The 288,358-nt window shown below is 30.0% G+C and overlaps 10 protein-coding genes across 17 annotated transcripts; 7 read left to right on the top strand and 3 right to left on the bottom strand.

The window, feature by feature from the left end:
• Positions 1–13,757: 13,757 nt before the first annotated feature.
• LOC139425776 (uncharacterized) lies at positions 13,758–15,700 on the top strand. Its single transcript, XM_087162335.1, has 3 exons — positions 13,758–14,776; positions 14,977–15,079; positions 15,546–15,700. The coding sequence occupies exons 1-3, from the start codon at positions 14,729–14,731 to the stop codon at positions 15,698–15,700; spliced, it is 306 nt and encodes a 101-aa protein (XP_087018461.1). The 5' UTR covers positions 13,758–14,728.
• Positions 15,701–20,902: 5,202 nt separating this feature from the next.
• Positions 20,903–41,434, bottom strand: LOC107455026 (splicing regulator SDE2). Of its 2 annotated transcripts, XM_016072421.4 has the most exons (8): positions 41,095–41,434; positions 38,801–38,912; positions 38,614–38,725; positions 33,746–33,915; positions 32,748–32,826; positions 29,013–29,120; positions 26,914–27,052; positions 20,903–21,102 (listed from the first exon to the last, which is right to left on the bottom strand). In XM_016072421.4, exons 1-8 carry the CDS (start codon positions 41,203–41,205, stop codon positions 21,070–21,072), a joined length of 864 nt encoding a protein of 287 aa, XP_015927907.3. In that variant the 5' UTR covers positions 41,206–41,434; the 3' UTR covers positions 20,903–21,069. The 2 variants fall into 2 exon arrangements, with proteins under 2 accessions (XP_015927907.3, XP_042908377.2); XM_043052443.3 differs by lacking the exon at positions 26,914–27,052 and having other exon boundaries at positions 41,095–41,320.
• On the top strand, positions 41,370–61,877 carry LOC107455025 (uncharacterized). 4 transcript variants are annotated; one of them, XM_016072419.5, is made up of 5 exons: positions 41,370–41,597; positions 42,674–42,847; positions 47,720–47,911; positions 54,180–54,433; positions 61,218–61,877. In XM_016072419.5, exons 2-5 carry the CDS (start codon positions 42,676–42,678, stop codon positions 61,767–61,769), a joined length of 1,170 nt encoding a protein of 389 aa, XP_015927905.2. In that variant the 5' UTR covers positions 41,370–41,597; positions 42,674–42,675; the 3' UTR covers positions 61,770–61,877. The 4 variants fall into 4 exon arrangements, with proteins under 4 accessions (XP_015927905.2, XP_015927906.2, XP_015927904.2 ...); XM_016072420.4 differs by having other exon boundaries at positions 41,382–41,725; XM_016072418.4 differs by having other exon boundaries at positions 41,426–41,504.
• Positions 61,878–87,432: 25,555 nt separating this feature from the next.
• On the bottom strand, positions 87,433–123,867 carry LOC107455027 (kelch domain-containing protein 3). The gene is made up of 10 exons (XM_087161875.1): positions 123,707–123,867; positions 117,024–117,181; positions 112,627–112,782; positions 108,988–109,175; positions 105,859–106,057; positions 103,681–103,767; positions 95,744–95,852; positions 93,474–93,571; positions 89,728–89,806; positions 87,433–87,644 (listed from the first exon to the last, which is right to left on the bottom strand). Exons 2-10 carry the CDS (start codon positions 117,172–117,174, stop codon positions 87,545–87,547), a joined length of 1,167 nt encoding a protein of 388 aa, XP_087018001.1. The 5' UTR covers positions 117,175–117,181; positions 123,707–123,867; the 3' UTR covers positions 87,433–87,544.
• Positions 123,868–123,917: 50 nt separating this feature from the next.
• LOC107455019 (protein LTO1 homolog) lies at positions 123,918–140,501 on the top strand. Of its 2 annotated transcripts, XR_015433244.1 has the most exons (6): positions 123,918–124,070; positions 126,645–126,750; positions 127,852–127,922; positions 129,906–130,020; positions 135,737–137,590; positions 138,222–140,501. XR_015433244.1 is itself a non-coding variant. In XM_016072417.4 (5 exons), the coding sequence occupies exons 1-5, from the start codon at positions 124,012–124,014 to the stop codon at positions 135,827–135,829; spliced, it is 444 nt and encodes a 147-aa protein (XP_015927903.1). In that variant the 5' UTR covers positions 123,918–124,011; the 3' UTR covers positions 135,830–139,209. The 2 variants fall into 2 exon arrangements, 1 of the variants encoding a protein (XP_015927903.1); XM_016072417.4 differs by having other exon boundaries at positions 135,737–139,209.
• Positions 140,502–149,852: 9,351 nt separating this feature from the next.
• Positions 149,853–157,338, bottom strand: lin-52 (DREAM core complex component lin-52). Of its 2 annotated transcripts, XM_087161874.1 has the most exons (8): positions 156,991–157,293; positions 156,661–156,778; positions 155,352–155,382; positions 154,586–154,663; positions 154,464–154,498; positions 152,531–152,609; positions 152,263–152,346; positions 149,853–149,998 (listed from the first exon to the last, which is right to left on the bottom strand). In XM_087161874.1, exons 4-8 carry the CDS (start codon positions 154,650–154,652, stop codon positions 149,934–149,936), a joined length of 330 nt encoding a protein of 109 aa, XP_087018000.1. In that variant the 5' UTR covers positions 154,653–154,663; positions 155,352–155,382; positions 156,661–156,778; positions 156,991–157,293; the 3' UTR covers positions 149,853–149,933. The 2 variants fall into 2 exon arrangements, with proteins under 2 accessions (XP_087018000.1, XP_042908378.1); XM_043052444.3 differs by lacking the exon at positions 155,352–155,382 and having other exon boundaries at positions 156,991–157,338.
• A 36-nt stretch (positions 157,339–157,374) lies between these two features.
• Positions 157,375–164,387, top strand: Cyfip (Cytoplasmic FMR1-interacting protein Sra-1). The gene has a single exon (XM_016072416.5). The coding sequence runs from the start codon at positions 157,582–157,584 to the stop codon at positions 161,401–161,403; it is 3,822 nt and encodes a 1,273-aa protein (XP_015927902.1). The 5' UTR covers positions 157,375–157,581; the 3' UTR covers positions 161,404–164,387.
• An 11,912-nt stretch (positions 164,388–176,299) lies between these two features.
• Positions 176,300–212,643, top strand: LOC107455017 (uncharacterized). 2 transcript variants are annotated; one of them, XM_016072414.5, is made up of 10 exons: positions 176,300–176,435; positions 187,539–187,724; positions 188,338–188,454; positions 189,447–189,545; positions 191,700–191,908; positions 191,988–192,038; positions 199,417–199,577; positions 204,960–205,112; positions 206,193–206,381; positions 210,642–212,643. In XM_016072414.5, the coding sequence occupies exons 2-9, from the start codon at positions 187,565–187,567 to the stop codon at positions 206,371–206,373; spliced, it is 1,131 nt and encodes a 376-aa protein (XP_015927900.3). In that variant the 5' UTR covers positions 176,300–176,435; positions 187,539–187,564; the 3' UTR covers positions 206,374–206,381; positions 210,642–212,643. The 2 variants fall into 2 exon arrangements, with proteins under 2 accessions (XP_015927900.3, XP_015927901.3); XM_016072415.5 differs by lacking the exon at positions 191,988–192,038.
• Positions 212,644–230,381: 17,738 nt separating this feature from the next.
• On the top strand, positions 230,382–239,871 carry LOC122271399 (uncharacterized). The gene is made up of 3 exons (XM_043052441.3): positions 230,382–230,497; positions 238,185–238,506; positions 239,758–239,871. Exons 1-3 carry the CDS (start codon positions 230,475–230,477, stop codon positions 239,869–239,871), a joined length of 459 nt encoding a protein of 152 aa, XP_042908375.2. The 5' UTR covers positions 230,382–230,474.
• A 26,130-nt stretch (positions 239,872–266,001) lies between these two features.
• LOC147812518 (uncharacterized) lies at positions 266,002–274,212 on the top strand. The gene is made up of 2 exons (XM_087160409.1): positions 266,002–266,117; positions 273,783–274,212. Exons 1-2 carry the CDS (start codon positions 266,095–266,097, stop codon positions 274,120–274,122), a joined length of 363 nt encoding a protein of 120 aa, XP_087016535.1. The 5' UTR covers positions 266,002–266,094; the 3' UTR covers positions 274,123–274,212.
• The last annotated feature ends 14,146 nt before the right edge of the window (positions 274,213–288,358 follow it).

The following is a 288,358-nucleotide window of genomic DNA, read 5'->3' as shown; positions in this document are numbered from 1 at the left end:
ATACATAATTACTATCAATTAGTTACAAAAGTGCAAATAGTTTATATGGAGCTAGCACTATTATTTCATGAACTCAAATTTTAATATTTATTGTGATTTCAATAGTTTTAAATCTGTCTAACTTCCCAATTTTAAGTTATTTTCTCAAAATTTCATACTTTTTAAAGTAGGTCATTTCAATATTAGTCAATATATTTTAAAATAGATAAAAATATAATAAATTAAAATCTAGATCATACAATTTATGGGTTTACAACAATCAATGTTCACCTCCAAAGCAGTGAAATAAAAACCCAACCCTGAATACTAGGGAACTTCTGGATCACGCATTGGAACAAATTAACCTTCTGGAAGGCACTAGTGATGGAACTAACCAGGATTTGCTTTACAACGGGAGGAAAACCACGAAAAGCGGCAAGGAGTTTTAAAATAAGATCCATTTATCACTGATGATATTTTGCGTCAACATCGTGATCGATGAGACACTGCTGTCTATTGTATTACATTGAAGCGGAAACCTCTTACTGTTAATCCGATAACAAACTGATTTTAACCTTAAACTGTATACCTTTGATACCTCAGCACCGTAGTTGTTGTGACTTTATTAGCTATTATAGTATGGACAGGGGTCTGTCCAGACATTTTGTGAAAGGTTCGTTTTTCGTTAAATTGTGAAAAAATTACTCACATTCTTTCAACCAGGGTCCGCTTTTATGAATTTGTACAAATAGGGTCCGTTATTGCAAAAAAAAACTTTTTCAATGAGTTTTTAAATTGTAAAGACATACAAGATTATGCTCAACACTGTACAATTATAATGAAAAAAATTAATTTTTAAAAATTAAACAACAATTGCTGCTTCTAAATTAGAGATGCGACATACAAATATTTGGTATTTAGCCTATACTGCTGAACGCAGAATATTAATTTCGGATGAATAATGGAAGAATCGTCTGCCGAAGACATAACTTAATTCGTTTATATCCATCTTTCTTGTTTTCTGCCCTGGAAAGGGTTTATTCGATTAACAAAATAATAATGAAGGTAAACAAATTTGTGAAGGGTCCGATATAAAGAAAAAATCATTTTGTGAAGGGTCCGTTTTTAAGTTAAAATATTTTGTGAAGGGTCCGTTTTTATGAAAAGATATTTTGTGAAGGGTCCGTTAACGGACCCAAATTTCTTCTAAACAGACCCCTGATGGAGCTCTATGTAATGCTCATATAATAATAAGGAGCCCTATAAAATAGCCCATATAATATGTGGCTGTATATTATAGTTTATCTAATATGTAGCCCTATATTATAGCCCATACAATATGTGGCCCTTTATAATTAACATTTTCCCCCACTCTGCAAGCACTATAAAATGTTAAATTGAAACTTACTTGTTAAATCCATTAATTTCAATCTTCTCAATTTTTTAAAAATATAATCTTAAAAAAACTTGAAGTAATAAACGCAGATTTAAATTTTTTTTACTAGCATTTCTAGAAGTGAATACGATTTACTCCACTGGGAGAGAGAATACTTCTTATCTATTTTTTAAAAAATATTTCAATTCAGTTTTGATTTTCCAGGGTTGCTATAATCTTAATAATGCAATTTCACATTTGCAATGTCCCAATCTAAAGTCGCCAAATTATAATCCCCGATTAATAAAACTTGAATTTAATGTTACTTACAATTTTTACATTTTGGTTTTCCTAAAGAGTATTAAAATGTGTTGAAAATGCTTTGTTATTTTTAAAACTGCTGACAAAGATCACACATAGAAACGAAACATTTTATTTCTAATTTCAATTTTATGGTCGAAAACATAATAATGTCTCTCATGGGCTGATAAAGCGGCACAACTCAAAAAATCATGTTTTGAGATAAGTGGGTTTAAAGTTTCGTTGCTAATGCATAAGAAATGCTTTAGTTTGCTTAAACAAAGATTATCTTCAAGTTGAATAATAAGTTGTGCTAGTATTGCTGCTGAAAAGAATGTGTATTTTCATATTTACACCTGTTCTTAGTCAAAAGTATTGTTTTTTTCAGTTGTGCCACTATTGCAGTCCATGAGCTATGTATTTTATTTAAACAAAAGGTATAGGTTTACGATTTTCGAAATCGTTATTTTTTATCTCCAATTTTTAAACTGTTGTTTCGAATAAAACAATACCTATCTAAATTTCTTCTCAAATCTATATAAATTTCTTTTTGATCTAAAATTCTAAATTTTGTTCAAATTTTTTTTTTACAGAATCATTTTTTTACTACCTTTTAGTTAACTAGTTTCCGTGCCTGTGAGGATGGAAAGTCGTCAACTTTCCGATTGACTAGAGCGCTTAAATTTAATTTAGAGCACCTTACTTCATCCTAGTTTGATTCGTTTCCGGTCTACATTTTATGACTAAAATGAGTTTATTGTCAATAAAATTTCTTTTAATTAATCAAGAACTTTTCTAAGAACTTTTTAAGCGAATCGAACCTTTTTTAAATACAATACTAAAATTCTTTTAACCGAATATAGTTAAAAACAACAAATAATTTTTCACACGTATTTCTTATTAATTACTATTTTATTTGAAAATAGTAAAAATAAACTTTGAATTGTAAAGTTTACAAATGGTAAAATACAAAAATTGAACAAAATCGGTCGAAAAGTTTTCAATCTGCGATACTCAAATAGAGTTCCGCAGACCCCTATGGGTGCCGTGGAAAGAACACAGGAGTTCCGTGAGTTTGGACATTTGTACATAAATTTTAGTTAATATGCAAGCAATAAAACTGACAGATAAACTATTAAGAAAACAGCACTTTTTTTTTTAAAAAAAAATTCTAGTTTTTATAGATTAATAATTCCTCTCTCAAAACATTTCTGTAGTAATTTTCTCAAAATAAAAATCTTAGTAAGGAAAAGGAGAGGAATAAAAATTTAATCTTACTTAAAAAGATGAAGTTATTTTCAAAGTCATTGTAGGTATTTACTTTTAAAAGATTTGTAACAAACATATTTAAAAATTTTTCAAAAGTAACAACAATATTCATGTTAAATAGTTTTGTCAAATCAAAGTAAATATAATCCTTTAATATAGTTAAATTACTATAGAAGAAAAATAAAATCCACCGATAAGGGGCAAGATAGTGAAATTTATCGGGTGACCACTGACCACTAGAGGTAGATTTATTGGTGGCCACTTTTTCCTTTCCAACTTTTTTTGCGTTATAAGCACATTGATAATGATTTTTCTTCTAAATTTTCATTAAAATATTATTCTTAGTTTAAAAAGGATGTTATTCTAAATTTTAAGATAATATTATTTTAAAAAATTTATTATATTTATCATTATAACATCATGTTTTAAGAAAAAACAATTTCAAAAAAAAAGAAAGAAAATATAATAGGTTTGATTTTGGAATGGTTTTTCTCATAATCAATTTTAAACTTCTTTAATAGAATTAATTATATATAAAAACATTTTGGAAAATTGAGTCTCCCAGTTGAACATACAATATTAAGGTTAGAATAAAATATTAAGGTTAGGATACCCAGAATAAAATTCGATCAGGAGTCTACAAAAATAGGCGAACAATATTTTATTTAAAACTTGCATTTGAACCGGTTACCACTCAATAAAAAGAACACCGTCGTATTAATTACTTAATCGCCAAATTCAACTTCACGTACTAAGGATTATAAATTTCGATTTTAAATCACCAAATTCATTTTACCGTGAAACCTTTGTATCATTAAATTAAAAGGTTTCTTGATTTATTTGTACTTTTTAAATTTTATAAGACAATGCATTGCCAAAATGTCATTTTCTATGCTTCAGATCGGAAACACCGATTAAGCAGATAGAAAAAAAAATTTACACTTTAAATTAGTTTCTTCAAATTTGAGTACTATAATAGAAGCTGTATTCTAAAATAAAAACAACAATTTTCATCAAATGTACTACTATACTTGGACACATAAAAAGAGATTTCATAATAAATAAAATTAAAATTTTAAAAATTACTTTTTTTAAGTCGAAGTTGAGCGAAAGAAGAAAACAATTCATCTTTGCCTTAATTAAAACCATAAATGTAGGGCTAAATGTTCTGAAAGACGGGAAGGGGTAATTTTGGGTGTTAGCATTTATAACAATGGAATTACTTTCTTCTTTAAAAATATTAAAAACTTTACATTTTATAACTTTTCTTTTTATTATTGTTTGAGTTTACGTCAGAAAGTGGTTAAAATTTCTATTTTGGATAACAATGGAGATAAGCTTTAGCTTACAAATTTTAAAAAAAAACAATAGTTACTTGCTGTAGTCAAGGTCAGAGCACCATTTAAAATTTAAGAACTCTAGCTAGGCGAAAAGTGGTCAATTTCTTTTGGTAAAAAAAATTCTATCTAGCAATAAAATTAAGGTGACATTTGCTTGAGGATTTGAGGGATTTTGTAACACATACATTGTCACTTTTGTGAGAAAGCTCCAGTTGAGATTCTAGCTAATCGGAAAGATGACGATATTTCGATTGACGATAAATGCTGCTTTTAGCGATCAGAAAAATGATCAAAACTGTCCATTTAGCAAGAAGTACCTGTTAAATTCTGAGTGCTCGTCAGAGAAATGTCGAAGTTTTCAAGACTCCAGCCTAATACAAACGATATAAATTTTAGAAGCTTATTAACTTTTTATAGTAGGCATGTTAAGATAAGGAAAATTAATATGGAACAAAATTGGAGACCTAATGAGTTACGCTCATTAATTTTGAAGTTCCCATAATAAGGAGGAAAAAAACTCAAAAATGCAGAATCAAATATTCTTAGATCAATAAGTTTCAAAAACATTAAAAATTACTACGAAGAAAAAATAATAAACCGCTAAACAAAGCTGAATTCGTTATTTTCGACACAAATTACATTAATTCTTTACAATTATCTGAAAACAATAAAAAAATCGTTTGGAATAAGCAGAAACTAAAAGATTCGAGATATCCATACTGTCACGCCTCTGAAAACTGTCGATATTGTATAAAAAAATGTGTTTTAAGTGTTAAACAAAATTCATAACAAGAGATGGGAAGAAAATGAAAGAAATATAACTAAACCTAGTAAGAAAAATTGAAAAATTACTTACACTCGAACTTAACTAAACAATAAAAATGTCTCAAATTCGAACTTATCTTTTGCCACAGTACGAGAAAAAAAAAGAAGAAAGGAAATGTTTTAAATGAACTTTAATAAATCTCGCCAAATCAAACGGCATCATATTTCACCTCTTTGGTTTTTGCAACGACGTGATATATATATTTTTTGTGTGTTTTTCACTTATTTATTTTCAAGAGTTTTTTAATACGTTTCTTGTATTTGTTTCCAACATTTTTATTATTTGCTTTGCATTTTTTTAAATTTTTATCTCGAAGTTGTAAAAAAAAAGATAAAACGGTATTTTATGAAGAATATTTTATTCAATTATACTTATATTATTGCATATTATTGCACGAAGTTACTTGATAAGCGATTAATTAAATCTTTGGATGTTTCAAATGATTTTAAATTGTTCCAAAATAATAACTGTTGTTCAGGAATCAAATTTCCAAGGTTTTTTATTGAGTGTCTTTTTTATCATCTGTGTAAGGAGTGTCAAGTGTAGAAAGTTTAATTTTTTCTCTGCAACAGACGATTTTAAGAACTCAACATCTGTCTAGTTGTCATCTTTGAAAGAATTCTTCAATTATCAATTCAAAAATTTTAATCCTTCTTTGGAATATCATCTTCACCATCTTATTCAAGTATGATAAAATGCGGTTAAAATGAATAATCTATCAGAATTTATCACATTTGCCAGCTGTTATTATTAACCCCTTCCTTCTCGCTCCCGTGAAAATGACGGGGTGAGATTTCGCCTGCTATTTCACGCTCCCGTGATATTGACGGGCTGGAGTGTTCAGTAGTAACGCGCCAATAAGAATAGAACTAATTCATTTCTTTTGCCTGGAAAACATTTCATTTCTCATTTTACACACCTGATGGTAGTACCAGGATATTTTTAAGGTAATTGTAGATAGTCTATTTTAAACTAGTTGCAGCACTAATCAAAAACGTAATACAAATGCAAAAACCAAAAAAATAGGCACTTTTATGACCGTTTTCTTGAAAATTAACCGATCGTTAAGGGGTTAATACAAATCTGAATACCGCGTTATCTTATGGTTCTCAGAGGATGACGTCACAAATCTACTGAGAGACCTTGACTCTCGGTGGCTATGAATTAACTTGCTCTTCTCTTTAGCCTTGGTTGCGCATTTAAAGTAAATTGCTTCTTTCCATTAAATATATATTCAAATGTTTCTTCATTACTCAACATAGTTAATGTTCATATTTTTCGTCAGGTTTCAGAACATAATGATATCAACACAAAAAGTCTTTGCAAATAGAATAGTATTTTCAAAGAAAAGTTTGCAATTTTAGATGTTTTAACATGATCTGGGATATTCCATCTACCAGCTATTCAGAAAAAAAATTAATTTTTAACTTAAAAAAACTCAAAAATAACAGTAAAATAATAGACAAAACCTTTTTGATTTGGTTCTAGAAATAATTTATTTTTACAACTCTAGGAGAGAAAGATTAAAAAAGAAGTGTAAGGCAGCATGAGAGTGGGTTTCAAAACTAAGCTCCTTTCAAATATTTACCAAACTTTTTCAATATCTCCGGGGGGGGGGGAAATATTTGTTCATTAAAAAATATAGATAATTAATGTATGGGCAGTCAACTGCACGCATAAATTAGCTCCAAAAAAGGGGTAAATTTTATGAAAAAATGCACAGAGGGCGAAATTAAAAGTGAACACCCTGAATACTTTTGATCTAATGACTGGATTTTCACGTACTAGGAGTCGCTTAATACGATTCGAAGGTGTAATCTTATATATGCTAATTAATTCGCGCAAGCAATATTTATAGTTATAAAATCAGCCACCATAACTTACTTTTTCTAAATATAAATGTATTTTTTTCTAAGTATTCGAACTCGCTATCCTCAAAATATGGGTTTTAGCAGTAATCTATAAAATATGTTCACAATAGCTTCTCTTAAATCTACAGGGAGACAAAATGTTTCGGCTGGAGAGGGGTCGAAAGTTTGGACCCCTTAATTTTATAACATCCTTTTCATGAGAGTTTTTCTTATTTGCATTTTCTAATATTTGAATAAATATTTTACTTTTTCTGAAAGCACATGAAAAAGACATTTTGATTTTTAAGGATTAAAACGTCCATATTGAGATTTTCGATTGTTTCACTATACCTTCCTTCTAATCAATGCACATCAGAATATGTTACGACCCACGAGAGAATTTTTTTTCTATTATTGCTGATATAAGTTCCAAGCTATTTCTTAAATACTTAAGATTATTCTTAAATGTTAAGCATTAACATATTTTCTTCAGCGTACCTCTTCTTAAAAAAATAACGATAGATAGCATAAAATGCATGGCATACCTTTAAATAAATAGTCAACGATTGCTAACAAGGAAATGCTCCTAAGTTAAACCCTTAGAATTAACAAAAAAAGAAGAACTGATACAAAATCCATAGCCAGAAAATTAACTGCAGAATTATCATCATCAGCAGCATTGGCACGACAGCCCTTTGTGAGCCTGGGCCTTCCTCACAAGCTTTTCCCATTCTGCCCTTCTCCCAGCAATTGTTTTCCAGTTGTTGTTGCAGAATTACAACGGCAAAATTATAAAAAAATTTATAACAAAATTGAAATTTTCAACTTAACTTTGCATGACGAGAATCCAACGAGAAACATCCGAGAACATAAAGTAATCCAAATTTTCATTTAGGATTTTAAATTTGGAGAGTGTGTTTGCATTCGAAACTATTTGAATACGGATTTAATCATACATTTTGCGTTTCTGCCACCCGCGGCGCATTTTCTATTCGCTAAGAAATTGCAAGATTTTAAAGGAGTTATAAAACTGATTTTGATTATACAGGGTGCGTAGCCAAATAATTCAACAAAAAATAAGCATCTTTTAAGCACTTTTCAAGCACTCAAAAAATATTTTTAAGCACTTTAAAAAAATATCATAATTAGGCAGGGTTGGAAAGATTTTGGCAATCGACAGTTTTATATTGTTTTAACCGTCATGTCAAAAAAACAAAAAAAAAAAAAACCTTTTGGCATTGTTTTTGACAATTGTCAAAAATCATGAAATTTTAAATTATGTAAAACGAATGACGTTTTCCTACGCTACGGACTGACTATACGCCGAAATAGCTAGGGGTTGAATTATGAAAACGTTGAATAGAAAGAACAATATTAACTGTGTCTTTTTGCGTAATTCGAAGTGAAAATCAACAAAGTATAGGAAAGATCTAATTTTGAAAAAGGGGAAATTAAGCTCTTTTTAAAAACACCCAATGAAAACAGCACCTTTAAGGGCTTTTAAAAAACGAAAATCGAAAATAAGCACCTTTAAGCACTTTTTAAAAACGCTACGTACCCTGTTATATTAAACACTACGCATAAATTTCAGTCCTTGTCAAATCCTTTATAAAACTAATTTTGCTTATATTAAACACTAAACATAAATGTCAGCTCTAATTAAATCCTTTGATACAGGAAACAACCGAGACTAAAATCGTTCTTCTTGAAGATTTGGTAAAAATGATAGGTCAACATTTTGAGTCTTTCATGTTCCATTAATTGTTTCGGTACTTCTTGCTCTATATTCATTAGAGCTAGACCAGATTTGAAGTGAAAAATAGATTTGAAAACACAGATGCCGCTCATTATATGAAATTATGGACTTTTACAGTTTCGGAAAAAAGGAAACTTTATTTTTGATGAATTATAACCATTTCTTAAATATGACAAATACAAGAAAACTTCATTTTAAAAGACGGCAATTTTTATATCATTTTTTACTCAAAAATAATATATTCTAAATTAAGAAGAAAGGCATTTTAAAACGAAAGTATGTATTTAAAAATAAATATAAAAAAGACGACAATTGGGTATAATATGAAAAAAACACAACTACTTCGATTTAGTAGGAGCAACATATGACGCAATGCTAAACGAATGGAATTTAGTTGTTGTTTATTTAGTTATTGTTATTAGTAGTTGTTGTTATTTGTTTTAGTTGTTGTTGTTTATTTAGTTGTATTTAGTTTCAATAACTTTTCTTTATAATGCAATAAAATCTGGCGAGCAGCTATTTAAACGATCGAACACTTCGTTTGTTTATTTGTGGCTTGAAGTTAGGCTCGCAGAAAATGCCGTTCATGGGTTAAATTTAGTAGAAACAACACAACCTGTGACGTAGGCTATATTATACCCAATTATTTATTTTGATTTTTAGAAAATTATGACAACTGACATTTAGGCGCATACGAATCAAATTAATCAATAATATGCCAATTACTTAAACAAAAATTATTAAATATGTTCGTTTGAATTACGTAATTATAAACTTTTTTTTATAAAAAAAATAAGTATAAATTACTGTGTAGTAATGAGTTTCTCTCATAGAGGCTTTAACCTTTAAAGAGTTTAATTGAAATAAATTATTTTTAATACGATATTTACTATATTGAAAAGATAGGATTTTATTTCATCCTTCTGCTATTATTATTGTTATTAATGAACTGTTTGGTTTTGAATTAACATCTGAACTCAAAACATCTAGTAACAAATATTTTATTCAGATAAAATTAGTAAGTATACCGGTGAAAATGACTGGTTAGTAAAAAGTAACAAGAATTTCGCAAAATAAAATTATGTTTTATTACGAAACATTAATAATACAATTTCAATAATTAATTTTTCTTTCACCTTAAAATAAAAATATTCCATTTATCTTTAAAACCTGCAATTTTAAAAAAATAGAGAGAAAAAAAAGATAAAATTTTTAAAAGAATTAGGGAAGGATTTTAAAAGATTAAAATTCAAATTTTTAATGAAACAAACGATCTTGTTTTGAAAGATCAAACTTATGGAAGAGTACATTCCAGAAAATGAATGCATCACCGAATTCTTAATTAGTAATCAACAACCACTTATACCCTTTCAAAAAAATAGACTGATATTTACTTCACCTGCTTTTTCAAACAGCTGCTTTTACTAGAACCCACAATATAGAACAAAAAATCGTAAATTGCTTCTTAAAGCAGACGATTATTTAGGAAGATTACGATTATTATTTATAATAGTAGAAAATAACATCCTTAAACAAATTTAAACATGTATGTTTAAACATCTAACCTTCCTAAAATAACTTTAAAACGGTCAATATTTGTAAACCATTTAATACATATTCTTGTAAAATACAATTCCAGCAATTTTAAAAAAAACGAAATTCATTGGTATTCAAAAGAACTGAAAGCAAAACTATTGATAAAAAAATAATCATGCTAAAATAAATGAAAAAAAAACGAATAGAAATGCATACATAAACATCTTTAATAAATGTATTAACAAAAATGAAAACTTACATTATAGATTACGCCAGTCCTATCGAAAATTCAAACTCTTGACAAACGAACAAGAAATTAGGATTTCTTTAAAATTTACTTTCACTCTACTAGGCGAGAGCGAAGACTGAAAAGGTTTTTTTAGGGTTGTTATAATCTAATATTGTTTCTGTCTGCTAATTGGAACTTGCCGAACTAAAGTCGCCAATTCAAACGTCGCCAATTCGAAATTCGCTAATTAAAAAAGTGTGAACTAAAATGCCACATAGTATTTTTTAACATCTTGATTTTCTTGAAGTGTATTAAAATAAGTTGCGAAATACTTTACCATTTAAAAAAAATACTAACATAAATCAGAAGTCGATACGAGAGCGAAATATTTTACTACACATTTAAATCGTGTAATAGAAAACGTAACGCATTTTATTAAAGAAGATGATTTTATGTATGTTACAATTTTCGAAATTAAGTGTTTTTTCCAATTTTTTGTTATTAAATACCCTTGTTATTGACTAAAATATAACATGTTCAAATTTCTCTCGAAGTATTTCCTTTAGTTCTAGCTTTTTATTTTGCTACCTACATCATCAAAATCACAAAAAACTCTTTCTCGTTAATGGAATTTTTTCTTAAACATTTTGATATTTCAATGTTAGAGGGTGTTATCTGAAGATTAGCTTAACTTGAATATGAACAAGAGAAAAACCATTTAAATCAGATTTCCAATTAAAGGATTTATTACATGCAATACACCAGTAAAGGCCGGGATAGCCTGGTTAGTAGGGCACTGGGCTCATGTCCAAGAGGTTGTGGGTTTGATCCTCGCCGACCGAACACTCCCCGTGTAGTAAATGGTGACTGATGCACGTTAAATCTGTCGAGTCTCAAAGTCCTCCATGTCCCTATAACAAATCAATACCTCTGGGAGTACTGATCCAGGAGTTTCCTTGTCTTCTTGATTGGTTCAAAATTACAAGGCTACGGAGTTGAACATTAGTAGCCGTAAACCCAAAATTGGGTCGGCTGTTCAACGACCGTTATAAAATAAAATAAAATACACCAGTAATTGGTGGCTCAGGGAATAGAGAGCGTGCCTCTTTATGAGTTGACCCGGGTTCGAATCTCAGCAATGGCTGGTGGATACGATTTCCGCAGTCGCCGCACAATGACCACAGTGCTGACGTTAAATATCCTCAGTAGTAGACGGATCATGGGTTAGAATCTTTTTGCCATCAGGCTAACCATGGGGGTTTTTCATGTTTTCCCTCTCCATGTAGCGCAAATTGGGGTTAGTTCCATCAAATAGTTCCTCACTAGGCAAATTTCTTTCCGTAATTGATATAGGAGTTCCTTTGTCTTCTGACGAGTTCAAAATTACAAGGCTATGAAATTGAGCATTAATAGTCTTAAACACAAAAAAATTTGCCGACTGTTCAACGACAGTTATGTAATAAAAAATGAAATGCATCAATAAAGTAAGGCGCAATTGAGCGCTTGAAATAAAAAAAAAATTTCTCATTATAAAATACATCAATAAGGAGCCGCAGTGGCTCAGCGGATAGAGAGTTCACTTCCCAATGCTGTAGCCCAGGTTCAAATCCCAGCGGCGGCTGGTTGATACGAATTCTTCTAGAAACTTTTACAGTTCTGACGTAATATATCCTCAGTGGTTGACGGAACATGGGTTATCATCCCCTCACCGAAGTGCTAACCATATCAAGTTTTCCTGTTCAGGTAATGTGGGTTAGTTCCATCAAAAAATCCTCCACGAAAACTAGTTTCTCCCGATTCATGATCCAGGAATTTCCTTGTCTTCTGGGTTGGGATCAAAATTACAAGGCTAAGGAATCAAGCATTGATTCCTGTTAACTCAAAATTGGGTCAGCTGTTCATAATATACAAATATACATTTTACTTTATTTTATAAGCTTCGTTGAACAGCCGATCCAATTTTTTGTGTTTACAACTACAATGTTCAACTCCGTAGTCTTGTAGTTTTGAAATCAATCCAGAAAACAATGGAACTCTTGGATCAAGTTTTGGATGAAATTTGCCTTTGTGGAAGACTTTTAGATGGAACTAATAGGTTCGATGTGTGTTGTTAAACTTGCACGTGTTCATGGGACTAAAAAACATGCCGTGTTTTGAATTTTTTTTTTTTTTTTTTGCAAAGCGGACCGCGTTTAATATGAACGCATCTCGTTTTTTTTTTCCTGGGAAGGTGTTGATTTGGCTTAGATACGTAATTACTTTTTAAGTTACGAAAAAAAAGTTAAACTGAATCGAATTTCACGAGTTGTAATATTGTGTGAAAATATCAGGTATATTCTAAATCACAAATAAAAATGCAGCAATAACGGGAAAGAAGAAAAAACACGTTCGAAAAACCTCTTAAAAAATGCGTGTTAAAATCGGTAGAACGTAAATGATAAAATCGGCACAAACAGAGCACGTAAAAAATAATTATTTTAATGCGCGATTCAAAACTCGCTTGCTGTCAAACCATAGTATTAAAAATATCATAATCTTTTTAGATCACGGGGAAAACGTAATAACTACTAACCAAAATACTTTTATATTTCAGATGAAATTGGAGTAAATAAAGTCCATCAAAATTTTATGTAATTTAAAGGCGGGATTTGAAATTAAAATGTCGCAATAGCGTATAAAAAATATCGGTACTTTCAAAACCTTGTAGAAATGTGTAGCAATAATTTCTAAATTAACGATTGAAAAATAATTTGATTTGCGATAAAATCGTTACAAATAAGCCATGTCAAAAAATGGTTATCTAAATGAGCGATTCCTTACTCGCGATTCGTAATAATATCGTGCTAAAATATCGAAGTTTTAAAAACCGGGCGGAAATGTGCAGCAATAACTGTTGAAGAAAGGATCTAAAGTCATTTAGATTTTCCATGAAGTTTGCACGAATAAAGCGTTTCATAACTTTCAAAAATCGCTATTTCAGAAACTACTTGAAAATTGGTAGCAATAACTACCGAAAAGTCATTGGAATCGGCACATACGAAAAGCGTCAAAATGGGTAATTAAAATTCGTAATGATGATGTATTTGAAATCCGAAGCGTTAACCATCGAAAAACTACATTGATTGAGATTAGGTGCGTCAAGTGTAAATTTAAATTACCGAATTTTCTTTATTATTTTTCAAAAACAAATATTTAATTTTTTTTTCATTTTGTTCAGATTGCGGCCGCGGGCCGCACATCGAGGGTTGGCGGGCCGCATTTGGCCCGCAGGCTGCAGGTTGAGCACCCCTATTATAAAAGAATAATTTTCCTAAGTGAAGTTTGGGAAACTAAATTAACCCTTTTTACTATTTTCACGAGTGACTCTTGAAGAAAGGTTTAGGCCAAATTTCAATATCACGAGGCTATTGTTAAATTAAAGGAGAAAAATGAATCTACCGAGATATTTAAACATGATTCAGATTTTGTTAAAAAAATTAATAATTACAGCCGTAGAAGAAAAGGTACAGGCAGCGAACAGGGAATTTAAACAAAACGAAATGCAAGTACAGTTAGAAAAACTAATTTTTCTTCTTTTAGTTTTTAGAACGGTGTTTAGTTACTCGAAAAATAAATGCTTTTACTAGAGTCGAAAAACAAAGCGACCGAAATTAACCCTCCCAAAACAATAAATACTGATACAAACATCGAAATTCTAATACATACTATTAAAACTCTTGAGAGAGAAAGATGAATAAAATAACTCCAAGATCTTATTTTAACAAAAACTGAGAACTAAATTTATTAAAATATGAGTAAATCAGAGATTACTATCCTGTAAATTTTAATTACTACCATTAACTTTAATATTTTTTTCCATCATATCTAATCGAGTTGATTTAATAAATAGATGAAAAAGTATTCGAATTTTTAATTTTTATTGCATAATAGATAGTTATCTGGTTGCAAAAAGCGAAACTCATGCCCGCCAATTATATAAAAGCAGCTGAAATAAATAATTTCCTCCCGTGATCTCCAGATCACGATTTTAATAGATGGAAAAATTAAATTCTAACTTTTTATCTGAATGAACAATCTTTATCATATATTCACATTATTTCTTGTATTATTCCTGGCTTTACTAAAGTATTATAGAAATTCTAATGAAGGAAATTGAGTCAATATGTGTAAATATCATATTAGTTATTAATTTTTATCGTAGGTATATATAAAAGAGTAGCTACTGCAGAATAAATATGACCTACCATTAAAGACGGCTACCATAAGATATGAAATTCTTAGGCCTCATGATCCTATTGAGCTTGGCATTCATCTGTGTAAGTATTAAAAATAATGTAGCTATTTCCATTAGAAAATTATGAGAAAAATGCAGCCTGATGCTGTTGTTGAAAATATGCTTCAGATATATTTTGTTAAGCTTTTTAGATAAAATTAGTATGAGCCAAAAAAAATTTTTTTTCTTGTTGAAAATGATTTTTGGAACATTTTTTTAAAATTTCTGATGTATTTTCCCAAGACTGCTGATTCAAGATGTAATATGTTAATGCCATCATGTCCGAAGGGTAAATGCTGTGTTGCACTCGGAGAAGATAGTAGGTGTAGAAAGATTGCATTAGAAGGTAATTATAATGAATCCTATACTGTTCAAATTAAGTTAGTTGGTTGATTCTAATGCCACTTGCCACACGGGCAAGCCTGTAATTCTTGTTTTTCAGTGGCGCCATCTATGGTCAAGAATTCGAATTCTTCAACATCATACGTCACACCTGTTTATAAGGCGGGACCATTCATTCATCCACAGATCGTAATTTTGACCTGAATTAGAGAACGATCGATTTCCAATCCAGTACGCCCAGAGTTATTGATTTGTTATGGGAACATGGAGGACTTTGCGACTCGACAGAATTTTAACGTGCATCAGTCACCAACTACACGGGGAGACTTCGGCTGGCGGGGTTCGAACCCACGAAATCTCGGACATGGGCCCAGCACCCTACCGACAAGGCTATCCCGGTCTCTGTCAAATTTAAACAGCACAATAACTCCAACTATTATAGTTTCATGCGACATATTTATTCTTTTCAGGTTATCTATGCGACGACAGGCAACGAAAATATTGTTATTGCGCAGAAGGTTTGATTTGCGATGACGTAAGTGCTATTATATTTTTCAAAAAGACACATTTTTCAATAATTTTTTTGATATTTCAGTTACTTTTTAAATACAACTTTTATCTTTAAAAGTGTGTCAATATTTTAATCAAAAAATCTTTTTTTTTTTTTTAAAAAATCCTAATTTATATTATATTTTTCGTTTAAATCATTACATTTGAGTTACTTATTTATTAATTCGTAAATATTGTTTTGAAATTGGAATAAAAATGAGGTTAGATCTATTTAATATTCTTCAATTTTTTAGAAATGAAATAATAAGAAATCGCATATTTCTTATACCCTAACGCTCAACTCAAATAAAGTTTACAATCTATTGATAAATAAATGGCAGAATCAGATAAAAAAAAATAATAAATTTAATTAAATCCAACCAATCGGAATCCTTAGTGAAAGTGTTAATCAAAGATTGTATCTAATTATATGATCCATGATTACAAGTCATTTAGGTTGGAAGCGAGCTTTACTTTACGTAATCATGCAATATTTTAAACTGACTGTTTTTCATCCAGATGCTTATTTATTTGAAATATGATTATTCTTTTTTTTTTAAGTAAAAGGTTGTTTTAAGTCGAAATATTCTTTTTTTGTAGAAATCTGGGAATTTAAATTATTAAACCACCATTGTGTCACAAACTCTTACACTAGCTCTATACCCATGTGCAGACCTTAAGCTTTTTAACAAAAAAACGATATATATATATATATATACAGTACAGAACCCGTTATCCGGAAATCAGAAAACCGGAAAACCAAAAAACCGGAACAAAATTCGATAAATTTTCGCGCCATTTAAAAAAAAAAAAAAATTTTTTTTTCCTCATAAGATTTTAGGATTTTTTTTTCTTTTTTGAAAGATGTTTACCTTACCATCATTTTGGAAATAATCATTAGTGCATTCCTTCATCGTTTTTTCTTCTTTTTAAGATTATTTCCAAAAAAACATTTTTTTGTTAAACAATAAACAAACGGCTTTTTGTAGCGATTCAGAAAACCGGAAAAATCAGTTATCCGGAATAGCGATGATCCCGATCGTTCCGGATAATCGGTTCCCTACTGATATATGGCCAATTTATTAGACGCACTGTAAGATTCTATGTAAAATCTTAATTATCAGTTATCTATTAAGTAAGCTTTATAGTTTTTACTCGGCTGAAACCGGTTTATACCTGTTTACGTTCATGTATCATTTGTTTAACATTGTAATGCAATACGTTAAAAATAAATATAAAAAATCTCTTGAATAAAAACCCATCACATGTATGTTTAAATAGAAAAGTATTGCATATAATCTCGTGCAACATGTCATTATTATAACATGTCATTATTAAAGAACTACAGTGTGCCGAATAATCTTGTCTAATTATTATAATATACTAATATCTGATATAACAAATATTCTAATTTATGTAATCTATCGTCTAATTTATCTTATAAATTATCGAATTTTATCAATTGATGCACAAACGTAAACCAGTGCAAACTAAGATATCGTCGAATTTATATTATAAAGTATCGAATTTTATCAATTGATGCACAAACGTAAACCAGTGCAAACTAAGATATCGTCGAATTTATATTATAAATTATCGAATTTTATCAATTGATGCACAAACGTAAACCAGTGCAAACTAAGATATCGTCGAATTTATATTATAAATTATCGAATTTTATCAATTGATGCACAAACGTAAAACAGTGCAAACTAAGATATCGTCGAATTTATATTATAAAGTATCGAATTTTATCAATTGATGCACAAACGTAAACCAGTGCAAACTAAGATATCGTCGAATTTATATTATAAAGTATCGAATTTTATCAATTGATGCACAAACGTAAACCAGTGCAAACTAAGATATCGTCGAATTTATATTATAAAGTATCGAATTTTATCAATTGATGCACAAACGTAAACCAGTGCAAACTAAGATATCGTCGAATTTATATTATAAAGTATCGAATTTTATCAATTGATGCACAAACGTAAACCAGTGCAAACTAAGATATCGTCGAATTTATATTATAAAGTATCGAATTTTATCAATTGATGCACAAACGTAAACCAGTGCAAACTAAGATATCGTCGAATTTATATTATAAATTATCGAATTTTATCAATTGATGCACAAACGTAAACCAGTGCAAACTAAGATATCGTCGAATTTATATTATAAATTATCGAATTTTATCAATTGATGCACAAACGTAAACCAGTGCAAACTAAGATATCGTCGAATTTATATTATAAAGTATCGAATTTTATCAATTGATGCACAAACGTAAAACAGTGCAAACTAAGATATCGTCGAATTTATATTATAAAGTATCGAATTTTATCAATTGATGCACAAACGTAAACCAGTGCAAACTAAGATATCGTCGAATTTATATTATAAAGTATCGAATTTTATCAATTGATGCACAAACGTAAACCAGTGCAAACTAAGATATCGTCGAATTTATATTATAAAGTATCGAATTTTATCAATTGATGCACAAACGTAAAACAGTGCAAACTAAGATATCGTCGAATTTATATTATAAAGTATCGAATTTTATCAATTGATGCACAAACGCAAACCAGTGCAAACTAAGATATCGTCGAATTTATATTATAAAGTATCGAATTTTATCAATTGATGCACAAACGTAAACCAGTGCAAACTAAGATATCAGTCTCGTAAAAACAATAAAGCTGTTATAGTATCACCTGATAATTTACATTTTACATAGAATCTTATAGTGCGTCTAATAACTTAAATAGGGACTGTATGTGTCCCTATTGAATTCTCTATGACATATTTTAATACTTTTTATGTGCATTTTCACAAAATTTAATTCATGATTTCCTGAGTTGCCTTCACAAATATATTTTCCAAAGAAATGTCAATTTTCTTTATTTATTTTTGTTATGTCTTTGCAGGGACATTCCAAGGTAAGGAACATTCTTTTTGCTTATCTAAATAGGTAAAATATCTGTAGTAAATATTTATGTAAACATTAAAATAATACTCAGAAAATAACACTTTGTGTTAAATAAATAGCGGCAAAACTTTTATAACGGGTTATGTTTTACAAAATTGTTAGATTAAAAATTGAAAAATACACATTTATGTTTTAAAAAAATCAGTGAAATAAAATGATAGATAATCCTATTCTCTCGCCAGTAGTGAATTTTACTGTTAATAGATAATTTACTGTTAATAGATATTATGTCACAATTCTCGATGTGCTCTAATTAACAGTATTAGACTGAAGTTGTAGCTGTAATGAATTAATTAATGAATACTAATGAAAATAAACGTTACTCATCAAACCTTAATTATTCTTCTTATTTAGATTCCAATTGGGGTTGTCATTTATTAAAACATATTTTCCATATCAGGTTATATTTAAAGCAGGTTTGTTGGAAATATAGCAGGATTTAGTTGAAAATATAGCAAACTAAAATGAATTGCATCAAGTGGCATGGGATACGAGTTTATAGCATTAAACGATACAATAAAAGAACTTTTGTGGTTTACAACCATATGTAAGGAGTTAAACATAAGGGTATTTTCTTTTATAACTTCTCCGTGAGAAAGATAAAGCACTTGACCTTCATCTTTTAAGCAACATCTTCAATTACTCCCTTTTCAAGTCATTCCTTAAAGACATTTTCATAAGCTTCATAATTAGACTCAGTTTTATGACGTTTGTTTCGCTGGCTTTTTCTGCATGTTTCAACACTTCATCTTTTATTAGAGATCTTGTCGTTTGCCGGCTATTAAAATTACTTTTAAGATCGTATGTACCACACTGTTACCTAACAAATATTATATTTCTGTTTTAAAAAAAAAACGATAAAAAAACATGTGGCACATAAGATTTGACATGAGAAATTAGACATACCATTTTCTTGATGCAAACTATTTTGGTGGTAAGTTTAAACTGTTCAGTCACCCATTGAAAATAAAACTATTTGCTGATTTTGATGAAAATGGGTTTTAATAGTATAAAACATTTCTTTTCGTTTGGGAATGCAAACTTAGGATACAGTTTATTACACAAAAGTGCATCAAAAATTGACTTTCAGAAAAACCTAAAGAGATAAATACAATAAGGAAATTCTTGTATTTAACAAATACATTTTTCAACATTTTAGATTTTCAAATTCATGACTAATTCCAAGAATTTTTCAGGACTTAACGAAGTAACTATTTTCTCCGACAAAAACACAATAATACATTTAAAAAAGCATTATAATAACATTCACTGAAGTGATAGGTATAACCAAAACTGTTATACTCTGCATTTTCTCATTTATAGATTTTAAATTTAAAAAACAAAGTAAAGAAAGAGATGAAGCAATAAAATAGCTTAAAAAAATACAAAAGCAAAAAAAAATTTTTTTTTCTCTTTTTTTTCTGCAGAATTACATTCTAATGATACTTTTCTTGTTCATCGGAAAGGAAAGAAATACTCCAGATTTTTCTGTTCTCATTTTGGAATAAAGAAAATTGCCAATGACTGGCTTGCTTCAGCTGAAACTTTAAATCGATAAAATTAAAAAAAAATAATAATAATAATAATAACAAAAATTCTGAAATCACAGAAGTTTAAAAGATAATTGGCTCTAGAAATGATGTTTTTTTTTTTTCATTTTTAGAAAGAATACCATAATTTTCAAAGATGATGATAAAAACTTCTTATATTTTAATAAAATACGACTCTGAGTTGGTATTTTGTTACAAATTCAGATATTCAGAACACCATGAAATTGGAAAGAAGAAAAAAATTCGGCGACTTAAATCCATGACTTTTCATGATTTTTTTTAAAAAAATGGTTAAAATCATGACATTTCATGACAAATTTTGTTCAATACCGATATTCATGACTTTCCAGGTGTGCAGATACCCTGTGAAGACATAAATACAATAAGGAAATTATTTGTATTTAACAAATAATACACAGCTCCTTTCAAAGAAGTGTAGTACTCTTTTAGTGTATGGTGTTCTCCAGAAAATATTTTGAAATGGCTAAATCACGGCCATTCAAAAGTTGGTTAAAATAAATTATGCAACGGTTTGCAAGAATTGGGACAAATGATACATTCTCGTTAGAGAAATTTTACATCACCTCATACAACTCATTTATCTCTAACTCAAAAGCTAGTGAGAAAAATAAAATTGATACATTTTCAGTAATTTAAAGCAAAGCAAAACAAATTCCACTAACTTTTTGATGTAACCTCAAACAAATTATTTCAGTTTCAATTCAAAATTAAATTGCATGCAAATAAACATTGTTTATTTTTTCCTTAAAAAAATATTTAAGTTACAGGATATATTCAACTCTTCATATGCTCTAACAAGCACATTCTTGGAATATTCAAATCTTGCAACTCTGTCGTAGAGATTTCCACCATCTTTCAACATCAGAACAGCCTTTCCTCCTACTCCTTTACATTCTGATCATCATTTAGATCCTAAAAAAAAAGTCATTCATCATTATAAGATACCAGCCGAATAAAGTTACAACTCTCAGTCACTAAAAAAAACCAACAATAAGCAAACAATATCCTTAGCAGCAAAATAACTTGGGCCCTCATTGGGCAAACATTCATGAATCTTGACTCAGTAAAGGTTCAAAGGGCCTTTATTTTAAATAGAATTTTCAGATTCACCCGATATTGTACGGCCCCCTTTTCAACCAATGTCGGTCCTATAGGATAAATAAACATTACGCATCCATCTGGAATCAGAGATGAAAAGATTGAAAGCTAAAAAATAAAACCATTACTTAAATGAAATGGACATTTAAAAGTACTCTCGATTTTGCAATAAATTACATGCATAAGAAAGGAAAAACAATGTTTTCACTGCAGTTTGATGTAATAGAAAAAAAAATTTACAACTCGAAAATTTTAACAAGTTTATCTTTAACGACATTTGAAATTAGTAATCAGCCTATTTAGAAAACAGAAAATTGAACCAAAAGATTGAAATAAGGTTATAAGTTGAATGGTGAGTAATTAGTGAATGGTTGCTAAAATGGACCTATTGTATGTTAGAAGAATGATTAAGTTTTATAATTATTAAATAAAATAAAAAGATATTATAAACATTCCAAAATGACTAAGTTTTATAGTGTATCTAAATTATACAATCAAAATTAGTAAATAAAATAAAATCCAAATTTAATGAGTATTTTCCCAACTAATTAAAATGAATGAATAATGATTGCTAAAAGGATTTGTGGGGAGAGTAGATATCGACAATGTCAACCTTCATCTATGAAAAGGTATCCTGACATAGAATAGAGTTAACATGTCTTATATACTTGTGAATTGGAATCGTATTTTTGTAGTGGTAGATACACTACAGTACTCCCCTACCAGAATTATATCTGTGATAGAATTCGATGAATGGATACCACTAGTTGAATCATTGCTGTTTTTGTGCAAAGCCAGGAGAGCTGTATTAAGACCACCGAACTTTTGCTGATCATGAGAGCTGTATTAAGTTCATGGTCGTGGTCACTACTTTGTTGCCCTTAGCAGTAGAGTGTATATGTTATACAATGTGTGTGATCGAGACTGAGAAGCAACAGTGTGAGGAGGTGGATAATGTCACAAGTAGCAAGTCAAATGTTCAATGCGGACCACCCATCAAAGTAGGCATGTTCAGATCGAAGTGGGCGTTACTGCCAAGGTAGGAGTGTTCACATCACGTCCGGGTCACCAATGTCGGGAGAGTAGATATCCACAATGTCAACCTTCATCTATGAAAAGGTACCCCACTATAAAATCAAGTTAAAATGCCTTATAAAATAGTGAATTGGAATTGTATTTTTGTAGTGGTAGATACGCTACAGAGTCTAGTAATCCAGTATTGTTATTCTAGTATTGTTAGAAGGCACTCTACTATTTCAGTAAGGTTAAGTGCCTATGGCAAGAAAGGATGCTGAAATTCACCAAAGGAAAGACCTCAATTCCTGATTGATACAGCCAGCACAGCTCACACTTTAAGAGTCTGGTTCACTACTTTCAAGACTAAGAATCCTAGTTAAGTTCTTGTTGGAGATAAAAACACAATATGTCTGATATTTTTGGTATTGGTGATACACAGGGGTTGGATAAAATCCCAGTGGCAGAATCGTGACGACATTGTTGCAGAACGTTATGAGTTCTGGCAGAAAGAATTTCCCTTTAGAAAATTAAAAAATTTTGGTTTTCTGTTCTGCAAAAAATATTCAAAACTTTTTTCCCTCTAAAATTATATTTAAAAGATGCCTTTTTCGTGCATCGGAGATGAAAGAAATGTTCAAAAACTTTTTATTCTTAGTTGAGAAGAATGAAAAATAAAGAATGCTGAAGCAAAAAATTTCTTTTCTGCAGAAATGTTTGCAAGATTTTTTTCTCCATAATTATATTCAATACATGCCTTTTTCTATGAGTGCCAGTCTAAAAATATTTCAAGACTAAACTTATTTTTTGGATCAATTAACACAATTTAGAGTTTACTAGAATTTTCAGAAATTTATTAACTCCAAAATGCACCTTTCTATACTAAGGATCAAATCAATTATTGAAGTTTTTCTTCTTCTTTATTTTATTAATTTATTTCTACAGCAAACAAGATAAAAATAACAGCTAACTTTGTGCATCTTTTTACAACAATCACTGAATAATAAACAACTAATTTTTTCATGAAGATATACATATTTTTCTCTTTATTACTTATTTTTTGTCCTATCTCTATAATTTAAAAAAAAAGAAAATAATCATAATTTAACTTTGGCCAGCATTTAAAAACGTTGGGGATAAATAAAAACAAAAAAATTTAGATACAACAGTACAAATTTTGTTTAAGCAAGCAGGTGTTGAAGTTCAATCTCATTCTTTCATTAATGAACTACACCATTATTTGATCATTCAGCAATAATTATGAAAATTAGCAATGTTTACATTAAAATGTCATTCTCATTTTTATTTAACAGAAAATTTTTTTACATTTTTAAGAAAAAAACAAATTTTAATATTAAAAACAAATGGAAAAGAGATATTAATAGGTGAAACTTTTCATTTAATTAATGATTAAAAACAAATGGAAAAGAGATATTAATAGGTAAACGTACCATTTTTCTCTCAAGACTGATCTCTGAAGAGTGGCACCCATGCTTTTTCACGCAACAGAGGGGAAGAAATGCTCGTGATTTTTTAAATTCTTATTTGGGGAAAAAAAATTTCTTTTCCTTTCATTCACAGATTTTATGATTTTTAATTATTTTTCTTATGTGATGATGATTTACGAAATGCAAAAAAGGAAATAATTAGTGCGTTTTCCTCTTACAAAATAGGAGAACATCGCCCATGACATTAAAATAAAAAAATATTACATAATCATTTAAAAAAAAAAAAACAATTTTATTATATCCATATAGACTTTTTTGTGAATACAATGTTTCTGTTACTTTAAATTTAAAAATGTAAGTAATAACATGTATATTAATTATTATTAATAGTATCTTGCAGAAAGATATTAGAGCTGGTTTGCCGCAGAAAGCCTAAAAAAATTCTGCCACAGGGGACAAAATATTGGAAACACTTCAATACTAACACATTTTGTAATATTTCTCAAAAAATGTTCAAAGGATCAGTTTATAAATTTAAAAGTGTTTAGATAGTGCAATCTCTCATACATATCAATAAATTTTAAAGCTTTGTGAGGTTTGAGGCACTAACAATAAATTCCCACCCCCCAAAAAAAATTTTTTTTGAACACCGTATGCCAAAAAAATGTAGTAATAAATTTATAACTTATAACTGCTATTTTAGTTGTAATATTTGCACAAACTTTATATGAAATAATTGCACTAACTTTCGTAAACCTAACTTAAATATTTATGGAGATATGGACAGTTTTATAAAGAAATTAAAAAAAAAAAATTTGTCTCAATTTTTTTTTCTTGTTATAACTATAGTTATTCATTAAAATTAAACAAAACATTCGGAACAATTTAAAATTGATTACAAAATTGTTGCTTTAAAAATTGAGAAAAATTTGTTAAAAACTGTTCAAGATATGAGCAATTAAAATAGTTCATTTATAGTGTGCATGAGCAGAAAAAATTTTTAAAAAAATTTGTCTTAATTTCGTAGTGAATCGTATTTGGCAACTAATAAATAAAAGTCTGATCTGAATATCTTAAAAATTTAATAAGTTAAAGCAATTTATTAAGAAGTTTCTTTACATATTAAAAGAAAGTTTACATATTAAAGGAGATAAAATGTCCTGTCTCATGCTTAATATACCTCTAGGAAAGGTTAATAGAGACTAAATGAATACTAGAGGGAAACATCTTTAAGTCCGTGCAGATACTTAGTAGTTCAGATGATACTGTAGTGGCAAAAGCTAAAGTAGTGGCTCATACTACTTTAGCTCTTAAATAGGCCTTTAAGGTATAATAACATAAAACAATTAATTAGTAATAAGTAGAAAAAAATACCAAATATATGCCATGTTTTTCAAATCAGTCATCTGGAGACTAAGTTTGATAAAGTGGTTAGTTTTACTTATTTAGGAGAAAAGTTAAAAGCAACAATGATCTAACCTCAGAAATGCATAAACAAATCACAAACGCAAACAGATGTTTTTACATTCTCAAAAAATATATGAAGTCCAATTTTTCTAAAATTAAAAACTGATCAGTAAAATTAGATTCGTTTAATTATATGCATCTGAGGCATGGGGATTTTTAGAATCCATTGGCAGTTTTTGAGTCCTAAGAAGTATTCGTGGTAGGTGGGTGGTGGTGGAACAAATACCAAATTATTTATCAGAATAATTAAAAATATGATTAACACATAACTAGATGATTTTATCAACAACAAAAAGATTTTTTTTTTGCAGAAATGTGAATAATGCTCCCCAATAATGGTCCTCATGTTTCTTTGCGAAGATTAACTTAGAATCAGTTTACATTATAACAGTAATCGAAACTTTTATTTACTTCAAAGTGAAAACTAGTGAGTTTAAGTCTAGGTCAAATATTGATTTATTACAAATTTATCGTATTGTATAAAAAATAGTGTTATTATTTTAATTGAGGCAAGTCTGGACACTTATGGACCCTGATTCTAAGGTTCACTGAGGCAGAATTTTTTCGGGCTGCAAGATACTTTGAATAAAAATTGTTCTAATTAAAAGTGACAAAAATGTTGTGTTGATAATTAAAAAAAGGATAAAATAAATTGTACATCTTTGAAAGGGGAAAACGCACTGATTATTCCCTTTTTTGCCTTTTGTAAATCATCATCACATTAAAAAAAAACTTATAAAAAGTTGTCAAATTCGTTGCAATAACTATCGGGAGAAAAAAAAGAAGAAAGATCGACGACGAAATCGAGCGAATCGAATCGGAACTTTGAAAAAGGGGTCACTCAAGCGCATGTTTCGTTTCGAGATTCGGTTGTTGTAATAAATATCGGATTTTAAAAACAAAGTGAAAACAATATCAATAACTGTCTAAAATACACTATGGATTTACAATATTATTGGCGTAAATTGTGATTTGTATCAGAAAGTGATTATTTAAATGCTCAATTACACGCAGAAATAATATAGACTGAGAAATAAGCGGAATTTTAAAAAACCCGTGGAAATTGGTAGACCTAGCATTAACTGCCTAAAAAATGTTGAAATCATCGCATTAAAAAAGTAAATTACCAAATAAGCGATGATCAGTTTTGCATGCATTAAAATTTTTTAAAAAAACATTGAGTTTTTCTTAAATGTGGAAATTTGTGGCAATAACTCTCGAAAGAACGACTGAACACCGTATGGATCAACGATGATATAGGTGCAAATAGGGCTTGTTTAAGAGTAATTACATTTATTATTTCTCAAATGAGAATGGAAAAATCACGAGCATTTCTTTCCCCTCTGAAAGGCATCCTTTGAATATAATTCTGCAGAAGAAGAAAAATATCTTTCTAATATTTTTGCAGAAAAGAAAACCAAATTTTTTTACTTCCCAAAGGAAAAATCTTTCTGCGAGAACTCAATAACATTCGCCACGATTCGGCCACAGGGTTAAGGTTGATACAAAAGTTTTTCCCTAGGAGGGTCATAAGTAAAACAACTGAAAAATGTAAATTTGCTTAGAATGTGTAGTCTCAGTGAAATACAAAGAATTTAGTTTAGATTTTCTCTTTTGCTATCCAGCTGAGCTTTAAAACTAGCATTTTTTTAACATGGGACTTTTTTTGAAAAGAAAGAACAAAAAAACATCCTACTTCATCAGATTTTAAAGTGTTGTCTTTCAACTCTAGCTGAGATCCATTTGAATCAAGTTGAACAGTGTTTATCTTCTGTTGGGACTCAATATCAGAAAAATTCTCACTTGCTTCATTTGACTCACTGTTGCAGATATTCCTGGGAATGGATAAAATTACACTCTTTTAATTACTACTGATAGATTAAATTTTAGTTATTTTCTTCTTAAATTATTACTATATATAAGGGTTGCGAACAGGATAAAAAGGCACAGGATTTTAAAAAGAGCAAATCAGTTTTATTCAACTACCTTAATCAGAGAATGAGTAACACAAAACCAAACTCAATAAAAGTTAGGGAAAATCTTGCAAAATAAATCCGTAAAATGTTTTGTTGAATGAATAAGGGAAGTAATAATAACTATAATTGGTCTATTAAATAGGTCGAGGGAAATTAATCTACTTTGTTTACTTTTGTTAACATTATACTACAATTACATGCAAAAAAAGTAATTCATTGAAATTAAATTTTTTTTTGATAATTTTAGAGTTTCAATCGGCAAACCATTAAAAAAAATTAAGCAAAAGTTAATATTTTGACAAAATTAGGCAATAATTTTTAAAATCTTCTTGAAACCTTTAATCATTGTTAGTAACAAGTTAAATACCAAGTACTATTTTTTTCCAAGCATGCATTTTCTTAAAAAAAACTGGTGTTACAGACATAACATTTTGTATTATGGATGTAACATATCAACATTATTACACCCATAACAAATCATGTACTTGAATTAAAAAAATATAAATATCGTAAATGGCACTCGTTAGATATCAATATATTTGAGAGAGACCAAACAGTTATATATAACTTTAGTAACTTTTTTTTTATTAATAATTCTAGAATTCAATTCTATATTATTAAGTAACAATTATATTTAGAAGGTAAAAATTTTAAGATGAAGTATTTTAATAAGAAGTTTATATTATTTTAAAAAGAAATTGCATTTTAAAATATTGGCAACATTATTTGATGTCAAGGCTCACAACTAAAGGCGGTCAGTCAGCCCAAGACTACTACAATGTAACTCGGACCACCATAAAATAATTACCAGTGGTCCTTAAGATTAGCAATCAATGTAAAGGAATGGTATGCTGCTTTGGATTTCTAATTTTCAATTTTAATGTTTTGGTCCGTGTTTCTGTTACAAAATAGCATAATTCATCATAATTGAGACATTTCACAAACTCTGTCATTTATAAACTCTATAATTTTTTACGTAAATTTCCTTAAAAATAATAAAAGACGTATCTGGATCAAAGATTAAATTTCCTTAATTTTTACTCTTGATGTTGATTAAATATTAAAAACTGGCAACCGAAAAAAGCTTCCAAATAACAGGAAATATGTTGTTTTATTTAAACTAAATTACTATAAAAATTATTAAATTACTATAAACTAAAGACAATAAAAGTTAACTAAGTTATTTGTTTTATAAATTTTAGTAAACTACCTAATTTTGACTTCAAATATTTTTTTATTAAATTGTATGTAAAAATAGTGATAGTTATGGGATGTATTTTGAAATGCATTGCATATTGGAACTGTTTTAAATTTAGTTTAACACTCACTAGAATATTAAAATGCTTAAAATATTATTTAAACCTATTTCTCAAACATCGTTACATAAAAGCATCCTTACTTTCGAGAATAGAAAAATCAGAAAAGAGATGTACTAAGTATCTTTGGATAAACGAGCTTTAAAGAATACATGAAGCAAAAATAAGATTAAGTATGGTTTCAAAGTAGTGACTAAACTATTGGGTAATAAAATAAGTAGAAAAAATCGGGTAATAGCGATCCAGATTCCTAATTAAAAGTATTAAATTAACATATATCAGTTAATTTGCAAAAAAAAATCTGATCTATTCTATATAGTGTTATTAATAATGCTTATTGTACATTATATTTACAACCATTTTGAGACACGGAGTATAACAAATTGAAAATGTAATCAAGTTCAAATTCAATAATAATTTAAAACTTTTATGATAGCAGATAGCGCACCTATCTTCGCTTTTCATAAAATATTTAAATTATTCAAATAAAAAAATAAATAAACCTTGATAATTCATCTTCATTATTTTTGTGTTCATCACACTCTTCATTGGATTTATATGAGCTTGAATCAGAGTCACTTCCACTTGATTCAGAAATATCTTCATCCAGCCTAGGAGAGGAAATACAATAAATAAATTTGAGAAATTCCAAAACTTGAATTCTAATCAAAAATGCAAAGTATTCTCCTAAAAGGCATTGCGTATTCAAAATAATACACTATCCCCAACAAATTAAAAATAATTCTTTTTTTAAATAGATGACGGTAAGGAAAGATATACACCACAGGCACATATTTACCCAGACACATACAGATATTCACCCACATGCATATATAACACCTGTGGCAAACATTTTTCCAGCTATCTGCGACAAAACTCACTAGCACTAATATTTTTCTGCTATAGATTCCTTTAAATAATAACAAACATATATGTTACCAATTTAAAATAACAAAAGCTATTATAATTGTTTTTAAATTTAACATGTAATATTTATTCTAATATTATGGTGATATTCTCACATTTTTTTGAGGAGGAGGGGGGAAACACACTAATTATTTCCTCTTCGCATTTTGTAAATAATCATCACAAAACAGAATACAGTCGAACTCGTTCATAACGAGCACAAAGGGACCGTAACATTGTACTCGTTAAGTCCGAGTGCTCGTAATAAAAAAGGCAGGCTTGCAACCAGAAAAGGGGGGGGGGGCTTGGAAGTCAAATGATTGAGTTTACTTAAAATTTAAATAACACTTACTTACTTTAATTTTATTAATTAATTTAATTAAATACTTTTCTTAATTTAATGACAATTAACCCCCCCCCCCAACCAACAAAAAATTTCTAGTTGCGCTACAGTCTTAAACGAAGGAAACAATAAACGGAAAGAAAAATAAAGAAAAGATTCTTACCAAAACATTAATTTTTTTCATTAATCTACATATTTAAAATAGTTTGTTAGCTTACGTTGAACTCGTTCCCTGTCTCTTTCAATTAAGTTTCAGTTCGCGTTTTTTTTTTTTTTTGATTTCGAGTGCATTTCTTATCATTTTAAATAAAAGATGAGACAGAAAGACTAGAAAGTTGAGAAAAAAGAATGCAAGACAGAAAAATATTGCTCGCTAAAACCAGGGCTTGCTCGTTAAAAGCGACTTCTGTTCCATAGACTTAACATTGATCCAACCAAATATTCTCGTTTCCCTCATTCTCGTTAAATCCGAGCTCGTTATAAAAGAGTTCGACTGTAATTAAAAATCATAAAATACGTTGCCGTAAAAAAATAGACGGCGAAATATTGCTTGAAATATATTGAGGTATTTAAAAACCACATGAAAATCAATATCAATAACTGCTGAAAATTCAGTTGCAACAATACATCAATTTACAATACTATCGGCGTAAATTGAGTGCGTCAAATTCGTGATTATCTGAATGTATGATTCAAATATTATGTATAAACTCTTCTGTCAATATATAAAAGAAAAATTATATTATTTATTCCGTAAAATTATAAAAGAAAACATACATTTTTTTTTACTTCTCGAAAGAAAAATCTTTCTGGAAGAACTTTGTAACGTTCTGCGACAATGTCAGTGTGATTCTGCTATGGGGTGTATATATATATATATGTATACACACATACAGTCATAATTCTTTAATACAATCACCCATTAGTGCATTCTTTCTATTGTAATGACCACTCCAAGAGAACATTCACACTGAATCATTCATTCCAACATAGAGACCAACATTTTATTTAATTCTTAGAAAATCATGCCAAAAACAGGTGAGGACATTTTTGCTCTTTTCAAACTAACATTTTCCCATTCATAACGAGTCAATCAATAAGAAAAGTTTCGAGAGAACTATTCAAATCACTTTTGAATGTAACTGCTCAATAAACATCTTGAATTCTTTAAGACCTCCTTCACTAAATCTAGGAGGCCTTGGGAATAATCTATGGTCAAAAGAATACTGAAAAATAGATCACTTAACATTATCGAGAATTTGAAGTATATATTGCAACCCGTGTAAAAGAATTTTTTCGGGCATTCTGCGATATACCTCTCTAATACTAATATCTTACAGTAAGATACTTAAAAATAACAAATATACATGTCACTAATTTAAATTAACAGAATAACTTAAAAATATAATAATAAATAAATTAAAAAAATCATATCAAATAAAATAATTTTTCTTAATTGAATATGTATTTATTCTAACATTATGGGCGATATTATTACATTTTGTAGAAATGTAACACACTAATTATTTCCTTTTTTGCATTTTGTTATTCATCATCACATTAAAAAAATTGCGAAATCTGTACCAGTAACAACCGAAAAAAAGATAGACTGCGAAATCACGCGAATTGGAAAAGGGGTTACTGAAATGGAATTTACCCCTCCTCCCGTGGGGAAGTAAATTCCATTTTAAAAATTGATTTTTCGGAGACCTATATCTATGACTTTCCTGATTTTTTTAAAGAAAATAGTTAAAATCATGACATTTCCAGACAAATTTTGTTCAATACCAAAATTCATGACTTTCCAGGTGTGCAGATACCCTGCTTTTCATAATCTTTCTTTCTTCTTACAATTGTTTAGAAGAAAACTTCTTTTTCAATATATCAAGGTAGAAATTTACGGAGGATCACGTGTGCTTCCTCCCTCTCCAATACTTAAAAAAAAAGCAAACTTTTGAAAACGATTCAGCAGAAAAAAAAACATAATTTGAAAATTCTATCAATTTTTTTTTTTTTTTTTTGGCTTCTGCAGAACTTGGGCTAAAAGAGAATAAAAAGTCTTTGTTTTGAAAACTCTTTGAGAATGAAAAGTCTTCCTGCAAGAATTCTGTAACAAAATCACAGTGAGTCTATCTGGGGGAGATATATTTCTGAAAGAGAAAAAAAAATCTGCATCTAACTGTGGTGCCTACAGTCCTTGGGCATATTATTAGACGCACTATAAAATTCGATGTAAAATTAAAATTATCAGGTGATACTATACAGCTTTATTGTTTTTACTCAAATGAACCCGGTTTACATTGCTTTACATTCGTGTATCAGTTGGTTAACATTGTAATGCAATATGCTAAAACTAAATACAAATAAAAAGTATATATAACATCTTCAGTATAAAAACTCATTACATGTATATTTCATTATTAAAGTATTGCATATAAGCTCGAGCAAAACACGTCATTATTAAAAACCTACAGTGTGCCTAATAATTTGGTCTAATTATTATAATATACTAATATAATGCTTGATATAATTAATATTCTATATTTATATAATATATCATCTAATTTATCCAATATGGTCAAATTTATATTATATATCGTCTAATTTAATAAATTGATACACGAACGTAAAGAAGTACAAACCGGTTTCAGCCGTGTAAAAACAATAAAGCCGTATAGTATCACCTGATATTTAAGATTTTACATGGAATCTTATAATGTGTCGAATAATTTAGCCAGGAACTGTATGTATAATCTTTCTTCAATTTTTTATTGAAACTTAGAAGCTCAAAAGATTGAATTTAAATAACCAGTGTTGCATTATGGCAACCTCGACATACTATTGTAGTTTAAGAGAGGGAACTATATGCATTATGTACTTCAGATATTTTTGTAATTTATTTTAACTGTTTTGATGATTTTATAGCTCAGAAAAAATATTAAAAACTATTGCATACTAAAAAAAAGTAAAAATAAAAAAAAATACATACCACAGTCGTTTCTTTTTACTATGGCCCGAAGTAGAAGGCTCAGTAATTTCAGATGGACGCTTCTTAATTTTTTCCATACCTAAAATAAATTTATTTAATTATTTACTGAAGAATTATTTTCACTTTTCAAAAGAAAAATCATTCTGCAAGAACTCTGTAACATTCTGTGACAATGTTGCCCTGTTGCTGCGATTCCGCCACAGAGATTGTTCCTAATACCATTTAACTGAGTGTCTGAGTGCCTGAGTGTTTTAAACATAAAAATTTAAAATGAGAGGGAAAAAAAATCATTGGAATTTTGTCAAGATATGATGAGGTATACTCTGGAAAATACTGCATTCTTTACAATTCTCAATTGCTTCTCCATAGTTCAACCATAGCACAAGGCCAATTTGGTGGTACCTATATTTGGTCATTTGCTGGTGCAATATCGCTTTTCTGTATGCAAATATTTTTCTAGGGTTGTGCTAATTAAAACAAAGCTAATGCAAATTATTACTTAATCCATGTTTAATTTTTAAGAAAATACAAAATAATTTTCAAAGACTTTGCAACTGGTTTCTGACAAAGAACTCTTTTCTTGATTATATTAGACTCCATAAAAAGATCCGACAGATTTTTCGTTTTGCTTTCAGAGGGTGGAAAATGAAGCCTGAAATTGAGAATGTCTTGCAAAACGCAGCAGAATTGCATGTGAGAGTGCAATAATCTCACCAAACTCAGCTCAGTAGACGCACATGCGGACTCACAAGTATTTCATCAAACATGTAAAATGATTGATGCTTTAATATGCTACAGACCAAGGGTAGGCCAAAATGGATTATAGTTGAATGAACTGTAAAGCCGTTGAATAGAACAATGTGAAAAGCACACTTTTGCGTAGTACATTGAGAAAATCGACATGGTAATGAAAAAAAATCTCATTTTGGAAAAGGGAAAATTAAACACTTTTTAAAAACACTACACACCATGCCTGCATATACAAAAATAGGTGTTACCTGCTGTTAGGGCATCATCAATGCGTTCTGGAAGTTCCGATATTTCTTTTTCATATCCAAAATCAACAAAGTTATGCTTTGGTCGAGATTTAAGACGTTCAAGTCTCTCTTTTCTTCTCCTAACCTTTTCAGCTTCCCTTTCAGATTTTTTTGAAATCCAATTTTTTAATCTAAAAAGAAAACATTAAAATTGGATTCATTTTATGAAGATATTCTTGAACTGAGAACAAGGTAGAAAGTGCTTAGTTTTAATATAAAGAAATCACTGGCTAAGAAGCAAGGTTTCAAAAAAGTCAACATTTTCAGCACAGTCAACATCAAAAGCACAGTTGGAAAAAAAGCATAACTTTTTTAAAAAAAATTAAATTTAAATAGGATTTTTTTTTATTCCAATAAGATTTTTTTTTACATTTACTAATTCAACATTTGATAAGATGTATTAATACTTAATGTTACTTAAAAACAATATTATAGCAAAATTTATTAAATTCTTGCTAAAAACAGTTAAAATTATCATTTAATTATTAAAAGCTAATCAGTGAATAAATAAAATCATAGTTATGTTTTTGAAGCTCAAATTGTGCTGTTGATTGTTAAAGATAGGAGAATATAAGTCAATCAAATATCTAATAAAAGAGTAAATTAGTTAGAAAACATAAACTGAAAAAAAGTATTCTACGTTACTCTGGTTAACATACACGATCTACATATTTATTAAGTTTTAAAAGCACTGAATTCAAATAAGTATGAAATTAAATAGGTATCACTAAAAAATGTTTCTTGCACACAAATTATTTTAATTTAAAAGTTTCATGACATTCTTATCTCCCTTTTTTTTAAAACTTTAAGTCTAATCTGAACTATAATACTTAACATGCATATCACTTTTATTATCTCTTAGTAAGAAATCTTCATTTCTTCATTATAAAATAAAGTTTGGTTATACAAGGATATAATATAATAATGTAATTTATAACTATTAACTAAATAAGCACAATATTTAATTAATGGTAATTGGCTCATATTGAAAATCTAATACATTTGTAGAAATACTTGTTGTTGAACCACCGATAGATGGCAGAGTTTATCATTAGATTGTAACCGTAACTGCAAGAAAAGATTTTGTAAAAAAGCAAAAACATCTACATTGTAATGTAGTAGTAGTAATGTCTACCATTGTACTGTATTGATCATGTTAACGATTTAAATATATTTTTGTTACTTACCCCTTGGTAATTATTGAGTAGTTTTCCTGTGCCATCAAGAAAACGAGAAAAAGGTTATATTCACTAATAATAGTAATAAATCTTCGGTGTATTTACCCTATTAGAATTGCTTTAAGTTGAAAAGCGAAAACATTTATCAGTTTTCAATAGTGAGATGATTTGCCTCAACTAGTAACGTGAAAAATTAGTTTTACAATTACAATTTAGAAGATAAATTATATCATATCACTTGTCCAATGACTTGTTACTTGCTGATATACGTCTATATAAATATATATTTTCTAATAAATTAATATTAACTAACTATTAATCTTAGCTATAATACAGAAATAATACTTATTGCTATCAGTTGTAAATAACAATATCTGTAAATAAATAAACATGGGTTAATAGTATTTTTCCCATGGTTTTTACTGGTAAAAACTAGTTTTTGTCAGGTAAAACTCTAAAAGAAAATATTAAATAAAAATGCGCAAATTTGCAATTTATCCAACCCGTAAATTTGTTTAATTATACTCGTTCTGCCAGCCCTTTAATCCCTATAAATGCACCCTCCTTGCCTAATTTGTAAAAATAAGTTGTGATCCCTTAAGATATTGCCTTTTTACTTTTTTATATTTTTTTCATGAATAGGTTGTCTTTTTAACCATCTGTTTTGATGAAAACTTCATTTTAGATTTATTTAGTTATTGATAATTATTTAACTTTAATTTTTCATTTCATTCCTTCATTTTAGTAAGATTTTTCTTATATTGTCTACTTATATAGATAAAATTTGCATCAGCCCATAGATATTCACAACTTTGGGGTAAACTCATGAGTTTTTTAGAGATTTTAAATTTTACCCTTATTTTTTTTAATAAATACCTTTCATTTAAAAAGGCACCCTTAAATGATTATTTTCTCATAATTTTCAATTTAAAACATAAAAAAAAATTTCAGGTTGTTTATCAATTAATCTCTTCTCTTTCAATTTACTTTAATTTGAAGAAAATTTATACACAGAGATTGTCTTTTAGCTTGCCTTTAAATATTTTTCAAAAGCATCAAATTTTTCTGTTATTTTGATAAAGAGTGAGAATTACTGTCGTAAATATACACATATCTATTATATATAATTCTCTTACGTGGCTCCCAAATTTTGGCTGTATTTCTTTTCCGCTGGTGGCAACGTTTGCTTTGTTTTGAAAACACCAAAGCATTCTGCCTTTTAAAGATGTGTTTCTGATCTAATATATATAATTCTCTTACGTGGTTCCCAAATTTTGGCTAAAGTATTTTGTACAACTAAATATGATTCTTTTCGCAACAGTTAAATATTTACTTTATTTCTTCATTCATAGAGAAAACAGTCGGCGAAGAATTCTGTTAGGTTAAAAAACATTTCGCTAAAAAAATGACGAATTCTAAAAGAAATAAAAATGAACAACTTAAAAAATAAAAATGCTGTTGCCAGCCATAGAATTTTTTGAAAGTTAACTTAGCAACATAAATCAAAATGACATAGAAGCGCAACTAGATCAAAATTATGATACCTGAGCGCTTGACGTAACAAATCCTTCAATTCTAAAAGTGTTGTATCGCCAAATGCCCAAATTAACAATTGTGTTCTTAAAGAAATTCTATAAAAAGTTTCAAATAAACAACCTACTTCTACAACTGCTTCTTGAAGAACTTGGCTCATTGATTAAAAATAGTGTTTTAATTTTACAGTACTAACTTTACTTCTACTTTCATTATTGATATGACCCTCTTTCATTACATTTTACAGCTTCATGCTAAATTTGAGGACTTTAAGTTGTTTTGTGGTTGAATACTGAAATTTAGAAATGTGTACATAAAAAAATAATATTTAGAGGTTAAGAGTTGCCTTAGAAAAATTTGAATTGTTAGCAATGACTTAAACAAAAAGTTTTATTTTAACTGACTTCCTTATTATTAAGGTGGCGCCCTTCAGAGAATTAAAAATACAAAATTATCTTCATCAAAGCCGATGCTTTACATCCAGTGTTCAGTGGCAGACTACTATTTTATATTGTTCTACAACACATGGCTTTAGCCTTCTGGTGGGAAAGACTTTAAAACAAAACTTACAACAGTTACTTTTCTCAACAACTCAAATTTAGAATAGTGTGACTAAGAAAAATATGTGAACTGTTTGCAATTTCAAATTAATATTGAAATGTACAGGTTTAGAATTTTCTACAGTGAAAAGTTTTCGGAAATTCAGTATTAAAAAAAGTATACAAAAACTAGACGTTAAGAACGTATCCAATGAGCGAGCAAAGCGAGCATTGGATTGCGAAGCAATCCGAAATGAACAGCGAAAGCAGTTCCGAGGGTTGGTGAGCGCCAGCGAGCAGGGGGCGAAGCCTCCTAGTAATAGTATAAGACGGTAATTTAAAAATAGATTAGAGTATATAATTCAGTTATTTTATAATATTTCGATATATATCAATGGTGGTAAGTGACCTTTTCTTATTCCTAGAAAGAACTCTGAAATATTTTCAAAGAAAATTTACAAAGGAATATTTAACAGGTTGTGCGATTGATGCTTAATTAATTTTGTTAATAGGCACTTTTGGTACTATGGGAATTGCTGCAATTTTTATCAACATCAAATATACTAATGTATGTAAAATTAGTATATTTGGAACCTACTAAAACTGCATCATTACAGTTCAATTTTAATATAGACTATATAGCAGAGGTGTTTTACGAGTTTTCAAAAAGAATAAGTACCAGAGAATTAATTAAGCTAAAAAAATGTCTGGACAATTTTTGGAAATGGCACTTACCAATCAGTGGCGTAGTTTTGGGGGACAGAACCCCCTCCAAAATTATACATAACTTGATTAATGAGCTATTCGGTTTGGTAAGGAAGATGCAGACATAAAAAATTTAAATTATTCATTGTTTTCGCAATTTAAACATTTAGAATATATATATATATGCATAGCTGCAAACTTGTACAACCATTATGGCAGTTTGACGTATTAATCTCATATTTAAAGTTTTTTTCAAAAAAGAAAATTCAAGAAAAATAAATAAAGTCATCACTTTTACACATAAATAAATTTTTCTGCTTCAAATATTTCAATAAATCTTGTTAAAGTGCAGATGTTAAAGATTAACATAAAAACCTACCAATCTATATATATCTGAATAAGTAAGAAAATCTAAGGCATTTTATACAAAAAAAAATAACAGTAAATTATTAATTAAGTTTGCTTGTAGCATGCAAAATTAAAATTATTTGCTGTTATTTTTTTCTTCTAACTCTTGCAATTCAATTTTTTTTTCTTTTTAAGTTTTTCTCAAACTATTAGATTTTGACAGTTAAGTCATATCATTTAGTTTGTCTGCTTGGACAGCAAATTCATCAGTGGACGTAGTTAGTTCATCTATGCAACACAATTATCTAATGAGTTAAGGACTAATTTGGAAATCTAAGTAGTTCCAAGCACTCCTTGGAGATTTTTTTTATTTCCAAGGAGTATAAGGAGTTTGTATGCACCCAGAGACAATAAATTAAGTAATATTCAATTAAATAACTGCAATAATCTTTGACTATCATATAACAGACTTTTCTTTAAAGTGAATTCTTTTTTAAATAGAATGAGTAATAAATCAATTACTTACCTCTGTTCCTCATTGATATCCCTCAGTCTCCTACCACTTAAATCTCTACAGGCCTCTCTGTTAGTTGTTTTCTCAATTTGGGCACCAATGGCACGCAGCATAGAGCCAAAACCTTTAATTTAAATAGATTGCCTTTAACATACAGATAATTTTACAACAAAGGGCAAAATAATAATTATAATCTCACCTCCTTTACCACCTGGAAGAGAAAGTGATACATGGACGGTAGAATGAGGCAATAAATATTGTCCGTCAGAAACTTTCTTCCCATTGCAATAGAGAGAAAAATCAGTAAACCCCTAAAAAAAATGCTTAAGAAGTTAATAATAATGTAACAAAGACAATGCATTTACATTTTAATTAAAAAAGACACTTCCGATAAGCAATTGCGACTCACTTATGGATGGTAAACCTCGTGAAGTTCAAGCCCCGTGGCAGAATCGCGGCAACATTGTCGCAGAACGTTACAGTTCTTGCAGAAAGAATTTTCGAATTTACAAAATGACATTAAATAGCAATGATAACTGAACAAAATGAATAAATTAAAAACACTATATTAAAATCTTATTCTATTAGACTATAATGAAAAAACTTTGGGATCCTTTAATCGGGTAGATTTAATGTTCCGTGTACAATAGAAAATATCAGTATAACAATCTAAAACCTCTAAAAGAATGGTTGTATTTAAACAAAACAAGTTATAAGCAGTTACCAAATATTCAACTTTCTTCTTTGAAGCAAATCCTGCATTCTTAGGAATAAAAATGTAAAGTACCGATAAACCCAGGTTTTTCATCAAAAATATCTTCTTTTTTTTTTGTTGATAAAAACCTTATGTGGGTAGGGATTTTTAAAAAATTCCTATTTTTTCCAAACCCAGTTTATTAAAGAACTATTTACTTTTAGTATGATTAGGAATTTAAAAAAAAAGAAAAACTTTTATTTCTCTTTATAAATTTACATTTACTTACATTACACACTGTAATATTATAGACATTTATTTAGTTAAATTTTTTAGAAATACTTTCTGTTGTGGATTAAATTGAAAAAAAATTTCTGTTACTTCTTTTTTTGGGGGACTATGCCTCATTTCTATATTCTTTCTGCCATGATTTGTTTTCCGGAACTCGCTGAATTTCATAGGTCTTTTACTTAGGTACCTTAGAACTGATCCCCACTTCAAAAAAAAGAATAATCTCTTCCGTGTGCAGAATTCCCTTCGCCCACAGAATATTCTTTTCTTTCAGAGTGCTCCACTTTCCTCATGTGGTCTGATTCAAGGCAAAAGGAAGAACATATTGATGAAAGAAGGGTTTCTTTCTCTTACACTTGCCGTCTCTCAAAATACTTTACCATTGATGCATGGTCTCATTTAAAGCAATTAAAGAACGACTTCTTGTTTTAAACATTTTCATAATACTGAAAAATTGCTTTTATAAACTACATTAATACTGAATTAAGGACTTTTAACAACCTTGGACCAAAATTAAGTACTTTTAAAATAAACACAGGGTATCTGCTACATTTTAGATATTCAAATTCTTGACTTTAAAAATTACTATTTTCTCCGACAAAAACACAACAATGCATTTAAAAAAGTATTATAATAACATTAAATTAAATGATTAGTATTATCAAAACTGTTACACTCTGCATCTTCATATTTATAGATTTTAAATTTAAAAACAGAGTAAAGAAAGAGTTGTAGCAATAAAATAGTTGAAAAAAATACAAAGCAAATAATTTTTTTTCTTTTTTGCAGCAGAATTATACTCTAAAGATACTTTTCTTGTTCATCAGAAACGGAAGAAATACTCCGGATTTTTCTGTTCTCATTTTGGAATTTAAAAAAAAATTGCCAAAGATTAGCTTGCTTCAGCTAGAATTTTAAATTGATAAAATAAAATAAATAAATAATAATAAAAATTCTGAAATCACAGAAGTTTAAAAGATAATTTGCTCTGGAAATGATGTTTTTTCTTTCATTTCTTTGAAAGAACACCATCACTTTAAAAATGATAAAAACATTCTTTATCCTAATAAAATATGACTGTGAGTGGGGATTTTGTTACAAATTCAGATATTTGGAACACCATGAAATTGGGGTGGGGGTAAATTCCATTTTAAAAATTAGATTCTTCGGCGACCTAAATCCATGACTTTTTTTTTAAAACAAAATAGTTAAAATCATGACAAATTCTGTTCAATACTGAAATTCATTGCTTTCCATGATTTTTCATGACTTTCCAGGTGTGCAGATACCTTGTAAAAATTAAGCAGCTTTTAAGGACCATGGGAACTCTGGATCCTACACTCTAAACACAAAGGACACCAAAAGAATACAGCAAAATTATATTAGTCAATGCAAATTAAATTATTAGTCAATGCAAATTAAATTATTAGCCAATGCAAAATAGTAATTAGTCAATCCAAATGCGTATAACAGCGATACAATTCTGCGTTTAAAAAGTAGAAACTTACGATTGCTTCTGAAATGGTGTTATGGAGTTGAGAGCAATAAATACCATTTTGTTCACAACAAACTGACTTATACGCACATGGAAAAGGATATCGTATAAAAATATTATACATTACTGATTTTTAAAGTAATTAAACAAGAAATAATTGTCGTAGAGCCTTGAGAAATTTGAATTGTCAACTTGCCAGCATAAAATTTACGGAAGTTGATGAAATGACTGACGGGCATTTTTGGAGCTCGTTGCAGTATTTCGCTTATAGCTCGCTTATAGTAAAGTGAGAAATAGGATGAAGATTACGGAAGATGAATTTCTGTGAACGATGTTAGAAATTTGACATTCATATTTTTTTGAAAAAGGCGAAAAGGTTGTTCATTCACAAACAATCAAACCAATCCGAGTCGGAGTTTTGAAGTATTGAAATTGTCAATTTTAGTTTTTGAAACTGCGTAAAATACTTCTTGTATAATTATTAATGCTTTCTGTCAGTATTAAGTTCCGATACAGGTTAGAAGTAAATATTTTTGTTTTCGAGGAATCACGTAGTTACTACTAAATTGAACTTATACTGTCATTGCCTTATACCTTTATTGAGTTAAAATAATCATAAGATTCCTATTATATTCTTTCTTCACGTATGCATACCCATATATGTTCAGTTTGTTGCTTCTAAATAATCTTAAACATTAAGATTATCGATAGTCCTCAAACAAAATTTATTTTTCTTGGAATACGTTAATTTATATATGTAAAAACTTAGTTAAATAAAAGCTTACTTTGAATGAAATATTTTGGATTATATTTCAATTCTTCTCCAAAATGAATATACCTCTATTGTACTTGTTAGGGCTTCTGCTATATTGAACTTAAGGGTTGCTTTTATGTATTTTTTCCAGATATTTCACTGCTTTAGTATTGAAAATGTTCTTGTTATTTGTTCTCTGTAAAACTAAGCGAACGTTTCTTCAGCTACAACTAAAGAAAATCAGAAATTGAAACATTAGTCTTGCAGAACCCACGCTGAGGACTTCAAATTACTAGCCAGTAAATTAGCCGAATGTCTAAGAAGTTAGCCAAATTTCAGAAGTCTTAGCCGAAAGCATTTATTAATGAATTTTTATGATTGATTTTTTCAAAATACTTTGTAAAAATACAAACTTGCTATATGTTTTTAAAAAATCAAATCAAGAGTCATTTTACAGTTAAAAAGAGAATGGAGAAGATAAAAAATGCAGACTTTTTATCGTCTTTGAGGGGGAAAGTAATGGGTTTGGGTTAATTTTTGATAACTTCTTAGACTATAGCAGTAATAGAAAGATTTGCCTGAAACTACATTTGATATTTTTTTCTCCCGTGGCAGAATCACGGCGACATAGTCACAGAACATTATACAGTTCCTGCAAAAAAAAAAATTTCTTTTTTGAAAACTTTGATTTTTATCTATTTTTCTATCATAACACAGGAATTAATATGGTTTCTATTAGACTTAATTCTTTTTTTTGTTTGTTTTTGTTTTAAACATAGAATAATTGGAATAGAGACTAAGAAAATGTTTTCTTGATAAAAATTTTTTCATTCTGTAGTGATGGATCGAAAACATATCATGATGTGTATTGAAATGACAAAGGCGATACAAGAAAAGAATTATCATGCTGTACTAAGACTTTTAGATGAAGAAAATTTAGATGTTGATTCTGAGCTGATGCTTCACAAATACCCAATAATGATCAGTATTGAATCTAATGCTATTACTATAGGTTTGTTTGTTCTGAAAAATTTATGATCGTTTAAAAATATTAATCTTATTTTAACTCTATATTTTATTCCTTCTGAAAATTATGCTAGTAATTTTTATTACACTACCATTTAAGTGTTATCTGTGCCAATTTTTTCTATTTCTCTAAAGTTCTTTCTCTGTAAGTAGATTATGGGTTTTGCTTTAACCGCTTCCCTATTTATCTGAGTTAACTCAGGTGTGTATATATTGCAAATATTTATCATCATGAGAAAACTCGGGCGTATGTATTGTTTTATCTCGTTTTTACTCAGCTGAAAGCGAAAAAAATATCTGCTGTGATTGGAAGCTTGCCAAGTCACGGGTCTGTCCAGACCGAATTTACTACCGTTTAGCAGTACCTTCACAAATTCAACTTTAGGAAAAACTGTAGCTTCACAAAATACTTTTTCTTAAAATTTTATTTTTGTAACCCACAAGAAACGATAAATCCATATTTTGGCCACATTTTTGTGTTGATTTTTTAATATAATTTTTAATTTTCCACAAATTATGTCAACATTTTCACAAAATCGGTACCTCTCCAGGGGTCTGTCTAGGCCGAATTTACTACCGTTTAGCGGTACCTTCACAAATTCAACTTTAGGAAAAACGGTAGTTTCACAAATTCAATTTTAGGAAAAACGGTAGTTTCACAAAATACCTTTTCTTAAAATTTCATTTTTGTATCCCTTAAGAAACGATAAATCCATATTTTTGTGTTGATTTTTTAATATAATTTTAAATTTTTCACAAATTTCCTCTAAATTTTCACAAAATAGGTACCTGTCAGAAAAACCTAGACAGACCCCTGCTCTCAGAAAAGCCTAGACAGACCCCTGCAAGTTTTATTTAGAGTTTTGCTGTTGGACTCTGGAACTGCACACGTGTTTTGTGCGATTGTATATGTTACCGTTAAAGTATGAAATCCGTTATTTTATGGAATACCTAGTTATTCCATGAAATAACTGATTGTGTCTGTTAAAGTGTAAAACTCTCTTGTATTTCATGGTTTAGCTAGTTATTTCATAGAATAACGATCTGCAGCCCGTTAAAGTGTAAAATAATGGAAAATAGTGCGAAAAAGATTAAATTATAAATGTCGGATAAATCTAATTCTGAAGCCTCTGTGGGGTTTACCGTCCGTATCCCAGTGCCTGAAGTTGACAGAGGAAAAGGTGATGCCAAATCTATTTTGCTATCATCCTACAAATAACCGAAGAAGGATTTTCCAATTAGGCACAAGAAACGGCAGCATGAAATAATTATATTCCCGATCCCAGTTCAGTGTCTGCGAACAAAAATTAATTAAAATCGAAGAAGTACCGGATGTAGAAATATCACTCCGGTCGGCTGCTACAGCTCAAAGTTTAGGTACTGACCAGGGATTTAAAAAATGTTCATGTAAAACCCAGTGTGTCAACAAAAAATGTTTTAGAAATAATGTTCTTTGTAATTCCAAGTGTCATTTCAGTAATCCTTGTTGTAACAAATGATTTTATGGTACGTTTCCATAAATACCATTTATACGCTGCATAAATTTGATAAATTGCTTCGTTTTCATTTTAATTGTCTATCATTAGTTAATTTATAGAATACCTAGTTATTTCATAGAATAACTAGTTAAAGTCTCAAATTAATAACATATTACACACTTAACGGTAACATAAATACGATGGTTGCTGAATTTACATAGAAAAAAAAGAGTAAAAAAAATGGTGTATTACTTCACTGGTGTTTGGAAGGTATCAGTGTTGTCTCTAGTCTTAAAAGCTGTCATACAAAGCCTAATATTTAACTTTTTCATTTGCCCGAGATAACTCTCGATAGTAACCTGATGGTAAATTAATCTTTTTTCTACACATAAAAAAAATTAAAATTTCATCTTAAAACTTTTGTATTATGTTTTGTTTCAGTTACTTGTATTTATTAATAAAATTAAAAAATCAACATATTTTTTTTATCATGTAGTATGTTAAAATGAATTTCAGCATATTCTTGTAAAATATGCTTCACTAATTTAATCTTTCTCCTAATTATTATAAACTAAATTTTAAAGGATGATAACATCAGAGATGATTGTTCTCCGGATTTTTCTTTTAACGCGATCCGGAGTTCCAAGGTCCAAAAATTTCAATTCAATTGCAAATGATGTTTTTTATTTAAACTTTATTCCGTTTAGTCATTTATTTATCTTTGATATTTTTTCCAAAAGACTTTCTAATTCTTAATTGGCAAGCTGCCAGCAGTATAAACAGATCAGTTTTTAATTTTTTTTTTCAATTGAATGTCGCCTAGCACTGACTTTCTCGTTTTCATTAGAATTTGTTTCCGCAGTCGATTATTTTATAATTTGTTTATTTATACTATTACTAGTGTGTGCAAGGGTATGACTGCACGTCATAAATATTGAATCAAACATACAATTTATTTGTAGATGAAGCATACTTTATTCAATTAATTAATCATTTTTATTATTTATTTCTTATTGTAGTTATGTGTTAATAATAATAATTGTAATTACTGATAAAAGTGAACTTAGACAAAATTATTCATTTAAATTATGCTGCATATAATTTATTTTGAATTTCATGTTTTGAAAGTAGCAATGATTTCAATTTTTCCAAGGTATTAATTTTTTGAAATGTGCTATTGAATAATGATTTTACTCAAGAAATTTTCAGGATTTTTGAGTTGGGCTCACAATCACCTACTTTACATCTACTTTGTGGAAATACTCAAATTGAATTTTGTTCTCTTAACGAATGTGCTAAGGAATGAAAAGAATTTTGGTGTATAGCAACTACATAACTATAAAATAGCCATGCGAATAAAATAAAAAATTGCAGACCTATTTTTTCTAAATTTTTTTTTTTTAAACTGTGAACTGCTAATTTTTTTTAAATTGAATTTTTTGAAGTAAATTGTTTTTAAACATATCTACAGGGTTGCCACAGGGGACTAAAATGCAACTATTTTCGGCATGAGGCGACTAAGGCAACTTTTTTTTGCCTGAAAAGGATTTTTAAGAAAAAAACAAACTATTTTTTAGGAAAAGGAGACTTTTCTGTACTCCTGGAAGTGTTCTCTCAACACACAGAATTTTTTTTTCTTAAAAAATAAATTTTGAGTTGCAAATTTTAGTCCTCACTTTTTAATACATTGAATTTGCACAGACTCCATTATAAGTCTATTTCGTTTTTCGATCGCCTTTTCAATAGTTATTGCTACGAAATTCCGTATGATTTTAAAAGAAAAGCAATTTATAATACAATATTATGATGCATGAATTTCGAATTCGAGTAATCACTTTCCACAATATATATATATATATTAGGGCTGGGCAATGTCAGAATTTCGATATTGTGGTATATTGTGAGCTTCATATCACGATATTATGATATACCGCGGTAATTAAATTGTTATGTATATTATAAATGCTAAGACTATTTTGCAATTAAAAATTTATGTGTTTAAAGAGCATCATTTAAAAAAAATGGAGTACTTATCCTATATTAGCTCGCAGCATAATTATCCCATGGAATCAACTAATTATAAAGCATCATTATTTTAAAACAGAAAAATTTTATTAATATAAACATCAATTACTAATATAAACATCAACACAATTATAAACATCAAAACAGTTATAAACATCAACCCAATTATAAACATCAACAATTATAAATATCAACACATTTATAAACATCACAAGGAGATCCGACAATCTCGGATATTTTTAAAATCAGAAGCACGCTATTCTCAAAATGAAACCAAAATCAGTAACTAAGTATACCATGGAGGGTTGATATAATGTGCGGGTGTTTGAAATCCGATATCGCCAATACCACGGATATGACGCATGCGCTTTAAAGTCAAATGATACCACAATATATTGTAGGAGAAATTTCTAGCTGCCGAGAGGAGGTACCGTAAATATTACGCGCAAGCCTTTGAGTTCTTCACCCCTAAATCAATCACGTGCCATACCAATACCTCCTAGATACCATACCATACCGCCACTTCCTCGCCACCGGTCGGCCGAAGATATTGGCTAGCGGTGAGTACCGAGAGGTGCAGGCATACCGAAGTTCAATAACTCGGTATTGCCGAAGAATATGCTTCCGAATATCATTACCGCGGTATCAAAGAAATGACGGTATTACGGTATATTGCCCAGGCCTAATATATATATATATATATATATGTTTGCTAAATTAATTATTGATAAAAGGGAAAAGTTTTTAGAAAAAGTAAGTTTTTTTTTAATGAAAAAGTATTTTTTTAATGATTTCTAGTAATTAAAAGTATTTAATTTTCTGCAAATATACAAATTTTTTTGATATAAGAATTTAGTGCTAGAACCCTAACGTTTATATAAAAATTATCATATTTGCCACAAACTAGACTAAATTGATCATGGTATATGTATGACAATTAAGTATAAAATTTTCTTCATATTTTTGATGAATTTTTGTTCTTATTTAGGCAACTATTTTCACGCTTTATGCTACTAAAAGCAACTATTCTGTTAATTTTTTCTGTGGCAACCCTGTATCTACAGTTAGCTAAAATTTGTATGGAAATTAAAGAATTCTTTTTTAAGTAGAGTTTTAAGTAGTTTTTAATTTTTTTTTTTTTTGCATACTTATTTTAAATAATGTAAAAACCTTCATTGTGTAAGCTGAAATACTTCAGAATTAAAGCATGGCAAAAAAAATTTGATCCCTTTTTAAAATCCAAATTTTGTTTGTTGACTAGCATTATTGAAAAAAATTATTTCAAAAATAAATTCCATTTTAGTTGTGCCTTTACTTACATAGTGTCTTTCTCTAAATATTTTGTCTTGCTGCAGGAAAATTTTTAATCAGCCGTGGCTGTAGCCTCAGTTTAAAAAATGTTCAAGGACTTACACCTCTTCTCTTAGCTGTGCAACTGTTAAATTTTGATTTTGTGAAATTGTTGCTTGATAACAGAGCAGATCTGACTAGCCAAGACAATGAAGGAAGGACAGCTTTGCACCTTGCTGCACAAATGAATTCCTTAAGTAACTATGGTTTTTTACTTTTAGTAAAATTATTAAACTTTGTGCAAGTTATTACTTAGTTCTAGTTTATTAGTTTCTAGTTAAATTAGTAGTTACTCTTAGGTTAAGTTTTCTCATCTTTGCCTCTTGTGCTTTAGACCAATCATGAAAAGGGTGCAAAATATAAATTTTTATTTTTTTAAATAATTAGATAAATTATTTGAGATCTAATCTTTTAGTACAATGTGCATAGCGTTTTTAAAAAGTGCTTAAAGGTGCTTAATTTCAATTTTCGTTTTTCAAAAGCCCTTAAAGGTGCTTTTTTATATTGTGTTTTTAAAAAGTACATTTTGTTAATGTATGTTGTGCTTAAAATTATTTTTTGAGTGCTTAAAAAATACGTAGAAGATGCTTATTTTTTGTTGAATTTGAAGTATTGTAGTATTTGAAAATTTACTTAAACACTACCTTCTTTGGGCTTAAAATATGCATGGAAATTTAAAAGCATTGATTAATTTTTATAATTTAATTTAAGTAAATAAATTTTTCCTAATTGTTTTCTTATTAAGTTTAATTATTAGGTCTCTTTCAGTCAAGATAGTGTATGTAGTTTAAAATTAAAGCTTTAATTATCATAGTACAAATTTAAATGCTTTCATAAAAGAATAGATAAATTTTTTTTTTTTTCCTTAAGGATTTTCATTAGTTGAATAATAAAAAAAAAAGGAAAAAAGACGTATTTTAAAGAGATAACAAACAAATTATCTGTATCGAGATTTTTTTCAGATAGGTATTGACTTTTTAGATTTAATTTTATAATTTGTTTTAACACTAATGGCTAATTGATAAGGAATTTAACATGTACATTCCTACCAAATCTTCTGTTTTTCAAAGAAGACTCCTGTATTTTACGACTATCTCCTGTTTACCCGTATATTCTCAAATTTCTCCGTACCGTCATGTGGAGCTACTTTGTGCAGGATTTTGCAGTTTTTGAACGTTGACATGTAAAAAAACTATGTTAATTCAAACTTTAGTAAAATTTATCAGTATTATATTATTCATAACTGGACTCAGGCGAGTGAATTTGATCAATATTGGCATTATTTATATGTAATATTTACAAATAATAAGTCAAAACTTACCTTGCACAAAGTAGCTCTCAAGTGGGGCTACTTTCTGCAGCGATAGGAATTCAGTTTAATAATCATTTTTTTAGTAAAATATTGATATAAAATTGTTAAAAAAGTTAATTGTTGACATTTTTAATAACAAAAACATCAAGATATGTAAAGATATTAGTTTGAAAGTGATTTTCAGCTTTAAAAAACCATTTTTTATGAAGAATTTTTTCTTAAAAAGAATGTTTATTTCAAAACATTTTAGTTTAAACTAAAGGAAACCATTTACATTTTGGAACATTGAAATGGATGAAGTTTCAAAAATAATAATTATTGCATGTTCATTAACATTTATAACATTGATAAATTTGAACATGACAGAACTTGCTCTTCAGTTGCTGTCAAAATCACCTGATGTCCTATAAAATATATTTTTATGTGTTAAATCGCTTGATTAATTCATTAGAAAAATCTTTGTAGAAGAGAAATAATAGTTTACCAGCACGTTTCTTGTGAATTTTATTAGATATAGTATTTCTGTGGATTTTGTACTTCCGAGAAGCTTCTGCAATCGACATACCACCAGCAACTGCTTACAAACATTGTTGCAGCTTTTCTAAAGTGTAATCACGGTATTTTCTCGTTCCAGGTATTTTTTTTTATTTTTATAACGTCTGACAATTTTTCTGTCGAAAAAAAAAGACGAATGAAACTTTGCACAAAGTAGCCCCACAGTGAATTTTTTTCATTTTCCGCTTATTTGTGATTAATTTTCAAATTTTTTTAACACTAACGTGATATAATTGTTTATTAATATATAAATAAAATATTTTGCACTTACGACAATTGTTTTATCAACGTCTTTGCATTTCACAGCTAAAGTTTCCACGCACACTTTTCGACGTTCTCGAACTTGTTGGCATCGGATGAGCAAAACACACTCTGAGATTGTTTTAAAATTCTAAAAAATGTTTGTAGTAATAGAGGAGACTTCTATCTTCAAATTCCACACATTTTTAATGTGAAAAAAACATAATACTGAATAGCAGCACTTAAAAAGTGCCAAATTCGAATTTGCACAAAGTAGCCCCACATGACGGTATTCGTTGAGGAAAAATTTTTTTTTAATTAAATTTTTTGGATATAAAATATCCGCTGATGTCAAAAATACTTTTCTTATTCCTCAACAGATGGTGCTATTGCCAGTACTGCAGTATGTTGAGTGTTAATAGTTTAAGTAATTATAAATAATTGTTTAAGAAATATCTTTAGATTAAGATTTATATACATATATTTAACTTCACTGTAATGTAAGTGCGTATATAATTTCCGATTTTGAATTTCTCTTTTGACTTACATGATTATGCTTGATGTATCAAAGCTTTACTCATAGCCTAAAAAATGTCGCTCGTAAAATTTCCGCTATTTTATTTTTCCAATGTTGGCAGCTATACATTTAGCAGTTAAACTTTTCATATTTAGCATCTACTTTGGATTTTCTTTTAACTTTTTACAAGATGCCTTGTAGTTTTAAATTATGTTCACCCTTAATGGTAACTATAATGTTAAGGGGAAAATTTATGGAAAAAAAAACTGTTCAAACAGTTTTATGACATTCCCCGTCTCACTTAAGGTAGTTACTGTTAAAATGTGCTAGTTGAATACTTTAAAACTTTTTGTTTTAAAACAAAAAGTGGTAGTTACTATTACTACGGTTGTGGAAAAAAGTTTGTTTGTTAAATACTGTTAAAGTAATTAACTAGAAAAGGATTGTTGAGAAGAGTCTTTTCATTTTACCTAATCTTAAATGCAATCCATATGTACCTACATATAACCAAAAATTCTCTAATTATTCGTTTTTTTTTTTTTTTTTTTTTTTTTGATAATTCAAGTAGTTTGATGCTGCAAAAGTGTTTGTAAAAATCCAGAGTAGAAATTAAATGTTTTTCCTATTTTTCTATTAAGTGTATTTAAAGGGAAAAATATTACTGACTGTTTGAAAGGGGAGTGAAATTAAAGAGAGAAAAAAAAATCATAAGGTTAGGCCTGTATACTGTATTGTTGAGAAAAAAAAGATAATGAAACAGGGTGGCCACCTACCTGGAATTATCTGGGAATTTTTTTATGCTGGAAAAATCAGGGATTTTTTAAAGAAATGCTGGAATTTTTTTCTTTGATTTTTCTTAATTTTACTAATTAAAATTATTTACTAAATTTCTTAATTAAAATTATTTTACCAACTGTTATACCCACTTTTGGATGGAAATTTATTACCAGACAGTTGAAATACCATCAACTTGGCAATACTTCCCTTCAGGGTTGGCAGGTTTTTGACATGTGACAGTTTTTGACAGTTTAAACCATGGTTTAAACCGTCACGTCAGAAACCTCACTGTCAAAAATGCCGAAAATGTCAAAAACCTATATTCATATGTGAAATTTAATTAATACATAAAATTTATATATTTTCTAAAGGATAGTGTTTCTAAATATGTTCTAGAAAAAATAAATTTAAAATTTTGAAGAAACACTTATATTTTAAATAGTAACCAAAATCTTGTACTTTTGAAAACTCACATCTTTTGTAATATTATGCATTCATTTTCATGTGTTATTGAAAATCTGCAGTGATATTATTAAGAAATTTATTTATAACCAAATTTAGTGTATAGTATAGATTATACTAAAAATTAGACATTTTTAAAGATAAACATTAGCAGTTTTGTACATTAGACATCTTCTTTTAAAGAAAAATCTTTTTAATATTCTTTTAAATCTTCTTAATAATCGTTTTAACATAAGACAATACAAATTTAAGTGCTTTCTGTTAAATACACAGAGTAGTTAGTGTCGATTTACAGCCTATTCATTTACTATGCTGAAAATTTAGTTTATCCAAATACTTGTGAATTTCATTTTGCTGAATACGATATAGTTTTGTTGAATACCTAAATATTCAGCTGTTGAATAATTACTTCTTGCTTTCAAGATATGCATTATTTGTATTCTCTATACAAGTAGAGGAAAAAAAATTAAGAGATAAAAATTGTTTTAAAATGATAAGTGTAGTAATTATAAATAAATATAATAAACAATATGAATTATATTTATCATTATTCATAAATATAACTACTTTTAAATTCAAATTAACATACTGGATAATAAAGATATTCGGTATAACATTAAAAAAAAATTTTTATACACTTGTATCTTATATCAAGTTTGTATTTATACAACATAACTTGTAAGTTCCTTATAAATATTAGTTATATGTTCCTTATATGTCAAAAATGCATAGTAATAAACTTTTAATTTTCTTAAGTATCAAAAAGAAGAAAAAAAAAATTTTTAAATATAAATATTTAAGCAATTTTTGTGCAAAATTTTTCTGCACATGCATTTGAATATAAATTTCTGAGATTTTAAATCTGTTATTTTACCTTAATTTTAATTAAAAATTATTTTAAAACCTGCTGATTACCTATAGGATAATTAAATTTCAATATAATGCATGGCAACTGTTGGTAGTTTTGAAGTTTATATATTTTCTTAGCAAACTTCAGTTTTTGACGGGTTTTTGACGGTTTAAACCAGTATTATACCCTTGTCATGTCAAAAACCACTTTTTGACGTCAAAAACCCAGCCCTGCTTCCCTTGCATCAAAATTTGGTTCATTATAACCCTGTTAAACTCTTATGGTTTCTTAAAGAATAGAGAACCTTTCCAGGTCACCTCATTCCCATGAGGTGACCTGGCTAGCACTCTATCCCCCCGAGTCAAAGATGATAAAATAACATTTAAAAAAATACTTTATAATGTTGACACTTTTCTTGTACCCATCCTAAACTTTACGAGGGAAAAAAGCACATTGACCTGGAAATTTTAGGATTTTTACCTGGAAAAATCAGAGAAATTTGAAACCTGACTTGAGTAGCCATCGAGTAAAAATTTTACTATCACACTTTTGACCATAAATTGTATTTTTCACACATTACCAATTTATAATTTCATGCTTATCTATCAAGTATACCACAAATTAAAATCAACATGAATAAATTAGGAAATTATTTTGTTTTTAAGCATTTCAAAATTCAAACAAGCCCTGCTGCAGAATCGCGACGACATTGGCGCAGAACGTTACCGAGCTCCTGCAGAAATAATTTCCCTTTAGAAAGTGGAAAAAAAAAAATTTTTTTTCGAAATTTTTTTCCCCCCTTCTCTAAAATTATATTTAAAACATCTCTTTTTCGCGCATTGGAGGGGGAAGAAATTTTCTTAATTTTTCGATTCTTATTTGAGAAGAATGAAAAATAAAAAATATTGAAGTAGATAATTTATTTTCTGTAGAAATGTTTGAAAGATTTTTTCCCTCCCCAATTATATTCAATAGATATCTTTTTCACGCATCAGAAAGGAAGAAATGCTTGTGATTTTTTTCATTCTTATTTCAGGAGGAAAATTGCTTTTTTTTTTTTCTTCATGGATTTTAAGATTTTTTAAAAAAATTTTTATGTGATGATGATTTACGAAATGCGAAAAATGAAATAGTGTGTTATCCTCTTACAAAATGTGAGAATATCGCCCATGATATTAGAATTAAGAAATATTACATATCCATTTTTAAAAAAAAATGCATACAATTTTATTATATCCAGATAGGCTTTTCTTTGTAAATACAACATTTCTGTTACTTTAAATTTAATTAATAACGTGTACAGGGGTCTATCCAGGCCAAATTTACTACTGTTTAGCGGTACCTTCACAAATTCAACTTTAGAAAAAACGGTAGTTTCACACAATGCTTTTTCTTAAAATTTTATTTCTGTAGCCCACAAGAAACGATAAATCCACATTTTTGTGTTGATTTTTTATTATAATTTTTAATTTTCACAAATTTTGTCTATTTTCACCTCTCAGAAGAACCAAGACAAACCCCTGATGTATATTAGTGATTATTAAAAGTATCTTGCAGAAAGATATTAGTGCTAGAGAGGTTTGTCGCAGAAAGCCAAAAAAAATTCTGCCACAGGGAAAACAAGTGTGTAATACATGTTTCAAAGTTAATTTTTTACTTGTTATGTTTAAAATTATGAAAAAGAAAAGCAATGTAACAAATGTTGGTCACCATTTCCTGAGCAGTCTAAATTAATGGCTTTTAATTTTTCAGGAATGGTTCAGTTGTTGATGAAGAATCCATCTGTCTCATGTGTTTTAAAAATGTTGGACAAAGAAGGAAAGACACCCTTTATGTATGCTTGTGCTCATGGCTCTCAATCCCTTATTTCCTATATCCTGGATAAAGGAGAATGCGATGTGAATGAAGCATATGGACAATTTCAAGACACCCCTCTTCTCACTCTCATCTCAAATTACAATTGTTCCTCTGAGATTATTAACAAAATTCTGGATGCTGGTGCAAACGTAAGTTTTGTTCATTTTTAATTTTATACTGATCCCTTTTAAATGGTATCTGCACACCTGGAAGGTCATGAGAAATCATGGAAAGTCATGAGTAAGGCCCGGATTTTGATGACATTTGCATTTTTTGCATTTTTGTCTTTTAGAGCATTTTTTTAGATTTATAGGGCATTTTTCTTTAAATTTTGGGGCGTATTTTGCATTTTAATGCATTTTTTTTTAAAGTTTTTGGTTAATTTTTTCCAATTTTTATTATTTTTTATCAATTTTCATTATTACACTGGCTTCCAAACAATGAAGAAAATCTATAGGATATGAACAGGTGAAGCAAAATCTTTTCAAATTGAAGAAGAATTGTCAGTAAGTGAGACCGTCTTTTTCAAGTACACACCTATAACATCAGTAGACGTTGAAAGAAGCTTCTGCAGGAATGAAAATTTACTTTCAGACAAGAGACGCTCGTTTAAATTTCAAATTATCAAAAAAAAAAATAATAATCCAATGTAATTCTGATATTTAGTAATATTATGAGATGGGAGTTGTTATATCCCTCAAAGTTTCTCTACAAAAGAAAAATATTTTGGTGTCAATATATTTTCCTTTTTTTGTTATTTTAGGATATAAAACATATTTTTCAAACTTTAATGCACGTAGAACAAGTATTGCATTGCTTTATATTTTTTAAATGACTCATAATAATTTTAAAGAGCAAAAAAAATTTTTAATTCAATATTTTTACTTTATTTAAGGCATTTTTTGCGCAATTTTGGCATTTTTAAGGGCATTTTTTGCACTTTTTAAGGGCATTAGTTAAGATTTTTTAGGTCATCAAAATCCGGGCTCTAGTCATGAGTTTCGGTGTTGAACAAAATTCAGGGGTGATTGTGCTCCGGGGAAAATCCGGATTTCTTGCTAACTGCGATCCGAAAATTTACAGAGCCCAGAAGCTTCAAGAAATCATCTATCACATTTATATATAAAAATTCTTGTATATTTTATTTAAAAATATTCGAACTAGAATTTATACTTGGTGTCTCTTTCATCTGTGAACATTTTTTCTGGTAGAATAATAAATGTGATAAGAGATAAAAGTAAACTTACACATAATTATTCATTTAAATTTTGCAGCATATAATTCATTTAGAATATCATGTTTTGAAACTTTCAATTAATTAAATTTATAAAGATATTAATTTACTCAAGAAATTTTCAGGATTTTTGAGTTGGGCCACCCCTGAAAATTTGTCATTAAATGTCTATTTTTTCCAAAGAAAAATTCACGGAAAGTCATAGAATTTTCCCCCCTCCCCTAATTTCATGGAGTTCCGTATGTCTGAATTTGTAACAAAATCCACACTCACAGTTTTATTTTATTAAAATATAAAATGTTTTTATCATGTTCTTTAAAAGTTATGGTGTTCTTTCGAAAGATTAAAGAATAAACATCATTTCTAGACAGGGTTTGTTGATTTAAATCAAATGGTTTTCTTAAAAAAATCATTGATTTAAATCAAATGATTTTTTATGTATATATATATTGATTTTATTAATTAAAAAACAGTGTTTTAAATTATTGATGCTTTTATTATTTTCTTTTCTTAGTTTTAAAATTTATTTTAAATAAATTGCTGCATTAAATAATTTTAGTTAATGAAATTACTTTCTTTCTTGGTGTGTGTTAAATTCCAACACATTTGAAATTACATTTTTAAAAATCTTTTGGTTCTTGAGATTGAAAGGACAGATTAAAGTAAACATTCAATGCTGTCTTAATATAGACTTACATAGCTGTAGAAAGTAATTAATAAACATGAATTTTTTTCAAAAAAAAAAAAAAAAAAAGAATGCAAGTAATGTTAATTGAAATTCTACCTTTTGATTGAAAAAGCATGGAATGAAAATCTACATTATATTTTATTGGTGAAAAATGTATATTTCTGAAGCTTGAGGTTATAATATAAAGAAATTACCCTAATATGCCAAAAATAGAAGAAAAAATGCTGAGGAATTCAGATATTTTTTTCCTGATATAGTGTCATTCTTCCCTTTCAAAATCTATTTGAAGCAGTAGGGTTATTAACTGGTAATTTTTTTCTCACAATATGTTTACAGTATCTTTGACATTATCAGATTTTCTATAAAGAAATTTTGTGAAAAAAAAAAATTCCAATAAGTACACTGATTTTTAAAAAAAAAATTTTTTTAGCTTAACTTATCTATTTTGATATAGGATTAAAAATGAATATTTTAATATAAAAATACATAGATTAAATATTTATTTACGAATGACTACATTTATAAACACAATCTGTTACATTTATTTTGTCATTTTAGAAACTGAGGGAAAAGAGAAAAATTGTAATTTTGAATTAAAATTATGGTTCACTAATTGAAACTTTGTTTTAATAGTTAAAGAACAGGGGTCTGTCCAAGCCAAATTTGCTACTGTTTAGCAGTACTTTCACAAATTCAACTTGAGGAAAAACTGTAGTTTCACAAAACTGTAGTTTTTTGTGTCTCGTAAGAAACGATAAATCCATATTTTTGTGTTGATTTTTTAATAGAATTTTTAATTTTCACAAATTATGTCTAAATTATCATAAAATAGGTACGTCTCAGAAAAACCTTGACAGACCCCTAACAGTATTCTTTAAATTCTCTGTTTCATCTAGTCTTTAAATTTCAACCATGCATTTATTTCAAAATGGTTGCTAGGCATTCAAAGCTATGTATTGTAATGAAAAATTATGTTAGTAAGTTAAAGTTTTAAAAATGTTGTTATAATATAGTTTTAATATTAATTTAATTTTTAATGAACATTTATAAAGTTTTTTTAATCATAAATTAAAATTCTTACAATGTATTTGAATTTTAAAAAAATCTGATTATTTTTTTATTTTTTAAAAAACAAATTAAAAAAAATTACTAACCTTATTTCTTGAGCCAATTATCTTTCAAGCCTCTGTGATTTTAGAATTTTTTATTTATCAATTGAAAATTAAAGCTGAAGCAAGCCAGCCATTGGCGAATTTTTTTAATTCCGAAATGAGAGCAGAAAAATCAGGAGTATTTCTTTCTTTTCCGATAAACAAGAAAAATATCTTTAGAATATAATTCTGCAGAAAAAATCATTTGCTTTTGTATTTTTTTCAGCTATTTTACTGCTTCAACTCTTTCTTTACTCTGTTTCTTAAAACTTAAATTCTATAAATATGAAGATGCAGAGTATAACAGTTTTGGTTATACCTCTCATTTCAATTAAACGTTATTATAATGCTTTTTTAAATTTATTGTTATGTTTTTGTCTGTGAAAATAGTCGGAATAATAGTGTCTAGGAATTAGTCATGAATTTGAAAATCTAAAATGTAGCAGCAGACACCTTGATTATGTTGCTTTTGAAGTAAAACCTCTTGATCAAGTTGTGTAATTTGTGAAAAACTAGCACTTAGGTGAACTCTACCACTAAGAAGGTCTGTGAATGCAGTAAACCCTCGCTACAACAATACTTTAGAGATCAAATAAATGTATTGTTGTACAGAGATGTATTGTTATATTGAGAGCCTAAATACTTTGGGAGCACAATAAGATTTTTTTTCAAATTTTAATGTTATACAGTGGTGGCCAAAAGTGTGGACACTTTTTGAAAATTTCATGTTTTTCAACTTTGTGTGCTTGTAGAATATATTAATTTTCACTTAAAAGTAAACGTTTACATACCAAATTGAAGGTAATTTAATGTAAAATTTAATAACAAATACAGTATTACAATATATGTATTACAGAAAAAGTTATGCAATTAATAGTAAGATGTATCTTAGATTTGTAATTTTTTAAAGTGATACTTACACAATCAATACTTAGTAGGATAACCCTTTTTTTTTAAGACAGCTTCACAGCGTCTTTTCATCGAGTAAACAAGTGTTTGGAGTTCATCTTTCGTAATCACATGGTGCAAGGAATCAATTATAGCTTCACTCAGTTGTCTTTTATTGGATGGACGTTTATTTCGTACAAGAATGTTCAAACGTCGCCACAAATTTTCAATTAGATTGAGATCAGGACTGTTTCCTGGCCATGGTAATATATCTATGCCTTTATTTTGAAAGCATGCTTTGCATACTTTTGCTGTGTGGCATGGAGCTGAATCCTGCTGAAAAATAAATGGTGCGTTGTTGGGGAAGAGATCCCTGATGGAAGGTATCAATTTTGATTTCAGGACAGTTTTGATGTATTTTTTGGAATTCAGGATGCCAAATCAGGCCGAAAAAATGCACAAGTGCTACCACCGATAGAAAAATTAAATGGCTATGTCTTCAAGATAGAAAAATGTCATTAGATGTGAAATGAATGCAGCTGGTATTGCAGTAACTTCAAAAACAATAAGAAGAAGGTTATCAGGATTTGGACTACAAGCTAGAATTCCAAGGAAAAAACCATATTTAAATCAAAAGCAACGTGAAAAACGAGTTAAGTCGGCAAAAGAACACATTAAATGGTCAGAAAATGAATGGAAGCAAGTAATCTGGAGTGATGAGAGTAAAATATCGCTCTTTGGAAGTGGTGGTAGAAAATACGTGAGACGTAGAGTAGGCGAAGCGCTTCATCCTGATTGCATTGAAGCAACTACAAAAAATCCAACAAATGTCAGGATTTTGGCATGTATGCCTGCAGATGGTGTGAGACGAATTCAAGTGATTGATGCATCCTGAATGCCAAAAAATGCATCGAAACAGCCCTGAAACCAAAATTGATACCTTCAATAAGGGATTTCTTCTCCAACAACGCACCATTTATTTTTCAGCAGGATTCAGCTCCATGCCACACAGCAAAAGTATGCAAAGCATGGTTTCAAAATAAAGGCATAGATATATTACCATGGCCTGGAAACAGCCCTGATCTCAATCCAATTGAAAATTTGTGGCGATGTTTGAAAATTCTTGTACGAAAAAAACATCCATCCAATAAAAGACACCTTATTGAAGCTATAATTGATTCGTGGCACCATGTGACTACGAAAGATGAACTCCAAACACTCCTTCACTCGATGAAAAGACGCTGTGAAGCTGTCTTAAAAATAAGGGTTATCCTACTAAGTATTGATTGTGTAAGTATCACTTTAAAAAAATGCAAATCTGAGATAGATCTGACTATTTGTTGCATAACCTTTTTTGTAATACAGATATTGTATGTATTTAAGTGAAAATTAATATATTCAACAAGCACACAAAGTTGAAAAACATGAAACTTTCAGAAAGTGTCCACACTTTTGGCCACCACTGTATATGTATTTATATATTATGCAAGACATAAATTTGCAGTGTGTTATTTATGGTTAAATATTAAAAACAATTGAAATAATTTCAGAAAATAAGATCTTAAATGTACCTGAAAACCGTTTTTATTGAAAATAATCTGATATTTTCGTTTGTTTATTCACTTTTTTGACTGTCAAGTCAACCAATAAAGTATGCATTGAGTCCAAGGAACGAAAACGATTTTCGTTTTTGAATGGTGCTCCACCCACCCTCTGCAGAAAAAATTCTCTTTCAGTTGTTAATGTGATCATTTGTGACTTAGGATCAGCTTTTAACTTGAAGGAAATGAAATCAGATAGGAATGTTACACCTGTAACTTCTTAAGAGAAAAGGGAGGCAATTCTAAGAATGGAAGTTCTTGGGTTGGTCAGCAGCGAGTCTTCTCTTGCCAGAAAAGATGGGGGGGAAACTGCAAAAGATGATAAAATAAGATTCTTTACATTATTTGGAGAGAAAAAATCGTTTTACAAGGGTTTTTTGCTTCAGAGAATATCATAATATTGAGAGGAGCATAACATTACAGGGTTGCCACTCCACCGGGAGAACCTTTAAAATACATGGAATTTAAAATCACCTAAAATGCAGGGAATTGTGATTTTTTCTGTACAAACTGGGAAAATACAGGGAATTTTGTTATTTTTGTCTTTTAAAAAATGGTGACCACTCAAAGCATAATCTAAGGGATATTTAACCTTGATATTTCAGCTATACTAAACTATTTCATTTATAATAGCATTCTCTAAGTATGTTCAGCAGTTTTTCCAGCTATTAAAACTAATAAATGTAGTTAACTCAATATAGCTCACACAAGAGTACAGTAATTGTTGTTTCCTCTTAATATATTGTGTATAATATGTACAGGAAAAACACTGGGAATTTTTTTCCAGATTTGAGTGGCAACCATGTTGTTGTATTGGATATTGTAGTAGCAAGAGTTCATTGTATTAACAGGGTGTGTAGCGTTTTTAAAAAGTGCTTATTTTTGATTTTTAAAAGTCCTTAAAATGTGCTTTTGTCATTGAGTGTTTTTAAAAAGTGCTTAATTTTCCCTTTTTGAAAATGAGATTTTTCCTTGACCATGTTGATTTTCTCTATGAATTATGCAAAAAGACATATTGTTCTATTCAACGTTTTCACAATTAATTCAACCCCAATCTATTTCAGCGTATTGTCAACCCGTAGCATATGAAAACGCCATTCGTTTTACATAATTCAAAATTTCATGATTTTTGACAATTGTCAAATACAATACCAAAAGTTTTTTTTTATTTTTTATATGGCGGTTTAAACAAGATAAAACTATCAATTGTCGAAAACTTTCCAAAAGTGCTTAAAATTTTTCTTGAGTGCTTAAAAGGTGCTTATTTTTTGTTGAATAATTTGGCTACACAACCTGATTAAGATTTTTATAAGATGAATAAATTCCCTCAAAAACTCTTGACATTTACATTTCTTTTTTTTTTCTTTTCAGATCAATCATCTGAACAAACTGAATGAGACACCACTCCTTAAAGCATTTCATGAATTAAAATCTAACAATAAATTGTTCCATCATATTTGTGCCCTGCTAATAATGAGGGGGAGTAGAGTCAATGTGAGGAACTCTTTAGGAGACACACCCCTCCACATTGCAGTGTCCATGAATAATGAAACCCTTGTCCGCAAACTACTTAATGCCGGCAGTCTGGTCAATGTCACAAACAATTTCGGTTTAACTCCTCTGTTTTATGCTTGCAAAAAAGGTTTGCAGAAAATTGCTTCTCTTCTTTTGGACTGTGGAGCCGATGGTAAAGTCATCGATTGCCTTGCAAGTGAATATGAGTGGCTGCTGCAAAATGAAAGCTTGTTATATCCCAACACTTGTTCGGTTTTGAGTTACGTCTTCAACAAATCTAGAGAGTGTCGCGATCTCCGCAGTTCCTGCCGGTTGGTCATTCGTAGAAATCTCGTCGAGAGCATCGACCGGAGCGCATTGGAGCTTCCTCTGCCTCCCTCTTTGGTTAAGTTTATACTGCTTTGTTGAGTGAATTTTACAAAATGTGATGTAAATATACTGTGTATTTTATAAACTTTTACAATTTTGTTCCCCTTTTTTAATAATGCTTGTTGGAAATAAATGTTTGTTGACTAAGATTGTATTACTTTTGACATGGTTACCAAGACTCTTTTTATGTTTCGATTTCTGAAGCCAAAAATCACATGTAAGATGATTTTTAAACAGGGTTGCAAAAAACCCACCTACCCAGTATAACCCACCTAGGTTTTGCTGGGTAAAACCCACTCTGAAAAGCCAAGTAAAACCCACCCTAAAGTGGGTTTTTTGAAAATTGATTTCTTTTTTATCCTCTGTTATATTCAAGAGCTATTGAATGTGTGTATTGAGTGAATGTATTGAAATGTGTATGTAGTCCAGCCTAAAAAATGAACCTATGGTGAAAAAACTGTGTTTGGAGACTGGAGAGTCACCTTGCTGACTAGATTTGACTGTATGGCCATTGATTAGTCAATGCCTTTTATTCGCTTTCTATGCAAAAAAAAAAATTCTCAAATATTTTTTAAGATTAAAATAAAAAGTAATCCTGTGTTAAAATAAGTTTCAAATGTATGATGTATGTGAGTACATGTAACATTTTGTATCATGATGTTCAGAAGAAACTTTTTTCAGACTATTTATTTGTACTATTAATTATTAATTACCTATGTGTTAAGTCAATTCATAAAATTAAACTTAATTATTAATAATAAAATAAGCTTTTTTAAATTAAGGTACTTATCCCTGCCCCCTCTTTTGAAGAAAAACCCAATAAAATATGAAAAACCCGGGTTTTTTGCAACCCTGTTTCTATATAAAGTTTTAAAAAATAAAATGAAAAATATGCTTGTCAGCAACAAACTTAATGAAAAAAAGAGAAGAATTTTACAATAACATGCATTATTTATATGCAAATTAAGTCTCCATCAGTTCTTCATTAAATTAAAGCAGTGTAATAACACTGTGAGTTATAGACTGCTTAATTTTGTTAAGTACAATTAAACATTAATATGAAACATCCTAGGCTGGGCATCTTTAATATTTGACTGAAAAGGAATGGCTTTTATAACAGCAATACTTAGAAGACTGTTGCAGTCATGAATCAGAGAATTTTAATTCATAAGAAAAATTAATAATAGAGTGTATACGTCTTCTTTACTTGTCTACTTCGTTTTTTCTTCCTTTTCTTTTTTTGTGACATTCATTTTATCATAATATTTGCTAACTGTAATGATACTGATAACAATAATTACAGTACTACGTTAAAACACAAACATCTTTATTGGCAGAATGATGATCTAGATGTCATGTGACATCTACCCTTGAAAAAAGTAAGTACTAAAATACAAACATAATTTAAAGTGATATTTTCACTTAATTAATAACAAAACGTTATTGTATAAATTTTGACGATAATTATTGTTTATTTAGTGTTTTATTAATTAACTAGAGCTGAATACTCACTCTTCATATGGGGGGGGGGGGTGAATCAGCAGCAATTAATCAGTATCACTGCAAAATTCTGCACAGAACTTTAAGACAAATATCAACACAAATTAATTAGACTAAATATACAACTTCTCAAGTAGGAAAGCATGAATATCTCAAGTGAAAACAAGCTCTTCTCTTAAAAACAAAATGTTCAAACAAAACAAGATAGACCATACATAAGTTTGAAACTAATCTTGAGTAGTTTTTGATGCTCAGTTCTTATAAACTCAAAAGTTATATAGATTCAAATCTTATTAAATTAAAAGTCTTATAGATTCAAAAGTCAAATCTTAAATGTGCTAATTAATGCAGATGATATTTAATGGTATAATTTATTGTGAAATAAGAAACAAAACGTACTTTCTATGAATAAACATATCTTATTTCCGCTAATTAGAAATTCTGACTCTCAAAATATGGATGTTAGCTGGCCTAAATCTGGAAAATTGGTCACAATAGTTTAGGCAACAGGGCAGTCCAAAGTTTGGATATTGATTTCACTTTTTGCACATTTCACTAATGCAGGAGAAATTTTTAAGTGAATCAAAACAATTTTGTACACAATTATAAAGTTCATTAATCTAAAGATAATTTCATTTTAAAAGAATTTATAATTATTTTATCTAAAAGTTTGTTTTTCTTCCTATGCCCACTTGTGTTAACATCCGTCAATTTACACATATGCGGGGCGATTTTGTTGGCCTCTCTTTCAAGGGCACCATATTAGGTGGGCCAACGTCAGTGAGGACAGATAGTACAGAGAAGGAAAGAACATCCATGCCTTGCCCGGGATTCGAACCCAGAACCTTTCTGATTCAAGAACAGTTCCCTGCCCCCTACACAGGCCGGTCGGCTTTTATCTAAAAGTAGTCGAATTATTTGTGAACTTTAATGTTTACAAATTTTTACTCCATTTTAAAACTATTCAAATACAAAATTTGAGCGAAGTAGATCGAATAGTTTCCGAGTTAATAAATTATAAACTTGATTTCTTGAGATGACACCAATTTCATTTAAATTATGTTTTTTGTCGTTGAGAAGTATATACTTAACAATAAAATACACGAATTCCCTTCACTAGATGAAATAAATAATAATTATTATTATTATTTTTACATGGAATTTTATTCGGGTAATTGAATTTTATATTTATGTGCTAAGACTTTTTGATTCGCTTAGCAATTTCCAGAGATAAAGCGAAATACGCAAAAAGTGAAATTATCAAAACCGGGTCAAAACTTTTTATCGCTCTCTTGTTTAATAAATTATTGGGACCATATTTGCTACCCCTTTCCTCACACTTCAAGGGTCAAAAAACTACATTTGTCGGAAAAAAAATTTAAAAATGTTTATTCTGGGAACGTATTTTTTTGTGTCTGATTACACACAACTTTAAACAGGATGCGTAGTGTTTTTAAAAAGTGCTTAAAGGTGCTTATTATGGTTTTTTAAAAGCTCTTAAAGGTGCTTTTTTCCATGGGTGTTATTAAAAAGTGCTTAATTTTCCCTTTTCCGAAATGTTGATTTTGGCTACAAATTATGTAAAAAGACATTGTCCCATTCAACGTTTTCACAATTAATTCAACCCCAATCTATTTCGGCGTACCGCCGGTCTGTAGTGTATAAAAACACTATTTGTTTTACATGTTTGACGAAATACTTGCTGGTCCGCATTTGCGTATAATGAGCTGGATTCAGTGGTAAGGATTTTTGACTCACGTGTGCAATCCTGTTGCATTTTGCAAGAGTTTCTCAATTTCAGACTTCCTTTTCCGCCCTCTGTAATAGAATCGAAAAATCTCTCTAATTTTTGCTGATTACGGGGACCAACTAAATATTGTCAATTTTTTTTTCTCTTTTAGGGATAGAAAATTTCATTTCTCTTGTTAATTTCATCGTTTGTTACGCGCCATCGTCTTCGTCACTGTAAATAGAACCGGATTAAACCATCGATTGTCAAAAACTTGCCAACCCTGTCTAATTATGATATTTTTCAAAGTGCTTAAAAATATTTTCTGAATGCTTAAAAGGTGCTTATTTTTTGTTGAAAAATTTGGCTACGCACCCTGTTAAATATCGTCAGCATTATTCATTAACATATAGAAGTCCTCAAACTTTTAAGATTGAGTTTGTGAAATTCCGTTCGTTAGATTATATCAAAAACAATTCTGAGCGTTCGCTTTTATTTTGAGCACAGTATATATCAAGCTAAGTCTCCTTGAACAAGAAATAAAAAATAAAAAAAAACACACTGAGTCAAGATCAAGTTGCAGTCTAAAATCTGTTAAGACATATCGTAAGGGTTACGCCACAATGTGGCACCCTTACGAGCCACGAGGAAGGTATCAAGTAACTACTAAGTAATTACGAGGGAATTACTTAGTAGTATTTAACCTACTTTATTATTGTGTTCAAGTTGCAAAAGCACGCTCCTAATCATGCAATTGGTTTTTGAAAAAAAATATATCAATCAATTGATCTCTCTTTTATTAGCCCTCCCACCCCTCTCTTCTGTAACATAACTTTCACAATGAAGGATAATTTAAAAGTTTCAAGCTTGTCTTCAGTACTTAGAGGAATCGTATTTTTCGCTGAAAAAAAGGCAAAAGTACCTGGTTTCAGAGAGGAAAAGGATGATTTAGCACGTTTGTGTGAAAAATCAATTTGTTACGCTTGTTTACGCGTGTGCCATGGTGTGATTGTTAGCGCCACGGTAAAGAAGTTTGTAGACCCGATGGTCAGGAGTTCGGTTCTGGTCACGGATTAAATTTTAATTTTTTTTTCTATTTACTTTATTTTATTTTTTAAATTTTTTTTCTTCCATATTTCAACGTGAATAAAGAGAAATATATATAAAAATAATAATTTTTCTTTGGGGAAGAGGGAATATTGGCTAAAAAATGTATAAATATCGTCTCCGGAGCTACGCACACGACTCACTCCGTAACTCCTTTTAATATTAACATATAATTTTCAAACTCTGTCAGAAATTAGAGTTTTATATACCAAATAATCGTACCGAAGGAAATTTTTATACACTAATTAGGGGGCGCATAATGGTCCAAAATAGATTTTGTTAATTAACCGGAAGGAAGTTCCTTAAGCTATATATTCGTGAAAGCAACGTGTGTGCCGTGGTGAGATTGTTAGCGCCACGATAAAGAAGTGTGTCGACCCGATGGTCAGGAGTTCGGTTCTGGTCACGGATTAAATTTAAATTTTTTTTTTCTATTTACTTTATTTTATTTTTTAAATTTTTTTTCTTCCATATTTCAACGTGAATAAAGAGAAATATATATAAAAATAATTATTTTTCTTTGGGGAAGAGGGAATATTGGCTAAAAAACGAATAAATATCGTCTCCGGAGCTACGCACACGACTCACTCCGTAACTCCTTTTAATATTAACTTATAATTTTCAAACTCTGTCAGAAATTAGAGTTTTATATACCAAATAATCGTACCGAAGGAAATTTTTATACACTAATTAGGGGGCACATAATGGGCCAAAATAGATTTTGTTAATTAACCGGGAAGGAAGTTCTTTAAGCTATATATTCCTCGAAGTAACATATGTGCCGTGGTGTGGTTGTTAGTGCCACGGTAAAGAAGTTTGTAGACCCGATGGTCAGGAGTTCGGTCCTGGTCACGGATTAAATTTAAATTTTTTTTTCTATTTACTTTATTTTATTTTTTAATTTTTTTTTTCCATATTTCAACGTGAATAAAGTGAAATATATATAAAAATAATAATTTTTCTTTGGGGAAGAGGGAATATTGGCTAAAAAACGAATAAATATCGTCTCCGGAGCTACGCACACGACTCACTCCGTAACTCCTTTTAATATTAACTTATAATTTTTAAACTCTGTCAGAATTTAGAGTTTTATATACCAAATAATCGTACCGAAGGAAATTTTTATACACTAATTAGGGGGCACATAATGGGCCAAAATAGATTTTGTTAATTAACCGGAAGGAAGTTCTTTAAGCTATATATTCCTCAAAGTAACATGTGTGTCCCGTGGTGTGGTTGTTATTGCCACGGTAAAGAAGTTTGTAGACCCGATGGTCAGGAGTTCGGTCCTGGTCACGGATTAAATTTAAATTTTTTTTTCTATTTACTTTATTTTATTTTTTAAAATTTTTTTTCTCCATATTTCAACGTGAATAAAGAGAAATATATATGGAAATAATAATTTTTCTTTGGGGAAGAGGGAATATTGGCTAAAAATCGTATAAATATCGTCTCCGGAGCTACGCACACGACTCACTCCGTAACTCCTTTTAATATTAACTTATTATTTTCAAACTCTGTCAGAAATTAGAGTTTTATATACCAAATAATCGTACCGATGGAAATTTTTATACACTAATTAGGGGGCACATAATGGGCCAAAATAGATTTTGTTAATTAACCGGAAGGAAGTTTTTTAAGCTATATATTCCTCGAAGGAACATGTGTGCCGTGGTGTGGTTGTTAGTGCCACGGTGAAGAAGTTTGTAGACCCGATGGTCAGGAGTTCGGTCCTGGTCACGGATTAAATTAAAAAAAAATTTTCTATTTACTTTATTTTATTTTTTAAAATTTTTTTTCCATATTTCAACGTGAATAAAGTGAAATATATATAAAAATAATTATTTTTCTTTGGGGAAGAGGGAATATTGGCTAAAAAACGAATAAATATCGTCTCCGGAACTACGCTCACGACTCACTCCGTAACTCCTTTTAATATTAACTTATAATTTTCAAACTCTGTCAGAAATTAGAGTTTTATGTACAAAACAATCGTACCGAAGGAAATTTTTATACACTAATTAGGGGGCACATAATGGGCCAAAATAGATTTTGTTAATTAACCGGAAGGAAGTTCTTTAAGCTATATATTCCTCGAAGTAACATGTGTGCCGTGGTGTGGTTGTTAGTGCCACGGTAAAGAAGATTGTAGACCCGATGGTCAGGAGTTCGGTCCTGGTCCCGGAATAAATTTAAATTTTTTTTCTATTTTTACTTTATTTTATATTTTAAAATTTTTGTTCCACATTTCAACGTGAATAAAGTGATATTTAGATAAAAATAATTATTTTTCCCTGGGGAAGAGGGAATATTGGTTAAAAAATGAATAAATATCGTCTCCGGAGCTACGCACACGACTCACTCCGTATCTCCTTTTAAATATTAACTTATAATTTTCAAACTCTGTCAGAAATTAGAGTTTTATGTACCAAACAATCGTACCGAAGGAAATTTTTATACACTAATTAGGGGGCACATAATGGGCCAAAATAGATTTTCTTAATTAACCGGAAGGAAGTTCCTTAAGCTATATATTCGTGAAAACACCGTGTGTGCCGTGGTGTGTTTGTTAGCGCCACGATAAAGAAGTGCGTCGACCCGATGGTCAAGTGCTCGGTCCTGGTCACGGATTAATTTGTAATTTTTTTTTCTATTTACTTTATTTTATTTTTGAAAATTTATTTTTCGATATTTCAACGTGAATAAAGTGAAATATATATAAAAATAATAATTTTTCTTTGGGGAAGAGGGAATATTGGCTAAAAAACGAATAAATATCGTCTCCGGAGCTACGCACACGACTCACTCCGTAACTCCTTTTAATATTAACTTATAATTTTTAAACTCTGTCAGAATTTAGAGTTTTATATACCAAATAATCGTACCGAAGGAAATTTTTATACACTAATTAGGGGGCACATAATGGGCCAAAATAGATTTTGTTAATTAACCGGAAGGAAGTTCTTTAAGCTATATATTCCTCGAAGTAACATGTGTGTCCCGTGGTGTGGTTGTTATTGCCACGGTAAAGAAGTTTGTAGACCCGATGGTCAGGAGTTCGGTCCTGGTCACGGATTAAATTTAAATTTTTTTTTCTATTTACTTTATTTTATTTTTTAAAATTTTTTTTCTCCATATTTCAACGTGAATAAAGAGAAATATATATGGAAATAATAATTTTTCTTTGGGGAAGAGGGAATATTGGCTAAAAATCGTATAAATATCGTCTCCGGAGCTACGCACACGACTCACTCCGTAACTCCTTTTAATATTAACTTATTATTTTCAAACTCTGTCAGAAATTAGAGTTTTATATACCAAATAATCGTACCGATGGAAATTTTTATACACTAATTAGGGGGCACATAATGGGCCAAAATAGATTTTGTTAATTAACCGGAAGGAAGTTCTTTAAGCTATATATTCCTCGAAAGAACATGTGTGCCGTGGTGTGGTTGTTAGTGCCACGGTGAAGAAGTTTGTAGACCCGATGGTCAGGAGTTCGGTCCTGGTCACGGATTAAATTAAAAAAAATTTTTCTATTTACTTTATTTTATTTTTTAAAATTTATTTTTCGATATTTCAACGTGAATAAAGTGAAATATATATAAAAATAATTATTTTTCTTTGGGAAAGAGGGAATATTGGCTAAAAAACGAATAAATATCGTCTCCGGAGCTACGCACACGACACACTCCGTAACTCCTTTTAATATTTACTTATAATTTTCAAACTCTGTCAGAAATTGGAGTTTTATATACCAAATAATCGTACCGATGGAAATTTTTATACACTAATTAGGGGGCACATAATGGGCCAAAATAGATTTTGTTAATTAACCGGAAGAAGTTCCTTAGAAGCTATATATTCGTGAAAGCAACGTGTGTGCCGTGGTGTGATTGTTAGCGCCACGATAAAGAAGTGTGTCAACCCGATGGTCAAGTGTTCGGTCCTGGTCACGGATTAATTTGTAATTTTTTTTTCTATTTATTTTATTTTATTTTTTAAAATTTTTTTTCCATATTTCAACGTGAATAAAGTGATATATATATAAAAATAATTATTTTTCTTTGGGGAAGAGGGAATATTGGTTAAAAAATGAATAAATATCGTCTCCGGAGCTACGCACACGACTCACTCCGTAACTCCTTTTAATATTAACTTATAATTTTCAAACTCTGTCAGAAATTAGAGTTTTATGTACAAAACAATCGTACCGAAGGAAATTTTTATACACTAATTAGGGGGCACATACTGGGCCAAAATAGATTTTGTTAATTAACCGGAAGTAAGTTCTTTAAGCTATATATTCCTCGAAGTAACATGTGTGCCGTGGTGTGGTTGTTAGTGCCACGGTAAAGAAGATTGTAGACCCGATGGTCAGGAGTTCGGTCCTGGTCCCGGAATAAATTTAAATTTTTTTTCTATTTTTACTTTATTTTATATTTTAAAATTTTTGTTCCACATTTCAACGTGAATAAAGTGATATATATATAAAAATAATTATTTTTCCTTGGGGAAGAGGGAATATTGGTTAAAAAATGAATAAATATCGTCTCCGGAGCTACGCACACGACTCACTCCGTATCTCCTTTTAAATATTAACTTATAATTTTCAAACTCTGTCAGAAATTAGAGTTTTATGTACCAAACAATCGTACCGAAGGAAATTTTTATACACTAATTAGGGGGCACATAATGGGCCAAAATAGATTTTCTTAATTAACCGGAAGGAAGTTCCTTAAGCTATATATTCGTGAAAACAACGTGTGTGCCGTGGTGTGATCGTTATCGCCACGATAAAGAAGTGTGTCGACCTGATGGGCAAGGGTTCGGTCCTGGTCACGGATTGAATTTAAATTTTTTTTTCTATTTACTTTATTTTATTTTTTAAAATTTATTTTTCGATATTTCAACGTGAATAAAGTGAAATATATATAAAAATAATTATTTTTCTTTGGGAAAGAGGGAATATTGGCTAAAAAACGAATAAATATCGTCTCCGGAGCTACGCACACGACACACTCCGTAACTCCTTTTAATATTAACTTATAATTTTCAAACTCTGTCAGAAATTGGAGTTTTATATACCAAATAATCGTACCGATGGAAATTTTTATACACTAATTAGGGGGCACATAATGGGCCAAAATAGATTTTGTTAATTAACCGGAAGGAAGTTCTTTAAGCTATATATTCCTCGAAGGAACATGTGTGCCGTGGTGTGGTTGTTAGTGCCACGGTGAAGAAGTTTGTAGACCCGATGGTCAGGAGTTCGGTCCTGGTCACGGATTAAATTTAAAAAAAAATTTCTATTTACTTTATTTTATTTTTTAAAATTTTTTTTCCATATTTCAACGTGAATAAAGTGAAATATATATAAAAATAATAATTTTTCTTTGGGGAAGAGGGAATATTGGCTAAAAAACGTATAAATATCGTCTCCGGAGCTACGCACACGACTCACTCCGTAACTCCTTTTAATATTAACTTATAATTTTCAAACTCTGTTAGAAATTAGAGTTTTATATACCAAATAATCGTACCGAAGGAAATTTTTATACACTAATTAGGGGGCACATAATGGGCCAAAATAGATTTTATTAATTAACCGGAAGGAAGTTCCTTAAGCTATATATTCGTGAAAGCAACGTGTGTGCCGTGGTGAGATTGTTAGCGCCACGATAAAGAAGTGTGTCGACCCGATGGTCAAGTGTTCGGTCCTAGTCACGGATTAATTTGTAATTTTTTTTTCTATTTACTTTATTTTATTTTTTAAAATTTATTTTTCGGTATTTCAACGTGAATAAAGTGAAATATATATAAAAATAATTATTTTTCTTTGGGAAAGAGGGAATATTGGCTAAAAAACGAATAAATATCGTCTCCGGAGCTACGCTCACGACTCACTCCGTAACTCCTTTTAATATTAACTTATAATTTTCAAACTCTGTCAGAAATTAGAGTTTTATGTATAAAACAATCGTACCGAAGGAAATTTTTATACACTAATTAGGGGGCACATAATGGGCCAAAATAGATTTTGTTAATTAACCGGAAGGAAGTTCTTTAAGCTATATATTCCTCGAAGTAACATGTGTGCCGTGGTGTGGTTGTTAGTGCCACGGTAAAGAAGATTGTAGACCCGATGGTCAGGAGTTCGGTCCTGGTAACGGAATAAATTTAAATTTTTTTTCTATTTTTACTTTATTTTATTTTTTAAAATTTTTGTTCCACATTTCAACGTGAATAAAGTGATATATATATAAAAATAATTATTTTTCCTTGGGGAAGAGGGAATATTGGTTAAAAAATGAATAAATATCGTCTCCGGAGCTACGCACACGACTCACTCCGTATCTCCTTTTAAATATTAACTTATAATTTTCAAACTCTGTCAGAAATTAGAGTTTTATGTACCAAACAATCGTACCGAAGGAAATTTTTATACACTAATTAGGGGGCACATAATGGGCCAAAATAGATTTTCTTAATTAACCGGAAGGAAGTTCCTTAAGCTATATATTCGTGAAAACAACGTGTGTGCCGTGGTGTGATTGTTAGCGCCACGATAAAGAAGTGCGTCGACCCGATGGTCAAGTGTTCGGTCCTGGTCACGGATTAATTTGTAATTTTTTTTTCTATTTACTTTATTTTATTTTTTAAAATTTATTTTTCGATATTTCAACGTGAATAAAGTGAAATATATATAAAAATAATTATTTTTCTTTGGGAAAGAGGGAATATTGGCTAAAAAACGAATAAATATCGTCTCCGGAGCTACGCACACGACACACTCCGTAACTCCTTTTAATATTTACTTATAATTTTCAAACTCTGTCAGAAATTGGAGTTTTATATACCAAATAATCGTACCGATGGAAATTTTTATACACTAATTAGGGGGCACATAATGGGCCAAAATAGATTTTGTTAATTAACCGGAAGAAGTTCCTTAGAAGCTATATATTCGTGAAAGCAACGTGTGTGCCGTGGTGTGATTGTTAGCGCCACGATAAAGAAGTGTGTCAACCCGATGGTCAAGTGTTCGGTCCTGGTCACGGATTAATTTGTAATTTTTTTTTCTATTTATTTTATTTTATTTTTTAAAATTTTTTTTCCATATTTCAACGTGAATAAAGTGATATATATATAAAAATAATTATTTTTCTTTGGGGAAGAGGGAATATTGGTTAAAAAATGAATAAATATCGTCTCCGGAGCTACGCACACGACTCACTCCGTAACTCCTTTTAATATTAACTTATAATTTTCAAACTCTGTCAGAAATTAGAGTTTTATGTACAAAACAATCGTACCAAAGGAAATTTTTATACACTAATTAGGGGGCGCATAATGGGACAAATTAGATTTTGTTAATTAACCGGAAGGAAGTTCTTTAAGCTATATATTCCTCGAAGTAACATGTGTGCCGTGGTGTGGTTGTTAGTGCCACGGTAAAGAAGATTGTAGACCCGATGGTCAGGAGTTCGGTCCTGGTCCCGGAATAAATTTAAATTTTTTTTCTATTTTTACTTTATTTTATATTTTAAAATTTTTGTTCCACATTTCAACGTGAATAAAGTGATATATATATAAAAATAATTATTTTTCCTTGGGGAAATGGGAATATTGGTTAAAAAATGAATAAATATCGTCTCCGGAGCTACGCACACGACTCACTCCGTATCTCCGTTTAAATATTAACTTATAATTTTCAAACTCTGTCAGAAATTAGAGTTTTATGTACCAAACAATCGTACCGAAGGAAATTTTTATACACTAATTAGGGGGCACATAATGGGCCAAAATAGATTTTCTTAATTAACCGGAAGGAAGTTCCTTAAGCTATATATTCGTGAAAACAACGTGTGTGCCGTGGTGTGATCGTTATCGCCACGATAAAGAAGTGTGTCGACCTGATGGGCAAGGGTTCGGTCCTGGTCACGGATTGAATTTAAATTTTTTTTTCTATTTACTTTATTTTATTTTTTAAAATTTATTTTTCGATATTTCAACGTGAATAAAGTGAAATATATATAAAAATAATTATTTTTCTTTGGGAAAGAGGGAATATTGGCTAAAAAACGAATAAATATCGTCTCCGGAGCTACGCACACGACTCACTCCGTAACTCCTTTTAATATTAACTTATAATTTTCAAACTCTGTCAGAAATTAGAGTTTTATGTACAAAACAATCGTACCAAAGGAAATTTTTATACACTAATTAGGGGGCGCATAATGGGACAAATTAGATTTTGTTAATTAACCGGAAGGAAGTTCTTTAAGCTATATATTCCTCGAAGTAACATGTGTGCCGTGGTGTGGTTGTTAGTGCCACGGTAAAGAAGATTGTAGACCCGATGGTCAGGAGTTCGGTCCTGGTCCCGGAATAAATTTAAATTTTTTTTCTATTTTTACTTTATTTTATATTTTAAAATTTTTGTTCCACATTTCAACGTGAATAAAGTGATATATATATAAAAATAATTATTTTTCCTTGGGGAAATGGGAATATTGGTTAAAAAATGAATAAATATCGTCTCCGGAGCTACGCACACGACTCACTCCGTATCTCCGTTTAAATATTAACTTATAATTTTCAAACTCTGTCAGAAATTAGAGTTTTATGTACCAAACAATCGTACCGAAGGAAATTTTTATACACTAATTAGGGGGCACATAATGGGCCAAAATAGATTTTCTTAATTAACCGGAAGGAAGTTCCTTAAGCTATATATTCGTGAAAACAACGTGTGTGCCGTGGTGTGATCGTTATCGCCACGATAAAGAAGTGTGTCGACCTGATGGGCAAGGGTTCGGTCCTGGTCACGGATAGAATTTAAATTTTTTTTTCTATTTACTTTATTTTATTTTTTAAAATTTATTTTTCGATATTTCAACGTGAATAAAGTGAAATATATATAAAAATAATTATTTTTCTTTGGGAAAGAGGGAATATTGGCTAAAAAACGAATAAATATCGTCTCCGGAGCTACGCACACGACACACTCCGTAACTCCTTTTAATATTAACTTATAATTTTCAAACTCTGTCAGAAATTGGAGTTTTATATACCAAATAATCGTACCGATGGAAATTTTTATACACTAATTAGGGGGCACATAATGGGCCAAAATAGATTTTGTTAATTAACCGGAAGGAAGTTCTTTAAGCTATATATTCCTCGAAGGAACATGTGTGCCGTGGTGTGGTTTTTAGTGCCACGGTGAAGAAGTTTGTAGACCCGATGGTCAGGAGTTAGGTCCTGGTCACGGATTAAATTAAAAAAAAAATTTCTATTTACTTTATTTTATTTTTTAAAATTTTTTTTCCATATTTCAACGTGAATAAAGTGAAATATATATAAAAATAATAATTTTTCTTTGGGGAAGAGGGAATATTGGCTAAAAAACGTATAAATATCGTCTCCGGAGCTACGCACACGACTCACTCCGTAACTCCTTTTAATATTAACTTATAATTTTCAAACTCTGTCAGAAATTAGAGTTTTATATACCAAATAATCGTACCGAAGGAAATTTTTATACACTAATTAGGGGGCACATAATGGGCTAAAATAGATTTTGTTAATTAACCGGAAGGAAGTTCCTTAAGCTATATATTCGTGAACGCAACGTGTGTGCCGTGGTGTGATTGTTAGTGCCACGATAAAGAAGTGTGTCGACCCGGTGGTCAAGTGTTCGGTCCTGGTCACGGATTAATTTGTAATTTTTTTTTCTATTTACTTTACTTTATTTTTTAAAATTTATTTTTCGATATTTCAACGTGAATAAAGTGAAATATATATAAAAATAATTATTTTTCTTTGGGGAAGAGGGAATATTGGCTAAAAAACGAATAAATATCGTCTCCGGAGCTACGCACACGACTCACTCCGTAACTCCTTTTAATATTAACTTATAATTTTCAAACTCTGTTAGAAATTAGAGTTTTATATACCAAATAATCGTACCGAAGGAAATTTTTATACACTAATTAGGGGGCACATAATGGGCCAAAATAGATTTTATTAATTAACCGGAAGGAAGTTCCTTAAGCTATATATTCGTGAAAGCAACGTGTGTGCCGTGGTGAGATTGTTAGCGCCACGATAAAGAAGTGTGTCGACCCGATGGTCAAGTGTTCGGTCCTAGTCACGGATTAATTTGTAATTTTTTTTTCTATTTACTTTATTTTATTTTTTAAAATTTATTTTTCGGTATTTCAACGTGAATAAAGTGAAATATATATAAAAATAATTATTTTTCTTTGGGAAAGAGGGAATATTGGCTAAAAAACGAATAAATATCGTCTCCGGAGCTACGCTCACGACTCACTCCGTAACTCCTTTTAATATTAACTTATAATTTTCAAACTCTGTCAGAAATTAGAGTTTTATGTACAAAACAATCGTACCGAAGGAAATTTTTATACACTAATTAGGGGGCACATAATGGGCCAAAATAGATTTTGTTAATTAACCGGAAGGAAGTTCTTTAAGCTATATATTCCTCGAAGTAACATGTGTGCCGTGGTGTGGTTGTTAGTGCCACGGTAAAGAAGATTGTAGACCCGATGGTCAGGAGTTCGGTCCTGGTAACGGAATAAATTTAAATTTTTTTTCTATTTTTACTTTATTTTATTTTTTAAAATTTTTGTTCCACATTTCAACGTGAATAAAGTGATATATATATAAAAATAATTATTTTTCCTTGGAGAAGAGGGAATATTGGTTAAAAAATGAATAAATATCGTCTCCGGAGCTACGCACACGACTCACTCCGTATCTCCTTTTAAATATTAACTTATAATTTTCAAACTCTGTCAGAAATTAGAGTTTTATGTACCAAACAATCGTACCGAAGGAAATTTTTATACACTAATTAGGGGGCACATAATGGGCCAAAATAGATTTTCTTAATTAACCGGAAGGAAGTTCCTTAAGCTATATATTCGTGAAAACAACGTGTGTGCCGTGGTGTGATTGTTAGCGCCACGATAAAGAAGTGCGTCGACCCGATGGTCAAGTGTTCGGTCCTGGTCACGGATTAATTTGTAATTTTTTTTTCTATTTACTTTATTTTATTTTTTAAAATTTATTTTTCGATATTTCAACGTGAATAAAGTGAAATATATATAAAAATAATTATTTTTCTTTGGGAAAGAGGGAATATTGGCTAAAAAACGAATAAATATCGTCTCCGGAGCTACGCACACGACACACTCCGTAACTCCTTTTAATATTTACTTATAATTTTCAAACTCTGTCAGAAATTGGAGTTTTATATACCAAATAATCGTACCGATGGAAATTTTTATACACTAATTAGGGGGCACATAATGGGCCAAAATAGATTTTGTTAATTAACCGGAAGAAGTTCCTTAGAAGCTATATATTCGTGAAAGCAACGTGTGTGCCGTGGTGTGATTGTTAGCGCCACGATAAAGAAGTGTGTCAACCCGATGGTCAAGTGTTCGGTCCTGGTCACGGATTAATTTGTAATTTTTTTTTCTATTTATTTTATTTTATTTTTTAAAATTTTTTTTCCATATTTCAACGTGAATAAAGTGATATATATATAAAAATAATTATTTTTCTTTGGGGAAGAGGGAATATTGGTTAAAAAATGAATAAATATCGTCTCCGGAGCTACGCACACGACTCACTCCGTAACTCCTTTTAATATTAACTTATAATTTTCAAACTCTGTCAGAAATTAGAGTTTTATGTACAAAACAATCGTACCAAAGGAAATTTTTATACACTAATTAGGGGGCGCATAATGGGACAAATTAGATTTTGTTAATTAACCGGAAGGAAGTTCTTTAAGCTATATATTCCTCGAAGTAACATGTGTGCCGTGGTGTGGTTGTTAGTGCCACGGTAAAGAAGATTGTAGACCCGATGGTCAGGAGTTCGGTCCTGGTCCCGGAATAAATTTAAATTTTTTTTCTATTTTTACTTTATTTTATATTTTAAAATTTTTGTTCCACATTTCAACGTGAATAAAGTGATATATATATAAAAATAATTATTTTTCCTTGGGGAAATGGGAATATTGGTTAAAAAATGAATAAATATCGTCTCCGGAGCTACGCACACGACTCACTCCGTATCTCCGTTTAAATATTAACTTATAATTTTCAAACTCTGTCAGAAATTAGAGTTTTATGTACCAAACAATCGTAAATAAGGAAATTTTTATACAATAATTAGGGGGCACATAATGGGCAAAGATAGATTTTGTTAATTAACCGGAAGGAAGTTCCTTAAACTATATATTCGTGAAAGCAATGTGTGATCCGTGGTGTGATTGTTAGCGCCACGATAAAGAAGTGCGTCGACCCGATGGTTAAGTGTTCGGTCCTGGTCACGGATTAATTTGTAATTTTTTTTTCTATTTACTTTATTTTATTTTTTAAAATTTATTTTTCGATATTTCAACGTGAATAAAGTGAAATATATATAAAAATAATTATTTTTCTTTGGGGAAGAGGGAATATTGGCTAAAAAACGAATAAATATCGTCTCTGGAGCTACGCACACGACTCACTCCGTAACTCCTTTTAATATTAACTTATAATTTTCAAACTCTGTCAGAAATTAGAGTTTTATATTCCAAATAATCGTACCGAAGGAAATTTTTATACACTAATTAGGGGGCACATAATGGGCCAAAATAGATTTTGTTAATTAACCGAAAGGAAGTTCCTTAAGCTATATATTCGTGAAAGCAACGTGTATGTCGTGGTGTGATTGTTAGCGCCACGATAAAGAAGTGTGTCGACCCGATGGTCAAGTGTTCGGTCCTGGTTACGGATTAATTTGTAATTTTTTTTCCATTTACTTTATTTTATTTTTTAAAATTTATTTGTCAATATTTCAACGTGAATAAAGTGAAATATATATAAAAATAATTATTTTTCTTTGGGGAAGAGGGAATATTGGTTAAAAAACGAATAAATATCGTCTCCGGAGCCACGCACACGACTCACTCCGTAACTCCTTTTAATATTAACTTATAATTTTCAAACTCTGTCAGAAATTAGAGTTTAATGTACCAAACAATCGTACCGAAGGAAATTTGTATACACTAATTAGGGGGCACATAATGGGCAAAAATAGATTTTGTTAATTAACCGGAAGGAAGTTCCTTAAGCTATATATTCGTGAAAGCAACGTGTGTGCCGTGGTGTGATTGTTAGCGCCACGATAAAGAAGTATGTCGACCCGATGGTCAAGTGTTCGGTCCTGGTCACGGATTAATTTGTAATTTTTTTTCTATTTACTTTATTTTATTTTTTAAAATTTATTTTTCGATATTTCAACGTGAATAAAGTGAAATATATATTAAAATAATTATTTTACTTTGGGGAAGAGGGAATATTGGCTAAAAAACGATTAAATATCGGCTCCGGAGCTACGCACACGACTCACTCCGTAACTCCTTTTAATATTAACTTATAATTTTCAAACTCTGTCAGAAATTAGAGTTTTATATACCAAATAATCGTACCGAAGAAAATTTTTATACACTAATTAGGGGGCACATAATGGGCCAAAATAGATTTTGTTAATTAACCGGAAGGAAGTTCCTTAAGCTATATATTCGTGTAAGCAACGTGTGTGCCGTGGTGTGATTGTTAGCGCCACGATAAAGAAGTGTGTCGACCCGATGGTCAAGTGTTCAGTCCTGGTCACGGATTAATTTGTAATTTTTTTTCTATTTACTTTATTTTATTTTTTAAAATTTTTTTTCCATATTTCAACGTGAATAAAGTGATATACATATAAAAATAATTATTTTTCTTTGGGGAAGAGGGAATATTGGCTAAAAAACGAATAAATATCGTCTCCGGAGCTACGCACACGACTCACTCCGTAACTCCTTTTAATATTAACTTATAATTTTCAAACTCTGTCAGAAATTAGAGTTTTATATACCAAACAATCGTACCGAAGGAAATTTTTATACACTATTTAGGGGGCACATAATGGGCCAAAATAGATTTTGTTAATTAACCGGAAGGAAGTTCTTTAAGCTATATATTCCTCGAAGTAACATGTGTGCCGTGGTGTGGTTGTTAGTGCCACGGTAAAGAAGTTTGTAGACCCGATGGTCAGGAGTTCGGTCCTGGTCACGGATTAAATGTTAATTTTTTTTTCTATTTACTTTATTTTATTTTTTAAATTTTTTTTTCCATATTTCAACGTGAATAAAGTGAAATATATATAAAAATAATTATTTTTCTCTGGGGAAGAGGGAATATTGGCTAAAAACCGAATAAATATCGTCTCCGGAGCTACGCACACGACTCACTCCGTAACTCCTTTTAATATTAACTTATAATTTTCAAACTCTGTCAGAAATTAGAGTTTTATGTACCAAACAATCGTACCGAAGGAAATTTTTATACTCTAATTAGGGGGCACATAATGGGCAAAAATAGATTTTGTTAATTAACCGGAAGGTATTTCCTAGCTATATATTCGTGAAAGCAACGTGTGTGCCGTGGTGTGATTGTTAGCGCCACGATAAAGAAGTGTGTCGACCCGATGGTCAAGTGTTCAGTCCTGGTCACGGATTAATTTGTAATTTTTTTTCTATTTACTTTATTTTATTTTTTAAAATTTTTTTTCCATATTTCAACGTGAATAAAGTGATATACATATAAAAATAATTATTTTTCTTTGGGGAAGAGGGAATATTGGCTGAAAAACGAATAAATATCGTCTCCGGAGCTACGCACACGACTCACTCCGTAACTCCTTTTAATATTAACTTATAATTTTCAAACTCTGTCAGAAATTAGAGTTTTATGTACCAAACAATCGTACCGAAGGAAATTTTTATACTCTAATTAGGGGGCACATAATGGGCAAAAATAGATTTTGTTAATTAACCGGAAGGAAGTTCCTTAAGCTATATATTCGTGAAAGCAACGTCTGTGCCGTGGTGTGATTGTTAGCTCCACGATAAAGAAGTGTTTGTCATCCCGATGGTCAAGTGTTCGGTCCTGGTCACGGATTAATTTGTAATTTTTTTTTCTATTTACTTTATTTTATTTTTTAAATTTTTTTTCCATATTTCAGCGTGAATAAAGTGATATATATATAAAAATAATTATTTTTCTTTGGGGAAGAGGGAATATTGGTTAAAAAACGAATAAATATCGTCTCCGGAGCTACGCACACGACTCACTCCGTAACTCCTTTTAATATTAACTTATAATTTTCAAACTCTGTCAGAAATTAGAGTTTTATATACCAAATAATCCTACCGAAGAAAATTTTTATACACTAATTAGGGGGCACATAATGGGCCAAAATAGATTTTGTTAATTAACCGGAAGGAAGTTCCTTAAGCTATATATTCGTGAAAGCAACGTGTGTGCCGTGGTGTGATTGTTAGCGCCACGATAAAGAAGTCTGTCGACCCGATGGTCAAGTGTTCGGTCCTGGTCATGGATTAATTTGTAATTTTTCTTTCTATTTATTTTATTTTATTTTTTAAAATTTTTTTTTCGATATTTCAACGTGAATAAAGTGAAATATATATAAAAATAATTATTTTTCTTTGGGGAAGAGGGAATATTGGCTAAGAAACGAATAAATATCGTCTCCGGAGCTACGCACACGACTCACTCCGTAACTCCTTTTAATATTAACTTATAATTTTCAAACTCTGTCAGAAATTAGAGTTTTATATTCCAAATAATCGTACCGAAGGAAATTTTTATACACTAATTAGGGGGCACATAATGGGCCAAAATAGATTTTGATAATTAACCGAAAGGAAGTTCCTTACGCTATATATTCGTGAAAGCAACGTGTATGTCGTGGTGTGATTGTTAGCGCCACGATAAAGAAGTGTGTCGACCCGATGGTCAAGTGTTCGGTCCTGGTCACGGATTAATTTGTAATTTTTTTTTCTACTTACTTTATTTTATTTTTTAAAATTTATTTTTCGATATTTCAACGTGAATAAAGTGATATATATATAAAAATAATTATTTTTCTTTGGGGAAGAGGGAATATTGGCTAAAAAACGAAAAAATATCGTCTCCGGAGCTACGCACACGACTCACTCCGTAACTCCTTTTAATATTAACTTATAATTCTCAAACTCTGTCAGAAATTAGAGTTTTATATACCAAATAATCGTACCGAAGGAAATTTTTATACACTAATTAGGGGGCACATAATGGGAAAAAATAGATTTTGTTAATTAACCAAAAGGAAGTTCCTTAAGCTATATATTCGTGCAAGCAACGTGTGTGCCGTGGTGTGATTGTTAGCGCCACGATAAAGAAGTGTGTCGACCCGATGGTCAAGTGTTCGGTCCTGGTTACGGATTAATTTGTAATTTTTTTTCCATTTACTTTATTTTATTTTTTAAAATTTATTTGTCAATATTTCAACGTGAATAAAGTGAAATATATATAAAAATAATTATTTTTCTTTGGGGAAGAGGGAATATTGGTTAAAAAACGAATAAATATCGTCTCCGGAGCCACGCACACGACTCACTCCGTAACTCCTTTTAATATTAACTTATAATTTTCAAACTCTGTCAGAAATTAGAGTTTAATGTACCAAACAATCGTACCGAAGGAAATTTGTATACACTAATTAGGGGGCACATAATGGGCAAAAATAGATTTTGTTAATTAACCGGAAGGAAGTTCCTTAAGCTATATATTCGTGAAAGCAACGTGTGTGCCGTGGTGTGATTGTTAGCGCCACGATAAAGAAGTATGTCGACCCGATGGTCAAGTGTTCGGTCCTGGTCACGGATTAATTTGTAATTTTTTTTTCTATTTACTTTATTTTATTTTTTAAAATTTATTTTTCGATATTTCAACGTGAATAAAGTGAAATATATATTAAAATAATTATTTTACTTTGGGGAAGAGGGAATATTGGCTAAAAAACGATTAAATATCGGCTCCGGAGCTACGCACACGACTCACTCCGTAACTCCTTTTAATATTAACTTATAATTTTCAAACTCTGTCAGAAATTAGAGTTTTATATACCAAATAATCGTACCGAAGAAAATTTTTATACACTAATTAGGGGGCACATAATGGGCCAAAATAGATTTTGTTAATTAACCGGAAGGAAGTTCCTTAAGCTATATATTCGTGTAAGCAACGTGTGTGCCGTGGTGTGATTGTTAGCGCCACGATAAAGAAGTGTGTCGACCCGATGGTCAAGTGTTCAGTCCTGGTCACGGATTAATTTGTAATTTTTTTTCTATTTACTTTATTTTATTTTTTAAAATTTTTTTTCCATATTTCAACGTGAATAAAGTGATATACATATAAAAATAATTATTTTTCTTTGGGGAAGAGGGAATATTGGCTAAAAAACGAATAAATATCGTCTCCGGAGCTACGCACACGTCTCACTCCGTAACTCCCTTTAATAATAACTTATAATTTTCAAACTCTGCCAGAAATTAGAGTTTTATAAACCAAACAATCGTACCAAAGGAAATTTTTATACACTAATTAGGGGGCACAAATTGGGCCAAAATAGATTTTGTTAATTAACCGGAAGGTAGTTTTTTAATTGTCATTTTGTGATGGGATGGGGGCAATACGTAACCTTTTTTTTTCGTTTCCTCTGGATATAAATAAATATAACACAATAGCAATTTAGTGTAAACCATGAACCCGTTGAAGAACTTATAATCGAATTAAAATGTGCAAAAAAAATATTTGTAGAATTTTTTCATATTTTTTTATTAATGCTTTGTGGTGCGCCTTTACCTCAGGTACCGTACGCACGTGCTTAGTTTGCTTGAGGGTTAATCCGGCCCTGCTTTTAGTAAATATTTATCATTTATTTTAATAATGGCCGAAAATATTTTGAATTGCAAAGTATACAATTTTTTGCATCAATTCGAAGAATATAATTTTACTTCCCAAAATACAAAGTTTAAGGGAAATTGGTTAAATATTTCCTGGGAAATTGAATTTTAAATATCTGACTTTTTTTTGAAATTCAATTTATCAAGAACTTTTTACCTGATTTTGCTCAAATTTTGTATTTTGCCATGTAAAATTACATTCTTTAAAGTGATGCAAAAAATTTTACACATTTCAATTCAAAGTTTTATCGGCAATTTTTAAATAAAATAATAAATATTTATTAAAAGTTTTTTTTAATTATTTTTTTTGTATGGTATTATCGTTGAATAAACGAATTTTATAATGGTGTGGTGCAAAAATGTTTCTATTTGCTTTAAAAGTTCTCGAGACATAGCGAAATACGCAAAAAGTAAAATTATCGTTAAGGGGTTCAAAGTTTGGACTGCTCTCCTGACCAAACTATTGGGACCGGACCAAATTTCCCAGATTGCGGCTACCTCCTTTATTTTTGGGATCGGAATCTGTCAAAAAATAGTTTTGTTTTTGTGTCTGATTTCGTAACTTAAAATCTTCTGCACTTATTAATTAGCAAATTTGAGGTCTACGCCTCGAGCCATTAAACTTGAGTCCTAAAACGTGTAGATCCGACCATTAGATCCAAAGTTATTCAGAGTAATCCGTTTTTTTTTTGTGCATTGTAGAGGAATATTTCCAATAAATCATGAATATAATATATTCCCTTATAAGTAAACTAATTATAATTTTATTTTTTACAGAAAGTATAAATGTTTGTTTAAATGAGGAAATTTTTTTTAAACGGAACAATTCAAGGGTTTAGTTAAGTTACTATCATTATTTAGTACAGTTATTAGAATACATTTCCTAAGTACATGTTATTTTATTATGTTAATATAGTTTAGTAGGTCAACATTTTAGTCTATACAGCTGAGCATCAATCAAAAGAGCAGTTTCAAATTTCGGTTTTATTCATACAAAACTGAAAAATGAACTTGGAGTACAGAGGGCATCAAATTTTTTTGTAATCGCTTGATTTGGGGAAAAGAGGAGTAAAAATGGAAGGAAATGAAAACTGATTTTAAATTTAAAGAATAAGATAATTGTTAAGTGTTTTTTTTTATACATAAGATAATTGCTTTTGTATTTGTATTTTCATTAATTAAACAAATAAAGGGATTGGAACAATTTGACACATTTTTATTTATTTAATATTTAAACACTAAATTAACAGAAATTTTCAAAACAAAAAGAGTTTTATGTTAAATTAATTCAAGAACATAATTGAAGGAACACACACTGGTAAGTTGTAAGATTCAAATTTATAACTACAAATTCCCATGAGGTTTTTCAAATCCCGATACATTTGTTATGATATTATGGTTCGTGAGTCATATTGCGCATAAAATTCCACACTTTTTAACTTGCTTTAAGGCTTCTACGTGATTTTAAAAATTTCGTATCTTTTTACGATTTCTTACGACAAGAGAGTTTCCAACCGCATGCTTAAACATAGTGCGTAGCGTTTTTAGAAGAGCTTAAAGGTGTTTATTTTTGATTTTCGTTTTTTAAAAGCCCTTAAAGGTGCTTTTATCATGGGGTATTTTTAAAAAGTGCTTAATTTTTCCTTTTCGAAAATGAAATTTTTTTCCTTTACCATGTCGATTTTCGCTGCATATCATGCAAAAGCGTGGCTTTCACTTATTTCCATTCAACGTTTTCACAAATCATTCAACCACAATCTATTTCGGTGTACCGTCGGCCCGCAATGTATGATAGCACCCCGATCATGCTACATGTTTGATGAAATACTTGGGAGTTCGTATGTGCGTCAACTGAGCAGGGCTCGGTGAGATTCTAGCACTCTCATGTGCAACTCAGCTGCATTTTGCAAGATATTTTCAATTTCAGGCTTCATTTTCCAACCTCTGAAATAGAACCGAAAAATCTCTCGATCTTTTTATGGTGGCTAATGTAATCAAGAAAAAGACTTCTCTATCAGAAACTAGTTATTTTATCATGATCATGTAAAGTCTTTGAAACTATCTTGCATTTTGTTAATATATATAGTGCTTACAAATATTTTTTGAGTGCTTAAAAAGTACTTTAAAGGTGCTTATTTTTTGTTGAGAGATTTGGTTATGCACCCTGTTAAATAATCACTTTTTGAAGCCCTTTATTTTAGCCGATTTCATTGTAAATCCAAGTTATTTTTCAAGCACATCATACAATTTAATGAGTACCGATTGATGTCCTTCATTCATAATAATTTCATTATAAATGTAAGCATTTTTTTTTGTTGCAATTATTGTATTGCATTTCCGTCCAATTTTAACGATTCTGTTACTTTAATTACGGTGTTTCAAGGAATGCTTACAAATTAGTGGCTATTATTTGTATTGCAAAATTCACTACACTACTTTAAAAAAAGCACCTTTTATTACCAACGACTAAAAAAGTAATAACGCTATATCACGAGATAAACTATTCATAGCCATTCTGATTCATTTCTAGTTAGTATTTCTATTAGAGTTTCACCTTCGTGCCGTAATTTTAATAATTAATTAGTAGTTTATGTATTAAAATAATTAGTTAAATATATATATTAGTTAAAACATTTAGTGACAGTAAGGATTATTACATTTCTTTTTTTTAAAAAATTAACTATAGTAGAAGCTATTTTATTTTATTTTATGGTGTGCAATAGAAAAATCAACGTTAACGACAAAAATACAAAATTAAGTTTTTCATATATTTATCACATTTTATATTTAATATATTTTACATTTCATACATATTTTGATACATACTTATTACATTTTTGTATAGCAAGCTACATATTGAAAAAAAATCCAAAAATAAATTTTATCAGTTTTTCAAATTCCTTTTTAGCATTAACAATAAAAAGATAACATTTGTCAATCCACTTTTCTTGAAGCGTGTTGTGAAGTATTTACATTGTGTTTTTAATTGCACAGCAGTATAGTAGTTTTGCTACTTGTAACAAAGTTAGTTCCAACCATCAGTAATCAGAAATGATTGTGCTCTGGAGAAAAAGTCTGGATTTCGCTAACCGAGATCCAAAGTTTTCGGAAAGCCAAGGTGCAGAAGTTTCAGGAAATCATCGATCACATTGATGAATAAAAATTCTTGTATATTTTATTTAGAAATATTAGAACCAGAATTTATACTTGGCAGCTCTTTCATTTGTAAATATTTTTCTAGTAGAATAATAAATGTGCTTACACATAAAAGTAAACTTTTACATAATTATCCATTTAAATTATGCTACATTTAAATATTTAGAATTTCATGTTTTGAAAATATCAAGTTTGAATTTATAAAGACATTCATTTTTGGAATATTCGCACTAATGATTTCACTCAAGAAAATTTCAGGATTTTTGAGTTGAGCTTGAGTTTTGAGTAATACAGTATAACATCTGTTTTAAATGAAAACAATCGAAGAAAAATATCCAAATTTTTATTTATAACTATACAAATTCATACATCAAAGTGTTAAACTAATAAATAATAAAATGAAGGAACATAATAATTCAGTAAAACTGGAATGCTGAGTCATGCTGAGGTTGCTATTCCAAGATAATCATTACGAGGGTATCGGGTGTAGAATGATTTCAGCATTTTGGAATTTGTTGTTAATACATATATTTCACGGCTGTAAAAGAATTTGAAATATTAATAATTATTTATGCTAGTTATGGAAATAATGTGGGAAGGAACAGATAAAACATTTTTGAGATGTAAAATTTAATGACAGTGACTCAGAAAACACTTTTTTTACATAAATACTTTTGTGGCTTTCTGGCCAGTAAATATACGACAGAGGCAGGGTTGCAAAAAACTCACCAACCCAGAAAAACCCCCCCTAAAGTTAGCTTTACTGGGTTAATCTAAAATTGATGTCTTTTTTATCCTCTGTTATATTAAAGAGCTATTTTATTGAAATATGTATGTAGTCTAGCATAAAAAAATGAACCTATGGTGATAAAACTAACAACAATCTGAAAAGAAAAATTATTTGTGGAATTCATGAAGAAAAATGCATAGGTTTCATATAAAAAACAGAATAATTTGTGTATAAATCATACCACAATAAAAGTTATTTCATAAGGATTTTAATTAAAAATAAACACAGACAGAGGAAATACATAATAAATTGATCAAGTTATCAGAGTTATAATACTATCTAGGTTTGACTGGATGGCCATTGATTCATATATATATATATATATATATATATATATATATATATATATATATATATATATATATATATATATATATATATATATATATATATATATATATTAAAGTTCAAAATTAAGATAAAACAAAGGAAAATTATAGACATATGAAAAAGGGGAGTAAAATAATAATTAAAAAATAACAAACAACTGATTAAAAAAAAAGAAAAAGAATAAATTAAAAAAAAAAAAAAAACGGAAAAATATATATATAATTTTTTTCATCAGCCCACACGATTATATCCGCAAAGATGAGTGCTTTCTGATATTGTATCAATATAGCCAAAGCAAAATATATTAATACAATAATGTAAGGAGCACTCAAAAATTTTTTTACAAAAATTACAACAAATAAAATAGAACACAATAAGTAAAAATAACACATAAAAACAGGAAATAAAAATAAAAAACAGTATATACGATCATATATATATAAGTGCTAAGCATTTTCCACATGCGATAAAATCGTAAATTTGACAAATGAATTTTTTTACTGTAAAGAAAAATTTTAACTTGATCCTAAAAATTACATCAAAATGAATTCTAACCAAATCATTATTTTGTATTCGATTACAGTAATTTAACTACAGATTTGCCACACAAACAATTAGATTTGGTTCCAAATAATAAAAGACCTAAACAAACTATCGAAAAACGCAGATTCAACCCTGTTAAATAATTTTATGGGAAACAAAATCATAAAACTTCTTTATTTTATAACAATCGTTGCACAGTGGACCTAATTTTGGGTTTACAACTACTAATGTTCAACTACATAGCCTTGTAATTTTGAACCAATCCAGAAGACATGGAAACTCCTGGATCAGTACCCCAAGAGGTATGATTTGTTATGGGAACATGGAGGACTTTGTAACTCGACAGATTTAACATGCATCAGTCACCATTTACTACACAGGGAAACTTGAGCCGGCGGGGTTCGAAAACACGACCTCTTGGACATGGGCCCAGTGCCCTACAAACCAGGCTATCTTGGTACCAATCATAAAAATTTACAATTGACGAAGATTTTTGAAAATCGGTGAATACTTTTGATACTTGGTTAGATCTGAGTGCAGCGTGACGTCATGAGGGAAGTCGTAGCTTCAGCTCTAAGAAAGGAATAAACCAGCCTCTCTTTTCTTTAGCCAAGGGGCATAATCACTGTTGCCATTTAGATGGAAGAAAAATTCATGTATTTGGTTTGATCCAGATTTTATTATAGGTTCTTAACTTCTTAGCAACAACAGAATTTTCCATACAAGTTGGAGGATGTAAATCAGAGGCAAAGAAACGATCATATCAATGAGTTTTCTCAACAAATTTGTAACTAAGTAAAACAGTTTAGAAACCTACAAAGTGGGGCTCAGCAGTCAACAAACACATCTTGCATAGGTTAGAAAACAAAGGAGGCAATTAATGCCCTGTAATGTATTTTATTTTCAAAGCAAAAAAAAAAAAAAAAAAAAAAAAAAAAATGAAGCTGAAGTGACTTACATTAGAGGTTGAGGTAGTAATTCTATCCTTAGATTTGATTTTATTACTTCAAGTTGACAAAGTCGTTGCAATGTAGGAACTAAATTAAGAACAGAAAATATTAATCAGAATTTATATATTTCTTATATTTTTAAAAGGAAAATACAATAATAATAATAAATAAAAAAAATATCATGCAAAGTATTCAAGTTGTTTCAAATAAATTAATGATTAAAATAAGAGTGAAACTACGAGTAATAATGCAAAAATAATTTTCAAATCATAATAAAGTCCCCGGCCAAATTATTAGATACACTATAAGATTCTATGTAAAATCTTAATTGTCATTTGATACTGTACAGCTATATTGTTTTTTCGGCTGAAACTGGTTTACACATATTTACGTTAGTGTATCAATTGGTTAACAGTGCAATGTAATACATTAATAATAAATACAAATAGGAAGTAAATAAAAAAATCTTCTGAATGAAATCTCAATATATGTGTGTTTAAATATAAAAGTATTGCCTATAAACTCATGCAAAACATGTAATTATTAACAAACTAGAGTGTCTAACAATTTGGTCTAATTATTATAATATACTAATACAATACCTGATATAATGAATGTTCTATATTTATGTAATATATCGTCTAATTTATATTATATATCGTCCAATTTAAACCATTGATACATGAACGTAAACAAGTGCAAACCGGTTTCAGTCATGTAAAAACAATAATGCTTAATAGCATCACCTGATTAACATGTTACATAGATTCTTATAGTGCGTCTAATAATTTGGCCAGAGACTGTAAATACTATTAGATAAAACTTAAAAAAATTATATTACACCACAACAATTTTGGTAGAAAATAGTAGCCTTACATATAAAAATTAGTTGCCTAAGTAGTCTCCTCAGAGAAATAATGTAGATACTATTTTCATACATGCAGTAGTAAAAAAATAATTAAAAAAAACGTCTCATTATACACTTGTACAAGATAATAACTTAAAACTTAGCTAGATTAGAACTAGATTAAACCATATTTACTAATCAACTACTATTACAATAGCAGATCAATATTTTTTTGCTACTTTTAAAAATATCATGAATAAGATAAAAAGGAAATTAAAGAGATAAATTTTGAAAGTTCAAGGTTAATAAATTCATTTTGATTTTGAGAACTAAGAATACTATACTGTTAAGTAAATATTTGATTAAAATAAACAATTGATCAAGATTCAAAATGAAGGTTAATTATATAAAATATTTTAAAAAAATGATTAAGTGATAAAGATGAAAATATTTAAAGATAAAAAAGATTAGGCACTTTAAAGATTTTTTAATATCTGATTTAGAGATCATGAAAAAAAAATTAATGAACATTTCAATATGCATTTCCATTTAAAAGGTATTTATTTAAAAAAAAATATATATATATATATATAACTTGCAAGTTTTCAAATATAATACAGTTTCCTGTTTAGAGTTTACTAATATTATAACTTTAAAGAGAAAAATCAATTTTTAGTATATTTTTTAAATAACATCTAATTTTTATAAAAAGAAAATTAATTGAAAATAAAACATTTAAAATTACAAAGAAAAAAAATATATAGCATTGAAAAAATTTGCTACGAAATGTTTTTTTAGCTAATTTTATCTTTAAACATATTACATAATAGGTTATACAGATTCCAGAAGTCTATAAAATTAAAATAAACAATATGTATATATCGTATATCTCACTGCATAAGTCAGCCACCTATTTTTGATGGCAAATTTCCAAAAAGTCTGGAGTACAAACCGACCACTAAAGTAGATTATTATTCCTACAAACCTCATGTTTAAAACGATAGTAGACATACTACATTTTTGTGGATTCAAATGTTACATTTAAATATTTTAAAAAGAGGAGTTTTGAATTCTCCAGTCTTTCAATGCTAAATTAATATATATACTCATAAGAAATTTATGATCAGAGCAAAAAGAAAAGGTTAATTTATTTTCAAAAATAAGTTATTATTTTCCTCATGGCTTTGGATAAAACAGGGTCAAGACTCAGGCAAAACACGAAAAAAAGCATGACATCATCTAACTATTATTTTAACACATTGACTAGAACTTTATTATTTTACACAGTAGTTAAGTAAATATTTTCTTTTAACACATTGTAATTCTTACAAAATATGTCATTCTGATGAAGAAAAAAAAAAGACTTTCAAAATCTCATGCAATATTTATATACTTCTGATGCTACATCTATATACTCCTGAAAAATATGATATAATTAGGGCAGAAAAAAAGAATTGGCATTCATTATTATTCTCTAGACAATTCAGGGTCAGTGCAAAAGTCGGAATATCACATCTTTAGAGTAACTAATTCAAGAAAAAACTTACTTCTTACAAGAATCGCGATATTGCATACCTGCCAACTTTTAATCCATTCGAGGATGATTTTCCCTAGTGATAGTAAATTAGAATTTAAATTACAATTTTAGGCAGAAACACTGGCTGTGTTTTGATAAAGATTATGCGAACTGACACTACAGTATTACATATTAATACATAACTTCATTTTTTAAAAAATAGTGGTTGCCATAAAGATTTTAAATTAAGTTTATAAATGCAAGGAATACATAGAAAACATGCATTTTACTACCACTTTAAATATAGAAATAAAATTTTACGGCAAATGTGTAAAAGGTGGCAGGTATGATATTGGATTTTAAAATTGCGTTATTGAATTTTTAAAACACACAAATAAGAATCACTGTGCATAGTCATTAAATCGCATGAATACGAATCGCAATACTGGATTTTAAATCAGGTATATACGAAAATCGATGTTTGATATTAAAATCGCGTGAATAAGAATCCAAATATTAGCAGATTCTGGCGCGGTTCCAAAGGTTTAAAAATGTGAAAATCCGCCAAACCAAAAGAATCAAAATGGCGAAAGAATTAGATAAGGCGTAATTCTTCATGTGATTAGCAAAAGAATTTATGTAAACGTCCTGTTAACAGAATTTAGAAAAAGCTTCAAAAATTTGAATGATTGTAAGTTTTTTATTCGCGGAAGTCCGCAACCAATGGTCTTGATTTACGTGGAATTCTGCGATACTTGCGCAAAAATCGTATGTCCCCTTCCTAGCTATTTAGACCCAGAAGAATGATACAGTGGGGAATTATCCGGAACGATCGGGACCATTGCTATTCCGGATAACTGATTTTTCTGGTTTTCTGCATAGCTACAAAAAGCCGTTTTTTTTATTGTCAAACTCAACTAAAAAAAAAAAAAAATATTTGGAAATAATCTTAAAAAGAAGAAAAAACAATGAAGTAATACACTAATAATTATTTCCAAAATGATGGTAAGTTAACATCTTTCAAAAAAGAAAGAAAAATCCTGAAATCTTATGAGGAAAAAAAATATTTTAAAAGAAAAATGCCGGGAAAATGTATCGAATTTCGTTCCGGTTTTTTGGTTTTCCGATTTCCGGATAACGGGTTCTGTACTGTACCAGGAATTTTGGGGTATCCCCGGAATACAATCACACCTGATTTATGAAATAAAGTATGTAGTGAAATAATTAGTATTTGAACACATTTAATGTTTGAAGAAAAAGTAAATTTAACTTTTATTATTTTTTTTATAACAAAACTGGCAACCATCTAAAAATAAATAAACAGTTGAATTTACTTATACTCAGTTAACAGAAAAGTACCTTAGCAAGTATTAAAATTCAAAAACACTTACAGAAATCTAAAATATATAAATCTGAATGATCTTGGAGTGTACGATTTTCTTGAGTATCATTGCTATAGTGTCTGGCATATTCATCTTCATTGAGGGGACTAGAGAGAAAAGAAATATTAACGATGTTACATGGAAAATTGTTTCCTTTAGAAAGGATGAGCAAAGAAATACATACATTTTACTGGAATGATGCCCATTTCTAACACTAAAAATACCAAAACCGGTCAAATGACCATTTAAGAACTTTTGCATTGAAAATGCGCTTAAACCCCGATGTGAAAATCCATGACTTTCTAGGAGCGCAGATACCCTGATATTGTATGTAAAATGAGTTTAGCTTGTGCATTAAAATTATACACCATATTTCTGACCACTTTAATTATTTTACGGAAATATTATTGTAATTTCATAGAAACTAAAAGGTGTTATGGTACTTTCACTTCATGGCAAGCTGGTTCCTAAAAATTGATTCTGGCTCCTAGAAATAACATCTGGGGACCAGAGCTGTATTTCTTTATTTTAAATAGAATGGGTTAATAAAACTTGATCAGTGTTACAACTTTCATTTGCTTGATAAAAACATCTTGAAATATAGTTTAATATCACTTCTTTTCATGTTTATTCTGTTTTTCTTATTCCCGAATGGCAGAATTTTTTCAAGCTATCTGCAATAAAACTCCCTAGCACTGTCTTTCTGCAAGATATTTTTAATCATAACAAAGATATTTGTTACTAATTTAAAATAACAAAAGCATCGTGTTTGAAAAAAAAACGAAAATATTTATTTATTTATTTATTTATTTCAAATGGCAGAGGTAATTGACATGAAAAAGCAAAAACATAGGAACAAAACAAGAAAGTAAAAAGTCATTTCCTTAGGAGCTCTCTTGCTTCCCAATATCGCTCGGTAGACGACGACCCGCGGAGGGTCCTGCAGCACAGGATGTGGCTGCCATCCAAAACAGCTTGGCTCATGCATAGAGAACAATAGGGATCAGGTGCCAGCCCTAAACGGTGCGCGGCAAGGCAGTCATGTCCGGTATGTAGTCGAAACTGAGTCACCGCTTCGCGGCGCGGCCAGTCTGGAATGGTGTTCTGTTGAAGATCTCTCCACACTTTGGTTTTTACCCTTTCTGACAATTGTTGGTGGAAATCCCCATGGATTTTTGATCTAATAATCCTTTTTAAAGCTGAAAAGGGGACTGGGCTACTAAGAGCCTGGAGAATTCTTGTGCCTCCCTTTGCCAAAACATCAGCACTCTCATTTCCTGCAATATCACAATGCCCGGGATCTACCTCCCCATGGTGTACCCTGGTAACGTCTTTTGACGGCTAAGAGATCTGTAGTTTCCGGCATGTCTTCGCTTTGCTCCCGCCCCTCGAGGGTTTTCGGATTGAGCGTCCTGCAGTGGAATGGTGGCCTTTCCCAGACAAAAAGGCTCGATTTGCTGCGTTCACTTGGGGATCACGACATTGATATTTTTACGTTACAAGAAGCCAATCTTACAGAGGAAACTCTTTGTTTCTTTCCATTTCAAGGTTATCATCTATTTTTATTACCAAAACGAAAATAACTATTATATTTTTTTACTGAACATGTGATAATTTTTTATTCTAATATTAAAGGTGATATTCTTGCATTTTTTTGGAATGCACTAATTATTTTCTGCGTCACATTTTGTAAATAATCATCACAATAAAAAATAAATAAAATCATGAAATCCGTTGCCGAAAAAAAAAAAGATCGATGACAAACTCAAGCGAATCGGACTCCTCAAATGAGTATTTCGTTTCGAGATTAGGTTGTAACAAATAATATCATATATAAAATACCTTATTTAAAACCTATGGAGAAAATCAACAGCAATAATTGCTAAAAATTCGATAGTATTATTGCCTTGAAAAGTAAATACTCAACTCCACAATTCGAGTTCTTCATATTGTTTGAAATATATGGGGATACTTAAAAACCATATCAATATCAATAACTGCCGAAACTTCAATCGAAACATTACATCCATTTACTACGCTATCTGCATAAATTGAGCATGTCAGAAAGGGATTATCCAAATGTATGATTCAAAATATTACGAGGAATTTACGAGAAAACTGAAAAATTTTCCTTTTCAAACGAAAAATCTTTCTGCAAGAACTCTGTAACGTTCTGCAACAATGTCACCGTGTCATTGTGATTTTCTGCCATGAAGTTTTTATCTAAATCAATTCAATCAGTTAGGTAAATCAATCAAATTGAATAACTAACGAAGTACCTGCTGCCACCAAATAGAAACATGTGATCTCCAATAACACAAGAACAATGGCGCCTTCTTGGACATGGAGGTTCACCTTTAGGATGCATTTCATACCACATTCTTTTTTCTGTGCATTGAACAAAAGTATTAATTCCAGAAAACAAAACATAAAATAAAGATATTGAAGAATATGCAATGGATAAAAGCTGTTAACTATTACACTTGAAAGCATTAAAGCGTAATATAACATAACATGAAAAGCACTCATTTCCATAGAAAGGGATTTTAATATTCTCTTGGGCCAACTCTAGAGCAAATGCAAGATGCGATACAGTCAGGCATTAAAACATAAAATTCCCTTATAGTGTTCAGTGGCATCCTGCTCAACAGTTGCAAAATCACAGCTAAAGTAATCAAACTCAGAGGTCGTCACTTGCCGTCCCAAGTGGTTCCAAACATAGTCATTTGGTGACAAATCTAGGGATTGATCAGGCCAGAGAAAGACATCCTTATTGCGTGCAGTTTAGCATTGTCTTGTTGAAAAATGGATCCTTGGAGCCCTGCCGTGAGTAGCAACACATGTGGCTGAAGGATGTCACGAACATAGAGCTGGGCTGTCATGGCACTGTGCTTCAATATTAAGAAGTATTTATCTGTGGTATGCGATGACACCTAATACCATCATACCAGCTACGTAAAAGCAGTGTGCTGCAGAGTCAACACCCATTGTTGACTCTGTTTGGAGTGGTACTGCTCTCGACGGTAAGGGACAAGCAAAAGGAAAGGAGCAAACGAATGGAACCAAGCCATCTTCAATGATGAATCCAGATTAAATTTGGATAGTGATGACCATTGTGTAGACGCCCTGTGGGGGAACATTTCAATCCTATGTACACTGTACAGCAGCACGTCACTTCTCTACAGCTGGTGGGACAGGACCGTATACAACATATAATCACCCATAATATTGTTACTTTTGTTGTTACTTTTAGTTTACAATCATGACAGAACAGTGGTACATTCGTGACAACCTTCAGCCAAGTGTGTTGTCTCTTATGTCAGGACTCCTAGGAGCCCTTTTTCAACAAGATAATGCTCTACCATACACAGCAAAGATACCCCAGGGATACCCCACCACGTTATCACTCTCTCCTGATCTGTTCGATCACCAAATAAGCATATCTGGAACTACTTAGGATGGCAAGATTACAGACTCCGAGTTTAATCAATTTAGCAGTATTTTGACAGCAACTGTAGAATGAGATGCCAGAAGAACGTCATAATGGAACTATGTGCCTGACTTTATCGCATCCTACATTCATGTTAGAAGTGGTACAAGTGGATACTAAAATCTTCAGTCATTGTATTTTTACCTGCAATAAATTATCATTTTGCTCTGATTTTTGAATCACTTATTTATATCAATTTTATACTTAGGTTAGGGGGGCACAACCTTTTTGACTGAAGGGGCACTTGCACAGCGGGTTGATTAAAGAAGGGCCACATGCATATTTTGTCCTGTTGGTGACAATTGGCAAATATAATATTGCTCATATAAAAGTTAGTGTTCTAAGGCAATGGTTCCCAATTTTCTTTAGCTATGGAACCCTAAATAATTTACCCTCACTTGGCGGAACCCAAATTTTACAGATAAAGCTTATTAAAGTAATTGTGAACATCATAATCTATAAAAAACACTATTTTTAAAATATTTAATGAGAGGAATGAAGATTTTTCATTGTTTTATCATTAATAATCTTAAATTATATTTTGAGTCCGACAGTGAAATTTTCAGTTCTTGTGCTATATCTAGTTATGAATTTGTTTTCCGTGTACATCATAAATTGAAAATGAACAAAATAAGCCTAATTATAGTTTATATTCAAATGAAAACTTTAAAGTGCCATAAGAGTTGAAAATGGTTAATAAGGAAACATATCATTAAAGAATTTAATTATTTTATTTTGATTTGAAAAGCGCAATAGGAAATACTAATGCAATATTTTATAAATTATTATTCTATTTTTAATCAATATAATGATAAGAAAGATATTTTATTTTAAAAAATGTCATTTTTATCTCATTAGCATTTTACTTTAAATTATTTCCTAAAGGAAATTGAAGTATTAAATGAGACATGAATTAAAGGTATAATTGGAGCTTTAAAAACTCATCACTGGTTTTAAAAAGTATTAATTCACAGAAATCTGTTCATGGAAACCTAGGGTTCCGCGGAACATCATTTGGGAACCACTGTTGTAAGCACTAAATTTTTCTTATCAAAAAAAATTATTAGAATTGCAAAAAGTTAAATACTTTTATCTATTAAAATTCATTCCAAAATTAAAAAAACTCATGCTTTTTCTAAAAATAAATTTCCCTTTTTATCAATTAATTTGTCAAAAAATGTATACATACATATTCTAGGGGGAAATATAAAGTCTAACCCCCCCCCCCAAAAAAATGAATAATGCTCACAAAATAAATGTATAAAAAATACATATTTTAATTAAAGAAAATTTATGAGGATTAAAGAAAAATTAAAATAAAATAAAATTCAATATTTTGTTATTATTATACTCCAGATATTATACATATATCTGAATTATTAGAGGTTTCATGAATTTTAAATAGGAAACGCTTCTTTTTCCTATTATTTATTTATTTATTCACCAGTCTTTTAATAAAAAGCATTATTTATTCAATTTGATTAAATTTAATAAATATGGATTAATTTTAATTAAATAAGGATTGTTTATACATTTCATATCTTCTCTTTAGGAAGGTTTGATAATTTGTGTTAAAAATATGTTTCTTATTTAAAAAAATATTACTTTCTTTTAAAATTAAAATCACTCAATTAATCTTACTGATCTATTCCTTTCCATAATTACTTTTTAATCGATGCTAATATATCTGGCTTCAATTTTTAACTATGATTTTGTTTTTAAAAATGTTCTTACGTTGATTAAATATGATTTAACATCAATAATGATTACTTTTTTTTTGCAAGAACTTTATACTTATAAGAAATGGATTCTTTTCAATTTTGCCCAGTAAATTCCCTTAATCTTATTTCCCTTTTCAGATACTTTTATAGTTCTGATAATTTATTATTTGTAATTAGAGTTGACATTATTTGAATTCCCTGATTTTTAAATAAAATTTACTTATTAATGCTTTCATAAGAGCACAATTAATGCTTTCATAAGAACTTATAGCTAAGAACTTATAACTTAGAAGCTTTCATAAGAAAATCTTGTCAGGGCAAAATGTTTTTCTTTTTGAGTAAAAACCCTGATTATTTCCATTCCTTGTCTTGAAATAAGATCGAAAACTCATCTCAATGCTCCATTATGTGCTTTACATCTTCCTCATGTACCTCTTGAGTAGGGGTGCACAACCTTTTTCAGTGAAGGGCCACATGCACAGCAGATTGACCAATGAAGGGCCGCATGCCAAAGTGTTTAGACCGACATATTGAAAGCAATTGTTGGTGGTGATTGTTATATAAACATCATTGTTTATATAACACTAAATTCTTTTTGTCGGTTTACCTTGTAATCTCTTTGCAGAAAATACAATACTTTAAAGCGTTTAAAATTAGAAAATGCAAAACTGATTACTTTAGAAGGAAAACAGAATTCGAAAATCAGAATCAATTTATCAGAAAAAATTTAGATAAATTGAAATAATTAAAAAACTATGGAAAAAATTGAATTTTTTTTTATCACACTACAAAATACAGAAGTCCATTTAAACATAAATTTTAACGTTAAATTTTTTTTCATAGAATTAAATTTCAAATAAATAAATATTCTAGTTATTAATATAAATTCAAGTTAAATACTTTGATTTAAGGAAAGTTTATACGGTTAAAAATTATTAAAACTAAAACAAAACCCCTTAAGTGGAAAATAAGATTTAGCATTTATTAGGGACTGTACTTTAAGACATTACTTTTTCAGACATTTTTATTTTAAATTAATAATAAGAGGCTGAGAGAGGAAAGAAAGAAAGAAAGAAAACACATTAAATTTTAAGGAACTATATTCCTTAATAATAAAAAACTATTAAGATACTTGTTTACAACTTTTTATGACGAATATATTTTTAACATAACACTTACTATTTACAATTAATACACAATCAATTAACAATCAATAAAATTTACATTACTTTACGAAACTTATCTTGATTAAATTTTTTATACAGTTAAAATTTAATGATATACAAATCATTTCCCAGCATATAATCATAAATGATATAAAATGCTCCAAGAAGGTAGAAAATGGTTTAAAAAATTTCTTAATGGTTATACTGTAATTTGCAAAATTTTTTAATATTGTGATAATTTTATCTACTTGATCATGTGATATTTTTTGAGCCATTAAATGAAAATGTAATGATTGTATTTAAAGACTACTCTGTAATTTTGAACAGGCCAAATTCATTCTGGAAAACAGTCTTTCGACAGAAGCTGTTGTTGTGGGTAGTATTAAACTTAGAGCAAATAACATAATCAGTTTTGGAATTTGTCCTAGATGGTGTTCTTCCTTTCTGGGTTTTTAAATCGCGGAAATACAAATAGCGATGTGTTATTTTTTAATTGATTGAATATGAATAGCTATGTGTTATTTTTTAATTGCTTGAATACAAATTGCCATGTGTAATTTTTAAATTACGTAAATAAAAAACTCGATGCCTGTCAAATCGCGTGAATACGAATCGTGTGGCTTTTAAATTGCGAAAGGACTACTCACAACACTTGATTTTTAAAATGCATGAATATGAATCGCGATATATGGCTTTTAAAACGCGTGCATATTAATTGCGAGAAAAGTAGCAAAGGATGATATTTTAAACGCCAGAACACAAATCGCGATATGTGATTTTAAATCCCGTAAATACGAAACGCGATGGATTATTTTTAAATCTCGTTAATGTTAATACGAAATGCAATGCGCAATTTTCAGAGAGCGTAAATACAAATTACGATGTATGACTTTTAAATTACATGTGAGAACAAAAAGAATAGGTTCGATGTGTGTTGTTAAACTTGCACGCGTTCATGGGACTAAAGAATTATGCCGTGTTTTGAATTATTTTTTTTGCGAAACGAACCGCGTTTAATATAAACACATCTCGTTTTTTTTTCCTCCCGGGAAGGTGTTGATTTGGCTAAGGTACGTAATTACTTTTTAAGTTACGAAAAAAAATTAAAACTGAATCGAATTTCGCGAGTTGTAACAAAAAGAATAGGTTCGATGTGTGTTGTTAAACTTGCACGCGTTCATGGGACTAAAGAATTATGCCGTGTTTTGAATTATTTTTTTTTGCGAAACGGACCGCGTTTAATATAAACACATCTCGTTTTTTTTTCTCGGGAAGGTGTTGATTTGGCTAAGGTACGTAATTACTTTTTAAGTTACGAAAAAAAATTAAAACTGAATCGAATTTCGCGAGTTGTAATATTGTGTGAAAATATCAGGTATATTCTAAATCACAAATAAAAATGGAGCAATAACGGGAAAGAAGAAAAAACACGTTCGAAAAACCTCTTAAAAAATGCGTGTTAAAATCGGTACAACGCAAATAATAAAATCGGCACAAACAGAGCACATAAAAAATAATTATTTTAATGCGCGATTCAAAACTCGCTTGCTGTCAAACCATAGTATTAAAAATATCATAATCTTTTTAAATCACAGGGAAAGCGTAATAACTACTAAAACAATGACCAAAATACTTTTATATTTCAGATGAAATTGGAGTAAATTAAGTCCATCAAAATTTTATGTAATTTAAATGCCGGATTTGAAATTAAAATGTCGCAATAGCGTATAAAAAATGTCGGTACTTTCAAAACCTTGTAAAAATGTGTAGCAATAATTTCTAAAATAACGATTGAAAAATAATTTGATTTGCGATAAAATCGTTACAAGTAAGCCATGTCAAAAAATGGTTACCTAAATGAGCGATTCTTTACTCGCAATTCGCAATAATATCGTGCTAAAATATCGAAGTTTTAAAAACCGGGCGGAAATGTGCAGCAATAACTGTTGATCTAAAGTCATTTAGATTTTCCATGAAGTTTGCACAAATAAAGCGTTCAAAAATCGCTATTTCAGAAACTACTTGAAAATGGGTAGCAATAACTACCGAAAAGTCATACGAAAAGCGTCAAAAGTGGTAATTAAAATTCGTAATAATGATGTATTGGGATTTTTAAAACTATGCTGCAATCCGTAACCATCGAAAAACTACATTGATTGAGATTGGGTGCGTCAAAAAAGTGTAAATTTAAATTACCGAATTTTTTTTATTATTCTTCAAAAACAAATATTTAATTTTTTTCTCATTTTGTTCAGATTGCAGCCGCACATCGAGGGTTGGCGGGCCGCAGGTTGAGCACCCCTACTCTTGAGTATCAAATAACATACATGCTCATCATCATCTTCATAGTAGGCCATACAGCTCAATGTGGGCCAGTGCCTTCCTCTGAAGATTTCTCCATAATGACTTCTGATTTATCTTTGATCTCCAATTCTTTTCATTAATTGCAAGAAAATCAGATTCCACCGAGTCAACCAATCTCAACCACGGTCTTCCTCACTTTTTTGTTCCAGAGAGTTTAAAAAGCAGCATCTTTTTTATTGTACTGTCATCACTCATTCGAATCACGTTGGCCATCCAATTCATTCTATTTATTTTTATGTATTTAATAATATCGGGTTGTTTATAAATCTTGTACAGTTTCTGTATCTTTTTCCAATTATTGTTTTCATTTACACCACCAAGTATACTCCACAAAATCTTTCTCTCAAATATTGCAATACAATTTTCCTCCAGTTTTGTCATTGTCCAAGCCTCAGAAGTGTATGTCAAAACTGGGCTGACAAGAGTGTTGTAGATTACGAACTTTGTTTTCCAGAAACAAACCTAGATTTAAGAAATCTTCTCAGCCCATAGACAGCCCTATTTGCCAGATAGAGTCGGTTTTTTATTTCATGATAACATACATGATATTGTTTGAAAAAGCGAACTCCATCCCTAATAATTTGACGAACAGTATGCAGCACCATTTTTTAAAAGTTTCTACAGTGATTTCAGAAAGGATGGAAAATAAATCTAAATAATTACTTTGTAACAAGTTTTATTCCTATAAAATACAAAATTATTCTAAATAAATATTTAATGTATAACTAACAATTCAACATTATTTAAACTATCACTTAAGACTACCGAACAAAATGAACCCAAATAAATACTTATTATATAACTAATTATTTAGGTAAAATTCAGAAAAAATTAGTTTTTGACAATATTAGTGATAAAAGAGACTTCTAAGAACCAAATTGTAAAATAGAGACCTTTAAGGCAAAAAGACTCCCTGGGAGCCCTATGTTATCTGGTGGAAATTCTGGAAACTAGTAGGTATATCTGGGAACAATATTAAGGAACAATTTGATGTAAAAATGTCACCTCGGAAAAAAATAGAAGTAAATCATTATATTGACCTAACACTTTATATATAAGAGGTATTTTGAAATTCTCAACCCTTTAAATATCCTTGTTAAAAAAAAAAGAATTTAAATCCAGGGTCATAAATTAGTATTTAAGCTAGGAAAGGACTAAAAGGTTATCAAAACCTGAAAATTCTTAAGTGAGGAGTTAGGATTAAAAACAACAAAACTGGTTTGATTGTTTAAAAAAAAAACTTGAAGGCGTTTCTAATGATTGCTGTTCGCCTAATTTCTGTTTCACTTGGCAATCAAACAGGCTTTATGTTTATCTCCTCATTTATGGTTTGGTAGGTTTTGATAATATTTTTTCTCATATACATTGCTACTAATTTGCAATACTGTGTACATTTCTACATTCAGAAAAATCTAAAAATATTTATTAAAGGTGGTAGTTATGAAATATATATACGTATATAAAAAAGCTCATACCTGGATTAAATTTATAAATGTCGTTTAAATGGTATTTAGTGTGGCCGTTGAATCCTCCAGTTATGTAGATTTCATTATGATACACAACTATTAAAAAAAAAGATAAATATATAAATAAAACATTTATTGCACAAGCAAATGTAAATTAAAAGAATACTGATCTTGTACACTCTTTAAAATACTTTAACTTTCTTTAAAAGATAAAGCAATCGACGTAAAAAGGGTTATTTAAAATGATGGATCGCATTAACTAATTGAAAATTGTGATGAAAACAGGATGATGACAATAACAGTTGAAGATAAAAACTGGATCATGATTGATAAAACTTTTATTTAGTAGTATTTGTACAGCTCGAGATACAAAATTTATATTTTTATCCATAGGACTTTTAATTGTATAAATTTTGCATAATAATATTAATAAGGACAGATCATGGGAGAAAAATCTCCCATGAGTTGCCTATTCAAAAGCCAAATTAAAAAGTAACTGAATTGTTCTCAACAGATATTTAGGATCATGAGAAGAGATCCATGGTTGGTAATTTTTCAAAGAGTAACACTGCCAAAAACAAAGCCAACCCCCCATAATCAATATTAGGTTCAAAAAATACCTTGGCGATCGCAATTCGCCAACAAGACTGTGAGAATTAATATAACCATGTAACTGAAACATATTTGTGGTAAGAAATTTAAGAATAAAGAGTTACAAATAGATTTTTGTTTTCGATTGGGCGAGACAGTGAATTAATGACTCTACATTAGTATTGAAATAAAAAGTTCGACGTTTTAGATTGATCGATAAGAAAAGAATAAAATATTTTATGTTCGCTTTTATAAACATAAACTCATTGATTTAATTTAAATATAATTCGTTGTTACTCGTGTCCATCTGAATTATGAAACATAATGCAGATGGGAGTGGTATTGGTTCTGATGCTATCAGTTGAGGTGGGAAAACTAGCTGCATTTCAGGAGGCATGGCTAATCGAGTGATTTTAAAAGCTAATTACAAAATAACTAGGAAACCCACTGAATTGAAATTGGTGTCTATCATCATAAAATGGCATGAAATTTCGTTTTAAAAAATACCACACAGGTTCCTTATTGAATGCTCTCTTAGAGCTGTTGCCACCCTCTCTTCTAAATGCTGCTGAACTAAGTGTCTTATACAGCACACCAGAAAAATTAAAAGCCTTCATAATTAAGTTACATGGATGTTTTGAGTATAGAGCTCTTTTCTTACCATCTTTAGACAAGCTTTATAAAATGGAAGAAAAAAACATAAATTCAATTGATTTTAAAATTGTCAATAAAAAGATTGAAGGTAAAAAAATTGCTTCGAAATTTGCATCTTTCTTCTGTTTGTCTGGTGTTGTTTCTTATACTACTACCAGCAAGCCGTCTATGAGAAATCAGGCGAATTTAAAGCAAGGGGTGTTTCTTGTTTTTCAGTGGTGCCATCTATGTCCAAGAATACAATTTCAGCCACACACATGTCACAGCCAGATTAACTGGGAGGACCCATACATACTCCATTTATTAATTCAATTGGCGGGGATAGCCTGGTCGGTAGGGCTCTGGAACCATGTCCGAGAGTTCGAACCTCGCCGGCCGAAGACTCCCCGTGTAGTAAAGTGACTGAAGCACATTAAATCTGGCGAATCGCAAAAGTCCTCCATATTCCAATAACAAATCAATACCTCTGGGGGTACTGGATTGAGATCGATCGTTCTTCGATTCAGGTCAAAATTACGATCTGTGGATGAATGAATGGATGTGTGAATGGGTCTGCCCTATAAACGGGTGCGATGCATGGTGTGGCAGAAGTCGAATTCTTGGCCATAGATGGCGCCACTGAAAAACAAGAACAATCGCACCCCTTCTGCCTAAACAGGCATACGTCAACAACAACAACATCTAACCAGTCTAAACCAGAGAATAATCAATCTCCAGTTTAGTACCCCCAGAAGTATTAATTTGTAATGGGAACTTGGAGGTCTCAATGACACTGACAGATTTAACATGCACCAGTCCTCATTTAATATAAGGGAGGCCGGTGGAATTCGAACTGACAGTCGAACATCCTCCGAAATACGCCTCCAGGTATATCTAATAATTATTAATGGATGAATATAAGAACTACAAAGCTAGTTATTAAGTTAATAAACCAGTATTTACCGGCTGAGTGACTTCTGCGGCCACAAGGAAGCTTTCCTCCACAAAGTGGTTTGTCCCATTTCATAGATTTAGTGTCTAGAAACACAATTTCATTGTTGTAAGTTTCCATTTCGGATTCTATATATCTTCCTCCAAATATATACATTTTATCATTGATCACTGAAGCTGTATGAAAATCTCTACAAGACGGCGGTTGTCCCTAAAGCAGAGAAAGTAACATAAATATTGCCCCTGCAATATATAGAAAGACTAGCGTTTTTAAATAAAGCATGAAATATGGGAAGTACGAGGCGCATCCAAAAAGTAAGTTTGCCTAATTTATAAAAAAAGAAGAACTTTCAGGAACATATTTATTGGCAACAAGTACAGAGTACAAGAGAGCAACAAGTACCACCAGAATTGAGACACTTGTTGTATCATGGGATCAACTTTTGTATCCCTCTGTCGCAGAACTCTGCCGCCTGTGAGTGGAACCAGCGTGAGACAGACGTCTTCAGCTTTTCGTCGTTGCCGAAACGCTCACCAGAGGACAGGAGTTTCTTGAGGTGCAAGAAAACATGAAAATCGCTGGGAGCAATATCAGGGCTGTAGGGTGGATGATCAAACAACTCCTAGCCAAATTCCGTCAAAACAGCTGCTGTGTGTCGTGCCGCATGTGGTCAAGCATTGTCATGGAGAAGCGCAACACCTGCAGTAAGCATTCCATGACTCTTGTTTTGAATGGCAAGTCACAATTTCCGCAGTGTTTCACTGTAACGATAAACGTCTGTCACATGCTGGTTCCATTCACAGGAGGCAGAGTTCTACGACAGACGGATACAAAAGTTGATCCCATGACACGACAAGTGTCTCAATTCTAGTGGTGCCTATGTTGAAAAATGGCTGAAACATTGCTGTACTTGTTGCCAATAAATATGATCCTGAAAGTGTGAGTTCTTTTCTTTTAAAAATTTGGAAACTTGCGTTCTGGATGCACCTCATATTATATACTGTGCCAAGGCATTGCGTCACACAGTAGGTCTCGGGGTTCTATCCTCGGACCAGGCAAGGTTGACTTAGCCTTTAATTGAGTCGATAGAATGAGTACTAAGCATGCTTGGGGTTTAAGAACTAAGGATTCTGAGTTCGGCTCAAAAAGTTAAAAAATTTGCAAGCCTCCACCTCGAATTATCGAGACTCTACTATACCATTATTTGTTTATTAGTTTCAAAATTATACTGATTTAATTAACTCAGATTATTTATTATTAAACAGAAAAATATAAAAACCGATATGATATATGTATTTAAATATACATAAGAGAAACAGAACAGAAAGAATTTTGAAGTAAAGAATAACTTGCAAGTGAAAATTGAAACATTCCCATACCTGTATTTAAAAAAAATAAATAATAATAAATAAAATAAAATAATATCAATTTAAAATATTTAATTGCAAATTCATAGCATCAACAGCATTTTAGTTTTTTATGTTCCCTAAAAATCACTTCCTTCTATAATCCCGACTGAGGAATCTCCCGAGCCACGCATAGGCACATGTCGTTTCACAAGCAGAGAGGTCTTGCTGGTCTGTGTTCAGGGGCAAATGGATTTATGGCATTAGACCAACGTGCGGATACTAATTGATGCAGAATAAAACTGACCTAGCTGACCTTTGTGAAGGAAGATAGATCTACTACAATGACATTTTTAATTTAAATTAATTCCTTGCCAGTATTGCCAGTTCAGGCAAGAGAAAAATTAACGTTTCTATTTTGCATAGCTGCCAACACAGATAGGAAAAAATCCAATAGATTTTACGAAATAATATAAATTTCATGATAATTGTCAGAAAATATACTAAATATTTTTCACATAGGGAATTTTAAGGATTTTTATAGTCATCAAAATAGAAAACCTGCATTATTTTCCAGTTATGATTTCACATTAAATGATCTTGAAATGTTATGTATTATGTTTATTCATAATTTTGAATAGTAATAGGCATTTAATTCATCAAAGATAGTTGATATAATTTTATGAATGAAGCTTGCTTTATTATGTATTAGTGACACTTATTTAAATATTCAAGCAAGCAATAATAAACACAAAAATTCAATTTTAATAGAGATTTTTCAAGGAAACTTACTCAATTTCTCAAGGAATTTTCTAAAATGTACAAGAACCAGGAGAATTTTTATAAAACTAGTAGACCAAGAGAAACTGGCAAAATCCAGTAGAGTTGGCAGCTATGATTTTGTGAAGCCCAAGCTAAATTTGTTTCTAATTTAGGACACTGAATTCTCTATTTTCATAATAGATGGCATTAGTGGTCTTAGTTTTTCACCGATTACGACTTCAGTCGAGGGAGGGAAATGTGGGTGGTGTTTTTGGGATATACCATACTGTAAATTGTATGTATTGAAAATCAAATTGTTGTGTTTTCATATTATATTATACTAGTTATATTATATTTAGCTTCAAAATTTTATTTAATTTGCTGTAATTAGTATGCGATTTGTGTGTAATCCATTACTTTCTTATGTGTAAGTAAAAATTATAAATACAGTAGTTATTGCATTTAAAATTTTATTTTTGTAATAAAAAACCATTTTCTAGTTTTTATAATAATAAAAAGAACAAAATTAAACAGTCAAATTTTTTTTCTCCATTTTTCTGAAATATATGTCACTGTTAAGGGGTTAAACAGATTTCTGAATTAGAATGCTTTTTCAAAAACAGGGGTCTGTCAAGGTTTTTCTGAGAGATACCTATTTTGTGAAAATTAAAAATTATATTGAAAAATCGACACAAAAATATGGATTTCTTGTTCTTAGCGGGATACAAAAATAAAATTTTAAGAAAAAGTATTTCGTGAAACTACCATTTTTCCTAAAGTTGAATTTGTGAAGGTACTGCTAAATGGTAGTAAATTTGGCCTAGACAGACCCCTGAAAAAGGACAATTTACTTGGTACCGAATGCTTTAGTGAGGTTTTGTTGTGTATATACATTTAAGTTATACAGATGTAAAAATAAAATATCATTGATAAAAATAAATTTGATATAAAAAATGTCAAATTAAAAAGTGACACCTTCAAAACTTTAAATTTTTGGAACTTATTTAGGCAAAGCATTATACCAGAGCTTACTTTGGTGGGAACCTTTTCCCATTCAAAGGATTTTAGATTCAAGCGATGCACAGAATTTGAAAACATTTCAGTCTCTTCTTCATAGCCTCCAAATACATACATGAAACCATTAATGACGCAAGCAGAGTGGCCGTCCACTTTATGGGGGATGATTCCACTAGTGGGTACGATATTCCAGGCATAAGATTCTATTTGGAAAGACATCTCTATAACAACTTTATCTGAAGTATCATGTATACAGTCCGACCTCTATTTAACGAAGTCGCTAAACCCCAATAATAAGTTCATTATACAGAAAATTTGTTAAAAAGAAAATCACCTTTTGAAATATTTAAACGACACAAAACAGATTTTAAATTCACAAACACTAGACATAATTAAAATAGCAAATTGATACACCTTTATCTTGTAAACTAGTATCTACTATGTATTTTATAAATCTTAACCATAAAAGAAATCTGCACGAAAAGCAAGAATAGAGCAAAACATTATCCAGTGTAACACTATCATGCTACATACATTTACAACCAAAAAAAGCTAAATTTATGTATAAAATTATAGCTGCATTTATTATCGAAGTAATTTTAAACATACATTAACACACGTTCATAAGTTTAATTGCTACTGATAAAATCTGTTAATTTTGTCTATGTTTTTCGTTTGAAATGCAAACAAAAGTTAAGTGGCTTCAAAAATCTATCCAAGGTCATTTCCCCTTATAAAATGCGTTAACAAGCTTAAGATGTTCTGAAATATTTTGGGAGAAAGGGAAATTGGATCTCCAAGAAAAGTTCGTTAAACAGAAATTCACTTCGTTATTTGGAAGTTATTTTATGAAGAAATTTCCAAAATGTTCTTGGTTCCTCGAAAAAACTCGCAAAATAGACGAATTCAGAAAATGGAAGTTCGTTAAATAGCAGAAGTCCGACTGTATTTAGTTTTATTTGTGGAAGTAATAAAAAATTTCACTGAGGTTAACCCTTTTGGGCCTAGCATTTTTTAAAAAGGGGACAGTTCTTTTTTTCCAAACAGAAAAAGGTGGTAACACAAGTGTTTTAATATTAGAATTTTGTTGCAGAAAAAAAAATTCATTTAAAAAAAAAGTGCTGTCTTCCAGAATGTATTAATGATATAAAGATTTATATTTTGATCTAAAATGAAAGTAAATCGCTTCTTTAATTTTAGAATAGAACGTGATATAAAGTCCCATATGAACAAATATGTATCTCTACTTTTATTGTATAGGTGTTTTTCTCATAGAAAGACACTTTAAAAAAAAAGACACTTTTCATAGAGATTACTTTTTGCGACCAAATATTAATGAGTGAAGCTAATTCATTATGCAGTGAACTCTCTCTAATACGATATCCGATACAACCAGGGCCGGATTAACGTATAGGCACACTAGGCACGTGCCTAGGGCCTACAAAAAACTTGGGAGAAAAAAAAAATAAAAATCAAACGTAGTGGAATCAGAAAAACAGTTTTGTTTTTCTGATTCCACTACGTTTGATTTCTTTTTCCTTTTACGATAAATTTCGCACTCAATAAATTCTTTTTTTTCATAAATTTTATCATTAGGTTTGTTTTTTTAAAATTCCGTTGATCTTGCCTTGTTCCGGGTTTTAATATTTATGCTAGTCCCTTTTTTAACTATCGTTTCGGTTCGATAATTTTCAAGTGTTTTTATTTAGATTAATAAGTTTTCCTTTTATTTTATTGTTTCCCTCCCGTTTAATTAGGTATGAAATATATTGCGTTATTTAATCATTGGTTTTGTTTATATAAGTTAATTTAGGAATTGTAATTATTTTTAAAAAATAAATATGAGAATTTTGTACTTTTTAAACTTGTTTTTCTTGTCTAAACTTGTAAATATTTTTATTCTTTTAAATGTTATATTTCTACCATTTTTTTTTCTCTTTAAAGTTAGGAGTACCTTTCTTTTTTCTCTTACTTTATGCATTACACTTGTCGGTATTGCAGATAAAGTTCGATAAACAAATTCGTAAATTAAAATCCATATTAATAAAAATGTTTTAAAAAAAATATGCAAGAAAATTTTAGCATATATTTTGAAAAGAGGGGAGGAGTGGGGGAGGGCCCAAAAACGGCTATGCCTAGGGCCTACGAAAGGTATAATCCGGCTCTGGATACAACAATAACTCCGTCTATTACAATACTGTTTCATGGTCCAGGCGAACTCGCATTTGAATTAATGTTATCCTCCTCTCAATATTGCGATATTCTATGAAGCGATAAACCCATGTTAAAACGATTTTTTTTTCAAATTTCAATCCTATTTTCTCCATTTATTATTGGTTTTCAAATAATGTTGAAAATCTCATTTTATCATATTTTGCCATTTTTTCCGGTCTTTTTCTGACAAGAGAAGACTCACTGCTGATTATGTATTTATCTTATTTCCTTTCACCACAGTGAATGGCTTTTGTATTCAGATTTCAATACCCCATAATTGATGTACATAGACCACCCCCAAGACCTTCCATTCTTAGAATTGCTTCCTTTATCTCTTAAGAAGTCACTGATTTCATATTTAACCATTATTAACACTCCGTAAATTATATTTTTATGTAATATATAAATAGATTTATACAGGGTTCATGCTCTACTATAAAAATAAAATTCAAGTACTTTTCAAGGACTTCTTAAGACTTATCATAAAATTCTCAAGGACTTAAATTTTAGTTAAAGATAGACTAAAATTTAACATTTTAAACTAAAATGTTTTGACGATAAATGTTAGTCGATAATAGCAGTACCTAAAAATAAGACTTCCATTGCTCTCTCTAGATTTTGGAAAGTGATCTAAGTATATATATAAAAAAACAAAAACAAGGGTGATTGGCATCAAGTCGAGAATAAAATTCATGATGCATAAAAACGTCAGGTTTGAATTTTGCATTAAGGCTTATTTTAAGCTAGGTATACAAAGTCTGAATAAGTCAAGATTTGGGCAGATATAGTAAATACATATGTAACATCAAAATAAAATAAAAATCTTATTGTGCTTCAAAAGTATGTAGGCCCTCAATATAATAATATATCCCTCTACAACTAGTAACAATTTTATATTATTACTAGTTTATATAATTTGAATTTGGTTTTAGCTGCCTTGTGCGCTGTTCCAATTTGAATTAGTGCAGTAATGGTTATTTATTTTTCCTACCTCCTGTTTAGTAATTTTGACTTAAGAATTTGAATTTATATTTGGATCTACAACAGTATATTTATTTTGTCCCTAAAATATTGTTGTAGCGAAGTTTTACAGTATTTGTTAAAATACACAATTTACTACAAACAAATCTGCCTAATTCAAATAAAATCTGTTTTTTTTTTTTTTTTTAAATTCTTCCCTTTCTGGAAAATAATTCTCCTACACTCATTAGCTAAATAATTTTCACTTCATTATGAGAACAAATAAAATTAAAGAAGATAGAATTCTTATGAAATACTAATACCAAAAATATAATTCAATTCTTGCAGCAGTTCATAAATAATAAACAACCTATAAGCGAAAGATTCATTTTTGCAGCAGCTTATAAATGTATATGTTTTCCGATATCATTAGAATGAGAAAAATCTTAGCATGAATGAGTTATTATAAAAGCCTCTTACTTGTATTAAAACAATATAATGTGTTAGAAGCACACAAATTGTTTCTTCCGCCCCACTGATATATTTTGTATCCATGAGAAACAACTGTGTGGCCATAGCATTTCATGGGGGCTGCATTTACATTTGTGTAGTGAACAGGTCTCCATCTTAAGCAACCTGCAAAGAACATGAACTTATACTCTGGTTGCTTTTGTAACTAAAATTAGGATTGTTCCATGAGCATGACTTAACTGCATAGTAGATGGTTTTTAAATAACTACAATTCCCAATATACAATTATTAAAGCGGGAAACTTAAGGTAAAAAGAAAAAATTGAACTCATTAAATATATATATATTACAGCTTTATTGTTCTTATGTGACTGAAACCAGTTTGCACTTGTTTACGTTCATGTATCAGTTGGTTAAATTAGACGATATATTATATAAATATTTTTTTTATAACGGCAGGTACTGAACTTTTCGTGTTTACCTTAGAATATGCAGGGAGTGTTGCTCATTTAACGTCACCCAGTGAGCACCCATGAACCTAAGTCACGGAGGCGAGCAACATTACCCACGCCACAGATACCCGTTCATAGGGTGGGCCACATTCACACAACAGATGACAACACATAGAGAGAAATATCCATGCTCAGAGTGGGATTCAAACCCGCAGCCATTGGCTTTACAGTCAGACACGCTAACCACTCGGCCACCTGGCCGGCATTATATAAATATAGAATATTTATTATATCAAGCATTATATTAGTATATTATAATACAGTCAAACCTAGCTATAGTGAACTCCCGGATATAGTGAACGAAATGCTCGGTCCCGTGCCTTGCTATACACGGATAATGTTATTTTTTGTGGTTAAAAGTGTAAATTTTTGTGGTAAAAGTTTAGTGAACCAAAAAAGAACGGAAATTTCTACTTCAAATTAAATACATATACCGATTTTCAAAACCATCTATAGAGGGGAATGTAACGATAAGCATTTTTTCTTGTTTGCTTCTTTTATCTCACCTTCACATACCTAAACAAACTAAGCAGATGTTTCCAACCCAGGCAGACGATGCACCAGTAAGGTGTCAGCGGGATCAATATGCATTTTTTTCAGAGGGAATGAGTAATTATTCATTATTGGTCAAAGAGTTGGACACCAATATGTGTTGATATGGCCCTCATTTCAACTCATTTTTGCTATCAGTTCAGTTAAAATAAATCCTGCAAACAAGTGTCTCAAATTTAACTATGGTTAGCAATAAACGTAAAACGTTCTCCATTGATGATAAAACTAGCATAATCAGAAAAATTGAAAATGGATGCAGTCAAGCTGATATTTGCAGGGAATATAAACTATCCAAAACTGCAGTTTGTAACATATGGAAAAATAGACAATTAATAATTTCTGCTCATGAAAAAAATATTGATGGTGGAAAAAAGTTGATCACAAGGATAATGAAGAAACATTGCTGAAGTGATTCACCAATCGAAGAAGCCGCAATCATCCAGTATCTGGCAAATGCCGATGAATTTGCTAAGCGATTTCATGAAACTACTTTTATGTGCTCGAATGGCAGGTGAGACAGGTTTAAAAAGCCGAATAACAGAAATTCAGGAAAAATTATCTGAGTCGGGAAGTGTTTCCATAGCTAATGGGGAGGATTGCTCATCAGCTAAAGATTACTAATTTTTTTGTACGCAAGACGAAGAGTAATGAAAAATAACACATTATTTGCTACTACATAATATTTTTCAGTCATTTACTTAAATAATGTGTAATAAAAGGGAGGAGTTAAGGAACCATTAGTTAAATTGATTGCGTAACGGATATAGTGAACCGAAACTTCGGTCCCTTGATGGTTCACTATAGCGGGGTTTGACTGTAATTAGATTTAATTATTAAAAGCACTACAGTTTTATAATAATTACATGATTTGCAAGAGTTTATATGCAATACTTTTATATTTAAACGTAGATGTAATGGGTTTTTATCTAGTACTTATATACTTCCTAATCATATTTATTTTTAACATATTGCATTACAATGTTAACCAATAGATACAGGAGAGTAAACAAATGCAAACCGATTTTATCCGAACAAAAACAATAAAGCTGTACAATATCACCTGATAATTACAGTTTTACATAGAAACTTAGATTTTATATATATATATATATATATATATATATATATATATATATATATATATATATATATATATATATATATATATATATATATGCTTCATTCTAACTTGCATATTGCGAAGACAATGTATATTACTTAAATTTGGACAAATATAGTAGGCTTTAAATGGTATTTCAAAACACTTAAAACAGATACTAATACATTAAATAAATACATAAACAAAATAAAAGACCCAATAAAAATAAAGAAGCAAAATACATAAATGTTTAAATTTGAAAAATATTAAAATAAATAAAACTAAAATGTTCAGGTTAAAGCGAAGTAAGAGAGTCACATTTAAAACAAATATCTTTCTATTTTAGTCTCCAGTTTAGTTAGACGGTCACTTTTAAGTCAATAAATATTTTTATTCTGTTTTTTTTTCATGTTTAAAAGTTCTTTGAAGTTTTAAACTATAATTTCACACAAGCATTTGTAAAAATATTAGTCAACAATTTATTGTATCATCAGACCCAGATCTTATACCTTTTTATGAAACATTCATCAAACTATTTGCACTAAGGAAAAAGGAGAAAAATCATTATCAGAGATCAGAAAAATAATAGACTATATCTCGTAAAAATTTGAATGATCAGAAAATTGAATTTCAAGCCTGAACGTGCAATTAACTGAACTTTAATGATAAAAGTCTGATTTTTTTCTGATTTACAAGCCCTAAACTGAGCAAGAACACTTTTAATATCTAAATCACGGGTCTTCAGTGCATGGCCTGCCAGTGGAGTAGCTTTAATATAACTTTGAGGGGGTTATCGGTGATTTCCTACTAATATATATATATATAGGGATGGACTGATCATAAAGACACGGTTCCCAGTACAGTACAGAAGTCAGGCATCACTAGCTACGGTCAGTAAGCGGGTGAGTAACTACTTTGATCAGCCAGCATAGGGACAAAGGGTGCGCAGTATCGGCCCTCATTAAACTGTTCTACCGTAAAGAGCTTGACTTCGCACGCAGGTAGCCAGGCTACCGAAGCAGAGGAGCCATCCCCTCTGCAGAGGATCAAAATTGTGAAGGCATGTCTTCGAAATCATCCTCAGGGATGTATTCCAGAGAGTCACGAATAGACCATCGTGCGATGTAAATAAAGTACCTACCTGCCTATACATATATTCTAAACGTTTAAATTACAAAAAATGAATAATGAAAACTTTTTTATATCTACATCCTAGTTACCGTACAATAGTTCATTATTCAAGTCATATTTAATTTCGGAGGAGGTTTTGTCTCCCGAACCCTTCCCATAACTACGCCACTGTGACCTGCTGATGACATTTTAGCGGTCAGCAGAATTATTTCAGCAAGTTTAAAACAGTAGTTCGATAAGGATATAAAAGACTATTAGGACTGGTCGATAAATCGATGTAACAGAAAATATCAATTCTATGCAATAATCGTCGATCCGATGTTTGGCAGCTTCTCGAAGCATCAGAAATTGTGATTTACTGAGATGTGTACGATATTTCCCGATGCATCATTGACATTGATGTCTACTCGTGCGATGTTGAGCATTGTTCCCGAGAGCACATCGATGTCTTCAAGTTCGCGCGAAGAGCATTTCCCCCCGTAAGTGTGCAGTGATAGCTGTGGTGATGATCGTAATCTTTCTCGGTCTTTTTTACATCACGACTCCTCATTTTGCTGACATGATGAATACGAATGTGATTGAGAATCGAAGTGTTATTGAATCTCTTACTTATGGAAGGGTTTTCTTTCAATCGTGCAAATCCTATTGATTCTTTTACAATCAATCCAGCCTAGCCATTTAATGTTTTTTTTCCACTGCTATTTTGCAGATATCCACGTCTTTAAATATAGAGAAATAATTATTGAAAAAAAGCAACTTACTAATTGCGAACTTATGCAGTACTAAATGTAAAACATTAATGTACCGATACATCGCGATGACAAAATCTTAACATCTGCCAGTCCTGATGACTATATAAAAAGACCATAAAGATCAACAATTCCTGAATGGTTTAAAAGCTGGGCACAGTGACATCATGCATTACAAAGTACATTAATTACAAATTATACTAACAAACGTAAAAACTTTTTTCCAAGGTTAATGAAGTACTGATTAATAAAATAGAAATTTCCTTTTTAATTGCAGGACTATAATGAAGCACACAATGATTAACTGAATTCGTATTTGAAAAAATATGTTTTTACATCACTGTGTTTAAATTTGGAATATTACTTGTATCAAAAACGTGGATGTCAATTTTATGACCGATATCAAATGCCTCATCGCTATTATAACCACCAAATGAAAATATCTTGTTTTCTACGCTAGCAGCAGCATGATTGACTCTTTGAGGGCCACCTTCTAGGCATGTGATCCAATACATTATAACACTGAAATAGAAAAAAAATAATTAAGTAAAAATCGTAAATAAAATACAGTCCCCTGTTCAAATTATTAGACGCGCTATAAGATTCTATGTAAAATCTTCATTATCAGGGGATACTATACAACTTTATTGCTTTTAAGCGGCTGAAACCAGCTTGCACTTGTTTACGTTAGTGTATAAATTGGTTAAATTAGAAGATATATAATGTTAATTTGATGATAGGACAAATTAGACGATATAATACATAAATATAGAATATTTATTATATCAAGCATTATATTAGTATATTATAATAATTAGATCAAATTATTAGAAGCACTGTAGTTTTTTAATTATCACATGATTTGCACGAGTTTATATGCAATACTTTTATATTTTTTAACACACATGTAATGGGTTTTTATTCAGGAGATTTTTTATATACTTCCTATTTATATTTATTTTTAATGTATTGCATTACAATGTTAACCAATTGATACAGGAGCGTAAACAAATGCAAACCGGTTTCATTTGAGTTAAAACAATGCAGCTTTATAGAATGAAACCGGTTTACATTTGTGTATTAATTGGTTAATGTTTTAATGCAATACATTAAAAACAAATACAAATAGGAAGTACATAAAACCTGAATAAAAACCTGTCACATGTATCCTTAAATATAAAAGTAGTGCATATAAACTCGTGCAAAGCATGTCATTATTAAAAAACTACAGTGTGTCTAATAATTTGATCTAATTATTACAATATAATACCTGATAAAATAAATATTCTATATTTTATATCATCTAATTTATTCAATCCTAGAATATATATTATATATTGTCTAAGTTAACCAATTGATACACGAACTTAATAAGTGAAAATTGGTTTCAGTTGTGTAAAAACAATAAATCAATCACCTGATAATTAAGATTTGACATAAAATTTTATAGTGTGTCTAATAATTTGGCCAGGGGCTGCACGTAACTGTAGGAACCAATTCAGGGTTGAACTTTCAAAATCTGTATTTACACACTTATAGAAACTTAAAATTTGCTACTAAATAGTAAATAGATTGGAGTTACACCTATAAAAAATTCATTCTAAAACACATACTTAAGAATATACTGGAATCAATCTTTTTTTAACTCACCAAACATGAAATCTAATTTTGCGTCACGAATTTATATAATACTAACAGTAAGTTTTGATCATGAATAAAACTGCCATGCCTTAAAATCTTTTGTCATAAGTTATCAAAAATCGATAAAATAACAATTAATCATGTAAATCTCTTTAAATTATCGTGCCTGAACAATTTTTAAGACAATTATTAACTGTGTAGAGTATCTACCACTACAAAAATAAAATACCAATTCACTAGTATATAAGACATGTTAACTTCATTTTATAGTGGGGTACCTTTTCATAGATGAAGGTTGAAATTGTCGATAACAACACTTCCCACATTGGTGACGATTGATGCAAACACACCTACTTTGGCAGAAATGCCCACAACGATTTGAACACGCCTATTCCACATTGAACAGCTGAATTGCTACTCGTGACTAGGACATTGTCCTCCTCACGCTGTTGCTTTTCGGTCTCGATCACACAATGAACTACTTATACACTCAATTGCTAAAAGGCAACACAGGAGCAACCACGACCGTGAACTTAATACAGCTCTCACGATCAGCACACAAAATGTACGGTGATCTTAATACAGTTTTCCCGGCTTCTCAACAAAACTGCAATGAATCAACTAGTGGTATCCGTTCATCGAATTCTATTATATTCATACAATTTTGGTGGGGAAGTACTGTAGAGTATCTACCACTACAAAAATAAAATACCATTCACTATTATATAAGACATGTTAACTCGATTCTATGTTGGGGTACCTTTTCATAGATGAAGGTTGACATTAACTATAAATACTATTCCCACAAACTGTTTTCATTTATAGAAGGTAAAACAGATTAATCCGGTTTTTTTTATAAAAAATAATTATACTATCAAATAAAATTACAGAGGTACTTCTTAAATATCCGGGTGTTTTACTCTTTAAATGGAGGTGAAGAGAAATCTTAAAAGCTAAAACTTCAAAGGATATCATTAAATTTACGTATGCAAACTGCTACATAATGTAACTGCCTTCAGCTTCATAAATTGCGAATTAGAGATGTGACACATTTTGAGCTTGATGGGGTTTTTTTTTCTTCATATTTTCATATTTTTTTTATTGACATGACCTCAGAATTGCTCTTTTCCGACTGGTGTCACTTTTTTTGCTGGGGTGTTATATGGTGTCAAAGGAAAGGCAAATGGCACTTTATTTATTTGTTGTAATAATGGAAGGAGCATAGTAATGGGGGGTTGTACTAAAAAATGTACTCTGTAATCTGTACACAAAAATTTTAACAGTTCTTATTTTAAGCTTCTATTTTTTTACTTTTAACTTTAAACCAGGGTTCGTGATTTTTTTGATTTTTTTAAAAAAAATCAAAAAAATCGGATTATTTTGATTTAAATCGGATTTTTTTGATTTAAATCAGATTTTTTTGATTTTTATTTAAATACACTATAAGAGCTTTAATTTATGATCAAAAAAACTTTATAAATGTTTAATCAAAATTAAATTAATATTAAAACTATATTATAACAATATTTTAGAAGCTCTAACTTACTAAAATAATTTTTCATTATAATGCATAGCGACCATTTTGATACAAAGGCATGATTGAAATTAAAAGACAAGATAAAATAGATAATTTTATACTACTTTATAAAATAGGGAATACTACTTTAATAACACAAAGTTTCAATTAGCACAGTATAATTTTAATTTAAAATTGTGATCTCTTTTTTTTCTCATGATTTATAAAATGGCAAAATAAATGCAACAGATTGTGTTTATAAATGTTGTTATTCATCAAAAAATAAATATTCAATCTATATATTTTTATGTTAAAATATTCATTTTTAATCCTTTGTCAAAATACATAAGTTAAGCTAAAAAACATTTTTTTAAAAATCTATGTACTAATTGGAATTTTTTTTCACAAAAGAAAATCTGATAATTTCAAAGATACCGTAAACATATTATGAGAAGAAAAATAAAAACCAGTTAAAAACCCTACTGCTTCAAATAGACTTTGATAGGGAAGAATGACACTATATCAGAAAAAAAATAACTGAACTCAGCTTTTTTTTTCTTTCTATTTTTGGCATATTAAGGTAATTTCTTTTTAATATAACCTGAAGCTTTAGAAATATAGAAATTTCCATCAATAAACTATGATGTAGATTTGAATTTCATGCTTTTTTAATCAAAAGGTAGAATTTTAATTAACATTTGCTTTCTGAAAAAAAAAAGCATGTTTATTTACTTTCTACAGCTATGCAAGTCTATATTAAGACAGCATTAAATATTTACTTTAATCTGTACTTTCAATGTTAAGAATCAAAAGATTTTTAAACATATAATTTTAAATGTGTTTAACACACTCCAAGAAAGAAAGTAATTTCGTTCACTAAAATTAATTAATGCAGCAATTTATTTAAAATAAATTTTAAAACTGAGAAAAGAAAATAATAAAAGTATCAATAATTTAAAGCACTGTTTTTTAACTTTTAAAATCAATATAATATATATATAAAAATCAGTTGATTTAAATCAATGATTCTTTTAAAAAAATCATTTGATTTTAATCATGATTTAAATCGTGATTTAAATCAAGCTGATTTAAATCAACGAACCCTGCTTTAAACACGTTGAAGACATTATTTTTCAAAATGTTTTCGGCACTATTTTTTTTAAAGAAAAATAATTAAACACAAGTTAGAAACAATTTCAAATTAAACAAAAGTAAATTTAAAAAATTTAAAAAAAAAAATTATTTTATATTCTCTGTTATTATTTCAAATTATACAGCGAAAAATTAATGGTATATATATATACAATAGTACATAAAATTAATAGTATATATGGCCACTAGGTACTTAATTTCAAAAATTTTGATTAAAAATTATTTGCCACTTCCCACTTTTTCGGCTAGAAAAATAATTCATCATTATTTTTTTAAATAAGTTATTATAATTGTTCTAAAATTAATTTGAATATTTTAAAAAATTCTGAAAATTACTATATTTTAAGCTTGTTTCTTAAAACTTTACTTTGTTTTAAAAATTAATTTTGAGAAATGCTTCAAAATAAATGTCATTATAAATAAAAAATACTTTTAAATCATTTGAAATTTTTAATTTTTGAAAAGTGACCATATGTTTTAAAAAGTGGTCACTATTAAAAATGCCACAAATGGCCACTGGCAGGTAGAAAAATTTCCTTTAGAAAAATAATCCTTGTATTTGACAAACTTGAAGTATATCTATTTTTTCTTTATTATTGCATTCAATGAAATTTCAAAGTATTATGCTAAGTAGATCTGGAAAAAGAAATATTTTAATCTATACAAAATTTATTACTATTTTCCACGATTTAAATAAAATTTTTAGCAAAAACGTACAATTTATATCTAACTAAATTACAAAAAAAAAGGAGAAAAAAATTAAATAGACAGATGGATTTAAAAACACCTAATCCATAAACTCTAACCTAAACTATTTTTTAAAAAATAAATGAATAATTTAAACTATTACTTACTTAATTACAATATAGTAGGAAAAAAAAATAATAAATCTACCTTACATTGGAAATTAGATATGATTTGGATAAAAAATGATGTTGCACACTTTTGCTTACCAGAATTTAAATACATATAACAATTTATAAATCATTGAAAATAATTAAAATTTTAAAATAGTGACATGAAATAAAAGGAAAATGATCAGTTTCACTAAAAAATATATATGGCGGTCAAGGAGCTGATTTCATGTCAGATAGGTCCTTCTTACTGTGGGAGCAATGCTGGCACACCTATTATGGTGCCCCTGAAAGAGTTGTCTACCCTTCTGATAACTAAATGATTAATATCCGGATGGGATTTGAAAAAAAAAGAAAGAAAAAGAACTTAAAATTTATCAATATAAAACGCAGATTGGAAGTCAAGTTAAGTAGGTAACACAAAAGAATGCATTTTTAGTCGTGAAAATTCAAGACTAAACCAAGTAATTATAAACAAAATAATTACACTACAAAATAAAAGAAAATTAAATTGAATGGAAAATAAACCTATTCATAAAAGATTGATCAGGATTTGAAATAGAGAAACGCGCGTGCTTAACCAGAATTCATGTCCGAAAATTAATGAATTATTGGAACCAATAACTAATTTTAAAACAAAGATACGAAATAATAAAAAAAATTGTTAGTTGCATTTGAAAATAATCAGTAACAATGAAGATGGGGGTTGATTGAAAATAAGGAATGGTTCAGCTCTAGCGCTGAAATAGCAGATACTGTGTGAAAAAAAAAGTTTTGAGAAAAAGAGTAGAATTGACAATTAGTTGCAGAATTGATAATTAAATTAGTAGACTTAATTAGTAGTTCTAATAACTAAATTAGTAGACTTAATTAGTAGTTGTAATAGATAATTTAATTAGTAATTGTATAATTGATAACAAAAGTAGAGAAACAAATTAGTTATAGATTTATTTTATTTGTTAATCAACTCTAAAGAAACAGAAGCAACCAAACATTTTAAAACATAATTTAAATTTTCTTAAAATTAATTTTAATATGAATGAGGTTTATTGTGATTTATATTTTATGCAAATTTTTTATAAAAGAGATATTAGTTTTCTACAAATTTACAAATCAGGATAAAATTGATCTATTTTAATAAATGACTATCATTGGACTTAATGAAGGAAAGCCAATGTTAATGAAATTTGTAAAGTCCTAATTTCTGTCATTCAATATTTGAGTTTACAGTAAACAATTCTATATCAATTTTAAAATTTATAGACAACAAAAACAATTTATTATTTTCAAATGAAGAGATACAATATTTGAAAACCAATATACCTGGCTGACAAATTCATAATAGGGATCTTTTGCAAGTGTCAATTATGTGTTTATTACGCATAAGAAACTACTTAAATAAGTAATAAAGAGCACCTGATGAATTTGTTGTAGTGTCAATTGAAGTCAACAATAACAAGAAATTATGACGCATATTTATTTTGGAACAAGGCTGTGATCTAGCATTTATACATGCTCGTTTCACGAAAAAGTGAAGAGTTTAACCTCAACCACAAATAGATAGCTCTATTTAAAATATCTAAAAGTCATGAGCTACTTATATTCAATGATGTATTATTTCAGTTCTGAAATTATTACGACAAACTACACTTGGCTTCAAATGATAGCTTATTTTCAAATAATGGAATTTCATTCTGTATGATTTTTTGAATTTAAAAGTCTTTTTAACATTACATTTATATTTTAAAGCCTGTTTAGCATCATCTTCTAGAACCAGAGGATTGGATGTCTTAGAGTGGCAGAGCATTTTATAAAAGGAAAAAAAAAATACAGTAAGTATAATTTTTACACTAATTAATATAAAGATATATTCTTGAAACATACCTATGCAATTGGAAAATATAATATTAAAAAATACAATATAAAATAAAAGAAGGATTAAATGTCATCAGTAACTCTTCTTTCTAGAGCATTTCGTGTTGATTTCGTAACACAATCTTTACTTTATTACAACAACGACGAAGTTTAGCTTGCAGCTTGCTAGTGGCCCCTTTTTTATGTTGCCATCAAAAAAAGTCAATATTCATTTCCTTTAATGTTAAGCTGATATTAAGAAAGATCGAGTCCGAGCGATCAGAAACGAAAGTAGGGAGAAGACTGTTTTGGAAAGGTCAGAGGTGATATGAGAAATGGAACGGGAACGAGATATTAATGAAGTTTTTGATGATATTACTCTAGCAGAAAATCGGTAAAACAACCATGTTTTACACTTTTTAAAAATTAATATTATATTTCTCTTTGAATTCCTTACAGGGTTGGTTGAAATACAATTTAAGCTTAAATATATTTCCATATATTTTGTTTTTATTACCGTTAGTATATATATATATCATTCATTATAAATAAAGGATCTCCCAAAAATTTATGTACCTATAAATTAATTAATAAATCATGTACATACGTATAAAAAAATTTTGACTAATGATACCAGTATGTAAATCTAATTAGAAAGGATTTTTAAGTGCAATTAATGTCTGAATTATTGCCTGACAAACCAAGGAAAAAACTGGTTTAATTCTATACAAATTTGTTATTTTACCAAATGAGTTGAAAAGTTTGAAAACCTCTCAACGTATTTTATTCATTAGGTATTGCTCATTTTGTGTACACAGAAGTGTTTGGATACTTAATAGTAGCAGTAAACAAGCAATCAGAACCCCATACTGTCTCTTTTTAACAGATAAGCAGAGCCGGATTATACCTTTCGTAGGCCTTAGGCATAGCCGTTTTTGGGCCCTCCCCTCCTTCCCCCACTCCTTCCCTCTTTTCAAAATATATGCTAAAATTTTTTAACATTTTTATTAATATAGATTTTAATTTACAAATTTGTTTATCGAACTTTATCTGCAATACCGACATACTGCCAATATTGCAGTTGATATCGATAATACCATTGTGCTTAGTTTGATCGATAACTATGTAAACACTTCACGTCAACAATACAACAACAAACCAGCAAAGAAAACAGTGAAATTCATAGTGAGATTAATTACAAGAAATATTTACGCCATTTTAGACGTATTAATTTCAGAAATGACTAAAAGGCGTAAAGCTTACAGTGATTTGTAGATAATTTCGGTTTTCTTGCTCACAAAAATTTGTCAGAATCTGAGATTAAACTAAAAGCGCAAAATTTGGTGAAAATTTACTCATCCGAAATAGAGGAAAACTTTGTAGATGAATTTTTACTATTTTCAAATTTGTATGAACATAAGTCTGCACAAGAAATGTTGAAGGCTCAAATTAAAGATAAACTTGTGAATACTTTTCCTAACGTTCACATTGCATTAAGAATATATTTGTCGATTCTTGGATCAAATGCAGAAGGAGAAAGATCTTTCTCCAGATTAAAATTGATAAAAAATTATTTGCGTTCAACAATGAATCAAGATTGTTTGGCATCGCTCGCACTTATGTCTATTGAATACGACACTTTGCGTAGTTTGGAATTTGATAGCATAATACAAGATTTCGTTGAATCCAAAAATCGCAAAAAAGTAATATATTAGATCATAAGATTCTGCAAAATAATTTATTACCGAAAAATATTATATTTTTATTTGTATCTTCATAATTTTGTGCAAAATACACTTGTTGTTTTTGATGCTAAATTATTTTTGTCAACAAATTTTTTTTCTCCCAAGTTTTTCGTAGGCACGTGCCTAGTGTGCCTATAGGTTAATCCGGCCCTGCAGATAAGGATAAATTTATCGATAAAAAATGGTACTATTTCATTTTGTTGGGTCGTAAAAAACCTCTCACTGAAGTACCTGTAATAGTATATTTTCATTGTCCCAATACTAGTTGTGCTTATTTCCACTATTAACTAGGCATCGCAGGTTTCAATAATTTGGCAATTTTTTATGATCCCTGAAATGATATAATATCAGGGACGATCTAATATAATTGTTTTGAAGAGTTTTGCGTGATACCTGGTGTAGCTTAAATTATTTTAAATTTGAATTTATGTATTGTGTTTGTTAATAATGAGGAGAGATTTCTGTATCGTGGGGGATATTTCCATGTCGTGATATGTGGCAGAATAATCACCAAGTCTTAGCAACTTCTGGGTAGTGGCCTGCTGGAAATTAAAAAAAAAAATCACAGGAAGGAATTAACTTGACCGGTATTAACTCTTAGCCATCCCAGGTCAATTATCTACATGTTTCTTTTAAAAAAATTTGCAAATTTAAAATTTACTTTGCACCTTGTCTAGTGTAGTTGGCACGACAGATCACAGTACAGATATATCCCCTATAATTATTTTTAAATGGCCTAATATTCGAAAGTTAAATTGGTTTAATTGTATACAACTTTATGATTTTATTAAGTGTGCTGGAATGTTTAAAAACAGCAAGTTTACTTGGTTGATTCATTAGGAATTGCACATTTTGTGTGCACAAAAAGTGCTTAGGTATTTAATAGTTGTGAGCAACAAGCAATCAGAATTCCACATCTCCTTCTATTGCATTAGTTTAATCAGAAATAGTTTGTTTTTTTCTCAATAAAAGTGATACTATTTCGACCTATCATCGACGTACTTATATATTAGTAACTATTGCCTCAATAGATAGTTCCGATTCCACAATTAGCTAAGCATCATTGGCTTCATAATAGATGATTTTTTTATAGCCCTTGAAATGGAATAATAAAAAAATACTCTAATTTTAATTTGTTTTTGTTTTATGTGACACAACTAGGGTAGTTATATTGAATCTGAATTATGTGCATTGTTTTTAATGGGAAATTGCATGTGTTTTAGATATCAAAAAATTGGTTTTACTCGAGGTTTTAGTTTAGGAGAAGAGACAGGCTACAAAGAAGGTTATGCTCTGGGCCTTCAGCGAGGAGCACAAATAGCCTCTGAAGTAAGTATTAATATATAGAATTGTATATATATATAATATATATTTTTCACCCAGAAGATGGAAATGAAAGCACTACTTTTGATGTAACTGCACATGTTTAAAAATCATACGTAGAGTACTTGTGGTGTCATTCTAAAAAGTAAAAGTATGTGTTCTTAAAAGGTACTCAAAAATAAAGAAGAAAACCATCTTGGATCATTCAATTGCGGAAATTTTGTCATTCCGTCACACTAATTATTGGAAGTTAATGATCACATGCATAAAATTTTATAATCTTTCATTGATTCTTATACCAAATCTGTTTTATATTCCAAAATAAACACATTTTCATTTTGAAATGCAGTTGCTATTTAACATGTGACGGAATGACATAAATAAAGTTACTTTTGTTTTATATATTAATCTTAAAATCACTTAAAGACTAAGTTTTAAATGTTGTACTACGTGCATTATTTTATAAGGGTTCTTGAAAAAACAATTTCATCACAAATGTGAACAATTCACTTGTCAGCCATGTGGTTACTTTAGAATGCTGCTAGATTCAAAAAACTTAAAATTATCAAAAATAAAACAGGAAAATGTAAACATTGGCTATTCTTGAACATATTTTTAAAATCCAAATATGCAATTAATAAAAAAAGATTTTCCCATAAAAGTTGACACTTTTATGGAATTGCCCAGTATTTAATCTTTTCCGAACTTCTATCTCTCCTATTTATCCTTTCAATTTTAATGTGTTATAATGGAAGTCCATCTACCGAGAATGAAATATTTTTTATTGATAAATATTTTTTATATTATTTATTAATAAATATTTATTATGCAAATATTTAGAAAAACTTAGATGGATAATTTTCAAAATAATAAAAACCGTAAAAATCATAAACGTAAGAAAATGCGATCAAGTTTTAGATTGCATATATAAGTAGACTTGGATAAAAAGAATGCATACAGTATTCATGTGAGGGACTCTATGCATTATGCAATTTGTGTCATTTCATATTTTCTTTTTATTAAAGTGTTTAATGAGAACTTGTTCTTCAACTATAAATTGTTCTAATAAAGTTTAATATGACAAAATTTTTCACTTATTAATTACAGATAGGGTTTTATAAAGGATTTGCAATTGCTTGGATGATTGTCTTAGAAGGAGAAGAAACTGCAAAGCTAAGGTATTTAATTGATTTTGTGTGATATCATATTTAATTATGATTTTAGTACTCTCAATTTCTTTTAAGTTGATTTATAAAATTAATTTTAGCTCATTAAGTAGGAAATAGAGGTGCTATCCACATAACCAGTTGGCAATAGGTTTACTCCTATGCTAAGGCCTTCCTCTGAAATTGAGTAACATTTTTAGATGAGAGATGTTATTAACATCTTTTAAAGTGAGATTATGTCGTTCTTTGATTTGTTCTGCGGAGAAATAATTTATGGAGGAGGCAATTATTTATAATCAAAGTAACACCTGACATATCTTAAGCAATTCAATGAATTTTCATAACACTGCTTTACAATATTAACATCACAGGCAAAAATTCAAGATTGAAATTTTTATACATATTTGTATGATAATCTTCTCATTGCAATACAATGTTTTTCAAAAATCTATTTTTTATGAGCTTTCTGAAGTTTTATTCTAGCGTTTATAGTATTAGCAAGGGTAAGAAAACAATTATCAAGCCACTTTTCTCGAACACTTTCTTGAAGCCTTTACGTTTTTTAATTGCATGAAAGTACATCCATGGGCTAATCAGGGACAAGAGTGCTGATATTTTCAAAAATTACGGATATTTTGATATATACCTTGTGACAATATTCCATAGCACTCATGTCTTTCTGTAAAACATTTTTAATAGTAATAAATATATATGTTACTAATTTAAATCTGTATATAATATTTTTCTTATTGTAAATGTAATAATTATAAAAGAATTAATTTTCAATTTATGGGTGATATGTTCATATTTTGAAGGGCAAAAAAATCACTAATTATTTCCGTATTTACATTTTGCTAGTCATCATCACATAAATAAAAGTCATCAAATTTGTGGCAGTAACTGCTAAAAAAAGATTTATGAAAAAAATCAATTTAATTTACAACAAAATCACAAGAATCAGACTCTTCAAAAGGGGTTCCTCATGTGCTTTTCAAAATTTGTAATAAATAATATTCTATTAAAAATATCTGATTATAAAAACTATACGGAAACCAATAGCAATAACTGGCAAAAAATCTATTAAAAAATGTGATAGAATCTTTCGTCAAGAAGTAAATACTCAAATGTGCAATTCAAATTTTCCATCTTGTAAAAAATATATCAGGCTCTTTAAAAATCGCATAAAACTCAAACGCTATATCTGCTTTAAAAACAATCAAAACACCTTATAGATCTCTAATACTAGCGACGTAAATTGAGGGTGTCAAAAATTTATTATTTAAATGCGCAGTTTGAATTTCACGTGTCAAATAAAAAAATACCAGAACTTTAAAAACCTTTTTGAACTTTGTAGAAATTCAACTGCCAGTAAGTTCAAAAAACTGTGGTAATGTCACAATAAAAAGTGAATAATCAAAGTCTCAATTTGAATTTTGCATTACTTAAAAAATTATATGTAAAAACATCAGGATTTTCTCATGGGGAAAATTCTTTGCAATAACTGTAAAAAAAATAGTTGATTAACGATGTTTTTGGTGCAAATCTAGCGTTCAAAAAAGTAATTACTTGAGATGCATATTTAAAAAATCACGCATAATTGCAGAGCCATTCCAAGGAAGAGCTCTGCAGTGAGAAATGTGGCCATCCATAATGGCGTGATCCCTGCAAAGGGTATAGTGGGAGTCCAGAAAGGTACTAATTTTAAAAAAGAGGTCCAGCAAAACTGTCATGTTGAGTAAAAAGTGTTAACCTTATGGTGGGGGTCAATCGGTAACTTTTTCTAAGAATTTCTTCAACTTTTAAAACCGGTTATCATTGATAAAATTCTTGATAAGACGCTTGATCTTGCTAGGTATGTTAGTTGTATATACCACCATTGTTGTCCTTATCTATCAATTCCAATTTCAATCAAAGACTATACAATTCTCTACTATGTCATCCAGAACCTGATTCTGATAAAAGATCTCTAATTGGCATATTTTTTTTTTATTTCAGAAAAATAAATGCACTGAAATCATTACAAGAAATGACAGAGAATTTCCCTCACACAAATATTCAAGATGATGAATCAGTAAATAAACTCATAAAAATCAGAGCTAAATTCAAGCAGGTATATATTTTTTTATGGTACATAATATTTTAAACTTTTAAACAAATATGATGTGTATTCACGTATTATTATTGTGGTATTAACTCTGTAGTCTGATAAGCAATCTTGGCATATTTAATTTAAACTCGCATCAGTGTATATACTCCATACAAAGGGTCTGCTCAGGAAAAACAGTAATTTCACAAAGTACTTTTAAAAAAGTAAGTTCTCATGCAAACCCCGTTTTCATTGCAATCTATGGAAACGAGCTTTTCTGCAAGCTGTCTTTTGCAAAAAGGTCAGATAGTGCAACGTAGTAAGCCTAACTGGTCGCTTACGCCATATCAAAGCAAGCTTTTTTTTTTCGCTGAGTTTTTAAAAATGAAACTACCAGCCCTCTATAAACTTTACAGGAAGTCAAAATCTGAACATTATTCTAAACATTCGAACATTATCTTCAACACTGTTGTTAATTTATTCTGACATACCTTTATTTTTTATAAATCATTTTTTTCTCTGTGAAACTTTTTTTTTTGGACCTAATCAAAAATGTTCTCATAATGAAAAAAACTTTTACTGCTACTGTTAAATGCATGTTTTTATTAAAATCAAGTTGAAATTTAACCATGGACAAATTTGGATATTATTTTAATCCCAAGATTTTACAATAGCAAAATTATTTTTGAATATATGGGAAAATATGTATCAAAATTTACCAGTCATAAATTATTGCACTATCATGTGCAACTCTCCTGCATTTTGCAAGTTATTCTCAATTTCAAACTTCATTTTCCACCCCCTCTGATATGGAATTTAAAAATCTACTGATCATTTTATAATATAATCAAGAAAAGAGTTCTTTATCAGAAACTAGTTTTGATCATGTAAAGTCTGGAAATTATTTTGAATTTTGTTATTGTATATAGTGCTTAAAAATATTTTTAGACTCCTTAAAAAGTGCTTATTTTTTGTTGAAAGATTTGGCTACGCATCCTGAATATATAACCTCCTTAGGCACGGAAGTAATAACCTTTAAAAACCCACACATCAATGTCACAGAAGTCATATTAGACTTCAGAAATGAGTCTCTGTGTGACTGTCACATTTTAGTTGTGAATTGTGGTATCTGTGCTATCTGTGTAATGGTTCTACATTTAATTTATTAATTTTATGAAGTCTTTACATAATTTACCTTTTTTTTCTTTCATTTTTATCTTTTTAAAAGCTTAAGTTATTGGAGCCAAATAGAGAGAAGAGCTATCTTTAATTTTGGTATACTTAAACAATTCTTCAATTTGTTTATTTTGATATCATCCTGTTATTTATAAGCTTTTAGAGAAATTGGTAAATTTGATATAAATATTACTCTTTGAGGTTCAATTCTAATTGTTCCCACAGCATATTCATCTTCTACAAAAATCTTTAAAAAATTCCTGAAGTTTACAATTTTTTTTATCATCTTAAAATTGCCATATTGCGTCGACATGACTTTCGCAATGTAGCACTCCATTATCATATTATGACCCGTGAAGACTTGAAAATTCAAGATTATTTTCAGTTTTGTTATTTAAACTTTTATTTTTAAGTCCATTTTCTATTTTATATTTCTCTCAATGTTTTTTTTTTACTATCTTTTTTTTTCTCATTGCATTTGTGACCAAAATTTTCTTTTCTTTAACATTCCTTCTTTTCTTTGTTTTTAAATTCTTTATCTTTATTTATCATTTTCTTTTCTTTATCATTACTATCCTTAAAATGGATTTCAGGAGAAATGTGTAATGGCAGGTCTTTTTTTTTATATATATAAGCAAAAAAAGTGAAGAAAATTCAAGACTATTTTCAGTTTTGTTATTTAAACTTTTATTTTTAAGTCCATTTTCTATTTTATCTTTCTCAATGTTTTTTTTTACAATATTTTTTTTTTCTCATTGCATTTATGACCAAAATGTTCTTTTCTTCCAAAATGAATCCTTTTCTTTATTTTTAAATTCTCTTATTTTTATTTATCATTTTATTTTCTTTATCATTACTATCCTTAAAATGGATTTCAGGAGAAATGTGTAATGACGGGTCTTTTTCTTTTATAAGCAGAAAAAGTCATCAAGTTCTACCGCTTTTGCCTTACTACCTGTTTCTCGCAATCAATCACCAATTAAAACTCAATTCAAGCTTTTAAATCTAATATTGCTTAAGGTAAATCAGTTTTTAAGATATGAAACTGAACTGATTTAGCTGTGTTTCTAAATTTTCAGATTTAAGGTTTGGTTAAATTGCAAATTACCTTTTGTTTTACCTTTACAAAGTTTTTTTTTTCTCTTTTAAACATGAAATTTTTTAAAGATTTTATTGGGAGTTATATTTAAAGTACTACCTGTGTCTACATTTAAAACGATAATTTTATTAATCAAAATTAGGTATTTGTTATTTTTAAAGTTTTTATTATACTATTAACTGACAATTTTGTGTTTGGTTTAAATTTGAAAAAGTTTTAATTTGATGGGGGCAAACCTTCAAGCTTCAATTATATGCATATAGGTTATATTTATTTTTTAACCCAACTCTACCTTTTTTATAAAATATGAGTCTTTAGATTCATCTGAAAATTTTAAAAATCACTGTGGCCAATTAGTGGGACAGAATAATGTTCTTGAGAAATTTCAATAACTTTTTCGAAATAATTATGATTGAATTAATTGTTTAAGTGCATCGTTAAGGCTGAACTTGAATGAACTTTTGAAAATTTTTAAATTTCCATTAGTTATCCTAGTTGTATTTTATAGTTTGGTTTTGAAAATGTTTGAGTCAGGTTGGTGAATTGAATGCTGATGTCTAGCTCAAACATCAGTATGTCAGGTTTCTTGTCTACTTCATCTTGATATTTAAATTTTAAAAATTTCTATCATTTTCTGAGTTTTCTATGAGATTATTTAAGACATCAGTATTAGTGGGTAAATTCTTAATAGGGGTAATATCCATTTCAGTGTACTCAGTTTTTAATTCGTATTTTTTTGCGACTCTTTAAGGGGCATTTAGAAATTTCAATTATTGAATATTACTTTTAAGGGGGGGGGAATTTCAAATATTTTAGCCATAATGAAATTTTGAATCTCAGCATCACTAAAAAAATTGCTACAAATATAAAATTTTAGCCCTGAATACATTATTTCCCAATGCTCATATATTAAGCACTTATATAATAGACTAGGGGTGCACAACCTATGGCCTGCATATGCGGCCTGCCGGCTGTTGATGTGCAGCCCGCAGGAACTTCTGAACGCAATGAAAAATTTCTTTTCATTTGGTTTTTGTTTAAACATTATAAATTTTCTTTTATTAAAATATTTAATTTAAATTTATATTACTTTTTAAAATGCATTTGTTTCTTGTGCTTTCATTCTGTAAGTTTTTTTTTGGTTAGAATTTATATCCCCCCTCCCAATATTTATGTATATAAATATTTGATTAATTATTGTGAAAAATGGAAAAAGTTTTTTAAAAAAAATATCTGTTTTTTTAGTTTTAAATAAATTCAAATAAATAAAAGTATTTAATTTTCTGTAAATATGTTATTAAGTGTACCGATAAAAAAATATTTAGTGCTTAGAGCACTAATGTTTACATAAAAATTATCATATTTGCTGCTTATTGATTAAATATGCTTGCGGCCCTTCGTTAATCTATGTGCTGTGCTAGTGGCCCTTCACTTAAATAAGTTGTGCACCCCTATAATAGACGCTTCAAAACTGTCTCAGTTTTAATAATAAATAATACTCTCATATTACTGATTCAAGGAAGAGGGAAAAAATTCAAAACTTCTAATAAATTTTAAATTTTATCCATATTTATTAATCAATTTATTATTATTTTAAACATTTTACTCAGAAATATTAAGCATTTTAGTTAGGAATATTATTTTTGAATTGTATAAAGAATTAGCGATATATTTTTTGAGAGCTTCGAATAATAAAATAAATTTTCAAGAAATAAATATAATGTAGTATCTTATTATTTATAAATACAATAATATTTATGTTGTAATAAATAAATGTAAAAAAAATTAGAAAAATCTAATTTAAATTTTTAAAAAAATCTGATTTTTTATTAAATCAAGATTTTTAGCTACCCTAGTTTGCATAAAGAAACTCACAGAATAATATTTCATGAACTAATTTGTTTCTACTATAATAAGAAAACTTAAGGAAAAGTATCGCATATCACAAAAGATAAATTGGAGCCTCGCATTATGAAAAAACAAACATTGATCTATCATGTTTTATACTTTAATGATAGATCATTTACTATTCTTTTAAATAACTAGTTAAAGTGTAAATTGTAACAATTTTATTTACTTCAAAACTAGATTGATTGTTATTCTATGGAATAATTGGTTAAAGTATTGATTGTGCTGATATTTAACTGGCCTCATCAATTATTTTGAGAAATAACAGTTTCATACTTTTAAGGTGATACCTCTTCTATCATGATGGTGAACTGCAGCTCAGTTAACTGCATGATTAAAAAAAAGGGCGTTACTTGTTTTGAAGGTACTCATCTAACAGAATTAATATTCTTAGAGTACCTGTCTTTAGGAAACTCCATGTGTTGTGCTTATTATAAGATAAGTTATAAAATACTACAGACATTTACTATATGGTTTTGAAATGTTTTTTTTTCCTTCATTCTTTTACCTTTATGTATTATGATTTATCTATGCCTATCATTATATATTTCAAAACCCTAGAAAAGTATTTTATAAAACTAATTAAAGGGTATCTGTGCGCCTGGAAAGTCATGTGAAATCATGGAAAGCCATGAATTTTGGTATTGAACAAAATTTGTCATGATTTTTAACTATTTTTTTAAAATAATCATTAGAAAGTCATGGATTTAGGTCACGGAAAATTCTAATTTTTAAAATGGAATTTAACCCCCCAAAAATTTCATTATGTTCCAAATATCTGAATTTGTAACAAAAGCCCCACTCACAGTCATATTTTACTAAAATATAAAATGTTTTTATCATCTTCTTTAAAAATTATGGTGTTCTTTCAAAAAATGAAAGAAAAAACATTTCTAGAGTGAACTGTCTTTTCAACTTCTGTGATTTCAGAATTTTTGTTTTATTTATTTTATCAATTTCAAATTCTAGCTGATGCAAGCAGTCATTAGCAATTTTTTTTTTAATCCGAAATGAAAACAGAAAAAACCAGAGTATTTCTTTCTTTCTTATAAACATTAAAAGTATCTTTAGAATATAATTCTGCAGAAAAAAAAAGAAAAAATTATTTGCTTTTGTATTTTTTTCAACTATTTTATTGCTTTAACTCTTTCATTACTCTGTTTTTTAAATTTGAAATCTATAAATATGAAGATGCAGAGTATATATCAGTTTTGGTTATACCTGTCATTTCAATTAATGTTATTATAATGCTTTTTTAAAATTTATTGTTGTGCTTTTTGTCAGAGAAGATAATAACTACGTTAAGTCACGAAAAAATTTTGGAATTAGTCATGGATTTGAAAATCTAAAATGTAGTAGATACTCTGCAATTAAAAACTTAAATACTCTTGTCTTTTAATTAGTTTTATGAAAAATAGTAATCATCTTCCAGTAATCAAGAAAACTTCAATAGTAATCAAGAAAACTTTCATTTGTGAATATGTTGACTTTGTGTTGAAAATATTATTATTATTTGGAGAAATTTGTTAATTGAAAATCTTGTGAAACTATTTGTAGGTGATATCTCTGCTGAATGTAGAGACAGAATATGTAACTGAAATGAAGCCATCTACTCAAACACAGCCTCGTCCTGATGAACTCTCTTTTTGACTTTTCCTCTCTATCTGTATTGGACAAAAGGGTGTTTTTGTTTTGTGCCAAAAAAAGTCAATCAAAGCAATCAATGGATGATGAGTATGTGAAAATGTTCTGTTAGCAATTAGAAAATGTTTCTGCAAAAAGTTGAACAATTCAATTTCATGAACTTGCTAGTGCAAAAATATTATTGCTTACACATAGTTAAATGATTTCTATTAATTAGTTGCCTTTGATTTAAAAAAAAATTATCATTAATTTCTATATCATTAATATCTATCACTTTTTCTCCAAGTGGGGTTTTAAGCCTGAACCCAATCACTTGTTTCAACCTTTTATGAAAAGAATCTTATTAAGAATATTCATTAAAAAAAACTTGGAAAAACCAATAACTCAATCCATCGTATGATGGAAAGACAAAATATGTTATGCGATTTTCAAAAAAATAAAGATGATTTAAATATACTATCTTCAATAAGCCTTTCAAAGATGACAGTTGCTCAATTACATGGATTGAAAATCATGAGCATATGATGCTAGATCTCGTTTGATTAGAAAATCAATGTAATCTCCCATTCCAATTATTTTTTTTCCCTTAAAAAAGTGCCTGTACCCTTAACTAGGTGCATTTACCAGGCGATCGGTATGGTCGGATCACTTTGGCTGCTCCAAGCTTCATATACTGAAGTGAACAAAAATTTAAAATTCATTTGAGGGAAACTACCTGTAAAAATTTTTAATTTTTTATTAAGGTACAGAAACTTAATTGGATGGGCAGGGAAATTTTTGTTGCTTCTGCACGAAGAAAAAGTTCTAATTTAAATGTGAGGTTCCTAAATCATATGAATACAAAGAGCAATCAATGATACCTCACCATTAGAATTTGTTTTTAGCATGAAAATGTAACTCATTGTAAGGACGAGGCATATAATTTACATAACTGTGCAGTGTCAGCGATGGAAACGATGTCATTTGAACATCCTGTGAATATGATCATACATTCACACAAATGCCTTAGAAAACCAAAGTTTATCAACAAAAACTATAAACGTAAGAAATTACAGGGTGTAGCTATAAATGTCTATGACTGATTTAATAACTCTTGGAAATACAGCAGAAACATAACCCAGATACCAAAATATGGTTTATTTTGAATCTGCAAAATCCTTTTAATGTAAACCTAAAAAGGTTTTTTGTGCAGTTTACAAGTAAACCTTCTAACTTTAAAACAAGATCTGTGAAAATCTCCTCTATTCTACCCACATTACCCTTAATTCAAAACCTTGGAAAACAACCTTCTATATTAAAACCTTTAATCGAAGTTGTCATAAGGTTTTCAAGCGTGAAAAAATCCTTGAATAAAGCTAGTCTTAAGGGGAAAATAATCTTAAATCTAGGTCATTATAAGGTTTCTTTTTGCAGTGTCTTATATGCTCAGCTAAAATCTACCTTGTCATGAAATTTTAATGAACAAAGCAATTTGATTCTATCGCTAGTGTGACCTCAGGTGAAGCGTCATTATGGACCTAAATGACTATTTTACTTAAGTGACAATACTTTTTAAAAAAAGCTTTAAGAAAATAATTTTTAATCCTTTGAGGATAAAAGGTTTTAAACTGCCATATTTTTGCTTTATTGAAAAAAGGTTTTTATTAGAAACATTTTTGTAACAATAAAAAGAAAATTCTGACACAAGGTTGCTGTAAGGTTTCATGCTTCCAGGGATACTCATTTAGTGTATTTTAAAATGACCTCTACCTGATGTCTTGCACTTCTGTACTTGCAGGGTATCCGCGCACCTGGAAAGACATGAGAAACAATGGAAAGTCATGAATTTCGGTATTGAACAAAATTTTTCATGAATTTAACTATTTTTTAAAAAAAATCACGGAAAGTCATGGATTTAGGTCGCCAAAAATTTTTATTTTTATAATGGAATTCCCCCCCGGAATGGAAGGTTTTATGGTGTTCCGAATATTTGAATTTGTCACAAAATCCCCACTCACAGTCATATTTTATTAAAATGTAAAAGGTTTTTATCATGTTCTTTAAAATTATGGTGTTCTTTCAAAAAATGAAGAAAAAAACATAATTTCTAGAGCGAAGTATCTTTTAAACTTCTGTGATTTCAGAATTTTTTTTATTTTTTTTTATGTTATCAATTCAAAATTCTAGCTGAATCGAGCCAGTCACTGGCAATTTTTTTTTTAAAATTCCGAAATGAAAACAGAAAAATCAGGAGTATTTCTTTCCTTCCTGATGAACAAGAAAAGTATCTTTAGAATATAATTCTGCAGAAAAAAAAAATATATAATTTATTATTCTGTTTTTGTCGGGAGAAAATAGTAACTTCGTTAAGTCATGAAAAGTTCTTGGAATGAGTCATGAAAAGTTTTAAGTGTAGCAGATACCCTGTACTTGGCTGTAAAACTTTCAGAAACAAGTTTTGAAATCTTCGTTTGGAATGCTCTTTAATTCTGACGTTGGGGTTTTCTGAATAAGTTACAATATCGTTAAACCTTGCTTCTTAACTTAGTTTTTTGGTTTCAAAAGTTTTGGAGATGATTCACACTCTATTCTGGCAAATTTTTTTGTTTCTAAAGTTAAAAATTTGCTAAAGGACCAAAGTTTATGGATGTGGAAGACATTAACAATGTTAAAGTTTAAAAAACATTCCAAAAGAGGACTTTAAAAGTTGTTTTTAAAAATTTTAGTGACAAGCACAAAAGTGCAGTTCATTGGTTAGAGGTTACTTTGAAATGGGTTCATATGACACCTTTCAGGAATTATTAGATCAGTTTTGGAAATGAATAGCTGCTCCTTGTTCATTAATATGGGCTACTAAATTTAAAATCTAATCAGAAGAAAATTGAAGGCATTAAGTTTAGGAGCATAATAACTGCTATTTTCTGAAAATGTATTTTGGTGTTACTAGAGCCATTTATATGTCTGTCATTACTAAATTGCGTTATATATGTTTTCACATTTATTTGACTTACACTTTTGAGAGCAGTTTAGTATACATTCCTGACTAGTTTTAATTGTTGCTGAGAAAACTAATATCAATGAAAATTTATTCTTATCATTGAATTAAGTTATGCTTCTAAATATTTGAATTTATTAAAAATGATCTAATTATCAGAAATATCTAATAAAAATTGTAAAAATTATAGTATTTTTGATACTATATGCTTCTTTTGTCAGTGTAAATGTTTAAAATTATTAAAAATACTTGTACTACTTATATATTTTGAGTGAAATCTATGTAAATTCATTCATTAAATCTTACATTGAGTTATATAATCAAATATAAATGTGGCAATAAGTTAATATAATGTGCCACAATGCTATTGTAAATAATGTAAGGTGTATAATAAAACTAGATGTAATTATTTAGTTAATGTTGTAAATATATTTTTCTTCTTCTTCTGTTGAAAATGTATATTTTTTCCCTATAATGCATTCTTTTATTATTCAAATTTTCTGTCACTTTGTGAGGTGTATCGAATTTTCATTAAAAAATTGGGTTGCCTTAAACTAGATTGCACTAATCTGAAATAAAATTTAAAAACATAGTAGATTCCTAGATAAGGGATTTTTAACAGAATGGCCTGATGATATTTTAGTGTTTGATTGAATTATCTCATTTAGTTTGAAACTAGTTCAATAAAAGAATATTTTAAATTATGACTAGTCGTCCAAAATTTATGGTTAATGCTGAATTATTAAAACATCATTAATAGTCCACAGACTAACAGTAACAACTTTCAATCAGTCTAATTTGATCAGAAATTTCAAAATCAAAAACAAGTAAATGTTTGATCGATCAACATTTGGAGGATTCTTTGAAAATGTCAATTGCAAATGTAATACAAAATATTGATGCTTTAGTAAAGCAAAAACGAGTCTTCAAATGGACTCTATGATTTCAATGTCATTTTTTTTAGCTTGCATGTATGTTTAGTGTATTTATATTTTGCTTGTTTTGGGACCAACGAAAAAGGATACAAGAAATTGATTTAAATATAATTTCATTTCAGTTTTTAACAAAATTCTAATAGTCTAGAAATGTTTAAGCTTAGTAACCCGCAATAAAATTGGCTGTTATCTTCATCGTGCTGACGAATTTCTTCGACTTTATTATTGTATGTAACAGATGGTGGGTTTCCTAAATTATTTGATGTGACCCTTGCTCAAGAAATTGAAGTCTCCTAGTGTAGAGGTAGAGAAAATAGTGCCTGAGATTTTAAAAATAAAATCTAATTTTTTTTTCTCATTAAAGGATAGTTTGCATCTTTTACCTGCAATAAAGTTTATAAACGAAGTTTTTAAGAAATGTTTGATCGAGTGTTAATTTTTCTTTAAGTTTTTTCCTTTTCTTTTGAGGTGTTTTTGTTCTTTTTTAATTTCAGTTTACTACTTGCTATTTTTTTTTTGCTGACAATTTTTTTTCTGGTTAATATGCTTTAAGTTGAAAGCTTTGTTGATTACAATATTTTGTATTTTTTTATATATGTTTTTCTACTATGTATTTTTTATATTTGAAAGGACAAGATAATTAAAGTACAGTTTCAGCTTGTTTTAAATACATGATCTTAATAATAATTTGTTGAAGTAAAAAGAATCAACAAAATGCAAAATAAGTGTGAAATAATTTTTAGTTTTGGAATAAAAGAAACTTTCTGCATTTGGTGTTACGTGACTGTTGTTGATGAAGAATATAGGTATAACGAAAGATGCATACCATGTGATGCAAATTGTTATTGATCTTGGTTTAGCAATTTATTCTCTGATAGACTTTAAAAAATAAATAAATAAAATCTGACATCAGTATGAGCAACCCTGTGATCGTACAATTAAGAATATTAATAATTTTCATACAATTAAGAAAATTAATGAGTTTTTCTATCTTTTTCAAGATTCTGACTACCTTAAATATATTTTAAATTATGACAAAATTTATTAAATATTTTTTTTAAAAATTATTAAATAATCTTTATTAAATGTTTAATATAGTTTATAATTTTTGAATTAGAATTTAGATTTGCTTTAAATGCAAATTATGAAAAAAAATTTTGACTCAGATTTTTTCCCTGCATAACAATTGTATATATTTGTTAACAATATTTAATGGATATTGTACAAAGCAGGTTCAGCAAGTAATTTTTTGAGATATTTGGATACTTTACACAATTTTATTTAATAAGAAAAAACTTGTATTCCTTACTAATGTTCATAATTTATTGGAGTAATTTAAACTTTCAAAAAATTCTTAGCTGTCCAATTTTTAACAAACTAGACCATGGTCCACCGTTGGTTTAGACACTTGTTCAAAAGGTTCCATGGATGATACAATGTGTAGTCAAATTTTGTAATGTTGCACTGTTATATATTCGCAATAGCCATGAAATGACTTCAAATTTAATTACAAAAAATTGTTCACCATTAATCAAATTAAGTATTTATGCAGAAGATATGGATTTTGTGTAGAGGAAAACGTTTAAATATAAATGTTCCCTCCCCATTTTTAACATGGTGCATAGCGTTTTTAAAAAGTACTTAAAGGTGCTTTTTTTATTGAGTGTTTTTAAAAAGTGCTTAATTTTTCTTTTTCGAAAATGAGATTTATTTTCTTTACCGTATAGATTTTCACTGTGTGTTATGCAAAGGCATGGTTTCCCCATTGCTCTATTCAACATCTTCAAAATTCATTCAACTACAATCTATTTCGGCCGGCATTTCGTCAGTCCATAACGTATGTTGCATGTTTTATGCAAAACAAGGAAGTCAGATGTGCGTCTACTGATTTCGGGTCGGTGAGATTCTTGCACTCTCATGTACAACTCAGCTGAATTTTGTAAAATATTCTAAATTTCAGACTTCATTTTCCACCCTCTGAAATAGAACCAAAAAATCTCTCGATCTTTTTATGGTTGCTAATATTATCAAGAAAAGAGTTCTTTGTCAGAAACTAGTTATTTTATCATGATCATGTAAAGTCTTTGAAAATTATTTTGCATGTTAATGCATATAGCGCTTAAAAATATTTTTTGATTGCTTGAAAAGTACCTTAAAGGTGCTTATTTTTTGTTGAGAAATTTGGCTACGCACCCTGTTTAATGTACAAATAAATGACTGAAAGTTAAAATGATTCTAGACAATTGACTGTCTGAACCTTTAATTTAAGAAAGGCCTGCAAAATGTGTTAGATATTTATAAATTGATGTTTCATCGTGTTAAAAGGTTTAGTTTTATAGAAAGTATATAGACTGGCCACTGAAAAAATTACCATATAAGTGTGAAATGTTTCTTTTTATTCTTAAGCCGTTGGAGAAATCTTAAATTTGTTTACTATTGTGTAACAAAAATCTTGAAAATATTTTCAACTTTTAGTTACAGGACTTCCAACTTTCTACGCTTTTTAGGAAAGTTTCTTCTAATGGCAGCTAAGTTAATGTATTATTTATTGTATAGTAAATTTGATTTAAAAGTACATCTCTATCTTCTAGCCCCCTCTTGGTAAGGCTTGTAAAATGTTCTGAAGCCTTTAGATCTTAATAGTCTTTGTAAATATTTCACAAAGAGCGTAATAGTTGGAAGCTCTGTACACAAACATGATTTCATTTTCGTCGTTAAATAGAAATAACTACAAGTCATCCGTGTTACTACTTTGTTCAAAGTATGTTGTGATAAATATTTATGTACTTCATTATGGTTTAAAATAAGTATTTTAATGTTATCAATTAGTTATTGGATTGAATTTATCCTCTGCAAATAAATGTATTATTGATGTAAATTACATACAAACTGATTTAACTGTGCTAAATTTTTATGATTTGTAAAATAAGCTAACCTTCTACTGCCAAAGTTTTGCCATCCATAATATAACTAAAATTCCAAAAATATTTATTTAGCCTCACATTTAAATAACAAACAGTATAATTTTATTAATTAATTTTTTTTTTTTTTTGGAATCAATATTTGTAAACTGAAGCAAGCATAAAATAAACTGAACTGTTTTGTCATACATATTTTGAAATGTATATGTTATTTTAATTCTACCATTTACATATTGCACTTCTGTTTCAATTTATTACATTTTTGTAAGATATAACTCAGATCATATTTTCAATTACAATTAGAAGATAACTTTTCATGACATGTAATGCTTTCTCATTTATTCTTTAATTTTTTGAAAACATCATTATGTTTGGGGATTAAATCAGTTTTTTCTGAAGTAGCCTTTAAAAATATCTCTTAAAAACAAAATTCCTTCATATGTTTTAGATTTAAAAAAAAATTATTTAAAAACTTTTGACTTTTAAGAACATGTATGATATGTAATTGGGCTTTAAGACTTAATGCTTTTTAAAGCCTAAGTTCAGTATTGAATCTTTTATCTAGAAATCTGAATGAAAGATAAAAATCTATAATTTGCTTCAATACATTATTTATGAAACTTTCTTAATTCACGTCGGGTAAACAAAGCTTTACAAGAAAACATAAAAGAGATTTTCTTTTTTCTTATTTAAAAACAACCAGTACGGTACTTTTGACTGCAAATTATCTTTGAAAGGTGGAGGAATTACTAAAGTAATTATACCAGCTTACTAGACATCCATAACTTTTAGAGGTTTTTAAAAGCATTATAGAAAAATAGGGTGGCCACTCAAATCGGTTTTTAAATTTCCCTGAAATTTCCAGGTCAATGTGTCTTTTTTTTTCGGTTAAAGTATAAGAAAAACGTCACTATTATAAAGTATTTTATATCTTTTAAATGTTATTTTTTTAGTCCTCCACGAAGGAAAAATTTCTCCTAATACTTGATGTAGGAGTTACCTTGTCTTCTGGATCGAATTAAAAACTACAAGTATACCGAGTTGTACAATAGTAGTCGTAAACTCAAAAATTGGGACAGCTGTTCAGCGATGATTATAAAAAAAAAAAAGTATATCATTGTGAAAAAATTAGACTAAATTTATTTTAATATTGTAAGATTTTGTTTTTTATTTTTCAAATGTTTAATATTTTGGAACAACTTTAATTTTTACAAAATTATGATAGATGTGGAGAAAATAATATGTATAGGAATATATTATTTTTGCAATTGGAAACTTGCACAGTGCAGAACAAAAAAAAAAAAATTTCGTTTTACTTCTTCCTACACATGTGAATAAGAATTTTTTATATTCTATGTTTCTTCATCATTTAACATGTTTCCCATACATTACTTAGTTTTTGTCAGCTTTTTAGAATAAAAGGAGAAACAGTTTCGGAAATATCATCTTTGGGAATGCAAACATTTACCAACTCTCGACGTTGTGATTACTACACAATTCTAATTTTGAATCAAAAATTAAATATTTACCATCAAAACAGTAAAATTAAATGTTAATATGTTGTTGGTTCTTAAAAGAACCTCTTTTAATTAAAATATGTTATAAAAGTTGAAAATGAAATCAAGAAAATTACCATCGCTGCAAGAAATGCAGGGTAATCCGCACACCTGGAAAGTCATGAATTTCAATGTTGAGCAAAATTTGTTATGAAATGTCATGGTTTTAACTATTTTTTTAAAAAAAATCATGGAAAGTCATGGATTTACGTCGCCGAAGAATCTAATTTTTTTAAATAGAATTTACCCCCCCCCTCCCCTCCCATTTCAGGGTGTTTCAAATATCTGAATTTGTAACAAAATCCCCACTCACAGTCATATTTTATTAAAATAAAAAATGTTTTTTATCATGTTCTTTAAAAATTATGGTGTTCTTGCAAAGAAATGAAAGAAAAAACGTTATTTCCAGAGTGAATTATCTTTTAAACTTCTGTGATTTCAGAATTTTTATTATTTATTTATTTTGTTTCATCAATTTAAAATTCTAGCTGAAGCCAGCCAGTCATTGGCAATTTTTTTAAAATTCCGAAATGAGAACAGAAAAATCTGGAGTATTTCTTTCGTTTCTGATGAACAAGAAAAGTATTTTTAGAGTATAATTCTACTGAAAAAAAAAAGAAAAAATATTATTTGCTTTTGTATTTTTTTCAGCTATTTTATTGCTTCAACTCTTCCTTTACTCTTTTTTTTTTAAATTTGAAATCTATAAATATGAAGATGCAGAGTATAACAGTTTTTGTTATACTAATCATTTCATTTAATGTTATTATAATACTTTTTTAAATTTATTGTTGTGTTTTTGTCAGAGAAAATAGTAACTTCGTAAAGTCATGAAAAATCTTGGAATTAGTCATGAATTTGAAAATCTGAAATGTAGCAGATACCCTGGAAATGTCAACAAACATTGCTGTTAGCGATTATAAGAAAATGCGCGCTTGGTTTGCTTTGCTGAGAAAAAATAATTCATCTATTTCATTGGATGAAAGCACAAACGCTTTCAGAAAAAGATTGCAAGAAAAAATCTATTGTTATATTATGACCAACTAATTTTTGGAGAATTTTAGAAAAGTTAAAGATTCTCCAAAAACCATTTTTAATCATTTTGTCAAACGATAAATGGGTTCAGCCCACATACTTTTATAAATAGCAAATATCCCAACACTTTCTTGCACAATCTTAGCCTTTCCTATACTGCCTAGTCCTATAGTCTCCTAAAGAAGTGGAAGGATTCTCTTATTCATTTTGCAATCATGGGAGAGTTTCATGTGGCATTCTAGTTTAACAGGGTTATAATGGAACAAATTTTAATGCAAGCAAAATACTGCTAAGTTGATGGTATTTCAACTGTTTGGCAAGAAATTTTTGTCTAAAAGTGGGTATAACAGATGGTAAATTGATTTTATTTATTAAATTAATAATATAAATTAGTAAAATAATTTTAATTTAAATTAGTAAAATTAAGAAAAAAGTTCCAGCTTTTTTATTAAAGATCCCTGATTTTTCCAGTACAAAAATAATTCCTTGATAATTCCAGGTTTTCAAGGAGATTGGCCACACTGAAAAATTAGGTTGCATAATACAGGGTGCATAGCCAGATTTTCCAACACCTTTTAAGTACTTTTTTAGCACTCAAAAAATATTTTTAATCACTTTTCAAAAAAAATCAGGATTTGTGCAGTCATAAAATTTATTTCTTTCTATTGTGTAAAGTTCTTAATTTATAAACGTAAAATCTATAAAGTTCAAAAACTTTATTATGATAAAATAACTAGTTTTTGACAAATATTGCAGAGAAAATTGTGCATTTTTTTGTTATTTAGAACGATATTACGGCAAAGAAAAAAACTCTCTTAGTAAAAGACAGAAAATTATGCACTTTTTACAAACCCACAAAAAAAAGCACCTTAAAGGGGTTTTAAAAAACGTAAATCAAAAATAAGCACTCTGTAATAAATGTATAAAACAAAGTTCTATGCAGAACAACCACAGCGGTCAAAATGACCACAATAGAGATTTCAACATTATTCATTGAAATAGTACTTTTTTTCGTCATTACTTAATCGGCTCACACACCCGAGTACATAGACATTGTATAGGTATTCTTTTATTATAGCGATCCCTCTCTAGTTCGCTATCAGACCCTAAAACTGCTAATGTAGTTCTTTTCAAACCTCTTTATGACATGAGGTCGCTAATCGAACTGCAAATTTGCAATTCTTTGCTAAGCAATGATAAAATTCTAGTATTTGTTTAACAGCAGAAGAAACTTATAACAATTGATGAACTATTAAACTCAAGAATTCAGAATCTGTTCACTTTATAGTTACAAACCGGCAGATTGTATACGATTCTTTGTTATTCACAATATCCCTGTGGCAGAATTTTTTTGAGCTGTCCGCGACTAAACTCTCTAGCACTAATATCTTTCTGCAAGATATTTTTAATACTAACAAACATATATGATACTAATTTAAAACAACAAATAAGCTATGTTTACAAATAAATAAATAAAATAATTTTCTTAATTGAACATGTAATAATTTTTCTAATATGGGTGACATTCTCACATTTTGTTGGGGGGAGGGGGACGAACATATTATTTACTTCTTTGCATTTTGTAAATAAGCATCACAATAAAAAAATATTAAATATCATGAAATCCGTAGTAGTGATTGCAAAAAAAAAAAAGATCATGACGAAATCACGTAAATTGGACAACTCAAATGTGTGTTCGTTTCAAGGTTGTAATAAAAAATATCAGATTTAAAAACTATGGAGAAATCAATAGCGATAACTTCCAAAAATTCGATAGAATTATTGCCTTAAAAATAAATAATACTCAAATGCACGATTTGAATTTCCCATAGTGTTTGAAATATATTGAGATGTTTAAAAACCATGTGAAAATCAATATTAATAATTGCCAAAAATACAACCGAAACATTACATCGATTTATCGGTGCCGATTATCTACTATCGGTGTAAATTGAGCATGTCAAAAAGGGATTATCTAAATGCTTGATTCAAATATTACATGTAAATTTCTGTAAAAAGAGAAAAGTAAAATTTTTTACTTTTCGAAAGAAAAATCTTTCTGCATGAACTCTGTAAAGTTCTGCGACACTGTCGCTGCGATTCTGCCAAGGGGTACAATATTATGCACAGTAATGCAGATTCAATTATTCATTTTGTTTAACAGCAGAGGTAGTAGATTTCAATTCGTTATTTCTTGGCTCACATACGATTCACTAATTTAAACATAGATTTACTCACTATCCTAAGTAAAGAGATAATAACAATATCAAACACTTTTAGAATATTAATATCATGAAACTTAATTTTAAGAATGGAATGGTAAATGGAACTTAAAAAAACGACTAGGTGCAGCCATTCAAGACACCAGACATTCACTTTCGCGAATTGATATTAATTTATTTACTAATATTTCATTTATTTGATATTTTTAATTTCCAAATAGGAAAAGATCAGTGTTTGAAATACCTCTCATGGTTTTAACTAATTCAAATTAGAAACTATAATAAGTTTTTGGTTATGAAGGGCACAACATAGTCTGACAAAACTTTTAGATGTTTTATAACATGAAATAGAGAGGTATTTGAAAGCTTTTGCTTTATATAAACAAAACTAACCCTATCTAGAAATCATGAAAAAATATTTTAAAGTTTGTTTTTTTCTCGATATCTTACATAAATTTTAGGTAAAATTCATAGAGATGACATTGAAATTCAGAAACAATAAAGAACTTAGTTATATTATGTAGAATAAATTTCTAAGAATATAATATTTTCTGTTTATCCCAGTAAGAAAATAAAAAGTGATAGAAGGAAAGGATTTGACTATACACTGAACTCAAAAGCATTAGGTAAATTTATGTCAACATAAAATATAACTTGAGGATGAAGTTTCCTAACTGACGTAGCAAAATTTGAATGGAGCTGCCATATATCCAGGTGGTTTCAAGTTAAGTTGCACTATCGCCCTAGTGGTGCTCTTTATTCTAATAAAAGGTGCACTTTTCTGACTTAATTTACAAGGGCAATGACTGGTGAGCTTGGCTTGTCTAATCTAAGAACTCCTCTCGCCACAAAGTCTGGTGCTATGGAAAAAAGAATGGCGTATTTTAAGGAGGGTAGCTTCACTCTAGGACTAACACATTAGACCGAAGAACGAGATTCCCTTTCTCTCGTCTACCCGTGTAAAGTAACCATTCCAAAACAGTGAGCCCGCACCCCTACTTGAAATAGTCATACCTTGTTACCATAGTCACCGCCACAGGTCAAGACGAATGCCTGGGGAGTTCTTATTTCAGACAAACTATAAATGTCGTTAGGAACAACAACAAACAGAAAATTTTTTTCAACACCTACAAAACTCATGTAACATTGAAATAAAATTAGAATATTTTTATTATGACCATCCTATGAAAAGTAATATAGATTTAATTTGCTCTTAAATTTCAATTGAAGTTTATTATTCAAATGAAGGATAAAATTTAATCTTTGAATTTACTATGTTAACCTGAATCCCTCAAACTTGGAGGAAGGAGAAAGATCTTTAGTCGTGACTAAGGCCAAAAAGGACTCAATAGAATTTTGTTAGCCAGTGTAATTAAGAGTTCTAAAAATCAGACACATTGCTCTTCAGTCGACATCCCCCACATGGATAAGGTGGGACGATGAACCTCTATTTTATTTTGTCTGATGTCAACTTACTGTTTTGACAACATTGTTACTAAGCATTTATTGTAACCTTAAGTTAAAATGAAGGTATGGTCACTCTCTTTCATCAGTGCACAATTTTTTTTAAATATATTTGTTATGGAAATTTTTATTTTTTATACAATGCCTTTTTTAGTGAGCTATGGCTAGACCAAACAATTCTTACAATTGGAAAAAAAACTTTATTTTGCAATTGTTCATCAAATGGGTAAGAGGAGACAGGACTTATGTAGCATTTTCATAAGAAGCTCATTAGTCACATGATAAATACCTTTTAAATTGCTTTTTTCAAAATTAAATGGGAATTACCTAATTTTTCTACATATCAACTATAGTTCGTTCACTAGTTGTCACTTTGCTCCGTCTTTATCACGTGGTATCCGACAATACTATTTCGCTATTTTTGGGAGAAGGATGTGAAGAATCCTGAACATGGTTGATATTTGGTGATCGTAAGACATATATTTATTTTGCTATCTTTATGTGCATTTTTTTAACATTAAATATTTCATAAATTTGATATTTCTCTCTTTTAAGTGAATAGTTTGTCTTTTTTGAGACATTTTGCTCAGAAAACAGCAGTTTTTAAATTTAAAATATATTAAATTAGAGTAATGGCAGATGATAAAGTGAAGTGACTGAAAAAGAATTCACTGTTTGCATTTGGCAAGCATTAAAGGTTGTCTAATTTTCAAGTGCGGAGATGTTTCTCCTCCTACTCCCGCACTGAAATTAACTCTGTGTCCGAAGGGGTGGTGCTAAGTGCAAACTCCTGATGAATGAATTATAACTGAATATTATTTTTCTGTAAGGTTTAACTATCATTGCAAATTAAAAAAAAATTTTTTCTTCCAAGATGATTAAAGTCAAAAGTAGGCAAAAAAAGTACTACATAACAATACAATAACATTTAAAAAAAAGGAAAGCGTTTTAATACATGAATATAATAAATATAAATTGCCAAAGCAATGCAACAAATGATAAACTACTGTCGAATATCCTTCTTTTTTGGTAGTATGCCCAAAAATCTTCCCCGGGTCATTTCTTTTGCTAGAAGAAAGGAAAAGTATGTTATTAGTAAAGAATTAATTCTAACTGGTAATAGGCTAATAATAAGTCAAGCCAAAGCAACAAATTGGTTTAATAAAAGCATCAGAATAAATATAAATTGTTTTGTCGAGAAACATATGAAGATAAAGGGAAATCAAATTTGAATGTAGTATAAAAATAAGGTTGAAAAAACAAAGTATGTAAATAATCTGATGACTAACAATTATTCCAACATGAGTTATCTTGAGCTTGTAGTGTATCTACCACTACAAAAATATAATTCCAATTCACTAGTATATAAAACATGTTAACTTGATTCTATGGTGGGGTACCTTTTCGCAGATGAAGGTTGACATTGTCGATTACCCCTCGCCCCCACACTAACAATTATTCCGACCCGAGTTATTTTGAGCTTTTAAGTCATGGGATTAAACCTAGTAGTACTGACAAGTTCTTAAGTAGTTGATAAAAGAAGTAATTAGAGAAATCATTTTAAAAGTTGCAGTTGAAGCTGAATCTTAAATTCTCATCTGAGGTGAGTTTTTCCTCCCATATTTGAATTTGAATCACCAAATTTTATTTTATGCATTTCAAGGAAAGAGACTAGTCAGCATAGTTTCGAAAAACATATGCATCTAACGAAAGATAAGTTAGGTATTGTTTCTTATACACATAATGGGTAGGTAGGATACTCAATAGGGCTAATGGTTAAGAAGCTATTGAGCAAACACAAAAAATTTTTAATTTATACCAACTTTATACTTTGGCATTCATATTTAGATTTCTTTTCAGCATATTTTTTTGAGATAAGTTATATTTGTTTTATCTGTAAAAAGTACACTTTGTAAACAGATATTACTAGCTAAACAAGTAAGATTCTATTTCTTGTGTAATTTTTAAAAACATTTTTAAATCCAATGAAAGCAAAATTAAGTTGATAACACCACTACAATTACAAGTACTACTGCAAGCACAGATAGTAATTAGTTTTCTAATTATTGTGTACACTAATCATTTAGAAGCTAGAGCTAACCTCTCAAATCATTGCTTTCTTTCTTTCTTTTGCTTTTCTTTTCCTTTTTAGATCAAAAGTTATTTAAGAGAGTACATTGTATCAATTTACAAATTTGTTTTGCACTTGTTAATTCATTTTTATCATAAAATATCCTCACAATTTTAATAAAAATGAGATTATGAACTATTTGTGTTAATGGAACTTAGTAATTCAAAGGTTAAAATACTCGAATTCATTGTCAATTTTTAAGAGTTATTTCCCTCTTCTATTAATTTTAGAGAGTTTAATTTTAAAATGGAGGGATGAATTTCAAAATTGAGATTATGTTAATTACTACTACAAATCTACCAACCTTAAAAGTGCATCAGAAATTCTCACTTTCTTTAAATCAGGGTTAGAAAAAAAAAACATGATTTTTTTACATAAACTGAAAAATACATTAACATTTATAACATAAGGTTATAATAATATATTAGTATTACATAAGGTAATACTAATTTACACTCTAAATTATTTACTTTATAATAGCATTTAATTAATTATAAGGTAAAATCTTAATTTTTTTATATTATTAATAAATATTATCAAAAATAATTACAAAATATAAACATGCTAACATAATAAAAAAGAATAACATCAGATTTTGAATATTAAGAACATAACATGAACATAAGATTTTATACATTACTTCACATTTCAACTTACATATAAATACAAATTTAACTTTAATATGCCATTTCATTCTTCTATTAGAAGGTCTTTACATTAAAACAAAGGAGTTATCAAACCATTTTAGTAAATCATAGTTAGAACAGGTAAAACTTAGGATTTACCAAACTTCAGGCTTTTACAGTTGTTATGGTAAAAACCTTAAGTCTAGTAAATCCTAAGCTTTACCGGTAAAATCTAGCTTTAACCAAAGAGGATAGGTAAAAGTTAAAGTATGCTTTAATAAGATTCTATTTCAGCTTTTTACCATTAATTAGAAGCCTAGGAGTTACTAAGCCATTTCGGTAAATATAAGGTTTTGCTGGTTACACCTAGGAATTACCAGACAGGACAGCTTTTACAGTAACATAAAAAAGTCTAAGGGAAAAAATTAGTTATATCAAACTTAGGTTTAATTTCTTCAAAATAAATAAATCTTGAAGTTCCAGAACAAATCTGAAGAATTGTGATGCACGAGAGGGAGAAAAACAAAAATATCAAAAGATAAACATGTTTTTTTTTATGACAAAAAAGGACATACCTTCTTCTAAACCTAATTGATAAGCTAAATTCTGTAAGTCTCGAACTTTTTCCAATAAAGCAGCAGCAGTTAAACTACCAAAACCTGCAAGAATCAGGAACTTTACAGCAACACAAAACAAAGCAACAACTTGCACAGAAAAAAACGAGTTCTCTAATTCATGTCAAATTAATTAACATTTGCATCTTTAGATCAAAAGAATCTTTTTGTACACCATATATTTAAAAATAAAAATCAAGTTTATATAAACAGATTTAGAAGACCATACCATGCAAAACACTGATGTCTTCATGGTCAAACTCTTTTAGCCATTCTGGTTGATTGGTAGCCTTAGAATCACTCTGTATCTAAAATGAAAATCTACTGGCATCAAAATATCAATAAAAGGCAAAAAATCCATATTTTTAAAATTATATCTTTGTGCCACGTCACAAATTAATTGGTGATGATATTTAAAATGTTCTCTTGATATGCTTTTAAGCCCTTGAGCACATCTAGAATTTATGGCAATTTTGTTCAAAGACTAGGATATAAAGAAAAGGTGATATATATTAGATTTTAAGTGATTTTATCTTACGGTAATCACACTCTAAATCCTCAGTCATAGATTAATTATGCCAATAGTCTAACCCATTTTATATTAATTAAGTTCTCAACATAGAAAGTAGGCATTCATTTGTCATCTAGAATAAGCTCCATTAAGTTAATAATAAAAATATAAAAAGGTTACAATGACCAACTATATTCCATGAACAATTTTCGACTTGAAAACAGTCATAAAACATTTTGTACAGCACTTACAAAATATTATTTTCCACCTATCTTTAATTTCTTCAACTGTAATTACACATGAATTTTTTTATATCTGCACATTTATAATTTTTTCCGTCATTTTGATTTCTTTTTAAATTAATTATCCAACTGTTGGAAAGCAAACACTTTTTCAGTAATATTACTAATTTATAATAATATATAGTAAGCATTAGAGCAAAATTCCGTAGTTTGCCAATGCACATTAAAACAAATTTTGATTAAAATATAGTACTTTAAGTTCTTTTCCAACTCTGAAATAATTTTTAAAAATAATGTGAATCAATTGTTTTAATTATTATTCTTTACAATAATATTATTGAATTTAAAAAAAAAAATATTGCAAATTTTGTTTATTTTTTTTTTAAATGCTAAATATAATATGAATTTTATCCTTTATAATATATAATTTTTTCATTTGCTAGATTTCTTTTTGAAGAAATGCTATTTTTATTTTTTATAACCAACGTTGAACAGTCAACCCAATTTTTGGGTTTACGACTACTAATCTACAATTCCGTAGCTTTGTAACTTTGAACTCAATCCAAATGACAAGGGAACTCCTGGATCAAGTGTTGGGAGAAATTTGTCTTACATCGAGAGGAAGACCATAAGCACCTCCCACAGAAAGGGACTCTAACTATGATCCGTCTACCACTGAGGATATTTCACGACAGCACTGTGGTCGGTGCAAGCAAGGCGAGGATTCGTATCGACCAGCTATCGCTGGAATTCGAACGCGGTTCACCTCATTGGAAGGCAAACGCTCTATCCCCTGAGCTATCGAGGCTCGAAGAAATGCTTTCTAAAAATCAGAGAAAGAAAATCAAAAACCAATTTAGGAAGAAACTTCAAATTTCATATTTTTAAGAGTTAATGCATTTTGTTGGGCATATGTTCAGCTATAAAAATTGCATGAATTAGCAATAAAAATTGACACTCTTACTTGCAAAGGGAAAAAAAAAAGTGAGAAAAAAATTATAACAACAACAGTGAAACTAGATTTTATAATCATTTCAAAATTTTAATAATCAAATAGCTGCACTGGAAAGGGGGAGGAGGAAATGGATGGGAATCTCTAAAAGTTATTTCAATAAATTAGGATAAGATGAAAAGACTTAGAAAAAAAAATTATTTTTTGAATTATTATAATTTAAATATTATCTCTTAACATGCAGGATTTCAAATTGGATCGTCAGCAAAATTTGAAATTTTAAGGAGGAAAAGTTCGCTCCAAAATACTATATGCTGGTTTTTTTAGAGGTATTACTTATCTCTTTTTTGGAAGTTAGTAGAAAAAATTTAAAAGAGGATAAAGAAACAAACTTTTAACCGCTTAAATATCTTAGTGGTCATGATAAATTTCTTTGATTATAATAAACAAATCTTACCATAGCAAGTGATGCAAATTTTGAAACTCCAGGAACTAAAAATGAACAAAAAGAACGAATCAGGTATAAAAAAAAAAAGATTGAATTCATAAATATAAAATATCAAATCATAAAATACATACTTTGTTCTGGCCATAGCTCAGGGGAAGATCTATCCAACATTTCAGAACTCAACAAATTTAAATTCATTTCTTCTGAAACTAAAACAGATAAGTTATTAATAAAATTCAGCAAAATGAAATAAAACAGTTTGACATTTCTTTTATCACAAAACATTAAGCTACACACATTTATATAAATTGTTTATTTTCTATGATGGTAAAAAACAAATTCCTAATAGTTATAATAAATTTTAACAAAAATTCTCTCTTGGGTAGAAAAAGTGACAAAGGTTAAATATATAGAGCAAAGTGATTGTAGCAAGCTAAGCCATGATTTCTGTTGACTTCTAGAATTAATTAAAGAATTAGGGATGCAACGAGTAGTGATTTGGCCGTATACCAAATATAATGCAAAATAGCAACAAAACAGAAAAAATTATTAATAGGTAATTATTATTTTTTTTAATTGAAATAAGTTTAGTCATTAAAAAAAGTTGTAAAGATGAAAAAAAAGAAATAGAAAGAAATCCTCTTAAGACAAAACTTCAATGCTAAAAATAATATCTTCAGGAAAAAAAAATATCCATAAAACAGATGCCTATACGCTTCTAAAAAAGCAGCACCATCATAAAAACATCTATAAAAAACCAAGATTATATACAAAAGCGAAACAAAAATAATAAAAACCAATCTTTATTTTGGAAAGAAAATTTTAAAGCTAAACATCTTAGTTCTCCAATTACTGTATTTTCAAGAAAAAAAGTGAAAATTAAAGTATAATAGATACCCTCGTAATTGCCGCATCACAATGGAAACTCCTGTAAAAGCACAAGTTTTTTTTAAAAAAAAGATAGATAGATACCAAAGCAAAAATCATTAATATTTAAACGAAAAACTTAATGCTAAAAATCTTAATTCAACCTTTTGACATTGACGTATTTTTAGAAAAAAACTGACCATAAAAGAAAATGCTAACGAGCATTTTGCTCTTTAAAAAATGCTGTCATAATGAAAACACTGATAAAAAGAAAAATTTTTTTTTCTCCATAGGTCTTTCAAAACACAAATTAACCCAATTTAGAACTTAACAAATATATGTAAAAACTATTTCTAATAATATATATTAAGAAAAATACAATTATAGATAATTCTTTATTAAATCTATATTTATAATTATAGAAATTTTATAGTTATATATAAAATTTCTCCCAAAAGAACTTAGTTGAAAAATAATTTTCCAAATAATACTTTACCGAATATTCAACCAAATATTCGATGAAAGGGCCAAATATCCGTTACATCCCTATAAAGAACACTTGCACAAAGTGATTCATTGTAGGTGTTTTCTAAAAATGTGTATGAAACAATAACAGCTTTTGAATAAATAAGAAAACCACAACATGATTTATGCTGTTTTTCATGATGGGTATGTATTTATTCAAAATGCTATTACACAGGCACATTAAATTTATGACGCAATTAACAAGAAATTTAATTAAACAATAACGATGATGGCATGTCTTCGGATCATCCTCCGGGATGTTTCCCAGACCGTCGCCAATAGCCCATTGTGCAGCTCTAGTGCGACGTAAAGTAACAACAACAACAATAAAGGTAATAAGCAGCAGACAGTCAACAGCAAGGAGCCAGAAATTATTTGATATTTCAGCTTCACCTCTAGATAACAAGTTAAAGTTTGTGCTGTGTCAATTTCATTTGACTTTAATTTTAAATAGGAAAAGGAACATTAAAAAAATATCATCAGGTCACACCTCAGGAAATAAAAATTAAGTTTAATTTATTAGTTGAGTTAGTTGTTCTCTCTCAAGAAAAAAATTGATTAAAACCTCAATCAAATTTGATTTTAATAAACAAATCTTAATGCTGAGAATAGTTTTTAATTTATTTAACAGCAACTTGGCTGGGCTAACCAGCAATGCTATAACAATGATACAGGCCTCTTGAACTTCTGTAAGATATAATGAAATTAATGGAGAATAAGGAAATTGAAAGTTCATGTTCCGATATTAAATTTTTTCATTCCTAGAGTTGAAAACTCTATAAATTAGCATTCTCCAAATATAGTAAACACTTACGTATTTCCATTGGTGAGTGAGGAGGGGTAACTCCAGTGCTTTCTTCAGATACCTTTTTGGCTGCCATGAAAAACTTTAGCAGGTGTAGAAAGATTATAGATTTTTCAAGATAAACAAACTGAAAAAATATACATTATAATTTATATAAAAGTGAACCCATTAGAAATCTTTGTCAAATCATTGGAAAACAATTCTAAAAATACGTTCAATATGCTAATTTAAACCGAACAGAGATAGTTATAAGAAGGCCACAATCAAAATTTGCATACATTTTATTAATTGAAGTGATTAAAATATGTTAAACGGTTAGATATTTTAATCTTTTCTTACTCATGTTCCTTTCAATTCCATTAATGAGCACTTGAAAAAAAAAAAAAAAGAAGCACAAATTTTTGTAACAGATTTAAGCAAGTTCAAAGTTTTCCTCTGTCATCTGCTTTTAATAAAAGTAGCATAACTTTGTGTATCAAGAACCCAAATTTTTTTAATTATTAAGTTTGATTAGTACACATGAAATCAAAGGACTTTTTAAACTATTCATAAACGAAATCGGTGTAAATTTTTTATAGAAAGTAGCTGATGTTTATTTCTTTAAAATTCCCAAATTTGCTTTGATTCCGAAAAAACTAAAACGACTGAACTTCTTTTTGTGACATTAAGAACGTTGAATTCGGCAACGGGCTTAAACTTCTGAATGATCCTGAAAGCGAACGATAAATGCTCTGGAATCCGTTCGCATACTTTTGCAGTAATCGTTCGATTTGCTCGCTGCTAAATTACTCATTCGTTCATAGACGATCCTCTGCTTCCTGAAAATAAATAAATAAAATCATAATAGTAAATAATCAGGGTGTGAATGATATTTTGAATGAAATTGTTTGAAATGAAGGAATAAAAAAAAAGCTTTTGACTTGTGTCGAAATGAGGGAAAGTATGGCTGCCGAGAAAGTTACTCTCTCCGATGCTCTTTCTAATGTTGATGTACTTGATGAATTACCATTACCTGATCAACAACCTTGCATTGAGGCTCAACCATGTAGCATTGTGTATCATTCAAATTTTGATACTAATTTTGAAGATCGCAATGCTTTCATCACGGGACTTGCTAAGTACATTGAGGAAGCTACAGTGCACGCAGAACTTAATGAAATGCTCGAAGAAGGTGAAGAGCATGCAGTTATGCTCTACACTTGGCGTTGTTGTTCAAGAGCCATTCCTCAGCCAAAGTCTAACGAGCAACCCAATCGCGTTGAAATCTACGAAAAGACTGTTGAGGTGTTGGCACCGGAAGTAAATAAGCTGCTTAATTTCATGTATTTTCAAAGGCGTGCTATCGAAAGGTTCAGCACTGAGGTGAAACGTTTGTGTCACGTTGAAAAAAGGAAAGATTTCGTTTCCGAGGCCTATTTGCTCACCCTCGGTAAGTTTATAAACATGTTTGCCGTGCTGGACGAACTCAAGAACATGAAGTCGAGTGTAAAAAACGACTACGCTACCTATCGCAGAGCCGCGCAATTTTTAAAAGTAATGGCGGATTCTCAAGCATTGCAAGAATCTCAAAATCTCTCGATGTTTCTCGCAACGCAGAACAGAATAAGAGATACTCTTAAAGAAAATTTGGAGAAAATCTCTGGATATGAAGAACTGATGGCTGACGTTGTTAACATAGCTGTACAGATGTATGAATATAAAATGTACATGCTACCCACTGAAAAACACATGCTTGTTAAAGTCATGGGCTTCACACTGTTTTTGCTGGATGGGGAAATCTCAAATATCAATAAAATGGATCAAAAGAAACGCGTTAATATCGCCAAGATTGATAAGATCTTTAAGCAGCTCGAGATGGTACCCCTGTTTGGAGACATGCAAATTGCTCCTTTTAATTACATAAAGCGTAGTCCTCATTACGATCAGTCTCGCTGGCCTCTGGCGAGCTCTAGCTCTCCCAGTCCACAATCAGATTTGCTGCAGCACTTGCCCACCATAAGGGATGAATATGTCCGCTACATCAGCGAGTTGGCTCGACACAACAACGAGGTGACCACGACTGTCAAAGAAACTCCCCGCACTGATTCGGAAAACAAAGAGCTGACCGAAATAGCTCTCCAGGGCTTACAGTTGCTGTCAGATTGGAGCACTCATGTGACTGAATTGTATTCTTGGAAACTCATGCATCCAACAGACCATCATCAGAACAAACAGTGTCCACAGGAAGCTGAAGAATACGAACGGGCCACTCGGTACAACTATAGTGACGAGGAAAAGTTTGGCCTGATTGAAGTGATTGCTATGATCAAAGGTCTGCAAGTGCTCATGAGTCGTATGGAGACGGTTTTTACAGATGCCATACGTAGACACGTTTACGCAGAACTGCAAGAATTTATTCAGGTAACACTCAGAGAACCACTCAGGAAAGCAGTTAAAAACAAAAAGGATTTAATTCGTAGCATAATTCTTGCCGTTCGTGAAACGTGCGCTGATTGGCTTAGAGGTTCAGAACCGCATGAAGATCCAGCTTTGAAAGGTAAAAAAGATCCTGAAAATGGATTCGATATTAAAGTGCCCCGCCGAAATGTTGGCCCATCAAGCACTCAACTGTACATGGTTCGGACTATGCTGGAGTCCTTGATAGCTGATAAGAGCGGAGGTAAGAGGACCTTGAGGAAAGATATTGACGGTCCTTACCTTATCGCGATTGATGTGTTTCATAAGGCATCTTTTTACTGGAACTATTTGTTGAATTTCAGTCAGACTCTGCAAGAATGCTGTGACCTATCAGCTTTGTGGTATCGGGAATTTTACCTCGAAATGACTATGGGGAAGAGGATTCAATTTCCCATTGAAATGTCCCTCCCTTGGATACTGGCCGATCACATATTGAAAACTAAAGATTCATCCATGATGGAGTGTGTATTATATCCTCTTGATTTGTACAATGATAGTGCATACTATGCACTGACAAAGTTTAAGAAACAGTTCCTCTATGATGAAGTTGAGGCAGAAGTTAATTTGTGTTTTGATCAACTTGTATACAAACTATCTGAACAGGTTTTTGCTTACTACAAACACCTGGCCGGTAGCATCCTACTCGATAAAAGATTCCGCGCGGAGTGTGCTAGTTACGGCACATGCTTCCATTACCCCCCTGCGAACCGTTACGAAACTCTTCTGAAGCAGAGGCACGTTCAGCTGTTAGGGCGATCTATTGATTTGAATCGCCTGATCGCTCAGCGAGTGAATGCTGCTTTGCAAAAGTCTTTAGATTTGGCAATCAGTAGATTTGAAGCTGGTGACATTACAGGCATTGTTGAGCTGGAAGGATTAATCAAAGTCAATAAACTGGCCCACAAGCTTCTTGGGAAGTACGTCATTTTGGACGACTTTGACTCAATGCTTCGCGAGGCAAATCACAATGTCTTAGCTCCATATGGTCGTATATGCCTACATGTATTTTGGGAACTGAATTTTGATTTTTTGCCCAATTATTGCTATAATGCAGCTACCAATCGATTCGTGAAAGTAAAAGATATCACGTTCACTCAGCCCGTAGCTCGAGACAAACCGCCGGCTGCTCATCCTAACTATTTCTTTGGTACAAAAGCCTTGAATGTGGCCAACAGCACTATTTATGGCATGTACACCGGTTTCGTCGGATCCCCCCATTTCCGATCCATCTGCCGCCTGTTGGGATATGAAGGAATTGCCGTCGTCATGGAAGAGCTCTTGAAAATAGTTAAAAGCTTGATCCAGGGCACATTGTTGCAGTATACGTCCACCCTAATGAATGTTATGCCTAAAGTGTGCAAGTTGCCCCTTTATGAATATGGATCACCCGGCGTTTTGCACTATTATCAAGCTCAGCTTACCGATATTGTTCAGTATTCCGATGTGAAGACTGAAATGTTTGAAGCCTTTCGGGAAGTGGGGAATGCTATTTTGTTTTGCCTATTGATTGAGCAGAGTTTGTCCCAAGAAGAGGTGTGCGATTTGCTGAATGCTGCTCCATTCCAAAATATACTTCCACGTCCTTACTGTAAAGATGGAGAGAAGCCGGAAACGAAATTAAAGAGACTTGAAGCGAAATATGCCCCCCTGCAGGTTGTTTCAAACGTGGAAAGGCTGGGAACGGGTAAACAAGCTGCCATCGCTCGCGAAGGAGATCTACTCACCAAAGAAAGATTATGTTGTGGCTTGTCTATATTTCAAGTGATACTGACGAAAATTAAATCTTACTTGGATGACCCCATTTGGACAGGAGCGCCACCTATGAACGGCGTCATGAATGTAGATGAATGCACAGAGTTTCATCGCTTGTGGAGTGCTTTACAGTTTGTTTACTGCATTCCTGTTGGAGAAAATGAATTTACAGTTGAAATGCTATTTGGAGAGGGATTAAATTGGGCGGGATGCGCCATGATCATGCTGCTCGGTCAGCAGAAGCGGTTCGAAGCCCTCGATTTTTGTTACCACCTGTTAAAAGTTCAGAGAGTAGACGGAAAAGACGAAGTTGTTAAGGGAATCCCTTTAAAAAGAATGGTGGATCGTATTAGAAGATTTCAAGTTCTAAACAGTCAGATATTTGCTATTTTAAACAAATATTTAAAATCAGGGGAGGCAGACAATATGCCAGTCGAACATGTTCGGTGCTTTCAACCTCCAATTCATCAGTCAATTGCTGCCATAACTGGACAACAAAATATTACCACAATTTACATGAGAACTGATGGAATGTCAAAATAATTTATCATTATTAAGCCAAAGAAATTTTTTACTTAAAAACTTTTGTAATCCTTATATATCTTTTAGCTGTTATGGTAGGTGTTTATTTCATACCTTTTCCATATTATGCATCAAGTAAAGTGAAAACCTGAAGGAAAACATTCTTGAACTTATTTTGATGCTTGGAATTCTCTTCTTAGTAATTTTTTAGAGAATGAAAATGCATTTAATTCTCTGTAAATAAATATATATATATATATATATGTTGGTATGCTCTTCAGTTCTTAAATATGATTTGTAATTAATTTCTATTAACATGATAAAAACTAAATCATGGAATAAGCTCCTGTCATAACAATATTTTTTATATTTAGTTTTCGTTAGATCCTTTACTTTTCTTTGATTTAACCTTCTCTGAAGGACTTGTTCTTCTAAGTTTCATATAAAGAATTTTCCATTTTATGTTTTGTTATAAGTACTGATTAGCTACTTGTTTGTAGTCTTTTTTTTTAACAGTTTTTGTCAATTTTAAGAAATATCTATATATATATTTTTTAAATAATGTACTAACTTGGAAGTAACATTTTTGTTCAAGAATAAAGAAATTATGAATATTTTAAGAAAAGTTAGCTTTCTAGATAGCAACAAAGTAAAAATATTCTTTCTCTGAATGAACATAGCTTTTTTTTTTTTTGGATGCCTGACCCCCAAAATATAGGGCATAAACCGAGCAGTTTGGACCTCTTAATGTTGATATAATTTTTTATGTATTTTGCTATATCCCAGTTTTTTAAGCGAATTGAAAATTTTCTGCACGCAATTATGAAACTGGTTTGTCCAAAAATAATTCCATGCAAAAGATAAATGTTAGTAGATATTTATTATTTTTTTTTATTTAGTTATTAAAAAAATTGAATTTTCAGGTATACAATATTTTGCATCATTTTAAAATACGTAATTTAAATGGCGCAATACAAAATTCAACCAAAATCGGTGGAATAGTTTCTGTGAAATGGAATTTTAAATATACGTATTTTTTTAAACATGATTTCTCAGAAACTATTATTACTATCAGGAACTAACTGAAATTTTATATTTTCCTTGTCTCCCTCGCCCCTTTTAACGATTAAGATTGTGTCCTTGAAACTGAAGATCTGATCATTAGATCAAAATTTATTAAGGGTGATTTCTTCATTTTTTTTTTTTTTTGCGTACTTTACCTACTCACTCACAATGAATTAAAATTGAAACTGTTGCCATACCATTCTATTCTTAAAAAACCTATCTTATTGCCATTGTATGTAAATTGTTAAAATTATGTAGATTTATTATTATATTTTGCATTTATTTATACTGCTGCCCTAAGCGTAAAAGGCATATGTCATAACAAAAAAAAAGCTTTGGGTGTGAGTGTTTTTGTAAATTTTGATTATGCACCCGCTTAATATTATAGGAATTGTTTTTATTTATTATTTAGATATTCTTTATTAATTTAACAGGCTGTTAAAGCAAAATTCTTTAGCTGAGATAAGACCTTTTAGCCTAGCTAAAGTAATATGACTCCGATTGGCGAATGGGCTGTATTTCAACAATATTCCAAGAGATCAATTTTTTGCTAACATAAGTAAAAATATTGATATCTAATTCTTGTAATTAATAGCATAAAATCGCAAAAATACATTTTCAGTATAATTTAAACTTGTAAAAGACTTTGTTAAATATTAGCATTTATTGCGAAATAAGTATTCCATAAATAATATGAGTTTTCGTGTCACAGGATAGTCTTCATTTATACATGGTATCCGCACTCTTGGAAAGTCATGAAAATTCATGGAAAGGCATGAATTTCAGTATTGAACAAAATTTGTCATGAAATGTCATGATTTGTACTATTTTTTAAACAAAATCATGGAAAGTCATGGATTTAGGTCGTCAAAAAATCTCATTTTTGAAATGAAGTCCCCCCCCCTTAATTTCATCGTGTTCCAATTATCTGAATTCCAAACAAAATCACTACTCACAGTCATATATCATTAGAATATAAAATGTCTTTATCATGTTCTTTAAAAATTATGGTGTTCTTTAAAAAAATGAGAGAAAAAACATAATTTCTGGAGCAAATTATCTCTTAAACGTTTATGATTTAAGAATTTTTATTATTTATTAATTTTTTTATCAATTTAAATTTCAAGCCGAAGCAAGCCAATCATTGGCAAATTTTTTTTATTTCAAGATGAGAACAGACAAATAAGGAGTATTTCTTTCCTTTCTGATGAACAAGAAAAGTATCTTTAAAATATAAAAAATTAGCATTTTAATTTTTTTCCCAACTATTTTATTACTTAACTCTTTCTTTAATCTTTTTTTTAAATTTAAAATCTAAATATGAAGATGCAGAGTATAACAGTTTTGGTTATAATTGTCATTTCAATGAATGTTATTATAATGCTTTTTTAAATTTATTGTTACGTTTTTATCGGAGAAAATAGTAACTTCGTTAAGTCATGAAAAATTCTTGGAATTAATCATGGAAAATCATGAAAAGTCAAGAATTTGAAAATCTAAAATGTAGCAGATACCCTATATTTGCAGTGTGAATTTTAATAAATCTTCTAATTTCTTGAATGATTTTCTAATTTTTCTAAACAGCCTTCTTGCTTAAGATTAATGTCAAGTGGCTCCCAAACATTATTAAAAAAAAGAAAATAAAATTATAAAGAGTTGGTATATATATATATTTTTTTTTATTAGGACGGCTGTATAATAATAATAATATTTTCTTATTTATTCCTTTATGTCAAAAGATAATGATTTTTTTTCTTCATGAATGTTATTTCTTGTTTATTTTATTGTTTATTATGAATATTTATATTTTAAATCTGTATAACCAATGTGTGAATTATCAATGAGTCTTCAAGAAGCAATGTATGAAGTTAAATCAATTTTTCTAATTTCACTTCAGATATTTGTAGAGATTCTGAAATAATAAAAATTATTCGAGCCTATTCACTAAGAAGAATTATTTACTTTGGTGTAACGGTTATTTATTTTTAAATGCACTGCTTGCATTTAAATGTAATTAATTATGTAAATTTATATTATTTACATTGTTATAATAACCCATAAGAAACATTTTAAAAAGACATTTGGATAAGTTTACTAAAAAATTATGGTGCTAAGCTCTTTATATATGTATATTAAAAAAAAAAAAAAAATTAGAATTTTATTGTTGAAAAAAAAATAGTTACAATAGTGTATAATTTGCATCATGTCTAATTAACTTACTAAATTTGTAAGAGTTTCACTATGTTATAGCTCCTATGCAGTAATTTTCTTCTCAAAATTTTTAATCAAAATAGTAAATAACATTCAAAATATTCTGCATATGTTGAAGTGGATGTTGAATTCATAAGACATCTATCTTTTTTAAATTTTTGGTTATTTTTAAATGTCCACCATTTTTTTAAGAAAATCGAATTTAAAAAGTTGGAATTTCTGTGCAACCCATTACCGTGTCTTTGGAATCTCTCTCGTTCTTCATTTCATCGAAATACTAATTTTAATTCTGCCTTAATGATGAGTATTAAGTAACTTTTTATTTAATTTCTTCTCACATAGACTAAAGATATTTATTTAACTACTCATAAAAAGGAAATTTACAACATTGTGAAGCATTCGTTTAATTATTTACAGTTTGGACGGGACCACTAAAAATTTTCATTGCAATCGAGGGTTCACTATATCATGGGTTCATTATTGTGAGTTTAGACTCTGCAAATTAATTATTCTAACAAAAGATTCATTGTTGTATGATTCTGTGGGGAGATTAGTTATCGCCAATGTCAATCTTCATCTATGAGAGGGTAGTCCAGCATAGAATTGAGTTAACATGTCTAATATACTTGAGAACTGGAATTGTATTTTTGTAGTGGTAGACACACTACAGTACTTCCCCACCAGAATTATATATATGATAGAATTCGATGAACGGACAGCACTAGTGGATTCATTGCTGTTTTTTGAGAAGCCGAGAGAGCTGTTTTAAGATCACCGTACTTTTTGAGTGCTGATCGTGAGAGCTGTATTAAGTTCATGGTCGTGGTGCCATTAGCAGTCGAGTGTATACGTATGCACGATACGTGTGTGATAGAGACTGAGAAGCAAGAGCGTGAGGAGGACAATATCGGAGTTGCAAGTCAAATGTTCAATGTGGGCGATCCATCGAATTAGGCGTGTTCAAATCGTAGTGGGCGTTTCTGCGAAGGAAGGCGTGTTCATATTCCGTCCCATGGTCACCAATGTGGGGATAGTACTACTAGATCGATTTTAATGAAATTTGATCTGTAGATACAAAACAATATAAGTAACTATACAATACAAAAACAAATAACCATTCAAAAATTGCTATTTTTAGTATCAAAAATCAAAAGTTACATTTTTTATTTCTCATTACCTAAACCAGTCAATTATCGATTTAACTAAACCGAACCATCATTATAATTAGCCAGACAATGCTAGGATTAACTAAACTAGTCAATCCTTGGATGACCTAGGACCGATCAATCCTAGGATTAACTGAACCAGCCTATTGGAGTAACTAAAACAGTCAATCTTAGAATTAGCTAAAACAGTCAATCCTGGGTCTTACCCAAGGCCGGATTTACGTATAAGCTAAATAAGCTGTAGCTTGGGGCCCCGAGATGACAAGGGCCCCCAGATCCTACTTTCCCCCCTCTATTTTTAAAGTTTTATTCGGAGCTGGGGCCCTCAGAAAGCCCAAAATGCATTTTTTTTCTTTTTTACATTGTCGTATATAATAAATATAAATAAATGACGGAATAAAACAAAAAACTTCGTTGTGGTTAGTAGGGAACATATAATCTTTCAAGCAATTTGAGTATTAATAAATTATTTATAAATGAACAATTTTATAGTTTAAAAGGTAAAAAAGTTTTTTTTTGCCCCATCATTCGATCATCAGACTGTTTAATATCTGTTTCTGAGGATCAGAATTCCCTTTTATTTAACTTTAAAATTGTGCAAATGATATATTTAATGCTTTCATGTGATATGCAGCAGTTTTAAATAGCACTTTAAAATATCTAAAAAAAGGACAGAAATTGTCAGTTCAAAAAAAAAAATTAACTAATACTTTAGAATAAGAATTTAAATAACTACACACGTTTGTTTTGCTATCTCACTTTATATAGCATTATTTAGAGTAGACAGTTACGTGTGGGTGTGATGATGACGTAATAAAAGGGGCATACAAAAGAAGCAAATTTCATTTCAATTAAAATCCTCAATATTATATTCTTAAACTCCTCGAAAATGTAGTAAAACAGGTACACAAATTAACTGTCGCAAACAAATTAATATTAAGTAAGAACGAAACAAAAATGATATCGAAATATGCTGAATCACTAATGAGACCGGGATGAAAGACATTGAAACCTATTTGATTGAATAGTATAACTAGAAGGTGTTTCTAAAATTCTGAAATCTATCAGGCTTTAATTTTTTTTTCTTTATCAGTAATTAAAAATAATAAATTCGTTAGATTTCAATATTGGTTCTGTTTTTTCGTTGATTAAATGTTAAACATTAACAGATATTTGTCTTTTAAAACATTTCATTCTAGAATAAGATAATTATTCTACAATTACAATTATCTAAAACTAATTGCTAATTGATATAAAGCTTTAGTGTGTTCCATTGATATGTTGAATGCTCGTTTTGGCAGGATGCCCGGGACAGTTGCTCTTTCACATCCTAGCCACTATAAACCATCAAGAGCAGAGCTGATACTTTAAACCCGTATGACATTTATTCTCTCTGATATTTAATAGACCCTTTAATAAATCCTTAAAAATATAAGCCAAAAATTTACATAAATAAGGACAATTTTTTTTCTTGCACTAAAATTTAACAAATGCTCTTAAAATAATTAAAAAGAAAGCAAAAATAATGAAGAAATATTTTCAATATAAACATCAATTAAATAATATTAGCTTACGAAATGTTCTTTTTATTTTTACAAACAGTATTAATATAACGGCCCTCACCTGCTCCAGGGAATGCTGGATTGGGTTCAAAATGACAAGGCTACGGAGTGGAATATTAGTAGTCGTAAACTCGAAATTGGGTCGGCTGTGCAATGGCTGTTATAAAATAACCTAATAAATTTGGCCGGGATAGCCTGGTTGATAGGGCGTTGGACTCGTGTTCGTGAGAATGGGAGTTTGATTCCAGCCGGCAGAAGAATACCCATGAATAAAATGGTGACTGGTGCATGTTAAATCTGTCGGGGTCACAAAGTCCTCCAAGTTCTCATAACAAATAAATGCCTCTGGGTACTAATTTAGCAGCTCCCTTGTCTTCTGGATTGGGTTCAAAATTACAAGGCCAAGGAGTTGAATATTAGTAGACGCAAACTCGAAATTGGGCCGGCTATGCAAGGACTGTTATAAAATAAACTAATAAATTTGGCCGGGATTGCCTGGTTGATAGGGCGTTGGACTCGTGTTCGTGAGAATGGGAGTTTGAATCCAGCCGGCAGAAGAATACCCATGTATAGAATGGCGACTGGTGCATGTTAAATCTGTTAGGGTCACAAAGTCCTCCAAGTTCTCATAACAAGTAAATACCTCTGGGTACTAATCTAGCAGTTCCTTCGTCTTTTGGATTGGGTTCAAAATAACAAGACTCTATTCTATTCTATATTCTATTCTATTCTATATTCTCTCTATTCTATATTCTATTCTATATTCTATTCTATTCTATATTCTATTCTATTCTATATTCTATTCTATTCTATTCTATATTCTATTCTATTCTATTCTATATTCTATTCTATTCTATATTCTATTCTATATTCTATTCTATATTCTATTCTATATTCTATTCTATGTTCTATTCTATCTATATTCTATTCTGTATTCTATTTCCATATTCTGTTCTATTTCTTTATTCTATTCTATATTCGATTCTATATTCTATTCATTATATTATATTCTATAATCTATTTTATATTCTAAATTCTATTCCATATTCTATTGTATTCTATATTCCATTCTATATTCTATAGAATTCTATTCTATTCTATTTTATTCTATTCTATATTTTATTCTGTTCGATTCTATTCTATTCCATTCTATTCTATATTTTATTCTGTTAGATTCTATTCTATTCCATTCTATTCTATATTTTATTCTAGAATTCTATTCTTTTTTCTATTCTCCTGGAATGTCCCCTAATTTTATATTCCTATTCTATATTCTATTCTATATTCTATTCTGCATTCTATTCTATATTTTATTCTAGAATTCTATTCTTTTTTCTATTCTCCTGGAATGTCCCCTAATTTTATATTCTATTCTATATTCTATTCTATATTCTATTCTATATTCTATTCTATATTCTATTCTATATTCTATTCTATATTCTATTCTATATTCTATTCTATATTCTATTCTATTCTTTATTCTATTCTTTATTCTATTCTTTATTCTATTCTTTATTCTATTCTTTATTCTATTCTTTATTCTATTCTTTATTCTATTCTATATGCAATGCACCATAATCATGGGTCGAGATAGCCTGGTTGGTTGTGTGCACTGGGTCCAAGAGGTCGTGGATTCGATCTTCGCCGGCCGAAAACTCCCCGTGTCGTAAATGGTGACTGTTGCAAATTAAATCTTTCGAGTCACAAAGTCCTCCATGTTCCCATAACAAATCATACCTCTGAGAGTACTAATCCAGGAGTTTTCTTGACTTCTTGCCAAATTACAAGGCGGCGGAGTTGGACATTAATAGTCGTAAACCCAAAATTGGATCGGCTGTTCAACGGCGGTCATAAAAAAATACGCATTGCTCAGCCGTGGTGACTCAAGGGGTAGAGCGTTCGCCTTCCAATGAGGTGAACCGGGTTTGAATCCCAGCCATGGTTGGTTGATACGAATTCCGCATCCGGATTGCGCCGACCACAGTGCCGACGTGAAATATCCTCAGTGGCAAACAGATCATGGGTCAGAGTCTCCTTGCCGTCAGGCTAACCGTGGGAGGTTCTCGTGGTCTTCCTCGCCATGTAGTGCAAATTCGGGTTAGTTCCATCAAGAAAGTCCTCCTCGAAGGCAAAATTTCTCCCAATACTTGATCCAGGAGTTTCTTTGTCTTCTGGATTGGGTTCAAAATTACAAGGCTACGGACTTGAACATTAGAAGTCGTAAATCCAAAAATTGGGTCGACTGTTCAATAACGGTTATAAAATAAAATAAAATAAAACTTACTAAGAGGCTTTGACACTAGGTGGCTATTGGACAGACTGGTTCACTGGTTCACCCCTCCCTCCTTCCCTCTCCTCCTATTTTCAGTTATCACGATATTTTCCCCTATCTTATTATTTTTCGTATTTAATATAATATTATATAATATAATATAATATAATATAATATAATATAATATAATATAATATAATATAATATAATATAATATAATATAATATAATATAATATAATATAATATAATATATATAATTTTAATAATATTTTTTTTAAGTTTCTTCGACGCTTTCTTTTAGAATTATGTTCAATGCAGTTTTCAGTTCCATATAGTTTCCTAACTTAAATGTTGTTAATCTATTTGAAAATCTATGTATAAAGTATAAACTAACGTACTTCCTTTGACTATCTACTCGCTTATGGTGAAAGTATGCGAAGTGTAGCCATAGGTAGAGAGTTCTACTCTACGCCTTCTGTAGCCCATTTCGATTGCCAATATAACTTTAAGAAGTAGAAAGTTGGCGTTATGCAGTCATTCATGGTAGTATGTTTGCTGTTTATTACGAGCACTATCTATTCGGGATAGCTATGTGGTTTGAGCGGGCGTTCAGCCACGGAAGTTCTTTGCTGTGACAAAACTTTTCAATAATTTGATTTTAACAGCTGATAAATAGGGTAAATACAGGCCAAAACCTCATTGTAATCTTAATTGTTTTTCAAAATCTCTATAACAGTCTATACATATTTTTCCCAAAGACCCAAGTAGCATCTAATATTAGGTAACATCAGAAAACCAGTAAAATCTAACATTATCTTGCACTATTTCTAATATTAGAAAAATACAAAATATTGATGTTTGCTCTATATTATATATTATTAGCTTTCTAGACAAGCTAATAGTATATAATATTATTAACTTGTGCGAGCCCAGGACCCGTGCCACAGGTCCTGGGTTCGATCCTCGGGACGGGCAAGGTTGCCTCAGCCTTTCATCCCTTCAGTGGGTCGATTAATGAGTACCAAGCATGCTTGGGAACTAAACACTGGGGGTTCCGTGTTCGGCTGACCACCTAACCGGAACATCTGCTTCTGCACCCCAGAACTCAAGGTCAAGAAAACTGAGATGGGAACAGTAGGCCTTGGCCCTCATTGGGCTGTCACGCCACTGAGTTTAGTTTAGTAAGGGAGAGATTTGAATGGTAGTAGAATAATTTGGAGACTAATAACTCTCTATTCGTATGCCAGTGAAGGCAGAGGAGTGTGATTGTTCTTGTTTCTCAGTGACGCCATCCATGTCCAAGAATTTGACTTTTGTGACACCCATACGTCAAACCTGCTTATAGAGCTTATACATCCATTCATATATTCACAGATCGTTATTTTGACCTAAGTCAGAGCACGATCAATCTCCAATCCAGTTCCCCCAGAGGTATTGAGTTGTTATGGGAACATGGAGGACTTTGTGACTCGACAGATTTAACATGCATCAGTCACCATTTACTACAAGGGAGTCTTCGGCCGGCGGGGTTCGAGCCCACGAACTCTCGGACACGGGCTCAGCGCCCTACCGACCGGGCTATCCCGGCCAATAACTAACAAGTAATTAAACTATTTAAATAGCACAGAGCTTTGAATCAGTGATTGAATCTATGATTTACAGAGGTGGCCTCATGGGTGACTTTTTCATAGATGAAGGTTGACATGGTCGATAACAACTCTTCCCACTTTGGTGACCTTCGGGCGTGATGCGAACATGCCTACCTCGACAGAAACTCCTACTTTGATGTGAAAACGCCTATCTTGACAGTAACGCCCACTTCGATCTGAACACGCCTATTTTGACAGTAACGCCCACTTCGATCCGAACACGCCTATTTCGATGGATGGTCTATATTGAACAGTTGACTTGCTACTTGTGACTGCGACATTCCTTTTCTCAAGCTCGACTTCTTAGTCTCGATCACGTACAGCGTATACACTCGACTGCTAAAGGAAACAAAGGAGCGACCACGACTGCGAACTTAATACAGCTCTCTCGATCAGCACTCAAATAGTACGACGTTCTTAATACAGTTATACCGGTTTCTCACAAAACAGCGATGGATCAACTAGTGGTATCCGTTCATCGACTTCAATCATAGACATAATTCAGGTAGGGAAGTGCTGTAGTGTATTTACCACTACAAATATATAATTCCAATTCAGTAGTATATAAGACATACTAACTCGATTCTATTGTTGGGTACCTTTTTTATAGATGACGGTTGACATTGGGCGTGTTTTAGTAGTTTTGAGCGTGAGGTCAAAATCTAATGATCCAGGGTTCGGTCCTGGGGATATTTGCTGTGACAACAGCTATTATTTTCGATTTTAACATTTAATAAATTAAAGTAAATAAGGTTAGAAACATTTTTATGCTAATTAATTTTTCACAACATTTATGTACAAACTAAACCATATTTTATGCATATATTATATATATTATATAAGATTAACTATGTTAATAATTTAATAATTTAAAAAAAACAAAACAATAATTTTCTAGTGTGTCCTCATATAATATTTACTGTAGGTTTGAAGTTTTCCTTTTTTTTCTTCTTTTTTTTTCTCCATTTTTGACAAAGTTAGAATTTTTTTTAAAATTTTCCTTAAATGTTTCTAGATGCTTATTAGTAGTTTTCGATTTTGGCGTCCTTCACGAAAAGAGCTCCGTACAAATATTACACAAATTTTTTTAACTGTCAACATATGATATTTATTTGTTGCGGGTTGTTTTTTTTTTCTTCTTTATCTGCTTATTGGTATTTTTCAAAAGTTTGTGTCCTGATGTAAAAAAATTTCGAATGAATTTTGCAATGTTTATAAAAATTGTTTAAAGTGTCCGCTGGGTGTATTATTCCACGGAAAGAAGAAATTTCATAAATCATTAGAAACGGCTTACAAGTCGTTTAGCCAGATGATGTAGCCCAGTAGATTAAGTGTGATTGATATTTTTTTTTCTTGTCCTGAAGGTAGTGGCGATCAGTTTTATAATGTCAATTGTAGCAGTTAAGAGCCAGTTTTTCTAAAAAATTTGGTCAAATCAGGGAGACAGTTTTTTTTTACAATCCAGTGTTCTGAGGTGAGAAAGAACTTAGCATGCATCAGTACTGTTTGTGAAAAGAGTGCGCTAAGATCATTTTATGACCATCGTTGAACAGACGACCCAATTTTTGGGCTTACGACTACTAATGTTCAACTACGTAGCCTTGCCATTTTGAACCTGATCCAGAAGACAAGGGAACTATCTCCTCGATCTAGTATTGAGAGAAATTTGCCTTCTTGGAGGACTTTTAGATGGAACTGCGTTACATTGAGAGGAAGACCACGAGAACATCCCACGGTTAGCCTGACGACAAGGGGACTCTGACCCATGATCCGTCTGCCACTGAGGGTATTTAACGTCAGCACTGTGGTCGATGCAAGCCGGACGCGGAATTCGTATCGACCAGACATAAGCTCGGATTCAGACTTGGTTCACCTCATTGGAAGGCGAGCGCTCTATTCCCTGAGCCATCTACTTCTCTCTTACACCAACCACAAAATACTTTAAATCGAAGGTGATTCAAGATTAAAGACACTTCGAAATAAGATGCAAAAATCTACTCGTGCCAACCAAATGTCTGCGAATACCTAATGAGTAGCACCATCACAAGGAAAAAAAAAAATGACGGCTTAAAGTAGTAACAAATTGAACTTTTGAACAACTTTCGATCCAAATTTGTACGAAATTTGCTGGAAAACAAAAACCCGTATCCGAATACAGAAATACATTGTTATGGTTTAAATTGTTTAAAAAGTGTCATTTAGGTCTTTTATGAATTGCTTAAGTTAATACTCTCCTAAGTTCTTAAGTTAATACTATCACAGAAATGTAACAAAATCACTAAAAAAGTTTTCCCCAATTCGCTTCACAAAACGTGAAAGACTATATAAAATAATAAATTATTTCAAGACATTTCTTTAAGTCGCGTTATGCATATACATAACAGCTTTATTTCCCCCAAATATTAAACTAAAATTTTGAGAAATTAGTCATATACACTCTATAACACAAAAGTCGACGCACTACGAAGGAGTTGTCCGATTGAAACGAAAATTGGTGGATAGGAAGACAATGTACAGAATAGTAAATGATTAAAATTTCAGAACAGTTGAATAATTTATTGCAGAGTTACAGTAACAAGTTCTATAAGGTGTTGACCTGCCTCTAGCCTGGATACAAGCTGCCACACGGCGTGGCATAGACCGATAAAGCTCCCGGATGGTCTCTTGCGGTATTTCTTGCCAAATTCGATCCAATTTTCGAACGAGGTCATCAACATTCCGTGCCAGATGCAATCGCCTTCCCATCATATCCTAGACATGCTCGATGGGAGAGAGATCTGGTGATCTGGCATGCCAAGGAAGAGTTTGACAAGCTTGCAGACAGTTCATAGCAACACGTGCCGTATGTGGTCTGGCATTGTCCTGCTGAAACACCAGCCCAGGGTGCTGCTAAAGGAACGGTAGCAAAACAGGTCTTAAGATGTCGTCGACGTACCGCTGTGCAGTAAGTGTACCTCTAATGACGACCAAAGGGGTCCGGCTGTCAAAGGAAATGGCACCCCAGACCATAATGCCTTGTTGAGGGCTGGTGTGGCGCGCAATAGTGAAGGCAGGATTCCCCCTCTGCTCTGTGCGTCTCCAAACACGTCTTCGATGATCGTCAGGACACAGTTGGAAGCGGGATTTGTCGCTAAAGACTATACGTCCCCAGTCGGCATCATTCCAGCCATATCTGTTCAAAACATTCATGCATACGAAATTTCAAAGCAATCGGATGATTGCTTCTTGGGGCGTCGATTTTTTTGTTAAAGAGTGTATTTTGTTACAATGCTTGTGTATACCACACCAAGTCTTACAACAATTAAATATCCATAGTAGTTTTTTAAGCTATCTATAGTAACAATTTAAAAGTTTTAAGTAGTTAAGTGCAAAAAGTACGTAACTGTGTCTGTATTTGTATATATTTGTTTAGGAGTATTGTAGCAAGGTCTCTTTGAGATCCTCAATTCATTTTCGAATAAAGAATAAACTTTATAAAATAGAACAATATTTTAACATTAAACATGTCATAACCGGTCAAATGACCGTTTAAGAACTTTTGCATCGAAAATGCGCTTAGCAACTTATCGTTTTTGCACATTTGACTTCATGACTTTTTCTAACAATTATATACAGTTAATATTCTATTATTATTACTATTTCTCGTATTTTGTTTGTTTCGAATAATATTTCTCGTATACCTATTACTACCACAACCGGTCATTTGACCGGGAGAACAGTTTATTGCTTTAGAAGGTTATTGGATCAGAAATGACGATGTGATGCGTGCTCAAAGTATTGCCTTCGATGAGTTGCACATTTCTGCAAAGACTGTTGCGCAGTGAGTTCAATCAGAATAACTGTGAATTCAAATTTCGAGAAGTACCTGAAGTATTGACAAAAACTAAATGTTTTGGTAAGTAGCTTGTATTTTATTTGGATAGCTTTACTTCATTTCAAACTAACTGTTTGTTTTTATCCAGAAAAATGTCGAAACAATCAAGACAGCACAAGTTCTTAGAAAAAACAGTATTAATTATAAGAATGACGCCCGGTGACTGAGCGTTAGCGCTTCGCGCTGTAGTGCCACAGGTCCCTGGTTCTATCCTCGGGCCGGGCAAGGTTGACTCAGCCTTTCATCCCTTCAGTGGGTCGATAAATGAGTACCAAGCATGCTTGGGAACTAAACATTGGGGGTTTCGCGTTCGGCTGACCACCTAACCGGAACATCTGCTCCTGCACCCCAGAGCCCAAAGGTCAAGAAAACTGAGATGGGCACAGTAGGCCTTGGCCCTCTTTGGGCTGTCACGCCGCTGAGTTTAGTAGTTTAGTTTAATTACAAGAATAATTATAAGAATTATAATTCGTATATATCCTTATAATTATAAGAATTATTATTCTTAAATATTCTTATAATTATAAGAATAATTATAAGAATTATAATTCTTACATATTCTTATAGCTATAAGGATAATTATAAGAATTATGGAAATAATAATAATTATAAGAAATATGTTTGCAAAAAATGTTCATTGGAAGCACCCTGTATATGTAAAAAATGCGTTGAGCTATGAATTAAAAATTCTTATTCTTTGTGTTTGTAATACATAAAATTTGGCATTATACAATTTTGCTTAATTATAATAAAGTTTCTTTCAGTTTATTTCCTTCCTAACATCCATATTTCATACATTCAATCAAGAAACATAGAGTCCGATCATTTTTCCTGCTATTGTAGAAATAGGTATATATTAAGTGTTGGTATGTTTAGTGTTAAGGTCGCCCGCAGTTTGTGCAAATATTAATTTTCATAAATCTTTCATAGAAAGAAGCACCACTTGAGAATGAGTCCTATTTCCCTGTTCTTCGGAATGAGCCATAAATTTAATGTCTCATCGATCGAATGGTTGATAGTTAAAAAGAAGAAAAAAAATAAGAAGAATACCCATCCGAAAAATCAAATTTTACAATATGTCTATCTATTTAGCCCTGATGTCGTGTTGTGTGGTGGAATCATCGATTAGGGAGGCGCATGCGCAGATAAATGCCGACCACTGCCTTTAGCTGGAACGTAGGAGTCCCTCTGCGACAGGTAATCTTTTCTGACATAAGCATCTGCATCGTTCTTCCTTTTCATCTCCGTTACAGGTGAGTAATCATTAAAATGAAAATTTACTTCGTCTTTCAAACCCTTTATCATCACAATATATTTATAGGTTAATATAATTGATGTATAATTTAAAACTTTAAATGACGGAAAAATATTTAAAAATTTTGTTTAATAGAATGTGAGGTTTAACTAGAGTCATTACATAATGTTTGAAACAAAAATGCTTTTTTTCTTCTTTTTTTCTCCTTTTTAAATAAATACTTTTTTCCACTTAAATAAACATTATATTCATATAGTGAGAAAAGATTAAAATTAATAGCGTTATTAAAACTAATACATGCGATAATCATTAGCAGAATTTCAACATTAAATACATTTTTGTGTTGAAATAATTCTTTAGTAATAAAATTTTTGTTTCTGAAATGGCGGAAAATTTTTTGAATAAGTTTACAATAACTATTGAGTAGAGATATAACATAATATTTTCCTTTTTTTCATCTTTACTAAATATTTTCATAAAGAACAATATTTGTTTCAATATTTTTGTTACTTTTTTCGTATAAAAAATATATAAAAATTTATTCTAATACAAAAACTGAGAATGCAAGTAAAATTTAACGCAACGTTTTTGTTCGAAAATTATTCTTTTTATTTCAGCGTTTTTTTTCTCTTTTCATTTTAATAAAATTAATATTGTGCTTATATTTTTGTATCTGATTTAATTATCAATCATTTTGTTATGATCAAACCTCAGGCTTATAATAGTAAATTTATAACATAATGCTTTTAACAAAAATCTTTTCTCTTCCTTAAACAAACATTTTCCCCCTATTTTTTTTTAAAAAAATCAAATAAAGTTCATACTTTTTTGTCAAACATAGCAGAAATATGTATTAACAGTTATCACAGTGTAAAATTTTACATGTAGATATTCCGGGAAAAAAAACTGAAGCAATTTATTGCTTAAATGCTTAGAAAAAGTCAGTTTTAGCATTATTAGTATATGCCCTACCAACTCCCTTTAGCATTTTAAATAATAATATAATGGTAAAGAGAACTTAATCTCTTAAAAAATACTTTATAAAATTTCAAAATTTCAAATAGAATTTGAAATATTCTTAAAATATTCTCTATACTTCAGAAAGCAATTTGTTCTTATTTTAACCATCTATATTTTGAATCATGCTTCTAGATTTCACTAAAAACATAATCTGACAATTTTTAAGAAATGTAATTATATTTAGATGTACAATTTTTTAGACTATTTAAAAATCAAATTGAAAGTTAAGCATGAAATGTCTACCAGGCTTTTATCAAAAAGCTTATACCAGTTTTTAAAAGAGTTTCCTTGTTTAAATGAATTAAAAATACAGTCCAGTTGAAATGGGTTTCTTTTTCATCTCTTTACTCTTTTTGTTTATCGTTTTGTTACAAATGCTTAGTTCAGTTCGAATCTAAGTCATAAAAACAACTTTAAACGTAGAAGAAATAAAAATGCTATCTACTATAATTACCGACATTACTTTACACCATACATCTACGAAACCATACGGATGGTCCGACAAATTATTAAAACAGACGATTTTATGTCTTTTTCATTACATTACCAAAGAAAACACATGAAAATCAAAAATTAACCCTCGTGAAATGCAAAAAAAAACTTATATGCAGGAATAATTTGTTGTTTTAAAATATTTCTTAGAATTTATTTCAATTGTTTTAATGAAAATTTGGTTATCCACACTTCTATGAAGTATTTTTATGCGCAATAATAAAACGCATATTCCATAGTCTCAGAATTTCCATTTTATTTCTTACAAACAATTCCAATACTTGTATAGATTTCGCTTAATGATCTAAATTATTGCACAAAAATTGTTTTCGAACTGTGAAATTAAAAGAGTTCTCATAATTTCTAGTTCACATGTTCTCTTGAATAGTAGTTTAAAAGTTTCTTGATATTTTAAAAATTCTACGATTTTGACTACTCAAAAGCTTAATTAAATTGACATTCATTCGAATCAAAGAGACAAGTCTAGCGATATGGTTATGGTTTAAAAACAATCAATAAAATATTTGTTTCGATTGGAGACATTTTAGAAGAAAATGACTTCATGAAATGAATGATGAGAAAATGACAACAGGAAAAATAAACATTGGCAATCGCTCATTTTTTTTTAAATTTTCAAACATATCATTTAACATTTTAAGGAAGCTTTCGTTTAATGTTGACAAAGTGAAATAAGTAAATCCTTATTTAATCTTTTTTCTAAGAAAATGAATCTATTCTTGAAATTTTCAAGCTTTATTAATTGCTATGCAAATTAAGATTGCTATAATGATGAACTATTATTATCGAAAGTGGATACTACTAATATATGTATGAAATAAAGATTGAACAATGAATTTCTTTCCCATTTATAAAACTCCATTCATTATTATATCTAATCAATAAAAAAATTAGTTTCATCACACATTCTTATGAATTACAAGCAAGGATCTCACACAAAAGGAAGCCTTCATTACATTGCTTCTTGAGCCGTGATGGTTTGGGGGATAGAACGATCGCCTACCAATGAGGTGAACCGGGTTCGAATCCCGGCGATGGCTGGTCGATACGAATTCCGCATACGGCTTGCACCGATCACAGTGATAATGTAAAATATCCTCAGTGGTAGACGGATCATGGTTAGAGTCCCCTTGCCCATCAGGCTAACCGTGGGAAGTTCTCGTGGTCTTCCTCTCCATGTAACGGAAATGCGGGTTAGTTCCATCGAAAAGTCCTCCACCAAGGCAGATTTCTCCCTATACTTGATACTGAAGTTCCCTTGTCTTCTGGATTGGGTTAATTACAATACTACGGAGTCTAACATTAGTACTCGTAAACCCAAATATTGGGTTGGTTGTTCAACGACGTTATGTAATAACATAGTCTCTTAAATTATCAACTGATCTGTTGAGCCATGGAAAAAGTATGCTAAATTCACATTTTAAAATATACTATATGTATAATTTAAAATTATAGGTCTTTAGTCAGTTGAACTCAGATTATGGTAAAGTCTGAATCCGCAACAGGTCATTAGTCAGTTGAACTCAGATTATGGTAAAGTCTGAATCCGCAACAGGTCATTATTATAGATCATTAGTCAGTTGAACTCAGATTATGGTAAAGTATGATTCCGCAACAGGTCATTATTATAGATCATTAGTCAGTTGAACTCAGATTATGGTAAAGTCTGAATCCGCAACAGGTCATTAGTCAGTTGAACTCAGATTATGGTAAAGTCTGAATCCGCAACAGGTCATTATTATAGATCATTAGTCAGTTGAACTCAGATTATGGTAAAGTATGATTCCGCAACGCAGCAAGTAATGAAGATTGTATATTAGATGCCATGATTTTGTCATATTATGGCCGGCAAGAGATTTACTTGCACAGTATCTATAGTATACACATGATAGGTTTTTCATTACTACCCTTTTAATCAAGCTTAATGGGGGCCGATGATAGTTCAGCGATTTGTTTTAGGAAATAAATAAACGACGTTAGTTAGTCCGCTACACTGGTGTAAGACATTAAGAGAATTTGCAGACTTGGTCGATTATCTCTAGAACTGCTTGACTGATTTTAATGAAATTTGATATGTACATAGATTGATACAATACGAAACAAATAATCATTCCACAATTGTAATACACACGCAGGATCGTTCGTAACACTCGTTGGAGAAGGAAGGTATGAAATTGCCACAGGACAATTCAGGACAATTTTCAAAGGAAATGATAATCTGCCTTATTTCAGGTATGAAATCACGCTGCAAGGCTTGTATATCTTCCAGAAGGGACCATACCCCCCATTAACCCCCTTTTTTTTTGTTTATTCTGCTACTGCCGTTTCATACCTTCTGACTCAAAGGAGTGTTACGCACGAGTGTTGCGAAAGTACAATGTGTCATTTGAATGTAAAGATTGATTTGTACTTTTTAAAGTTAATACTCCTTTACTTGGCTGTGCCTTCTTTTAGTTCTTCAACAGCAGTGCTAAAATAAATAATTTTCTTTTTAGTTTTTTTTCTTTCTGTTGTTTTTGCTTTAAAATGTATTATTTACCATTTTAAATCTATAAATTCTCTTAACTTAAATAAACAATTAAAAGTTCGTTTTGAACTAGTGTACAGTATCAAAGTTGATCATTTTATTTATTATTCATCAATAGCACTATTGAGCTAATTAGCAAAGTTTGTTTTGCTTGAAATTTTATCGCATGTTGCATTGAATATTTTAATAAAAAACTTACCGTAACACTCAGATTTCGTTAAATTTGGAAAAATTCTTCATAACGCGCAAGATCAGAAAGTGCGAACAGGCTAAGAATATAAATCCACTCTCATTTGAGTTTAAACTTGTCTTGATTATTGACTGTATGATCTACAAGTACTTGAAATTCTAATCCATAAAAGTGCTGATAGCTTCATATTGAACTGAATTTTTTGAGAATAAAATACTCTAATGGGGACTCACAGAAAGTCAAAGCCTGCTTCTAAATGTGATGATGAATTATTTGTATTTAATCTATAGAACGCCACTCTCAGAGATGGTCCTAACAGTTCAGAGGTTATTGCAGTTTTCATAGATGATTAACTAATGGCAGGGGTTAAATTTTTTTTATTTTATAATGCCTTAAAAAAATATTTCCCGCTATGGACTGATCGTAAAGACACGGTTCCCAGTAGAACACCGAAGTCAAGCTTCCCTGGCTGAGATCAGTACGCGGGTGGGTGACCACTTTGATCAGCCTGCGTAGGGGCTGAGGGAGCGCGGTATTGGTCTTCGTTAAACTGTTGTATCGTAAAGTGCTCGACGTTGCGCCCAGGTCGCCAGGCTACCAAGACAGAGAAGCCACCCTCTCTGCAGAGGATCAAAATTGCGATGGCATGTCTTCGGATCATCCTCAGGGATGTTTCCCAGACCGTTGCCAATAGTCCATTGTAAGTTTCTTTTAAGGGTCGGGATAGCCTTGTTGGTGGGACACTGGGCCAATGTCCAAGAGTTCGTGGGTTCGATCACCGCAGGCCAAAGACTCCCCGTGTAGTGAATGGTGACTGATATACGAGTTAAATCTGCCGGGTCACAAAGTCCTCCTTGTTCCCATAAGAAATCATACCACTGGGGGTACTGATCCAGGAGTTTCCTTTCTTCTGGATTGTTTAAAGCGGCTGTTCAACGATGGATATAAAATAAAATAAAATATCCCATTCTGCAGGTCTAGTGTGAGACATAAATAAAGTACCTACCTACCTGAAAAAGGTAACATCCAATTTAAATAGTAAAAATATAAATTTGAACTAAGTCTATTAAAACAAAAATTAAAAATTACTGCATTCACAGGCTTTTTTTATTGCTGAACTCTTTGCTGAAATTTAAATTACAACAAGTGAATTTACCATTATAGCACAATTATCCATTGTAAACCTTTTTAGCCTGAACACTTTCAGTTTTGCTTTTTATTTAAGACTAAATTTATTTCGGCCTCAAGCATAAAAGCGCATTGTTAATTCCTTTCTTCTTTAGATACCTATATCGATTAAAAGAAAAAGGTCGCCTTGTTTTTTATTATTAAAAATGAAAGGGAAAAAAAACCAATAGTCTGATAAAGTTAGCAAGGTATAAGAAATTGCAAAGATAGTTTTTAGGAGGCAAAGGGGAAAGAGAAAAGGAAAAAGAGTGCTATGCGTTGCTATGGTGACCAGTAGCGTCAGTAAAATGAGCGAATGCGGTATGCACGAAGATAAAAAAAACTCATTTTATCAGATCACTTGATTATTACTCTAACGTACTTTTGCAAAATTGTTTTACGAACAAAGATCGATAAATACCGAACAGAAGATTTTTTAAAAAACTGTAAGAGAATGGTTAAAAATAAATAAAAAGAGAGAAAGGGAATGTTTTGAAGTTCTACGGCGCTTCCCAATTTTAATGCAGGCGAAACTATTATGCATTTACTTTTTTTACAGCCCAATAAAATTAGATTTTATGTTCGAACTATTTCCCAGAAAGCTGGAGGCGAATTTATTTTACTTAGGTCAACTCAAATAAAAATACAGTTAAACCCTGCTATAGTGAACACGGTTTATAGTGAACTTCCGGATATAGTGAACGAAATGTTTGTTCCCGTGCTTTGCTACACACGTATAATGTTATTTATTACAGATATAGTGAACCAAAAAAAGAGCGGAAGTTGGATATAATGAACTTTTCTCTGTCTTCGACTGATTTATTTTCTTCATTTTTTTTGCAATAATTTTGAAATTTCTACTTCAAAATAAATACATATACTGATTTTTAAAACCATCTATAGCATGGAATGTAGCGATAAGCATTTTTCTTGTTTGCTTCATTATTGAATTGGTTCAGCATTAAAAAAAGCCGCAATCTTCCAGTATCTGGACAAATGCTTCAAGTCAAAGCCAATGAATTTGCTAAGCGATTTGGTGAGCCTACTTTTTTGTGCTCGAATGGCTGGTTAGACAGGTTTAAAAAAGCGGAATAACATAAATTCAGGAAAATTTATCGGAGAGTCGGGAAGAGTGTTTCCCTATCTGATGATGAGGATTGCTCATTATCCAAAGATTACTAATTTTTTTTTGTACTAAAGACGAAGAGTAATAAACAATAAAAGTTAACACATTTTTGTTACTACGTATTATTTTTCAGTCATTTTTGTATTTAATTTCATGGGTCATTTATTTAAATAATGTGTAATAAAAAAGGGAGTTACGAGCTATTAGTTAAAATTGTTTGTGGAACGGTTATAGTGAAGTCCCGGTTATAAAGAACCGAATTTTCGGTCCCTAGAAGGTTCACTATAGCGGGGTTTGACTGTGATATGAAATCTCAAGAAACTGAAGCCTTTATAAGGGTGACCATCCCCATCATTTTGTTATGAGGGATTGACGCAATCAGAAAAATAGTCTAACTTGGGAAAGCTGCCGGAAGTTTGGACCTCTTAATGTTAATTTTACATTTTGCTTGGTTCGTCATATCTTTTTAAAGAGGAATTAAAAATTCTTGCTCACAATTCGTTTATCCAAATATAATTAAGCATAAAAATTAATTTTCACTAATTATTTTTTTTAATTAAATTATTTAATTATAGTTGAAAACATGTTGAATTGAATGGTTTACAAATTTTTGCATCATTTTAAGGTATGCAATTTGAAATGACAAAATCTTCAGCGAAATGAGTTGATTTGCTTATGACTCATGCAATTTTAAAAAAGTAGTGTTTTTAAAAAGTATATTTTTGAGACGGATTTTGTAACTTAAAATATCGTCTGCACTAATAAATTTATAAATTAATAAAAAATATCGTCTGCACATATCTAAGATTAGGTCATCGGATGATTAAGATTAAGCCACAATTCGTGAAAATCCGAGTATTATTCAATGTGCACCGTTTATTTATTAATTTATAATTATTTCATTATTATTTTATTTATTTATTTATGCACTGTACATTAGAAGTTCACCCTATTATGATTCTATTTCGTATTCAACTTGGAGAACTGGCTATGGATAATTGACTGAATGTAAACAATAACAAGCCTCCTAAAACCGGAAGAAATTTAGAGAACTTCCGGTGTATCCCTCCGCTTATGTTATGTTTACGAGGCGTTGCGTGAACAGGTTTAATATTCTATGTTTTATTATCATCTATCATAAGTTTTATTATTATGAATTGTGTTTAAATTTACGCATAATTTTACCATTCATGATAGTTTTCTGTTATTCATAAATTCTATCAGGTCGTGAGTCTAAAATATATTTAACAAAATTAATATCACAACATAAAGAAAGGTTAACCATGTTTTGAGTGTTATCCCTTATTTGACTATATTTGCGTGAAATAGCGCCGTTTGTTATTTTTGGGGTAGTATAATAGCAATCTTGTGGAGTCCTTCGGATTCATTTGTTGATTGTTTTGCTGAAAGTTAAATTGAAATAACGTCTTAAATTGAAATAACGTCCTAAATTGAAAACACTACAAGTATAATAATATTGGATGGAAGGATTTTTCAAGCTTAGGAGTAAAAATTGGTCGGAAGTAGTAAAACCCGGAAATCTTACGACGAATTTTAACCCCTAGCGCCATCTGCGTTTAGCGTTACTCAGTCAGCCATTCTTTTAGAATCTCGATCGCCTGATTGGTAGGGCACTGGGCCCATGTCCAAGAAGTCGTGGGTACGATCCCCACCGCCGAACACAACCCATGTAGTAAAGTGACTGATGCACGTTGAATCTGTCGAGTCGATTGGGTCCATCCTATAAAACGGGCTGTGACGTGTGTGTGGCTGAAGTCGAATTCTTGGCCGTAGGATGGCGCCACTGAAAAACAAGTAGCGCACACTCTGCCTTAAATTTGCTAGGTTTCAACGAGCAGGCTTGCCCGTGGGGCAAGTGGCATAAACAACAGTAAATGGTGATTGATACGAGTTAAATCTGCCGAATAGCAATGTCCTTCATGTTCCCGTAACAAATCAATACCTCTGGGGGTACTGATCCATTAGGTTCCTTGTCTTCTGGATCGGGTTCAAAATTACAAAGCTACGGTGTTGAACTTTAGTAGTCGTAAACCCAAATTTGGATCGGCTGTTAAACGACAGTTATGAAGTCATTCTTTTAGTAAATGTAAGTGAATAAATAAGTGATATCTTTTCCTTGGTATATGCCATAGGTTTCCTACTTTAAGTGCTTAACAACTCCCCCCCCCCGATTCTTTCTTTTACTTCATTTGTTTTTTGTTCAATATTTTCAATATTGTAGATTTTTAGTCATACCGTTAATTTATTGAAAATTTCTACAAGTCTATAAATTTATGTATGGTTTTTTAAATAATTTATTAGCTGCTAAATAAAAACTAAATAATAAACTTAAGATATAATTTACCTTAGATTTCATTCTTTATTATTTATTATAATATATACTTGGATTAATTAATGGATTAAATGTCTTCCTTATAGAAATTAGCCGAGTAATATTCTAAATGGTGATTTGTGGGTCACATTGGTAACTTTGACGATGTCTCCTTCTATATTTATAATGATCCATTATTCAACCTTAGACCCGTTATTTACCCAGCTTAATTATTTCTTTAATCATTTGCTGTATTTCTATTTTTGCTTTAATCGTTCCCTACATTTGTAGGGTAAATTCGAACCATTTATTATTACCCAGAAATGTTCCATTAACGTTAGCGATCAAAGGATTTCTTCTGTTATCAAATTCACTTCCAAAAACTTCTTCTTTTTTAAACAGCCATAATTTTCTGGTGGCAACAAGTTGCCATCTGATGGTTGTGTGGAAAGTAATGTACCGCGACAACTAAATCATTGTGTAGCTATTTTTAGATTCAGCAGTACTGCGGAAATACAACATGCGCCGCTCATAAGTATGGGGGTGGGCCTCGCCCTGCGTGGGTGTTTTACGGGGGTGTGTCGGTACTCGAAAAGACTATTTTTGTTCTGGGAAACAGCCAGTGAAATGCAAAATCAATACTTTTATCAATTGTTACAGAATTTGGTATTCGAAAATAGAATTTGGTATTCTAAAAATATTTTAAAAGGAACGTCGTTAGCTTCATATTTTTGTAAAACTTAGTTATTTTTTGATTTACCAATTTAAATTTCAAATCAATTGTTTTCAAAGCTTAAAGGGAAAACAGAACTTAAATCTCGAACAATTCTGAAAGAGTAATTAAAACGAATAAAATTACATTATTTATTTTTAAATGAATAATTTCTAACAGAAATATTTTTTAAAAAAAATAAATAAAGCTACATTGGATGAATAACGTCTTTAAGATTTCGGGTGAATCATACAATTCTATATATAACCTATATTGATTGAGTAACTGCTATAAAATATGGGGTCAATTGGAAAATTTTAAGTAGGGTTAATATTGGCTGAATAACAGCTATAAAGTCAGGCTATGAGTCAGACACTTCTATATTGAGCCGACATAGGTTAAATAACGGCTATAGAATATCGAGTGATCTTAACAGATCTACATAGGACCGATATCGGGTAAATAATGGGAAATAAAATATCGGGTGAATTTGAAAATTTTATATCGGGTAAACATCGGCTTAATAGTGACTATGAAATATCGGAAGAACTTAACAAATCGACATACGGTCGATATTGGGAAAATAAGGGAAGTAAAATATCGGGTGAATTTGACAATTTTATATAGGGTAAACAACGGTTTAATAGTGACTATAAAATTTCGGGTGAAGTTAACAAATCTACATAGGGTTGATATTGGGTAAATAAGGGAAATAAATTATCGGGTGTATTTGACAATTTTGTATACGGTAAAGAACGGCTGAATAGTGGCTATAAAATATCGGGGGAACTTAACAAATCTACATAGGGCTGATATTGAGTAAATAAGGGAATTAAAATATCAGGTGAATTTGACAATTTTATATCGGGTAAACATCGGCTTAATAGTGACTATAAAATATCGGATGAACTTAACAAATCTGCATAGGGTCGATATTGGGTAATAAAATATCGGTGAATTTAACAATTTTATAAAGGGTAAACAACGGCTGAATAGTGGCTATAACATATCGGGTGAACTTAGCAAATCTACATAGGGCCGATATTGGGTAAGTAAGGGAAATAAAATATCGGGTGAATTTGACTATTTTATATTGGGTAAACATCGGCTGAATAGTGGCTATAAAATATCGATTGAACTTAACAATTCTATAACGGTAGAATATTGGGTAAATAAGGGAAATGAAATATCGAGTGAATTTGACAATTTTATGTAGGGTGAACATCGGCTGAATAGTGACTATAAAATATAGGGTGAATTGAACATTTCTATAACGGTAGAATATTGACCCTTTAAAACCTTGTTGAGGCAACATTGGTGAATATTGGCCCAATAAGTTCCCAAGTTATTTTGCTACTAGGGATGTTAATCCTTAGTTTGTTTTTCGCTTTTGTGTATTTTGTGTATTTCGCTTTTGTGTATTTTGTGTATTATACACGACATCAACTTCTCCCGTTTTTCAAATTAATTAGCGTAATGTAACTATTGCCCTTTAACAAGTATAATTCTCTTTTCAGATTTTGAAAATTGAATTTAGATAAAGATGGCGAAGTTTTTCCATAGTTATAACTTCTTCTGGTGTACTCTTTTCATGTTAGCAGCATTATCTTGTTTCACAATTCTCACTTTAGCAGAAAAAAATAATTCAAAATCTTCTGAAACAACAACAGCCGAAGAATCCACAAGCCAAGAAGATAACAAAGGTATCAATAATTAAGATTATTCAATTTCTAAATTTTTTAAAAATAAGGGGTGTCAATAATGTTCGATTTTAGTTTTTGAAAAACTACTGCATCGATTTTCAAAAAAAAAAATTTTTTTTGGTCCTCTTTCTCCTTTTGTTTTGGTTCATGTTTTTACACAAAGTAGTTGTTTGTTAAAATTTATGGTGTTATTTGTATTTATCTATTTATTTTTGTTCGAAGTGAAATATTTGAAGAAAAAAAGTTCTCAATAGCTTTTTTTTAAGAAACTACTGTATTTTAAGCTACCAAAAATTAGAAACAAAGCTAACAAAAAAGTAAACAGCTTGAAACTGACAGTCGAATTTTTCGCTCAGTAATAATATTTTAAAATTTTATTACAGAAATATAAAACCTAATTACATGGATATTTTTCGCTTTTCAGACAAAGTATATTCGTTAAAAACATTGATATTCTTCATGCAAAGAAGCATATATACGGTGCTATAATAATAATAAAACTGTCTAAAAAAATAATTTTTAAGGAATTAGCCGAAATCCAATGTTGTGTTTGTGTTTCACAATTGTATTAAATACTTAAAGAATCACTCTTTTTTCCATAATTTGTTTTTAGAAAAAAGATCTCAAGAAGAAATAATGTTCGGCAACCAACAAAATAAACCCAACGGTTTGGTGGATGATTTAATGAGTATGCCTGAGAGCGTTGAAGATAATTACAATGGTTCACAAGGTACGCATTTCAAATACTTTAAAATGTAAAATTTTGTATCTTTAAACTATTATAAGCATTGAAGTGAGGCGTCACGCATAGTAATCTATATTTGAATAATTTAAATTAAATAAACCAGCATCGCTCTAATGATTTGCGTTGATAATGAATCTAACTTTAGTGTTAATATTTTATATGTTTTTCAATAGGGTCAATTAAAATTATTAATATATACCGGTGGATAGTTCACTGATAAGAAATAAGGCTTCGTTTTTCTAAATAACAATATAAAACACATATGAGTTAAAAAAAAAGTACAAAACTGTACTTTTAACTCTTAATAATTTCTCAATTATTATTTATTTTCATTTGCTTTCATACAATTAAGCGAATTAAAATACGCTGGTAAACTTCTCTGTCCTGATAGAGATAGTATTTAAATTTCTTCTCTTAAATAAGAGTCATTTTGAAATTTAATAAACCAAAGCAAAATGGAAAAAAAAATGTCTCATGTCATTACGAAAAAAAATCTGTTTTTTATTTATCCGCGTCTTTAATCAGATAAACTTCCCCTTTAGTTAAGGACACTAAATGATTATCCCTTATTTATAGTAGATAAAAATAGGGTAAGCCTCTCAAAGGTACGCGATTTATCCACTCTCCACACTTTCCTTCTCTCCTTTACCATGGTTTCGGTAAATTTCACTTTTTTCTTCACTTAAATATATCCCAACTTATTCCGGAAGTGCACTTCCTGGCGAAAAAAGGCAATATTTGCCGAAACGGAGAGAAGTAAAGTGTAGGAAACTAAGGAAACGGAGGGAGGTAAAGTGTAGAGAGAGGGGAAATTCGTATAACCTTGAGAGACCCATTCTATTTACAAAGAGTAAATTACAATGCGTAAGTCAAAAGTTGCTATTTATAAAACAATGGTAGGTCAATAGAAATTTGTTGGTTTCCATTAATTTTGTGATAATATGTATTGTGAGCTTGTGTTTCTATTATTTTTGCAGCGGCGCAAGATTCGAAACCAGAAGAGACATCATCAGCGCAAGATGAGACACAATCCGGTTTTTCTGATTGGGATTCCGCTGCATATCAAGAAACATTGCGTGAGTCATCTTAATAAACATCGCTTGTGGTCAGTGGCGTAGTTTTATTGTATGTTTGGAGGGAGCTACGCCTTCTGACATGCATCATATATATATATATATAGTTCAAAGTAAAGATAAAACAAAGGAAAATTAGAGACATATGAAAAAAAAGGGGCGGGGAGTAAAAATAATAATAAAAAAATAACAAACTCCTTTAGTTAGGCTCAATTTGCGCTTTTGTTTTCATATTTTGCAATCTGGCAATCTTGTTACTTGCTGCAATCTTGTAATCTTGCTGCAATCTTGTTTTAAATCATTCTTGAAAAAATTTCCCGTTCATGTAAGTACATTTGAATTCGCTACTCGCTTTATAGATTATGTTTTATTCTGTTTTTTATTTTTATTTTATTTTATTTTCTGTTTTTACGTGTTATTTTTACTTATTGTGTTCTATTTTATTTGTTAGAATTTCTGTAAAAAAAGTTTTTGAGTGCTCCTCACACTATTGTATTAATATATTTTGCTTTGGCTACATTGATACAATATCAGAAAGCACTCTTTTTTGCGGATATAATCGTGTGGGCTGAAGAAAAGATTATATCTTTTATTTTCCGGATTTTTAAAAAAAATTATATCCTTTTTTTTGTTGTTCCCCAGTTGTTTTTTTTTTTTTTTTTTTTTATTATTATTTTTCTTCCCCCCCCCCTTTTTTTTTCAAATGTGTCTGTAATTTTCCTTTGTTTTATCTTCATTTTGAACTTATCTAATGAGTTCTGTTTACTTGCAGCTTATGCGCAATAAATGAAACTTACTGTTTTTCTTAATTTTCTTCGTGTTTTTTTGTATTTATTTATTTTGTTATATATATATATATATATATATATATATATATATATATATATATATATATATATATATATATATATATATATATATATATATATATATATATATATATATATATATATATATATATATATATATATACCTGTCAACTTGTGCGCTCGCAGAAAAATTTTTTTTGATAATTAAACTAATTAAATATTTAAGAACTAAGTGATCTAACTAAGAGATCATATTTTCATAGTTTTTAATTATTGATTTGTCGTGGTAGATTTAAATTTTTTTTTTGAAACTTTAAGTCGAAGATTTAATACATCAAACCGCTATTATGTTGGGGGCCCTTCTGATGTGCGGGGGGGGGGAAGCGAGGGGCTTGCCCCGTAAACCCCTGCCTTAGTCAGACTCTGACTACACTCGTAAGAGTTAGTCGAAACAGTTACAGACTACAGAAAATAACTTAAAATATCTAAAATTGGCTGAATTACAATCAGAAATAAAATGTAAATGAATATCGATATTTTGCAGGATGGGATCGCCAATTTTAGCACATAGTGGTGAAGTAATCGTCTCCAGGAAAATGAATAAAGTCGTTTCAGCAAAAATTTAATTTATTAAAGTAAGAATTAGTATATTTAAAATGCACAAAACATAAAGAAAAAAATCCCTTAAAGGTATCAAGACAACATTCTCTAGATCGAGAAGTTTTTGTTAGCATGAATGATATTTTTAATGGCTGGGACTGGGAGGCCCGCAAGGCACCCCCAGTCGCCACAAATTTGAAATAGGAAGAGAATAAATTTATTCTTAACGGACACAGAAGCATGGAGAGGAGATCCCAAATTGGCGAATTATCGAAATATAACCTAGCCAAAATAAAGCCAACCCCGCATAATCAATATTAGGTTTGAAAATACCTTGGCGATCGCCAACAAAACTGTGAGAATTATCATAACCATGTAACTGAAACATATTTGGGGTAAGAAGTTAATAATAAAGAGTTATAAATAGATTTATGTTTTCGATTAGGTGCGGCAGTGAATAAATGAGTCTACATTAGTATTGAAATAAAAAGTTAGCCGTTTTACATTGATAGATAAGAAAAGAATAAAATATTTTATGCTTGTTTTTAAAATGATTAACTAATTGATTTAATTTAAATATAATTCGATTAAGAATGATTAAAAAAAGTAAGTTTAAGTAATATGATATTTTAAGGGCTAAGAAATATATAATGCCAATTATGGCATCACAGATATGATTGTCGATATTTAGTCCCAAAACTTTTCTCCTTAAGATCACAACTAAGCTGACGATCTTTCTTTTTAATAGCTATGGTAGACTTAGTAAATAGTCTTTACCCAACCATGAGACAGGAACGTCCCCTGCGAAAACGAAGCTTAAGAAGTTCCATTGGTCAGATGATTCAGAAAAGGGGTATTCGAATGCCCCGAAGGTCCATGAGACTCAAAAGACAAGTAGACGTGGAAGATCTTCTTAATCTGTTTGAAAATGAACGTTTTTATAACGAGGATGCTCAGGTTAGAATTTTTTTATTTATTCCTATTTAATCTATTGCTTGTCAGTAGCTTGTGAAGCTTAGATGATATATTTTTACAGCTAACTCCCCACAGCTTTAGTGGGAGAGCAAGGACTGTTGCCAAACGACACGTATGTAATAATTTATATTTTATCTCTTAGGAAAGTAGTTTATTTTTAAGTTGTAGTTGTTGTAGTTCATTTGCGTCGGATTAAAGTTGCACAATGTGCTATTGGCGATGGTCTGGGAAACATCCCTGAGGAACATCGGAAGACATACCATCACAATTTTGATCCTCTGCAGAGGAGATGGCACCCCTGCTTCGGTAGTCCAACTATCTGCACGTGAAGTCGAGCACTTTATGGTAGAACAGTTTAACGAGGACCAATTCCCTCACACCCTCGGTTCCGAAGCAGACTGATCGACGTGGTCACCCACCCGCTTGTAGTACAAAAAAACTTTTACTTTTAAAGTTAAAGGTTAAAGAAAAGCAATTTAAATTACACTGCTGGCCACCTTAAATGCAACACCCTGAAGGAAGCATGCGAATAACATGAAATTTATAACATGCATTAGCGGAGGTGAGATATGCAAATGATTAGAATTTCAGCGCCGACACACATTACGCGCGCCTGTGGCGCCACTTCAAAGCGCTATTTAAGGCTCGGAGATTTCGATGATTTCAAGGTCGGCAATTGTGTTTTTTTCAAAAAACGATCAATTATGCCTCGTAGAAAATAGCGATCTTCTTTTGATCAAGTATCCGAGTTTGACAGAGGAAGGATAGTGGCCTACCGAGATTGTGGATTATCTTTCAGGGAAATCAGTAGTCGTGTTGAACGAAACCAAACAATTGTAATGCGGATATGTGATCGTTGGTTGCAAGAGGGTACGACGGACCGACGTGTTCGATTGCATCCACTTCGGTTCCCCACTTCACGTGATGACAGGCCAATTGTGCTCATGGCAGTGACTGATAGCTCAGTTACATCACAAACCATAGCACAGCACATTCAGTCTGTAACGCATCATCCAGTGTCTCCGCGTACCATTCGACGCCGTTAAACAGCAGAGTGGTCTGTCCGCAAGACGTCCATTGTTTCGTCTACCCTTGACGCAGAACCATAGACGTCTCCTCCGCCAATGGTGCGATGAAGGAAGGATGTGAACGACAGAATGGAATGAAATCGTCTTTACTGATGAGTCACGCTTCTGTCTGCAACACCACGATGGTTGCATTCGAGTCTGGAGACACCGTGGAGAGAGAGGATTCTGACCAGCTGCGTTATGCACCGCCACACTGGTCCTGTACCGAGTATTATGGTATGGGGCGGTATTGGATATAACTCTCTCACTCCTCTAGTACACATTACTTTAAACAGCCATCGCTACATCTCCGAGGTGCTGGAGCCAGTTGTCCTTCCTTACCTTCAGAGCTTGCCCACAGCCATATTTCAACAGGATAACGCGCGAGCACACGTGGCACGCATTGTCCAAGGGTTCTTCGTCAATCGCCAGACAGAATTGCTTCCCTGGCCAGCTCGCTTTCTGAATCTTTCACCGATAGAAAACATGTGGTCCATGATTTCTCACCGATTGACCCAGATTAAATCCCCAGCTGCCACACCAGATCAACTTTGGCAACGTGTGGAAGCTGCTTGATTTGCTGTACCCCAAGAACACATCCAAAGTCTCTTTTATCAATGCCGGGACGCGTGGCAGGCGTGATCTCCAACAATGGTGGCAACTCTGGCTACTGATTTTTGCAGGAACCACACTTCACAGAAGTCTAAAAATTTAATCATTTGATACTTGGTCAACATGTTATCTACAAAAAAAAAATTTGCGATATCTCTTGCCTTTCTTGGTGTTGCAATTTGGGTGGCCAGCAGTGTATTTGATTCTTCGAGTTTATTAAGGGGAATAAAAATGTCAAATTAATTCTGAAAACAATTATTTTGTCATACAAAAATCAGATTATTTCAAAGTTTCATCTTATTAAATATTAGGGTCTGCTCGAATTTCTGGGAGTTCAGAATCTTACTCAAATATTTAAACCTGTCGCCAAGTATGAAGTTTGTAATGTGATAGAAAATATTAATCGGTTCTGCTATTTCGGTTTTGATAATTAAATCAAACCTTTTGTTCTAGTTGTCATTCATGAATTCTTAAAATTGTTGAAAGGTTATTTGATTTCAAGAGAACGAATTAAACTCATTTGTTTTGTTTTTTTAAAAAATGGTTTTCATTAAGTATTTTTTATTAAATTTCAGCAGGTTTATTTTTTTATCGAAATTTTATTGAGAATGATTGTGAGTCTGTCTCGTTAGTTTAAAAAATATGGGAAACAAATTTATTGTTTTTTATTTTATTTTTAATTCGATTAAATGAACTACGTAGTACAAAATTATAAAGTATAAAAGGTCATTTGTATCAAGTTTTTCAAAATTCAACTAAAAAAAACTACAGTTTGGGCTTACAATTGGTATTTTATAAAAATTACTAATGTTTTTTTATAAACTTTAAAAAAGTAATAAATTTAAAAAGAGTTTTAAAAACTAAGTGTCAACAATTTAAATCAAATGACCGGGATATTTCAGAATCGTGACCTGTCGGGCTAACTACAATCGCCAAATGAATTTTAAACTAGCAAATTAAAAAAAAAAAGTTAAGAGATTTGAAGGGGCTACGAATTAGGCTTTCGAGTTGGGTTCCTTTTGTGATATTTTTTTAGCTTCAAGCGAGTGCTCGAGTCGGGCCACTGCACTGCCCGCAAAACTTGGCGATTATTTTCGCGTAGATCACGATACGGAATTATTTCCCAAATGATTAAAGCAATGATCCCAAATGACTAAAATTGTAATTTTAACGTTTTTGCGTCTGATTTCGTAACTTAAAATATCGTCTAAACTAATTAATTAGTTTATTTGAGGTCAACCCTCGAACCATTAAGATTGAGAACGTAAAAATCTGATCATCAGATCAAATGTTATTCAGAAGAGAAAAAGATTCAGAAGACTAATTTTTAGATTCGTTATAAAATATATTCGTTATAAAATATAACAAATCTTATAAAATATATTAGTTTCTCGGGTTTGCAATAATTAAAATTTGACATGGATAAAATTTTTAAAATGTTTGATAACAGACATTGAAACGGATCTTTTTTATTGAAATTGCGAAGGTTTATTTAATAAAATTAAATAATATTTCTTAGTTTTCAAAAATTTCTCGTTTTAAATTATATCCTTATATTCCAATGTAATTTTTTAAAACTATTTAGTTACGTGAATCAATGATATTAATATTTGTTTATGAATAGTATGGTGACAAAAAGATTTTTTTAAAAGTGAAGCTATTTAAAAACATTCAATATCTTCTAAGAGCTTAAACAGTGGTAAATATATAAATTTACATTTAGAAGTATTATTAAGTTGTTGTTGTTGTTAATTTACATCGCACTAGAGCTGCACAATGGGCTATTGGCGACGGTCTGGGAAACATCCCGGAGGATGATCCAAAGACATGCCATCGCAATTTTGATCCTCTGAGGAGGGGATGGCACCCCCCCCTTCAGTAGCCCGACGACCGTATTATTAAGTTAGAATATAAACTTATAATTTTGTCTAATATACTGTGATATATAAGTATTCTCTTCTTATTTTCAAGTTACTGAAGCTGTTGTGGCACTCTTTGTTTAAAGCCTATCCACCACGACAAGGTGGTGCCACATCGGATAGGGTCGGTTTTTAATTGTCCCGCCAAAAACCGTATAAAAAGCAGATAGTGATTCGATTTTTAATTGTCCTTCAGCCAAAAATCGTGTAAAATGCAAGCAATATTTTGATTTTTAATTGTCTTAAAGCCAAAAATCACAGAAAAAGCAACTGCAAGAAAAGGTCCGGACACAGCGTAACCCTCAGAACATTCTGATGCTACTTATCCGGACATTCAGAGAGATTAAATCAATCTCTCTGGGCCATACAGAACAATTACTCTGTCTGGCTCAGAAAATCCAATTGCAACTGAACAAGGTTCAGCGTGTCCAACGTTGCACATTGGACAGCAATTGAGTTTGGAAAAGAACTTGCAGATCCTTCTAAACCACTTCATAATGCGAGTGGGTATTTAAAACGCTTTTTTTGAAAAGAGCTTAATAAGGACAAGTTGATCGCACCACTATCAAAATGTAAATGACTGAAACAAAGCATTGTTTCGTTATTAATCTGGTAACAATTAAATTAGAGTATTGTTGGTACGGAAAAAAGGAAGTTGTATTTAAATAACAAATTTAAACAATGAATATGCTTATTGTTAAAATGAACTGCAAGTTAGAATTGTTTTATTGTTGGGCACAAGTTTGGTGTGCAGATGATCAGTTCCAATGAAATGAGAAAACACTTTTAAAAAAGTCACACTTTGATAGGAATAAGCGTTCGGGACATAATTTTTTAAATACAGTAAAAACTCGATGTAACGAAAACATATAACGATAAATCCATTAATACGATCCTCTAGTTTCCGTCAAAATATTAGTATTAAAGATACAAAAATTGTATATTTATGACAAGTTAGCCGACTTTCGCGAGAAACTTTTTTAGGGCGGAGCATTTTTCTGTCGTTTATGTGAACAATCCTATACGAAAAAGGGGAAAATATGGAAGACATCTTTATTTCTTTTTTAAAATCATCATTATTTATTTACTTGAAAAATTGAACAAAAATAGGAAATTTTTTTTTGATTGATCCATTTGTGCATTTTTAATCATAATTTATCTGGTTTTTAATAGCTTTCACGGCAAGTATAGCTAGGTTTTTAAAATTTTAAATTTTTTTTATTACGGTGCGGGAAGTTTTGAATTCGAATAATCACTTTCTAACACTCTTTATTTGTGCCTATTTCTTTCTAATATCATCCAAGCGATTTTCGACAGTTATTGTTACGCATTTTCACACGATTTTTTTAATTCCGTAAATTTTTGGTTCGATGTTATTGCGATTCGCACGCTTCGAATCGCGTATTTAAATGTACGCTTTTTAGCTTGCTTTATTTCTACTTAATTTATCTTAAATCCAAGTTATTTTTCGTTTTCTCTTTCGCAGTTATGTATTGCTAACCATTGTATTTTCACTTTGTTATGAAAATTTCGGTATTTTCCTGACAATTTAATTACAACACTCGAAATTTGAATCGCGCATTTAAATTTCGATTGTATCAGAAAAATAAATATCTAAAGCATTAAAGGCATTGATTTCTCTTAAATAACCGGTATAATGCTCGGCAATTCGTAAATGATTTAATTTCTATTTTTTCCATATGTGCAAATTTTTTCATGAAAATCTTGATCTTAATCTTAATTTTGACCGCTTGAAAATAATGAAAGTTGTTGAAACGTTAAGATGTAATTGTTTTATCGTTTTGTGCATTTCCATTGGACAGAAAAATCACTGATATGGTAATTACAGTAAACATAGAATCTGCTTTTATTTTTGGTTGTAATCATCATAAAATGCCAGAAAGCATGTAACCTTACGGCAGCCCTGTGTCTGAATTTTGTTTTTATTATCGCGAAAATTTTGTACTAAAAACCTTTTTCCAATAAAGCAAAAATATTGCAATTACAAACCTTTCATCCTAAAAGGATTAAAAAATATTTTTTAAAGCTTTTTTTAAAAGTATTGTCACTTTGGTATATAATGGCGTCTGACGTCACACTAACGAAAGGATCAAATTGCATTGTCCATTAAAATTTCATGACAAGGTGGATTTTATCTGAGCATACAAGACATTGCGAAAAGAAACCTTATAATGACCTAGATTTAAGGTTATTTTCACCTTGAGACTAGCTTTATGAAAGGATTTTTTTTTCTTTTGAAAACCCTAGGACAACCTCGATTTAAGGTTTTTATATAGAAGGTTGTTTTCCAAGGTTTTGGATTAGAGTATGTGCGTAGAATAAAGCAGATTGTCACAGATATCGTTTTAAGGATAGAAGGTTTACGCGTAAACCTCTCTACAAACCTTTAAGGTGTACGTTAAAAGGTTTTTGCTTTCAGGAAATAAACCTTAGTTTGCTATCTGGGATTTAATAATAGTTGCAAATATGTGAAATATTTATTCATCCAATTTTAATTTTTGTTTATTTACTCCTATACATATGCGAACTTGTAAGCTCAAAAAAAAAAAAAAAAATTCATAACACTTAGTAGAACTTTAATCGAAGAATATATAGATCAAACAAATATAGATATCGGGGCCGAGATAGCCTGGTCGGTAGGGCGCTGGGCCCATATCCAAGAGGTCGTGGGTTCGATCCTCGCCGGCCTAAGACTCCCCGTGTAGTAAATGGTGACTGATGCACGTTAAATCTGTCGAGACTCAAAGTCCTCCATGTTCCCACAACAAATCAATACCTCTGGGGGTACTGATCCAGGAGTTTCTTTGTCTTCTGGATTGGTTCAAAATTACAAGTCTACGGAGTTGAACGTAAGTAGTCGTAAACCCATGAAATTGGGTCGGCTGTTCAACGACGGTTATAAAATAAAATAAAATATAGATATCGGCATTTACCTTTAATATTTACTTATCTTCCCTTCTCTATATTATTCAACGCCGCAATTTTAGTTATTATTTAGAATTAAAGACCAAATGTTAAAAGTGGTGTTCATTTATGAATGTAAAAAGTAAATGTGTGATATTATTGCGCAACCTTTTAAAGTAAACATGTTTATTAAGAATTGTTTATTACACATAGAAATTAACTTTTCACACTGTTACTAACTAACATTTCAGGTGAAAAACATTTAAAAATGTTTTTAATTGTAACCAAAAATGAAATAAAATTTTTTAATAAGGCGAAGTGATCATGAGGCAGGTCAGCAAAGTGAGCTGAGAGCATCTAATAAATAAAATATTGGTAAAGAAATGAATTTTATTATTTACATTACTTATATTGTTTTTATTATTTATATTGCATTTTCGCATTGAGACTAGCTTTATGAAAGGATTTTTTCACCCTTGAAAACCCTAGGTCAACCTCAATTTAAGGTTTTTATGTAAAAGGTCGTTTTCCAAGGTTTTGGATTCGGGTAATGTGTATAGAATAGAGCAGATTGTCACAAATCTCGTTTTAAAATTAGAAGGTTGGCGCGTAAACCGCAATACAAACCTTTACATTACAAGGGTTTTGTTGAGAGAAAATAAACCTTACTTTGCTTTTTGGGAATGATTTAAACCAGTATCGGTGCAACTAAAATTGCATGATTAGTGCGGATAAATTGAAGATTTAATTGAACAGATACGTTCGACGAATATATACGGATTATATACGGGTTACCACTGTTCGAGTTACTTTGTATTAATTATTTTAGTTGATGGTTGATAGTATTTAAAAGTAATGTAACTATAATACGCACTCTAAACACAAAATTAAAAACATCGTTCGTGAAGTAGGTGAAATTCCATCCATGACTATCTTAAACATTATAAATTTTTTGTACTTTTATTAGATTCCCGGACGATATAGTGGCTACTCCGAGACACCCGAATACCGCTATCCCTACGTCTTCCAGCACAGAGACAATGGAATCCTTGAACCTGGAAACGAAGAGAGTGAACTGGAAGATGACTTACTACTTCTACCTCCTAACTCACGATACATTGATACACGGTATGTTTTCATTCTGATATAGTTTGTCTAAAGTAAGAACTCCCCTTGCCATTCCTCTGGACCCGTGGTCATAGTAACGAGGTATAACTATTTAAAGTGGGGTCACTGTTTAGGACGGGTTTTGGCTCGAGACGACGAGAGAAAGGGAATCTTTTTCTTCGGTTTATTGTGTTAACCCAAACGTGAGGAGAAGTTACCCTTCCAGAAATGGGCTATTCTTGTTTCCATAGCAACAGGCGGCCTCAGATTTTGTGATGGGGGAGTTCTTACCGTAGACAAACTATAGATAGTCCTAAGGAGAAGGACTGGTTCGTTCCTTAATCAAAACTGAAGCTACCATTCACCATCTTATGACGTCACGCCGCACACAGATCGCGAATATCGCATACTTTCTACTGTTGTACTTTCTGTTTCATGCATACTGTTTATACTTTATTTAGGTAAGAATTGAGTAGTATGTTTACACTTTTCCGGTAAAAGCTGTCAAACTTTACTCTGCTAGCACATTATTTCAGTTCAAAAATATAGTATTCATACATTTCCTTAAAGTATTAAAAAATGACATTTTAAAGTTAGAAAAATTTCTCAGTGGTTGTCTCAGATCAAAATGATGATAAAACTGTAGAGTTTGATGGATTGAAGGGAATACCGAACCTGCAACCTGTACTTTTTCTATTCACATAAATCCTTCTAGTACATTTTATAATTCGTTTGACGTCACCTTTATATTTTCTGAAGCAAAACAGGAAAAATTACGTTTCCTAATTCTGTGTTTTATAATAATTCTTGTCGGTGATATTTGACTGTTCAATTTTTTAAATCAGATGAGAAGAAAAGTACCTCAAAATAATAAAAAAGTCATAGAAAACAATGAATGCATTGAAATAAATTTCTAAAACGAATGGTAGTTACAAGCGAAAAAATTTATTTTTAAAGCGAGAAGTTCATGCTGCGTAGTCGTGACGTCACTGACTGTAATCAGAAGCCCGGAGCGGTAAGTCTCTCCAAAGGAGAGATCTATCCTTTCTGTTCACTTTGTAGCCCTGATTAGCTATTAATTTGCGTTATATCGTTTCCTGTGTGGCTTTTAATTTGGTTCAAATGCAGATTTTATAGGCCGGAGGAAGAATTGGACAAAAATAATTAGAATAAATAAGATAATCAAGACAGAAAACGCTTTTATTTATAATTTGAAAAAGTAAGCAAGCTTATTCTTTTTAAAAAGACAAAAATCCATTTGAATTTGAATTTCTGATAATGAGCTTTTGATAAAGATTAAAATAAAGTTTAGTTAGCCTGATGATGAATTGAAAAACAATTTGTATCTCACTATTGGTTTTTAAAAAAATTGTTTTTTAATCCCAATAGTGAGAAAAAATACTGGAGTTATTTAAAGTACATCGTGAAATAAAAATTATACAGAGTGTTTCAAAAAAAAAATAATATATATAATTCCTAAATATTTTTGAAACCCTTGTCGAATTGAAGTTCACAAATTCATTTCAAAGCGAGAGTGAAACAAAAATCGCTATTGAACACGGTCTAATCGCTAGTGCGGAAGAGAAAACAAAAACATCGAAACCTGTTTGATTGCCTAATTTTATTTGGAGGTGCTTCAAAGGGTTGTCTTTCCTCCCTGCGACTATCAAGTGGGTTTTTTAGATTAAATATTATTTTCCGACCCTATATTTATCATAGGTCTATATTTGCGCATATAGACCTATATTTGCGCATACACTATATATTTGTACAGTCCGCAAAAAAAAAAAGATATCACCCTGAATAACTTTCGTTCTAATGATCCGATTTTCACGAACTAAGTGTCAATCTTAATGGTTCCTGGGGGTGACCTCAAATATGCTAATTAATTAGTGCTAACTATTAATTAAGTTACGAAATCAGATACAAAAACGTACTTTCTCTGAATAAACATATATTTTTTCTTACATATTTGGAATCTAGACACTTGAATTAGGGGGGGTAGACAAAATTTTAAAACAATTGGGTCGTAAATTGGGTTGCAATAAAGGTTTATATATTTGGCGATTGTCCAGAAAACCGCCAAAAAAAGTCGCCTGCGCAAATAAGTATTTTAAGATAACCCTTGTATGATTCAAAAGAGAAACGCTTAATTTTACTAGGTTGCTAGGCAACCAATTTCTGACTGTAAAAAAATTGAAATAATGTTTTGTGATTGCTCTGAGAGGTTTAATTAATAGTTAATAGAAAACACCTCGACGTTTCTAGGCAATAGACAATTTTTAAGTTCATTTATGTCCAAAAAGCAAAATAAATAAATAAATAAATAAAATAAAAAATTATTTTAATCTCTTTTGAAAAGAAAATTTGAATCGATTTATAAGTTTTCAGAATTTAAATACATGAACTTTTTATCTGATATTATTTAGATTATGCTATTTTTGCTATGTTTATTCGAGGATTTCATACTAAAATCAAATTAACATAACTTATAATAGCTATATACAAAATTTTAGGGATAATGATTTTTACAGCTTTAATCGAGTCTTCTAGGCATGAAAGTTTGAAGGAAAAAAAAGTGCATGAAAAATAAAATGTAGATTGTATAGTAATTCTAATGCGCATTCACAAGGTTTTCTGTAATTTACGATTTCTTTTTTCTATAACTCAATGAATTGCTGAATGTTTAGTGGCATTTTAAAAACATTGAAATATGTTATGTTTAAGATTAAGATATAGAAATAATATGTTGCATATTGTATGATTCATTGTTTAAAAAATTACTTCATTTTGCTAGATATTTACGTTACATGGTTTTCTTTGGATAAAGATGATTAGCAAATAGCATCCACATGTTTCGATACATTCTGAAACTTACGTTCGCAAATTCACCATAAAATGTCGCACAGCATATTCTTCAATTACGATAAGCTACATTTACCACCAAATACTGCTACTATGATTATTTTTGTTATATATATATCAGATATATATATATATATATATATATATATATATATATATATATATATATATATATATATATATATATATATATATATATATATATATATATATATATATATATATATATATATATATATATATATATATATATATATATATATATATATAACGTCGTTGCCGAGTGGAAGGATTAAAACAGGTCATAGGTCGGGAAGGAGGGTACAAAATTTATTTATTAATTATTAGACAAGAGCAGTCATGAGAATGAGTGAAAGTGCACATGAAAAGTTGCGCTCCTTGGTTATATGTTAGGGAAAATCTTGCAAAGTAAAATCCGTAATATGTCTTAATTTAGGGAAAGAGGGAACTCTTAGTAGTTGCTATTGGTTTATGAAATAGATCGAACGTTTCCCACACAAGAGCAAAGGGAAAAATGTCCTGCTCTTAATTAAATGCATACTTGAGCCAAAAATAGATTTAAGAACAGGATGTGGTTTTTAAAAGTGTGAGAAAGTATTTCGTTTAGAATAATTAATTAGGATGAAGTTTTATAGCAAAGAAACTAACATAAAAAGATTAATTGAAGCTTTTTATGTTATATATATATATATATATATATATATATATATATATATATATATATATATATATATATATATATATATATATATATATATATATATATATATATATATATATATATATATATATATATATATATCTGATATGATACTCTCTTTTTAAACAGAGCTCGTAAGGCCCTTAAGATACTGAAATGGGGGCACGAAAACTTAAAAGATTTTTTTTTTCCTAATACCCGCCTGTGTTAACATCAGTCAATTCAGGCATCTACAGGGCGACAGATATCTGTGTGGCCTAAGGATTCCTAACGAGCATGAAACATTCTCAAAATTAAGTGTTCATTCACTGGAAAATTTAGTGTTTATTCAATTTAAGAACTGTTCCTTCACTTGGTTATCTTACTACTTATTATTTAAACCACCAAAAGCTTAAAACAATATTATGTAAGTTATCTAAATTTTTTTTACATAATTTGCATTTAATAACAAATATGTCGACATGCATTTAATAACAAATACGTCATTTAGCTAAAATTACAAATTTTGAAATTTTTATGATTTTTTTTTAAAGACAAGCTAAGCTTAAGTATTCCTTCACTGGTTAGTTTACCCTATAAGATTTTGAGAAATTTGCGATGTTGTGAGAGATGCTTAAAAATGTTGACTGCGTATTTTTATTAATATTTATAAAATATATATTCAAGAAATTGATGAATATTTTATTCCAAATTTATTCATTCGTATGTATATTATTGAAATTTTATCAGTTATTGAGAAAAAAAAATTAAAAAAAATCACATTAAAGAAGCATAATCTGTTGTATAATCATATTCTATCAGAAGCATGCTTTTATAAAACTCCACATTCTCTGAATAAAATGTATTTTATTCAATAAAATGTTTTATTCAAATTTCTTTACTAAATTGCAAATAGAATTTTAGAAAGAACTAAAGAAGAAACATCGTATTTTATAGCTTAAAAAAATAAAAATGAAAAGATAAGCAAACGATTATTAGCGAAAAAAATATGAATGAAATTTTATGCTAAGCGCGCGAAGTCAAGTTCCTCGCAAGTTTATCACATTTTAATATTAATCGCTCCATTTAATCATTTCTTCATTGTCGCCAAATTATTTTTTTAAAAATAATTAATTTTAATTTTTCTCAGCTTCTAATAAATAAAAACAGTTGAAACTTTAGATTTTTCAATTGAAAAATATGTAGATTAATATGGTATAAAAAAATTCATACCTTATAATTCAAAAATTTTTCATCCTTAATTTAATTAAATAATAAAAAATAATTAACAATTATTAAAAATTATTTTTTTCGTGAAATTATCTTTGGGTAAATGAGTTTTATGACTGGGTGAAATTTTCTTCGAATTGCTTTATTAGTTTTTAAAATATGACTAAAAACGTAAAAAGTGAAATTAACATTAAGGGGTACGAACTTTGGATCGCTCTCCTGACCAAACTATGGGGACCATATTTCCCAGATTGCGGCTACCCCCTATATTTTGAAGGTTAAGAATCCAAATATGTAAGAAAAAATATATGTTTATTCAGAGAAAGTACGTTTTTGTGTCTGATTTCGTAACTTAATTAATAGTTAGCACGAATTAATTAGCATATTTGAGGTCACCCCCAGGAACCATTAAGATTAACACTTAGTTCGTGAAAATCCGATCATTAGAACGAAAGTTATTCAGGGTGATATCTTTTTTTTTTTGCCGACTGTACATGCCCTATATTTGCGCATATTTTTTATAATTTTTTTTCGACGAAAAGATGAGGGTGATCTATTTATAAGTGCTATAACGAAAATAAATTAAAAAACTTTTTTTTTTCTTACAGGCCGCAGGAAGAGAAAAACGAAGGCATTCAAAAATGGCTAAATCGTCACACTATTCCTTCAGTTTTTAGGGTCTCCAAAAGATCTTCACCGTTCTTTTATCCCATCGATTACAGATATATTCCAACAGGAGGATACAAAAAGAGATCTAACGGGTAAGAAATAACCGATACTTAATTCGATTACTGATACTTTATTCGATTACAGATATATTCCAACTGGAGGATACAATAAAAGATCTGACGGGTAAGAAATAACCGATACTTAATTCGATTACTGATACTTTATTCGATTACAGATATATTCCGACAGGAGGATACAATAAAAGATCTGACGGGTAAGAAATAACCGATACTTAATTCGATTACTGATACTTTATTCGATTACAGATATATTCCAACTGGAGGATACAAAAAGTGATCTGATGGGTAAGAAATAACCGATACTTAATTCGTTTACTGATACTTTATTCGATTACGGATATATTCCAACAAGAGGATACAAAAAGAGTTCTAACGGGTAAGAAAAAACCGATACTTAATTCGATTACTGATACTTTATTCGATTACAGATATATTCCAACAGGAGGATACAATAAGAGATCTAACGGGTAAGAAATAACCGATACTTAATTCAATTATTGATACTTTATTCGATTAAAGATATATTCCGGCAGGAAGATACAATAAGAGATCTGACGGGTAAGAAATAACCGATACTTTATTCGGTTCCTTCATCGGCAGCTCATAAACACACTTTCACAAATCAAACAAACATTTACACGAGCTTTGACAATAAATAAAGAATCAATAATCACTGCATTGTAATCCATACAGCTTCTTCTTAACATTTCAAGTATAGTAAAAGTTTGCTATTAATTAAATTCGCAATAGCGCATGAAATTGTTCTTATAGTGAGTTGGAACTATAAACAAATATGCGTATTAAATTCCTACTATTAGTTTACACTCTCCCAATATCTTGTTCGAATTTTCAATCGTTAATAAAATACTTTTCATTCATCCACTCAAATTCAAATACATTTTTTTTAAACTTGTAGTGGATGACACTTGATGTTAATACAGGTTTTTCAAATATTAATTTTATTTGTAGGTTTGGAATATTTTGAAAATTGAGGGAATTGAAAATTATATTACTTGTTTTTCTATACTAAAATAATTTCGTTATAAACATTTTTTAGGAAGTATCTAAAAAAGAATCTGATTTCTTTTTTAGAAATGCTCACGTGGGACGTTATATGGATGATGAGGCGGAAGGAGGAGGAGATTTTGGGAAGTGGGGACACGTTGTCCAAGTACCAGAAGCTTATGCTTCTCCTGAAGATATAGCTCGATTGTATGGGCTTGCTAATCTTTTGTCCGATGGAGATGAAATCAGAAAACGCCCCTCCACCTAAACTTAGAAGTAAGCTTATGCAGTGTTTTACCCTTTCTGTTTCTAACCTATAACAAATTAAAGGGTTCTTTTGAGGAGACCAATGCGTTATCCAGAAGTCTCCTCAAAAGTGCCGTTTATTTTAACCAATATGAAATTCTGACCTATAACAAAATAAAGGGTTCTTTTGAGGAGACCAATGCGTTATCCAGAAGTCTCCTCAAAAGTGCCGTTTATTTTAACCAATATGAAATTCTGACCTATAACAAAATAAAGGGTTCTTTTGAGGAGACCAATGCGTTATCCAGAAGTCTCCTCAAAAGTGCCGTTTATTTTAATCAATATGAAATTCTGACCTATAACAAAATAAAGGGTTCTTTTGAGGAGACCAATGCGTTATCCAGAAGTCTCCTCAAAAGTGCCGTTTATTTTAACCAATATGAAATTCTGACCTATAACAAAATAAAGGGTTCTTTTGAGGAGACCAATGCGTTATCCAGAAGTCTCCTCAAAAGTGCCGTTTATTTTAACCAATATGAAATTCTGACCTATAACAAAATAAAGGGTTCTTTTGAGGAGACCAATGCGTTATCCAGAAGTCTCCTCAAAAGTGCCGTTTATTTTAATCAATATGAAATTCTGACCTATAACAAAATTAAGGGTTCTTTTGAGGAGACCAATGCGTTATCCAGAAGTCTCCTCAAAAGTGCCGTTTATTTTAACCAATATGAAATTCTGACCTATAACAAAATAAAGGGCTCTTTTGAGGAGACCAATGCGTTATCCAGAAGTCTCCTCAAAAGTGCCGTTTATTTTACGCCGTTTATTTTAATCAGTATAAAATTCTAACCTACAGCAAAATAAACGGTTCTTTTGAGGAGACCAATGCGTTATCCACAAGTCTCCTCAAAAGTGACGTTTATTTTAACCAATATGAAATTCTAACCTATAACAAAATAAACGGTTCTTTTGAGGAGACCAATGCGTTATCCGCAAGTCTCCGCAAAAGTACCGTTTATTTTATGCCGTTTATTTTAACCAATATAAAATTCTAACCTACAGCAAAATAAACGATTCTTTTGAGGAGACTAATGCGTTATCCACAATAACTAATATGAAATTCTGACCTATAACAAAATAAACGCTTCCTTTGAGGAGACCAATGCGACTCAATTTTGTTAGATGGACCGTAAATTGCTTAAATTAATTCTTTTTATCCACTGTAGAAAGACTCAATTTTTTTTGTTGCTGATATGTACAGAATAAAATTGTGTCATTCATAATCAATCATTAAATAAATAAATAACTTTGATTACATCCAATGATATTACAATCATACATAAACTTGGTATTAGGTTAATATTTGCTTTCCCCCCTTACAGTATTAGCAGTTAAAAAAATTTGGTAACATTTCAATGTTCTGGAATTTATAAGCCAGGAAAATGACAGCCAGGATACTGACAAATTCGCCATTTTATGGCATATAACTTTACTTTAATTTAATATTTTGGCCTAAGACGTTTACATTCTGCAGAAAAACAACAGGATTTCTTAAAATAACTCAGATAAATCTATGTAGTTTATGTTATTAATGATTTCAAGAAGCCAGGAAAATGACAGCACAAAAACCTACTCATCTTGAAAAAATTTTTGAAATATATTTTGAGCCAGAAAATTGGTTCTTTATTCATGCCACAAAACATGTTCATATAGGAGGGCATCTAATCAATCTATTTTTATTTTGTTACAGGTTAGAAACAGAGAGGGTAAAAAATGGGTATGGAATATTTATTATTAAAAATTCTTTATTTCATATTAGGAGATTTTTAGTCACAGATTTGCCCGAATTGGATTTGCACATGATAAAAATAAAATTTAGTTAACAAGGAAATTTTTAATAAATTTATTCATAATCATACATGCAATTAACTCTATAATTTTATATAGTATATAATTACTTTAGTTGGATATGCATTGTTAATATGAAGAAATTCGATGTCAATATCCTGTATTACAACATGGCCCTATATCTCCCTTTAATATTGACCCATAATATTCAAACTGAACCACGTATTATATTACCTGGTACTAGTGTACCCTACCAGAGGAAATAATTATAGGCTTGTGATTATAGGCAAATTTATGATTATAGGCAAATGTGACCCTACAGGCTACTATTTATGTATATATATAATAGTGTGTTGAATAACAATTTATCAGCATATTTATTAAATTTTGAATAGCAAATTTATCAAATTTTGGAAGAGTTTGTCTATTTGTTTTTTGGATAAACAAACATTACTGCAAATTCTTTTAATTCTATTCATTTGATTAAAAAAATAGTATTTTAACAAATGTATTTTAGTTACCTAAGAATTCCATGTAATTAGTTTATTCATATTAAATTTAAAATAATTTCTTTTATCATATAAGTCACGAATGCAGATATTTTCTTAATTATTTTTAATACTTCCTTTTAATCATATATTTTAATTAATTCCTTTCTAATACTTAAATTCAAAAACATTAAAATTAATATTATCATCATGATTACGAAGCAAGATAAATTAAATCCTGCGTGTAAACATTATTTAACAAAATTTTATAATTTTGAAAGTTAAAAAACAAGAAAATCTTAAAAATCTATCAATATATCCAATCAATAAATTTAAAATCTTTGATCTGATGATTGGAATTTCACGGACTTTCTTTTAATGGTTCGAGGAGATGACCTTCATGTTAATTAAGGTGATATTTTAAATTACGAAATCAGACACAAAAACGAACTTTCTCTGAATAAAAAATTTTTTTTGTCGAATGCGGAACTAATGTAAAATTTTTCTTTTTGCGTATTTCGTCATATCTCGTGAACTATTAAGCAAAAGGAAAGTTTTTTCACACATAATTATAAAATTCGTTTATCCAAAGATAATTGCGAGGGAAGAAAAGCAAGCTTTTATTTTTTTTAATTAATTTTTTTTTAATTTAAAAACGAAATTTGTAATTTGTGTGCAAAAACTTTTCAATTTGCTTAAAAAGTACTCGAGATATGCAAAAGAAAAATAAACATTAAGGGGTTCAAACTTTGAACTGCTAATTTAATCATATTTTCCAGATTGCTGCCACCTCCTATATTTCGAGGGCAGCAAATCCAGAAAAAGGCTTGTCTATTTAGAGAAAGTACATTTTTGTGTCTGATTTCCTAATTAGTAATTAGCGTATTTGAGGTCACTCTATCCCTCAAACCATTAGAAGAGTCCCATTATGTGCAAGTTCAATCAAAAAAATTATTCATTGAGTTTTTTTTCTCACTGTGCTCTCACTCTCGAGCTAGAAGACCGCACACGACCTGTCGATGATTAGAAATCATGCCTCATTCTAACCAGTCCATCTATACATGGTCTAGGTTCAATGTTCCTGGGCCCACTCTTATGGCCCCACTCCATATTTTTCAAACATTGGGAAATAATTTCTTACACTTACTGTCATTTTGAACTTTATATTTATGTAATGTCATCTCTTTTATTTATTTATCTTATTTTGTGATGCGTTAATAATAATGTTCAGGGGTCTGTCCAGGGAAAATTTACTACCGTTTAGCGGTACCTTCACAAATTCAAATTTTGAATAAAAGGTAGTTTCACAAAATACTTTTCAAAAAAATCAAGTTCTAAGATTCTTCGTGTCTTAAAATTTTGTTTTTGCATCCCCATAAAAAAAATATGAACCCCATAGTTTTTAAAATGAAACAACAAGGTTCTCTCTTTATAAACTTCACAGAAAGTCAAAATTCGAACATCATTCTAAACATTCGAACATTATCTTTAACATTGTAAATTTATTCTAACAGGCCTTTATTTTTTCATGAAATTTTTTTTTCCTTATGAAACTTTTCTGTAGGACCTAGCCGAAAATGTTCTTATAATAAAAATAACTTTTAGTTCTAGTACTGTTAAATGCAAGTTGAAATTAAATTATGGACAATTGATTTTTTTAATTTGGATACAATTTTAAGCTCGAATTAAGCTTTTACAATAGCAAAAATATGTTTTAATATATTCGGAAAAATATATAGAAATTTACCAGTCATAAATGATTTTTATTTTGTAGTGGTAATTTAATTTTATTATTTTACAATAGTTTGGTGTTGATTTTTTAATGCAACTTTTAATTTTTTACAAATTATGTCCAAATTTTCGCAAAGTAGGTACCTCTCAAAAAAACCTAGACAGACTCCTTATGTGAGATTTTTTTAGCTGCATTTAATTCATAAATTTACTTTTCTTTCAGTTTACTACTTGTTTTGATCGTTCTGCTGTTTTCCCGCTGCTGTGACACATTTCCCAGCAATTCCTGCTTTTGATGGTTTCTCGTTTTTCATGAGTTTTCTGTGTTTATTGATATTACAGCATTTAGGAGCACAATTTTCGTGAAATGTCCATTCAAATTTGATATGAACATTTACAAAATTTATAAACTACTGATACGGAAGGATATATCCCATTAAAAATGTATGATATCGGATGTATTCTTTCATATCGGATGTATTCATCAAATATATACAGATATATTGATGAACAAATATTTGTTAAAAATTCAAACAAGTGTTAAGTTATTTTCATCAAACAATTTTGCAAAATAATGTATTTGAGAAAATTTTTTCATTCCTCTATTTTTATTAAAATATTTTAATGGATTGTTCTTTTCCTAACACTATTTTTTTGTGTTGTTTAAAACTTAACTAACATAAATTTTGCAGAAAATTGGAATGCAATGTTTGTATATTAATAACGCATTTTGGAAATCCGCATTTATTAAGTGAATAGTTTTTTAATTAATTTTTGACACGCACTAAAAAAATGTTTTATTTTAAACGTTCATAAACTTTAAGACATTGTTATTCTTAAATTTAACTCTGGATTAGATAATGAATTCATCTCAATAACGCTATCTTAATTTATACTTATTAAATTAAATGGAAAGTAAATTGAGGACTCATCCCTGTTTAAAGTATAATAAAGGTGAGGCTTCTCAATTCATATTAATAATTTCATTACAACTTGCATTGAGGTAAATAAGTATTGGTAAATTTAATTGAAGTATATATAGGTAAAATATTGTGACTCTCGATTTCTTTCAAAATCATATCATTGCAAAATTTTGTCAAGAAATATCGCAATTATCAAGAGTATTGCACAAAGAAATACGATATTGCACCGAAATAATACTACAAGGGTGAAGGACGAAGTATCAGACGAGTAGAACATGTAGAGAGCATCATGTCACGATAGTGCATCATGCCCTACGTAGAAGAAATATCGCGGAAGAGAAGAAATCTTACGCGGAAGAAATGTCGCGAAAGGGAAGAAACCTTACGTGGAAGAAATATCATGAAAGGGAAGAACCTTTCGTGGAAGAAATGTCGCGGAAAAAATGTCGCGAAAGCTATAACTTCATCATCATATTTTCAGGGTGCATAGAGTTTTTTTAAAAGTGCTTAAATGTGCTTATTTTTGATTTACGTTTTTTAAAACCCTTAAAGGTGCTTTTTTTAATCGGGGTTTGCAAAAAGTGCTTAATTTTCTATCTTTTAAAAAGAGTTTTTTTCTTTATCGTGTAGAATGTTGTTCTAAATTACAAAAAATGCATGATTTTTTACAATTTTCTCTGTAATATTTATCAGATACTAGCTATTTTAGCATGATTATGTAAAGTTTTTGAAAATGCTTTTGAACTTTATAGATTTTACGTTTATAAATTAAGAACTTTAAGCGATAGAAGAAAATAATTTTTATTACTGCACAGATCCTAATTATGATCTTTTTTTGGAAAGTGATTAAAAATATTTTTGAGTGCTTAAAAAGTACCTAAAGGGGGCTCATTTTTTGTTTAGAAATCTGGCTACGCACCCTGTATTTGACATGAACACGCAGGCTGGGCCCAGGCCTGCTGTTTTTTGACTTGAAGGAAGAACTTACGTGGAAAAAAAGTCGCAGTAGTGAAATAGAGCGCGGAAGAAATGTCGCGGAAATAAAACCTGTCGCAGAAGAAATGTTGCGGAAATGAAATATTGCGTGGAAGAGATGTCGCGGTAGTAAAACCTGTCGTAGAAGAAATGTCGCGGTAGTAAATCTCAGAGCGGATAAAAAGTCAAGGAAGTACAGCCCTTCGTGGATTAAATGGGAAAATACTATTTAAACGAAAATAACCAACTCACAGAATATAAGCAATATTAAACATACAACTTAAATAATATTATTCCTATCAAATCAATACAAAAATTAAATAAATTTTATGAATGTGAGATTTTAAGGATGCAAAATTTTTTCTGTCTTATTGAAAATTAGGTTTTCTAGATTGAATCTTAATTGTAAGTTGTAAGTTTCAATTATTTTTCATTTTCGTATTAATTCCAAAAATTCGCATTCGTATATAATTCCATTCATCTCATAAGAGCTATCAATAATCAAAATATTACTAAATATCCACTTTTGATACGTTTCTTTCTCTATAAAACTTATTGCTGAACAAAATATATATGACATTTATTTTCATTTTTATATGTAATGTGCATATATGCATATATATATATGTATATATATACACATGTATATATATATATATATATATATATATATATATATATATATATATATATATATATATATATATATATATATATATATATATATATATATATATATATATATATATATATATATATATATATATATATATATATATATATATATATATATATATATATATATATATATATATATATATATATATATATATATATATATATTAATTCTGAAATCATAAATGCTTTAAAAGAGGAACAGTATGCGTTATTTATCGCTAGTTACTATTAAATATATTTTTTTTTACTCTCTTAAAAAGTATTTAATTTTTTTCTTCATATAATTGGTATTTTTTTACAACTTTCTAAAAACGTCCTCAATTATTTTGAACATTTTATCCAACATATTAAATGCGTTTATATTACTCCCTTTCTAAAGTATTATATTGTAATACCTAAACTATTATACCTATTGTGATATTTTAATCAAATAAAGCAAATTATTTACATCTAACTTCGAGAGCAAATTTATTGGAAAAAAGTCTCTGTAATTAATCGCACTGTATGATTTTCTGATTAATTGCATATTTAAAAAAAAAATGTATTCATACACTTGAACAGTCCTAGAAATTAATCGAATTAAAATAAATATCTCAACTGTATATTTTTTTAAATTATGCATATGTAAAGTGATCTTTTATTAAAAGAGGAAAGCAGGCAAAATGTATATTCAGTGCATTTTAGCAATTTATTTTATGTAATATTCCTATTGTAATACAGGAGAATAAAAATCCTGTAACTCAAATTGCTTCACATTATTATCTATTTTGCAAATACCTAATGTATTTTATTTCACTGCTATTATTTTCTGTGTACTTAAGTTTTGTTTCATAATTATTTTGTTCATGAAATCTGATATGAAAGTGTAAAAAGAAAACGAATAAAATTGGCTTTCTAATTCTGAGAGAATCACTATATATTTATGTAAAATTTTTAAAAAAAGCCTGGATGCATATTGTTGTTAAAAATAAACATACCATAAGTTTAAGATGCCATAAATTAAGAAAATGCGCTTATCATCTTTTTGCTTTTGCACATTTGACTCCATGACTTTTTCTAACAACTAGTGGGCTGCGCCACCTGCTCGTTAACGCTGACCTACCCCCGAAAATTGCTACGCAATCTTACATGGTTTGCTTCGCAAACCAAGCTCTCTTCGCTCGCTACTAACTTAGGTACATTGCAAATGCACAAAATTCTAAGAATTCAAAACAATCATTCAAATCCATATAACAACATTTGTTTTTAAAAAAATTACATCTTTTTAGTAAATACTAAGTCATTAAAATAAATTTGAATTCAAATAAATGACATGTTATTCGTTAAACCTATTATAAATGTGCTATAGTGTAAAATCTTGAGATAAAATTTCTAAAACTGATATGTCTTTAAAATGGTTAAAATTTTGGCTATAATGAAGTCTATTAAAAATTGAAATAAGTGAATTGCAATGGAAAAACCTGCATAAACAAAACATTATGTTTTTAAAAAATAATAACCATGAATGGCTTTTGATTATACTTCAAAAACGTAACAGCACGACTGAGACTCATTTTTCAACGAATAACAAATAACAATAATAAAACAAATAAATTCGTGATATAAATCAAAAATTGTCAAATAAATTCGTAATATATAAATTCGTGAAAAAAAGTGCTTTCGACAAAATACTAAAATAGAGATCTATCGACAAAGAATACTCACTTCTACCTAGCTTAATAGTATGAGATTGCTGCAGTTGAATTGAACATCCCGATAGGGTGAATTCAGTTTCCGTTTTTAAAAGCGCTATATGTTGGGCCACCTCAGCTAGATTTGGCATGTGACATTTTTAGCGGCAATCATTGGTCGGTTTTCTAGTGTTGCCATTCGGGGAATTGTAATGAGGCTTTTTTTGTCGCCGTGTAAGAGAAATATATATATAGATTGCATACAGTTAATATTCTATTATTATTTTTTTGTATTTTGTTTGTTTCGAATAATACTTGTCGTATACCTATTTTAACCACAACCGGTAGTTCGACCAGACGAACAATTTATTGCTTTATAACAGTGGTTTCCAACTGGCGACCCGGGGGCCGCATCCGATCCGAGAAGCCTTTTTTGTGGCCCGCAAACTAAAATATATTAGTTGTCATTATTGTGCGGACAATTTTCGTAAAAAATCTATATAGGTTAAAAATACTTTTCTCGTTAATAAAAACCTAATTTCTTCGTTTCTGTAAAATTTATCATACCAACGATGCAAAAAAAACTATTTCTCAGGTTTTGCATCCTAGAAAATATTTATTCAAATACAGAAATCATTGTGTATGTTGCTCTTTTTTATTTCATTTTTTTTTTGTATTTTGTGAATATAATTTAGCATGTGTGTATCAAAACTTTTCTCGAAGAAATTCCCCGATTTAATTTTTTGAGACCACTCATTTTGGACGAAAATATTTGCACACACATTTGTAAATTTTAAAATTAAAATGTAAATATCCATTCTCTGGTGGTTGCAGCAGACAAATCTCAATTTTGTCATTGAACATTTTGTGTGCTACTATGTAAGTTTTAATATCAACCTTTTTAAAGTTTTATATCTTAACAATTAGATATCTGTTGCACATTAATTGTTTAATACATGGGTGCACATTAAAGTTATTGTAGCCCGAATTTTTTAATATGCAATTAAATAATTTTAAAAATCTACTTCTTATTTTAATTTGTCATTCAATACTTTTGTTTTGTACAACTTGGTGAAAATCTGGCAGTAATATTTAATGTTCCTTCAAACATAAAAGAGTCCTACATAAAATTTTGATGAAAATGCGGCCCACCATTTGATTTGTGTTTTTAATTGTACCCCCCCGGCCTCATGCAAGCTGGAAACCCCTGCTTTATAAGATTATTGGATCAGAAATGATGATGTAATGCATGTTCAACGTATTGCATTCAAAAAGTTGCACATTTCTGCAAAAACTGTTGCTTAGTCAGTTCAATAAGAATAACTGTGAATTCAAATTTTCAGAAAGTACCTAAAATTTTAGATTGTCATTTTTGTGTAAGAAAAAGTGACAAAAACTAAATGTTTTGGCATATTAGTAGCTTATATTGTATTTTGATAGTTTTACTTCATTTCTAACTAACTGTTAGTTTTCACCCAGAAAAATGTCGAAATAATTAAGACAGCACAAGGAGCACTGATTATAAAACAGCTGCAATTGAAACATCGATTAAGTCAAAAATAAGAAAATGCGCATATGCTTGTAATAATAAAAAGAAAGGGAGTTCCATAACCATCACCCTTACTATGTAATTTTAGAATCCAGGTCAAAAACAAAGTACTTAAAAATAGTCACAAATAAATATTTGAAAGGAGAAAGAATAAAAATACTATCGAAATAACAACGGAAGAAGACGGGACTAAAAATCAAAGCCTGTTTGATTGCTAGAAAAAACGAGAAGTTTGTAGTGTATCTATCACTAAACTAAACTAAACTCAGTGGCACGACAGCACATAGAGTGCCAAGGCCTACTGTGCCCATCTCAGTTTTCTTGACCTTGGACTCTGGGGTGCAGGAGCAAATGTTCCGGTCAGGTGGTCAGCCGAACGCGGAACCCCCAGTGTTTAGTTCCCAAACATGCTTGGTACTCATTTATCGACCATTTAGGGATGAAAGGCTGAGTCAATCTTGCCCGGCCCGAGGATCGAACCCAGGACCTATGGCACGGGAGCGCAAACCTGTATCTACCTGTATCTACCACTACAAAAATATAATTCCAATTCACTGGTATATAAGACATGCTAACTCGATTCTATGGGGAGGTATTTTTTTATAAATGAAGGTTGACATGGTCATGACCTAACTACTTACTCCCCACATTGATGACTCGGGCGTGATGTGAATACGCCTACCTTGATAGAAACTCCCACTATGATTTGAAAACGCCTACTTTGATGAATGGTCCACATTGAACAGTTGACTTGCTACGACTGTCTGCGACATTGACCTCCTCACGCTGTTGCTACTCAGTCTCGATCACACATAACGTACAAAATATTTACTGAACTGCTAAAGGCAACATAGGAGCCACCATGACCGTGAACTTAATACAGCTATCACGATCAGCACTCAAAAAGTGCGGTGGGCTTAATACATCTCTCCCGGCTTCTCAAAAAACAGCAATGAATCAACTAGTAGTATCCGTTCAACAAATTCCATCACAGATAGAATTCTGGTGGGGGAGTACTGTAGTGTATCTACCACTACAAAAATATAATTCCAATTCACTAGTAGATTCTAACAGTCACCTTTCAAATTTTCTTTGTTTCCTCCAGAAACCAAACAAGCTTTGATGTTTTCGACCTTTTTTCATTAATGATTTAAATATCTTTTCCGTTATCCTTAAATAATAATTAAGTGTGCTCTTTTTTGAACTTCATTCCTCACAAGTATTCTAAAATTAAAAAGAACCTAACAAAACATATTCTACACAATAGCAAAATAAATAAAACTATAAAAAATATGATTCACTACAAAATGAAGAAAATGGTGATCACCGCAAGGCGATCACAGATTACCTATTTGCAAAATGGTTGTTGTCTAAACTTTATTGTGTTTTAATCTTAGACATACTGTTAATCCTGAACTGCTCGGTACACCATTTCGCAGACGCATTTAAACGCAGCTCAGACACATTCTGTGTATATTCTTTTGATGACTGAATAGACATTGAACAGCCAATTGAGATCAATATTAACGTTTCCGGATAAGTACAATGGTGTTTGATGGAGATTGTAAGCTGCATCATACACCCGTTTCGGATTCACAAGTTCATACATGAAATATGACATGAAAGCTATGCTTTTTTTCAATTTTATATGAAAAGTGAATGAATCATTTATATTGCGTGGAAGGTAGTCTAAGGTCTTGTGCAAGTTATTGGGTACGCTGACAGCGGATTCTTTTATTCCTAACTGGTGATCAACATCCATTTCTCGTATTTGCAGGAAAGGGGTTCGGAGAGTCACCATTCGCTCTTCGGTAGGGTTCAATTCTCTCAACCACTTTGGTACTTTTATGAGGGACGGGCTTTATGCTTGCGTTAACGAACGAAATTCGTTTGTGCGTAACGCTTAAGGTATTCCAGTCTACGTTCTTTAGCTTTGGCTTTTTCAGCCTCGGTAAGCTTAGGGCTTTGCATCGTTTTTTTTCTTGATTCAACTCTAACGTTTGAGACCGTTTCAATCAGTTTGGACCCTCTTTATGTGTGATATTCACCTGAATTGGTATTAAAAACGATCCAGTTTTAACTGTAGGTTAGAATTTCTGATTCTTAATTAAAACAAAAATATCGCTCAAATGATGAAATTCTCTTTTATTCACAACTCACGAAGTACTTATGGGATCTCTGTGGACCCATATCTATTAAATAAACTCACCAACTTAATGCATAACATAATTAAAAGTTAAAAAAAGAATTCTTAAAGTAATTATCAAACAGCAACGGTCGCCATAGCAGCGCTTGCACACTGTTTACTATTACTCTTGATTATTGTAGTTGAAAAGTGAGGACGCCATGAAGTCCCATTTTGCTAATGCGTTATAAAATTATAAAAAGGAGAATAATAAATGTATTTATAGCATAAAAATTCTTGTTAAGATAAATTTGTGTTGTTGCTTTCTCAAGCAAATATCTTTAAAACTCGATATTTGTGATTATTTTTTGTTTCTTGCAAGTATTATTATAAAAAGGACTTTGATGAAAAGGGAGTAACCAAATTAGAAGAGAAATAATTTTCCTGTCATAAAAGATCGATACATTTATCTGTGGAGTAAACATTCATTTCATTAGAGTTGGTCTGATAAATTTAATTTTTATTGTATAACTATCAAGTTAACGAATCCTTGAGAAAACATTTATAGTTATTCAAGTAAAAGCTCTATTAAAACGAAACTTTCTTCACATCCTTATTTCTTCTCATATATATATATATATATATATATATATATATATATATATATATATATATATATATATATATATATATATATATATATATATATATATATATATATATATATATATATATATATATATATATATATATATATATATATATATATATATATATATATATATATATATATATATATATATATATATATATATATATATATATATATATATATATATATATATATATATATATATATATATATATATATATATCGCCCGGTGGCTGAGCGGTTGCGCTTCGCGCTGTCGTGCCACAGGTCCCTGGTTCGATCCTCGGGCCGGGCAAGGTTCACACTCAGCCTTTCATCCCTTCAGTGGGTCGATAAAATGAGTACCAAGCATGCTTGGGAACTAACACTGGGGGTTCCGCGTTCGGCTGACCACCTGACCGGAACATATGCTCCTGCACCCCAGAGCCCAAGGTCAAGAAAACTGAGATGGGCACAGTCGGCCTTGGCCCTCTTAATGGGCTGTCGCGCCACTGAGTTAGTTAGTTTATATATATATATATATATATATATATATATATATATATATATATATATATATATATATATATATATATATATATATATATATATATATATATATATATATATATATATATATATATATATATATATATATATATATATATATATATATATATATATATATATATATATATATATATATATATATATATATATATATATATATATATATATATATGTATGTATCGCCTTCCAAACAAGTGTACCGGTTTTGAATCCCAGCGATGGCTGGTCGATACGAATTTCGCCCCAGGTTCGTACAGGCCACATTGCTGACCATTGCTCAATATCCACAGTGGTAGAGGGATCATAGGTTTGAGTCCCATTGCCATCGGGCTAACCATGGAAGGCTTTCGTGGTTTTCCTCTCCATGTAACGCAAATGCTGGTTAGTACAATCAAAAAGTCCTCCACGAAGGCAAATTTCTCCCAATACTTAATCCAGGAGTTCCTTTGTCTTCTGGATTGGGTTCCAAATTACAAAGCTATGGAGTTGAACATTAGAAGTTGGAAACCCAAAAATTGGATCGGCTGTTCAACGACTTTAATATAAAAAAATAATAATAATAAAATAAAAATTATCCTCAAAAGTGCCGTTTATTTTGTTATAGGTAAGAAACTGAAAGGGTAAAACATTCTGTAGAATATTTGTGTGTAAGTTTGGCTGTAGCTTTGGTAAATATCCGAAATATATACTAGGTCTAGTTAATTGCCACTGTCCGGTATACATTTGCCCGGTATGCCCTACATTCAATGTTTTTTTTAAGGTCACGTGCCACTGTTCAGTATGCATTTAACCAATACTCCGAACACTGATGTTTTTTCTCCTAATCTATCCTTAACAGATATTAAAATATCGAATAAATACAATAATATAAACGAATAAATTAATATCAAATCGGATATAACAAAGATTTCGGAGACTCACGAAAGCGACTACGTGATTGTTGTCATTCACCGGTAAAAGTCGACATTCTGCATATACATTTCCCTAATTAGTTTGACCAAATTAAAATTACTTTTAAGACCCATTTTTCCTCTATTTCCACCAATGTCAATAACAGAGGTCATGTTCCTCTAATTTATCTTCTAACAAATTTTCTGCATAACTCGGTATTATCTATAAAATATATCATATTCATCAAAATACATGGAAAGAGGGTTTTAAGTGAGAGGCCGTGATTCAAATTACAGTTTATAATGTATTTCCGAAGATCGTAATTTAGAGCATTTGAGATTATAAATATTTCTCCTACTTCTAATAATAAATGCCATTCTATTGAGGGAACTATCATATTTTATTCAAACATATTTAGTGCTTTTGCATTGTTTTGAAATGCATTCCAACTTTTCAGTTCTAAACAACATCAACTTTAATTAAAAAACTGAAAAATAGTTTTTAAAAAACCGATCGGCCAATAGGTTTAAAATGAGTAAATAAATTTAAAATTTTGTCTAGCCTGAAATAAAGGGGCAACGTTTCAAAATTTAGAGGCAGTCTTGATGATGAAAGAGACCTATCGTGAAAGTGATGCCTCCTTTGGGCATTTTTTTTGTTTAAAACGAGACAGAAATTTAATATTTCTTTTTCATGCATACGCATGTTCAGTACGCATGTTTTTTTAAACACATAACTTATTTGGTGGTTTTATTCATTTGAGTTTTGTGCTTTAATATACTTGGGCCAGAAAGTAGTCAAAATTTTTGTTGCTGATGATTTAGTTTTCATCTTTTTTTTATGATTGGTGATAAGTTTGTTTGTAGCGTCAAGAAGTGATAATTCTATATATAGCACCATTTTCGTAAGGGAAAATTTTATGTGTAGTGCTGATTTATAAGTGATAATTCCATTTATAGAGCTGTTCTAATAAGTGATAGTTCTATTTTTAGCACCGTTTCGATAGGTGATAATTCTGTATTCAGCTATCTGAAAGTAATTTTCACGAGACACTGAGTTTATCCAAATATTATTTTGAATTGTTTAACAGTTCTTTTATACATATATTTTGAGAAACTGAAATGTGTTTCTTACACGAGAAGTTAATTTAAGCGGATCAAATATTATAATAAAAATCTCTGACATGTAAATTAGAGTAAGTAATAGATTCAGGCAAATTTGGCGAACCTGCTAATTTCTCTTAAAAAATAACAACTCATAATTGTTATTTATAAATCCTCATGCAACAATATTTACAGGCAATGTTCATTTACCATCCCTTCTTAAGGTATTCTCTAATATATTTACGTTGTACACCATCATAGAGCATTTTCATACAGTATTATTAAATTATTTATATTTAATTTCTTTTTCGAATGGCAGGCACTGAACTTTATTCGTTTCGCCTTAGAAGATGCCAGAGGTGTTACTCATTTCGTGTTACCCAGTGGGCACCAGTAAATCAAAGTCATGGAGGCGAGTAACCTTGCCTACGCCCCAATGCCACAAACCCGTTCATAGCGTGGGCCACATTCACACATCACACACAGCAGAGGACAACACAAGAGAGAGAAACATCCAAGCCCAGAGCGGGATTCGAACCCGCGGCCATTGGCTTCGGTGGTAGGCACGTTAACCGCTCGGCCACCTGGCCGGCATACAGTATTATTATATTAGACAGCATTTTTATCGAGATATTTAGTTAAAGCTTTACAATTTTTAAACGGTCTGTGACTGGAGCGAGCCGTAACCTCCGAGAAAGGGTTAGGAGCGAGCAGGGGGCGGTACCCCCTTGTTAATTAAGCGGTATTGTAAAGAACTACTTGAGAATTTTGTCTAGAGAAAGCGCTGTTAAATTGTGTTTTTGATTTGTTCCATTTATATATTCTTAAGTGATGCTGTGATACATCTTTCTTTGTTTTGTATGCATTTTTTTAATTGTCTTTTTTCATCTTTATCGATACAGCGCAAAAAAATTAACTCTTTGCGGGCAAAAATTTAAAAAATATATACATATCTGCAAGAAAAGCTAAGAGAATTGTAGTCAGATTAAGCGCATTCATACCGATTAGCTTTATCTTTACATTTTCAAAATGAGAGCTTGATGAGAAACAATGAAGTTTAAGAGAGAAAAAGTAATAAAAAACTAATGAATCATATTATTTTATTTTAATTTTATAACCGTCGTTGAACAGCCGACCTAATTTTTGGATTTACGACTACTAACGTTCAACTCCGTAGCCTTATAATTTTGAACCCAATCCAGAAGACAAGGGATCTCCCGGATCTAGTATTGGGAGAATTTTGCCTTCGCGGAGGACTTTTTGATGGAACTATCCCGCATTTGCGTCACATGGAGAGGAAGACCACGAAAATCTCCCACGGTTAGCTTGACAGCAAGATGACTCTAACCCATAATCCGTCTACCACTGAGGATATTTCGCATCAGCACTGTGGTCGGTGCAAACCGGATGCGGAATTCGTATCGACCAGGCATCGCCGGGATCGAACCCGGTTCACCTCATTGGAAGGCAAACGCTCTATCCCCTGAGTCACCGCGGCTCTAGTGAATCATATTATTATCGAAAATAAGATAGATAGTTTTTTCCCCACCGTTCCTGAAAAGTATAGTACGCATACACACACACACAAAAAGAAAAAAAAGAAGAAGAAAACGGACTGCCCCACTGAATAATTTTTGATCTAATGATCGGATCTTCACGTTCTAAGCCTCAATCTGAAAAGTTTGAAATTGGGACCTCAAACATATAAATTAATCAGTATAGACGATATTTTGGCCTTTTTTGGAAAAATGATTTGGAAAAAAAAATTTGAATTGTCTGAATTTTTTTTTAGTATGTCTGACAATGAACTGTACTAAACTTTAACAAGTTCTACGGAGCATTAAAAATTATTTATACCTGCAGTTTTATTGATCTTTTTGTTGGCTTCGCATTTCTAGTGTTTCTATAATTCAGCTTTACCACTTGGATAATAATAAACTTATGATTTTTTTTTTAAATGGCGGGCACTTGGGGGTTGTCCCATTGGCCACGAAATGCCGGAACTACTACTCTCTTGTCGTTACCCAGTGGGCACATGTGGCGAAGTCACGGCGGTGGAGCAGCGTCGCCCACGTCACACAACCACAAACCCGTTTATAGGGTGGGTCACATTCACACAATCACACACAAAGGAGAAAGGACATAGAACACAGAGAGAAAGAAATTTCCATGCCCCGAGCAGGATTCGAAACCCGCGACCAGCGGCTCCGCAGTCAGGCACGCTAACCACTCAGCCACCAGGTCAACTAAACTTATGATATAATAGTAAACATAAATGAGTCCATCACTTTTTCGATGAATGTATGATTTACAAAATAGCTCTGAACTTTTTCATGTAAAATAGTGACCTTGCGTGTATTATAAAATTTTACATTGATAGAATGATATTGATGTACACTAAAATTCTTATCTAATCTAATGAATATAAAAAACATGTTTGTACATTTTTAAATACCCTAATTACACATTTTAGCTGTAAGTACTCTCGGTATTAATAAAAATAAGTATCAACTAAGATATATTGAGGAAAAATTTAGAATCCTAAATATTTTTCCTTGCTAAATTTTAGATGGTTTCGTTTATTTTTTCGACAGATATGATAAAAGTTATAAAAGAAAAAAACTTGTTTCCAAATATTAATAAAATGTTTTCGAGTCTATCTGAGCTATAAGTTAATTTTTATTTTCAATGCCATTCTGTAATAATGTTAGCACAATGACGTCATATTGCTCTAAAATTGTTGAATTAATAATTTGATCTTGTATATGCTGGTATAATAATACTGATTCTTGAAAAAACAAAGCAAGATGATGAAGTTTCTGAAAAAACTGTGAGTTTTATAATATTTATTTAGATTTTTCAGTGATAATTAAGGTAATTACGATTATAATATATTTTAAAGTTGGTTACTTTAAAGTTGGTTTTTGAAATTAATATGCCTCATATTAAATACTAACGCAAAATACAGTCCTATTTCTTAAACAATTCTCGTTAAGAATAAATTAACCAAACATTATGAGTAGATTTTAAACAATCTTTGGACCAAAAATGCTAACTTCATATAAATAATATTCTTGTAAAAATGCAATATGAAACACATCTTTTTCATATAAATAATGTAATATGCAACTCAAAATATAATGTATGCACGCAATTGTATTACCCATTCTGGTACTAGTGTAGCTGTATTACTATTTGTGAAGAAATTCATTGCCACATTATGGCAAATTCTTTAAAAAAAATGAACAATGCTTTGTAAACTCTAATAAAAGAAATATTATCTTTTTGAAATTTATAAATGAATTACTCCATACGAATTATTTGCTAATATCGGAAAATTAAATTGTGTAGAAAAAAAGCAGTACATTTTATTTTCCGAATACTTTTAAAATTTTTTATCACGGTTAATCAAATCTCCTTTGTTAAGCCTAACTTCTTTTATAGTTCCGTACAAGAATATCAAATATAACATCTTTCATGTTTACAATTAATAGGAAGCAAGAAAATATTTCTTAATAACAACCAGCTTAAGTTATTTTTGTTTTAAAGAGTTCTTTCAAACATTTTAGTAAATATTTCGCGTGAATTTTTTTTCTTCACAGAAATAAAATACATCGCTTCACCTAACATAGTATTTTTTTCCCTGCATCCTTAAATCATGATGTCTTCATTAAAATTCATTTTCTTTAAGTACATAAATAAAAAATATTATTTGAAGTTATTATTAGATTTAAGATAGAAAAAAAAAATATGTTGCGATTGGAAATGTCACATAATAGTAAAACCTCAAAAGAACTTTGCATCTATGAACCGGTGAATGTCAATAATCACATAGTCGCTTTGGTGAATGTCCGAAATATTCGTTATATACGATTTGATATTATTTTATTCCTTGATATTACTATATTTATTCGATATTTTATTACCTGCTGAAGATAGATTAGGAGAAAAATCAGCGTTCGGTGTACCGGGTAAATGTATACCGGGCAGTGGCACTTAACTAGACCTAATTCGGACATTTACCAAAGCGTCTATGTGATTGTCAATATTCTGCGGTGAAAGTCAACAACCACCCATTTCTGCCATTTACAATAACATCTATAATTACTAAAAAGAACTACATTTTTTGTTGAAAAAAAAAAAGAGTATAAACAAGAATGATCATGTCTCAGTCTCAGCATCGAATAAAAGCATAGAATTGGTTAAGGTTTCTTTAGATTTTTATGCAATAGAAACATCATTATTCTAATATGCTCATTCAATATTTTTTTAAATCTGAAATCCACAGGCACCAAATATTGTATAGTAGCCGTTTTTTTTATCGTATACAAACCCTTTTAGTCTTTGGTATTTTTTGAAAATCTTAAAAGCGAAGGATCTTTCAAAAATCTTTCTTTTTTTGGAGCTAATTACAAGTTAGTAAAGAAGCATTTTGCAGCTTAACAGTCCCTTTTCACGCTTAGTGCACTTGTTGCACATGATCTTTTAAAATTATTTGGCTAATAAAATTTCTCTGCGAGAAAATATATGTGAAACGTAAATCCATGATTTTATTCTGAATTAAGAATTACGAATGATCTATGAATAAAAAGAAGAAAAAAAGAAGACTATTTCCTACTTTTTTTTAAGTTCCTTTACCGTGAAAAATAAAAATGCCATATCTTGAGCAAAAAACGCTTGAACCAAAGCTATAGTTTTAAATTAAACTTGCCATTTTGCAGTAAAGATTTATTTGGAATTTTGAATGCACAAATAATTTAAAGACTTTAGAAGGCAATTTGGGGAGATTTTTACATTTAAATAAAAAGTAACGTCATTGGGAAAATCGTGATATTCGTCGAATCAGAAAAAACGCAGGCTCGGCACGTGAAGTCGCTTACTGGTATGCAATTAAATCTGATTTAAATTTCACGGTTTGGCATAATCACATTACTTCTTTTGGAGTTGAAAGTACCAAATCATAAAAATAAATACAAAAATATCAATTTGTGAAAATTTTCATGGAACCAGATAATTTAAGGTTGGTGTAACTGGTGTAAATATCAAACTTACGTAAGGGAAAATAAAATATTTCCAAAAATCCGTAAGTTCAAAACTTTAACTACGAAATCAAAACATTTAACGATTCAAGAGTCTTTGCTCTACGAAAAACTGCGAATTTTGGTAGATTACAGATTTTGATGGATTCAGCGATAAAAAATGCAGCTTATTATTATTTAAAAATATCATTAAACTTCTATTGACTAAGTTGCATAGTTTAAATAAATATAATTTTTAATTTTGAAATAAGAAAATATTTCTCATTTCTTATGGAACTTGCATATGGAACTAAACCTTGACAATTAGACAACCATAATGCTTTTGCATCCACACATTTTTCACATATTTGAAAACGAAAAATCATAAAGGTACTCAATTCAATATTAAAATAATGTTCAAAATAATATTTTTAACGGGTAGACATCAGTATTTTTTAGCAGCTTTCTACTAATTTCTATGTAATGACGTCATGTTAAGGAAGCAATAAACAACTAAACTCTGTGTTCGATAAATTTCTTTGAAAATTTGAATAATCTCAAAAGATTTTCATATTGAAAAGAATTTTAATCCTTAATTTGAATCAGTCATGTTTAAGTGGATGAAGAAAGCTGTGTGAGTACTTATTAAAATTTTATTAAAATTTATAAATTTTATTTTAAAAGTTTCAGAAGATTTTTTGATATTTCTTGATTAATAAGGGCGCCAGCAAAAAGCCGTCAAAAACTGTAGACTTTCACTACGTAATTTATTTCATTGCATTTATTTTTAACGTCTAAAAATGAAATACAATAAAATTTAATTTAAAAAAACTAAATAAATCTACTAGTTTTTTTAATTAAATTTTTAAATTAAATTAATTTTTTTAAAATAAAACTAGTAAAAAGACTAGTTAGAAAAATTAGTGAATCTTAGCTGAATGAAAGGGTATATTAAAAGCTAATTAAAAATTATGTTAAATATTAAATAGAAAAATCTGTGCTGTTACGTTAAATCAAAATTATAATTTATTCGCTGTGATGCACATCGAAATTTTATTTTATTTAGTTTATAAGTTGTTTATTGTATTGTATTTGTTTAGATTTTTTTAATACATAAAATGCATCATGGTAAAAAGCATGTTTAATCGGACGTGGAAGGAAAATGAAGAAAAATTGAAAAAGTCCGACAATATGCGTATATTAAGTGCAAAGAAATCCTATGATTTCTATTTAATTATTAAAAAAAAGTTTTTAGGTTTTTATTTGAACATATCGGATTTTCCTATCGGATTTTACTGTAATTAAAGGTTTATGCATCTCACGCATTTTTTTGTTATTTAATTTTTATATTCTTTTATAATGCTTGATGAGTAGAGAAAATTTTTATGCAGAAACGTAACAACTTAATAATATTTAACTTAATAATTCATTTTTTTTTTAAAAATAAATTGAAATAATAAATAACTTACGCTTAGGAAGTATTGCCAACGACGTGTCTATGCTTCAAATATGTTAGTACCAAATAAGAAAAAGTAAAATGTTCATATCTGTGAAAGACGACTGCGAACCTGGTGTAAAAGCCATTATTATTTTTTTCTTATAGTATTTAAAAATTCCGTAAATGACAACGTTCTGATCATCCGCCATTTTGTCTTTGCATTTCCATATTCCATTTTATTTTATAATCGACGTTGAACAGCTGGCCCAATTTTTTGGGTTTACGACAACCAAAGTTCAACTCCGTAATTCCTTCAAACATTTTCAACTCCATCAACACCAAAGTTTAACTTGTAATTTTAAATCCAGTTAAGAAAACAAAGGAACTTCAGGATATTGAGAAATTTACTTTCGTGGAGGACTTTTTGGTGGGACAAAACCGCATTTGCTTTACATGAAGAGGAAAACCACGAAAATCTCCAACGAGTAGCCTGACTGCAATTGGACTCTAACACACTGTGAATGGTGAAAGCCGGATGCGGAATCCATATCGATCAGTCATCGCTGGGATTCGAACTCGGATCCCCTCATTGGAAGGCGAACGCATTATTTTTTAATATTTCTTCTTTCAGTATCCCATACAACCTATTGGTTTCTTCATGAGAGCCGAAAGTTATCTTCTTTAGAATTCCATGACTAAATAAACCACATGATGGCTATTTTTTCATATTTTCTGCAATGTTCCATCTGCGCATGTCCTACAGGAAGCTTATCAATGCATATGTCTTACATTGATTGTTTTGGACTTCTTTTTATGACTTGATGGCAAATGCAGCCTAAATATGTTTTATTAATTCATTTTGCAACTTTATTTATTTTAGAAAGTGTAGGAAATGGAGACCATTGATACACTGCAAATTTCTTTTTTAAGAATAGCTAATAAATAAATATTTTTCAATCTTTAAATTTGCATAATATGGGTATGGAATAATTTTACACTGATTTAGCTTGCTAACTTTCTTGGCACAGAACAAAAATGAAAGTAGCCGTAGTTTTTATTTTAAACAAAATTATAAAATGTTAAATATAATGATATCAAGGATCAAAATATTATAATAGCAAGCAGTGAAAAAGTTTTCATGGTATGTATCATGTATTTAACTGTTTCATGTATTGTAATACATTCTTAAAAGTATCATTTCCAATAATACCCTATATCAAAGTTATTTTTAATTTCTTTCGAATAACATATTTCTTGTAAACTAAATTTCTAATATAGTATTAGTGAATATAGTATAATAGAGTCGATATTTTTAGAAAATTAAAGATAATTTATAAGAAGAAAATAAAACTTTTTATGTAAATACTTAAATTAATTTTTATTTGTTCAAGAAAAAACCTTATTGTCAAACTTTTCTTGACACCAGTGATGTTCGATTTATTGTGGTACTAAGTACAACTGGAAATTTCTTAACTGGTGTTGTGGTTTCAGGTACCTATTAATACCTTATAAAAGGGCTTCCGTAAAAAGTTTCTGCATCTTTTTCTAAATGGATTAGTACCAACTTTTATTTTTTTTAAAAAGAAGTTTAGTGAAGAAAAAAAAATATTACTCTGTATAATTTTTTATAATGTATAATCTGTATAATTTCTACTTAGTGACAAACTTAATATTTCAATGAATTGATTTCATATATGCTATTTAATTTGCGCTAACTATGTGGACAAGAAAGTTACTCTCTCAGAATGCATTACAGCTGATACAATTTTCTGATAATTAATAGATGAACAGTAACAGTAAATTGAAAAATATTATATCAATAATCAAGCGAAGACAAAGTCGAAAGTCTGAGATTCTTATAGTTAACTTTTTTTCGCATTTCGTCACGTCTTGGGAACTTCCTTTTTTTTGTTTGAAATCCACTCTTTTTCATTTTTGAAAATTAAAAGTCCTTTTACTCAAAAACTCAGTGTGAAAGAAAATTTTAATAATTATTAAGGTACTATTTCAATTCAACTGCAACTTTTCATTTCCATGTGTTTTAAAACAACATATTGGATTATAAAATACTTTTCACCTTATCTAATCTAAAGAGACTTTTTTACGCCAAAAATCTATCTCTGAAAATTTAAATGAAATAAATAGCACATTTTAGTTGCCTTTTGTATGATTTATAGGTTTAACAACTAAGATTTAATGAGAAAGATAAAATTGTTGCCTTCAATATTAATTTCAGCTCGATTTAAATTGATTTTATATGTTTTTCTGATGAGAAAAGGAAAAAGAATTTTAATGAATTAAAATGTATTTTGAGCTCGTAGGTAAATTGTAATTCTATTTGAGCTATAAGCTAAGTTTTGTTCATGATGCTTTACATTCTTACTGATAGAGCTATGACGTCACCGTGTTCTAAAAATATTAATCAAGTCAATTGTTCTTGTTATAAGAACTTTTAATAATTTCGATCTTTTAAAAACAAATCGAGATGATGAACTATCTAAAGAAGCTGTAAGTTTTTTTTATATTTAATTTCATACTAATTATTGATGATTCAGGTTATATTAATGAATAAGATATATTTCCTTACTGTATAATTCATTTTGAAGTTAATTTGAAAAGTGCTAAATATTAACGCATAAATGAACTTTGTATAGTTTCATTTTTTTAAATTTTGAATTAGATATATATTAGCAGTCTTGAACTTTTGGTTTTTAAACTACGTTTGGAGCAAAAGTAATATTTTCTTTAAGCTTGTAGGCAAACTTTAAATTCTTGTACTAATATAGCTATAATAATATTTTCTACGGTGAAAGTTATGAATAAAGATAAACGTTAATAAAAACTGCGGTTACTTTGTGGCAAATTGCAAGATGCTTTGTTAACGCTTCTCTAAAAAAATTTATTATCTGTGTGAAACTGTAATATATCTAGTACACAGATATAGTTCCTTGTTAACTATATCAATAGGTTTTAAAGCAAAGATTGTTAATTTTGATTTATATGGCAGGTACCACTTTTGTTACAAGATTCGCAATAGTAATTAGTATAATTAGTAAACAAGAAACATATCAAATATCAACTCAAATCTACTCTTATTGTATCAACCTGATTAGGTTATTAGAAAAAAAAATTTATCATCTTTTAAGTAAATATTTCAAGTGAACATTTTTGTCATCCGATGTAATAGATCAAATCACTGAATCCAGTTTTTCGTTTTTGTATGCGTTTGCAAATCTCATTATCTGAATGAAATCGTATTTTCTCAATTAAGTCAATGACTGAAAATCTTATAATTTGATGTCGTTACTAGCTTCTCCTTTATTTTAGTATTGCTAAATTATATCAAAATAGCAAAAAGTCTCTAAAAAAAGCGAAATATTCTACAAATACTGCAAAAAAAATACCTGAAAAATTCACCGATACTTTAAAATGTGCTATTGATAGAGAAACATATTATAGAACACCTTATTTCTCATAATATAGAGTGGTATTAATTTTCATGCATCACGTTATAGATTTGTATTCATTTTAAAAGAGGTTTTAGAGGAGAAATTAATAGTCTTGTACATTGCATTCTCGGAGTTTTATAAATCATTACTTTTCTGAAAACATTCGTAACCATATTTGGCATACAAGTTAGTTTTTTTTCTTCAAGCCTAAATACCATATTTTTCTATTCTTAAAGATTATCAGAATGTCTCAGAAACTTAAATCGGCTTTTAGTGTTGAAACTACTTTTTTTCATACATAGTTCATTGAGGGATAAAATATTTCAATACCGCAGAAAGAATGAAAGAAAAAAAAATCTTTACACTTGTTGTACGTATCCAGTCCATTATTTTTTCTGTCGTAACAGCATCATTTTAGTTTTCAATTTGCCGGTCAGGTGGCCGAGCGGTTAGCGTGCCTGACTGCGAAGCCATTGGCTGCGGGTTCGAATCCCGCTCTTGGCATGGATGTTTCTCTCTCTCTTTGTGCTGTCCTCTGTTGTGTGTGTGTATGATGTGTGAATGTGGCCCACCCTATAAACGGGTTTGTGGCAGTGTGGCGTGGGCAATTTTGCTCGCCTCCGTGAATTTGGTTCACAGGTGCCCACTGGGTAACGCGAAATGAGCAACAATTCTGGCACAGTATAGGTAAAAGATTCAAATTCAATGCCTGCCATTGGAGAAAAAAAAAGTTTTCAATTTAGCATTTTCTAGAGATTATATCTCTGATCGAAGTCTTAATACAAAAATTATAACGTTAACGTTTATGACGTAATATAATATAGGTATAACGTTTCAATTATAGGTATAACGTTTTATTAACGTGTTAATAAAATTATAACGTTTGTGACGTAATTGTGTGTTTTATGCACAAAATCTTCGCATATTTGAAAACGAAGAATCGGAAAAGTACTCAATTCAATATTAAAATAATGATCAAAAAATAATTGAATATTTTTAATGGGTACGCATCATCATTTTATAGCAGTTTGATGCTAATTTTTATTTAATGACGTCATATTAGAGAAGCAATAAACAACTAAACTCTGTGTTCCATAAATTTCTTTGATGTGGAAATTTTGAATACTCTTGAAAGATTTTAATTTTGAGAGGAATTTTTCATCTTTATTTTGAAAGAATTCAATCATGTTCAAGTGGGTTAAAAAAGCTGCGTGAGTATAAATTAAAATTTTATTAAAATGTAATAATTTATTTTAAAGTTTCACAAGATTGTTTGGTTTTTAGAAGTTAAGAATCAAAATATGAAAAAAAAAATAGAAAATGTTCGACTGTATGTGTATATTATGTGTAAAGAAATCCTATGATTTCCATTCAATTCCTCAAAAAAGGAGTTTTTCAATTTTTATTTGAATAAACCTTACTATCGAATTTTATTGTAATTTCAGGTTTCAGCATCTTATGCATTTTTTTGATATTTAATTTTTATAATCTTTCTTAATGCTTGATGAGTAACGAAAATGCTTCGTAGAAATTCAATAACTTAATAATATTTTTTTTAAAAATAAGTTGATATAATAATTAATAATAATTTGGAAGTATTGCCGACTACGTGTCTAAGCCTAAAATATAATGGCACCAAATAAGAAAATGATATACGTCTTTCACAAATAACAAAACTTAAAATATTCATATTTATGAAAAATGAAGAGTAACCTACTTTAAAAGCCTTTTTTATTTCTCGCTTACAGTATTTAAAAATTTCGTAACAGATAATGTTCTGATATTCCGGCATTTTGTCTTTACATTTCCATAGTTTATTTTGTTTTATTTTATAACCGTCGTTGAACAACCATGCCAATTTCTTGGGTTTACGACTTCCAATGTTCGAATCCGCAGCCTTGTAATTTTTTAGCCAATCCGGAAGACAAGAAAACTACTGGAAGTGGGAGAAACATGCCTTCGTGGACAACTTTTTTGTTGGAAATAACCCTCATTTGCGTTACTCGGAAGGGAAATCACGAAAACTTCAAACGGTTAGAATGATGTCAGGGGGACTCTAACCCATAATCCGTCTACCACTGAGGATGAGACGTCGGCTTTGTGGTCTGTGCGAGTCGGGTGTGGAATTCATATCGACCAACCATTGCTGGGATTCGAATCTGGTTCATCTCATTGCAAAGCGAACGCTCGATCTCCTGAGCAACCACGACTCTACATTTCCATATATTTTATTTTATTTGATAACTGTCGTTGAACAGTCGACCCAAGTGTTTGGGTTTACGACTATTATGGCTAAACTCCGTAGCTTTGTAATTTTGAACCAAATCCAGAAGACAAGGAAACTCCTGAATCAAGTATTGGGATAAATTTGCCGTCTTGGAAGAATTTTCAATTGAACTAACCCGAATTTGCGTTACATGAACAAGAAAACCACGAAAACCACGAAAACATCCCACAGTTGGAATGATGTGAGGGGGACTCTAACCCATGATCTATCCTCCATTGAGAATATTTTCCTTCCGCACTGTGTTCGGTGCAAGCCGGAAGCGGAATTCGTATCAAATAGTTATCTTTTGGATTCGAATCCGGTTCAAATCATTGGAAAAAGACCGCTGTATCCTCTCAGTCATAACGGATCATATTTCCACACAGTTAATATTGCAGCTACTTTTAAAACCCAGGTATTTGTTTAAAAAATGAATCAAGTTTATAGTTCTTATATTGTTCCAATATATCGCTGTAAAGAATTTCGACTTATACACCTTACAAGTACTGAAAGAAAATGAATTACAGAATTCACCCAGAATGCGAAAGTGATGAGTGATAGAAAATCATTGATTAAGAATTATTTTTTAATCTTTTTTCTCTCTTTCAGTATCTCCACACAATCCATTGTTTTCTTCATGACAGCCTAAAGTTATCATCTTTAGGATTCCATGACTAAATAAGCCATAGAAGGAATATTTTTGGATGTTTTCTCTTGGTGAAAATGTTCCATCTGTATATGTCTTCTTACATTGATGGTTTTGGACTTGTTTTTTTTTTATGACTCAAAGGCAAATGTAGTCTAAATATTATGATTTATTAATTGTGTTGCAACTTCATTTATTTTAAAAAGTGTAGAAAATGGAAGTCATTAGTACAATGTAAATTTCTTTTATTTAAATAAAATAATAAATAAATATCTTCCTGCCTTTTAATTTGCATAGTATGGGTATAGAGAAAAATTTTGCTCCGATTTAGCTTACTAACTTTCCAGGCGAAAAACAGCAATGATAGTAAACATAGTTTTATAAGCAAATTTATATAATGCTAAATATAATAATATCATCAATCAAAATATACATTTTTCATTATACGTATTTAACAAAATAGAATTATTAAATCTTAAATTATAAAATATAACCATTTCATTCTTAAAAGCATTATTTCCATTAATACCTTATTTCTAATTTATTTTTTTATTTCTTTCGAATAACAAATTTCTTGTGAAATAGATTTCTTAATAAGCGAATAAACAGAGTCGAAACATTAAGAAACTTAAAGAAAATTTATGAAAAGCACTATTTTTAAATAAATACTTAAATTAATTTTCATTTTTTGAGGAAAAAACAGTATTTATCCGCTTTAGAGGATCGCAAAACTTGCAAATGTTTTCTCGACTCCAGTGATGCTTGATTTATTGTGGTACTAGGTACTACTGGAAATTTCATAACTGGTGTTGTGGTATTTGGTACTTATTACTACACTAGAAAAGGGCTTTCGTAAAATGATTCACATATCTTCTCTGAAACTATACCAAGATTTAATTATTTTTTTGGGGTACAAAAATCAAAATATTACTCTGAATAACTTGTTTGATAATGATTGGATTTCCATGAACTAATTTAATCTATCCTATCTTTATTTTTTGTGGGTAATAGCATATTTAAATTTCTTTACTAAACTGAATTATATTTTTAAACTAAATAAATAATTAATTTAATTTAAATTTGAAATTTATTAAATAAGAACATTAATAGAATTCTTCTACATAAGTACAATACTATGTCTTTGATGATAAAATATTATGTCTTTGATGATAATATACTATGACTTTGTGCTAGAACATTGCGTTCATTGGCGAGCGAGCGCAGCGAGCCATGGTTCACGGCGTGAACCACATAGGATTGCATAGCATTTCTCGGGGGTTGGCGAGCGTTAGCGAGCAGGGGGTGGAGTCTCCTAGTTTATTTTATGTTTCTAGAGAAAATTCTGCGTTTGTTAAAATAGTTAAATTACGTTCCCCCCTGAAATAATTTGTAATTGTATCGAATTGTTTAATCGTGTTTGAATTTTTTGTAATTCTTATCATTGTGCATTCTTATCCCATAATATGTAATAGTGTAAATCATAATACAATTTGCTTGCTTTTTTTATTAATGTTTCGTTTACATTAGTTCTAAAGTATTTTGTATGAAACAGTTGCCTTAATGCCTCACGATATCTCTATAAATGAAAGAAATATGAGTGAAATCAGAAAAAAGTGCAAATTAGTTTGCAAGACTATTACACGAAAAAAATTTTTATTCAATTTAATGAAATTTATTTTGCACATATTTATTTATACATCTTAAAAGATTCTCACATGTGCTTTTTGCATCATTATTAAGTTTGAACCAACTGAAATATAATGAGGGAAGTAATATATTATCTTAAATATTTATCCTTGCTGGATTTTAGATATTTAATTTTCTATTTCTAACGGGCACAAAAGAGCTATAAATGATTAAAAGGTGTATCAAACTCTTATGACAAGCTTTTGATTCCAGGCGAGCTGTAAGCTCGTATTTTTTATTTCCAATGCTATTCGTAATAATGTTAGCCCTATGACGTCATCGTGTTCTATAGATATTAAATTAGTTATTTGCTCTTGTTATAAGTGTTGTTATGCTACTGAATATTTAAAATCATATCGAGGATAAATTTTCTAAAAAAATTGGAAATTTTGAAATAATATTTTTGATTTTTAATTCATAATTAAGATTGAGTTGAATAAGATTAATTTCCTAGTTCTTTTTTAAAATTATTATGTATCCCGTTGAATAATGCATAAATTAGCTTTGAACAGCTCCCTAAACTATCAAATATTAGGAACTGATTTTCAATAATCCTTTTGAACAAAACTGTAGGATTAATATTTAATAATAATACATGACAAATGATCATAATTATACTATTAATTCATTTATTCTTTGTGCAGATGTACAAATAATTTCTATGACTGAAATTCGGAATTTAGTACTAATGCACGATGCTTTTAAAAACAGTTAGACGAAAAATTCAATCTATGTTTTAAATTTGCAAACATGAAAACTCCATATTAATTGCATTCAAATTTTCGATAGAATGGGAAATTTAAATCGTGTCCCTGAAAAAGGAATACATTTCATTTTCTGAGTATTCAGAAGATTTTATACGCCAATTTGAGTTTTGTTAATTTGGACTTGTTTTATAGTTCCTTACAAGATTACTAATTATGTTAATTTCATGTTTAGAATAGAATTAGTAGAAAATAAATAAAAAATATTTCACAATATTGAATTGCTTAAGTTATTTCAAATTTTCATAAAATTTCCTGTTATTATTTCACGTGAAAGTTTTTTCGTAGCGTAATTAAATTCATCGCTTCCTCAAAACTAGCAATTTTTTTTAATGCGATAGTGAATATTGATGGGTTTCTTTCTCTATAACATAAATGAATAAAATTATTTCTGTTGATATTTTTTTATTCAATTTTATTTTGAAATAAACTAAGTTCAGTAAGTGGAATGGCCACACAATAGTGTCACTTCGAAAGTATAATCAAGTACTCATACTGTCTTTTATCATAATTTTTTAAAACATAGTTTTTGAAATGTTTGCTTCCCAGGAAATAGAGAAAAAAGTAATTTAGAACTCTAATCTTTGTAATGTTCTGTGATTTGGTAAGATGACGATACTAGTAATTATAAGAGTGTCGACGGTCTGTCATTTTTATTTGCCAAACTGTCACATTTTCAGTGCTTTTAAAGTTATCTAAAACAATAAGTGCTTTTTTTTAAATTTTTTTTTGGGGGGGGGTATAGTTTTCATAAATCTAAATAATATAAAATCAATAGTAATTGAAGCAAAAACTCAATTATGCACTAAAATGAAAATTTATTCAGAGAATGTTTCGAATTTCTTATGTCTCGAATAAACCTGAAATTGTCATGAACAATAGCAACATACTCAGTGTTGATTGATCCTTATTTTAATTAAGTAATCTTTATTTCGATTTGAAGATTTGTAAAAATAATTTTCAAAACTGCAAACTTAAATTCCACGGAAAGGATAATATATGATAAAAATTGGATTTTTTTTTCTCTTTGTGAATTTTTTTGTATATTCCTTTCATATTACGCCTATGCAAATGTTTATTGTTGATTTATTCATTCTTCTCTACATACGGAGAATTGGATTTAATTTATTGGCGAACAGCAAAAATCATTAGCTGTACTTTATTTTAAAAGGAAAACATAAAGCGATTTCTAAGTTTACCTGATATGAGAAGGTCCGTAATCTATGAAACACTTTTAATGGAGAATGTTTAAAGAGAACTAATAATTGAACAGTGCCTAATTTTATTTTGAATTTGTACTTGGTCTGTTAAAGGCTCGATACATTCCTTTAAAAATTTTGAACTATAATGTTAAACTGAATGAGTTCCTCTTCTTTCTTTTCAGGCGACGGGCCTTTGGAGGCAAGAGAAAAGGAGATGCTGTAGAACTGAAGAAGGAAAAGATTCCACTTCTTCATGTGACTCAAGAGGAAGAGGAGGACTTCTTTCGTTGGAAAGTTCCTTTTCAGGAATGCAATTTGGTGAATTGTCAGCCTGATGTTCAGAAGGTGGTGAAGTTGTGTGAAGAGAAAGATTTGTTTGTTACCACCGCCAGTAAAGATGAAGTAACGGATCAGTCGACTAAAGTGGACTTAGTTTTCACCGATGTTGAATTGACACCATCTCTTCATCGTGCCTGGCTGGATGTCAACTACATCTTAAGAGAGGTAAGTCCAAAAATGTGAAAAAATAAGTGATTCAAAATAGAAGAATGTTTTAAGATAGTTCCTTACGATCTAAAATCTTATTAAAAAGAGCTCAACAGAAACGCTGACAGTGTCTGAAAGCAGATCAACTTACGCCAATTTTTCGTATATAATTCATATTTTTGCCAAGAAACGTTGAAAAGTATTTTCTCGAAAAATTTTGCAATCACAAAGTTTTCTTTGTCCATATTTCCTTTCCTTCAGAACTGGTAAAAAAACATCTTTCTCATTAACTTGAGTCTGCATTTCGACCCATGTCACATACTTGTCATTTTGACACAATTTAATAGTAAGTAAGAATATAATTATCTCGATTTTCTCATGGTTTATCATGTCTCAAGGAAGAAAATTGCACAAATATTAGGATATCAATACTCAGTTTTCATATTCCACCAATGGCTCTCTCTTATATGTATCATAAATCGAAATAATATTGACAGCTATTTCCATAATATTCTCGTATTATAGTTTCTAGGTTAGATATGCTGCTGACTCCTTTTAAAACCTGATTATCTTCACTGAAATAAACTATTACTTAATGAACACAATTCTCTCCCATTAACAAAAGTCCAGATTTTTCACAAAGCAGCTGAAGTCCAATGAGAAACTGACTTTTACGCAAGAAACGCTTTGACTATACACTTTAACTTTATACGTTGACTTCCACGGGCGAATGTTGACAATCACATAGTCGCTTTGGTAAATTTCTGAAATATATACTATGTCTAGTTAAGTGGTCTAGTTTATACAAGGGAAATTCTTTTAAAAAGCCCTTACTCAAGTGCCACTCTTTCCCTCACACACCCAAGGGACAGTTCTCTTTCATCGAGTGTTTCCTCAAGTATCAAGCATTTTAATCAAGTATTAACTGCCCGGTATACATTTGCAAGGTAGACCCTACATCAATGTTTTTTAAGGCCATGTGCCACTGTCCAGTATGCATTTAACCGGTTCTCCGAAAACTCACGTTTCTCTTAATCCATCCTCAGCAGATCTTAAAATATCAAATAAATGCAATAATACCAAAGAATAAATTAATATCAGAACGTATATGACAAATATTTCGGACATTCACAAACGCGACTATGGCATTGTTGACATTGACCTGTAAAATTCGACATTTACTTAATTTCGGTCATTCACAGTAGCGTACATATATTTGTTAAACTGTAATGCATCTAATTTATTTACTTAAAATGTTTCTATTTACAGTACGACATCGAAAGAAGTCTCACTGTTCCCTTGATGACGAAACCTATTCTGCCTAATTTTGCGGGAAAATTTGATGTCACTGTTGTGCGATGCAATAGCTGTACTTATTGGTGACCGGTGAGTGGATTGCTTACAATTTATCATGCGTAGTAGCACTGTTCACTATATTTTACTTCAAAAATCTCCCTCACATTGCTAGGTATATGATATAGTATTATCAGACAAAACATTTCATCTCTTCAAATTTCAAAATCAAATTATTCAATTATCTATTTGGCAATTTAAATTTTATTTAATTACTTTAAACAGGCAAGTGATTTAATAATCCCATTATGATTTCCTTTACTAAAAAATAATATTGAAAAGGTTTGCCTTAAAAAAAATAAAGGATCTACCATGATTTTTGCAGCTTGCTACAAATATGGAAATATAACATAGTAGTAATTATTTACATAATGAAATATAAAACAAATCTATTACAATAAATAAATCTTTAAATCTTAATTAAATTTTAAGAATGTCAAGCAAAATTAACTAATTTCTAAATTTATAAAAATCAATTTCTGAGAAAACATATATAGAAGAAACAATTTCCTGAACAATTACAGAGCTTTTTTTCTTTCTCTTAACGTGATTGTAAACATACGCAGTTTTTTTTAAAAAAAGATAGCTCCAAAAACTCCTTAACCTTGTTAATTCTTTAAAGTATATATTAATTTTTAACTACTTTCAAAAATTGTTCAATAAACTCAAGTGTTCGGATTAAAACGTAACACTTTTTCAATTATTAAATGTGAATAATTTTTTTAATGTCCAATTTTGTCTGATTTTCTGCAACTATTTGTACTTTTGCATTCCCGCATTTATAATTTTTCCAATTTTTTCTATCAAAATGCAAGATTTATTGTTAAGATTTTTAATACTTTTTTCCTAAGTGTTTTTAAAATTTTTTAGTGGTACTGAAATATTAAGTTTTTAATACGACGCCCATTATTTTAAAACTCAATGAAAGTATCGATTTCTTTATATTAAACAAAAACTGAAATTGAATAGAATAAATTTCTTTATTTTATTTACTTTTCCATGAAAATAAAATTTAATGAATACTTATAAGAAAAAAATGCTCAATTCATATTCAAAAATATTTAACTATTTTACTCACGAAACACTTTTTCTGTTCACAAAGTATTCTAAAATAACATTTGAACATTCATCTGAATATCAAAACGAGATGGGAACTGTAAAATATTTTTGTATTGTCATTTATAATGAAAAATTCAGAAATTGTATTTTTTTTTTATTATTTAGACTAATATTTTTAACAGGATTCCTACGATCTGGAAAGAAATAGAAATGTTTCGCAAAATTATGGGAGAGACAGATGCTTTTAACATAAAAAAAAATTCTAAATTTTCAGAAAAAAACTTTTAAATTAGGAATCTGTTGCACTCTTAAAAAGAGCTTTTAATATAGAAAATCTTGGCTTAATCGCAGCAACGATTAATCAAGTGTGATTACTGCAACAATATTAAAATTACAGCTAAATTATTTTACACGGTGACCAATAAGTTCTCATACACATTCAAATTTTCATGACAGAAATACAAAATAAATCATTCACAATTTTTTTGCATTAAATTAAAGTAACAATCTTTACTATAAATGCTTTGAAATAACGCCGTCTTTTAGTTTATGAACTTAAGTTCGAAATCATCGCATGCGGCATTTCTTGCTATATCTTTTGAATTTGTACAAATTGGTGATTTTGTATTGGGAGTACAAATTAGTTCTGTTCCTTTTTTCCTGTGGTCAAATATGCATTCATTTCAGAACAAAATGAATGAACAGATTAATCAAAGTATTGTCCATCGCTGGTTACTACTTTTTCCACCTCTCAGGCATTTTTCAAATTTAATCTCGAAAGAATGTCTCGTCTTTTGAGGCGATCCAAAATAGGAGACAATTCTCGATTTCTGCGAAAGAAGTGAACCGGTGACCTGCCAAATCGTGCTGCATCCGTCGGAACAAAAAGTAATCAGAAAGAGCAATGTCTGTCGAATACGGTGGGTGCGGTAAAATATCCCACTTGAGCTTTTTCAAATACTTTTTTAATACTACTACATGAGGCCGACCGTTAAAATGCAGAAGAATAACTTTGTCATGTCTTTGCTCATTTCCGGCCGTTTTTCTCGTAATGCATTTCTGAAACGAATCAATTGTAGCCTATACCGATGACCCGTAGTGTAATCGCCAGGTTGTAGCAGCTCATAGTATACAACACCATTTTCGTTCATCATTCTTTCAACTTCGAAACCATTCCTTACATGATTTATGAGTTGGAGCATTGTCATCATAAGCGTCTACAAGCATTCGATGTGCTTCAGCTGCACTTTTCCTCCAATTAAAGCAGAAAAACAAAACTTCCCACAAAAGCTGCTTAGTTACCACAAAATTTGATATATTCAACAAAGTTAAAAAAAAAGGGTTTTTGAATGAAAGTCAATGCGATGTAAACTGAATATTAATGACAGATGTCTAACCTCTCTGAAACCACCGAAATCAGACGTCACTATGAAACATTCATAGCAGCCAGAGCCATCTTTTGAAAACGGACCGAACTAATTTGTACTCCCAATAATTATTAAGTTGAGAGAGAGTGTGTGACCAAACAATATAATCAAGCTGTTTTATACCGGGAAAGTTGGGAGACCATTCAGTTAGACAAAATGTCCTCCAAATGTTTGCTGTCCAACTCTTGAACAGCACGTGCGGTACGAAGAGCACCATCTTTTTTGAGGCAGAAATATTTCCCTTATACATAATCTTTAACTAAAACTTTTTTGAGAACCTCAGTTTTATATTATTGGGCATTGATTTTCAATCCCTTTTTAATGAAAACTAACGGAAGTTTGCATTTCTTTGAAATAGCCCCAAACCCTCAAAGCCATTGCAGACGAAACATTTTTATATCGCTGATCATAATGCTAGATTTCGGTATGAATAGAAACTGACCATATTCAATCATTTTGTGGGTTGAGAGCGTAAAACGTATACTTTCTCGTCTGAAAAGGCAAACTCGTTTTAAGGGTGCCAAGCAAGAGATTCTACCACCCTCTGCCTCTTTTTCTTCTCAGCTAACTCTGAAAATACGTGAATTTTGCTCTTTCGAAAAGTTTTGAAGCCGAGTTCTTTTCTCAGAATGTTTAACATTGATTCCCTCGAAATCTTGACCTCTCTGGCTAACTTTGTAGCAGATCTTTGTCCGTTTCGTCGTTTCTTTTCCCTGAACCTTTTTACAGTATCTTTTGTCCATTTTTTCGTATCTTTTCCCTGACCCTTTTTACAATATCTTTGGTCCATTTTATTTTATCCTTTCCCTGAACCTTTTTACAGTCTCTATCGTCCGTAAAGTCAATGGTCGGTTAGATTTTCTTCCCTCAGGGACTGAGGACATTTCATTATACCTTCAGGTAGTTCTGTAAATAAAAATCTCTATTCACCCCTCGGGGGTTTTCAAGTCCCTAAAATTTATCCAGCTGCTCTCCTTTGATGAATTTACCCATCAGTATTTCTCTAAATTTCTTCATTCTATCAAAGTGAAAAAATTATAAGTAGTAAAACATATTAGCTTGTAATCGCTTACACTAAATTGCCCGAAAATGATTGGCATTACAGCAATAATTATATAATTTTTTAGCGTCCTTCAAAACTGGTGTATGAGGACGTTTTGATCACGGTGTGCACTATGTCATAACGTGCACTAAAATTTTAAATTTTGTGCAAAGGTTTTTTTTTTAACTGAAAGTAAAATGAAAGCGTAAAAATAATCAAAAAGGTTTTCTAAAGATAATAAATTTCCGCACATTTCTGGAAATTTTATTGGTAGTTTTTACTTTTTCCTGGGTCGTAGGAATCCTGTTTTATTTACAGGTTCTGTGTAGAAGTAAGTCGCTACCCTAAAACGCAAAAGGGAATATTATTGTTATTGCAGATTCAATGGTAATATGGTATTTCTTTCTTATTTTGATGGTTAACCGTAGCTGATTGTGGTCGTTTTAATAAGTAAATATATTTAAAAAGCACAGAAACTTATTTATAGCTAATTTTATTCGAAAATAGTTAGCAATTCAATCCATTGATATCTGTTTTTTAATTAATATCGTGCAATTTCTACATTTTTACAGCATTTTAAAAGGAAATTTTTTTTGGAGGTGATACATAATTGCAATAAAGAATTCATGTCCAAAATTATTTCGTCCTTTGTAGTTATGAAATAAGCGTTTTTTATGTCGATTTCACATGATTAATAAACGTAACCGGTGACTAAATTAGCAACTTCATACTGAATTAATTATTTTTTTTAAATTAAGAAAAAGTAAAATGTTTTAATTGCTTATTTCTAGGAGACATATAATTCCTTATTTGTGAGGTGATAAATAATTCAGTTAGAGAATTCATGTCCAAAATTAATTGCTACAATTGTTATTTTAAATTAATCGTTTTTTTATGCCGACTTATTATGATGAAAAAATATTGCTTGTTACTAAATTAGCAATTTTGTGCTATATTAATTAATTTTTTAAATTGAGAAAAAGTGAAAAAATTTTATTGCTAATCTCAGTAGTTTGTGAAGCCAATAATCAGCTAGAATTTGTAATTGTTTTTGTAATATCATTTTCAACGAACCATTAAATTTTTTTTACTTTTAAATTATCAAATTTTCACATGGTTCCCACGTACTGGGAAATATAGAAACTTTCAACAAAATTATGGGATTTATTATTTTACTTGAAAATATTATTAAAAAAATAGCACACTTCTTAAAATTGAGTTTAAATTTGTAATGTCAGCACTTTAAACTGTAATATCTTCGACCACTTTATCGTGCAACAATCTTAAAAAGACTTTCAAGTTATATTTATGACATATTTTTTGTAAATATTAAAACATAGCAACTGACTAATCACGTTTAAGAATTATTAAAATGAAAGATAATACAACAATGTGATATTTATAACCCGAACTTGGTTTCAGCAAATATAGCTATACTTTTAAGATGATATAAGGTCAATATTATTTGTAATTATTAAAATGTTTTTAATTTAAAAAAGTTACAGGATACAGTTTTTAGGATGCTGTTTTAAATCCATCTAATAAACTAAATGTGCAAAAATATTTACATTTTTCTAAAAATTTAGATACAGGTTTTATATTTTATCTTGTTGTGGGAATCCAGTTTTAATTCCAGGTAATATGCGTCAGAAGTAAATATCTACTTTAATATAAGAACGTGCACAAGTTACAGGTACTTTTTTGTTACTACATTATAGTCTCTTGTACATTGTTACATTGTAGTTGATGTTTATCATAAAACTAATCCAATTTATTGTTAATTCTATTTAGCAAAAATACCTATTTAATATATTCATATTATATATCTTATTATAAAGTTAAATTTCTATACGTCAGAATTTTAACACTAATTTTAAATTAAACATTTCTATTTGCGGGACTGAAAAATATTTAAATGAATAAAATTTGTAGACAGTATTACATCACATATGGTCTCTGTAATGCTTAGATCGTTATTAAAAGTTTAATAATTCTTTTTTTCACTTTGTGAACTTTAAATGTTTTCGATAAAATCACTGTGCAAACATCAGATTGTTTATTACGATTAAGCTTAAAATGACTAAAACTATTTTATTTTTGTTACTTGCAGAAATCTTTTTACTTAATTTTAGAGGTAATTTATAGTAAAGATAATTTTGAGATATTTTTTTATTTATACGCTAAATATTCGAAAAAACTGCAAATAACAACTTATTACTTATTTCTTATTCTTAAAAAGCAAAATCTATATGATTTTTTAAATTTTATGTGTTATGAAACCGAGGCAAAATATGTTCGTTACTCTAATGGGCATAACTGTAATAGTTATCATCACGTAATTCTACATATCAACTGTTAGCTATGAAAAAAAAGTTATAACAACTACTTAGTCTGAAGTAAATGAAAACAATTGCATAAATAACAATAAATTAATGTAACTAACTAAATCGATATATTAAAGAAACACATGAAAGTAAAATCATCAATAATTTTAAATAAAAAATAATAATATATAATAATAAATAATAATCAATAAATACTAATATTAAATTAATAAAAATTTATGAACAAAGACCGAGCTACTGTCAGTTGTTTTTTAGATTTTGTATGCATTTCTGTGTTCCAAGAGCGATGCTCTATGAAAGAACTCTTACAAAAGATGTTATTTAATTTAATGGGAATCTCTTATAATATTTATCAGCAAATGCTACCAAAAGTAATGCAATATATCAACAATTAAGCACTTAAAAATAAATAAAAATTATTAATTACTCTAAAGTAAATATTTGAAATTTTATAAATTAAACTAAACTAATGAAATTAAAAAAATTAAAGAAGCACATTAAACTAAAAAAATAATAAATAAAAGTCAAAATAATAAATAAACATGAACAATAAATAATTAACAAAAAATAAAGGAAAATATAACAGTAAAGTCCAAGATACAGTAAGATGCCTTTAAAATTTTATTAAATGTATCAAACATCCGAGAACATGAGCAAAAATCGACTAAAATTCAGTCAACTATTGATTAATTTCTGCAGAATTGTTTAATAAGCAACACTCTTAGTAAACTAACTAGTTCTATATACAGGGTATCTGCTACATTTTAGACTTTCAAATTCATGACTTTCCATGACTAATTGCTCATAATAACTTTTCATGCCTTAACGAAATTGCTATTTTCTCCCGACAAAAACAGAACAATAAATTTAAAAAGCATTGTAATAACATTAATTGAAATGATAGGTATAACCTAAACTGCTATATTCTGCATCTTCAAATTCATTGATTTTTAATTTAAATGCAGAGTGAAGAAAGAGTTGAACCAATAAAATATCTGAAAAAAAAATACAAAAGCAAAAAAAAATTTCTGCAGAATTATATTCTAAATATACTCTTCTTGTTCTTCGGAAGAGAAAGAAAAACTCGGGATTTTTCAGTTCTCATTTCGGAAGAGTTAGAATTTTAAATTGATAAAATAAAAAAAATAAATATCAAAAATTTTGAAATCTCAGAAGTTTAAACGATAATTCGCTCGAGAAATGATGTTTTTTCTTTCATTTTTTCAAAAAAACACCATAATTTTTAAAGAATATGATAAAAACATTTAATATTTTAATAAAATATGAGTGTGAGTGGTGATTTTGTTAGAAATTCAGATATTCGGAGCGCATAGAAATCACGGGGGGGGGGGATTAAATTTCCATTTTAAAAAATGGATTCTTCAATAACCTAAATCCAAGACTTTCCATGATTGTTTTAAAAAAATAGTTAAAATCATGACATTGCATGACAAATTTTGCTCAGCTGCAAAATTCATGACTTTCTATGATTTCTCATGTCTTTCCAGATGGGCAGATACCATGTACATATTAATAAATTGTTCAATTTTAGAATGATTACATTAAAAATAAATAAAATTTGCTCCTAAGATCAAATGAAAAACTTGCAATTAATATGAAATAAATAAAAATTAATATACATCAATAAAAGTACGAAACCATTAAATAACTCAAAAACGATAAATTATTAAGAAAAAGAATAAAACAAATAATTATATATTAACAAATAATCATATATTGACATAAAAAAACATTTGTTTTATTGCTAACACTAATACAATTTCATCTCATCATTAGAACTTAGCAATTGATATAAAATCTACTTTTTAAACCCACAAAATTTTACGAAAACCACAGGGTCGACTTAAACTCCGGCAATAAAGCTGTTGATTGTGAAATATTGACGCATTTTAATTAATGAGATAGATATAAATAACTCTGTATCAACAAATTCTTTTTCAATCCTTTTTTTTAAAAAACAGGTTTTACATTAGAATTTTTCTTCTTTTTTTCTTCACTTACAATGTTTTCTTTAGAAACAATACTTTAAATTACTTTCAGAAAAAAATAAGAATACGAACAGTTAAAAAAAAATTTTAAATAATGTTTGGAGTATCTTAAATATGAGGAAAATATTAAAATCTTTGGAGTATTTTAAAAAAGTATAACTTATTTAAAACTTATCTTAAATCTGCAAATATAAAGATTTCAGAATGTCGGATTAACAATGCATCTTTATTTGCCGAATACTACAAAGAATCCAAAGAATTTGAAATTCCGCACTTTAAATATTTTACAATGACATTTGAATCCCTATTTCGCCAAGAGCCTATTATCCTTTGAGGGCAAATATATCGTTTACACAGATCAATGTAAAAAATTTCAAACTTTAGAAACTTTTGTAGACTTAGCAATATATTTTTATATAAGTTTTTTTTTTAATTTTGGAAATTTTTAAATTTGTTGTTTTCATCGACCGACATACATTCCCGACACACCAGAAAAATGTTGTCTCTTGATCAAAAATAGGAGATCGATAGATGTGTGGTATTTCTGAAGCCAAACTATAAAATATAAATAAACTAATCTTGAAATTTTCTAAATTATAAAGTCTTTTGTAAATTATAAATTACGCAAACAGTATTCTATTTATTAATGTAGCTTTTTGTTTCATATGAGTTACTGATATGTATGATTTTACTAACTGGTTCACTAAATGAGAAGCATTTAAATTTTAATTTGATGAAACATCACAAATTTAAAAATATATAATAATGTAGAATTGAGTAATACTACATAGAAAAAAAAAACAGTTTAATTATTCCACTTTGGTTTGATAGGGCAGAGGAGTTGAAGTTGTTGTTTTCGTTCTTCTTACGTGATCATCTCTCTTCAGAGTTAGGGTTGAGATTCTCCTAATAGAAAAATATCGTTTGGTTTCTTTGACTTCAAAATTATGTCTTAAAAATCAGAATATTAGAGTTAAGTTACTTATTTATCTATTTATTCTTCTTTTTCTTCTTATTATTTTAGTATTAAGCCAAATTTATATCCCTTGCCTTTTGGCTCATTATCTCTTAAGGTGTGTTGGCTTTTTAGCCGTTATATATAACATTAGAATATCTAAGAAATATTTGGTTATTTGGGAGTCTAAATTTCTTGTGTTGGTACACATCATGTGTATATTTCTATTATCTCTTTTTCTATTCTTATATCTTCCTCTTAATATTTTTCTATTTGGGAGAATTCTCAGATCTGCTTCGAAATTGATGTTTGCGTGGGATACATGGTTTCAACAATTTTTATCTATCTACTCTTCGGGGGGTTGCCATAAAGTCAACACCTGGAATGAAAAAAGCAGAGTGTGGCAGCCCCTTTGGGGAACTATTTTGACTGCTAACACACTAAAAGTGAAAACATTATGATATAAATTCATACAAATATTTACAATGCTTGAAATTTATAAGCTTAAATAAAGTTTTTTTCTTCGTTTATTCTGGTCATTCTGCCATTCAATAATTTATGGTACCTCTAAAATATGCGTTATTGAATTTCTATTTCAATGATCTGAAATTTTTGTTTTTAATTATATTGAGATTACAAGAAAATGGACTTTTTTTTCACGGGATAAATCCGATAAACTTAAAAATTGTATTAAATGTTGTTTTTAATAGAATGGTAGAATTTATTTAAAATAAAATCTAATGGCTTAAAATACTTCTTGTTTGTGTGAAATATTTCAATATTTCTAAAAAGATTCTCTTCACACAATTAATTTATTAGTATCTCCAATTAATTTATGGCGATTTCTTTATTCCAATATCTTACATTTCTGTTATTGTTATTTTTAGTGTTTTAGCAGTCAAAATAATATAACCTCGCCTCCTCGTATGGCGTTCCCCGGGCAACATTGTAATTACAGAAAGGGTGATAAAAAGCAACAGGAAAAATCATTTCAAAAATTTCATTATGTTTTTAATTTTTTTAAATAAATTAATAAATGCCAAAAATAATTTCAAAATTGAAGCAAATGTCAGTTTAAGTGAAAAAGGAAATTTATTATGTTACTTAAAATCATTATTATTGCTAAAATAAATAAATTACATAAAATAAATAGATCGTAAAGAATTCGAGTAACCTTTGTACTAAAATGCAACAGTAAACTTTAAAATTTTATTATTATTATTTTTTAATTAATTGGAACAAAGAAAGGCTTATTTGATGATTTTAAAGGACTTTTAAATTTATTTGTATTAAATTAATAAAATAGACATTTTTGGAAATTGTTTAATTTTTGCAAATATTGTTTTAAAACTGAATCTTATATAAGCTCGAATCTTGTTTACTGTAACCTGAAATAAGTATTTTGATATTTTGTCTGGTAAATTTGTGGTTTAAAGATTCCATCGAACTTTCTGTTGTTTTTTAGTTTACCTTCAGATAAAGAACAAAGCAATGCAGTTCTTTTTTATTACAGTGGCTAAGAGGTTAAGTGACTAAAGTGGAAAAATTATGTTTTATTTTGAAAAACAATAATCTTTTTTAACGTATAAATAACGATAAAACAAATATATTTTTAAATTTTGATAAGAGAACATATTACTTATAGAAAAGTTATAAGTTTAGATTTGTGGCAGAAATATTAATATAATAAAAAATATAATAAAAAATAATCATCAAACAGCAACGGTCGCCACAGCAACGCATGCACACTGTCTACTATTACTCTTGATTATTGTAGTTGAAAAGTGAGAACGCCATGAAATCCAAACCAAGTCTCATTTTGCCAATGGGTTACAGAATTATAAAAAGGAGAATAATAAATGTATTTATCGTATAAAATTTCTTGTTGAGATAAAGCCAAAAATGAGAGATTAACTGAATAGAGCATATATTTGTGTTGTTGCTTTTTTTAAAAAAAATATCTTTATAACTCGATATTTGTGATTATTTGTTGTTTCTTGCAAGAATTATTATAAAATAGGAAACTGTGATGAGAAGGGAGTTACCAAATTAGAAGAGAAATAATTTTCCTGTCATAAAGATCGATACATATGATATTATAAGTGGAGTATTTCGTTAGAGGTGGTCTAATAAATTTAATTTGTGCTGTGAAACTATCTAGTTAATGAATTCTTGAGAAAACATGTAATTATTCATTTATAGTTATTCAAGTGAAAACTCTATTGAAATAAAACTTTCTTCACATCGCTATCTATCTATACAAATGAAAGAAAATGTTCATGAAGCAAATTTATAGTTTGATTCTGCATACGTTTCTCTTTTTTTCAAAATAGTTGCCAATTTTGCTTAAACTCTTAACCTTATGCATGCTAATCTTATATCATCTTCGAAGGTTAAAAACATGATTTCAGAAAATAAAATGTGGAACATGGAAAATTCGATCTGGTCTGCAGAGATAGAGGAAACTGAAACAGATTGATCCAATGCAAAGACGAAAAATGTCTCGGCTTTACTTCCACTGGAATCAGGGGATGTCTCAGACTTGCCAGCAGAGTGAAACAACGCTTTAGAAGGTTTCTTTTGTCAAAGGTTTTATTAACTGGAAAAGAAATATCTTTCAAGTCTGTAACTTCATATCTGCAGATCTCACCATGATCTGGGATTTACTACAAGGCGTAATACAGCCTAAATAGACTCAGAGACTAACAAAAGCAGGGACTTACTGGGCAGTTGCCCCGGGCCCCCACATCAGAGGGGTGCCGAAATCGAAAAGAAAGTTTATTTTGCGTTTCCTTCGTTATTGAACCTTTTTTAAACAAAGTATCAGTACAGTGCAAAATTCGTTAGCATTATGTTAACTTCTTCATTACTCCATCGCATGAACAAAAAAAATTCTATATTTCTTAAATCCATGGCTTTCTAGGGCTGAATTCAGCTAAATTTTCGCAATTACGAAGGACACATTTGGCCAATGAAAAGCCTCCAGTTTTACATATCGTAAAGTTCAAACACTTCCATGAAGTTCGATTCTTCATTACTGAAATAGTGAAACAAGGGGGGGGGGAGCACAAAAGAAGTTTTTGCCCGGGCCCTGAACAGACAGTGCAAAAACAATTATCATTTCTGTATCACTTTAAAGCCCTACCATCTCAAGGGAATTGATTTTTTCCCCGATTTCAATCTCTGTGTTCTAATTCCTCCCTCAAAAGAGCAAGCTGAACACTCATTTAATAATTCTATGCTGCACAATTACTACAAAACTAATGCTCAATATATGATAGCTTGAACTCGGATTTTTCTTCATTTCTGAACTTGATCTTCAATGTATAGGTTCGAGCACTTTATTTCAAAAGAACATTTGACGCAGGATTATGATGAATTTTAATATTCATTGTAATTAATATTATACGGGTTATTCATATATGCTGGTGGATATAATTGAAGTAATACTTTATGTTGGTGTCTTCATTTACCTCCAAAACATAAACTTAAAAATTTAATTTAGTCCTCGCAAATACATTTTAAATTTAAAGGAAGTCATTTACGTGCTTGAAAAGTTGCACATTATCCATCACCGGTAAGAACAAACATTTTCTTAATTTTAATGGCACAAGAGCCGAAAATGCTGCGTTGAACATAAGGTAGTAAATTGTAAGAACGTGATTTTTTTTTTTTTTTTGCATTATTGTAAATTAGAATAATTAAAATTGAATCTTTCAAAAATTTATCTATATTTTTTTATAAGGCACATGTTCATATTTTAGTCTTTTAATTTGCTTGATGCGTGTTATTTCGCGAAATTAGCGATATAGGGTGACTAATTACACTATTGAAAGGAAACGGTTATTTAGTTTTCATATTTATCTCAAAAAAAGCATTTGGTCAAAGCTTTAGCTCATTTTCAACTTGACGATTTGTTGTATGTACATATAGATGAACTGTAATCGAATTTAATTAGTGTTAATACTTGTGGACTTTAATATTGCGTGGCAGATTTAATCCTAGGGCACTGGGCTCATGTCCAAGAGTTCGTGGGTTCGATCCCAGAAAAACCGAAGACTCCCCTTGTTGTAACAACACCTCCTGGAAGAACGAAGGCCTCAGCATCAATTTCAGTAGTCCGACGTGACGAACATAAACTGCGCAGTCGATGAAAAAGAAAAAAGATGTCACTACGTTTGGACTTAAGTTGCGCAGTGGTGGAAAATACGAAAGATGCCATTACGTTTGGACTACTAAAGGATCCAATTTCTTGTTTATGGTTACCCGTGCTAAGGCCTTCTCTTTTCTTGGAGGTATTGGTTGTAAATGGTGACTGATGCACGTTAAATCTGTCGAGTAGCATAGTCCTCCATGTTCCCATTACAGATCAATACCTCTGTGGGTACTGATTCAAGAGTTTCCTTGTCTCTTGGATGGGTTCAAAATTACAAGGCAACGGAGTTGAACATTAGTAGTCGTAAACACAGATTTGGGTCGGGTGTTCAACGAGGATATATATTTTTAAAAAAAAAAGAAGACCCTAATGCTCAGAGCCGCGATGGCTCAGGGGATCGAGCATTGGCCTTCCAATTATGTGAAGTGGGTTCGAATCCCAGCGATGACTGATCGATACGAATTTCGCATCTGGCTTGCACCAACCACAGTGCTAACGTAAAAATATCCTCAGTAGTAGATGGATCATGGGTGAGAGTCCCCTTTGCCGTTAGATTAATCGTAGAAGGTTTGTGGGGTTTTCCTCTCCATGTAACGCAAATCCAGGTTAATACAATAAGAAACTCCTCCACGAAAGCAAATTTCTCCTAATACTTCATCTAGAAGTTCCCTTGTCTTCTGGATTGGATTCAAAATTACAAGGCTCCGGAATTGCACATTAGTAGCCGTAAACTAAAAATTTGGGTAGTCTTTCCATCGAAGGTTATAAAATAAACAAAATCACATAGTCGTTGCCATGATGACTCAGGGGATAAAGCGTCTGCCTTCCAATGAAGTGAACCGGTATCGAATCCCAGCGATGACTGGTCGATACTAATTCCGCGCCCGGTTCGTACCGACCACAGTGCTTACGTAAAATATCCTCAGGGGTAGACGGATCATAGGTTTGAGTCCCAATGCCATCGGGCTAACCGTGGGAGACTTTCGTGGTTTTCCTCTCCCTGTAACGCAAATGCAATATAGTGAAATCAAAAAGTCCACCAAGATGGCAAATTTCTCCCAATACTTAATTCAGGAGATCCCTTGTCTTCCGGATTGGGTTCAAAATTACAAGGCAATGGAGTTGAACAACAGTAGTAGTAAACCCAAAAATTGGGTCAGCTGTTCAACGACGGTTATAAAATCACATAGTCGCTTTGGAAAATATCCGAAATATATACTAGGTATAGTTTAGTGACACTGTCCGGTATGCGTTTGCCCGGCACCCCCTACATTCAATTTTTTTAAGGTCAAGTGTCTCTGCTCAGTGTGCATTTAACCGGTATTCCGAACACTGATATTTCTCCTAACTATCCTCTGCAGATATTAAAATATCGAATAAATAAAATAATATCAACGAATAAATTAATATCAAATCGGATATCACGAATATATCTGACATTCACCAAAGCGACTAAGTGATTGTTGACATTCACCAAAGCGACCAAGTGATTGTTGACATTCACCGGTGAAAGTCGACATTCTCTTGATTTTGTTAATTAACGGTAGCATATGCACTTCTCTAATTAGTTTGGCCAAATTAGAATTACTTTTAAAACCAACTTTTCCTATTTCCATCAGTGTTAATAACAGAGGGCATGCCTTATCTAGAGATGAAATTTATCTTCCAATAAATTTCCTGCATAATGATAACTCGGTATTATCAATTAAATGTATCATATCCATCAAAATACATTGAAAGGGGGTTTTAAGTCAGAGGCCGTAATTCAAAGTACAGTTTATTAATGTATTTCTAAAGATCGCAATTTAGGGCACCAGCATTTGAGATTATAAATATTTCTCCTACAACTAATAATGAATGTCATTCTATTGAGGGAAATATCATATTTTATTCAAACAAATTAAATGACTTTTGCGTTGTTTTGTAATGCATTCTAACTTTCTAGTTCGAAACAACATGAACTTCAATGAGAAAAATGAAAGACAGTTAAATGAAGAAACCCATTTAGCCAATGGGTTTAAAATTAATAAATAAATTTAAAATTTTGTCTAGCCTTAAATAAAGACGCAGCGTTTCAAAATTTGGAGGTAGTCTTGATGATGAAAGAAACTTATTGTGAAAGTGATGCACCCTTTGCGCATTTTATTTGTTTAATACGAGACAGAAATTTAATATTTCTTTTTTAGTTCGCATGCTTTCTTAAAAACATAACTTAATTGGTTGTTTTATTCATTTGAGTTTTGTGCTTTAAGATACTTGTGCCAGAAAGTGGTCAGAATTTTTGTTGCTGATGATTTAGTTTTCATCGTTTTTTTATGACTGGTGATAAGTTTGTTTGTAGCGCTGTTTCAAGAAGTGATAATTCTACTTATAGCGCTGTTCTAATAAGTGATAATTCTATTTTTAACACTGTTTCGATAGGTGATAATTCTGTATTCAGCTATCAGAAAGTAATTTTCACGAGACACTGAGTTTATCCAAATATTATTTTGAATTGTTTAACAGTTCTTTTATACATATATTTTGAGAAACTGAAATGTGTTTCTTACACGAGAAGTTAATTTAAGCAGATCAAAAATTTCAATAAAAATCTTCCACGTGTAAATTAAAGTAAGTAATAGATTCAGGCAAATTTGGCGAGCCTGCTAATTTCTCTTGAAAAATAACAACTCATAATTGTTATTTATAAATTCTCATGTAACAATATTTACCGGCAATGTTCATTTACCATCCCTTCTTAAGGTATTCTCCAATATATTTACGTTGTGCACCATCATAGAGCATTTTCATACAGTATTATTATAATTATTTTTATTAATTTTTTTTTTTTCGAAAGGCAGGCACTGAACTTTATTCGTTTTGCCTTAAGAGATGCCAGAGGTGTTACTCATTTCGCGTTACCCAGTGGGTACCTGTGAACCAAAGTCACGGAGGCGAGTAACCTTGCCTACGCCACACTGCCACAAACTCTTTCATAGAGTGGGCCACATTCACACATCACACACAGCAGAGGACAACACAAGAAAGAGAAACATCCATGCCCAGAGCGGGATTCAAACCCGCGGCCATTGGCTTCGCAGTTAAGCGTGCTAACCGCTCGGCCACCTGGCCGGCATACAGTATTATTATATTAGACAGCATTTTTAATCGAGATATTTAGTTAAAGCTTTACAATTTTTAAATGGTCTGTGACTGGAGCGAGCCGTAATCTCTGAGAAAGGGTCACGAGCGAGCAGGGAGCGGTACCCCCTTGTTAATTAGGTGGTATTGTAAAGAACTACTTGAGAATTTTGTCTAGAGAAAGCTCTGTTAAATTGTGTTTTTGATTTGTTCTATTTATATGTTATTAAGTGATGCTATGATACATCCTTTTTTGTTTTATATGCTTTTTTTTAATTGTCTTTTTGCATCTTTATCGATACAGCGCAAAAGAATTAACTCTTTGCGGGACAAAAATTTAAAATATATATATATATTGTTGTTGCTGTTGTTAATTTACGTCGCACTAGAGCTGCACAATGGGCTATTGGCAACGGTCTGGGAAACATACCGGAGGATGATCCGAAGACATGCCATCACAATTCTGATCCTCTGCGGAGGAGATGGCATCCCCGCTTTGGTAGCCCGACGACCAGCGCGCGAAGTCGAGCACTTTACGGTAGCACAGTTTAACGAGGACCAATACCGCGCACCCTTGGTCCCTACGCAGACTGATCCAAGTGGTCGCCCACCCGCACACTGACCGCAGCCAGTGATGCTTGACTTCGGTGATCTGCTGGGAACCGTGTCTTAACGATCAGTCCACTGCGGGACATATATATATATATATATATATATATATATATATATATATATATATATATATATATATATATATATATATATATATATATATATATATATATATATATATATATATATATATATATATATATATATATATATATATATATATATATATATATATATATATATATATCTGCAAGATAAGCAAAGAGAATTGTAGCCAGATTAAGAGCATTCATACAGATTAGCTTTATCTTTCCATTTTTCAAAATAAGAGCAATGTAGTTTAAGAGATAAAAACTAGTAAAAAACTAGTGAATCGTATCATTTTATTTTATAACCGTCGTTGAACACCCGACCCAATTTTTGGGTTTACGACTACTAATGTTCAACTCCGTAGACTTGTAGTTTTGAACCCAATCCAGAAGACAAGGGAACTCCTGGACCTAGTATTGGGAGAATTTTGCCTTCGTGGAAGACTTTTTGATAGAACTATCCCGCATTTGCTTTACATGGAGGGGAAGACCACGAGAACCTCCCACGGTTAGCCTGATGGCTAGGGGACTCTAATCCATCATCCGTCTACCACTGAGGATATTTCACATCAGCACTGTGGTCGGGGTAAACCGAATGCGGAATTCGTATGGACCAGCCATCGCCAGGATCGAACTCGGTTCACCTCATTGGAAGGCGAACGCTCTATCCCCTGAGCCATCGCGGCTCTAGTGAATCATATTATTGTCAAAAATAAGATGGATAGTTTTTTCCCCACCGTTCCTGAAAGGTATAATACGCATACACGAAAAGTAAAAAAAAAAAGTAGCAGGCTGCCTTCTTGAATAATTTTTGATCTAATGATCGGATCTTCCCGTTCTAGGACTCAATCTTTAAAGTTTGAAACGGGGACCTCAAATATATAAATTAATCAGTATAGACGATATTTTGGCCTTTTTCGGAAAAATGATTTTTAAAAAAAAATTGAGGCGTCGGAAATTTTTTTTAATATGTCTGTACTGAACTTTAACAAGTTCTATGGAGCATTAAAAATTATTTCTACTTGCAGTTGTATCGATTTTTTCGTTGACTTTGCATTTCTAGTGTTTCTATAATTCAGCTTTACTACTTGGATAATAATAAACTTATGATATTTTTTTTAATGACGGGCAATTGGCGGTTGTCCCATTGGCCACGGAAATGCCAGAACTGCTACTCTCTTCTCGGCACCTGTGGCGAAGCCACGGCGGTGGAGCAGCGTCGCCCACGTCACACAACCACAAACCCGTTTATAGGGCGGGTCACATTCATACAATCACACACAAAGGAGAAAGAACATAGAACACAGAGAGAAAGAAACATTCATGCCCCGAGCAGGATTCGAACCCGCGACCAGCTGCTTCGCAGTCAGGCACGCTAACCACTCGGCCACCAGGTCGACTAAACTTATGATATAATAGTAAACATAATTGAGTTCATCACTTTTTCGATGAATGTATGATTTACAAAATAGCTCTGAACTTTTTCATGTAAAATAGTGACCTTGCGTGCATTATAAAATTTTACATTGATAGATATAATGACATGGATATACACAAAAATTCTTATCTAATCTAATGAATATAAAAAAACATGTTTGTACATTTTAAAATACCCTAATTACACATTTCAGATATATCTACTCTCTGTATTAATAAAAAATAAGTATCAACTAAGATATATTGAGGAAAAATTAAGAATCTTAAATATTTTTCCTTGCTAAATTTCAGATGGTTTCAATTATTTTTTTCGATAGATATGATAAAAGTTATAAAAGAAAAAAACTTGTTTAAAAATATTAATAAAATATTTTCGAGTCTATCTGAGCTATAAGTTCATTTTTATTTTCAATGCCATTCTGTAATAATGTTAGTACAATGACGTCATATTGTTCTAAAATTGTTGAATTAATAATTTGATCTTGTAAATGTTGGTATAATAATACTGATTCTTGAAAAAACAAAGCAAGATGATGAAATTTCTGAAAAAACTGTGAGTTTTATAATATTTATTTAGATTTATCATTGATAATTAAGGTAATAACGATAATAATATATTACTTTACTTTTAAGTTGGTTTTTGAAGTTAATATGCATCGTATTAAATTCTAAAGCAAAATGCAGTCCTATTTCTTAAACAATTCTCGTTAGGAACAAATTAATCATATATTATGAGTAGATTTTAAACAACCCGTGGACCAAAATTGCTTACTTCCTATAAATAATATTCTTATGAAAACGTAATATGAAACGAATCTATTTCATATAAATAATGCAATTTGCAACGCAAAATATAATGCATGCAAGTAATTGCAAGCATAATGTATGCAAGTAATGTATGCAAGTACCCATTCTGGTACTAATGTAGCTGTATTAATAATTTCTAGCACAAAAACTTGGAATATAGATAAAAGTTTGTAAAGAAATTCATTGTATCACTATGGCAAATGACATGAATTACTCCATATGAAAGATTTGTTAATATCGGAAAATTAAATTGTATAGAAAAAAAGCAATACATTTCCTATGCATACATTTCCTTTCCTTTTCCGAATACTTTTGTAATTTTAATCACAATAAATCAAATCGCTTTTGTTAAGCCTAACTTACTTTATAGTTCCGTGTAAGAATATCAAATATAAAATTTTTCATGTTTACAATTAATAGGAAGCAAGAAAAAATTTATTAGTAACAACAAACTTAAGTTATTTTTAGTTTTAAAGAGTTCTTGCGAATATTTCAGTCTATATTTCGAATGAATTTTCTTTCTTCACATAAATAAAATACATCGCTTCACCTAACATAGTACTTTTTTTTGCATGCATTGGTGAATCTTGATGTCTTCATAAAATTCATTTTCTTTAAGTATATAAATAAAAATTATTATTTGAAGTTATTGTTAGATTTTAGGTAGAAAAAAAATATGTTGCGATTGGAAATGTCACATAATAGTAAAACCTCAAAAGAACTTTGTATCTATGTTACCATGACTGACCGAAATCAAATGAATGTCGACTTTCACCGGTGAATGTCAATAATCACATAGTCGCTTTGGTGAATGTCCGAAATATTTGTTATATACGATTTGATATAAATTTATTTCTTGATATCATTATATTTATTCGATATTTTATTACCTCCTAAGGATAGATTAGGAGAAAAATCAGTGTTCGGTGTAATGTATACCGGGCAGTGGCACTTAACTGGACCTAATTCGGACATTTACCAAAGCGTCTATGTGATTGTCAGCTTTCACCGGTGCAAGTCAACAACCGCCCATTTCTGTCATTTTCAATAACATCTATTATTACTAAAAAGAACTGCATTTTTTGTTGAGAAAAAAAAGAGAGTATAGACAAGAATGTTTCGTGAATAAGGTACATAAAAATGGAATTTTTACTGTATCTTCTATTTTTCTACTATTTATATCGCGATTTCTTGTTCTTTTAAAATCTCACTTTTTCACTTCAAGTCATTTCCCCTATTTTCTCTATAAAAAAAAATTTAAGAAAAAATAAATCACCAAATTGAGAGGGGTGCCCTATCGTAAATTTTTGCACTGAGTTTTTGAATATTTATAATTTTCAGGTAATAGCTTAACAGTAAAAGATTTTAGTAACTATAAAAGAGTCGATCCAAGTTCAATTTTAACTGCGACCTCTTTTCCGCATCTTAATGTTTGTTGGAGTTTATTTATCTCAGATATTCTTTTTTCTACATTACTTGAAGCTTATCAATCTTCAATATCTTATCAATCTTCTACCAGACTCCAAAACTGGTGATTTCCAGTTCTGGAGTCTCAGCATCGAATAAAAGCATAGAATCGGTTAAGGTTTCTTTAGATTTATATGCAATAGAAACATCATTATTCTAATATGTTTATCCAATATTTTTTTTTAAATCTGAAATCAACAGGCACCAAATATTGAATAGTAGCCGTATCTTTATAGTATACAGACATTTTTATTCTTTGGTATTTTTTAAAAATCTTAAAAGCGAAGGATCTATCAAAAATCTTTCCTTTTTTGACACTCATTACAAGTTAATGAAGAAAAATGTTGCAACGTAACAGTCCATTTTTAGGCTTAGTGCACTTGTTTCACAAGATCTTTTAAAATTACTTGGTAAATAAAAATTTTCTGCGAAAAAATATATTATCCAAATTCTTTTCTATATGAAACGTAAATCCATGCTTTGTTTTCTGAATTAAAATGATAGATTAAAATGATCTATCAATTAAAAAAAAAGAAGAAAAGAAGAATATTCTTTTACCGGTAAAAATAAAAACGCCGTAGCTTAAGCGACAAACGCTTGAATCAAAGCTATAGTTTTAAATTAAGCATGCCATTTTACGGTACAGATTTGTTTGGAATTTTGACTGTACAAATAATTTAAAGACTTTCGAAGCCAATTTGGAGAGATTTTTACATTTAAATAAAAAGTAACGTCATTGGGAAAATCGTGACATTCGTCGAATCAGAAAAAACGCAGGCTCGGCACATGAAGTCGCTTAAAAGTCCTGGTTTCTTAGGACAGGACGCCGTCAGCTGGAAATCAGCGCTAACCTCTGATTGGTCCATTTGTGCGTTTGATAGTATACGTCATCGAGCGCTCATCTTGAACTACAATTGCCGTCCAACTCAACTGCAGTTGGATTACAACGTGACGTTAACCACAGAAGCAATGGCGGACAACATCCAACAGCACATTGAAATCAGCCAAGATTTTGATTTTGACATTAAACATAGCTTCTTCATTAAACATAGCACTCTTCATTTAACTCAGCTATAATGTGTTTTTTCTTGGACAAAGTCATTATTTGTTCTCTAAAACACTGGTCGACAATAACAAAATCAATACAAATTCAAAATAAATGTTCGTTTACGTTATTAACGCATGCGCAATGAGAGATAATGTCTGCGTTGGACCGACTGCTCACGCTGAGCTAACAAAAAAGTATTTTTTTGGCGTCAGCTCTACGTCAACTTTCCGCTGACGCCCAGATAAGGCGCTAATTCTAAGAAACCAGGCCTTGGGCTAACAAACCAGTATTTTGTTGGCGTCAGCGGGACGTTGACGTCCCGCTGACGCTCAATTAAGTTGCTTGTCCTAAGAAACCAGACCTTTACTGGTATGCAATTGGGTATAATATAAAAAAACACAACTACTTCCACTTAGTAGGAATAACATTTACCATGACGCAATGCTAAATTCTATGCCACTCCACATAAATCAATTATTAATCAAAAATCGAATATCAATTACTTTTCTTTATAATGCAATAAAATCTGGCGAGCAGCTATTTAAACGATCAAACACTTCGTTTGCTTATTTGTGGCTTGAAGTTAGGCTCGCAGAAAATGCCGTTCATGGGTTAAATTTAGTAGGAATAACACAACCTGTGACGTAGGCTATAGTATACCCAATAAAATCTGATTTAAATCACGTGGTTAGGCATAATCGCATTACTTCCTTTGGAGTTGAAAGTACCAAATCATAAAAATGAGTACAAAAATATCAATTTGTGAAACTTTTCATGGAACCAGACAATTTAAGGTTGGTGTAACTGGTATAAATATCAAACTTACGTAAGTGAAAATAAAAGATTTTCCAAAAATCCGTAAGTTCAAAATTTGAACTACGAAATCAAAACATTAAACGATTCAAGAGTCTTTGCTCTACGAAAAACTGCGAATTTTGGAAGATTACAGATTTTGATGGTTTCAGAGATAAAAAATGCAGCTTATTATTATTTTAAAAATAATTTTGAACTTCTATTGATTAAACTGTATAGTTTAAATAAATATAAATTATAATTTTGAAATAAAGAAAATATATCTAATTTCTTAAGGAACTTAATTATGGAACTAAACCATGGCAATTTTACAACTATAATGTTTTCGCGTCCACACATTTTTCACATATTTGAAAACGAAGAATCATGAAGGTACTCAATTCAATATTAAAATAATGCTCAAAATTGTAGTTGAATATTTTTAACGGGTAGGCATCAGTATTTTTTAGCACCTTGCTGCTAATTTCTATGTAATGACGTCATGTTAAAGAAGCAATAAACAACTAAACTCTGTGTTCGATAAATTTCTTTGACATTGAAAATTTGAATAATCTCAAAAGATTTTTCGTATTGCGAAGAAATAAAATCCTTAATTTGAATCAGTCATGTTTAAGTGGATTAAAAAAAGCTGCGTGAGTACATATTAAAATTTAAAAATTTTAGTTTAAAAGTTTCAGAAGATTTTTTGATTAATAAGGGTGTAAAGAAAAATTTTCGTCAAAAATGTAGACCTTCACAACATAATTTATTTTATTACTCGTATATTTATTTTTAACGTCTAAAAATGAAATACAATAAAATAAAATAAAAAACCGGTTGAATTTCCTTGCTCCCGGCTAACTGAAAAGTAAACATTTTGTTTCTTTTCCGTATTAGATATTAAAATGATTCTAAGGAATCTTAGCTTAATGACAAGTTATATGAAAAGCTAATTAAAAATTATATTAAATATGGAATAAAAAAATCTGTTCTGTTACGTTGAATCAAAATGAAAATTAATTCGATGTGATACGCATAGAAATTATGTTTTATTTAGTTTATAAGTTGTTTATTGTATTGTATTTGTTTAGATTCTTTTAACACATAAAATCTGTCATTGTAAAAGACATGTTTAATCTGACATGGAAGTTAAGAATCAAAAAATGAAGAAAAATTGAACAAGTCCGTCAATATGCGTATATTAAGTGCAAAGAAATCCTATGATTTCCCTTTAATTATTCAAAAAAAGTTTTTAGGTTTTTATTTGAACATATCGGATCTTTCTATCGGATTTTACTGTAATTAAAGGTTTATGCATCTTACGCATTTTTTTGTTATTTAATTTTTATGTTCTTTTATAATACTTGATGAGTAGAGAAAATTTTTGTGCAGAAACGTAGCAACTTAATAATATTTAACTTAATAATTCGTTTTTAAAAAAAAAAAAAGTTGAAATAATAATTAACTTACGCTTTGGAAGTATTGCCAACGACGTGTCTATGCTTCAAATATGTTAGTACCAAATAAGAAAAAGTAAAATGTTCATATCTATGAAAGACGACTGCGAACCTGGTGTAAAAGCCATTATTATTTTTTTTCTTATAGTATTTAAAAATTCCGTAAATGACAACGTTCTGATCATCCGCCATTTTGTCTTTGCATTTCCATATTCCATTTTATTTTATAATCGACGTTGAACAGCTGGCCCAAATTTTTGGGTTTACGACAACCAAAGTTCAACTCCGTAATTCTTTCACCCATTTTCAACTCCATCAACACCAAAGTTTAACTTGTAATTTTAAATCCAGTTAAGAAAACAAAGGAACTTCAGGATATTGAGAAATTTACCTTCGTGGAGGACTTTTTGGTGGGACTAAACCGCATTTGCTTTACATGAAGAGGAAAACCACGAAAACCTCCAACGAGTAGCCTGACTGCAATTGGACTCTAACACACTGTGAATGGTGAAAGCCGGATGCGGAATCCATATCGATCAGTCAGCGCAGGGATTCGAACTCGGATCACCTCATTGGAAGGAGAACGCATTATTTTTTAATATTTCTTCTTTCAGTATCCCACACAACCTATTGTTTTCTTCATGAGAGCCGAAAGTTATCTTCTTTAGAATTCCATGACTAAATAAACCACATGATGACTATTTTTTCATGTTTTCTGCAATGTTCCATCTGCGCATATCCTACAGGAAGCTTATCAATGCATATGTCTTACATTGATTGTTTTGGACTTCTTTTTATGACTTGATGGCAAATGCAGCCTAAATATGTTTTATAAATTCATTTTGCAACTTTATTTATTTTAGAAAGTGTAGGAAATGGAGACCATTGATACACTGCAAATTTCTTTTTTAAGAATAACTAATAAATAAATATTTTTCAATCTTTAAATTTGCATAATATGGGTATGGAATAATTTTACACTGATTTAGCTTGCTAACTTTCTTGGCAAAGAACAAAAATGAAAGTAGCCGTAGTTTTTATTTTAAACAAAATTATAAAATGTTAAATATAATGATATCAAGGATCAAAATATTATAATATCAAGCAGTGAAAAAGTTTTCATGGTATGTATCATGTATTTAACTGTTTCATGTATTGTAATACATTCTTAAAAGTATCATTTCCAATAATACCCTACATCAAAGTTATTTTTAACTTCTTTCGAATAACATATTTCTTGTAAACTAAATTTCTAATATAGTATTAGCGAATATAGTATAATAGAGTCGATTTCAAGAAAAAACTTTTCGTTCAAAACTAGTTTCGTTCAAGAAAAAACTTTATTGTCAAACTTTTCCTGACACCAGTAATGTTCGATTTATTGTGGTACTAAGTACAACTAGAAATTTCCTAACTGGTGTTGTGGTTTTAGGTACCTATTAATGCCTTAAAGGGCTTCCGTAAAAAGTTTCTGCATCATTTTCAAAATGGATTAGTACCAACTTTTATTTTTTTAAAAAGAAGTTTAGTGAAGAAAACAAAATATTACTCTGTAAATTTTTTTTTTTGTAATGATAGGATTTCCGTCTACTTAGTGACAAACTTTATTTCAACGGATTGATTTCATATATGCTATTTAATTTGCGCTAACTATGTGGAATTAGGACAAGAAAGTTACTCTTTCAGAATGCATTACAGCTGATACAATTTTAAGATAATTAATAGATGAACAGTAGCAGTAAATTGAACAATATGATATCAATAATCAAGCGAAGACACCGTCGAAAGTCTGAGATTCTTATAGTTAACTTCACTTTTTTTCGCATTTCGTCACGTTTTGGGAACTTCCTTTTTTGTTTGAAATCCACTCTTTTTCATTTTTGAAAATTAAAAATCCTTTTACTCAAAAACTCAGTGTGAAAGAAAATTTTAATAATTATTAAGGTACTATTTCAATTCAACTGCAACTTTTAATTTCCAAGTGTTTTGAAACAAAATATTGGATTATAAAATACTTTTCACCTTATCTAATCTAAAGAGACTTTTTTACGCCAAAAATCTATCTCTGAAAATTTAAATAAAATAAATAGCACATTTTAGTTGCTTTTTGTATGATTTATAGATTTAACAACTAAGATTTAATGAGAAAGATAAATTTGTTGCCTTCAATATTAATTTCAGCTCGATTTAAATTGATTTTATATATATTTTCTGGTGAGAAAAGGAAAAAGAATTTTAATGAATTAAAATGTACTTTGAGCTCGTAGGTAAATTGTAATTCTATTTGAGCTATAAGCAAAGTTTTGTTCATGATGCTTTACGTTCTTACTGATAGAGCTATGACGTCACCGTGTTCTAAAAATATTAATCAAGTCAATTGTTCTTGTTATAAGAACTTTTAATAATTTCGATCTTTTAAAAACAAATTGAGATGATGAACTTTCTAAAGAAGCTGTAAGTTTTTTTTATATTTAATTTCATACTAATTATTGATGATTCAGGTTATATTAATGAATAAGATATATTTCCTTACTGTATAATTCATTTTGAAGTTAATTTGAAAAGTGCTAAATATTAACGTATAAATGAACTTTGTATAGTTTCATTTTTTTAAATTTTGAATTAGATATATATTAGCAGTCTTGAACTTTTGGTTTTTAAACTACGTTTGGAGCAAAAGTAATATTTTCTTTAAGCTTGTAGGCAAACTTTAAATTCTTGTACTAATATAGCTATAATAATATTTTCTACGGTGAAAGTTATGATTAAAGATAAACGTATATAAAAACTGCGGTTACTTTGTGGCAAATTGCAAGATGCTTTGTTAACGCTTCTCTAAAAAAATTTATTATCTGTGTGAAACTGTAATATATCTAGTACACAGATATAGTTCCATGTTAACTATATCAATAGGTTTTAAAGCAAAGATTGTTAATTTTGATTTATATGGCAGTTACCACTTTTGTTACAAGATTCGCAATAGTAATTAGTATAATTAATAAGCAAGAAACATATGAAATATCAACTCAAATCTACTTTTATTGTATCAACCTGATTAGGTTATTAGAAAAAAAAATTTATCATCTTTTAAGTAAATATTTCAAGTGAACATTTTTGTCATCCGATGTAATAGATCAAATCACTGAATCCAGTTTTTCGTTTTTGTATGCGTTTGCAAATCTCATTGTCTGAATGAAATCGTATTTTCTCAATTAAGTCAATGACTGAAAATCTTATAATTTGATGTCGTTACTAGCTTCTCCTTGATTTTAGTATTGCTGAATTATATCAAAATAGCAAAAAGTCTCTAAAAAAGGCGAAATATTCTACAAATACTGCAAGAAAAATACCTGAAAAATTCACCGATACTTTAAAATGTGCTATTGATAGAGAAACATATTATAGAACACCTTATTTCTCATAATATAGAGTGGTATTAATTTTCATGCATCACGTTATAGATTTGTATTCATATTAAAAGAGGTTTTAGAGGAGAAATTAATAGTCTTGTACATTGCATTCTCGGAGTTTTATAAATCATTACTTTTCTGAAAACATTGGTAACCATATTTGGCATACAAGTTAGTTTTTTTTTTCAAGCCTAAATACCATATTTTTCTATTCTTAAAGATTATCAGAATGTCTCAGAAACTTAAATCGGCTTTTAGTGTTGAAACTACTTTTATTTCATACATAGTTCATTGAGGGATAAAATATTTCAATACCGCAGAAAGAATGAAAGAAAAAAAAATCTTTACACTTGTTGTACGCATCCAGTCCATTATTTTTTCTGTCGTAATAGCATCATTTTAGTTTCGGCGGTTAGCGTGCCTGACTGCGAAGCCATAGGCTGCTGGTTCGAATCCCGCTCTGGGCATAGATGTTTCTCTCTCTCTCTTTGTGCTGTCCTCTGTTGTGTGTGTGTATGGTGTGTGAATGTGGCCCACCCTATAAACGGGTTTGTGGCAGTGTGGCGTGGGCAATGTTGCTCGCCTCCGTGAATTTGGTTCACAGGTGCCCACTGGGTAACGCGAAATGAGCAACATTTCTGGCACAGTATAGGCAAAAGATTCAAATTCAATGCCTGCCATTGGAAGAAGAAAAAAAAGTTTTCAATTTGGCATTTTCTAGAGATTATATCTCTGATCGAAGTCTTCATACAAAAATTATAACGTTAACGTTTATGACGTAATATAATATAGGTATAACGTTTTAATTATAGGTATAACGTTTTATTAACGTGTTAATAAAATTATAACGTTTGTGACGTAATTGTGTGTTTTATGCACAAAATCTTCGCATATTTGAAAACGAAGAATCGGAAAAGTACTCAATTCAATATTAAAATAATGATCAAAAAATAATTGAATATTTTTAATGGGTACGCATCATTATTTTATAGCAGTTTGATGCTAATTTTTATTTAATGACGTCATATTAGAGAAGCAATAAACAACTAAACTCTGTGTTCCATAAATTTCTTTGATGCTGAAATTTTGAATACTCTCAAAAGATTTTCATTTTGAGAATTTTAATCTTTATTTTGAAAGAATTCAATCATGTTCAAGTGGGTTAAAAAAGCTGCGTGAGTATAAATTAAAATTTTATTAAAATGTAATAATTTATTTTAAAGTTTCACAAGATTGTTTGGTTTTTAGAAGTTAAGAGTCAAAATATGAAAAAAAAATAGAAAATGTTCGACTGTATGTGTATATTATGTGTAAAGAAATCCTATGATTTCCATTCAATTCCTCAAAAAAGAAGTTTTTCAATTTTTATTTGAATAAACCTTACTATCGAATTTTATTGTAATTTCAGGTTTCAGCATCTTATGCATTTTTTTGATATTTAATTTTTATAATCTTTCTTAATGCTTGATGAGTAACGAAAATGCTTCGTAGAAATTCAATAACTTAATAATATTTTTTTTAAAAATAAGTTGATATAATAATTAATAATAATTTGGAAGTATTGTCGACTACGTGTCTAAGCCTAAAATATAATGGCACCAAATAAGAAAATGATATACGTCTTTCACAAATAACAAAACTTAAAATATTCATATTTATGAAAAATGAAGAGTAACCTACTTTAAAAGCCTTTTTTATTTCTCGCTTACAGTATTTAAAAATTTCGTAACAGATAATGTTCTGATATTATGGCATTTTGTCTTTACATTTCCATAGTTTATTTTGTTTTATTTTATAACCGTCGTTGAACAACCATGCCAATTTCTTGGGTTTACGACTTCCAATGTTCGAATCCGCAGCCTTGTAATTTTTTAGCCAATCCGGAAGACAAGAAAACTACTGGAAGTGGGAGAAACATGCCTTCGTGGACAACTTTTTTGTTGGAAATAACCCTCATTTGCGTTACTCGGAAGGGAAATCACGAAAACTTCAAACGGTTAGAATGATGTCAGGGGGACTCTAACCCATAATCCGTCTACCACTGAGGATGAGACGTCGGCTTTGTGGTCTGTGCGAGTCGAGTGTGGAATTCATATCGACCAACCATTGCTGGGATTCGAATCTGGTTCATCTCATTGCAAAGCGAACGCTCGATCTCCTGAGCAACCACGACTCTACATTTCCATATATTTTATTTTATTTGATAACTGTCGTTGAACAGTCGACCCAAGTGTTTGGGTTTACGACTATTATGGCTAAACTCCGTAGCTTTGTAATTTTGAACCAAATCCAGAAGACAAGGAAACTCCTGAATCAAGTATTGGGATAAATTTGCCGTCTTGGAGGAATTTTCAATTGAACTAACCCGAATTTGCGTTACATGAACAAGAAAACCACGAAAACCACGAAAACATCCCACAGTTGGAATGACGTGAGGGGGACTCTAACCCATGATCTATCCTCCATTGAGAATATTTTACTTCCGCACTGTGTTCGGTGCAAGCCGGAAGCGGAATTCGTATCAAATAGTTATCTTTTGGATTCGAATCCGGTTCAAATCATTGGAAAAAGACCGCTGTATCCTCTCAGTCATAACGGATCATATTTCCACACAGTTAATATTGCAGCTACTTTTAAAACCCAGGTATTTGTTTAAAAAATGAATCAAGTTTATAGTTCTTATATTGTTCCAATATATCGCTGTAAAGAATTTCGACTTATACACCTTACAAGTACTGAAAGAAAATGAATTACAGAATTCACCCAGAATGCGAAAGTGATGAGTGATAGAAAATCATTGATTAAGAATTATTTTTCAATCTTTTTTCTTTCTTTCAGTATCTCCACACAATCCATTGTTTTCTTCATGAGAGCCTAAAGTTATCATCTTTAGGATTCCATGACTAAATAAGCCATAGAAGGAATATTTTTGGATGTTTTCTCTTGGTGAAAATGTTCCATCTGTATATGTCTTCTTACATTGATGGTTTTGGATTTGTTTTTTTTTATGACTCAAAGGCAAATGTAGTCTAAATATTATGATTTATTAATTGTGTTGCAACTTCATTTATTTTAAAAAGTGTAGAAAATGGAAGTCATTAGTACAATGTAAATTTCTTTTATTTAAATAAAATAATAAATAAATATCTTCCTGCCTTTTAATTTGCATAGTATGGGTATAGAGAAAAATTTTGCTCCGATTTAGCTTACTAACTTTCCAGGCGAAAAACAGCAATGAAAGTAAACATAGTTTTATAAGCAAATTTATATAATGCTAAATATAATAATATCATCAATCAAAATATACATTTTTCATTATACGTATTTAACAAAATAGAATTATTAAATCTTAAATTATAAAATATAACCATTTCATTCTTAAAAGCATTATTTCCATTAATACCTTATTTCTAATTTATTTTTTTATTTCTTTCGAATAACAAATTTCTTGTGAAATAGATTTCTTAATAAGCGAATAAACAGAGTCGAAACATTAAGAAACTTAAAGAAAATTTATGAAAAGCACTATTTTTAAATAAATACTTAAATTAATTTTCATTTTTTGAGGAAAAAACAGTATTTATCCGCTTTAGAGGATCGCAAAACTTGCAAATGTTTTCTCGACTCCAGTGATGCTTGATTTATTGTGGTACTAGGTACTACTGGAAATTTCATAACTGGTGTTGTGGTATTTGGTACTCATTACTACACTAGAAAAGGGCTTTCGTAAAATGATTCACATATCTTCTCTGAAACTATACCAAGATTTAATTATTTTTTTTGGGTACAAAAATCAAAATATTACTCTGAATAACTTGTTTGATAATGATTGGATTTCCATGAACTAATTTAATCTATCCTATCTTTATTTTTTGTGGGTAATAGCATATTTAAATTTCTTTACTAAACTGAATTATATTTTTAAACTAAATAAATAATTAATTTAATTTAAATTTGAAATTTATTAAATAAGAACATTAATAGAATTCTTCTACATAAGTACAATACTATGTCTTTGATGATAAAATACTATGTCTTTGATGATAATATACTGACTTTGTGCTAGAACATTGCGTTCATTGGCGAGCGAGCGCAGCGAGCCATGGTTCACGGCGTGAACCACATAGGATTGCATAGCATTTCTCGGGGGTTGGCGAGCGTTAGCGAGCAGGGGGCGGAGCCTCCTAGTTTATTTTATGTTTCTAGAGAAAATTCTGCGTTTGTTAAAATAGTTAAATTACGTTCCCCCCTGAAATAATTTGTAATTGTATCGAATTGTTTAATCGTGTTTGAATTTTTTGTAATTCTTATCATTGTGCATTCTTATCCCATAATATGTAATAGTGTAAATCATAATACAATTTGCTTGCTTTTTTTATTAATGTTTCGTTTACATTAGTTCTAAAGTATTTTGTATGAAACAGTTGCCTTAATGCCTCACGATATCTCTATAAATGAAAGAAATATGAGTGAAATCAGAAAAAAGTGTAAATTAGTTTGCAAGACTATTACACGAAAATTTTTTTTATTCAATTTAATGAAATTTATTTTGCACATATTTGTTTATACATCTTAAAAGATTCTCACGTGTGCTTTTCGCATCATTATTAAGTTTGAACCAACTGAAATATAATGAGGGAAGTAATATATTATCTTAAATATTTATCCTTGCTGGATTTTAGATATTTAATTTTCTATTTCTGATGGACACAAAAGAGCTATAAATGATTAAAAGGTGTATCAAACTCTTATGACAAGCTTTTGATTCCAGGCGAGCTGTAAGCTCGTATTTTTTATTTCCAATGCTATTCGTAATAATGTTAGCCCTGTGACGTCATCGTGTTCTATAGATATTAAATTAGTAATTTGCTCTTGTTATAAGTGTTGTTATGCTACTGAATATTTAAAATCATATCGAGGATAAATTTTCTAAAAAAATTGGAAATTTTGAAATAATATTTTTGATTTTTAATTCATAATTAAGATTGAGTTGAATAAGATTAATTTCCTAGTTCTTTTTTAAAATTATTATGTATCCCGTTGAATAATGCATAAATTAGCTTTGAACAGCTCCCTAAAATATCAAATATTAGGAACTGATTTTTAATAATCCTTTTGAACAAAACTGTAGGATTAATATTTAATAATAATACATGACAAATGATCATAATTATACTATTAATTCATTTATTCTTTGTGCAGATGTACAAATAATTTCTATGACTGAAATTCGGAATTTAGTACTAATGCACGATGCTTTTAAAAACAGTTAGACGAAAAATTCAATCTATGTTTTAAATTTGCCAATATGAAAACTCCATATTAATTGCATTCAAATTTTTGATAGAATGGGAAATTTAAATCGTGTCCCTGAAAAAGGAATACATTTCATTTTCTGAGTATTCAGAAGATTTTATACGCCAATAGACAATTTGAGTTTTGTTAATTTGGACTTGTTTTATAGTTCCTTACAAGATTACTAATTATGTTAATTTCATGTTTAGAATAGAATTAGTAGAAAATAAAAAAAAATATTTCATAATATTGAATTGCTTAAGTTATTTCAAATTTTCATAAAATTTCCTGTTATTATTTCACGTGAAAGTTTTTTCGTAGCGTAATTAAATTCATCGCTTCCTCAAACCTAGCAATTTTTTTTAATGCGATAGTGAATATTGATGGGTTTCTTTCTCTATAACATAAATGAATAAAATTATTTCTGTTGATATTCTTTTATTCAATTTTATTTTGAAATAAACTAAGTTCAGTAAGTGGAATGGCCACACAATAGTGTCACTTCGAAAGTATAATCAAGTACTCATACTGTCTTTTATCATAATTTTTTAAAACATAGTTTTTGAAATGTTTGTTTCCCAGGAAATAGAAAAAAAAAGTAATTTAGAACTCTAATCTTTGTAATGTTCTGTGATTTGGTAAGATGACGATACTAGTAATTATAATAGTGTCGACGGTCTGTCATTTTTATTTGCCAAACTGTCACATTTTCAGTGCTTTTAAAGTTATCTAAAACAATAAGTGCTTCTTTTTTAATTTTTTTTGGGGGGTATAGTTTTCATAAATCTAAATAATATAAAATCAATAGTAATTGAAGCAAAAACTCAATTATGCACTAAAATGAAAATTTATTCAGAGAATGTTTCGAATTTCTTATGTCTCGAATAAACCTGAAATTGTCATGAACAATAGCAACATACTCAGTGTTGATTGATCCTTATTTTAATTAAGTAATCTTTATTTCGATTTGAAGATTTGTAAAAATAATTTTCAAAACTGCAAACTTAAATTCCACGGAAAGGATAATATATGATAAAAATTGGATTTTTTTTTCTCTTTGTGAATTTTTTTGTATATTCCTTTCATATTACGTTTATACAAATGTTTATTGTTGATTTATTCATTCTTCTCTACATACGGAGAATTGGATTTAATTTATTGGCGACCAGCAAAAATCATTAGCTGCACTTTATTTCAAAAGGAAAACATAAAGCGATTTCCAAGTTTACCTGATATGAGAAGGTTCGTAATCTATGAAACACTTTTAATGGAGAATGTTTAAAAAGAACTAATAATTGAACAGTGCCTAATTTTATTTTGAATTTGTACTTGGTTTGTTAAAGGCTCGATACATTCCTTTCAAAATTTTGAACTATAATGTTAAACTGAATGAGTTCCTCTTCTTTCTTTTCAGGCGACGGGCCTTTGGAGGCAAGAGAAAAGGAGATGCTGAAGAACTGAAGAAGGAAAAGATTCCACTTCTTCATGTGACTCAAGAGGACGAGGAGGACTTCTTTCGTTGGAAAGTTCCTTTTCAGGAATGCAATTTGGTGAATTGTCAGCCTGATGTTCAGAAGGTGGTGAAGTTGTGTGAAGAGAAAGATTTGCTTGTTACCACCGCCAGTAAAGATGAAGTAACGGATCAGTCGACTAAAGTGGACTTAGTTTTCACCGATGTTGAATTGACACCATCTCTTCATCGTGTCTGGCTGGATGTCAACTACATCTTAAGAGAGGTAAGTCCAAAAATGTGAAGAAATAAGTGATTCAAAATAGAAGAACGTTTTGAGATAGCTCCTTATCTTATAAAAAAGAGCTCGACAGAAACGCTGACACTGTGTGAAGGCAGACCAATTTAAGTCAATTTTTCGCATGTAATTCATATTATTTTACGTAAATTGTTGCATACCTTTTTCATTCACTCTCTCCGTCGGTAAAGTTTTTTATGAGCACATTGTTTGCCATTAATTAATTTTGGAACTAACAATGAAATATGGGTTTATAATACGTGACGAAATTTGGTAAATGTGGCAAAATTTGATAATTATATCGTGATATCTTAAGGCATGGCATAAATACCATTTATTCGATTTAATTTATTTTTTGGATTTGGGCTTTCTTCTAAATATGTGGTAATAAGATCTATATGTTTGAAATCCACAATTTCTCACAATTCCACAAATGTGAAGAAGTTACCAAAAGAAAAAAAAATTGCGAATGAATGGTTTAAACACCGTATATTTTTGTTTTCATCACCAAAGTTATAAATTTTTTGTTGCCAGAACTGCCATTATCATGTAGTACGGCACTTTTTCACTGAAATTTTTTTTTCGTGTAGTATTTGAGTATGAATCAAAAAATTTTGTGAATAATTAAAAATTAAAGCTGCTGTGATACGATGTTGAGGACAACTATCGTCACAAGTGTTTTAAATTTTTGCCAAGAAGGGTTGAAAAGTATTTTCTCGAAAAATTTTGCAATCACAAAGTTTTCTTTATCCATATTTCCTTTTCCTTCAGAACGGGTAAAAAAACATCTTTCTCATTAACTTGAGTCTGCATTTCGACCCATGCCACATACTTGTACCATGCCACACTATATATAGTAAGTAAGAATATAATTATCTCGATTTTCTCATGGTTTCTCTTGTCTCAAGGAAGAAAATTGCTCAGATATTAGGATATCAATACTCAGTTTTCATATTTCTCCAATGGCTCTCTCTTATATGTATCATAAATCGAAATAATATTGATAGCTATTTCCATAAGATTCTCGTATTATAGTTTCTAGGTTATATATGCTGCTGACTCCTTTTAAAACCTGTTTATCTTCACTGAAATAAACTATTACTTAATGAACACAATTCTCTCCCATTAACAAAAATCCAGATTTTTCACAAAGCAGCTGAAGTCCAATGAGAAACTGACTTTTACACAAGAAACGCTTTGACTATATACTTTAACTTTATACGTTGACTTCCACGGGCGAATGTTGACAATCACATAGTCGCTTTGGTAAATTTCTGAAATATATACTATGTCTAGTTTATACAAGGGAAATTCTTTTAAAAAGCCATTACTCACTCTTTCCCTCACACACCCAAGGGACAGTTCTCTTTCATCGAGTGTTTCCTCAAGTATCAAGCATTTTAATCAAGTATTAACTGCCCGGTATACATTTGCAAGGTAGACCCTACATCAATGTTTTTTAAACCCATGTGCCACTGTCTATTATGCATTTAACCGGTTCTCCGAAAACTCACTTTTCTCTTAATCCATCCTCAGCAGATCTTAAAATATCAAATAAATGCAATAATACCAAAGAATAAATTAATATCAGAACGTATAAGACAAATATTTCGGACATTCACAAACGCGACTATGGCATTGTTGACATTGACCTGCAAAATTCGACATTTACTTAATTTCGGTCATTCACAGTAGCGTACATATATTTGTTAAACTGTAATGCATCTAATTTATTTACTTAAAATGTTTCTATTTACAGTACGACATCGAAAGAAGCCTCACTGTTCCCTTGATGACGAAACGTATTCCGCCTAATTTTGCGGGAAAATTTAATGCCACTGTTGTGCGATGCAACAGCTGTACTTATTGGTGATCGGTGAGTGGATTGCTTACAATTTATCATGCGTAGTAGCACTGTTTACTATATTTTGCTTCAAAAATCTCACTCAAATTGCTAGGTGTATGATGTAGTATCATCAAACAAATCATTTAATCTCCTCAATTTTAAAAAAATTAAATAATTAAATTATCTATGTAGCTATTTTAAAAAATTTTAATAACTTTAAACAGACAAATGATTTATTAATTTCATTATGATTTCTATTACTAAAAAATAATTTTCAAAATTTGCTTTGAAAGAAATAGAGGAACTACCATGATTTTTTGCATCTTGCAACAAATATAGAAAAATAACTTAGTAGTAATTATTTACATATTGAATTATAAAACAATTATAAAACAATTCTATTACTATAAATTTTTGACTCTTAATTCGACTTCTAAAATATCAAACAAAATTAACTAATTTCTAAATTTTTAAAAAACAATTTCCGAGAAATCATGTATAGAAAAACCAATTTTCTGAACAATTGAAGAGCTTTTTTTTTTATCTCTTAACATTATTGTAAACACATGCAGTTTTTCAAAAAGGATAGTTCTAAAAACTCTTTAACATTGTTAATTGCTTAAATTATATATTAATTTTTAACTATTTTCAATAATTGTTTTTATTGACTTTTTCTATCAGATGTTCGGATTATAATACAACCCTTTTTTAACTATTAAATATGAATAATTTCTTTTATGTCCCACTTTTTTGAGATTTCCTGCAAATATTTGTACTTCTGCATTCCCATATTTATTATGTTTTCAATTTTTTCTAATAAAGTGCAAGATTTATTGTGAAGAATTTTAATACTTATTTCTTACTTATCTTAAAACTTTTTAGTAGCACTGAAAAATTTAAATTTTATTTCGATGCCCATTATTTAAAAACTCAATGAAAGTATAGTTATTTTTTATATTAAACTGAAATTGAATAGAATAAATCACTTTATTTTAATTTCTTTTCTATGAATAAAATAAAATCTAATGAGTACTGATAACAAAAAAGATGCTCAATTCATATTCAGAAATATTTAAATATTTTATTCACAAAACACTTTTTCTGTTAGCCAAGCATTCTAAAATAACATTTGAACAATCATCTGAATATTAAAATGAGACAGGAACTGTAAATATTTTTGTAATGTCATTTATAATGAAAAATTCAGAAACTGTATTTTGTTTTAATTATTTAGACTAATATTTTTAACAGGATTCCTACGATCTGGAAAGAATTAGAAATTTTTCTGCAAAATTATGGGAGAAACAGATGCATTTAACATTAAAAAATTTCTAAATTCTCAGAAAAAAAATTTTAAATAACGAATCTGTTGCACTCTTAAAAATAACTTTTAATTTGGAAAATCTTGGCTTAATCGCAGCAACGATTAAATCAAGTGTGGATAACAGCAACAAAGTTAAAATTACAGCTAAATTATTTTGCACTGCGACTAATAAGTTCTCATACACAATCAAATTTTCATGACAGTTATACAAAATAAATCATTCATAAACTTTTTGCATTAAATTAAAGCAGCAATCTTTACAACAAATGTTTTGAAGAAACACCGTCTTTTAATTTCTTAATGAGCTTGTGTTTAAGTTCATCGCATGTGGCATTTCCTGCTATATCTTTTGACAAATTATTATTACTATTATTATTATTGGGAGTACAAATTAGTTCGTTCCGTTTTTTTTGTGGTCAAATGGGCATTTATTTCAGAACAAAATGATCGAACAGATTAATCAAAGTATTGTCCATCGCTGGTTACTACTTTTTCTACCTCTCAGGCATTTTTCGAATTCCATCTCGAAAGAATGTCTCGTCTTTTGAGGCGATCTAAAATAGGAGACAATTTTCGATTTCTGCGAAAGAAGTGAACCGGCGACCTGCCAAATCGTGCTGCATCCGTCGGAACAACCAGTAATCAGAAGGAGCAATGTCTGGCGAATACGGTGGGTGCCGTAAAATATCCCACTTGAGCTTTTTTAAATAATTTTTACTACTTTTGCCACATGAGATTGGCCGTTATCGGGCAGAGGAATAACTTTGTCATGTCTTTGCTCGTTTCCGGCCGTTTTTCTCGTAATTCACGGCTCAAACGAATCAATTGTAGCCTATACCGATCGCCCGTAATGGAATCGCCAGGCTGTAGCAGCTCATAGTATACAACACCATTCAGCATTCATCGTTCTTTAAACGTCGAAACCATTCCCTACATGATTTATCAGTTGGAGCATTGTCACCATAAACTTCTCCAAGCATTCGATGTGCTTCAGCTGCACTTTTCTTCCAATTAAAGCAGAAACATAAAACCTCCCGCAAATGCTGCTTAGTTATCACAAAATTTGACATATTCATCAAAGTAAAAAAAGGGTTTTTGAATGAAAGTCAATGCGAAGTAAACTGAATATTATTGATAGATGTCTAACCTCTCTGAAACCACCGAAATCAGCAGTCACTATGAAACATTCATAACAGCCAGAGCCATCTTTTGAAAACGAACCGAACTAATTTGTACTCCCAATAATTATTAAATTGAGAGAGAGTGTGTGACCAAACAATATAATCAAGCTGTTGCTTTATACCGGGAGAGTTGGGAGACCATTCAGTTAGACAAAATATCCCTTAAATGTTTTCTGTCCAACTCTTGAACAAAACGTGTGGTACGAAGAGCACCATCTTTTTTGAGGCAGAAAAATTTCCCTTATACATAATCTTTAAGTAAAATTTTTTTGAGAACCTCAGTTTTATATTATTGGGCATTGATTTTTAATCCCTTTTTAAAGAAAACTAACAGGAGCTTACATTTCTTTTAAATAGCCCCAAACCCTCGAAATGATTGCAGACGAAACATTTTTATAGGCAGATCATGTCATTTTGTGGGTTAGAATAATTTGTCATCTGAAAACTCGTTTTCAGGGTGCCAAGCAAGAGATTCTACCACCCTCTGTCTCTTTTTCTTCTTAGCAAACTGTGATAATCCGTGAATTTTGCTCTTTCTATAAGTTTTGAACTTACGGTCTTTTCTCAGAATGTTTAACATTGATTCTCTCGATATCTTGAGATCTAAGGCTAGCTTTATAGCAGATCTTTGTCCGCTTCGCCGTATCTTTTCCCTGACTCTTTTCACGGTCTCTTTTGTCCATTTTGTAGTATCCTTCCCCTGAACCTTTTTACAGGCTCTTTTGTAAGTAGTAAGACATATAAGCTTGTAATAGCTTACACTAAACTGCCCAAAAATTATTAGCATTACTGCAATAATTATATAATTTTTTAACATCCTTCAAAAAAGTTGTATGAGAACGTTTTGGTCACGGTGTGCATTATGTCATAACGTGAAACTAAAATTTTAAATTCTGTACAATTAATTTTTTTTAACTAAAAGTAAAAATATTCAAAAAGATTTTATAAAGGTAATAAATTTCCTCAGATTTCAGGAAGTTTTATTGGTAGTTTTCACTTTTTCCAAGGTCGTAGGAATCCTGTTTTATTTACAGGTTCTGTGTAGAAGTAAGTCGCTACCCTAAAACGCAAATAGAAATATTATTGTTATTGCAGATTCTATGGTAATATGGTATTTCTTTCTTATTTTGATGGTTAACCGTAGCTGATTGTGGTGATTTTAATAAGTAAATATATTTAAAAAGCACACAAACTTATTTATAGTTAATTTTATTTGAAAATAGTTAGCAATTCAATCCATTAATATCTGTTTTTTTTTAATTATATTTTACAATTTTTACAGCCATTTAAAAGGAAAAATTTTCTGAAGGTGATAAATAATTGCAATAAAGAATTCATGTCTAAAATTATTTCATCTATTGTAGTTATGAAATAAGCGTTTTTTTATGCTAACTTCACATGATTAATAAATATTGCCTGTAACTAAATTAGCAACTTCATACTGAATCAATTTTCCTTAAAATTGAGAAAAAGTGAAATGTTTTAATTGTTTATTTCTCGGAGATATATAATTCTGTATTTGTGAGGTAATAAATAATTAAGTTAGAAAATTCATGTCAAAAATTAATTGCTTCAATTGTTATTTTAAAATAATCGTTTTTTTATGTCGACTTAATAAGATTAAAAAATATTACTTGTTACTAAATTAGCAACTTTATACTGAATTATTTACTTTTTTAAATTAAGGAAAGAGTAAAATGTTTTTATTACTTATTTCAGTAGTTTGTGCTGCCTATAATCAGCTAGAATTTGTAATTGCTTTCGCAATATTATTTGCAACGAAACATTCAATTTTTCTTACTTTAAAATGAATACATTTTCACAGGATTCCCATGTGTTGTGAAGTATACAAACTCGCAACAAAAGCATGGGAGTTATTATTTTATTTGAAAAGATTATAAAAAATACCACACTTCTTAAAAATGAGTTTAAAATTGTAATGTCAGCACTTTAATCTGTAATATCTTCGACCACTTTATCGTGCACACAATCTTAGAAAGACTTTCTAGTTATAAGATATTTTTTGTGTAAGTCAAAACATAGCAACTGACTAAGCACGTTTAAGAATTATTAAAATGAAAGATAATACAACAATATGATATTTATAACCCGAACTTGGTTTCAGCAAATATAGCTATACTTTTAAGATGATATAAGGTCAATATTATCTGTAATTATTAAAATGTTTTTAATTTAAAAAAATTACTCATAAGTTTATAGGATGATGTTTTAAATCTATCTAATGAGTAAAGATTTTAGCATTTTTTGAAAATTTAGTTACAGGATTTGCATTTTATCTTGTTGTTGGAATCCTGTTTTAATTCCAGGTAATATGTATCAGAAGTAAATATCTACTTCAATGTAAGAACGTGCACAAGTTACAGGTATTTTTTTTGTTACTGCATTATAGTCTCTTGTAGTGTTCTTTCTATTATATTGTATTTGATGTTTATCATAAAACTGATCCAATTTATAATTAATTTTATTTAGCAAAATACCAATCCAATATATTCATACTATTACATATCTTATTTTAAAGTCAAATTTCTATACATTAGAATTTTAACACTAATTTTAAATAAAAACATTTTTATTTGCGGAGTTGAAAAAGATTTAAATGAATATAATTGTAGATTGTATTGCATTACATACGGTCTCAGTAATGCTTAGAATGTTATTAAAAGTTAAACATTTTTTTTTTACTTTGTGAACTTCACATGCTTTCTAGGCATTAACTAATAGTGGATATAATTTAGAAGTAGTCTATATAATGTATTTAAATGTTTTCGATAAAATCATTGTGCGAACATCTGAATGTTTATTATGATTGAGCTTAAAATGACTAAAACTATTTTATTTTTGTTACTTGCAGAAATCTTTTTACTTAATTTTAGAAATGATTTTATAGTAAAGGTAATTTTGAGATATTTTTTATTTATAAGATAATTATTCGGAAAAACTGCAAATAACAACTTATTACTTATTTCCTTTTTTAAAAAAAGCTAAATCTATATTATTTTTTGAATTTTCTGTGTTATGAAACTTTTGCAAAATATGTTAGTTACTGTAATGGGTATCACTGGTAATAGTTATCACCACGTAATTCTACATATCGACTATTAATTAAAAAAAATAAATTAAAACAACTACTTAGTCTAAAAGAGAATTATATAAATAGCAATAAATTAATGTAACTGACTAAATCAATATATTAAAGAAACGCATGAAAATAAAATCATGAATAATTTTATCTAAAAAATATTGATGAATATTAATAAATAATAATTAATAAATAATAATCAATTAATAATAATAAATAAATAAAAATGCATGAACAAAGATCGAGCCATAGGCAGTTGTTTTTTAGATTTTATATGCATTCCTATGTTCCAAGAACAATGATCTATGAAGGAACTTTTACAAAAGATGTTAATTTAACTGCAATCTCTGGTAATATTTATCAGTAAGTACTACCAGAAATTGTACAATATATCAACAATTAAACACTTAAAAATAAATAAAAATTATTAATTACTCTAAAGTAAATATTTAAAATTTTATGAATAAAACTATAGTAATGTAAATAAACAAATTGAAGAAACACATTAAACTAAAAAAATCCTAAATAAAAACAAAAATAATAAATAAATAAGAATAATAAATGATTAACAAAAAATAAATGAAAATATAACAGATACAGAAAGATGCTTTTAAGATTTTGTCATACATATCAAGATCCGAGAACGTGTGTAAAAATCGATTAAAATTCTGTCTACTTCTGATTAATTTCTGAAGGAATTGTTTAATAAACTGCACTTTTAGGAAACTAACTGGTTTTATGCATTAATAAATTGTTCAATTAAATTAAATTTATCAAATTTGCTTTTAAAGTCAAATAAAAAATTTGCAATTAAGATGAAATAAAAATTAATATGCATAAATAAGAGTACGAAACCAATAAAAAAAACCAAGAACGATAAATTATTAAGAAAAAGAATAAAAGAACAAATAATTATATATTGACATAAAAAAAATCATTTGTTTTATTGCTAACAATAACACAATTTCTTCACATCATGCAAACATTAGAACTTAGCAATTGATATAAAAGTAAACTTTTGAAACCCCCAAAATCTGAGGAAAGTCAGAGGGTCGACTTAATCCTATGCTTACACTCCGGCAATAAAGTTGTTGATCGTGAAACATCGAAGCATTATAATTAATGGAATAAATATAAATAACTCCGTATCATCTTATTCCTTTTAGATGCTTTTTTTTTTCTTAAAAAAAAAACAAGTTTTACATGAACAATTTTGTATTTTCTCCTTTCCTTTCTTCACTTATGTTTTTCTTAGAAAACAGTACTTTAAACTACTTTCAGAAAAAAAAAATATGAATAAGAACAGTTAAAACATTTTTTTATATAATATATGGAGTACTTTAAGTATATGGGAAATATTAAAATCTATGGAGTATTTTAAAAAAGCATAACATATTTAAAACTTATCTTAAAGCTGCAAATATAAAGATCTCAGAATGTCGGATTCATAAACTGTGGCGCTAAACAAAAACCGTTTAACAATGCACCTTTACTTGCCGAATGCCATAAAAAATTCAAAGAATTTGAAATTCCAAACTTTAAGTATTTTACAATGACATTTGAATCCCAATTTTGCCAAGAGCCTACTATCATTTAAGGACAAATATATCGCTCACACAGATCAATGTAAAAAATTTCAAACTTTAGAAACTTTTGTAGACTTGAGAATATATTTTTATATAAGTTTTTTTTTTAAATTTTGGATATTTTTATGTTTGTTGTTTTCATCGGCCGACATACATTCCCGACACACCAGAAAAATGTTGTCTCGTAATCAAAAATAGGAGATCGATAGATATATAGTATTTCTGAAGCCAAACTATAAAATATAAATAAACTAATCTTGAAATTTTCTAAATTATAAAGTCTTTTGTAAATTATAAATTAGGGCAAACAGTTTCGTTTATTAATGGTAGTTCTGTGTTTCATATTAGCTACTGATATGTATGATTTTACTAACTGGTTCACTGAATGAAAAGCCTTTAAATTTTAATTTGATGAAACATCATAAATTTCAAAATATATAATAATATAGAAATGAGAAATACTACGTAGATAAAAAAAAAAACGAAAAAAAAAAAAAAACAGTTTAATTATTCCACTTTGGTTTGATAGGACAGAGGAGTAGAAGTTGAAGTTGTTGTTTTCGTTCTTCTTACGTGATCATCTCTCTTCAGAGTTAGGGTTGAGATTCTCCCAATAGAAAAATATCGTTTGATTTCTTTGACTTCAAAATTATGTCTTAAAAACCAGAATATTAGAGTTAAGTCACTTATTTATCTATTTGTTCTTTTTCTTCTTATTATTTTAGTATTAAGCCAAATTTATATCCCTTGTATTTTGGCTCATTATCTTTTAAGGTGTGTTGGCTTTTTAGCCGTTCTATATAACATTAGAATATCTAAGATTTATTTGGTTATTTGGGAGTCTAAATTTCTTGTGTTGGTACACATCATGTGTATATTTCTATTATCTCTTTTTCTATTCTTATATCTTCCTCCTAATATTTTTCTTTTTGGGAGAATTCTCAGATCTGCTTCGAAATTGATGTCTGCGTGGGATACATGGATTCAACGATTTTTATCTATCTACTCTTCGGGGGGTTGCCACAAAGTCAACACCAGGAATGAAAAAAGCAGAGTGTGGCAGCCCCTTTGGGGAACTATTTTGACTGCTAACGCACTAAAAGTGAACACAAAGTCTTTTTTCGTTTATACTGGTCATACTGCTACTCAATAATTTATGATAACTCTAAAATGTGTGTTACTGAATTTCTATTTCAATGATCTGAAATTTTTGTTTTTAATTATTTATGAGATTTCAAGAAAATGGACTTCTTTTGCTCGGGATAAAGTCTATAAACTTTAAAGTTGTATTAAATATTGTTTTCAATAGAATGGTAGAATTTATTTTAAATAAAATCAAATGGCGCAAAATACTTCTTGCTTGTGAGAAATATTTTAATATTCTTAAAAAGATTCTCTTCGCGCTATTGATTTTTTAGTATCTCCAATTAATTCATGGCAATTTCTTTATTCCAATATCTTACATTTCTGTTACTATTGTTTTTAGTGTTTCAGCAGTCAAAATAATATAACCTCGCCTCCTCGTATGGCGTTCCCTGGGCAACATTGTAATTACAGAAAGGGTGATAAAAAGCAACAGGAGAAATCGTTTTAAAAATTTAATTATGTTTTTAGAAATTCTTTAAATGAATTAATAAATGCCAAAAATTATTTCAAAATTGAAGCAAATGTTAGATTATGTAAAAAATTAAGTTAATTAGAATTATCGTAAATTAGTTTAAAAATATTAATCAGCATAAAATATTTTATATAATCTATTATATTATATTACTCATTACTAAAATAAATAAATTACTAATACTATGATACGATTTTTTTCTTAAATATTTAATTTAGTTTTTATATGATTTTATAAATTTTGTTTAAAAAGGCGAACATTTTTTTTAAAGTCTAGAGAAAACGAGATTGTATTTTATGATTCTCAAAGAATTTGAGCAATCTTTGTATTAAAATACAATAATACACTTTAAAAATTCATTATTTCTTTTTTAAAATATTGGGAACAAAGTAAGGCTTATTTTGATGATTTTAAAAGACTTTTAAATTTATTTGTATTAAAATACATTTGTATTAAAATACAATACATATACAAGCAATGTCTATTTTAATTTATTTGTATTAAAATAGACATTTTTAGAAATTGTTTAATTTTTGTAAATATTGTTTTAAAACTGAATCTTGTATAAGCTCGAATTTTGCTTACTGTAACCTGAAATAAGTATTTTGATATTTTGTCTAGTAAATTTGTAGTTAAAAGATTCCATCGAACTTCCTGTTGTTTTTTAGTTTACCTTCCGATAAAGAACAAAGCAATGCAGTTCTTTTTTATTACAGTGGCTAAGAGGTTAAGTGACTAAAGTGGAAAAAATATGTTTTATTTTGAAAAACAAAAATCTTTTTTAACGTCTAAGTAACGATAAAACAAATATATTTTTAAATTTTCTTAAAAGAACATAGTACTTATAGAAAAGTTATACGTTCAGATTAGCTGCAGAAATATGTGATTGAAAGAAACCAAAACACTACTATACTTTTCTACTTTTTATAGTTTTTAAAGTTTAAAACACCACTAGTTTAATTTGTCATTTATGAATTTTAAAGAATGATTCCTAAAAAAAGAAAAGTAAAGGGTAATTATAATTCAACCATTATTTTTGAAATAAATCTTTAAAAATATTGTTGCTTTACTCTTCTTGTATTTTTATCTTTTGCATTGTTGATTTGCTCTTTTTGTAATTTATTTTTTTTAAAAAAAAACCTGTAAAACGAGTAAGTATGATTTTTTTATCGTATTTATCAATATGAGGATCACTTTTAATTCCACATTGTTTTTTCGGGGGGGATGAATATCATAGAACGATTCCTAAAAATAAAAAAAGTAATTATATTTAGACCATTATTTTTGAAAATAAAACTTTTATTATATTGTTGCTTTGCTTTTTTTTCGCATTTTCGTCCTTTGCTTTGTTGATTTGCTCTTTTTTAATATTTTATTTCATAAGAAAAATAATACATATGATACGAGTAAGTGGGATTTCTATTATCTTATTTATCAATATGAGGAACATTTTAAATTAAACATTCCTTTTAAGGAGGGGTTTGAATTTATTAACCATCAAGACTGAAATAAATTTTGAAAAGTCGTTAATTTGCATAACTGCCACACATTGGGCACATCAACCTTAGAAAATGCTTCAGCATCGATTTTGTGAAATTATGTAAGTAGTTTTATATGATATTTCTCTTCCATATTCGTTCTTGGTTTTAGAGAAACAGTTTTAGAGAATGAGAATACGGGGCTAAGGGACTCTTTATTTATTTACAAGAGTATGATGCATAGTGCACAAAATAAAAAAGCAAACTATCTTATTTTTTGCTCTAAAGATAAGGTTTACGTATATCAGAGTTCATTCTTAATCATTCGAGAGCCTTACTTAATCTACTTATTTATTAGTGCATGCAAAATAGGTTTAGAATATATTCTTATGATACGGGATGGAAGTAACGTATGCAAATTGTAAGAATTCAGTTGCTTACTTCCACTAAACTATACTTTGATGAATTGCTCATTGCAAAAACTTTTTTCTTCGATTTCTACGTTATTCTTATGTGATCGAATCTTTTGCAATGTAGAAAGGAATTTTTCATATCTCTATTTTATATATTTTTTATTAGGTTCAAAACTTCATTTACTTCGAAGAAACAATTTCATATTGTTTGTAAATTTTGATATGAAAAGTATATTCACAATAACTATCCTTTCTTATTCCCGTAATTAGAAAGTTTTAGATGAACTTTTGTACCATACTTCAAACCCTTCTGATGATTCAAGAATAAATAAATTCCAAAAATAAATAAATTTTAAAACGAATTAGGTCTATCACTTTATTCTTAACACCTTCAAACTCTTAACACTAGAGTGGTAGTTTTGACCGCAAATTTACTTTGAGAGAAGCTAAGTTCTGAATTATACCAGCCTGACTTTTGTGATTTTTTGAGATCTTCAAAAGCATTAAAATTATTAGAATGCATAATGAGCGTATTAAATGATTTACTTAAAAAGACCATTACGGTCAAAATGACCGCCATAGAGAATTTAGCACATTACCCATACTCATTCCATCTTAATTACTCCATACTCATTCATTTGAGCGCGCACCCGAATAGATACTGTAAGCCTCTTAACACAAGGTGGACTAAAGAAATTTCATTAGTTGTAACAATATGGGTAAATTATCGATAAATTCTACTCATAAGCAAAGTTAGAATAACCTTGCTTTTATCTCCTATATATTCTAGTATATGATCAAAAAGCTATTATACGTCAATGTAAACTAAAAAGAAATGCCTGCCTCTCTTAAGTATTCTACGAAACTATACTTTTTACCAGTTTACAGTCCTAAAGACTTCCCTGAAAAAGAAAATTTCTTCCATGAGAGTAAGTCCTGTTGTGTTCCATCAAATAAGCAGATTGCAAACGACCCGAACAATTTCTAGAATATGGTCAGTTCAAGTTTTGCCAACCTTAACAATTTCTTTTAGAAAAAATGACATGATTAAAGTATGCAACTTTTCATAAGTTTCCTTGAACGCCCTTTATTTTGAGCTTGAACTAAATAAGATGGGTATATTTTTCTACCAAGAAACTATGCACTCACCTTCTCAATGTTCTAAACTAAAACTAAACGTCAATGTTCATTCCACAGACAAAACAAATTTTCGTTATGCCTACTTGTGGAAAATGCTAAGTTTCGTTAGCAACCTTTATTTCAAATCGTGCCCCAATACCTACTAGAATATGTAGAGTATACCCACTAGATTATGTTATTTTTCTGTATAGTTCTGTATAGTTTAAATAAATATAACTTATAATTTTGAAATAGAGAAAATCTATCTAATTTCCTATGGAACTTACTTATGGAACCAAACCATAGCAATTAAAAAACCATAATGTTTTCTCTTCCACACATTTTTCGCATATTTTAAAACGAAGAATCATAAATGTACTCAATTCAATATTAAAATAATGTTCAAAATAATAATTGAATATTTTTAACGGGTAGACATCAGTATTTTTTAGCAGCCTGCTGCTAATTTCTATATAATGACGTCATGTTAAAGAAGCAATAAACTAGAGCCCCTGAATCCGACAATATGCATATATTAAGAGCAAAGAAAGCCTATGATTTCCATTTAATTATTGAA

Source organism: Parasteatoda tepidariorum, chromosome 4 (assembly GCF_982258835.1).
Source record: "Parasteatoda tepidariorum strain Cologne lab strain chromosome 4, Ptep-v5.0, whole genome shotgun sequence".
In the NCBI taxonomy this organism is placed as follows: Eukaryota; Metazoa; Arthropoda; class Arachnida; order Araneae; family Theridiidae; genus Parasteatoda; species Parasteatoda tepidariorum.
Note: the sequence above shows the minus strand (reverse complement) of the source record. Positions and strands in the feature narration are given on the sequence as shown.

Excerpts from the sequence above, each read along its gene's own strand:
- LOC139425776 (XM_087162335.1), top strand. The coding sequence starts at position 14,729 with ATGAAATTCTTAGGCCTCATGATCCTATTGAGCTTGGCATTCATCTGT. Across the intron at positions 14,777-14,976 it reads TGAGCTTGGCATTCATCTGT|ACTGCTGATTCAAGATGTAA; the intron begins GTAAGTATTAAA and ends TATTTTCCCAAG. Across the intron at positions 15,080-15,545 it reads TAGAAAGATTGCATTAGAAG|GTTATCTATGCGACGACAGG; the intron begins GTAATTATAATG and ends TATTCTTTTCAG.
- LOC107455026 (XM_016072421.4), bottom strand. The coding sequence starts at position 41,205 with ATGTATAATATTTTTATACGATATCCTTTTCCATGTGCGTATAAGTCA. Across the intron at positions 38,726-38,800 it reads TCTTCCAGGTGGTAAAGGAG|GTTTTGGCTCTATGCTGCGT; the intron begins GTGAGATTATAA and ends TTTAAATTAAAG. Across the intron at positions 32,827-33,745 it reads TGATGATGCCCTAACAGCAG|GTATGGAAAAAATTAAGAAG; the intron begins GTAACACCTATT and ends AATTTATTTTAG.
- LOC107455025 (XM_016072418.4), top strand. Across the intron at positions 42,848-47,719 it reads ATCTAATGCTATTACTATAG|GAAAATTTTTAATCAGCCGT; the intron begins GTTTGTTTGTTC and ends GTCTTGCTGCAG. Across the intron at positions 54,434-61,217 it reads TTCTGGATGCTGGTGCAAAC|ATCAATCATCTGAACAAACT; the intron begins GTAAGTTTTGTT and ends TTTTCTTTTCAG.
- LOC107455027 (XM_087161875.1), bottom strand. The coding sequence starts at position 117,174 with ATGTATTGGATCACATGCCTAGAAGGTGGCCCTCAAAGAGTCAATCAT. Across the intron at positions 106,058-108,987 it reads GGGAAAAGGTTCCCACCAAA|GGACAACCGCCGTCTTGTAG; the intron begins GTAAGCTCTGGT and ends TCTCTGCTTTAG. Across the intron at positions 95,853-103,680 it reads CATTTATAAATTTAATCCAG|AAAAAAGAATGTGGTATGAA; the intron begins GTATGAGCTTTT and ends TTCAATGCACAG.
- LOC107455019 (XM_016072417.4), top strand. The coding sequence starts at position 124,012 with ATGGAACGGGAACGAGATATTAATGAAGTTTTTGATGATATTACTCTA. Across the intron at positions 124,071-126,644 it reads ATTACTCTAGCAGAAAATCG|ATATCAAAAAATTGGTTTTA; the intron begins GTAAAACAACCA and ends CATGTGTTTTAG. Across the intron at positions 126,751-127,851 it reads GAGCACAAATAGCCTCTGAA|ATAGGGTTTTATAAAGGATT; the intron begins GTAAGTATTAAT and ends TATTAATTACAG.
- lin-52 (XM_043052444.3), bottom strand. The coding sequence starts at position 156,727 with ATGGCAGCCAAAAAGGTATCTGAAGAAAGCACTGGAGTTACCCCTCCT. Across the intron at positions 154,499-154,585 it reads TGAGCTATGGCCAGAACAAA|TTCCTGGAGTTTCAAAATTT; the intron begins GTATGTATTTTA and ends GTTCATTTTTAG. Across the intron at positions 152,610-154,463 it reads AATTTGCATCACTTGCTATG|ATACAGAGTGATTCTAAGGC; the intron begins GTAAGATTTGTT and ends TTTTCATTTTAG.
- Cyfip (XM_016072416.5), top strand. The coding sequence starts at position 157,582 with ATGAGGGAAAGTATGGCTGCCGAGAAAGTTACTCTCTCCGATGCTCTT.
- LOC107455017 (XM_016072414.5), top strand. The coding sequence starts at position 187,565 with ATGGCGAAGTTTTTCCATAGTTATAACTTCTTCTGGTGTACTCTTTTC. Across the intron at positions 189,546-191,699 it reads TGCATATCAAGAAACATTGC|CTATGGTAGACTTAGTAAAT; the intron begins GTGAGTCATCTT and ends TCTTTTTAATAG. Across the intron at positions 192,039-199,416 it reads GGACTGTTGCCAAACGACAC|ATTCCCGGACGATATAGTGG; the intron begins GTATGTAATAAT and ends TACTTTTATTAG.
- LOC122271399 (XM_043052441.3), top strand. The coding sequence starts at position 230,475 with ATGATGAACTATCTAAAGAAGCT. Across the intron at positions 230,498-238,184 it reads ATGAACTATCTAAAGAAGCT|GCGACGGGCCTTTGGAGGCA; the intron begins GTAAGTTTTTTT and ends CTTTCTTTTCAG. Across the intron at positions 238,507-239,757 it reads TCAACTACATCTTAAGAGAG|TACGACATCGAAAGAAGTCT; the intron begins GTAAGTCCAAAA and ends TTCTATTTACAG.
- LOC147812518 (XM_087160409.1), top strand. The coding sequence starts at position 266,095 with ATGATGAACTTTCTAAAGAAGCT. Across the intron at positions 266,118-273,782 it reads ATGAACTTTCTAAAGAAGCT|GCGACGGGCCTTTGGAGGCA; the intron begins GTAAGTTTTTTT and ends CTTTCTTTTCAG.